The 288358-nt window shown below is 41.7% G+C and overlaps 6 protein-coding genes across 19 annotated transcripts in view; 3 read left to right on the top strand and 3 right to left on the bottom strand.

The window, feature by feature from the left end:
- The window catches only part of CCDC30 (coiled-coil domain containing 30), a 76910-nt gene extending 47249 nt beyond the window's left edge, over positions 1 to 29661 (bottom strand). For 4 of the 8 annotated variants that reach the window (XM_033921800.1, XM_033921803.1, XM_033921804.1 and 1 more), the window contains exons 1-7: positions 29332 to 29661; positions 18767 to 18873; positions 10580 to 10762; positions 8201 to 8321; positions 7169 to 7353; positions 3023 to 3176; positions 1472 to 1587 (exon numbers count right to left, since the gene is read on the bottom strand). In XM_033921800.1, coding sequence (XP_033777691.1) covers positions 1472 to 1587; positions 3023 to 3176; positions 7169 to 7353; positions 8201 to 8321; positions 10580 to 10762; positions 18767 to 18873; positions 29332 to 29404 — 939 coding nt within the window. In that variant the 5' untranslated portion in view covers positions 29405 to 29661. The remainder of the gene's footprint in view (positions 1 to 1471; positions 1588 to 3022; positions 3177 to 7168; positions 7354 to 8200; positions 8322 to 10579; positions 10763 to 18766; positions 18874 to 29331) is intronic. The other 4 variants (XM_033921802.1, XM_033921805.1, XM_033921806.1 and 1 more) reach the window with 4 other exon arrangements.
- A 128-nt stretch (positions 29662 to 29789) lies between these two features.
- Positions 29790 to 54071, top strand: UTP3 (UTP3 small subunit processome component). Of its 3 annotated transcripts, none has more exons than XM_033921810.1 (16): positions 29790 to 29946; positions 31559 to 31649; positions 31908 to 31964; positions 32692 to 32748; positions 33586 to 33703; positions 34924 to 34998; positions 35875 to 35996; positions 37486 to 37632; positions 39122 to 39193; positions 43386 to 43426; positions 43812 to 43908; positions 44768 to 44899; positions 45786 to 45916; positions 49755 to 49818; positions 51171 to 51278; positions 53564 to 54071. In XM_033921810.1, the coding sequence occupies exons 1-16, from the start codon at positions 29930 to 29932 to the stop codon at positions 53651 to 53653; spliced, it is 1419 nt and encodes a 472-aa protein (XP_033777701.1). In that variant the 5' UTR covers positions 29790 to 29929; the 3' UTR covers positions 53654 to 54071. The 3 variants fall into 3 exon arrangements, with proteins under 3 accessions (XP_033777701.1, XP_033777700.1, XP_033777702.1); XM_033921809.1 differs by having other exon boundaries at positions 29792 to 29946; positions 44738 to 44899; XM_033921811.1 differs by lacking the exon at positions 29790 to 29946 and adding an exon at positions 29969 to 30015 and having other exon boundaries at positions 44738 to 44899.
- Positions 54072 to 54821: 750 nt separating this feature from the next.
- On the bottom strand, positions 54822 to 60162 carry PPCS (phosphopantothenoylcysteine synthetase). 2 transcript variants are annotated; one of them, XM_033921813.1, is made up of 3 exons: positions 59407 to 60162; positions 57514 to 57617; positions 54822 to 56799 (listed from the first exon to the last, which is right to left on the bottom strand). In XM_033921813.1, the coding sequence occupies exons 1-3, from the start codon at positions 60131 to 60133 to the stop codon at positions 56479 to 56481; spliced, it is 1152 nt and encodes a 383-aa protein (XP_033777704.1). In that variant the 5' UTR covers positions 60134 to 60162; the 3' UTR covers positions 54822 to 56478. The 2 variants fall into 2 exon arrangements, with proteins under 2 accessions (XP_033777704.1, XP_033777705.1); XM_033921814.1 differs by having other exon boundaries at positions 59774 to 59903.
- On the top strand, positions 60146 to 96496 carry ZMYND12 (zinc finger MYND-type containing 12). 2 transcript variants are annotated; one of them, XM_033921818.1, is made up of 8 exons: positions 60146 to 60275; positions 65152 to 65293; positions 70404 to 70455; positions 83201 to 83370; positions 86754 to 86876; positions 88247 to 88361; positions 90623 to 90768; positions 94254 to 96496. In XM_033921818.1, the coding sequence occupies exons 1-8, from the start codon at positions 60169 to 60171 to the stop codon at positions 94371 to 94373; spliced, it is 975 nt and encodes a 324-aa protein (XP_033777709.1). In that variant the 5' UTR covers positions 60146 to 60168; the 3' UTR covers positions 94374 to 96496. The 2 variants fall into 2 exon arrangements, with proteins under 2 accessions (XP_033777709.1, XP_033777708.1); XM_033921817.1 differs by having other exon boundaries at positions 70404 to 70575.
- A 767-nt stretch (positions 96497 to 97263) lies between these two features.
- LDLRAD2 (low density lipoprotein receptor class A domain containing 2) lies at positions 97264 to 112803 on the bottom strand. Of its 2 annotated transcripts, XM_033921815.1 has the most exons (5): positions 112454 to 112803; positions 104819 to 105295; positions 103242 to 103391; positions 99063 to 99218; positions 97264 to 97912 (listed from the first exon to the last, which is right to left on the bottom strand). In XM_033921815.1, the coding sequence occupies exons 1-5, from the start codon at positions 112545 to 112547 to the stop codon at positions 97665 to 97667; spliced, it is 1125 nt and encodes a 374-aa protein (XP_033777706.1). In that variant the 5' UTR covers positions 112548 to 112803; the 3' UTR covers positions 97264 to 97664. The 2 variants fall into 2 exon arrangements, with proteins under 2 accessions (XP_033777706.1, XP_033777707.1); XM_033921816.1 differs by lacking the exon at positions 103242 to 103391.
- Positions 112804 to 114198: 1395 nt separating this feature from the next.
- On the top strand, positions 114199 to 288141 carry USP48 (ubiquitin specific peptidase 48). 2 transcript variants are annotated; one of them, XM_033921536.1, is made up of 27 exons: positions 114199 to 114605; positions 116561 to 116681; positions 118629 to 118785; positions 123938 to 124065; positions 134677 to 134801; positions 141147 to 141255; positions 147025 to 147158; positions 147892 to 147974; positions 154840 to 155019; positions 160008 to 160145; positions 167315 to 167464; positions 199965 to 200165; positions 206243 to 206357; positions 215278 to 215405; positions 223109 to 223180; positions 227047 to 227171; positions 237930 to 238052; positions 239941 to 240002; positions 248295 to 248405; positions 257010 to 257140; positions 261901 to 262007; positions 262098 to 262199; positions 264200 to 264358; positions 278903 to 279028; positions 281804 to 281852; positions 287588 to 287614; positions 287831 to 288141. In XM_033921536.1, the coding sequence occupies exons 1-27, from the start codon at positions 114472 to 114474 to the stop codon at positions 287851 to 287853; spliced, it is 3120 nt and encodes a 1039-aa protein (XP_033777427.1). In that variant the 5' UTR covers positions 114199 to 114471; the 3' UTR covers positions 287854 to 288141. The 2 variants fall into 2 exon arrangements, with proteins under 2 accessions (XP_033777427.1, XP_033777428.1); XM_033921537.1 differs by having other exon boundaries at positions 114472 to 114605; positions 160011 to 160145.
- The last annotated feature ends 217 nt before the right edge of the window (positions 288142 to 288358 follow it).

Below are 288358 nucleotides of genomic sequence, written 5' to 3'. Positions count from 1 at the left end.
CAGCAGTACATGGTACTGACTTGAAGAAAGAAGTTTTGGCCTCTGAAAGCTAATTGAAAAATGTATTAGTCCAATAAAATGGTATTTTCTTATGTTCCATCTTTTATTTTATTTCTATTTGTCAATTTGTAAAGTGGTGATTGTTATTTATCTTTTTTTTTTCAAATTTACATCTGTTATCTTTATATTTTGCACAGAATTAGGAGCTATGCTTCACTGTTTCTGAGTCTGTGGTGTTGCACTGTATGCAGAGTCTGGTTTCTTGGCGGTTCAGTTTAATTTTTGTCTATATATCTACTGATAAGAGCTTATTGGGGTAAGTACATCATCTCTTTAAAACATATCTCTTCACTTGACTCCCCCGCCCATGACTGATGACGGATTACAAAGAAATGTATATTGATACTTTAGGAAAAAACTTGTATTGAAAAATCCTGCACTGTAACTTTGGCAAATTTAACCTGTAAACTGTATATTATGTATATTAGTATTAGACCCCTAGTATGTGTCATATTAAGATAAAATTTGTATTGTAAACTTGTGCTGTAATTATGGCAAATCATAACCTGTTAACTGTATATTATGTATGTTTAACCTGCAACCCGTTCTGAGTTCTTTGGGGAAAACGGGATAGAAAATGAAATAAATAAATAATTCTACAGCCCCGGGGTGGCCTTTTCTTGGCTTGGCCTTCCCCCTTTTTTCCCCCTTAATTTTTATTTCCTGCTTGTCTGTCTGTTGATTTTGGTTTGCGTTTCTGGGTGTTTTTGATTTGGGGGGGAGGTCCTCTGTATTGTCTTTTGGGGCTCATCAGAGTCCAGGGCCCAGAATGATATGATTTCACTTTGGTCTGGGTCGTGGCTTGGGATACTTGCTGTTTCTTGGTTTTTGTGCTGCTGTTTTTTCTTTCTTGTGTCTGCATTCCTTTTTGTTGGCCTTTATTGGCTACTTCTCTCTTGGAATGTTTGATTTTGTTGTGAGGGCAAGGGATAGGGGTATAGAGGTGGGTGGTGGTGGGATTTTTGGGATTGGGGCTTCTTGTTGTATACTTTCTTGCACCACTATATCTCTAGTTGTTGTCATTATCTCTTTATTTCTGGTTTGTTCAATAAAAATTGTTTCACCTTAAGTAAATAATTCTAATTTTAGTTTGTGAAATCTTATTCCATACTGGGTGAGGGTTTATCTGTGTTCTATGTGTATGAAAAAGACATCATATCCTGTTAGCATCAACTGTGCAGAATCAATCTGTACTAATCTGGTTTGTTTAGTTTTACAATGGATATATTGATGTTCTAGTGCTCACTGCAGCGTTTAAAATGCTGCCTTTCCTAGGTGCACCCTTGTGTGACTTATAGATTATTATTAAAAAAATATATATATTATTATATATAGAGGAGGGGGTGTTAAAATAATGATTGGCCCCGGGTTTCAAATATGCTAGGTACTCCACTGGCTGAAATAATCTTACCTTTTCAACATGATCTTTCCTTTGCAGATCCAGAGATCGGACTCGACTACGTAGTGCCAGGATTTCCTTGTCCAATCTGTTGTTATGGTCCCGAGCCTTCTGTAGTTCTAATGTATCTAAAATGTATCAATATCAATACAATACTGTATCAAATAGTATAAATGAATTTATTTGAAGTACTGTACAGCAAAAATATTTCCAAATACCAGGAATAAAACCCATTACAAAGACTAAGGGCCTGTTTTACAAATCCTCGTTCCAAGAAACCTGCGGTTGCTTGGACGAAGGTGGGGGGACCTGGGCATGAGCAGACGCTAAGGGAGTCTGAACAGGGGTAGATGTGGAAGGCAAAGACCCCCCCTTGAAAAAACAAAGACCCCTGGGGAGGAAGCAGGACCCCCAACTGCCTGTAAGTAAGCCTTGTATATGGCCAAAACAAAATCAGGTGTCAAACCCCCTAGCGGCAAAGCACTTGCTGCCGAAGCAGGAGAGACAGTTAAAACCTGTTCCTGTCTCTCTAAGACAGGAGGGTAGTTACCTGAGACCACAGGCAAAATGGCGGAGCTTCCCGCCAAAACCGGAGGAAAAGCCCGCCAAAAAACTTTCACATGAGGCCTATAGCAGCAAAGAGGCCTGAACAGACCCAGCTGCTAAAGCAGAACTGCCGGCAAAAGCTACTGAAGCAAAAAGGGAATCCCCAGCACTATCGGTGGTAAGGGAAACCTTATTTCTCTGACCATTGGCGGCTGGGGAAAGCTTCCCCACTGCCTGCAGCCAACGAGCGGAGCACGCGTGAGGGAGAACCCTGCTCACCAGAACCTGAAGCAGACGAAGATTCCCCCTCGCAGCGGCCAGAGCACTTCGTGCACATGCTAGCCGTGTTCACCACTCGTTCGGCACACGATGAGCACTTTTTCCTTTTAAAAGTGCTCATTGTGTAAACCGCTATAAAGAAAAAAAAACGCTGGTTAACAATAAAAGCCAATTACAGTAAATTGAAGCTAATTGAAAGCTTCCCTCAGGATTTTTATTTATTTATTTAATAAATCTTTAGTAAGCAGACCCCACTGACTCTCAAAGTTATATACCTTGCCTGAGAGGCACCTCTAGCTCAAAAAATTGGGGGGAGGTGGGGAAAATGGGGGAGGGATTTAACCAGTCAAGTGTGGCACCCCCCAAGGTTGGACGGACCCCCAAAAGGGTCCCTCAGCATCCACAGGATCAAGAAGGCCACTAAACAAATCCAACAAGCCCTACACTGAACTAAAGAAAGACTGCACAGGCTTACCACTTCCACCTGCTGGAGACTGAGAACAGACTGATTGTACTTGGGACTGCACAACCCACTTGAACCAAAGCCACAAGTCATTGTCTCAGTCTCCACCTGCTGGCAGAGGAACGTAAGCCCATCTGTTCTGTGCTGGTCTGGAGGGACACTAAAGAAGACATTATTTCGTTTCTAACATTCTCTGGCCTTAACAATCTGGCAGTTAACAGAACTGTATCACTGAAGTACAGGTACTTGCATAATTAGGAAAACATTTGCTTTACCTGGTTTATTCTGTTCTTTCTTTTTCATATCCAGCTCATCAGTTAACCTACGAATCTCATCATGAGCCATGTGTAATCTATGGGCTGCTTCATCCAGATCTCGCTCAACACATCCTCGTACCTTCCTTTCCCTCTCAAGTTCCTCATCACATCCCTGAGGGAAAATGATAAAATTGATCCTTACTTTCTAAGTTAACAAAATGCACGTTGGACAGATAGCACAAAACAGGCTGTGTATTCTCCTTCCTCCAACCTAAAAAAAATTGTCAGTCGGCCGGGACAGGAGGGATCCCTCTTGTCCCAGCTTACCACTGGACCACCAGGTTATATTGCAGGCTTGGTGGAGGCCTGCAGGACATCAGGAGAGAGGGGGGACAGGGTATGGTGCAGAGAAGTGGGACAGGGTGGACAGCCTGGCAGGGAGGGAGGGGGAACATGATGGAAAGCCTGTCAGGGCAGGGAGTGAGGGGGGCTGGGTGCAGATCCTGGCAGGGCAGGGCACATGAATTTTACCTCCCCCCACCCTACTTACATTCAAGTCAACCTTTTTACCTTCTTTTTTTGAAGTGGGATGGAAGGAGTGTTGCCAATTAAGAGGAAAACAAATTCTATAGTACTGCTTGGCCAAATTTTCCATCTTGCCTGGAAAAAATTTCCAGACAGTAGTAAGATGTAAAGGTGTGAACTGAGGACCAAGTAGCTGCTTTGCAAATATTTTCAATAGGAATAGAACATAAAAAGGCCACTGATGCTGCTATTGCTCGGACTTTGTGTGCTGTAACACGTCCTCAAGCTACAGCCCAGCCTGAGCATAGAAGAATGAGAATCAGGTTGCTAACCATGTAGAAATAGTTCTCTTGGTTACAGGGAGGACCAATTTGATAGCAAGTACAAACTTTGCAAAAAATAGCCAAATGAAATGCTATTGTGGAAAATAAATAATGGCAAAAAAGCACAGCCAGGCTGACGATCATTTCATGGCAAGATACCACTGCCTCAGGGACTTGACAAAACTCCAGATTAAACTAAACTAAACTAAATCTTGGGTTTATATACCGCACCATCTCCACATTTGTGGAGCTCGGCACGGTTTACAAGAATTGTAATGAGAAAGGAACTCCAAGGGAGGGATGGGTGAAGAACAGAGGGCAGGGATATCAGAAGAGGAGGGAGTGTTAGGTTTTTGAGAAAAGCCAGGTTTTCAGATGTTTACGGAAGGGTTCGAGGGCGCTCAGGTTCCGAAGAGGGGAGGCAAGGCTATTCCAGAGCTCGATGAATCTGAAGAGGAGGGAGGTCCCCAGTTTTCCTGGGTGGGAGATGTCTTTTAGTGAGGGGAAGGATAATTTTAGTTTTTGGGTGGGTCTGATAACAAGCATGAGGAGAAATTACTGTCACTACACCACAAAATGTAGACAATAACTAGGAGCATGTTCCTTTACTCACTGTTTGTAGGTCAAAACCACTGCGTGTAACCACAAACCGAAAGGCACTAGCCAGCGGCTTAAGGGCGCAAACGCCTGTCAGGTGCAAAAATTACACGACAGGTTCAGTGAGCGTAAGGCAGGAAAATCAGGGCAGGTCTGAGAAAATCATCCATAAAGAATGTAGTAACATGGGGAATTATATAAAAGCGCAATGCACACGCAAACCACATATTTGAGAACTGCAAGAATTAGAGCACATTCTTAATAAAAATAAAACCAGTCAATGCTGGCATTCAGTCCATGGGGTTGGACGGCACAGAGATTAAAAATCCAATATTGCTCCTTTTGTTATAACAAAAGCTGTCTGTCACCTCTCCGTGGATTAGTCAGAATATAGTCTAAAACCAAGCATTGGAATTGAAAAAAATCATGATTATGAAGACTACAATGTTGAACAAGAGGAGCAGAAACCACGCCCCTATCCAGGGTACCCCTATGCTCATTGAGACGTAAATGTAGTGGGTGTGAAGTTTGGCCTACGTATATGAGATTACAGGGGCAAATGATGTCGTCAGATTCACATGTGGTCTGAAATCTTAACTGGTATCTTTTCCCATCTCTCGAGTTGACAAATTCAGTGCAACTCAACCTAATATCACAATTGATGCACTTGCCACACAGACCATCTCGACTCATGTATTAGTCTACAAATCGCTTTTTTATCCAGATGTAATCTGTATGGTACCCCAGAATGTGATTTTAATATCTTTTAGGACCCCTGAGGAAGGAGTGTTTATTCAAAATACAAACCGTGTCGGGTCCTAGTTTATCACCTTTTTTGGACCATATTTTGGATACAAACTGTTTTTAAGTAATGTTTGATGATGAAAGACTTGGCATCTTGTGTATCTTCTCTAAAGAACTTACTTACATATACACCTTGCCTAGTGGTTAGAACTACAGCCTCAGCACCCTGAGTTTCTGGGTTCAAACCCATGCTGCTCCTTGTGACCCTGGGCAAGTCAATTAATACCCCATTGCCCCAGGTACATTAGGTAGAGTGTGAGCCCAGCAGGACAGATGGGGGAACATAAGAACATAAGCAATGCCTCCGCTGGGTCAGACCTGAGGTCCATCATGCCCAGCAGTCCGCTCATGTGGCGGCCCAACAGGTTCAGGACCTGTGCAGTAATCCTCTATCTATACCCCTCTATCTCCTTTTCCAGCAGGAAATTGTCCAATCCTTTCTTAAACCCCAGTACCGTACTCTGCCCTATTACGTCCTTTGGAAGCGCATTCCAGGTGTCCACCACACGCTGGGTAAAGAAGAACTTCCTAGCATTCGTTTTGAATCTGTCCCCTTTCAACTTTTCCGAATGCCCTCTTGTTCTTTTAATTTTTGAAAGTTTGAAGAATCTGTCCCTCTCTACTCTCTCTATGCCCTTCATGATCTTGTAAGTCTCTATCATATCCCCTCTAAGTCTCCTCTTCTCCAGGGAAAAGAGACCCAGTTTCTCCAATCTCTCAGCGTATAAAAGGTTTTCCATCCCTTTTATCAGATGTGTCGCTCTCCTCTGAACCCTCTCGAGTAACGCCATATCCTTCTTAAGGTACGGCAACCAATATTGGACGCAGTACTCCATTTACGGACGCACCATCGCCCGATACAACGGCAGGATAACTTCTTTCGTTCTGGTTGTAATACCCTTCTTGATTATATCTAGCATTCTATTCGCTCTCTTAGCAGCTGCTGTGCACTGTGCCATCGGCTTCATTGTCATGTCCACCAATACCCCCAAGTCCCTTTATTGGGTACTCTCATTCAATAAAATCCCTCCCATCGTATAGTTGTACCTTGGGTTTCTCCTTCCAACATGTAATACTTTACATTTCTCAACGTTGAACTTCATCTGCCATCTCGTCGCCCATTCCCCTAATTTGTTCAAGTCCCTTTGCAATTCTTTGCAGTCCTCTTTATTCCGAGCTCCACTAAATAGTTGGATGTCATCCGCAAATTTTATTATCTCACACTTCGTCCCTGTTTCTAGATCATTTATGAATATATTAAATAGCAGCAGTCCGAGTACCAAGCCCTGCGGGACACCACTCGTGACCCTCCTCCAGTCCGAGTAGTGGCCCTTCACTCCTACCCTCTGTTTTTTACCCGCAAACCAGTTTCTGATCCATCTATGTACGTCTCCTTCCACCCTATGGTTCTTCAGTTTCTGGAGTAGACGTTCATGAGGCACCTTGTCAAAGGCTTTTTGGAAATCTAGGTATATGATGTCTATGGGGTCTCCTCTGTCTATCCGTTTGTTAATTCCTTCGAAGAAGTGCAATAAGTTAGTTAGGCACGATCTCCCCTTGAAGAAACCATGTTGGCTGGTTATCAGAAGTTCGTTTCTTTCAAAATGTTCATCGATGTTTTCTTTTATCAATGCTTCCGCCATTTTCCCCGGAACCGAGGTCAGACTCACCGGTCTGTAGTTTCCCGGGTCACCTCTTGATCCCTTTTTAAAGATGGGCATAATGTTGGCTATCTTCCAATCCTCCGGGATCACACCTGTTTTCAGGGATAGGTTGCAAATTTGCTGCAGCACTTGAATGTGATCCACCTAGAAACTTACTGATAATGTGGAATAAAAGTGTTACAAACAAACAAATAAATATATGTAAAGTCTTGAAGAACTACCACCAACATCAAAAAGTCCTGCTGAAATACCTGCAGATGCGATTCTTGACGATTGCTCTTATGAAAACCCAAGTCGTTTTCTGTTAAGTCCAGTCTCTCCAGCAGTGTAGCTCTCTCTACCAGTAAATAAGCAATCTGTTCACTTGGATTGCTGTGCGCAATGTCAGACAGCCCCTCCTGATCCAGCATCTCCTCCACCTCTTTTGCTTGTTCTTCTAAAAATACAAAACCAAATCACGCACATTATATAACAGTGCATAACATGTACCTGATTTCTATTTAGATACAATTTTACTAGAAAAAAACATATGTGCAGAGATTACTTTTTCAGATCTATGCACAATTTTCCATCCCACTCTAAAACATAGAAACATGATGGCAGTTAAAGGCCAAATGGCCCATCTAGTCTGCCCATCTGCAGTAACCATTATCTCTTCCTCTCTCTAAGAGATCCCACGTGCCTATCCTGTGCCTTCTTGAATTCAGACACAGATGTACACAACCAATGACAAAAATCCTCTGTTTGGACAGCATGAAAAAATGGGAGGATTGTGGTGACCTATTGGTTAGAGCAGTGGTTCTTAAACCTATCCTGATGGACACCCAACCAGTCAGGTTTTCAAGATATCCCTAAAGAATATGCACAAGGCATATTCACATACAACAGAGGTGACAGGCATGCAAATCTGCCTCATTAGGGATATCTTTTTTTTTTTTTTTAATTTCTTTATTCTTTTTCAAACTTACATCAAGTGCACAAAAAGAACAACATGAAATACTATCGTATAACACTTGAACATCATACATTATATTCTTAATATGTAAATTAATTAAAAACCCTCCCCCTCCCATCTTTCTATACAATCATTAAAACTATCATATTCCTTCAAAATTTCAATTTCGCTACATCTTATCTTCCAATCCCCCCACCCCCCTATGTATATTATCAAAGCGCTGTGACCTTGGGTAAGTTACCATTTTAGTGCAGGCTCTAACATATGCAATTTGTTCTTTAGAGCCCTTAAGGCACCACATAAATGCTGAGATAAAGAAAAGAAATACCATGTTGAACTTGTAAGTGTTCCAGTTTAGTTCTGAGTTGCTCATTTTCTGTTTCATACTTCGAGGCGAGACCTTCTCTTTCCTCTGTCATATTACGGACATGATCTACGTAATTCTCCACCTAGAAGGAAAACATTGAATATTTGTCTTCCTTAAACTGTGCTCACTTTCACATGAAATGGTAACAAAAACTCAAAAATGGAAGTAAAACGAATTAAACCAAGTCCACTAAAGGTAAGAACAAAAAGTCTCTATGTGTGAAGACAACACTATTGCAATAAATTCTCAAACATCAATAGTCAACAATTTTCCACAAAATATTATAATATATCTAAAAAGAAACAAGCTAGATTTTCCCATTGAGAGTGATTATTGCTCCCACAGAGAAAAGATAAGGACATGGATATGGTGTGTGCTCTTCAAATTCGTCATGCCATTCACAAATATTGGCTTATGCTCAGCTTCCAAACACAATTCAAAGAAACACCTAAGTTTGTCTTCAAGAGGAGTAGAAGTTTAAGTGAATTACTTTCACAGAAGTCGGAGCATCTACCAAGTGGGTATTTTCATTTTGGACACTGTATATATCGTTCTTATGCTTTACTTACTGATCATCTGATTATTCCAAGCACTGACAACTGTTTTGAGTTATACACACACACACACACAACTCAAGTCATTTATTGCATTCTATGACCTTGTCATAAATATTATATTGATCAAACTTACTGGGCTATCAAGTTTCAGATTGCTGCTTATGCACTGGAAGACTTGAAGCACCTTTGGTGGCTTACTGACAAGATATCCAGCATACCATTTGATTTTAAATTTGCAATGTGGTTCTGCACGTTGGCTTTATAAAGAACAAAAGTTTATTAACCAACAGGACATCATTCCACGTCGTGATAAAGATAATGATTGGCCTATGGGACATTTATTGCATTTTGATTTAATTATTATAAATGCTGCCTTTAAGTTATCAATATGACTCTGGTTATGTCCTTTGAGTTATTAAGTTTTGAATTGTTGATATTTTGGCAGAACTGAAGCACTTTCAGTGGCCCGCTGGCAAAATGTCTGACACACGATATTTGATTTTAAATTTGCTGTTATTTTGTATGTTCAATCCTTACATGGGGACATGTTTTTTATGTCATGGTTAAGTCAGCGCATTTCGTCAGTTAACTTAGCACTCTGTAGAAGGCTGATGTTGCCCCTGGTAAGTCACTGGTATTACATTTTTATTTCAGTTTCCAATTGAGTGTTTTTATTCAGGTTACATATTAGTATTTTGTTTTTTGGCTGTTTTGTTATATTCTTTGAAGCACTGCTCATTTTGTGCTGAAACAAAACTCTCTTTTCTTTTAATAGAGTCATAATAGTTCTTTCCCCTGAGGAAAACATGATAAAAAGGAGAGTAGTTTTTTTTTTGAGTAAGGGAAGTCATTTTGAGAAAAGCAGTTGAATTTATTTCCGAGTTGATGATAGTTTAGTGAACAATCCAGCTTCAGTGACTTTTGTAACTTTATACAAAGAAAATGTCAAGAGTAAGATAAGTACTGCAGTTATATTTGAAAGTATCTTTTTGATGATAAGAACATAAGCAGTGCCTCTGCTGGGTCAGACCAGAGGTCCATCATGCCCAGCAGTCCGCTCTATCCTTCTTAAGGTACGGCGACCAATATTGGACGCAGTACTCCAAATACGGGCGCACCATCACCCGATACAACAGCAGGATTACTTCTTTCGTTCTGCTTGTAATACCTTTCTTGATAATATCTAGCAATCTATTTGCCTTTTAGAGGCCGCTGTGCACTGTGCTGACGGCTTCATTGTCTTGTCCGCTATTACCCCCAAGTCCTTTTCTAGGGTACTTTCACCCATTACCAGCCCTCCCATCGTATAGCTGTACTTCGGGTTTCTGTTTCCTACATGCAAGACTTTACATTTCTCTACATTAAACTTCATCTGCCATCTCGTCGCCCACTCTCCTAGTTTGTTCAGGTATCAGTGACTTGTGTATTCTTATAAAAGAAAATAATCAAGACTGAAACACATACTGAAATGTTTGACTTCATTTCTTTGTTTTTCATATTTGTGCAGCTTGATCACACATGATGGTCGCAAAGTATCACCAGCTTGATTTACTGAATTAGAGCACTTTTCACTGAGCACATTCACAGTAAATTATTTGCAGATATCTTATATTGTCGATTGTTGTTGTTTGAGAATTTATTACAATATTGTTGTCGTAACAGATATAGAATTTTTGTAAACAATAGAGATAGTCAGCAAATGAGTTAGTGCTGCTGATGGAGTATTCTTCTGATGGCTAACTACAGATTCATTAACAAAATACACCATTTCCATGAACCTCACTTCTTTCATTTCCTCAGCTTGCTGCTGTATGAGCTTTTCCAGGTCCTGGGTGGCCGACCATCGTTTGCCTTCACTGTGCTGAAACAGGCCCCATAGATATAAGAGTTGCTCACTGGGAGCTGCAAAGGGGTCAAGTCCTTCTTCTTTCAGGGTGTCCAATATATCTTCCAGTTGAATCTTTTCCTTAGAAACAAAATTATAAGAAGCAGAAACAACTGTATTATGTTCCACCCTAAGCATGAAACGATAAAGAAGCAGTTTTCCTTGGAATGCCATTGGTAAAGACAGTGAGGCTAGCAACAGCACAGAAGGTGGGTATTTTTCTTATTTTGTCACACTTTTGTGAACTGTTTTTCCTAAAGAGGAATGTCTTTTGATACTGGAGTCCCAAAACTGAAGATTATCTATTTTCTTTTTTTAAAAAATTGGAATCATTTATGAGATGTCACCAAGGAAGTTCTTGTATGGGCTGATAGATTACAAACAGATGTCTATTGGTACCAGAACCGGTATGTGTCCGTAAGAATAACTTGTATCATACACTATAACTTTCTGTGTGTCAAATTAGGTATAACTTGTCCTGGAAACCTTGTATCGTAAGGACAACCATAGCAAATTGTAACCAGTAACCAGCAAGTATCAAGTTAGGATAAAGGCTAAGAAAATAAATGAATAAATAAAATCTCCCGCCCATTGCCTAATCCAAAGCATTCTGAGGATGGAGACAGAACACGACAAAATCTTGCTCCGGACTCTACTAATGTTATTCAGGGCCATCAGCCATAAAGTCAATCCCCTCCATGACTAGCTACAGGCACACTTCGTCGTCCCAGGGACTCTGCTACGATAGGCACCTTAAACCCCAAGGCTTCAAACTGACGTTTATGAACTACATCAACCCTGTGGTCCTACGCACCCTTCAACTACAACTCCTCACTAGGGAGGGAAGTATACTTGGTGACCTGAGATGCTAGTGAGTCCATCGGCTGAAATTCAGGAGCCATGGGATACAGCCTTGTCATCATAGCCCTCTAGGACCTCCCATTGCTCCGTAATTAAACCAGTCAGATCTAGATGTGAGGGAAAAAAATGAAGTCTCAGCCTAGCAAGCACTCATACTCGAACATTACACAGCTGCAGTCTACGGAGTTTAACTCCCACAGTGACTATGGGATAAGCTCCATTAATGATATCGCCTTAAACAGGTTGCGTACTATTGGGTCCTCTTCCTGCTCAAGGGGGACTATAGTAAAGGCATGGAATCTGACTTCCAGTCCCCCTCCGTCTTTACCTGACTGGTCCTTTGGTTCTTGCTCAGGAATCTCTGCCATAGAGAATGCACTTGAAGAGAACAGGTCCCCTTGCAGGGTCACCATTGCTTCCTCAGCAGTTACCAGAGTTCCCCAAAAATGTAAGTAAGCTTTCCAGAGCAGACTCATAAATTCTGGGGTAAATCCCAGACCAACCTTTGCAGCACCCTTAGGGCTGCTCTTTGCCGTCTCCTGGACTCTGCTGGTTCCACACACCTGCACTTCACCCGATCACTCTCCAAAGTCTTTGGAGGCATTCTTTTGCCGGAACAAGGAGTCCTCTGTAATCCCCCAGCCTTATGGGTACCAGAAAGATCCAAGCCTGCATCCCCTGCTCCTCCCTCATAAGCCCTGTGGCAAGTGGTACATGGCCGCTTTTCATCCATCCGTCCATCGCAAATCTCGCATGATATAGGGGTATCTCCATTAGAGGAGTTCATTCCAAGTGATTTTGAGCAAAACTGAGTTGTTGTTTTTTGAGGCAGATGGAGGCTTTTAATCAAAATCACAAAAATCCAAGATGGCTGCTGTGGCAGTATGGTCATGCTAAAAATGATTCGGGAAAATCCCCTAAAGGGTCAAAAAATTCTGGGAAGGGGTTTTGGGTGTGGGGGACCCTTGATACAGCCCCAGAAATACTGTCTGTACTGGGCTAGCCTGCTTCAGCTGTCAGCAAAACTGAAATTGGAGAAGACACTGCCTCAATCAGCAAACCAAGTCCACTGGCTGAGATCTTCAGGCTGCCAGTTAGACATAAAGCCTGACTGAGGCCTCAAACCACACGAATCCACGCATGAGCAAGGGGAGGAATTTATGCAACCGGCATCCATTAAGCCATGTTGGAATGACACTGGGGCCAAACAGCCTGTACTCAAATACCTGATAAATCAGGATGTGAGCTAGCTTCAAGGGGAACGAACCCCGAGCTCCACAAGTCCAAATGCAGGTTGGATGGACAGTAACCCTGAGGGTTGCCTTGCCAGCTGCAGACTACTTTCACAGAGTCTGCGTTCTCTCTCAGGTAGAGCTGCCTCAGGGTCATCTCTAGCATTGAAAGCCTCAAACTCAAATAAACCCCCCCATAAATAATAAAATGATATCAAAGCAGATCAGAATTACATCTTCTCAATTCGCTTGCAGAAGGAAAAAACTGAAGGGGGCTCTACAGCACTGGAGAAGGAGGCGGAGCTGAAGAATGTAAGATTTCATTCTTCTGCAATCAACTTGTGAGTATGGGAATATTACCTATTGTCAGGACTCATATGCCCATTGTGAACCTTGTGTGAGCCCTGAGCTCGCTGCTCTAGACTCTCATCCATCTCTGTGTCCACTCTGAAAGGGCTGGCTCCTGGAGAAAAATTGGTTCTATTGCATACTGCTCATTTTCCCTAGCTTATATCTCCTGGACTTCCTGAACTAACTCCCTAGTGGATAAACCATGACTTGATAATCTGAGGCAATCCTCTGGAGTCCCACAAACTCTTCACCAGTTTATCCTGATCCTCTTCAAAACAACAAAGAGCGCTTCAAAAAATAGCTTGCTTAGCAGAGCCTTTGAGGTCAACGTAGACCAGCTCCTCAACTATAGAAAGTGATGTGTTGACACCAACAGCAATAATCTCAGTTTAAGTCTAAATGAAGTCCGACCTATAGGCTAATCCCATCTTAATCTGATCTACTTCCAAGAGCCAGCTGTTCCGCCTCCTAGGGAAACCTTAGGCAACTGCTCAGCCCAGCAAACACACTTGGGCCACACAGCCCTGTTGACTAGAGGGCTGGAGATACCACCTCAAAGGGCTGCTTTAATAGCAACTCCATCCAGCAAGCTTGAGAGTTTTTCAGAGCTGTCCTTCCCTCTATGGAAATCATTATCTTAGGTGCAGCAAGACCAGCGCATATACCTTTGGAAGACAATAACTTTCTTTTTGCTCTACTGGGATTGGATAGAGACTAGTCATAGACTGACCTACTTTGAACCCCACATCCAGGATCTCCTATTTGGCCACTATTATCTCCTTGGTTGTTCAGTGCACTGAATTGGTTCTGGAGGGCTTCTCAATACCCTTCAAAAGTGAATCTTCAACCTTCACAAATTTCCACTGGATGCTCCTTGAAGATTCTGAGAACTGCAAGAACTTGAAATATTGGTGCAAGCAACCCCCTTCTTGGTGGAAAATAAGCACCACTGGTAGAAATCTTCATGGAGTTTTGCCTGTGGATATGCAGAGTCTGCTGGGTTGAGCAAATTTGTTAATTGATTGGCTGCCAAGTACCCCTCCCTGGAGGAGATAGCCAAGTCCATGTATCTTGGTACTACACCTGGACTTTATACAAAAAGCCTTGTGCACCTGCATGACAAACTCTGCACTACTCCCAGGCCCAATCACCTGCTACTGTTCCCCCATGAAAAGAACTGAGCTGCCAGGCAGATATTCTCACATGTGGGTGATGTCAGATAGTGCAAAAGTGCACAGGCACTTTAAGAGTTTAAAAGCTTTCAGACTGCTCACACCGTGCATGCGCGAATGCCTTCCCGCCCGATGAGGGCTCATAAGCAAGCTAAGAAATCAAACAGGGGAGGTGGAAGGGATGAGAATATCTGCCTGCTGTCTTCAGATAACACCTGTTATGGTAAGTAACTGTGCTTTATCCTAGGACAAGCAGGCAGCATATTCTCACATGTGAGGCTCCCTAGCTTACTGCAATGAGATGGAAGGAGAGTTGACCATTAGGAAGAAAATAGTTTCTGTAATACTGCTTGGCCGAATGACCTTCTCATCTGGAATAGAATTCTAGATAGTAGTGAGATGTGAAAGTTGGGATTGAGGACCAAGTGGCTGTCTTGCAAATTTCATTAATGTGAGAGGATCGTAAGAAAACCACTGAAGTTGCCATCGCTCGAACATTGTGTGCTGTAATACGTCCCTCGAGGTGCAATTCAGCCTGAGTATAGCAGAAAGAAATACAGGGCACTAGCCATGTAGAAATAGTTCTCTTGGTGACAGGTCAGCCTAGTTTGTTGGAATCAAGGGAGTTCAACAGTTGAGGTAAAGTACTGTGCAACTTAGTTTTTTGCAGACAGTACGCCAAAGCACACTTACAGTCCAATGTTTGAAGAGTTGCTTCTCCAGGATGAGAATGAGGCTTTGGAAAGAAGACTGGAAGCATAATGGATTGATTCAGATAAAATTCCAAGAACCTTTGGAAGAAATTTAGGATGAGTCCAAAGAACCAACTTGTCAAGGTGAAATACTAAAACGGTGGGTTGGAAATCAATGCTTAAAAGTTTAGTAACTTGACGAGCTGAAGTGAGAAACTTAAGATGAGTAGACACTAGTGGCTCAAAGGATGGTTTCATCAACTTGGCCAGGACTACATTAAGATTCCAGATAACTGGCAGGTGGTTTCAACGGAGATTTGGAATTAAAAAGTCCTTTAATAAACCTAGAAACCAGAGGATAAGTGGCAAGAAGTTGATTGTTGACAAGAGTATGGAACACACCAGTAGCCCTGAGATGAACTCTGACTGAAGTGGTTTTGAGGCCAGAAACGGAAAAATGGAGAAGGTAATCAGAACTGAAGGAAGTGAAGATGATGAAGGTTCTTTGTGATGAAGAGAACACCAGGAAGAAAACGTGTCTACTTTTGTGGATAGCCCTGCTGTGTAGGTGGTTTTATGGATACAGCAATAATGGCCTGAACAGGATCAGAAATAAAAAGCTGTGAAAGTTACACTGAAAAGGTACCAAGCTGTCAAGTGCAGAGACTGTAGATTGGAATGTAACATGGATCCATGACTCTATGTGAGAAGAGATGGAAAGATCTATAACAAAATCAGATCCTTGACAGTCAAATGAAGAAGGGAGAACCAAAGTTGACTGGGCCACCAAGGAACTATCAGGATCATGGTGGCTGAGTCTCTCTTGAGCAAGACCAAGATCTCCAGAATGAGAGGGGGATTGATGAAAATGATAAAAGAATTTGCCTCAAAACATTGTGGAGAGTATTGCCTGGAGCAAAATTGAAGCAACTTGTGAGTGAGAGGATTTGTAAAAGGAGCTCCCCAAGGAAATGCAGTCAACAGTGTTGAATAAAGAATTAGTATCTCTTGCTGCCCCAAAAAAGTTTTTACTGTAATCTAAGCCATTCCTTTCAGGACAGAAAATACACAAAGCATAGCCCTTGTTTATAGAGATTTATCTAGATGAAAAGGTTTATAGATAACATGGTAAGGCTGGATTTTTGTCCTTATTGTTTTTGTTCCAGGTACTACCATTTAGAGTCCCACATAAGGTATTGAAACAAATTCAAAGAGCTTTCTCGACCTTTATTTGGGGCAGGAAACACCCTATACTCTCGCTTAGGATGCTTACTAGCAGGGAGGGTGAGCAGTTCCCAACATACTGTGATACTACTGGGAAGCACAATTATGCTTTCTGGTAGATTGGGAGTTTGGGCGAGATAAACCCTGTGTTTGGTTGGAGCAGCAATACTCATCTGTTATGGACCACCCTTCAACCCAAAATACTTGAGTTCCGTCTGTACAACTCCTTCATGAAACATTTACCCCCTTTTACTAATGCATAGTGTGGGTTTTAGTGCTGGCAGCGGCGGTAACTACTTATACACAAACATTTAAAGCAAATCTTGAATGGACTTAAAAAGAATATATGTATCACTTTTTTTGCAATACTTCAAAAAATTTTCCCATCAGCATCCTCATATGTTTGTGCTTCGGAGAAAAGCTTGAAAGGAGAACCGTGCATATCCTTCAGGTGTTGCAAATCACTTCAAAGTGCAAAAAAATATTGTGTTTTGGAGCTCAGCTCCTTTATACTTACAATTTTAGAAAATCTGCCATTTATGCACACAAAACCTTGAGAAATGCTTTTTTTGTTTTGATTTAAATGTTTTGTTAAATGGCCATTTCAACATCATGTACCATCAAAAACACACTTTTTCCACACCCTCATACATCAATGTAATTGCAAACTGTGTGTCGCAAGGCGCCAGCTGATTGACTACAGGACATGCCTCTCGCGGCGAGAGGCACAGCCGGCACCAGCGCCTCTCCTTCTCTCCATGCATCTTCCCTTCCAGCATCTGTCTCAGGGCCTTCGTGCATATACGGACATCAATGTATTGATGTCATCGCGTCCATGTCTTCGCACTTCCAGATACGTCGAGCCATGGCCACTACGTTTGGTGTGCCGTGGCTTGGCACTGTCATACATGTTTTATGAGAGACTCCAAGTTCAGTGGGTCTTTTATAAAATACAATGTAATATATAGAAATAAAACAAAGGAATAAGGTAATTTTAAAGTCCTGCTGTGTATGGATATTCTTTTCAGACATAAAAGGCCCACAGACACACTGGGCTTTAAGAGGATAATTTTATAACAGGGTACCTAGATTTAAAGAAGGGAAAGGTGCCTATTTTCAGTTTATGTTGTAAAGACAAAGAGGCACCTGTGTTTCTTTATAAAATACTAGTACAAATCCTGCAGACAATATGCCTTCTCTCAAGCAAGCACACATTTTATCATGTAATTTACATGTGTATATAACCCTACAAAAATACTAGGAGGAAAACACACAGACACAACACATGCATAACCTTGTCCCTTACCCACTCTCTGTCCAAATCACTCATGAGCATATTTACCATAATGCTAAAATGAAAAGCTATTGTGAGCTCAGCAGTTACCACTGGGCTGTGGAATTAGTACACCAGACCTTCAACTCTGACTCCCAAGGATATTAGACTTCAAATATTTGTGTCCTGGACCTCAAAAGTATTGGTAAATAAAACTTATATTTACTAGTACTTTAGATCCAGGACAAATATCTATATACACACAAAATGTATAATTTTATGCTCATATATAAGCATAAAATGATAAATTTACCATTTATTATAATGTAAGTTTTTATTTGAAGCTGGAGTCTGAGTTAGTACATGTTTATTGACTCCACTCAAAATTGCCTCCAACACCAGTTCTGGCTAGACACATACGTTACTGGCCAAAAAAATGCAAAAAGGTTGGAGTGGAAGAATAGCCTAATGGTTAGTGCAGTGGGCTGAGAATGAGGGGAACTGGCTTCAATTTCCACTGCAGCTCCTTGTGACCCTTAGGAAGTCACTTAACCCTCCATTGGCCCAGGTACAAAAACAACTTAAGACTGTGAATCCACTAGTGACAGAGGAAGTACTTGTATATAATGTGTACTGTAAACTGCTTTAGTTTTATCATAAAATGCATTAAACTTACCCTAAAAAGGAATCGAGTGCAGATTTAATTTATGTGGTATTTATGTCCACAAATTGCATTAAAATGTACAGTAACCATTAACTGTTCTGCAGAAAAGAAAATGTCTTTCTAACACATCCACAATACTAGAAATGTTTCACAAACTCTGGGATAGCCTGCAGAAAAATAAGAAGGGTGCTCAAAATAATTTTTGCCTTTTAAACATAGAAACATAGAAGATGACGGCAGAAAAGGGCTAGAGCCCATCAAGTCTGCCCACTCTGCTTACCCACCCCCTGTCTATGCCCTAATGACCCAATTTCCTTATCTTGACCCTCGTAGGGATCCCACATGGGTATCCCATTTATTCTTAAAGTCTGGCACGCTGTCTGCCTCGATCACCTGCACTGGAAGCTTGTTCCAATGATCAACCACTCTCTCTGTGAAGAAATACTTTCTGGTGTCGCCATGAAATTTTCCGCCCCTGAGTTTGAGCAGGTGCCCTCTTGTGGCAGAGGGTCCCTTGAGAAAGAAAATATCATCTTCCACTTCGACACGTCCCGTGAGGTACTTAAATGTTTCGATCATGTCTCCCCTCTCCCTACGTTCCTTAATATTTACTTACCAGAGAGGACAGATTAAGCGATCCATAGTTCTCGGCTTCATCATTTCCACTTTCGTGAAAAGGAACCAAATCTGCCCATCTGGAGCTCTCTGGAACAGCTCCTGACTCTAAAGAATCATTGAAAATGGTCAGATAATGGACTATCTTAAATTTCTTAAATTCTCTTAATAAGTTTGAGTTCAACATTATTTGATAAACTGCTAATGGTTACAAAGACATCTAAGTGGTTTATGATCTCAACAGTAACGTGAAAGAAAAAAAAAAACCATTCCGATGTATTCTATCAATCCCTTTTAGTTTAGCTAGCTCCTCAAGAAAAATAACTTTACTTCTCTCTCTCTTCCTCTTATTTGTATCAGTTTCCTAAAGTCCACATGTGAAGCATATGGCCCATTACCATTTCCATTACTGTGGAATATCATTAATCTCAGCCCACTTGCAAGTACTAACTCTTACAAGACTGTAAAATTTATGAATTGTTAACTCTCAATGTGTATGTAACTCGTTTTGGAATCTTCTGGGAGGATGGACTAAAAAAAATCAAATAAATAAAGTTAGATTTTGGTCTCACTCTGTATGCTTTCAAAAAGCCATTCTCAAAGTCAAAGCAATAGTGGATGTTTACATAGAATTATAACCATCCCTCAGAGGTTCTAGTTTACAAATGCTGGGTTCTGGATAGAAGGAACAAAGATAACCTGGTCTTGATTCACCTTTCCAATATATATACTTTGGAAGAAAGGCAGGAGAGGGGAGATATGATAGAGACATTTAAATGCCTTTGTGTCATAAAAAAAGCATTCCAATGACAGCCTGAAGGGGGGGGGGGGAGATATTAATGGATGATCAGAAGTGGAAAGGAAGTAGAATATTTTGGCAACAAACAGAAAAAACAATCTTTGCAGATAAATCACAAAAGCAGACAACAGCAAGTTCTTTCAACCATCTTTATTATGACAATGAAAGGCTCAACAACTCAATCCGTGTTTGGCTGTAGAGCCTGCTCCAGGAGTCTGAAACTTTTACCCTATAAGGTTCATGTGCCAGGACATCCCCTTCGTTCAAGTAATCAGGCACTACCTGATGCTCCAGATTTTAAGCAAATTAGACTGAAGATATATAGGGACTCGATCTTTATGATCATGGGACCTCAGTTATGGAACTCCCTTCCAAAGGAATTGAGAAAGATTTGAGTTCCTTGAGTTCATTTAGAAAACTTTTAAAAGCACATTTGTTTTCTCAGGCATTTTTATAAATTAAAACAGAAATTTTAAACATTGTTCAGGTTTTCGAATACTGTATGTCTTGAAGAGTAGTATGTTTTAAAGTTATATCTATTCTATATATATATGATGTAAACTGCTTAGATTTGCGTTTTAACAAATTTTTAAAATAAATAATACAATGAAAAGAGTAAATACTAGAAGATTAGTGCTTTGTATAAAACCATCCGATAGGAATAATTGCATTGGAAATTGTGCATCACCCAATAAAGAGTGTAGACGTCTTCAGAGCTGGGACATATATTTCTTTATTTTGGATGAAAAGACCTGACACTGTCAGTGTTTCAGCTCTTAGCCTGCCTCAGGGGTCTTTGGCATAATCATACAATTTTTCTTTTTACTTGTCCCAATTTTTGATTCAACTATTAGCTACAATTCACGGGAGCATATATTATCCTCCGTCTGTCTTCAAAACTTTTTTTTTTTCCCAAGTTTTGAAGTCAGACAGAGGATAATATTTGCTCTCGTGATAGTTGAATCAAAAATTGGGACAAGTAAAAAGAAAAATTCTGGGTGTCACCTTAGACTCTTCTCTATCCTTCAACGAACATCTCCAATCCCTGGTGAAGAAATGCTTCTTCAGCCTTCACATGCTAAGGAAAGTCAGACCCTATTTTCACCAAAAACACTTCGCAGTCCTAGTACAATCCATCATCCTCTCCAGATTGGATTATTGCAATTCTATCTACCTCAGCCTAACCAAGAAAAGCCTCCACAGACTTCAGCAGATTCAGAACGCCGCAGCTAAGCTTGTTTTCGCGAAAAGCAAATTTGATCACGTCTCACCACTCCTGTCTAAGCTCCATTGGCTCCCAGTAATCCCCAGGATCCACTTCAAATGTGCGTGTCTGGCCTACAAGATCCTACATGGCATCCTTCCTGCCGTTATCCCTCTATCCTGGAACTCCCCAACCCCTACTTCCTCCAGATCCTCCCAAATTTTTAAACTATCCTTCCCTTCCATAAAAGGTATTTCCCATGTAGGCAAACTTGGGTCATCCCTCCCCTTTAGAATCACTGAGATCTGGAATAACCTCACCTCCCCTCTCAGAACCTCAAGCTCCCTCCAACTCTTCCGCAAACACCTAAAAACTTGGCTATTCTCAAAACTGTAACACTTCCCCCCTCTTAGGCCTCTCACCTTCCCCCTTTACACCTAACTCTTTAATCTCTCCACTGTAGTTCCTCTCTCATCTTTCTTCCTGTAAACCGTGCCGAGCTCCGCATTCGTGGAGATGGTGCGGTATATAAACCCAAGGTTTAGTTTAGTTTAGAAAACATTCAACCAAATAAGATAGAGCTAACCCATGAAGGACCTTAAAAAGGCACACATGTGGAACTTTTCTCTTCTGAATTAGCAACCCTAGTGCAGACTGTTGACTGGGCTGGGGCATGGAATGAGAAAGGTGTCAGGTTTTCCTTTGTCAGAAAAATGGCAAAACTATAACATATCTTGTCTAGGCAGTCTGTCTTTATTAGATTGTAACCACCTAAGAACAGGAACTGTCCATTAGGAGACAATTTCAGAAAATCTTTTTTCAATATGTAAAGTCTGGAATGCATATTATGAAAAGTTTAGCTCTACAAGCCCATCCTCAGAGCAACAGACTATGGGGCTCATTTTCAAAGCACTTAAGATGTACCACAGGTACTTAGGCCCCCTTTTATAAAGCTGCATTAGGCTTTTTTAATTGCCGGCCGCAGTGGTAATAGCTCTGATGCTCACAGCAATTCTATGAGTGTCGAAGCTTTTCCCACCACAGCTGGTAATAAAAAAGCCTAACATTGCTTGATAAAAGGGGGCCTTAGTGTTTTGAAAATGAGCCTCAATATAGGATGGGGGGGGGGAGGGAATAGTGCTCACCGATTCCTAAAATCAGTTCCTAGCATCTTGTATTTTTTTGTGTGCGTTTTTTTAATAGAAGTGTTACTTTTACACATAACCCATCAGAAGGCATAGACGTAGGTACAGGCATAAACGTATTTACGTAGGCAATTTAGAAAGAGAAAGTGCATCACGTCCTTATAAAAACACCACTATGCCACCTATTTGGCTGGTTCTCTGACTCCTTTGTCTGTGTGCTGTGCTGCACATGGGAGCCAACTACTACTATTTACCATTTCTATAGCACTGAACATTTGGCATGTAACATAGTAACATAGTAGATGACGGCAGATAAAGACCCGAATGGTCCATCCAGTCTGCCCAACCTGATTCAATTTAATTTTTTTTAAATTTTTTCTTCTTAGCTATTTCTGGGCAATAATCCAAAGTTCTACCCGGTACTGTGCTTGGGTTCCAACTGCTGAAATAGATTATCTCAGCTCTGAAGAGCTTACAATGTAATTAGGACATTGAGGGGTTGGGGAGTTTCTTGCAGAGAGACTAACAAGATGGACATAGGTATCTTACAGGGAGTGGGAGTTAGGAGTTGAAGGCAGCCTTGGGAAAAGTGGGCTTTTTAGCTTGGAATTGAGTACTGCTAGAGATGGAACTTGACAAATTAACTCAGGCAGTCTGCTCCAGGCAAATGGTGCAGCAAGATAAAAGTGACAAAGTCTGGAGTTGGCAGTGGAGAAGGGTACGGATAGGAGGGACTTATCCAATAAACAGAGCTTAAGGGGGGAGACAGGAGGGAAGCATATGGGGAGATGAGGAGATATATTGAGGGGCTGCAGAATGAATGTATTTATAGGTCAATAAGAGGAGTTTGAACTGTATTCGGAAATGGATGGGAACCAATCAAGTGACTTGAGAGGTAGTGTCAGTATGGTGACTCTCGCAGAATATCAGCTGTGCAGTAGAATTTTAAATAGATTAAAAGAGAGAGAGATGGTAGTGCAGAAGACCTGAGAGAAGCAAATTGCAGTAATCTAAGGTGATGAGAGTGTGAATAAGGGTTTCGGCTTGCGCTCGTAAAGGAGAAGTCAAATTTTGGTAACATAGAGGAAGAAGTAGCAGGCTTTAGCGGTTTGTTGGATCTGAGCAGAGAAGACAGAGGAGTCAAAGATAACCCCAAGGTTGCAAGCTGACAGCACAGGGAGGAGGAGACTGTAGTCCAAAGAGATGCCTTCAACATCTAACTCCTCTCACCTTAGGTTCTGCATCTTTAACCCTATAAGTCATGTTTGTCTATCCAAGTTAGATTGTAAGCTCAGCAGAGAATGTCTATTAAATATCAAAATGTACAGTGCTGCGTCCGCCTTTCAGTGCTAAATAAGTGATAAACAGTAGTACTAGAAACATGATGGCAGATAAAGACCAAATGGCCCATTATCTCTTCCTCTCTCTATCCTAAGCTTTCTTGAATTCAGACACAGGGGTATCCATTTAACCTTCTCCTAAATAAGCATCTCCCTTAGGTATCCACTCAACTGATTCCTTCAAAGTTAGGTATCTTTCTTCAGTTGCCTATATTGTTTTCCCCACTGAACCTTGTAACTACTTGAACCCTGTCAAGCTATTGTGATTTCTATTCCGCCTGTGCCTTGCGGTTCTAAGCGGATTACAGTTAAAAGAGATCAGGACATTACCGAGAGAATTACATTACAAGGATTTAAGTAAATTACATGTTGTGGTATAGAAATACAAGTATAAGATATCTGGATTTATCGATAGAATAACTTGACAGGGTTCAAGTAGTTACAAGGTTCAGTGGGGAAAACAATATAGGCAACTGAAGAAAGGTACCTAACTTTGAAGGAATCAGTTAAATGGATACCTAAGGGAGATGCTTATTTAGGAGAAGGTTAAATGGATACCTAAGGGAGATGCTTATTTAGGAGAAGGTTAAATGGATACCTAAGGGAGATGCTTATTTAGGAGAAGGTTAAATGGATACCTAAGGGAGATGCTTATTTAGGAGAAGGTTAAATGGATACCTATGGGAGATGCTTATTTAGGAGAAGGTTAAATGGATACCTATGGGAGATGCTTATTTAGGAGAAGGTTAAATGGATACCTAAGGGAGATGCTTATTTAGGAGAAGGTTAAATGGATACCTAAGGGAGATGCTTATTTAGGAGAAGGTTAAATGGATACCTATGGGAGATGCTTATTTAGGAGAAGGTTAAATGGATACCTATGGGAGATGCTTATTTAGGAGAAGGTTAAGTGGATACCCATGGGAGATGCTTATTTAGGAGAAGGTTAAATGGATACCTATGGGAGATGCTTATTTAGGAGAAGGTTAAATGGATACCTATGGGAGATGCTTATTTAGGAGAAGGTTAAATGGATACCTATGGGAGATGCTTATTTAGGAGAAGGTTAAATGGATACCTATGGGAGATGCTTATTTAGGAGAAGGTTAAGTGGATACCTATGGGAGATGCTTATTTAGGAGAAGGTTAAATGGATACCTATGGGAGATGCTTATTTAGGAGAAGGTTAAATGGATACCTATGGGAGATGCTTATTTAGGAGAAGGTTAAATGGATACCTAAGGGAGATGCTTATTTAGGAGAAGGTTAAATGGATACCTAAGGGAGATGCTTATTTAGGAGAAGGTTAAATGGATACCTAAGGGAGATGCTTATTTAGGAGAAGGTTAAATGGATACCTAAGGGAGATGCTTATTTAGGAGAAGGTTAAATGGATACCTATGGGAGATGCTTATTTAGGAGAAGGTTAAATGGATACCTATTGGGAGATGCTTATTTAGGAGAAGGTTAAATGGATACCTAAGGGAGATGCTTATTTAGGAGAAGGTTAAATGGATACCTATGGGAGATGCTTATTTAGGAGAAGGTTAAATGGATACCTAAGGGAGATGCTTATTTAGGAGAAGGTTAAATGGATACCTATGGGAGATGCTTATTTAGGAGAAGGTTAAATGGATACCTATGGGAGATGCTTATTTAGGAGAAGGTTAAATGGATACCTATGGGAGATGCTTATTTAGGAGAAGGTTAAATGGATACCTATGGGAGATGCTTATTTAGGAGAAGGTTAAATGGATACCTATGGGAGATGCTTATTTAGGAGAAGGTTAAATGGATACCTATGGGAGATGCTTATTTAGGAGAAGGTTAAATGGATACCTAAGGGAGATGCTTATTTAGGAGAAGGTTAAATGGATACCTATGGGAGATGCTTATTTAGGAGAAGGTTAAATGGATACCTAAGGGAGATGCTTATTTAGGAGAAGGTTAAATGGATACCTATGGGAGATGCTTATTTAGGAGAAGGTTAAATGGATACCTAATGGGAGATGCTTATTTAGGAGAAGGTTAAATGGATACCTAAGGGAGATGCTTATTTAGGAGAAGGTTAAATGGATACCTAAGGGAGATGCTTATTTAGGAGAAGGTTAAATGGATACCTAAGGGAGATGCTTATTTAGGAGAAGGTTAAATGGATACCTAAGGGAGATGCTTATTTAGGAGAAGGTTAAATGGATACCTAAGGGAGATGCTTATTTAGGAGAAGGTTAAATGGATACCTAATGGGAGATGCTTATTTAGGAGAAGGTTAAATGGATACCTAAGGGAGATGCGTATTTAGGAGAAGGTTAAATGGATACCTAAGGGAGATGCTTATTTAGGAGAAGGTTAAATGGATACCTAAGGGAGATGCTTATTTAGGAGAAGGTTAAATGGATACCTAAGGGAGATGCTTATTTAGGAGAAGGTTAAATGGATACCTAATGGGAGATGCTTATTTAGGAGAAGGTTAAATGGATACCTAAGGGAGATGCTTATTTAGGAGAAGGTTAAATGGATACCTAAGGGAGATGCTTATTTAGGAGAAGGTTAAATGGATACCTAAGGGAGATGCTTATTTAGGAGAAGGTTAAATGGATACCTAAGGGAGATGCTTATTTAGGAGAAGGTTAAATGGATACCTATGGGAGATGCTTATTTAGGAGAAGCTTAAATGGATACCTAAGGGAGATGCTTATTTAGGAGAAGGTTAAATGGATACCTAAGGGAGATGCTTATTTAGGAGAAGGTTAAATGGATACCTAAGGGAGATGCTTATTTAGGAGAAGGTTAAATGGATACCTATGGGAGATGCTTATTTAGGAGAAGGTTAAATGGATACCTATGGGAGATGCTTATTTAGGAGAAGGTTAAATGGATACCTAAGGGAGATGCTTATTTAGGAGAAGGTTAAATGGATACCTATGGGAGATGCTTATTTAGGAGAAGGTTAAATGGATACCTAAGGGAGATGCTTATTTAGGAGAAGGTTAAATGGATACCTATGGGAGATGCTTATTTAGGAGAAGGTTAAATGGATACCTAAGGGAGATGCTTATTTAGGAGAAGGTTAAATGGATACCTAAGGGAGATGCTTATTTAGGAGAAGGTTAAATGGATACCTAATGGGAGATGCTTATTTAGGAGAAGGTTAAATGGATACCTAAGGGAGATGCTTATTTAGGAGAAGGTTAAATGGATACCTAAGGGAGATGCTTATTTAGGAGAAGGTTAAATGGATACCTAAGGGAGATGCTTATTTAGGAGAAGGTTAAATGGATACCTATAGGGAGATGCTTATTTAGGAGAAGGTTAAATGGATACCTAAGGGAGATGCTTATTTAGGAGAAGGTTAAATGGATACCTATAGGAGATGCTTATTTAGGAGAAGGTTAAGTGGATACCTAAGGGAGATGCTTATTTAGGAGAAGGTTAAATGGATACCTAAGGGAGATGCTTATTTAGGAGAAGGTTAAATGGATACCTAAGGGAGATGCTTATTTAGGAGAAGGTTAAATGGATACCTATGGGAGATGCTTATTTAGGAGAAGGTTAAATGGATACCTAAGGGAGATGCTTATTTAGGAGAAGGTTAAATGGATACCTAAGGGAGATGCTTATTTAGGAGAAGGTTAAATGGATACCTAAGGGAGATGCTTATTTAGGAGAAGGTTAAATGGATACCTATGGGAGATGCTTATTTAGGAGAAGGTTAAATGGATACCTAAGGGAGATGCTTATTTAGGAGAAGGTTAAATGGATACCTATGGGAGATGCTTATTTAGGAGAAGGTTAAATGGATACCTAAGGGAGATGCTTATTTAGGAGAAGGTTAAATGGATACCTATGGGAGATGCTTATTTAGGAGAAGGTTAAATGGATACCTAAGGGAGATGCTTATTTAGGAGAAGGTTAAATGGATACCTATGGGAGATGCTTATTTAGGAGAAGGTTAAATGGATACCTAAGGGAGATGCTTATTTAGGAGAAGGTTAAATGGATACCTATGGGAGATGCTTATTTAGGAGAAGGTTAAATGGATACCTATGGGCGATGCTTATTTAGGAGAAGGTTAAATGGATACCTATGGGAGATGCTTATTTAGGAGAAGGCTTAAATGGATACCTAAGGGAGATGCTTATTTAGGAGAAGGTTAAATGGATACCTAAGGGAGATGCTTATTTAGGAGAAGGTTAAATGGATACCTAAGGGAGATGCTTATTTAGGAGAAGGTTAAATGGATACCTAAGGGAGATGCTTATTTAGGAGAAGGTTAAATGGATACCTATGGGAGATGCTTATTTAGGAGAAGGTTAAATGGATACCTAAGGGAGATGCTTATTTAGGAGAAGCTTAAATGGATACCTAAGGGAGATGCTTATTTAGGAGAAGGTTAAATGGATACCTATGGGAGATGCTTATTTAGGAGAAGCTTAAATGGATACCTAAGGGAGATGCTTATTTAGGAGAAGGTTAAATGGATACCTATGGGAGATGCTTATTTAGGAGAAGCTTAAATGGATACCTAAGGGAGATGCTTATTTAGGAGAAGGTTAAATGGATACCTAAGGGAGATGCTTATTTAGGAGAAGGTTAAATGGATACCTAAGGGAGATGCTTATTTAGGAGAAGGTTAAATGGATACCTAAGGGAGATGCTTATTTAGGAGAAGGTTAAATGGATACCTAAGGGAGATGCTTATTTAGGAGAAGGTTAAATGGATACCTAAGGGAGATGCTTATTTAGGAGAAGGTTAAATGGATACCTAAGGGAGATGCTTATTTAGGAGAAGGTTAAATGGATACCTAAGGGAGATGCTTATTTAGGAGAAGGTTAAATGGATACCTAAGGGAGATGCTTATTTAGGAGAAGGTTAAATGGATACCTATGGGAGATGCTTATTTAGGAGAAGGTTAAATGGATACCTATGGGAGATGCTTATTTAGGAGAAGGTTAAATGGATACCTATGGGAGATGCTTATTTAGGAGAAGCTTAAATGGATACCTAAGGGAGATGCTTATTTAGGAGAAGGTTAAATGGATACCTATGGGAGATGCTTATTTAGGAGAAGCTTAAATGGATACCTAAGGGAGATGCTTATTTAGGAGAAGGTTAAATGGATACCTAAGGGAGATGCTTATTTAGGAGAAGGTTAAATGGATACCTATGGGAGATGCTTATTTAGGAGAAGGTTAAATGGATACCTAAGGGAGATGCTTATTTAGGAGAAGGTTAAATGGATACCTAAGGGAGATGCTTATTTAGGAGAAGGTTAAATGGATACCTAAGGGAGATGCTTATTTAGGAGAAGGTTAAATGGATACCTAAGGGAGATGCTTATTTAGGAGAAGGTTAAATGGATACCTAAGGGAGATGCTTATTTAGGAGAAGGTTAAGTGGATACTAAGGGAGATGCTTATTTAGGAGAAGGTTAAATGGATACCTAAGGGAGATGCTTATTTAGGAGAAGGTTAAATGGATACCTATGGGAGATGCTTATTTAGGAGAAGGTTAAATGGATACCTATGGGAGATGCTTATTTAGGAGAAGGTTAAGTGGATACCTAAGGGAGATGCTTATTTAGGAGAAGGTTAAATGGATACCTATGGGAGATGCTTATTTAGGAGAAGGTTAAATGGATACCTATGGGAGATGCTTATTTAGGAGAAGGTTAAGTGGATACCTAAGGGAGATGCTTATTTAGGAGAAGGTTAAATGGATACCTAAGGGAGATTCTTATTTAGGAGAAGGTTAAGTGGATACCTAAGGGAGATGCTTATTTAGGAGAAGGTTAAGTGGATACGTAAGGGAGATGCTTATTTAGGAGAAGGTTAAATGGATACCTAAGGGAGATGCTTATTTAGGAGAAGGTTAAGTGGATACCTAAGGGAGATGCTTATTTAGGAGTTTGGATATTTTTGGTAAATGAGGTTCAAGGGGATGACTAGTGTGTTATTTGCTGGGGAGAGTGCATGTGCGATTGGGGAGGGGAATATTAAGTAAGGCAAGCTAAGGAGCTCCTAGTCCGTGTCCAAAATGTGTGGGGGTGCTGCAGGAACAGTGCCCATCCCTCTCACCTCCTTTACCTCCTGCTCCCTTTTGAGCCCCTCCGGAGCTCTGCCCGTGGGTCGCTCGTTCCCTGGACGACATCAGACGGGACGACGGCGGCGGCGCATCCGCTGACTTGGCGCCTCTCCCGACGGGCTTCTCATGAGGCCGAGGGGGGAGCTAGCAGGGGAGGGGAGGCCGGCCGGCGGCTCTCGGGGCCCTGTTCCAGGCGGCGCCGTCGTCCCCTCCCGACCATTAAGGGCAGCTTATGCTCTCGCGATACACGGCCCGGGGTGGGGGGGGAGGGGAAGCGCCCCGTCGTTACCAAGCGGGAAACCCGGAGCCCTCCGGCACAATGGACCACCCAAGCGCGCCGGAGTCATGGCAACGGTCGCACGTTCCACCTCGGCGCCGGCGCGGGGGAGCTCTGACGTCAGCCGCACGAACCATTGGCGGGCGACGGGCCCCCGGGGGACGTCGAAGAAGGCGCGCGGCAAGGGTCGTTTTCGGTTCTCACGCGGCATTTCGGGCGTTTGTGGAGACGAATGTCGAGGAAGAACTAGAGAGCCGTCGGAGCTAGAGGGGTGGAAGGCGCCAACCGGAAGCGGAAGTGTTGGGGTAAACGGCATGGGGAAGCCGAGGAGGTAAGTGGGGCGGAGAGTATTAGGGAGTAAGTTCTCTCGCGCTGCCCATTCCTAGGCCTTTCCCCCCAGGTGAGCTCACAATCTGTCTCATGTACCTGAAGCAAGTGGCTTTGTCCAGGGCTTGAACCTACAGCCTGAGGGTGCTGAGGCTGTAGCTTCAACCACTGCGCCACACGCCACACCTTTGCTTGCTCTTCTTTGAACCTTTTCTAGCGCCCTGGCCTCGGGGGGGTTGTGGGAACGTATCAAAGCGAGTTTCCATTATTTCCTATGGGGGAAACTCGCTTTGATAAACGAGCATTTTGGATTGCGGGCATGCTCCTGGAACGGATTATGCTCGTACTCCAAGGTACCACTGTATTAGAAGAAGAGGAGACTGAGAGGGGATCTGATCGAGACTTTCAAAATACTGAAAGGATTTGACAAAATGGAGCAGGGAAAGCAGTTATTTACAATGTCCAGTGTGACAGGGACAAGAGGACATAGACTGAAGCTGAGGGGGGACATCAGGAAGTTCTGTTTCACGCAGCGAGTGGTGGCACCTGGAATGCTCTCCCAGAGGAAGCAATTGCAGATTTAAGGGTAAAATAGATGCACATCTCCTTAAGAGTGGCATAGAGTGATACGGGTAAGGGTAAATTAGGTACATATCTCTCTTGAGAAGCATACGGTGATATTGAGACTAAAACTATGCCAGGGTAGACCTGGCGGGGCCTCCGCGTGTGCGGATCACCGGACTTGATGGACCTAGGGTTTGATCCGGAAATGGCAATTCTTATGTTCTTATATCTTTCGCGAGATGAGACCAGAATGGAAGGCGATACTCTGGATGAGGTCGCACCGTGGGGAGATACAGGGGCATTCGTGGTCGGCGATTCGCAGTCCCAGTTATGCGTGGTATTTTCTGACTGCGAATGACCGGACAGGAGAGAGCACCTGGCGCGCCGGCGAGTGAAGGAAATTGATCGCTGTATGCTCCGACCGCCTCTTCCTGTACTAAAGTCGGGCTTTGACGCGCAGCTCCTGATTGGTGAGGCCTGACTTTAGTGCAGGAAGAGGCGGTCTGCCCTCTCCTCTCTCCCCCGCTAGAAACCGAATTTGCAGTTTTTCAAGATTCGCAAATATCGGGGGAGTATTATGTAACATTCTCAGTCTTGTTAACCATCCCTTTTTAAAAAAATAATTCCTACAGGGAAAGGTGTTTCTTAAATACGAATTAAAGACAAAATGACACTACCAATGCCAGCTGTGCAGTTTTATCTGCATCCATCATAAAGTGATAGTCAAAACTTGTAGATATTTTAGCCATCATCCCCTTTGTGACTTATTTAAATATATCTGGCACATTAGTATTTGGAGAATCAACCCATTCATTGCCCTTTGAGACAAGGTCTTCTCTGAGTGTTTGCTTTTTTGTTTTAGATTTCTTTAGTCTTTGCACAGAGCTTCAGTGCATCCTATAAACCTGACTTTTGCCAGATTTTTAGAACAGCAGTTCAGTGTTCTCTCACAAAATTCCTGTGTACTCTTTGCTAGTGACAAATATGAGACAATAAAGCCCTAAAATCTCTGTGAAACATTGAAAGAAAATAGATTTTGTGATTCTATTTAGAACTCAGAGGCAAAAAGGCCGGACCAGTGTGCAAGGAGAAGATGTGGATGATGATACCGGTATTCAGGAGGCAATGCCTTCCTCAAAAGAGGTATGTTTAAAAAAATATTTATTTATTTAGATTTATATCTCGTCCTCTCAAAGAGCTCAGAATGGGTTACAGTTTAACCTCACAGTGTTACAATGTAGGATCTACATACAGTGTATTGCAATATATCTTCATATAGGATTACTTACTGATACTGGTGAAGGGTTGAGGGGATGACTAGGCAAAAAGGTAGGATTTTACAGCTATTGCTTGAACTCACTTTTTATAGGCAAATTTTGATTTGTGTATTTTTTCCTGCAGACATCTTCTAAATTCTTCAATGATGCAGTTGATGATTTCCATGAAGAGAAGTTTAAGGTAAGTCCAGATAAGTGGTAATGCAATATTCAGATATAGGAAATGTTTCTGCTTATAGGGGTGTCTGGATTGTTTTTCCATCTTTTAGCACAGAATGGGGGGAAAATTCCCTTATGAATTAGGTTGCATATTTCCTCTCAGGACTTGTGTATGCTATAAATTCTACCAATTCTAAATCTAAAATGGTGCTGCACATATTATAAGTTTCTAACACGGAGATCAATTCTTCACTTAATGATACATCTATCGTAAGCCAAGTCTGCAGAGTACACATGCCAGAACTCATAGAAATACAGAATAAATGTATTTACTTTCATATCTTTTAATTATAGTACAGTGTATCACAAACTGTGTGCCACGAGATGCCAAGGAGGAGGAGAGGCACCAGCACTGGCTGACTGCCACCGGTGCCTTGCTTCCTCCCTGGCATTTCTCCTCCTTTCCACGCCTCTTCTTAGTCGGCACCCCCCACTGGCGGCTCAAGGACCTGTCTGCACATCCGTGGACATCAATGTGATGGCTTCACGCATTCACATGACATCATCACAATGATAACCACACATTTCCGGGTGCCCTCAGGTTTAGTGTGCCGCGGCTCATAAAGTTTGTGAGACACTGCTATAGTATATGCAGATCAGGTAGCGAAAGTCCGTGCTTTTCTCCCATAGGTCCATTGAACATAGAAATTGATTCCTGGCTGCTCCTGCTTTCTGTGTCTTTTATGCAGGATTTGATGGCAAGAGGTGTGGAGTTTGAGAGTGAAGAAGAGAACTTGGAGAGTGAAGTAAGTGAGACTCTGGTATAGATGCTCATTTGTATGAAGATTGTGTTGCTGAGTATAGGCACCTTCCTTGAAGTTGAAAAGCTCTCGATGTGACCTCTTTCTGACTCAATATAGCTTAAATATCATGTAACCCACTCAAGTCAGGAAGGTCCAAAGTCAACACTAATACAGCATATTGACTAATCTATCTTCAGGACAAAGGCCTCAGAGTTTGGAGCTCTACGCAAAGTCGTATCATCGACTAGCACTGTCAGCGCAGTTAAATCAAATATTTTTGCTCCATAGTTCGATCCTTGGCCTAAAAACCTGAACCTGTATATTAATTATTTTTGATTTTATATTTTTTTCTTTTCTATTATTCTTTAGCATTCAGTCAATTAATCAATAAACTTGCGCAGTAGACCACCTCAATGATTTGAAAAATACTAGCAAGTGATTACTTATCTTTATCACTCTTATTTCTCATATGTGCCGTCTAATGAACAGCCGGAACCAAAACTGGCAAGACTATTGTTTCCACAATATCAGAGGCCCTAACTGCATACAGCACTGCCACTGAGCTATCACAGTGGTCTTAGCTGCTCAGTTTTTTAATTGAATGCATATAGAGATCATGATTGCCAAGGACTACATTTGCAAGGTTGATATATCATCTGTCTATGGTGCAAACAAAGTAATTTACATATTACATACTAGTACTCAGCACAGTAAGAGCTCGTACTTAGAATATATGAAAAGCAGATTTGGCCCAGCGGAACAGGCATGTTTTAGGACCTGTTGATGGGTTTGAAAAACCTAGATATTTAGCTAAAGCTGAATACCATCTGTTTAAGCCAGGATGAAGTGTTGGCCCTGGATGTTCCTGATGAAGAGGAAGATGATGAAGAGGAAAATGATGAGGAGGAGGAGAAGCAGAATTCCATGGAGAGTGATCTGGAAGAACGTGTAGATGATGGTTTGTTTTTTATCTTTTTGTTGTGGGGGGGTGAGAAAGAGAACTAAAATGAAAAGTATTGCATTTCAATGTGAAATGGTTTGAAAGATAAATTAGATCTGAGTAATTGTATTTCTGGTCCTTAGGATCTACTCCAAAGCTCATAGAATTCCTTTGATTGTCAGAACTTTTACCACCATGGCTGGTGATTAAAAAAACCTCTTAACATGGCTTCATAAAAGGGGGCATTAATTTTTTTGATCAACATTAAAAAAAATACACTACATTTACACAATTTAATAGGGTTTGGACCCCTTGTACAAGGTACTTGCTAGAGGTTTCCCCCACTTAGCTTAATTGCACCTCTTTGTATCTTAGATTTCTTGAGCACAGTTTGGTTTAAAAAGTGTGATCACATTACAGTTGGAAAAAACGACATTTGTCCTTAACTATACCATCTGTAACATGTATTAAATATTTTTAACAATTGGTACCGTATATAGTCGAATATAAGCTGAGATTTCTGGGCCCAAAAATGGGGGTCTTGGCTTATATTTGGGTCAGCGTCCACCACCCATCCCCCTCCTGGATCTGTTGCAGGTCTCAACTGGGCCTGCCGTAAGACCTGGTGGTCTGGGACAGGAGGGATCCCTGCCGACTCTAAAAACTTTTACTGCCCTCCCGACTCCTCTGTGTACCTTTTGAATTCCCTAGTGGTCTCGCAGTGGGCCGGGACACGAAGAATCCCTCCTGCCTCCTCTCCTGGCCCACCGTGACAATTTTTGCCTCCCCCGCGTATCTTTCAGTTCCCCGGTGGTCCAGTGGTGAACCAAGCAGGAGCGATCTTCCCGTGTTCCTGCTCGACGAAGAGCCACTAGCAGAACGACTGCAGCGAGTTCTCATAGGACTTATATTTGAGCCAACCCTTTTTCCTCTTTTTTTGGGTGGAAACAGGCTACCTCGGTTTATATTCCAGCATATACAGTATTTTACAGCCAGTATTTTACAGCCTCATTGTCACTGTGACATAAAACCTCAAACTATTGTTCCTCTCCACCTATAACCTTTTCCCTTGATGTGAAGAGGCAGCTGGGTAGGAAAAGGTCCCATATAGATTCTAATTTTTGCCAGGGTTTGAAGAGTTCTTTAAAGGAAAAATAAAACTGTGAAATATTGGCAGAACCATTTCTTTATGATATCTTATTGGTTTGGTTTTTTTTAATTTCTTTTTTATTTTTTAGGTCTCCCCAACGAGCTGGCCTGGGGTCAAAAGAAGCGACTCTATTATGACACAGAGTATGACGTCAGCAAAAAAAGTAGGAAATTCAGCTTTTCTAGGGGTTACTCTTGTCATGCATGCGTATGAACGTAATGTTTTGTGTTGATTGGCTGTTCATCTCCATGGAAGAAACAATAAGAATTCATTGGATTAAATTGCAGTAGGGAAGAGTGAGGGGAAGGTTTTGGGTATGAGGATTGGTTGTGTGGGGGGGGGGAATCTGTTTTTTTTAAACTGAAGCTGTTTTTCCAAAATTGTAACCTGTGATAAGAGGACTGCTTTCATTTGCAGAAACATTTTAAACCACAGTACACCTTTAAGTTTAAGACCCTAAGACACTTAAGCATGCCCAAGGCCACTTCCGGGCGAAACCACGTCCTGCCTTGGGCATGCATAAGTGTCCCCATGCATCTCCATAAATGCACTACCTAGAATTCTTTTTAAAAATGTGCTTCCCGATTGTCTGCCAGATGGCGGTAGGACACCTGCCACCGCCTGCAATCGGGATGTGCGTTTCGAGAATCAGGCTCAATATGTACCCCTGAAATAGGCTTTTTAAGCCAAGTGATGGTCTGTTTCGGGTCAAATGAATAAAAAATTTTGTTCAAGTCAATAAATCCTTTTGGGAGGAATCTTCTGCTATTGTGATTTTCATTGCTTTATATATCTCCAGTGGTTGTGCGTTGTTCCACCCTCACTTTTTGGGGGGATTCTTTGTTTTTCATGGGGTCTTGTTTCCTTGTATTTTGTGTGGGGAAACATTTCAAACGGATAAATTTCATGATCCAGTTTGCAAACTGAACTCTTGAATTAATGAAGACCCACTACTGTGCCATGGTGTGGGGGAGGCATATTAAGCATAGGGGAAATATTAACATTTATTGTTCAACTGCGTGTTTAACATTCCTTGCAGAAAGTAAGAGTCAGGAAGAAGTGGATGCCGAAGCACAGGAAGAAGAGGAAGAAGCTCAGAATATTCAGAAACGGCTCCTCGGAAATCTCAGTGAGGAAGACTATGGTTTGGATTTCATACAGGTAAGATTCTGTAAAAATAGGAAAGATGAAGTTTAATTTAATTTAATTATCATATACCGCTAATAACTGTGAAGTTTCTAAGCGATTTACAAAAATGATGCATTAAAGATACAATAAATAAAAACTAAATAAATAAGATAGGTACTTGGAAATTCCCTAACTGTCCCAAAGGCTCACAATCTAACTAAAGTACCTGAAGAAACAGTATGAAAAATAAAATAAAAAGACAGAGGTAGAAATAGAAATGACATATTCCAACAAGTAATGAATAAATAATTTAAAGATAGAATTAAAATAATAATTAAAGTAAACAAAATAGAGATAAAAACAGAAATACACTCCAATAAAGCATCAAGATCTTTGACTTGTAATTATTATGATCATTTAACACCAGATCTTAAATGCCTTTCCGGAATACATCATATCCCTATCCCTCTCCATACTCACCTCCATCTCCATCCCAATTCACTTCAACCTCCATTCCCATTCTATTCTTTAACTGCTGTCAACCCCAGTCCGATGACTATCATCTGGGTCCCGAGTTTCCTCCAAGAACAGGCGACATCTCTGGCAAGGTAATCTCCACCGCTGCCGCACATGATGCGAGATCCTCAGAGGTAGACCCTTCGGAATGGGGGAGGAGTGAAGATGGTGTCGGGTACCCTGCTGGAACGGGCTCCCGAACTGACGTTTGGTCTGAGCGTCGGACTGCAGCTCTCCTCTGTCGGCTCTCCCCTGCTGGAACGGGGGAGGGGTGTAGATGATGCTAGGTGCCCTGCTGGAAAGGGCTCCCGATCTGGCCACTAGTGAAACTGGCAGTTGGTGCCGAGCACCGTCAGCGCTGCTCCTCCTGTAGTTCTCTCCCCTGCTGTAGTTCATTGATGCTTGTTCTTAAAGCAAACTTGTTCCAACATAATGGAAAACAGATGCAGCAGAAATCCAATACTGTATTTGACAAAACATTTCCTGGAAATGTAAGATACATGTAGTTTAAAAAAATAAATAAATTATAATTAATCATCTAGTACTGCTCTCTAAATACTATTGCATTTACCAACAAGCTCATTTAGTAGCACAAAATGTAAAAGGGGATTGTGTTCAAATAATGTTCCATTCATTTCATCAAAATTACTTCGCACCCCTCAACTTGTGACAATGCCTATAATAGCATGTGTTTACAATGCCACGCAGCGTACATTAGCTAATATTATGTTGAAGTGTTGCTTGTTTTTAGCATCTGAATGTGCAGAGCCCATCCTGGGAGCAGGATCAATGAACACTGTTCAGTTCAAGAGCAGTGAAAAGGCCTTTTTAATTCTGAGAGGTAGGACTAGAGCAGTATTGGAAAACCCTGGTTTTTAGCTACCTATTAATGAAAAGTGCTACACATTTAATGGCAGTTACTACCCATCCTGTGTGCACAATGATTGTAAAATGTATCTGCAACAGAGTAAAGGTGCAGTGAGAGAGATCATACTTGCTTTTTCAGGCCTTTACGGAGCAGCAAAGGGAAGAAAAGCAGACGACACAAAAAATCGTGAAAGATCTGAAAAAAATGTCTGAAAAGGAAAAACTGAAGTTGCTGAAAAAAGAATCTCCTGAACTGTTGGAACTTATTCGAGATCTAAGAGTAAAGGTAGGTTTGGTGTAGAGAATGACACGGGGACATTTCTCCCCGTCCCCTTAGGAACTCAATTTCCCTGTCCTGTTCCCACAGGTTTTTTTGCTGCCCCTGTCCCAATTTTGCAAGCTCTGCCTTAACTGCACAAGCCTTGAACACGTATGATTTTAAAGTGTTTGAGACTTGTGCAGATGAGGACGGAGCTTGCAGGAATGGGACAGGGGCAGGGACAGGGAGTAAACTCATGGGACGGGAAAATGAATGCCCATGGGGACGGGAAAAAATTTGTCCCCGTGTCATTCTCTATTTGGGAGAACAATATAGAAAATTGAATAAATAAATAGTGTGAAAAGTCTCGGTCTCTGATAACCAGAGCTGATACTGTGATGTCATAATGCCTCATTCTACCAATAAGAACCAACGTCATCAGTGATGTCATAATGGCTTCATTGTCCTTTACTTTTACTACATTTTGATTTCACGAATGGTGCAGTGTAGAGAATGATACGGGGACAAATTTGTCCCTGCCCCATTCCTGTAAGCTTGTCTTAACCGACCAAGCCTCGAACACTTATGATTTTAAAGTGTCTGAGGCTTGTCTTGTGCAGATGAAGATGGGGAAAAATTTGCCCCCATGTCATTCTCTACTTGGGAGAACAGTATAGAAAATTGAATAAATAAATAGTGTGAAAAGTCTCGGCCTCTGATAACCAGAGTTGATACTGTGATGTCATAATGCCTCATTCCACCAATAAGAACCAACGTCATCAGTGATGTCACAATGGCTTCATTGTCCTTTACTTTTACTACATTTTGATTTGTAGAATGGTGCAGTGTAGAGAATGACACGGGGACAAATTTGTCCCTGTCCCATTCCTATAAGCTCTGTCTTAACCGCACAAGCCTTGAACACTTTTGATTTTAAAGTGTTTGAGGCTTGTGTAGATGTGGACAAGAAAAGAACTCGACAGGACAATGAGTTCCCATGGGGATGGGGAAAAATTTGTCCCCATGCCATTCTCTAGTTTGGTGCAGTGAGGGTTTAGGGGGCATCGTGTATTGTGGGATGACTTCTATGCAACATGACGGGATGGATAGACATTGCTCGAAGAGGCTTGGGCAGGCACGCTGTGTTCAGTGCACAGATGTGAACATGGTGCAGCCTTTTGCAGCAAGTGTGAAGATGGTGTGCTATGGGAGGGAGGATAAACACAGGGTGATTCCCAAGTTTATTGTAAATATGATTGAACGCTTATCAAAATACTAAGCGTTTTACAATAAAATAGGGGTAAGAACAGAATTTAAAACAACCATAATAAACAGACGAAATATACTCAGACAAACAAAACACAAAGTAAATGTAATAAGAACAAGAAGGATAGGGGGGAGAACTACAATAAATTCAGGAAAGAGAACGTATATGGGAAAAAAACAAAAGGACTCGTTAAGTTCCTTTTTTCGCAGTATCATTATTACATAGTTTGTTTTGTTACTTTTTCAATAGTTGACAGAACTTAAAGACCAGCTGGAGCCTTTGATAAAGAGAGTGAAAGAAGGAGACATTCCTCCTGGAAAGGTAGGCTGCCGAAGGAAAATGTCCCTTCAGCATTTGCTTCCAACTACAGAGTGAATGATTTTTCCTCCTTGCTCCATTTGCAAACCAAGGTGTCTGGTCAAGTGTGTCTTAGTAGCATGGCAGGGGATGTCTGGGTAGTGACGGAGTGTGCAAGTTGTGTATGTGTTTATTTCTCCTCGCTTATCTCCCCCTATGCTTCTCCCCGTGATCTCCGCTCATCGGGCAAGCCCCTCTTATCTGTACCCTTCTTTTCCACTGCCAACTGCAGACTCTGTCCCTTCTTTCTTGCGGCACCGTATGCCTGGAACAGGCTTCCTGAATCAATACATTGTGCTTTGTCCCTGGCAGGGTTCAAATCCAAGCTAAAGGCCCGCTTTTTTTGAAACTGTTTTCAACTCTTAACTCCCACTCACTGCTGTCAGATACCTAGACCCACTATAATCTCCCCAACCCTGAAATGTCCTGTCTAAATTAGATTGTAAGCTCTTCTGTTAGAATGTACAGCTCTGCGTACGCCTTTCAGCGCTATAGAAATAATAAATAGTAGTAGTAATGAATCAGTGGAACTATCTGTTTCCAGAAGGAGAGTTTAGCTGTTTCTGTTGAGATTTGAGGATGTGGGTGGTGTGGTAGACTCCTTGCTGCACCCTCCACCTGTCTTTGTTGTGGATGTGATTGTAGACAATACGATGAAACCTTCTGCCCAGTGTGTAGTGGTGGCCAAAAAAACCCCCCAAATACTAGGAATTATTAGGAAAAGGATGGTAAATAAGACTAAGAATATTATAATGTCTCTATCGCGCCATGGTGCAACCTCACCTTGAGTATTGCATTGAAATCTGGCTGCCTTATCTCCAAAAAAGATATAGTGGAACTAGAAAAGGTTCAGAGAAGAGCAACCACAATGATAAAGAGGATGGAACTCCTCTCCTATTTTATTTTAAAAATTTATATACCATTTAAATCTAAATGGTTTACATATCGTTATATACATAATTCAATAAAACAAATAAAATCAAACAAACATATAATGAAAGACTAAAGGTTAGGGCTCTTCTACTTGGAAAAGAGATGGCTGAGGGGAGATAGGATTGAAGTCTGCAAAACCCTGAGTGGAGTAGAACGGTACAAGTGGATCAATTTTTCACTCCGTCCAAAATTACAAAGAATAGGGGGGACACATGATGAGGAATTTTTTTTTCACTTAGAGAATAGTTAAGCTCTGGAACGCATTGCCAGAAGTTGTGGTAAGAGCGGATAGCGTAGTTGGTTTTTTAGAAAGGTTTGGACAAGTTCCTGGAGGAAAATTCCATAGTCTGTTATTGAGAAAGTCATGGGGGAAGCCACTGCTTGCCCTGTATTGGTAGCATGGAATATTGCTATACCTTGGATTTTGACTAGGTACTAGTGACCTGGATTGGACACTGTGAGAATGGGCTACTGGGCTTGATGACCACTGGTCTGACCCAGTAAGTCTATTCTTATGTTTTTTGATGGGAGGAGGAGGAGGAGGGGGTGAAGTTCCATTATATGAAAGCCTAGGAGGTAGTTTGGGGAGGGAGTTGGCTTGACTGTGAATGGGACTTGAGGACTCGGAGGCTGTGCACAAGGTTCTCTGGGCTGATAGTGTAAACTGGAGTTGATGTTTAGAAATGGCTACCTGGTTACAGATATCCGTGTCTTAACTAGATATTTAGTGAGATATCCAGATATCTTAGCACCACTGAATAAGGTAGCTTAGAGATATCCAGATATCTTAGGCCTACTCTATCTGAGGCAGAGAGATCTAGATAAGTTAACCAGGTACGAACCACTATGTGGCTAACCTTTTGGTATGCCCCCCAGACCACTTGCTGGGCCAGAATTGTATGAATAAAGGACTTTTCTAGGTTTCAAATATCAGCTGCTATTCATAAGAACATAAGCAGTGCCTCTGCTGAGTCAGACCAGGGATCCATCATGCCCAGCAGTCCACTCACGCGGCGGTCCATCAGGTCCAGGACCTGTATAGTAACCCTCTATCTATACCCTTCTATCCCCTTTTCCTTCAGGAAATTGTCCAATCCCTTCTTGAACTCCAATACTGTACCCTGTCCTATCACGCCATCTGGAAGCGCATTCCAGGTGTCCACCACCCGTTGGGTGAAGAAGAACTTCCTAAAATTGGTTCTGAATTTGTCCCCTTTTAATTTATTCTTGGCCTTCTTCCATTTAGGAATGTAGTGGTATAGCCATGCAAATGATAACCTGAAACTGAAAAAACTATGATCATCTGAATTTCCCTTTCTGGTGGGCTAATCTGTGCTCCAGGTATGAATTCGAGAAAATGAATGCAGAAAGTCTGGGGCACAGTATTCTTTTTAAATTGGTTTGGGGTTCATTGGCATCCTATGCTACTTCTCTATAGTAAGTCTCTGATTATAAGTCAGGTTTTGTTTACTTTCATAGACATCCAAAATTAGGGGGGAGGGATATTTCTGTCCTAATTTGACCCTAGAGAAGTTACACTTGGGGTGGGAGGAAGGGTGGGAAGATATTATTAATATGAAGAGGGTAAGGTTACTGGGCAAATAAATGTCGCTATGTTTTATTGTATAATCATTGAGGGGGGTAAGAGAAAATGAGTGGTTATATATATAACTAGTGTTTAAGCCCGTTACATTAACGGGTGCTAGAATATATGGCTGTCTGTCTTTCTTTCTTTATGTCTCTCTCCCTGCTCCTGTTTCTTTCTTCCTTTCTTTCTGTCTTTCTCCCTCCTGTAATTTTTTTCTCTCTCTCCCTGGCACCCTTTGCCTGTCTGTCTTTATTTCTGTGTCTCTCTGGTCCCCTGTCTGTCTTTATTTCTGTCTGTCTCTCTCCCTAGCCTCCTTTGTCTGTCTGTATTTCTTTCTGTGTCTCCCCCCCCCACTTTCCTTTGCAGAAGCAGCAGTGCTATTTCCCTTCCCCTCCAGATCCCTGTGAAGTAGTAGCAGCATTTCCCCCCACCCACCCCCCATTCCCTTCTCTCCCCCCCACTTTCCTTTGCAGAAGCAGCAGTGCTATTTCCCTTCCCCTCCAGATCCCTGTGAAGTAGTAGCAGCATTTCCCCCCACCCACCCACCCATTCCCTTCTCTCCCACCCCCACTTTCCTTTGCAGAAGCAGCAGCGGTATTTCTCTTTCCCTCCAGGTCCTTGCTGAAGCAGTAGCAGCATTTTCCCCCACCCCCCATTCCCTTCTCTCCCCCCCCCACTTTATTTTGCAGAAGCAGCTGTGATATTTCCCTTCCCCTCCAGATCTCTGAGAAGTAGTAGCAGCATTTTCCCCCACCCACCCCCCATTCCCTTCTCTCCCCTACCACTACTTTCCTTTGCAGAAGCAGCAGCGGTTTTCCCTTCCCCTCCAGGTCCCTGCTGAGTAGTAGAAACATTTTCCCCCACCCCCCATTCCCTTCTTACCTTGAGCTGCCCTGCTCCGTTCGGCCCCTCCCCCTTCCCTTCCCGTGTGCTGGCCTGCTGCGGCTGAAGGTTTTTTTCGGCGACTCCTCCTGTTAAAACTCCCCCCCCCCTCCCGCAACCGCTCCTGTTCAAAGCGGCCTGCTGAGGTTCGCGGCCGCTGTAACGAACCTCGCAGGCCGCTCTCCAACTCGGTAGCATGTTCCCTCTGACGCGATTGCGTCAGAGGGAACGTGCTACCATGTGGAGAGCGGCCTGCGAGGTTCGTTACAGCGGCCGCGAACCTCAGCAGGCCGCTTTGAACAGGAGCGGTAGCAGCTGTTGCAGGAGGATTGGGGGGGGGGAATTCGTGAGCGGCGGCAGGACCATGAGGCGGGATTGAGTTTTTCGGCTTCCCCTATCTGGGGAAACCGCCGTGCCGAACTGAGCTGCGCGTGGGGCCGTAGTAAGCGCGGGGCATGCTGCAGTCTTGGCGGCCACGGACATACGGATCACGGAAGCACGCCGATAAGACTGCGCATGCGCCGCCTACGGTTTTATTATATAGATTGTAAGCGGATGTGCTTAAATTGATGTTTTATGTGTTATATATTCATGTATTTTACTTTTGAGGTATGGAAAATCAAAGAATTATATAAAAAAAAAGGAATGTAGTAAATCTTGTCATAATCTTTTGATATCTGTTAACATGTTGCATAGTTATAAGGTTATCGGGCTTTTTTTTAATGCATTCTGTTTTTTTTATCACTTTTGTAGGGAAGTAACTATCTTCAAATAAAATATCAACTTTATTTAAAGTAAGTATTGTGAGCTATGAATGGAGTTCATTGTCTATTCCATTGCTAAATATGAAGTGCCTCTTATGTCTTTCTTTTTTTTTTTTTTTAATATTCTTTATTCATTTTTTCATCTAACAAGTGCAACAGAAATTAACAGTTAAACTTATTCAATATCACTTGAATATCTATTCTTAGTAATTTCACAATTAAAAATAAAATAAATCCCTCCTTCCCAACCCTATTCTTACACATGTGATTATATATATATATATATTGTTCTTTATTAATCCAACCCATCAATCTATAATTGAACTTCCTGCCACCCCCCCCCCCCCACCCCTGTACAATTATATTAGCTGGGGAAAAATTATTATATGTCTTTATGTCTTTCTTTATCTTACAGTTACTGCACAAATATTAGTTATTACTTGGCTCTGAAAGCAAAGCGAATTCCAGTTCATGGACATCCCATCATCGAAAGACTTGTTACCTACCGAAACGTGAGTAATTGTTGCCTATCGTTTCTACTGGAGTACTGACAGATATGAGAGGGCTGTGCTTTTATAGTTCAGCCAAAACATGTCACAATAACAGTTCTTCTTCTCATCATATTATTGCTTTGTGTAATGTGTTGTATCAGTCAGTTGAGGGTGGGTGGAAAGGGGTTTTCTGTACTGTTGGGGGGTTGTTCTTTTGCTGTTGGCATTCTGCCTGTGTTTTGTTTTTGATTTGGCTGAATAAAGGTGAATTTCAACAAAAAAAGAACATTTCAGGTGCAGAGATAGTAGCACTTGTCTATAGAGAGGACTTAGATTCAAGGCCATGGATATCGTATGATCCACTATTCTGCCAGTGCAACCTCAGCCTTGCTCTGAAGGAATTGCTGCTAAGAATGAGTGGATCATTTTGGTTTCTAGGCCCCCTTCAGCCTTTGCCCTCTGTAGGAACTGCCATCAAAGTGTGTCAGTTGGTGATACTTTGGCAATTGAAGTGAGACTACCTAGTTTCTAGAAATAGAACCGAGACACAGATGTGCAATTAGGTGTTAATATTTAAGTAGAAAATGTGTTGTAATATTATTAAAACTCAATGTAAAATGTATTGCAAACAAAAAGAAATGGAGCAGAGACCTCCATGCTCATTGCAGATGTATCACTGAACAGCTTTCAGATGGAAATAATTTTTGCCACTGCTTACCTGCTAAGTTTGAGAAATGTTTCTCTATCCAGTCCACAGAGCTGTCTGAGTTTTCTTTAGCTTTCCTTGTGATTTAATGTTTTGTAGTTTTTAGGGCACCTTTTTGATAGCCTGCACCTTTGTACTTAATAGTTAATAAATGATTTGCAAATTGTGGATCAGAGATTATCATCGGAACTGCGTCTACTCCTACTTGAAGGCAGTAATGAAAATGAATCAAGAAGGAAGAAGTGCCTTGCAGTTTCCAAAAGCCCCATTTCCCAGCTTAGAAATAACTCTGAAACTCTTCAAAAGGTAGGAGAAACAGGATTTTCCATTTGTTCTGAATACTAGCAATGCCTGAAATTCACTTCCTTTGCCCCAACGTTTGTCTATAGCATACAGGGAAGCTTTTCCTTTCTCTAATGTCGTCTTAACTGGGAGGGCTTTATGTAGGGGTCTGTTAGATGGCTGGAGATATTTGAGACAGGGGGGGACCAGCGGACCTCGTCCGCTATATGCGAGGTTCCGTTATAAGCGAGTCTGGTATAACGGGATTATACTGTAATGTAAATGCTATAAGTTTATATTTTGTATGGGCTCTGTACAGACTTCAGAATGGTTAAAAATTCCTGAATGCTGATGGCAAGTTCAGTTGAATTTGTTTACCGATCCTTCTCCTACTGAGAAGAGTACATCAGTCCCAGATTTCTCATTAATGAAATAATGGATTGGGGCTTGGGTACTGCCTTTTTCTACTTATACAACCACACTCAAAGTGGTTTACCTACAGGTACTTCAAGCATTTTCTCTATCTGTCCCAGTGGACTCACAATCTGTCTAATGTACCTGGGGCAATGGAGGATTAAGTGACTTGTCCAGGGTCACAGGGATCAGCCCAGGGTTTGAACCCACAACCTTAGGGTGCTGAGGCTGTAGCTTTAACCACTGCGCCACTCTCTCCTCCATTAAAAGGGAGCCTTATCAATGTGGGCTACCATTAACATGGTTTATTTTACCAGGATCTCATTGTGGTAAAATAACCCATCTTAATGGAAGCTCTCTTTGATAACGTCCCTCCTAAATTTATTAGGATTTTTTTTTTTTTTTTTGTGGGGGGGGGGTCAGCACATGAGCATTGTCAGGTGCTTTACAACAGAAGAAAAATGAGGTTATCAACCCATCTACCTGCTGCTTTCAGAGACTCAGTTCTGCCGTTATGGATATGGAGCCGGCAGAGGATTCAGATGTAGATGAGAAGGATGCCTTGAAATATTACCATCAGATGGAAGAAATGCTAAAACAGAAGAGGAAGAAAAGAGTGGAGCCAAGGTAAGAGTGTGCAGCGGCACCGTGTGCTTTCCATTGGGAGGCTAACATAAGGTTTATGGGGACAGACTTAAAGATCGCAATCTATACTTTGGAGGGGAGATATAATAGAGATGTTTAAATGCCTATGTGATATAAATATGCATGAGTCGAGTTTCTCATTTGAAAAGAAGCTCTGCAATGAGAGGGCATAGGATGAAATTAAGAAGTGAGAGGCTCCAGAGTAATCTAAGGAAATAACTTTTTTACAGAAAGGGTAGTGGATGCATGGAATAGTCTCCCAGTAGAGGTGGTGGAGACAGAGACTGTCTAGATTCAAGAAAACCTGGGATAGTCTAATGGGATCTCTCAGAGAGAGGAAGAGATAATGGTTACTGCGGATGGGCAGACTGGATGGGCCATTTGGCTTTTATCAGCCATCATGTTTCTATGTTTCTAAGTCCTAGGCAGAATGCACTTGGGGCCAGATTCTAGAACTGGCATCTTTGCGGCAACCACCTAAAAAAATCTGCCAATCGCGTGTTAATCACACAGTGGCACCGTTCCTAGAAAGGTAGGCACTAGAAATGTATGCTAACGTTCTAAATGCCTACCTTTCACGTGAATCTCGTCTAATGCCACTTCCGGTGTTAAGTGACGCCTACAGTGTTGTTAGGTATCGTAAAGCACCTCCATAGACACCTTAAAGGCGCTGTTTTTCTAGGCGCCAGGCACCTACATTTTTATTTTAAAATTTTAAAACTGTTTTAATTGGCCAAACTCATCATTGATGTCACAATGGCTTCATTGCCCTATACATCTAGCAGTGATTTTGATTTCTAGAAATATTTCTTTTTTTTCTTTCAATTATTACTATTAAGACGTGCTATTTTGCTGTTAACCCCAGTTGTTAGTAACTAGGACTCATTGCATAAAATCAGACCTGTGCTAAAACAGCAGGAGTTAGGGGAGCCCACATTGAAAACTTCCCCCCTTAGCGTGAAGAGTTTCAATCTCTGGAACCACAGCTCAGATTGTGATGTCATAATGCCTCATCCCACCAATAATTAAGGGCTCCTTTTACAAAGCCGCGCTAGGGCCTTATCGTGTGGAATAGCGTGCTAGCCGCTACCGCCTCCTTTTGAGCAGGCGATAGATTTCCAGTTAGCGTGACTTTGTAAAAGGACCCCTAAGAGCCAGCCTCATAGGTGATGTCACAATGGCTTGATTGTCCTATACTGGGCTCACTTATTACATATAACACTGATTTTTAATTGAGGGGTAAATTATCAGTGTGGGCTTCCATTAACCGGAGTTAGCAATAAAATAATATATCTTATTAGTAACTAGGGCTCTGTATAAACTGGGCCCAGTGTTACAATAGCCCATATTAACCCCACATTGATAACTTCCCCCTTAGTGAGAAGAGTTTCAGTCTCTGGTAACCAGAGCTGAGATTGTGATGTCATAATTCACCAACAAGAGCCAGCCTCACAAGTGATGTCACAATGACTTGATTGCCCTATATTTGGCTCACTTTTATGTGATTTCCATTTCTAGACACATTTCTTTTTTCTTTAAGGGGGGATTTTATCAAGGTAGGCTACTGTTAACGGGTTAACGTAAAATAACGTATCTTATTAGTAACTAGGACTCGTTGTATAAAATGGGCCCTGTGCTAAAATAGCCCATATTAAGTGACCTCACATTGATAACTTTCCTCCTAAATAATGTTTATCAAAGGCTGACCCAATATGCAATAGCATTAAAGCTGATGACGTTTTCAGCATTCTGAAAAGTCTCCCCTCAGGTTATATGAAAGCAGTAGGCTGTAACCTGGATCATCTAAAAATCCCACTGCCTCTGGCTATTGACAACATGATTCTGAGGCACTTCCCCACCTGTCAATAGGAACATAGTAAAGGATGGCAGATAAATGTCCTGCACAGTCCATTCGGTCAGCCCAAAACTCATATTGTTATCAAGGCAATGTTGAACCAACATTTTACTTGCTGGGTTCCATTATAAGATATGCAAGACCTGTACGCAGACAATAGGAATGCGATAGAAGATATATTGGAAATACAGCTGTGCACCCTATATTTTAGTGTAAAGTTGTTTTTTAGGGAAGACAAACTATATTTAGAGGTCTATATCGCTGGATCTTCAGAAGTGCATCAAACAGGTCATTTACCACATTTGAAAAATTGCACTAGAATAGTCATTGTTCTCTTAACTCCATATATTTTAAAATATCTGTTATTTTTGAAAATTGTCGGCTGAGGCCCTTAGGCTTTTTCAAGGCTGTCCCCTTTTGTTCTGATGTCCCGCTGTCCTAACATCCAGCTTTCTAGTTAAGATAGGCATACTAGCTCCTGATCCACCCTTGCCATTTTCAGGGCTCAGTTTTATTATTCCTTTAAGAGAAAGTTAAAAGCTTGTTTTACTCCAAAGCATTTGGCTAATTGTTCAGTGTTGGTCCTTGAGGGCTGTAATCCAGTCATTTGGGAAATCCTGAAAACCTGACCTGACGAGGGCTGAGGTTGGATATCCCTGGGCTAGATGAATGTAATGGTTATTGGGAGAGGAGAGGATTGGGAGGGGTTGTCTTCAGGTTTTTTTTAAATATAATTTTTATTGATAGTTTTTCATTTCAATAAATATACCATAGAAATATGATGGCAGATAAAGGCCAAAAGGCCCATCTAGTCTGCCCATCTACAATAACCATTATCTCTTCCTCTCTCTAAGAGATCCTACGTGCCTATCCCAGGCCCTCTTGAATTCAGACAGTCTCTGTCTCCATCACCTCTTCTGGGAGACTGTTCCACGCATCTACCACCCTTTCTGTAAAAAAAGTATTTCCTTAGATTACTCCTGAGCCTATCGCCTCTTAACTTCATCCTATGCCCTCTCATTGCAGTTTCCTTTCAAACGAAAGAGACTCGCCTCATGTACATTTACATCATGTAGATATTTAAACATCTATCATATCTCCCCTCTCCCACCTTTCCTCCAAAGTATACAGATTAAGATCTTTAAGTTTGTCCCCATACATCCCTAATATACAATCCCATCTAATTAACATGAAAATCAAGAGACCACCCACATTGTTCCTTCACGGTGGTCCAAATATACATAACAAACAGTAGAAACCCCCCCAACCCACAAGGAGCTCCATTATCATAGACCATGTGTCTTGATACAATCTCCATTTTTTTAGGTGAGCCCCTCCTAGCATCCAAATACTTCATTTTCAACTTGTAAAAATCTCATTTCTTCACAACGGGGCCTCCAACCTCCTCCATCCTGAAAGTATACATTTTGTAGCTAACAAAAAGGCTTTTTGAAGCAAAGCAATATCCCCTTTACAGCGCCCCAAAGCCCGTACATTAAAAAATAATTGTATGTCCACCTGGAAGGGGATGTGTTTAGGTAACACATTCTGCAGGTGATTTGTAACCAAAGTCCAAAATACTTGTATCTGTTCACAGGTCCAAAATATGTGGACCAATCATCGAGGATATTCAGCATGGCATGCTATTGGGGACTGAAAAGCACAAGATGGAGAAACTTAGGCCCAAAATAAAAACTTATATTGTTTCTCCTGAACAAGTCAATTTTCTAATATTTTTCATCAAGAAACGTAAACTGTCCCTGTCTATCTGTTCTGTTACTGCAAGTTCACTGTCCCAAAAGCCTGCCAAGGCATCATGATCCCAGGGCAAGCTGAAACAGCCCAAGCTGACCTGGTAAAAAAACAAACTAGCCTTAGTTTGTCTGGACAGAACAAAAGTCTCTTGTATCATATCAACCATATCGTCATTTATGAATTTTAATGTTTTCTCTCCCTTTTTTTCAGCATGGAAGAAGAACCTGCAATAGAAGAGAATGATTTAAGTGCAAAGAGAGCTATAACATACCAGGTATTGGTTTCAGCCTCAAGGAGTACAAAACCACATTGTTTATTCATGTCAGGCCCAGAGAGTGCAAAAATATTTTTGTTTCCTTTTGGGGCTTGCTTATTTGAGTTGGTGTATCCAAGCCTGTGGATGTTAAATGGAAGTAAATAATAATAATAATTTATTGTTTATATACCGCCAAAGCCAAAGTAGTTTGAGGCGGTTTACAATAAAGAAGAGCTGGACATTCAGTGAAAAAAACAATTAAGTCTTTAAGATTCTCAAAATTTTAACGCCGTTTTCCATCAGTTTAGCCTGCACACATTTTAGTGGCGGATTATCAAATCAGATCATCTCTGGCTTTAGCGAGGTTTCTAGCAGTCTCTGACAATGGCATGCAAATGTGCTCTTTAACATTGAAATGAGCCCTCCGGTGGATTCTTCAAAATCGCTGAGGCATGTCCAGCATTTCACCATCATCCTTCTAAAGGCTTAAGACTCTGGTCCAGCCTTGTAGTAAAGGGATTATCAAATTCTCATGAGGACTGTTCCTAGACATTGTTCATGGTACAGTATGCTATTACCCTTTGTAAAGAGATAATTGCAAGAGAAAGCGAGATTTATTGCATTGTATAATTAAAATTAGTGTGATTTTTATATATATATATATATATATATATATATATATATATATATACACACACACACACCTTTTTGATCTAGCTTTCAATCCTTAACCCTACTCTGCCCTCCAGCCCAGCCCGCTGATTAAACGTTCTCCTTAACTGTATCCATGACATCCTGTTTGTCTGTCTTGCCTGTTCAGATTGTAAGCTCTTTCGAGCAGGGACTGTTTTCTTACTCTTTGTGACTGTACAGCGCTGCGTGCGTCTGGTAGCGAAATAATTAATAGCAGTAGTAGTAGTAATAAATGCTCTGAAGCTTATAGGAATTGTATGAGCATCAGAGCATTTAGCACTCTGGGCCACATTAGAAACCTCTACCATGGGTTAATAAAAGAGGGGGATACTTTCCTTTCCTCAAGGCTGCTGCTTAATAAACCCCCAAATCCACCTCTCTAAAACTCTCTCTGCCCTTCAAGTATGACCTTTGAGGACTCATACTGTACATGCTATGGAAATTTAAAATCTTGGCTTTCCAGATCTTAAATTGAGTCAGTATTCTTGCAGCTGAGATATCAGCAGGCTGTTTCAGCTCGAGTACATCCAGAGCCTTTACTAGTGCTCCATTGTCCCATGTGATGGGAACTGCTAGAGAACTTCAGGGATCTCCACCATGTGGTATAGCAGTGTTATCTGTACAGTAGATTGTCAGCCCCCAAATCCCAGAAGTAATGGTGTGTTTGTGTTCTACAGATTGCTAAAAATAAAGGCCTTACACCCAAGAGGAAGAAAATTGATCGTAACCCAAGAGTTAAACACCGTGAGAAGTTCAGGCGTGCTAAGATTCGGAGAAAGGGCCAGGTATGTGATTATATATAGGAGCATTCTGCTGATTTAAATGTACAAACTAGTTGCATGATTGTCTTGGATTTATTTCTCCTGCTTTTGTATCCTAGATTTATATGGCTTTATCATATTACCTAATTTATTGTGAATGTCTTGCTGTAACCCGCTCTGGGTTTTCTTTTTTTTTTTTTTTTTGGGGGGGGGGAGAGGGGATGGGCTTAAAAACCAAATAAATAGTACGTATATACTCAAATATAAGACAGGATCTTAATATTCAAGTGTCTGCACCCAATGTCCCCTGGCAGGGTCTGCAGGAATGATCTTTCTGCATTCCTGCCCCATACCGCTGCCTCCGATCTCACGGTGCACACCACAGGACCGAGCTATTCGTGTTCCCTGCTCGGCCCCGCACTGCTCTCTGATTGGCTTCCACCAGTTCTCACGGGTGGGCAGACAGCCAGGGGAGGGGGGGTTAAAAAAATTGTTATGTGGCCGGAATGGGAGACGAGAGGGGATCGCTTCTGTCCCGGCCTACCAGAAGCCTGCATGAAGTCTGGGAGGGGGTCGAATATAGGACAAAACCCCCATTTTTGAGTCATTTCTTTTTTTTTTTTTTGCCCCAGAATCTCATCCTATATTCGAGTATAAATGGTACTTTATTGCAACTGGCAGATGTTCTTTTGGAAGTTGAAAAATTCTTCCTCTCTCGTTTTTGTTGGACATGGCCATTGTCTGCTCCTGTGGGGCTTTCATCTCATTCAGAACTAGGGCTGGGATATGACACATTAAACTATCAAATTATGTCCTATTTGGAAACTACCTCTGCACTCGTACAGACCCACTCACTCAAACAATAGCCAAAAACAACACACACAGCAAGGAAAAAGCCTCAGTTCATCTTCATATAGCAAAAAACTCCACTTAAAGGCCACAAACACATAAGGTCCAAAATGTATCAGTCCAATCAGCAGTGAGAAACACAATAGTAGCCCTTGTAGGAACCACCTCAAAAACTTCAGCAGGCCAAATTTCAAAAGGTGTAAGTACAGAAAGCAGCACATATAATAGTCTCAAACACTGTCAATGGCAAGCAGGGAAAACAAAATCACTTAGCTGCAGATGGTATCCAGGCTGTCTTCCACGCACCCAAAAAGTGCAACCCTGCCCGTCCCCGGAGCCACTCCTTCCCAACGGGGAAACCTCCGTTTCGCTGAGCTGCTTCAGGGGAACAATTCCAACCTACTCCACCAGCAACCGTAGAGGCTTTCCAAGTGCTACAACTGCTCACATCCAAACATGTAGAAGCTGAGGCGTGGGATTACCCAACAGCTAACATCTTTAAAAAGAAGACTCTTCTCCCTTTTCTCAGTCAGACCAATCCAGACACCGCATGAGCCAACAAACGCTACCCACTCAATCTGGGCATTCAGCCCAGCTGGGTGAACGATCTGTAGATTGTAGATCCACCTCTGTTCCCTCTGATGTAGTTGACGTCTCCAGTCACATCTCACTGAACAGGGAAGGTGATCAATTATCACACAGCGCAGCGAACTGAAAGCATGTTGGGCTTCAAGGCAGTGCACCACAAGGGGTTCCTCCACTCTCCTGGTGTGTATACATGACTTATTCTCCAGTAGTCTAACTTTCAATTTCTGTGAGGTCTGTCCCACGTTTAACAAAGGACAGGGGCATATCATGATGTAAATAACCCCCTCTGTAATCTGTACCTTTGTTTTAAAACTGGATGCACAAATTCAGTAATGTTTAGCATCAGGGAGCACACAGAGCATCCACCACAACTGTGGTGTCCACACTCCCCACTCTGAACACCCTCCACGCCCACACACTAGAGCTCAAGATGTCACATAGATATCTGTTCCTCCCGTAAGCAAAAAGGATCCTCATCTGAAAACAGGGATGAACCCGTAGGAGCTCACTTATATGTTTATATAAATGATCTATTTCTCAAAAATTCAAAGAAATTAAGAACACTTGGATTTTTATATATAAACTCTCAAATAAGCCGTCTGTGTGCAGTGAGGAGTGCTTGGTCCAGACCATGGGGTTGTTTATTTTGTATGAAAATGTCATTGATAAAGCAATCTGTGCCATCACTTAACTTCTCTGCTTCACCTTGATGTTGAATTTCTTCAGGAGCCCAGGGCAGCCTTAATCCCATAGTACCTCCAGTATGTCATTTCTATAACTAGCCTTTCTTTCTACCATTCATGCCATCTGACTTACCAGTAATTGTAGAAATAAGAGAATGGTCTTTGATGTTTTTCTGGTACTTACTTTAGGTTCGTGAAGTACGGAAAGAAGAGAGCAGATATGCTGGTGAACTCTCAGGGATCCGGGCTGGACTTAAGAAAAGCATCAAGCTCAAATGATATCAGATGGATGTGCAACTGCTTCCGTGACTTTATCATCTATGTTTTCAGTTTTGTTAACTTTAGTACTATACAGCTTTCTCTTGTTGCTGTGAGAAAGACTTTCTGTAAAAGTATAAGACAGGAAGTATAAAAGGATCCAGCCTGATCTTTCATTAAATATATTGGTTAATTTTAGTAGGACTGATATTGGAGCAGACCATGTGGAAGGATTGAATATAGACTCTTAAACTCTGTATCAATCATGTTTAGAAGAATGATACTGTGAGAATACCTTATCTTTATCCTACTGTTTGGTTTAAACTGCTTGCTCAGCAGTCAATATGAACAGACTAAAGCAGGAATACAGAAATAGCTGAGGGAGTGGTTTAGAAGGAAAATGCTTGATTATGTTATAAATAAAACTTTAACAAAAAAATCCTAAGCAAACTACTTTTTTAAATTTACAGCTGAAATAAAAGGATGAAGGAGGTTGGATTTTCAGTAGCTCAAGGTGTTATTCGCAGTAGGTAGGTTCCTGGCCCTGGGAGGGGGGGCTCGCAGGCTAAGTTGGTACCTGAGACAAGGGAGGTTTAAGGGACTTGTGTAAGAGCATAATGAGCAGTGGTAGGATTCGAACACCGGCTTCCCTGGTTCTCAGTTAACAGGCTACTCCTCCAGTGTCATTCAGTTCCTATTAGAGAATGACATGGGGGAAAAAATCTGTCCCCGTTGTCCCCGCAGCATCTACTCTTCCCTCTCGCCACCCCGAGAATCTCCCTCCTTCCACTTTACCTTCGCGGCACATTAGTAAAGAAACTTACTGAAGGCGGAGACTGCCTGCCTGTGCCTGCAGTCACCTGTGTGTGGGCGGAAGCTTCTCCTCCGACGCAACCAGAAGTCCCCTTAACTGCGGGGACAAGGCCATTCACAGCTCCATGTGGCAGTGGATGGCTTTGTGCCCACAGTGAGCACCCCCCTCTCCCCCTCATTTCGGCAGGTTAGCCGTGGGTAACTGCCACCGTTGCATTCTCTAATTCCTATCTCTAATCCTTGCCAGCTTAATTTCTAGCATCCACTAGCATGGAAACTGAAATCTGGTAACACCCACAGCATGGGCAGATTAGCCTACTCACTGATGGGGATGCTATCCTATTCTTATTTTAGTTAAAAGCTGGTAAATCTGTTAATAGATGCCTTTTAGGAGGTCACTGACCAAATGGTGTATGTACACATGCTGTGTTATCTACCAAGGGATCAATTGGCCAAAATGGGCCTTATAGCATTCGCTACTAAGTTAGGACAGGTAGCTGTAGCATAATCTAAAGAAAAAGAGTAAAGAGGTCATTTATAACATCCTTATTTTCCAGCTCACTTTAGACAAACAATGGTCAAGTATACCTTTTTTTTATGGCAGAGGAGGAAGTTAATTCTTGTGTTTTATTGTAGATTATTTTTCATATTTTTGAAGGTACTTTGGTCTATCAGAATGCAGAGAAATTCCTGGCATATTATCCTGTTAGTATATATAATTGGAACAGGAGTAATAGGTCAGTTTGAGGTTATCAGTGACTACTAGTAAAGTAACATATCCTAAGCTTTATTGAAAATAATTCCTCCACCCAGTCTATGACCAAGTCCTGAGTAGTTTATAGTCAATTGAAAGACTGTCTGTAAATCATCATTGGAAGGAACTTGACCGTAAATTAAACTCACTCCAGTGCCCAGAACCTTTTTGTGAGGTAGAAGAACGACAAACCGGGAACAAGCCCCTATATTGTGGACTCCTTAATCTTTCATTGCACTGCTGCAAGTTTCTTTGGTGAATAATATAGCTTTGCTCAAAAAAATCATAGTAAACCAAAAGGCTGAAAAGTTTAACTTAGTTTCAAAACACCACACTTTCCAGTGAGTGAAGATTCAAGCAGGTTCTGACACGTTTCACCCATTAAAGCTGCTTCTTGTACAATCCCTCTGGAGGCTGAACTAGAGGGTTCTTATATGTCTGATAGCTTCAGCGCAACTAAAAGATGATCCCTCCCCTTTGGGCTACCTGCCCGGGAGCTTCCTTTTCTGCTCAGTTAGTAGAAAAGCCATGTAGATCTATGACAACAGGAAACATAAGAAAAGGAAGAGAAGGTGCGGGAACTCCCACTACCAGTCAATTCTGCTCAAGAAATTATACTAAAAACTATGGCCAAAAAAGGCCAACTGGAATCAAACACATAATGTAAACATTATAAACTGCAAAATCCAGGAATTCCTGGAATATAGACACAGCCTGAAGATCAGAAGGGGCACCCCCCCCAACCCTTAAACCTTACAATTCTTAGTGAGGCCGGTCAAAGACAGAAATCCAGCTTACCAGTTACTGAAGAGACGGCCTACGAATCGGACAAAACAGATGGGCAGGCGTTCAGCCTCCAGAGGAGATTTACAAGAAGGAAGATTAGCAGAGGTAAGAAACCTAATCTTCCATTCAGAGAATCCCCTCAATGAATTCTCCCCGGATCAAGTGAAGATACTAAAACAACCTGAAAAACTTGCAGCAGTGCAATGAAAGATTAAGGAGTCCACAATGTAAGTGCTTGTCCCCGGTTTGTGGTTCTTCTACCTCAGAAAAAGGTTCTGAGCACTGGCGTGAGTTTCATTTAATGGTCAAGTTCTTTTCATGTTTAGTACAGCTTAGGTTCTGCTTTGGGACTTATCAATGTTTATTGTACCAACATAGTATTGTTTGTAAATCATCATTAACATGCAAAAATCAATGAAAACATGGTGGTTTTGCCTAATCTATGCTCCTCTGTGGATAGACTTATTCCAACATTGGCAGATAGAATCTGAAGTCAGTTCTGATGCATAAAGTTGGTGTGACGCGTACTCAAGTTGCTCACAATTTTCTCTTCAATCTCTTTGCCACATGATGCTTCTTCTTCCGAAAGATACAAGTCCTTCTTGGAGTTCTGAGTCACGAGAATGACATGTGTTCTCAGTGTATCCAATATGTTAGCAACCACCACCTGGTGCCGATATGTGGCTAGCGCTTGCCGGGCACGGTCAATCACAATGTCTGGGTCTGTCTCCAATTTGAAAGAAATAACGAAAGCCTGAGGTGCCCACTCTCGGACCAAAGGTGAGAGCATTTTTGGAACCATCTTCATTGTTATCTGTAAATTTAACAAAAGTACTGAATTAGAACTGAGGCAGCACATTACAAATATAAGAGGGTCCTATATGTGACCTGGTTTGTAAGGTGAATAAAACCTAACTACTGCTTTGGTACAAGGCAAAGTTTTTCTGAAAGGTTTTCTTTTCCAAGAAAAAAAAAAAATTTCATCTAAAAATAATAGGCTTCTATTGATTATGACTAGGGTCGCCATACAACATATCACAAGTAATTGGAAGAATTGGAGTAGACTCAATTACAGTTTTTGATGGAATTCGTTATGTCACATTTATAAAATGAAAAGAACTATAGCCATGCAAAAAGGGAATTATAAGAAATTTAAAGAGATGTGGGGGCCACTGACAAATTATTGTGATGAATAGATACCATTTTTCCATTATAAGTACAATGCAAATGGGAGGGGGGGGGTTTCTGACTGACACTTGTAAGTTGGAAAAATGAATAAAGATTTACAAAAAAAAAAAGAAAGGTTTTCTTTTTCATATCACAAAAATCAAATGCTATTCTATTCTGACACAGTTAGGTGAACAGATAGATACGTAACCTAGTTTATTGTGGCTGAATACCGTCCATTTATAGCAAAGTGCAAATATCTCAAGACCACTATCCTCACAGTAAGAGAATGCAGGAGCTTATGGTTTTTCCAAATGCACATCATAAACACTGCATTCAGTATAGCAATGATACATCTCACCTGCAGGGGACCACTGGATGATTGAATCTTGTGTTCTGGCATCTCTGAAGCAGGAATATAAAAATCAGACACGGCTGCTGCCAGATAAAACATTGCGCTATTACCTGCAAGGGAGAATGCAATTGGCACCTTTCAAACAGATATTCTACCGTATGTCCTAAAGCAGAGAAAGTACTCTGAAATAAATTTTTTTTTAGTCTTAGTTTCTTTGAGTTTATAATCAAAACAAGGAAAATAAAGCATCCTCTAATAGGATGCCTTTTAGGCTACTTCAGTGGTATATCAAGCATTAGTTAATAAAGACAGTAGTACACTTCCCCCTCCCTATTTGCGGTTTCAATTATTCACATTTTTTCCCCCAGGCCCCCACCCCTGAGAATCACTTGTTGACAGCCTGCATTAAAAAAAACGGCCCTGGGACTTGGATCCAAGTAGATCCTCCCATCCAAAACATCTGGGCCTGGTGAGTATTTACAAAGCCGCAAAAAAACCCACATAATACGAGTAACATCTGCGGTCCTATGCTGGAGAGCACCCCGAGAGTCACGCAAAGAAGAGTGTGTATTTTTTTTCTTGCTACAAAAGCCATTCTGTTTCATATTTGCTTTGATCAGAAGTTAAGTTTCAAATGCATGCATTTATTCACACACGCATACAGCGATAGCCAGAAACCCTCTTAGGAATTTATTTTTATAGTCTTTTGGACTTGGGCCTAGATGCACAAAAGTCAGTCGGTACTATCGACAGGATCACTGTTGGCCGATTCTCTGGCTTATTTTTGCCAAGTGACTGATGCACAACCGAGTTTACATGCAAATTTTTTGAGCGGACACATGCCCTACAGTGATCCGATCAGAAACAAGAGTCAAAGGTGGACGATATGAAGTTATTCAGAGTGGTGAAGACGCAGAAGGATTGTAAAGACCTGCAACATGACAAACACGCTGGACTGCCACATGGCAAATGAGGTTTAATGTAGATAAGTGTAAAGTGATGCATGTCAGTAACAATAATCTTATTCATGAATACAGGATGTCTGGTGTGGTACTTGGAGAGACCCCCCCCCCAAAGGAAAGAGACCTGGGTGTACTGGTCGACAGGTTGATGAAGCCGTCAGCGCAACGTGTGGTGGTGGCGGCAAAAAGGGTGAATAGAATGCTAGGAATGATTAAGAAGGGAATCAAGCAGATTGGAGAAGGTTTCATGTCGCTATACCAGGCCATTGTATGCCCCCACCTGGAATACTGCATCCAACACTGGTTGCTGTACATGAAGAAGGGCACGGTACTACTCGAAAGGGTCCAGAGAAGAGCGACAAAAATGGCTAAGGGGCTGGAGGAGTTGCCGTACATTGAAAGATTAGAGAAACTGGGCCTCTTCTCCCTTGAAAAGAGAAGACTGAGATGGGACATGATCGAAACATTCAAGGTAGATAAGGACAGGTTGTTCACCCTCTCCAAGGTAGGGAGAACGAGAAAGCACTCTCTAAAGTTAAAAGGGGATAGATTCCGTAGGAACGTACAGAAGTTCTTCTTCACCCAGAGAGTGGTGGAGAGCTGGAACACTCTTCCGGGGTCTGTTGTAGGAGAAAACACCCTCCAGGGTTTCAAGGCTAAGCTGGACAAGTTCCTGCTAAACTGGGACATAGGTAGGTGAGGCTGGACTCATTTAGAGCACTGGTCTTTGACCTAAGGGCCCCTGCATGAGCAGGATGGTGGCAATTCTTATGTTAACACAAAATCCCGGTTGGGGGCAGTTATGAAAAGATAGTAAAAGGCAAGCTTTCAGCATGAGATTTAGCCTGGAATTGCCGACATAACAGCACCTGAGGCTCCATGTTCAATGGGCAGCAGTGAAGCCAACCTTGTACCCTTTCACTACAGTCCGGCTTACCGAGTGGGGCGAGGGCCTGGGCGGCAGCCCTTAAAAGATGCAAGTATTCCGACAGAGTGCTGAACTCCACCGGAAGCAACGTGCCCGCTTCCTTGACCCTCTGGTAGTCCTGCAGAAGCGGCACCAGCGCAGGCACCGCCTTAGGCGCCACCTCGACCCGGGACGCAGACGCCGAGGGCAGGTCGTCGTCCTGCCGCGACGGCGGCAGCTGCAAGATGTCCAGCCAGTTAAGCGAGGAATAGCGGTGGTTGAAGGGAAAGAGCGAGCGGTGCCGGTGTAGGAAGATCACGGCGTAGCCAGCCCGCAGGAAGTGCTCGGCCGACGTGGCCCCCCGGCGCCCGCTGCTGAAATTGTCCAGGAAACGCACCGTGCGCGACTCCAGCGGCACCTTGGTGCCCCCCGACGTGATCAGCACCACCCGGCGACGCTCCTTCTGGTGGCGCGCGGCGAAGTTCGCCATGCGGCGAGCCGCCTCCTCCACCCCCGCCGGGACGGCGAAGTGCACCTGCAGCGGCTGACAGTCGGCCATCGCCCAGCTCGCGCCTCCAGGCCCGGGCGGCCCGCGCGCCTCGACGCTCTGAAGGGGCGGGGCTGAGCAGGACGCGCACGCTGCCTTAGGGCCGATCATAGCCGTGAGCCGCGCGCCCAACGGCCGGCGCCTGCCCTTCCCAGGAGTCTCCGCGAGCGCGAGGGTGAGAGGTCGGCTCCCTAGCAACGCCTGCCGCATCCTGGCGACGGCGGAGGCCGAGGCGGAGGCGCGGCATGGAGGTTTATCCTCTGGCGCAGCCCAAGTGGCTGAAGCTGCGCTGTGAATTGTGCGGCAACACGGCCTACCTGAAGTGCCCCGACTGCAAAGTCACCTACTACTGGTAAGGAGAGCCCCCGCCGCAGCCTCGTCCCTCTTGGTTTATTCTTTATTCATTTTCAAATTTGACAACAAGTGCACAAAATAATATAATTCAACAAGTTATTACACAATAGCACTTTGATATCTACTACATAAAAATCTAATGATACATTTAACCCCCCCCACCTCCCAACCTTCATCTTATTTTCAATCAGAATATACACATAAGATAGAACATCATAATAATAATTTATTTCTTATATACCGCTATACCGTGAAGTTCGAAGCGGTAAAGATATATTTTGCCAGTACATATTATAGAACAGCCTCATGAACCGACTCTACTAGTCTCATAGCCCGTGGCTCATAGCTCATTAACGGGTGCTAGAATATATGTGTGTGTGTCTGTCTTTATTTCTTTCTCTCTCTCTCTCTCTCTCTTTAGCCTCTTTCTGTCTTTCTTTTTCCTCGGCTGTCCCCCACCACCCCTTGCCTGCTCCCCCTGTCCATTCTCCCTTCCTTTTACCTCCCCTGCATCCACCACCACCACCCCTTCACTGCTCCCCTTATTTACCAAGCCTGAAACATCTGTATCCTGCTACCTGTCAACTTTTTTTTTCTCTCTCTCGCTCTCTCTACATGCAGTTCTTGTCCATTTTTCATTTGTGGGCTTGGCTTTTCCCTGTCCATCATTATACCCCCTTCCCTTGCAAAATCTTATTTTGCAGAGCCAATAGGCAGTCCTACCTTCCAGGGTCACTTCTTTGCCGGCTTTCTTCAGCGCCTGACCAGTTTGAGAGCCAACTAAATGGCTGCTGCTGGCGCACGCTCGTGGGCTCACTGTCTCGTGCAGAGGGCAAGGGAGCATGTGCTCGTTGGTTCTCTTCTTGCGCAGGTGCACGCTGGCAGGCCGGCGCGCAGCCGACCGGGGAACGCTGTGACTGACTGGGGTTGTGTGTGAGGAGGAGAAGGGAGGAGACGGAGAGACTGAGGGAGCGAAGGACTGCATTGCCGCCTGGGACTGGAACTGCCAGTGCCTGTTTCTCTGTCTGGGTTGGAGCCACGCGATCGGGATTTAATGAGGCGAAAACTAAGGAAACACGTCCGCACAGCCAGCTGTGGCGGGGAAGGGGGGGGGTCTTGCCTGGCCGGGGACGGCCGAATCCCGGGCCTGCTCTCCTTCACCTAAGTCCCGGCCACTCACTCCGCGCCATTTAGCGCATGCTCACTCTTGCTGCCACAGCCCGACGGATCAGGGAAGCACGGGCTAAGAGTACGCTTGCGCACTTAGTGTTTTATTATTATAGATTAAAAAAAGGTTACTATAATAAATTTAAGGATGTGTGGAAACCATTATTAAAGTATTATAATGAATAATTTACACTTTTCCCAATTTTAATACTCATGTGGATTTGGGGTGGGGAGGGGGATTCTTGGTTTTCCACTAAAAATATATTTATGAATGACATAAGATATTATTTTCATGTGGTATATTTTAGTTGTATATGAATTTGGGAGGGGGGTGGGGGTTAAATCTTCTTGTTGTATGATATTGTAGATTTTCAAATGATGTTGAACTATAATTGTTTGATATTTACTGTACACTTGATGTAAGTTATAAAATGAATAAAGAAATAAAAAAAAAAGAAGCTATTAAAAAAACCCTTCCGAGCAGCATACTGATGTGAAACTATTCTTTCGATTGAAACTCATTCACAATCTCTACATTGTATCCCTGCGAATTCGCGGTCCCGGTCATTCGCAATATTTTCCACAGTCGGAGCACCAGCGAGTGAAGGAAATCGCTGGCTCTATACTCCGACCGCCCCTTCCTGTACTAAAGTTGGGCCTTACTGCGTGTCAAAACCCGACTTTAGTACAGGAAGAGGCGGTCGGAGCATAGAGCCAGCGATTTCCTTCACTGGCTGGCTCTCCGGCTGCCATCTCCTGTCTCCCCTGCCTAAAAACCGTATTTGCGGTTTTTCAAAATTTCGGGGAAGTACTGTATATAAATAAAAATGTATGTTATGTAAGTTTTATGTTGCATTTTACCTGCTGTACACCACCTTGAGTAGGGTTACCAGATGTCTTGAAAAACTCAGACATTTCTTCTTTTTAGAGGACCGTCCGGACAGATTTCAAAAACACCATCAGTTTGTCTGAGTTTTGGAAAGCCTGAGCTTGGGGCAACGTCGGGCCTCTGAGCATGCACGGATGCCATATGATGATGTTCCACACGTTTGCCTGACGTCATCGCGTCACATCTTTGCATGCTTGAGGACTCCAGACATGGTCTTGAGCTCAGGGAAAATGACAGTTTGGTGGGGGCAGAATGGGCAGGGTCACGTGAGACTCAGTAGTTGGAAGCTAAGAACAGTACTGGACAGAGCTTTGGATTCTTGCCCAGAAATAGCTAAGAAGAAGAAGAAAAAAAACTCCAACAAATTTTTAGATTGAATCAGGTTGGGCAGACTGGATGGACCGTTCGGGTTTTTATCTGCCATCATCTACTATGTTACTATGTACTGGATATACCGTCTATTAAAGCATACCTAGACAGTTTACAATACTAGTTTAGAAGACCAATAAAAAAAAGAAGAAGCTTTCATAGTTAAAATAAAAGTAGGGTAGACGAGAGTGAGATGTTTACTGACACGCAGGGGAGGGGGGCAGAGGCTAAAAAATACATTGATATTTTTAAAAATGAGAAAAAGGGAGATAAAAAGTAAAGGGAAGAACAATCCGGTGGTGGCGGTGGGGGGGGGGGGGGTCGCTTCAGGAAAGCGGTTCTTATTCTTTGCCTGTGCGGATCACGTTAATTAAGTATACGGTCCCTTCTCAAGTTTGGTAGGCATCCCTAAGTAGGAAGGTTTTAAATTTTGACTTGAATTTATCCAGAGTTGTATCTGATGGGTTCGTGTTCCATAATGAGGGAGCTGTGACGGAGAATATGGCTTTGCAGGTAACCCGAACCTTAGGTGAATTTCTTCATAAAGGCGGTTAATAAATCCCAACAAATAAGCATCATGTCGTACGAAACAGCAAGAAGACTAAGAGTCTTGCTTGTGACATTCCAAGATGTGATAAACAGTTTAAGAGTCCTAAGAGTGGAGAGAAGTTATCCGCATCGCTTGGGGAGGCTCAGGTGTTAAGAATGGGTCTGACAGTTAGAGCCAGGAATCATAGGAGCCAACTCTGTGGGTGCTTGATTGCTTGAGCACCACCTAAATTGAACAACTCCTTGATTGTGACCAGCGAGAGGCCATTTCCATTGATTTTAGCATCCCCCAATAGATTTGAAAACTTGGCTTCTATGTCAGGAATACAACATGATTTTGAGAAATGCTGACAGAGAATTCTTACTGTGATCTCATCAGAAGGGGAAGGGCCCTAAAGTTAGTAAATAACCCCAGAATTTGTTAGTGGATAAGAAATGAACTGTTTGATATTCAAAGTGATTTAAGCAGCCTGAAATGGCTCCTGGCCAGTTAAATTGCACATACGGGACTAACGTGTGGGAGTGTGTAGTGCAGGGGTTAGAACTACAGCATCAGCACCCTGAGGCAGTGGGTTCAAATCCCTGACTCTGGGCAAGTCACTTAATCCCCCCATTGCCCCAGGTACACTAGATAGAGTTTGAGCCCACCGAGACAGTTAGGGAAATACCTGAATGTAAACCACTTAGGATATAAGTGGTATATAAATAATAAAATAAATAAACTGCTTATATTTAGGGACACATAACTGCTGAAATATTGGTCCTGACTGCTAAACTAAAAGCTGGCTAGTTTGGGGCAGTTCAGGGGCCGAGGCAACAATTATGCGGTTAACTGCTTACATTAAACGACCCAATTGGGTTGCATAAAACACATTCTAACTTTATCCCGTCTTGCTTAGTGAGATAGCGGGATATTCCGTGCAGATACTTGGACATGGCTCAGCACTAAATAGCCAGCTGAAATAAATGCTGGCTGAATATCTATCCCAGAGGTTTAGCTTTCACCCCCAAAGTATTATATGTGTGCTCACTACCATTAAAGAAGATTATTTTAGCAATATCTTTCTTTGGTGTCTTTTTTGTGCAGTGTTAGCCAGTCAGAAGCCAAAGCACAGAGAAACCTAGAGGTTGAGGGAGCCTGGGGTGCTCTTGGGGTGGCCATTAATTGGCTGTCTGATAATTGCTCTCTTCCAGTGTTCTGAAAACTGGGTTTGCTGTTCTATAAAGTGCTTGTTTATAGCCACATTGAGAGACTAGAAACATGATAGCAGATAAAGGCCAAATGGCCCATCCGCAGTAACCATTATCTCTTTCTCTCTGAGTGATCCCACGTGCCTATCCCAGGCCCTCTTGAATTCAATAGAAACATGACAGTGGATTAGAAAACCTGATTAACATAACATAACGCCCCCCCCTCCTTTACAAAGCCATGTTAGGTTTTTTTATCGCCAACCATTGCGGTAAAAGCTCCAATGCTCATAGAATTCTTATGAGCTTTGGAGCTTCAACCACTGTGGCCGCCAATTTAAAGCCTAATGCGGCTTTATAAAAGGGAGAGGGGTGAGTCATTTAATATTGTGGTCTGGCCAAGCCCTGAGAACTGTCATCCCAACATTATTGTGTTACTTCCTCCATTTTTCCCACCTGCTTATTTTGTTGGGATCTGAGGAAGTTCCTGAAAACTAGTCCTGAGATGTTACATTAGTGCAATAGAAATGTTAGCACCATATATCTATATATAATCTTAAAGGTGTGAAGAAAAAGTCAATAAACACACATTAAGTAGATTAGCATGTGCCCACATTACTTAATGCTTATGAATAAAACTTGAAACCAGTTGTGCTAGATAGTAATACTGTATTTTAATTTTAGATTTCTGTTTTTGTCTTTATTTCACTAGCGATATTGATCATATGCAGTCTGACTTGATTAGTATTCATGGGAAAATATGTCCACTCCTAAGCTCATTACGAACTCCATTCCCATTTTTCCTCACGGATACGCAAAGACAGCAGTATGCTGAACAGATGATGCAGAGAAAGGTACGGTAAAAAGATATAGCAGATAAAGACCTGAACGGTCCATCCAGTCTGCCCGACATTCACACTCATTACACATTCATGTTTAATTGTTTTTTCTTTAATATTTCTTTAATATTTCTGGGCTAAAGACCATAGAAGTCTGTCTGTTACTGTCTATAGGTTCTCACTGCTGGAGTTGCCATCAAAGCCTACTCCAGCCTTTCCTAACCATCCTGTCACTGGAGCTTCTATCAAAGCCCTCCCCAGCTCATCCTAAACCAAATCACCACATATGGGACACCCAGTAACGGCCTTAGTTAGTTTTATACTATTCATTTTCTAATTAGAGAGCCTCTGTGTTCATCCCACGCTTTTTTAAAATCCATCACCATTTTCATCTCCACCACCTCCCTCGGGAGGGCAAAAGTTAGAAGAGTGGTCTAATATTTGGCAACTAAAATGCAATGTAAAGAAGTGCAGAGTGATGCATTTGGGGACCATATGTGCTAGGAGGAGAGAGGCTGATATGCACGGATGGGGAGAGGGACCTTGGAGTAATAGTGTCTGATAATCTGAAGACAACAAAACTGTGCGACAGAAGGATACTACAGATACTTGAAGCCATAGGGATCTCAGGCAGGGTATACAACTGGTTCCAAGGATTTCTAAAATCAAGAACCTATAGAATAAAGTCCAACGATCATAAATCAGACCCATGGTCCAACCCCTGCGGAGTTCCACAAGGCTCTCCACTATTACCTATGCTCTTCAACCTCTTTATCTCCTCCCTTGGAACCACTTTAGACAACTTAAATGTAACATCTTTCAGCTTCGCAGATGACATCTCTGTACTCCTCCCCTTTGACTCACCAGATCCCACCTCAACAATAAAACTGAAAAAAACACTAGTGGAAAAATGGATGGTAGCCCACAAACTGAAACTAAACACAGACAAAACAAAATTCCTTCTGCTCGAAAAGGCCAAAACCCCCACCATTACAGAATTAGAAATTAAGGCCACCAAATACCCAATGCAACCTGAACTCAAACTTCTAGGAGTAACGATAGACAGATGCTGCACAATGCAGGCCCAAATCAAAATAAGACAACACAGAAAGCTTTTTTAACCATGAGAAATCTACATAAAATAAGAAAATTTTTTGACAGAGCAATATAGGCTCATTGTCCAATCCCTAGTCTTAGGTCTACTGGACTATTGCAATTCCCTCTATCTGCCATGCCCAGCCAACATGCTAAAACAACTGCAGACTATACAAAACACCGCTCTCGGATTGATCTACTCACTGAGAAAATATGACCACATCACCTCTGCCTACCTAGACTCACACTGGTTACCAATACAAGCACGAATTCAATTCAAACTTTACTGCCTATTATTCAAAGCATTAAATGGCTCTGCTCCCCACTACTTTAACAACCGCCTAAATCAGACCCTCACTACTAGACAAAGAAGAACTCTGACCCCATTTACCTATCCTCCACTCAAAGGTACACAGCGCAAGAAGATGTTTGACAACCTACTTGTGAAGCAATCAGCAAAACTCGACCACTCCATTTCCAACCTGCTGACAACAATGAACGACTTCAAAACATTTCAAAGAGAGATCAAAACCCTGCTATTCAAGAAATTTGTCCAGACACCTTAACCCCCCACCCTCATTCCTCTCCTCCCTGGTAAAATCCCTTCTCAAAGCCTCCACTTCTCTGGTAATCTTTTCCTCTTCTAAATATCAACCAAGATTACAGTCCCCTAAAATGTAAAGCTCCTGGAGAGGGTGCAGAGGCGAGCCACGAAACTAGTCAAAGGTATGGAGAATTTGAGCTACAAAGAACGCCTCAGAAAACTGGGACTGTTCACCCTCGAAAAGAGAAGATTGAGAGGGGATTTGATAGAGACTTTTAAAATATTAAAAGAATTTGACATAATAGACCAGGAAGAAGCATTACTGACATTTTCAGATGTGACATGGACAAGAGGTCATAGCCTGAAACTGTGTGGTAGCATGTTCAGGACAAATGTCAGGAAGTTCTGTTTCACACAGCGAGTGGTGAGCGCTTGGAATGCTCTCCCAGAGGAGCTTGTGGCAGAGACTAGTGGTTCAGGGTTTCAAGCGCAAGTTGGAGGCACACCTTCTTGCAAATCATATCGGGGGATACGGGAAATCTGGGTCTCCAACAGGGAGCACCTAACTGGGCCTCCGCGTGTGCGGATCGCCGGACTAGATGGACCTAGGTCTGATCCAGTGAAGGCGTTTCTTATGTTCTTATATAACCCCCACTCCCTCCCACTTCCATATACAACAAAAAATATACCACATGAATATAATATCTTATCATCTAATATAATAAAATGCTAGGCCGCGCATGCGCAGTTCCTAAGTGTGTGCCGCTTTTCCGTGAGCTGTAGCGACACATAGGAAGTGCGCATGCGTGGCTTCTGGTCCGTCCTGCTGCTGCGTGTTCACGCATCACAAAAGCTTCCCTGCTCTCCACCTACCGGCCGAAGCGCGAGCGAGCTGCGGAAGTGGTGGTGGTGGTGGTGGTGGCCGGCCTCAGGTATCAGTTTGACGTTAGGATGGTGGGGTGGGGAGGCCTGCGGAGCCCAGCAACTTTCCGCTGCCCGGGACCCGAGTCATTTGCCGCCCCCCCCCTTCCGTTCCCGCGGGCATGACTGGCGATTTAAGCAGCGTATGCATCAGTCTTCACACGCTGCTTTGGGTCCTTCTACTGCCCTGATTTGCTCCGGACGTACCTGAGTAAATCAGGGCAGTAGAAGGACCCGAAACAGCGTGTGAACACTGATGCACACGCTGCTTAAATCGCCAGTCGGGCCCGTGGGAACGGAAGGGGGGGGCGGCGACAAATGACTCGGACCCGCGTTTGTAGTCGCCACTGTGGGAAGGGAAAGAGGGTAGAGGAAACGCTGCTGCTGTACAGGGAACTGGTGTGGGGGGAGGGAATGCTGCTTTGCACAGACAGAGGGAGGAAGGGAGACAGAAAGACAAGAAGAAAGACACAGGGGCAGGTGCACAGGGAACTGGTGTGGGGGGAGGGAAATAGAGGGGGAGGGAATGCTGCTTTTGACAGACAGACAGAGGGAGGAAGGGAGACAGAAAGAAAAGAAGAAAGACACAGGGCCAGGGACATATACAGAAAGACAAACAGACAAAGGGGGCCAGGGACAGAGACAGACAGAAAGAAAGACAGCGGGAGTCGGGTCAGGAGGGGTGCGGGATGGTAGTGGACAGCCAAGGAAAAAGAAAGACAGAAATACAGAAAGCGGCTAAGGAGAGAGAGAGAAAGAAATAAAGACAGACACACACACATATATTCTAGCACCCGTTAATGTGACGGGCTATAAGACTAGTTCATATATATTATTAATAGAAATCCAAACCCCCCCCCAAGCTACATGGTTTTCTAATAAACAATTAATTTGAGACCAAATTGATTTTCAAAATGCCATGATACAGGGACAATAGAATTTTAATTGATCTAAAGTCCTTGCTTCCAGATTACAATGCCAGCATCTATTAGACTTAGAGCTATCTAACTTTTCTAATCTAACTGGGGTCCAAAATTTTCTATATAAAAGAAAAAACCAAGTTTGTCTCATAGAAGCGGACATCGTAGATCTCATTCTCCAAGACCAAATTCGTAGCCATTGAGACGCAGTAATTTGATGCTTTATCTCAATGCTCCAAATGTTCCTAAGTCAATTTTTAGTTTTTTTATTTATAAATCCATTTATCAGTTTATACTACTGCGCAGCCTGGTGACCCAAGAAGTCCACCTGAAAGCATAAGAACTCCAGACTATACTGATTATTGAGATTTTTCCATTCAGGGAACCCCTCCTGAATAGCCTGCTTCAGTTGGCAACCATCTGAAACTTTGTGATTTATTAAGACCATATTTATATTGCAACTGTGAAAAGTCAAGCAGCTTACCATTTGAAATAACATCACCCAAAATTCGTATACCTGCAATCATCCAATGCTTCCAGATGACCTTAAATCCGCCAATTTGAATCTTGAAGTTTAACCATATAGTTTGATTTGTTGATTCAACTACAAATTGGGGGGGGTATTGTTGGGAGACAGCAGACTTGAGAGAGACTTGGGTGTGCTGGTGGATGCATCACTGAAGCCATCTGCACAGTGCGCAGCAGCCTCGAAAAAAGCCAACAGGATGCTTGGCATCATAAAGAAGGGCATAACAACCAGAACAAGGGAAGTCATCATGCCATTGTATCGGGCGATGGTGCGTCCGCATCTGGAATACTGCGTTCAGTATTGGTCGCCGCACCTCAAGAAGGACATGGCGGTACTTGAGAGAGTCCAAAGGAGAGCAACGAAAATGGTAAAAGGGCTGGAACACTGCCCATACGCCGAGAGGTTGGATAGGCTGGGGCTCTTCTCTCTGGAAAAGAGGAGGCTCAGGGGAGATATGATAGAGACCTTCAAGATCATGAGGGGCATAGAGAGGGTGGATAGGGACAGATTCTTCAGACTGAAGGGGACAACAGGTACGAGGGGGCATTCGGAGAAACTGAAGGGAGATAGGTTCAGAACAAACGCAAGGAAGTTTTTTTTCACCCAAAGGGTCGTGGACACTTGGAATGCGCTACCGGAGGAAGTGATCAGGCAGAATACGGTACAGGGATTCAAACAGGGATTGGACGGATTCCTGAAGGATAAAGGGATCATGGGATACTGAGGGAGGAGCTGGGATGTAACACAAGTATAGAAAACTAACCAGGTAATGAGTATAGAAACCAAACCAGGTCGTGCATGTGCAAGACCGGAGGGTTAGGACCTCGATAGGAAGACAGGACTTAAATGAGAAACCAAGGTGGCAAGGGAGCCCCTTCTGGTGATACAGACAGGTCGTGACCTGTTTGGGCCGCCGCGGGAGCGGACTGCTGGGCGGGATGGACCTGTGGTCTGACCTGGCAGAGGCACTGCTTATGTTCTTATGTTCTTATGTTTTAACACATGTAATATCAATTAAAAAGTACATGTCCAGTGGATTTCTTGAAATACCTACAGGTAGTTTAAAAAGAGCATTTTCTTTCTCTCATTTGTTTGTTTGGGGTTTTTTTTTTCCAGAAACACCTGGTTGATATAACTTATCAAGAAGCCCAGAAGTTTCTTTGTGAAGGTAATCATAGAACCGCACTCCCCGCAGCCTTGCACTCACTCCGTTTTAGCATTGAGATATATGGCTTCAAATCTGTTGAGCTAGTGCCTGCCTACCTCGCCTTAGCTGAGGCTAACATTGGTAAGTGTTCTTTTGGTTTGATTTTTTTTTTTTGGGGGGGGGGGGTCCCTTTTTTGCCCAAAATTTTCAAGGGGCAATTTTCAAATAGCTTGCACGGTTTTAAATTCATTATCCTGCTAGATCAGTGTTCTTCAACTGCCGGTCCATGGACCGGTGCCGGTCTGCAGAAATTTTCTGCCAGTCCACAGAGCCGGCACCTCCATCAGGCCCAAGAGATTGTTCTGTAGCCGCCAATCCTTGGTACGATCAATGCGGCATCTTTGGGCCAGCTCCCTGAGTGCTGCAGTGCACAAAGCCGTGGGAAAAGGCTCCTACCCGTGGCCTGCGCCTGACCCGGAAGCCTGTCGCAACATCAGAGGGAAGGCTTCCAGATGAGGCGCGGGATGCGTGCGAGGAACCACTTCCCACAGCTTTGTGCAATGCAGCACTCGGAGCCAGCCCGAAGACCCTGCGTTGATCGCACCGTGGACCAGCCTGAAGCTAACACCGGGGGGGAGGGGGGGCGGGCCAGGCCAGAAGGCAAGGCACGGCACATGGAGGGAGAGATAACAACGGTAAGGGAAAATGCTTTTATTTTTTCAGTGATTTTACATCTGTCCTAATTGTCTGTTCTAACTGTCTGTTCAGGAAGAAATGCATTTGTTTGCTTTCCTCTGGGGTTCTACTGTTTGCAGAGTCTTGCATCTTAGGGTTTGTTTGTGAATATTAGTATTTTTAGTTTTTGGTCCTGCATTTGCATGGGGTTATCTGTTTTCTGGTAGGAATGAATGTTGAAAAGAGCAGACAGTGTGCTTTGTGTATTTTAATTTTGTGGTTAACCATTATGGGCTCCTTTTACAAAGGTGTGCTAGGGCCTTAATGCGCACAATAGCGCGCGTTAAATTCCCAAGCGCGCTAGCCACTACTGCCTCCTTTTTAGATTTTCGGGGCACGGTAATTTTGTGCGTGCGCTAAAAACCCCAGCGCACCTTCATAAAAGGAGCCCTATGTGTTATTAATACAATTATATTGTATGTGTGTATATATGAAAAATGAATGGAAAAAATAGTGTTGCAATTAGTATTATTATGGGGGTGGGATCTGGGGTGGAGATTTACTTATTGGAATAGGAGTTAGATTACTTATATATCTTAGAGTTTTTCAAGTATCCATAAATATTTTATGCTCTTTATATAACCTTGGCATTCTGATACTAACTACATGACTAAGACGCAAGGGAAACATAAATCTCCATTCTAACCAGAACCAGTCTGGAATATTATCAGTGGGCTCTGGGAGGATCCAATACATACCTTGACGTAAAATATAGGCTTGATGGTACCTATAAAAATTGGGAAAATTTACCCCGCCCTCCACAATTGGCCTTTGCAACGACACTAAAGCAATTCTGGGGTTTTTTCCAAGCCAAATAAATTTTGTCAAAATCCTATTTAATTTTTTATAAAAAGATTCTTGAAAGAAAACTGGTATCATCCCCATTTGGTAACAAACTACAGGCAAAATCATCATTTTAACAGTTTGTACTCTTCCCCACCAAGATAAATGCAAAGGATTCCATTGCTCACACATTTTTGTCACCTTTTGTAATATGCTTTTTTCATTACTTTTCATTGTTTCATCCACTGTTTTTGTAATCCAAATTCCCAGATATTTAATAGCCTCCTCCTTCCAAACAAAAGAGAATGCATCAAATAATCCTTTTGTACAGTGTACATTTAATGGAAGAACTTCTGATTTATTCCAATTTATCTTATATCCTGAGAACTTTCCAAATTTCTCAATCAACTCAAGTAAATGTGAAATGGTAGATTCTGGATTCCTCAAATACAATAGTAAATCATCTGCATATGCAGATACTTTATAGTCTCTATCTGAATGTGGTATACCTTGTATTTCCTTTACTTGTTGGATAGCTAATATTAAGGGTTCTAAAACAATATCAAACAGTAAAGGAGACAAGGGACAACCTTGTCTAACTCCCCTCTGTAAATTAAATTTTTCTGAAAAAGTATTATTAATATATAATCTAGCAGAAGGGGAGCTATACAATGTTTGTATTATTTGTATGAATCCAGGACCTATACCAAACCATTCCAATGCCTGACACATAAAGGTCCATTCTACTCTATCAAAAGCCTTTTCTGCATCTAAAGAAACAGCAAAAGTAGGCTCATTCATTTTCTTTGTTAAGTATAACATATGGAATACCAATCTGGTATTATGAGATGAATGTCTGAGCAACGAATCCTGTTTGATGCATACCTATAATATGAGGGAGAGCTTTAGCCAATCTTAAGGCTAATATTTTTGCTAGTAATTTACCATCTACATTTATTAAAGATATTGGCCTATAGTTTGAAACCAAAGTGGGATCTTTATTTGGCTTTGGCAAAACAATAGTTAAAGATTCTGCTATAGTGCCATTAATAGAACCTTTATTAAGTTGGTATTGATAAAGATTTAATAAATAGGGCAATAGAAAATTTTGAAATGTTTTATAGAATTCTACCGTATATCCATCACCACCTGGAGCGGATCCAACTCTAAGGGACTTCAAAGCTGTTCCTAATTCTTTTAGTGATATTGGCTCTTCCAAACTTCGTTTTACATGTTCAGGAATTTTTGAACCCTCTAACATTGTCAAAAATTCTAAACCATCTTTTTCTTTATCTAAATAAGTCTCGGAAGAATAAAGAGATCTATAAAACTTTAGGAACTGTTTTAAAATAGGCTCAATTTGTGTAAATGTTTCACCATTTTCATCTTTAATGGCAATTAATTTTGATTTCCTTTTTTTTGCTTTAAGATAATTTGCCAATATTCTTCCCGCTTTATTTGAGTTACCATAATACAAAGCTTGTTGAGAAAATATATCTTTCCTAATCAATTTAGATGAAATCTCATTATATTTACCCTTAAGTTTTAACAATTCTTGTTGAATAGAATATTCCCATTTTTCTATAAGTTTTAATTCTAAAATTTTTATCTCTTTTTCTAAATTTAAAAATTGTTTTTTAATCTGTTTTTTAAGATAAGCCGAATAAGAAATTATTTGTCCTCTCATTGATGCTTTAAAAGTATCCCATAATATTTCCCTAGAGATCTCATCTTTATCATTCAATTGAAAATAATCCTTCATTTTTGTTTGAAGATTCTCACAAAATATTGGATCAGCAAGCAATGTTATCCCAGGACAAGCAGGCAGCATATTCTTAACGCATGGGTGACGTCACCGACGGAGCCCCGGTATGGACCTTTTTAACTAGAAAGTTCTAGTTGGCCGCACCGCGCATGCGCGAGTGCCTTCCCGCCCGACGGAGGAGAGTGTGGTCCCCAGTTTCTTCGTTTCCGCGGAGCGAAGAAGACGCATGTGTTTTCAATGGCCGTTGAAAAACTAATTTTTGCCTTCCCGCTCGCGTATTTTTTTTTTCCTTTTTTCTTATCGGATTCCCTTTATTTTTGTTTTAAAAAAAAAAAACTCGTCGAGTTTTCCTTATTTTTTCAGGCTGGCCCCGGCGGGGCCTGTTGCCACCATACAGGCCTCCGGGTTCGATTTTGCGGAGGCCGTGTTTCCATTCATGCCCCCTCAACCGGGTTTTAAGAAGTGCCAGCGGTGTGCACGCCCGATCTCCCTCACCGACCCACACAATTGGTGCCTCCAGTGCTTGGGTCCAGAGCATCGGGCTGACACCTGCACCCGCTGTGCTACGCTTAAAAAGCGTACTTTGAAAAATCGGCAGATCCAGCAAAATATTTTGTTTGGTACCGGATCTGACATGGAACCGGCTGCGACGTCGACGGCACCACAAAAGTCGGCACCGACGACATCAACACCACCGGACCCTTCCTCGGGGTCGTTGGGCCCAGGTAAGCCGGCTAAGAAGCCTCCCCCTTCCCTTGAGCGCCCTCCTGCCACGGTTGCGACACCGGCCCTCCTGGCACCGTACCGGCACCGCAAACGCTCCGCTCCGATCTCGGTGAGTGCCTCATCGGCCTCCTCATCACCGGAGCGTAGAGTGGCACCTATGGTACCGAAGAAGAAAAAAGCGGTACCGGTGCCTCCCCTGGACGACCGCATCGCGGCCATACTCCAAACACAGTTACAGGAACAGCTGCAACAACAGCTCCAACAACTGTTGCCGGCGTTGCTGGCACCGCACCTTCCGGTACGGGACCGGTCCAAGCCTCACACTGTCCCATCGGTGTCGACCCCCTCGATACCGATTAATACTTCCATGCCGGTGCTCTTGGCAGAAACACCTACAGTACATACCCGTGATGCTGCCGACCCTGTCCGGTCCCAGGAACGACATCGGTCTTCCTCACCCGGTACCGCCTTGGTGCGCTCAGGCAAATCTATTTCAAAGACCCGCCATGCCGAGCCCTCCACACCGATGTCCAAACGTATGCACCCCGACGTTAGGGACCCAGATTTGTGGGAAGACTCCCCTCACGGTACCGAGGAGGACGCTTCGACAACCGACGAAGAACCCTCCATGACCGACACCGTCTCCAAACCAGAGCAATCCTCTTTCTCCAAATTCCTTAGGGAGATGTCAGCAGCTCTTTCCATTCCCTTAGAGTCCGACTCTAAAAAGTCTCAGGCTTTCCTCGATGCCCTAGACTTTGAGCAACCTCCCAAAGAATTTCTGAAGTTGCCCGTCCACGACATCTTACGGGAAACTTTCTATAAAAACTGGGAAGCTCCCCTCACGGTTCCTGGAGCCCCTCGTAAATTGGATAGCTTGTACCGGGTTATTCCAATCCCAGGGTTTGATAAACCTCAATTGCCCCACGAGTCCCTCCTGGTGGAATCTACTTTGAAAAAATCTCAGGGTTCCAGTGTATATGCCTCCACCCCTCCTGGCAGAGAGGGAAAGACCATGGATAAATTTGGTAAGCGCCTTTTCCAAAATGCCATGTTAGCCAATAGAGCCAACAACTACACCTTCCACTTCTCCTTCTACATGAAGCATCTGGTGCAACAGCTCTCCTCCTTACAGAAATATCTTCCTGAACGTAAGGTCCCTCTTTTCCAGCAACATATTTCCAGCCTCCTCCAACTCAGGAAATTCATGGTTCGCTCCATCTACGACTCATTTGAGCTGACCTCTCGCGCATCTGCCATGGCGGTGGCCATGCGACGTTTGGCATGGCTGAGAGTCTCTGACCTGGACATTAACCACCAGGACCGCCTGGCTAACGCACCTTGTCTGGGTGATGAACTCTTCGGAGAGTCCCTGGACTCAACAACCCAGAAACTCTCAGCACATGAGACCAGGTGGGACACTCTGATTAAACCTAAAAAGAAGACTCCACCTGCTCGCACCTACAGACAGCAGTCTTCATACCAGCGCAGGTTCTCGGCCAGACCTCTCAACCCGCCTCAACAGCAGCTCCGCCGACCTCGTCAACAGCATCAATCTCAGGCTCGCTCACAGTCTCACCAACCTGCCAAGCCTCTCCCTCCGTCAAAACCATCTCAGCCCTTTTGACTTTTTCCTCCAGGGCATAGCCAGTCTCCCATCATCATTGCCTCTTCCTCAGCCTATCGGAGGTCGCCTCCAAATCTTCCTCAGCCGTTGGGAGGTCATCACATCAGACCAATGGGTCCTCAACATCATTCGCCACGGCTACTCTCTCAACTTCCAGACTCTTCCACCAGACAATCCTCCCGTAGAGTCTGCTTCTCACTCCTCCCAAACCCCCCTCCTCCTGAGGGAGGTCCAATCCCTCCTTCTTCTCAATGCCATCGAAGAGGTGCCTCCGGACCAAAGGGGTCAGGGATTCTACTCCCGCTACTTCCTGGTTCCCAAGAAGACAGGAGACCTTCGTCCCATCCTCGATCTCAGGGACCTCAACAAGTGTCTGGTCAAGGAGAAGTTCAGAATGCTCTCCCTTGCCACGCTTTACCCTCTTCTCTCTCAACACGACTGGCTATGTTCCCTGGACCTCAAAGAGGCCTACACTCACATCCCAATCAATCCGACTTCACGTTGCTACCTACGGTTTCAGATACAGCACCGTCACTATCAGTACAAAGTGCTACCTTTTGGCCTCGCTTCATCGCCCAGGGTGTTCACCAAGTGCCTTATTGTGGTGGCGGCCTTCCTCAGGTCTCACAACCTCCAGGTGTTCCCCTACTTGGACGATTGGTTGGTGAAAGCACCTACGTCTCCACTTGTGCTACAAGCCACTCATCACACCATCTCTTTCCTCCATCTCCTGGGGTTCGAGATCAACTACCCCAAGTCGCATCTACTTCCCACACAGTGACTTCAGTTCATTGGAGCAGTTCTCGACACCACACTAATGAGGGCGTTTCTCCCCTCCGACCGTCAACGGACCCTGCTCCACCTCTGTTGTCAGGTGCTCCGTCATCACTCCATTCCTGCCCGACAGATGATGGTCCTCCTGGGCCACATGGCCTCGACGGTCCATGTGCTTCCTCTGGCGCGACTCCACCTCAGGACACCTCAATGGACTCTTGCCAACCAATGGTCACAGACCACGGATCTTCTTTCTCATCCCATCTCTGTGACATTGTCTCTTCAGCAATCTCTTCAATGGTGGTTGAACTCCTCAAATCTTTCCAGGGGTCTACTCTTTCATCTACCCCCTCACTCCATGATCATAACCACGGATGCCTCCCCCTATGCGTGGGGAGCTCACCTGGGAGATCTACGCACCCAGGGACTCTGGACCCCTCAGGAGCATCAACATCACATCAATTTCCTGGAACTCAGAGCCATGTTCTATGCTCTCAAGGCCTTCCAGCACCTTCTCTGCCCTCAGGTTCTTCTCCTGTGCACAGACAATCAAGTCGCCATGTACTACATAAACAAGCAAGGCGGCACCGGATCTCGCCTCCTTTGTCAGGAGGCTCTCAGCATCTGGACCTGGGCCACGGCCCGCAATCTCTTCCTCAAGGCTGTCTATATCCAGGGCGAACAGAACTCCCTGGCCGACAATCTCAGCCGCATCCTTCAACCTCACGAGTGGACTCTGGACCCTTCAACACTCCACTCCATCTTTGCTCGCTGGGGCACTCCGCAGGTGGACCTCTTTGCAGCACCTCACAACCATCAGCTGCCCCAGTTCTGTTCCAGACTCTTCTCTCCTCATCGTCTGACCCCAGATGCATTCCTGCTCGACTGGACGGATCGGTTCCTCTATGCCTTTCCTCCACTACCTCTGATGTTGCGGACGTTATCCAAACTCCGCAGGGACAGGGCCACCATGATTCTCATCGCTCCTCGGTGGCCTCGCCAACACTGGTTCTCCCTCCTGCTTCAGCTCAGCTCCAGGGAGCCCATTCCTCTCCCTGGGTTTCCTACTCTACTTACGCAGCAAAGTCAGTCTCTACTGCATCCCAATCTGTCTTCGCTCCACCTGACAGCTTGGTTTCTCTCGGGCTGACCTCTCCAGAGAATCTGTCTCAGCCTGTCCGTCGCATTTTGGATGCCTCCAGGAAACCGGCCACCCTCCAATGTTACCATCAGAAGTGGAACAGGTTCTCCTCTTGGTGTCTACTGCATCATCACGATCCCACCTCATTAGCGGTGGAACCTGTACTGGACTATTTGCTCTCTCTGTCCGACGCTGGCCTCAAGTCTACCTCAATCAGAGTCCACCTCAGTGCCATCACTGCGTTTCATGAGCCTATCCTCGGAAAACCTCTCACGGCTCATCCACTGGTTTCCCGGTTCATGAGAGGCCTCTTAAATGTCAAACCACCTCTGAAGCCTCCTCCGGTCGTCTGGGACCTGAATGTGGTTTTATCAGCCCTCATGAAACCCCCTTTTGAGCCTCTTACCGCAACTTCGCTCAAACTTCTAACATGGAAGGTGCTTTTCCTCATTGCCATCACCTCTGCCAGGAGGGTTAGTGAGATGCATGCACTGGTCGCCGATCCACCGTTCACTGTTTTTCACCATGACAAGGTGGTTCTGCGTACCCATCCTAAATTCCTTCCCAAGGTGGTCTCGGCTTTTCACCTCAACCAGTCCATTGTGTTGCCTGTCTTTTTCCCTAAACCCCATTCTCATCCTGGGGAACAGGCGTTGCACACGCTGGATTGTAAGCGTGCCCTTGCATACTACCTTGACCGTACCAGGGCTCACCGCTCGTCCCCTCAGCTCTTTCTGACCTTCGATCCTAACCGTCTAGGTCGTCCTGTCTCTAAACGGACGCTTTCCAACTGGCTTGCTGCCTGTATTGCGTTCTGTTATGCTCGGGCCGGTCTCTCACTGGAAGGTGCTGTCACGGCCCACAGGGTCAGAGCTATGGCTGCTTCTGTGGCTTTCCTCCGTTCCACGCCCATCGAGGAAATCTGCAAGGCTGCCACTTGGTCCTCAGTTCACACGTTCACTACTCACTACTGTCTGGATGCCTTCTCCAGACGGGATGGACACTTCGGCCAATCTGTGTTACAAAATTTATTTTCCTAATGGCCAACCATCCCTCCTCCCTCTCTGTTAGCTTGGAGGTCACCCATGCGTTAAGAATATGCTGCCTGCTTGTCCTGGGATAAAGCACAGTTACTTACCGTAATAGGTGTTATCCAGGGACAGCAGGCAGATATTCTTACGTCCCACCCTCCTCCCCGGGTTGGCTTCTTAGCTGGGGACCACGCTCTCCTCCGTCAGGCGGGAAGGCACTCGCGCATGCGCGGTGCGGCCAACTAGAACTTTCTAGTTAAAAAGGTCCGTACCGGGGCTCCGTCGGTGACGTCACCCATGCGTTAAGAATATCTGCCTGCTGTCCCTGGATAACACCTGTTACGGTAAGTAACTGTGCTTATTATCAAACTTCCAAATTGGTCTATTAGTATTTTGATCTGCGATCTTAATTTCAATCCACACCCCACCATGATCAGATAAAATGATTGGATCAATGGCAGCTTGTGTCACCTGATGTGCCAAATTATTTGAAATAAAGATATAATCTATTCTTGAAAAAGAATTATGAACATGAGAACAAAAAGAAAATTCCTGTCCATCAAAATGAAGTATTCGCCAAATATCTGTCAAATCGCAAGATTGTACCAAATTATCTAATCCCATAGATTTCATAAATCTACTTGGGTTTTTATCCAATAGAGGATCCATAACAGCATTAAAATCCCCAGCTACTATTAGATTTGAAGTAGCCAGTGGCAAAATCAGTTGTTGAAGAGTCTTAAAAAATTCATTTTGGTTCGAATTAGGGGCGTATATATTAAACAACGTCATGGTAGTATTTCCCATGTTCATTTCCACATTTACCCATCTTCCATGAATATCTGATGCCTTCAATTTGAATGAAGCAGAGCATTTTTTATTCACTAGAATAGCAACACCCGCTTTTTTCCCTATAGCTGGTGAGAAAAAACAATGCTTGACCCAACCTCCTTCCAGCTTATTAGATTCAATATTTGAAAGGTGGGTCTCTTGTAAAAAGCATATATCCGCATTTTGCCTCTTTAAAAATAATAATGCTTTTTTCCTTTTTATCATATGATTCAGACCATTAACATTCAAAGATGGTATTTTAAGATCCATTTATATTTTTAAAGTACAAATTTCCCAAAATTAAACAGTAAATTATTTTTTGTAATAACTTTTCCCAATACACCAAATATTTTATAATATCCCCATCCCCACCCTCACCCAACCCTCCATTATATATTTCCCCCCCATTCCCTCCCACCCATCCCCAATTAAATACGATAACTTGGATACGCAGATTGAGGTTAGGCATAAATAACTCCCACAAGCTATTATCAAATTTAACTATAATTACTACAATTAAATTTCTCTTTTTTTTTTTTCCTTATATTCTAATCAGAGGAATCTATAAATAACTCAGGATCTATCCCAGAATTATATAAGAATTATAAAGGAATCCTTATCTGTATTTGTCTATTTTTGAATCTTGAGGGTAGTATAAACAGAAATTAAAAAGAAATTTATATTTTCTAAGCTTGTTATCTCTTCTCAATAATATATTATAAGATCCTGGCATCTAGATGATTTAAAATTCCTCATGAACAACATTACTACAGCTTCTAAACATCAGAATGACATGTTCTTAATTTAAAATATATATAAATATGATTATAATGAAGTATAAGCATAGGAGATTTCCTAAAATTAAAACTAGGAGAGCCAGCAAATCAAAATAGCAACAATGTTACAGTTTCGAAGCATCAAAATAAGACGTTATTGAACCATATAATATGAATAATTTTATGAAGAATATACAGGAGAATTCCTAAGATGAACATTAGGATCATACCGGGAGAGCCAGTGAATTAAAATAAGATCGCCCAGTATACATTTTTTTTTTTTACTTCCCCTTCGACCCTATTGAAACGCAAACTTAACCGGAAGTACCTCCTCTAGCCGGAAGTCACCTAATTTAACCAATCGTATATTGCTTTTACACATGACACTATATTTGTTAATGTGATTGAAGGAGTTCCTTTCTTCCCTTGCAAATAACGCCACTTACATTTCCAGAGCCAATCAGCAACTCTTTTAATTTAAGGTCAGTGAGTACAAACAGTATCCTGCGTCAACATTTCAATCGGACCACTGTCAGCTCCACGATGCTACATGTAAGTCTATTTTATTTTAAAACTCCAGAATTGAATTTTGAAGATCCGATAAGATTTATGTTCTCTTCTTGCTTCTTTTTAAGAACGTTCCACGTAGTTCAAATTATAGTTCCATCCTTGTGCGATTCTATCCGTTACATTTAAAAGTTTTGAGTTTTAACTGAAAATTTCCTGTATATTCATTTGTTCATATTATCAAAGGTTAAAAGTTATAATTATATGTAGATAAATAATAATGAAAAGATCCTTTCAGGTTTTCTTAAGAGGACATTGGTTGCTCATATTGCTCAAGAAATTCCTGTAGTTTTTTGGGATCCGAGAAATTTTGAGTTGTATTATTTATTGTAACTTTCATTACTGCCGGATATAGGAGCCCATACCTAGCCCCCAGGGATCTTAATTGGGGTCTCAAGTCCAGAAATTGTTTTCTTCTCAATGCAGTTTCTCTTGCAAAGTCAGGGACAATGTGTATTTTTGCGTCCTGACATCTGAGATTTTTATTCTCTTTGGCTAGTTGGCAAATTTCTATTGCTTGTTGATGTCTCAGGAGTTTGAAAATTAAAGTCCTTGGTCCCATTTGTGAGTTTTTCCTCTGAGTTGGTATCCTGTGTGCCCTTTCAATTTCTAACGCAGTTTTGAATTTTAATGGCAACACTTTAGGCAAAAATTGTTCCAAGAAAGTTATAGGGTCGTTTTTTTCCACTCCTTCCGGCATTCCGATAATTCTTAAATTATTTCTACGTTCACGGTTCCGGCTATCTTCAAGATCTCTTTTAATTTCTGTGACCTCTTTCCATATTGTTTTACTGTGTCTCATATCCATATTTAGTTGCTCCGAGTTTTCCTCCAAAATAGTTATTCTATTTTCTGTCACCTCTACTCTTTTAGTGAGGATTGCAGCATCGTCCATTGCCTTTTGTAGTTTTTTATTACTGTCTAAAACAATTTCCTTAATTTGCCGTAATTCCTCCATAACGTCAGGGCTTTCATCTGATGGTAACGGCACCTTTGAAGGAGGAGTGCTTGGCTCCGGCTTTGATCTCTTATTGCTTCCTGTACCGGATCCTCCAGCAACCGAGTCTCCTTTGTTTTGTTTGCTAGATGCCATATTTTGATGTTATTTAGCTGTTTTTCTTTTAAAATTTAATTATTTTTGTAGTATTTTCTATAAATAGAGCTTGTATGCACGGAGCTACTCACTCACCCAACCATCAGAGTTCGCGTCCAAGCCACGCCCCTCTAGGGTTATAGATACTAAAGTCGGTGACATCACTAGCATAAGTTCTGATGCAACCCTTGAACTGGTCAGTTTTTCTCTGCCTCCAGTAAATGGGTCATATGGACTGGTGCAGCAAAATGAGTTTTCTCCTTCAGGCTGACTTCCAGGAGTGCAGCCTGTAGTCTTTTGGCAATCATCTCCTTGACTGTGTAGCTATGCAAACAAAATAGTGTCTTGGAGACTATTTCCTCCTGTCTTTCCAAGTGCCCTATATACCTGTCATGCCCTGCCAACACGATAAAACAATCGCAAACAGTGCAAAATACAGCCTTCAGACTGATAAACTCATTGAAAAAAATACGATCACATTACCGCTGCCTTCCAAGACTTACACTGACTCCCTGTACAAGCACGCATACTCTACAAATTATACTGCATGCTATTCAAAGCCCTGAATGGAGATGGACCAACCTATTTAAACAATTGCCTAACCAGGAATAACACATTCAGACCAAGGAGATAACAGGCATCCTTCACTCCCCCCCAATCAAAGGCATACAACATAAGAAAATGTATGACGGCCTACTTGTCACCCAAGCAGCGAAACTAGACCACCACATCTCCAACCTGCTAATTACAATGTCCAACTAAAAACCTTCAGGAGAGAATTAAAAAGCAAGTTATTCAGGAAATTTGTCAAGTTCAGAATTTAGTTGCTGGAGGAGTGGAGGGACTGACCTGAGAAGTTGCCATATCTTTACCAGCTGGCTATCAATTGGTGACTCTTTTTTTTGTTGTTGAATTAGGTCTTGGAGATCTTGCACAGGCACAAGAGTATCTTGCACAGGCTCAATGGACTGTCCTGAAAAGTTCTGACTGTGGGAGTAATATCCACCACAAACTGCATCGTAATCTAGGTCGTCTTTATGCTGCTGAAGGAAACCTCCAAGAATCGCTCTACCACTTTGCTAATGATGTAAGTGTTACACTGGGACTTTTTCAATTGCAGCCAAGGTATTCTTCATGTGCTATTCTTAATTTCAATGATTGCAAGCTCTACAGATCCAGATAGATGAAGCACAGTATGGTCCTATTTTGCTCTATCACCTTTTTTATGTTCAAATCATCTAAATATGAGTCAAACAATATATCCCAAAAAGTGTTTATCAAAATAATCAACTGGTGTTTAAAAAAGTGATTGCACACTTATACAATATCTATTCATAGTAGAGATTGGCATGGTGACCGAACATCATAACAAGCCATGGTGGACTGCAGGTTAACCGTGGAGATGGGGAAAAAAATTGGGTCATCTATGGCCGGAACAGGAACAAGGCCTTTAACCTCCATGGGAGTGGTAAAAGGTCTTGCTGCCTTGTTTAAAAAAAAAAAAAATTGTACTTGAGTCAGCATCTCCGCAAGTGCAGCAGCCCCCCCACTAAGCTAGTCGGCAAACTTAAGCATTCTCCTCAACTCTCCTCTTGGCCCACACCTGTTTTACTTTTTGCCTCGGCCACTACAGAGAACAATCTTCAAAAGCCTGCACCGAGGCTTTCCCTCTGCCGAGTCTTTCGCTGCCATCCCCCACAGTGCCGGTTTGTCGGGGAGGGCCATCATCGGCGGGAGTGGGGGATGTCTTTTTTTTTTTCTAATGGGGCAAATATTGTGCATGTGTAACATGCACAGTGTCTATGCCCATTAAGAACAAAAAAGGGCTAAATAGGTAAGTGACTGGTCTTGACCAGTTGCTTTTTTAAATAACTAAAAGTGATTACTACTTTTAGTGCATTGAGAAGTCATATTAAAGCATCAATTGCTCTACTAGTTTACATGGCATTTTAATATTAATGAGATTATTTGCATAGTCAGATCGGGAAATGAGGGATCGTTCAGAAAACCAAACGCAAATGCGATCGTCGCTAAAGCTATCAAAACAGGTTTAGTAACCATCGCTGGCTTTAGTGCATCTAGGCCCCAGTTTGGGAATATTTTAATGAAGTTCCTCTACCTATGGGTAAAGCAAGCATGGATGCAAAATTCAAACACTGTAACAAAGAAATGCAGAGCCTGGTAGCACGAATGAAACAACATCATGAGAAGTGCTTTGATGAAGATGACAAAAGAAACGTGTTTGAACAGGCAGGATCTTCAGGTTGGTAAATGTTTTGATTTCATCATAGTCTTTCTGACTAATGATTTAAATCAAATCCACCCTGGGAGGAACTGAAAAATCTCGGTGAACTTGGAAGACTTACTGAGCCAAATTGACAAGTTAGTAACATATGGTACTTTGTGTCTAAGTGTTTTGAAAATGAGCCCCTTAATCTCTGTCATGAGTGGTTGCAAGACGGTCTTTGCTGGAGAGATGTACGTCTTTCTCAGCCTATTCGTCAAATTCTTGATGAATCCAGGAAACCAGCCACTCAGCAATGTTACCAACAAAAGTGGACTAGATTTTCTTCCTGGTGTCTTCTTCATCATCACGATCCAACATCCTTGGCAGTGGAATTGGTGTTGGATTATCTTCTTCATCTGTCTGACTCTGGTCACAATCTTATTTGTAATCCTCCAAATATATAAATATAAAAGAATCCCATCCCTCCCACCCATATATTAATAATTAACAATTATCAATTATTGTCATTCATATTCCCCCCCCCTTTATCTTAACCAATACTGAATACATGAATTTTTATTTATTGGTTATTTTATAGAGATAGTTAATTGATTATGTGTTTTAGATGAATTGAGTTTATTTTTAATATATGACTTTATATAAAATGCTGTTTTTAAGATGGGCTTTGGGGAATATGCGTGTCATCAAGTTTACACTATTATTAATTAATTGGATGGGTTGGGATTGGGAGGGGTTAGGGGTAAGGGGGTTTGTTCGAATGTGGGAGGATGAATTTTTTGTAGTAGAGGTGGGGTTATATTTATTAGGTGTGATGGTGTCTGATCATTTTAGTCGTATCAAATTTATAGAAGGGTTTTTAAGTGATATTTTAAATGGATTTTAAGTTTTTTTCTTTAAACGTCAATGGCCTAAATCATCCAGTAAAGAAGAAGAAAATATTAAATTTTTTACAGAAACAAACGAGGGCTTTTCAATGTTAAACCACCTCTCAAGCCTCCACCTGTCATCTGGAACCTTAATCTGGTTCTTTCCAGTTTGATGAAGCCACCATTTGAACCAGTGGTCACAGCTCATCTCAAGTTTCTTACCTGGAAAGTGGTCTTCCTTATTGCTCTCACCTCTGCCAGGAGGGTCAGTGAGTTACAAGCATTAGTAGCAGATCCATTTTTCACAGTTTTTCATCGTGACAAGGTGGTTCTGCGTACACATCCAAAGTTTCTTCCAAATGTTGTCACTGAATTTCATCTCAATCAGTCAATTGTTCTATCAGTGTTTTTTCTACTTTGTGTTTTTGCATACTTTGGACTGTAAGCGGGCTTTGGCCTACTACATTGACTGGACAAAGCCACAACAAACATCTCCCTAATTTCATCTCTTTTGATCCAAACAAGTTGGGACATCTGTATCCAAGAGAACGATTTCCAACTGGCTGGCTGCCTGCATTTCGTTCTGCTATGCTCAGATTGGACTGGCACTGGAGAATTGTGTCACAGCCCACAAAGTTAGAGCTATGGCAGCTTCTGTGGCTTTCCTTAGATCTACGCCTATTGAGGAAATCTGTAAAGCTGCTACCTGATCCTTAGTTCATACATTCACTTCTCACTGTTGTCTGGAATCTTTCTCCAGAAGGGATGGGCACTTGGGCCAATCTATATTACAAACTTTATTTTTTTAGGCCATCACTCCCACCATCCCATCTCTGTTAGCTTGGTGGTCACCCATTCGTGAGAATATGCTGCCTGCTTGTCCTGGGATAAAGCAGTTACTTACTGTAACAGGTGTTATCCAGGGACAGCAGGCAGATATTCTCACATCCCTTCCACCTCCCTGGGTTGGCTTCTTAGCTGACTTATCTTAACTGAGGGACCGCGCACCCTAAGCCCTTGCGCATGTGTGGTTTGGGCTATCGCAAACTTTCTAAAGTCTTAAAGTGGCGATGCACTTTTAAAGTGGTCCGTACCGGGGCTCCGTCGGTGACGTCACCCATTCGTGAGAATATCTGCCTGCTGTCCCTGGATAAAACCTGTTACGGTAAGTAACTATGCTTTCTTATTGTACTAACTCAGTGCATTTTATGATTAGCTTTCAATAGTAACCCCTTCTTCAGATCAGCTAACTTGAAAATGTTCTCGGAAGCCTTTCATACCCGATGGAACTGAAGGCAACAATCTGGTTCTGACATCCTTTGACACAAAGTGAATACAATTTTGTGTACATTTCAGGTTTACTATGCTAGTGAAGCATTTGGAACCGATGATATTCGTGTAACTGGAGGCTACTTTCAAATGGCAAATGTTTTCTTTTGCCTGAATAAAAGGGACATTGCTGATTCGCTGTATATTGAGGTTTGTACTGAAACAATGTTGATGTTTTTTCAAAGAAGCGTAGATGCTGGGGACATATAAATAATATTTTAGAAGTTGTGATCCCTTTGACCTATGAAGATGTGATTTGTGGCACACTGTTATATGTAAAAGATCCCCTAGATAAATATAAAATAAAATTTTTTTTAATTATGATGGGAACAGCGATACAATTAATCACAAGAAATTGGAAAAATTGGGATTGACTTAATTTCACATTTTGGTGGGCAAACTTATGCTTAATCTATAAATTTGAGAAAATGAATGCTGATCTGATAGGGAATACAAAAAATTTCAAATTAATATGGGGCCCGTTGACGTCTTTTGTAGAATTATTATAGTTTACATTTATTTTACGTATTACTTTACATATCCAAGGGAAGGGAGGGGGAGAGAATAAAAGGGTTTAAATGAAATATCTTTCCTAAAGATATGGGAAGGGGTGAAGGTTCTGTTTACTGTTTTTATGATTTCAAAATGATTGTTATATAGGCAGGATATATTTGTTATATGATACTTATTATACTTCTAAGAACTAATGGATAATTTGATTGATAATAAGGGGTAGGGAGGGAGAGATATTACTTTGTTAATGTCATGTAAGATTATTAAATGTTGCTTATTGTGCAAACTGTTTTCTTTACTGTTTTCACTTATTGGAAGTGTTAAAATGAATAAAGAATTAAAAAAAAAAAAAAAAAAAAAGAAGCATAGATGATTTGGTACATGCAGAAATGCCCCTCGAATGGAAGTTACTTTGAAAAGACTCTTGGATAGTCTTTGATTTCCTGCTGTGATTGCAACCACAGTACCGGGTAGAGCTTTGGATTCTTGCCCAGAAATAGCTAAGAAGAAGAAAAAAAAAATTTAAATTGAATCAGGTTGGGCAGACTGGATGGACCATTCGGGTTGTTATCTGCCGTCATCTACTATGTTACTATGATATAGATAAACTCTTAACAATGCTCCTCTTTGTGGGTTGTAATAGTAATATCATAAAAACATACAATTACGGTCCTCGAGGGCCACAACCCAGTCGGGTTTTCAAGATTTCAGCAATAAATAGGCATGAGATTGATTTGCTTCCATTGTATGAAAATAAATTGTGTGCATATTCATTGTAGAAATCTTGAAAACCCAACTGGCTTGTGGCCCTCGAAGACCATGATTATATGGTTTTCCACACATCAGATTAGGCCTAATAACTGTTTATATGTCTAAACTTACCAGTTTAAGCCTGGGGGTCAGATCCTTTTTAATGTTTTTATTATTATTATTAAATTAGAATATTTGCTCAGCTGGCTTAAACATTTATTATAGAACTTGATTTATTTTTTAAAATTTAATGGCAGGTAACTAATATCTGGAATGATCATCTTTGCAAACTAGCTAAAATGCAGTTACAGCCTGCCAAAGATACCTGTCAGCTACACACAGTGACTGAAGAAACCGTGAAAGAAGCATTTGGTAACTACGATTTTAAAATATTTGTAGTGCAAACCTCCAAGAAACAGAGAGCTTTTATATCTGTGAAGCAGATGGTCATATCTACACTGAATCATAAAGAGGCAGCGATCTGTACATATGCAACCCAGAGCAGACCAACAGGATGGAGAAAAAATGTAGAGAATATGCATGGAGCCCATTTGCATGCCTGTCACTTCCATTAGATGCAAATCTCTCTCATGCATATTCATTAGGGCTAGCCTGAAAACCCGATTGACCTGGGTTGGGAACCACTGGTCTATATGAATCCAGTTCAATGCCTTGTGTGCTTATAAGCCCCCCCCTCCCTTTTTACTAAGCTGCATAGGGCTTTTTTATTGCCGGCTGCAGCAGTATTGGCTCCGATGCTCATAGAATTTGTATGATCGTCAGAGCTAATGCTGCCATGGCCAGCAACAAAAAAGCTTAACGTGGCTTCATAAAAGTTCAAGTTTATTAATATTTGATGTATCGTTTAATCGGTTTGCTAAGCGATGTACATAATTATAAAAAGAGTAGAAATACAAAACTAACAAACAAAATAACAATTACTTGACAACAAGACATACTTGAGTTGGGAGGAAAAGGGGGAAAAGTTACAATTTTTCGTTGTGAAGAGAGAACAAAAAGAGGAGAAGAACAAAAGGAGGGGGAGGGTTAAAAATTTAAATTTAAATGTTAAAAGGGGCAAAAAATGATCCATTTTTCTGTTCAAAAATATCTCGCAGTATGCTTCACATGCAAATTTACCAAGGAGTAGATTCTTTAACTTAATAGTTAGGAAGGAGATTTAAAAGGGTTAATTTACATATACAAATCCTCCTATCTGTGCCCTTCTCTTCCTCTACCAACTCCAGACTCCATCTTTTCTGTCTTGCTGTGCCGTATGCCTGGAACAGATTGCCTGAATCCCTATGGCAGGCTCCATCTCTGGCAGTGTTCGAGTCCAAGTTAAAAGCCCGCCTCTTTGAGACTGCTTTCGACTCCTAACTCTTCTCACCTTGGGTTCTACATCCCCAACCCTCTATGTCGTGTCTGTCTATCCAAGTTAGGTTATAAGCTCTTCTGAGAAGGGACTGTCTAACTATTTAATGTTCAGTACTGTAGTAGTAGTAGAGTATCGGTTTTAGAGAACTGAGATGTGCATGACAGTAGCATACTCAGGTTTGAAGTAGTCTGCCTTTGGGCGTGTTTTGGGTACATGTCGTTTTGATTTTAGAATGGCAATTGACTTACGACTCAGAACATGTTCTCCATCAGCATTTAGACCTGCCATCTCCTTTGGGCCTGAAAACCACTGTGATTCTCCAAAAATTGCACTTTGGAGGAGGACAGCGACTTTCTTTTAATTGGCTCACAAAACCTTGAAGATGCAAAATTGCTGCATTTGCATGTAAGTAGCACTATTTGAAGGGCAAAGCTCTTCCCCTCCCTCAAAAATACAGTTTAGTGCTTTAATTATGCAGATTTTAAGATTTTGTTTTCTCTTTAATTTTATGGGTTTTTTAAATGTAAACAGTTTAGTTTTTTGTAAATGGTATAAAAAAGTTTTAAATAAATCACTAAGGGCTCCTTTTACTAAGGTGCGCTAGCGGTTTTAGCGTGCGTGCTAAATGCCTCCATAGAGCTTGTGTTAGTATTTTTCATTTAGCGCATGGATCTGTGGGGCCAGCCTGCTGTATGCCATCCTTCTTGAACTTGGGGCCCATTCCCCTGGGAGTTCGCTTGCCCACTGACCTTGTGCAGGCTGTATGCGTCCGGAGTGAAACTGCCCCGGCTTTCAGGGTGCAGGCTGCATCTCACCATGATTGGGACCCCCTAAGTGGGCTGAGGACGCTGAAGGGAAATGGGGAGAGATTTGTTGTGAACCGGGGGTCTGTCAAGATTCCCAGCTTCTGTATCCTGACTCTTAACAGAGACAGGCATCTGGTGTGTAAGGGATAGGAGGTAAAGAATTGGCCATCTACTGTTTCTAATGGTTATGATTTAAGGATGCAGGAAGATCTCTCTTTCATATATTGACTTAATTTTCTTTTGAATCCAGTTATATAATGTTGTCTCTACCACATGTGAAGAAGTAATTTATTTAAAACCTACTGCTCTTTTACTCTTTCCCCCCCCCCATCTTGAACGTTTGAAGATACTGTATTTCTATCATTCTGAAGGCTCCTGTGTTCTTATTGTATATACGAAAGGCAATATTTGTTAGGCAATGCCATGATATGTTTTTAATTTTACCATAGATGTAGCTCAGAAAAATGAAGGCTGTCAAATCTTGAACGCCATTTTGAACTTCAGAGAACAGGCCATAAAGCAAGACCCAATTAAAATGATGAAAGTTCTGGACACTCTCACCCTGTTTCACTTCGTGTGTACAGATTTCAAAAAGGCAAGTCTACATTTTCAGATCCACTTTGGATTTTCCAGATTTTCCATCCAATAAAGTTCAAGAAAGAATTGAGCAAAGCATTGTTCAAGGTTTTCTGAAAAGTTTGAATATGCTTTGAAGTACTTTGTACATCTGAAGTTCCTGAGGACAAGGTCTATAAGAGAGGCAGAGCTGCAGGGGTTCAGTGCAGGAAGGATGGGGTCAGGGCCCAGAGATTCCCTAATTATGAGTTAATTAAAGAAGAAATACAAGTCCTGATTTATGATTTTATTTATACCATTAACACCTGTAGCATAGCACAGTGCTTTACAATAAAACGTGAAGGAAAGGGACAATGTAAAGGTAAGGAGTGAGTCTTGGGGGCTGGGGTGGAACATAAGATAGGCCATGCTGGGTAAGACCAATGGTCCATCTAGCCCAGTTTCCTGTTTCCAAACACTAGCTTGAATAACCAGCTGTTAACTACATTTTTTTTAATTTGGCAAGTGAAGCCTGTTTCCTTATTGAATGATATGCTTCTAAATATGTGCTCCCATTAGATTCTGAAGGATCCCGTATTGGGGACTAAAAGAAGATATTATGGAATCTTTGGTATTTTTCTTTCTTTAAGATTTTTGCTGTTCAAGTATTTTTGTTTTGCTTGAAAAATTTGCATAAATTGCTGTAAATAAATAAAAAAAAATTGGCCACTGAGGGCTCGGTTCAGAGAAGAGGCAAGGAATTACAGAGGTAGGGACTTAAGCAAGTGAAATTTGAGTTCCTAGACCTATAGATGGGTACAGGAGAGAGGCCTCGGAGTTAATATCATATGCTCCCCTAAGAACATTGTCATACTGGGAGAGACTGAAGGTCCATCAAACCCAGTATACTGTTTCCAACAGTAGCCAATCCAGGTCTCGAGTACCTAGCTAGATCCCAAGAAGTAAAACAGATTTTATGCTGCTTATCCTAATTTGATTGAATTTTAGTTCATTGGACAAAAATTTTTATATGATATATTTGAATGGATATAGTGTGGGAGGGTGGGAGGGAAGGGATTAAATTCTTATGTATTAAAGTTGAAATAAGAAATTCAAGTGATATATACAAAATTCAATATGTCAATTATTTATGCACTTGATGTAAGAGATAAAATGAATAAAGAATTAAAAAAAAGAATAAGCAGTGGCCTATAGACTTCCCTTTTAGGAATTTATTCAAACCTTCTTTTTTAAACCCCACTAAGCTACCTAATTTCACCACATTCTCCAGCAACGAACTCCAGAGTTTAATTACACATTGTGTGAAGAAATATATTTCTCTGGTTTGTTTTAACTGCTACTTAGGCTTCATCATATGCCCCCTAGTCCTAGTATTTTTGGAAAGAGTAAACAAGTTGACGTCTCAGATCACTGAATGACCAATGTTTACGTATTCCCTCTCCATCATCTGCTAGATTAGGGTCTTCAAGGTAATCAGTCTTTTATTATATTGCTCCAATCTTATGGAATTCATTATCATTTGCCCTACATTTGGAACTATCATATCCCAAATTATTTTGATCAGCACATTTGGAGATGTTTGTTGCATGCTGTCTGACTTGGGATGGCTGCAGACTCTGTTCAGTTCTATTTTAGACTGAGCATTAATTTTAATTAGCCATTATGAGAGTTAATCAAGTGTGTATCTTTAAGTTCATATGAGTTTAACTGCTACACTTATTGTAACATGCAAAAATGAATAAAGAATTTAAAACAAAATTTTAATTAGCCATTGTATTTTTCTTTCAATGTATTGTAATGACTTCTGCTACGATATTCCTATGTTCTATTTGAATATAGAGTTCTTTTCCATTTAGATTTTTTATTTTGATTAGAGTATTAACCACTATTTTGTTTTATTATGAATACTGGTATATCAAATACATGTAAACATTAAATGATGCTTTTGGAGGATCAAAGAATGGCTAAGCATTTAGGAGTTTAACAAAGTTGCTAGGTATGGCAGAGTGCTATGTGAAACGCTTAGTGAATCAGCATCATTTCCCTGTCTTGGCCTGAATGAAGATTTTCTTAGGAGCGAGAAGACATAATAGGTGACCAGCATTGTGAAGAAGTTTGATAGTGATAGAGTAGGTAAGTCGAATGTTCAATAGAAGTGAGAGAGTCAGTATGGGATGTAGCACAAGAGAAGATGAGCTGCTTCTTTTAGTTGAAGAGAGGTAAGGAAGGGCTTGACTGAACAAATTTGATGTAGGACAAGGAAGGATGAATGGACAGTGTAGACAAAGTGGACACAGTTGACAATTTAAAGGAGAGTTTCACGTCTAGGAAGATGGTGCAAATACCTTGTCCTGAAAAGGCAAGATGGTTATTCACTGCTGAGGGAGAAGATGGTTTGTGGGCAAGGGACATATGTGGCCTCGCATGGCATGAAGATGTGATTGCAGTGAGGTCCAGTGAAGAAGCTGGATGAGCATTTGGGAACCTCAGAAGACTGGATAGGATGTAGAGAAGGATGTTCCATTAGAGACCTGTTGTGACTGCCCAGTGTGATAGGAAGAAATCCATTGCAATTCAGTTTTTAGGCCAAAATAATGTTGTTGTTGGAGAAGAAAACTATGAATATAAGCTGCTGATTAAATCTAAGGCCATTCTGATAAACTAAGTTGCAGTGGTCCAAGGTTGTTCTGATTTCATTGATTTAAGACAATTCATTGGCTGTATCAAAAGTCTTCTTGGCTGGGGTGATGGGCCAGAGATTTATCAAGGAAGGTAGTGAGTTGGTCCAAAACAGCTTTTTCGAGATTAGAAATCTGATAACGCACAAGGATATCCATACTGGGTCAGATCAATGATCTATCTAGCTCGGCATCCTGTTTCTATAGTAGGTCACAAGTACCTGAAAGAAACCCAAATAGTAGCAATGCCAGGACAAACAGTGGCTTCCCCATGATAATGGATCAGTTATATTTAAGTCTGTCGTTGTCAGCATAGGAGTGATTATAGCATGTTTTCATTCTAGAGCTGTGGCTTTGAATGAGGCTGCCTCTCAGAAGGGGTCAGAGATCAAGGGGATCAGAGAGAAGAGGGCCAGGGTGTTATGAGTTTAAGGTCTCTAATGTATGCCATGCCCCAATTTTGCTTTTGAAGCCTAAAGATTTTGCTCTGGTTCTAATTAATAGCTACTGACTTAAGGTGTTGCTTAGTAGTTTGTTGGGTTGGAAATTGCTCGGACTCGCTGTACTGTATCTTAAGCAAACATCCTGAGCCACATCAATTTGAATACATTAATCTTGGGTCGCGTTTTCATGCTTTAAAACAGATAGGCTAACTTGGATGACACTTTGGGTAGGCTTTGTTGAGCTCCTTAATTTTGTAGAAGAGATGCCTGCTTTACTTTGGCAGCCTATTGTCCAATTTATTATGCCAAATACCAAGTATTATTTCATAAAATACTGATTAGTGTTTCTTGCTAACTTATTTTTTCTCTAACTTTTATTGTAGGCTCGTGAATTTGGGAAGAGAATACTTCGACTCAACAAACAGTTCCCAGACCAAGAGCTACCTGAAATCCTTCCTAGTTTACTAGAATGGATTGAACTCAAACTTTTAGCATCCAAATAAGTTATTTATCTGTTCACATACTCATTGTAATGCACGGTAGTGTTTTAACAGTATGCTGTTGGTATTCAGAGGGACTGAGTTGGCGAAGCATCAGTTTAGCCAATTACATCAGTCTTTGAAATCTGGCCAGGATAATGAGTTAAAATTAGCCCACCTAAATGTCACTAAGCAGCTAAATTTAGCTGATCAAATTCTGGATAGGCCCAGGGGTAAAATTAAATAGCTGGTGAGTTTTTCAGCATTAGCTGCCCCACTCGGCTGGACAAATTAGGTATTAAAAAAACAGCTTAAACCCTGACCAGCCATATTTCTTTCCTGTGTGGGCCAAAAGAAAAAAAGTGTCCAACTACCCAAATCTTGCCTCCCCATCCTCTTTTCACTTTTTGTATTATCTTTGAAGGAGATTGAGGATGGAGTGCTAAACAAATGAATACTGAGTGCCTGTAGCTGTCAGCAATACTGTCACTTGGAATTCAGGCAGGAGGTTGGACCCTCTCCACATCCCACTTGGCTTGGAAAGGTTTGGAAAAGATAAATCAGTGGGAGTAGGAAGTCTGGCCTACTTGGGTTTGTAACAGACAGAGAAAGGAACTGGTTTGCCTCTTCTGGGCAAAGGATGGGGAAATTGGGGTGGGGTAAACTTTAAAAAAAAAAAGAAAGAAAAGGGAATGAGGAATTAGAATGGGTACCACAGGACAAAACTTGCATTTTAGTTAGGAGAGCTAAGGAGACCCACTGCATATACAGCACACAGTAGAGCAGACAAGAAGAATGGCTGGTGTTTAATCTTTGTAAAGGATTCAGCTATTAGCTAACCAGTTGAAATTAGCTGCAGAATCTCGCTTTTTGTATAGCCAGTCAAATTATTGCCAGCTGAAAACATAGAACTCTTACTAAGCTGCGTTAAACGGGGCAATTCTCTACTGGTCGCCTAAAGTATTTGCACTAAGCACGAGGTCTGCAAAGGCAATTGTGTGCATAATTGCTGCTCTGGAAGAGGAGCATAAAGTCTGCATTTCTGCACTTAACAATTGGTGCCAAGTGAAAGGCTGGAAATGCTAAGGATTTCTGCACTAAGGTTGTAGAATCTGACAGTGCAGTAACACACATGTGCCAGTTCATGCCTAATTTATCAATTAAGTTACACATGTTCTATAACTTGCATGCGCACAATGAGGGATTCGTGTGCAAATTAGCACACGCTTGGGCCAAGTTAACACGGCAGCTTGACATAATGCACAGTAATTCCTGAGACCTAACCAACGCAAAATTGGAAGAGGATAACACGTCGACATCTGACGCATGGGTCAGTGGTGCATACTAATGGTTAATGCAGCAGATAACACTGAGACAGAATTAGATGCATCGATGTTGTGTATTTTCTGCGGTAACCTTATGGCACGATTCTGGGAATGCCTCCATCAGTCTAGGTAGAGGCTGTGTCGTTAACTGTTTGGCAATTTTGGCCCTTAAATCACACATTATCTGCAAAAAACTCAAGCATTTTAGTAAAAGAGACCCTCAGTCACGGTGGATATCCTGAAAACCTGACTAGCAAGGGGGGACTCCAGGATCAAGTTGAGAAAAAGTTAGACCACCTTTTTGTGACTTAAGTAACATCCAAATTCACACCCTCTTGCAATTTAGAAGAACTACAGAAAAAACATCTCAAATCTGAGTTACAAAAATTACAACTTTCGGGCATCTATCTTTTTTGATAATGAGCCCCCTGGTTATTAATAAATAGGGGTTAATGGTACAATAACCCATCTTAACAGTAGCCCACATTGTTAATTCTCATGACTTTAAGAGCATAGTTAGTAAAAAGGGGCTTATGTTATTTAATATTAGCAAATTTTGGCCCCCTTCTATTATGCCGCATTAGGGTGTTTTTTTGGTTTTTTTTTCCACTTCTTTATTATTTTCAATACTTACAACAAGTGTAACAGTAAATATAACATTTTATACTCAAATATCACACTTACTATTCTTGTAATATCCATTTCAGAATTAATCCCCCCTCCCCCCTAAACAATCACAATGCCCTTACATAAAATATCTATAATCATCCATATCAATTATTCAAAATTCATTAACCTATCATCCCCCCACCTCCCCACTCCGAGATGTGCATATTTAAAGGGGAAAACACTATTTAAACATTACAATATCTTGCTCTAAAGATTTCCTATGAGTGTCAGAGCTTTTACCGCAGCAGCTGGCGATAAAAAATCCTAAAGCGGCTTAATAAAAGGGGCCTTAACCCTTCTCTAGAACTGTAGCTTGTTTGCTTCAAGACTGACATTGGTTTAAGAAAAGGAGATGAAATATATTGTTTGTATTTTAATTTGTAAATCCATTGGAAATAAACACGGAGATTTTCAGAGAATATGGTGGGCTCTTTTGAGATGCAAAAGGGTCTGGATAGTAATCTATTCATGATACAAAATCCTAATCAGTAGCATCAGGAGAAATGAGTGACTTTGTGGCTGGCTGTTGAGTAGGTAACATATGCTTTAGCTTTTGTTTATATTCTGGTAGATCCTCTATTGTACTAGATATATAACAACACAAAATCTGTCCCCAGTCCAGCCCCTAGCCCCTCTCCCACCATGCAGGTCTCATGGCATTAGGGTGATGTACTGGAGCTGGCTTCTAAGTGCTTCCTGCACAGTCAGTCCGCTTCTCTTGCAGGTTTTCTACCACACGAAAACAGAAAAGAGTACTCAGCGTTAGGATGAATAAAAAGATAAAATTCATCTAAACCAGGGCTGCCAAAGTCCGGTCCTCGAGATCTACTGGCAAGCCAGGTTTTCAGGATATCCACAATGAATATGCATGAGAGAGAGATTTGCATACCAAGAAGGCAGTGCAGGCAAATCTCTCTCATGCATATTCATTGTGGATATCCTGAAAACCTGGCCTGCCAGTAGATCTCGAGGACCGGACTTGGGCAGCCCTGATCTAAACTCTCTACTAGGTTTGGCCACACAGTCAACAGCAGCAGATAAAAGTACTCTTGTCTTGATTAGTTGTAATTGACTGGGAGCTGCGTGTTTGATAGAAAATCCATCGAGTATGGGAAGACTAAAGTGAGGTAGTGGTTTCTAGTTCTCCTCCGATTGGCATCTCACCAGCCCATGAATCAACATTCAACCTCCACCCCAAAAATACAACAGAAGGTGTCCATTTCTCCAGAGTCAGAATCCACGTGGATATTGCTGAAATAGGGGGTGAATATTGGTTTTGCTTATTTTATTAAAAGAAAATACGAGGGCAAGAAGACTTGCATCACATCGGTGTACTGGGTGGATTTTGGGGTGTCACTTTGCCTGGGCGGTTCTTGCCCTTGCAATAGCAGCTGCGGGTGCAAAGGTTGCAGGAGGCACAGAAAGAGTTGCAGCAGGGGCAGAAGCGGCAAGCACTAACCCTCCAGATAAACCAGCCTGGGGACCAGCAGCACCAGAAGAGAAGGGCCACTCCGACACTTAGCCCCAGAATGATGTAAAGGACCAGAAAAGAGACGTATGTTCTCTTATCTGCAAAGGAAACAATAGCCAGTTTTATCATACTTAGCAGGCAGGATGTACATACCATTCAATGTGATATTGTTTCTTATATTCCACAAGTTCCAAAAACGATTCAGCGCAGATTGCAAAACAATTAGCTCTCATAGTAGGGAACTACACTTAAAAACACTTAACAATATGACACTACTTCAGCAAACAATAACAAACTATTATTAATATTGACAGGGGTCGCCATGCAACAAATAACTCAAAATTGGAAGGATTATTCCAAATTAAACTATACATTTTGGTGGAATTCAGTCTGTCATATATACAAAATGGAAAAAAACAATAGCATTACAACAGGGAAATATTCATAATTTTAAGAAAATTTGGGAACCATTGACCCGCTATTCCAATGATCAGATTTCATAGCACATTAGTAATAGTTATATTAGCGTGGGGAGGGGAATGTATATTATGTGGAAATAAGAAATGAAAAAAGGGGAGGGTTATATTTTATATGATAAGATGAATTATTTAGAATCATAATTTTTCATGCATTAATTTAAGCTTTATGTACAATTAAATTATTGTAAGAATGAAAAATTTATAAATAAAATATTTAAAAAAAACAATATGACACTACTAAGAAACATGATTAAAGAGGTAAGTTTTCAGCATCTTTCAAAAGCAACTCTGTGACTCTAATTGTCTTAATGGAAGAAGCAAACTATTTCAAGTTTTAGGCCCTCAGCATGCAAAAGTCTGTTCTAACAAATGTATTTGACTTATATGATGGGCAACAGGGAAATTCAATTTGAAGCATCGTAAACTTCTAGCAGAGGTCAAAGAACTTAGAAAATTCAAAGCATGGATCAGTCCATAAGAATTAGAACCCTGAATAGCCTTATGGATCAGACAGGCCATCTTAAACTGAACTCTCCTCATAATCGTAAGAATTGTCATACTAGGTCACACCAAAGGACAACTAAGCCCAGCATCCTGGAGATCACATCCAGTTTCAGGGCCTGGCTTTTGTACTGGAGGACAAAATTTGAGCCTGAGCGTAGCACCATTTTATGGCTTTACTTCTTTGAAAACACCTTAGAACTTGTTACAGTTCCAGGTGAACTGAGGGAGCTGCCCTGGCAGGCCAGAGGATGTAACTGTACCATACCCGTTAATGATCCATGTTGCAGGATGGCATCTGGAGAGCGAGGAAAGATCCTGTCTGCTGATCCACAGCTCATGTTTAGAAACCGCACACCCTGAGTAGTTGAGTTGGCAGCAGCAGTGGTCAATGTTTTCTCTGGTATTTCTGTGGACAAAGGTTCTGTGAGCAAGAAAAGAATAATTCTAGTTAATTTTTACTTGGTAGTGTCATCCATTCACAATGCTGTACAAGATATATCACATAGTATTATGTGATACATAACCGTCATGAGACTATGAGAACTGTGGAAAATAAAGAAGTGATCGATCACATTGGACATCTTCACTCTGATGAAAATCTGATAAGAGAGAAAACCATCAGAACAGCATTGACCAAAGAGGTGTCATTCCTGAGAGATTACTCTGTGAATCAGACGGAGAGGGGAAAAAAAAGTCATAAAAATCAAGAAACACAGTCTGAGATCAAGAAAATATAGAAGAAAGAGGGCCTGATTAAAAGGAATTGGGAAGGAAGGCAAGTCCTGGCCAGATTTCTACAGTCTGTGTTCCAAAAATGGCAAAGGTGAGTCAAGATCAAGTATGTATTTAATCTCTCATTTCTATCATATGCTATGAGTGCGGATGTTGTGCACAGGGGACAGGAAGACATCTTAAAATTAGCAAATAAAACCTTGCGAGTTAGCAGCATTGTTAGTTTAATCATGAAATGATAAGGAATGTGATTATGTTGTGCACAAAATACACAAACACTTCCAGGGTTGTATCATATATAACTGCCTTTTTGTTACAGCAAATCGCTGACTGCCCTGTTTGTGATGCCAGTGTTTAATCATGATGAGCAAACTTGATGGACATCATTTACTATGGTACCTGGATAGGTTGTTTAGACATAAAACATCTATTGAACTCCAGAAAGAAGCCCTCTTTGCCCAATTAAAGTACAAGGGTGAGATAATATTCCACATGGCCTGACTTAGGAATGAAGGCCCATTTTCTGTAACCAGCACCTTAACTTAGGTGCCTAAATTAAATGTCAAAGCTATTTTAAAATGAGTAAAAATAGGAGAATTGTTTTCTTGCAGCATACATGAGTGGGGATCTCTTGAGTCCAAGTTTCCAGCTATCTTGGCATCTGTTGGGCTTGCTTCGAGTTGCTGAAGCTACCAGGCAAAACTAAGGTTGCCTCCCAGGGACATTATAGGGGGCCTTGCGGAACTCTACAAGAGACCTGCACTCCTGTGGCACATGGTTGGAGGGGCGTGCCCTAAGGGGCATGCTCTGCCCCATGGGAGTCCCTTAAAGCTCTGGGGAACAAGGGGGAATAAAGATAAAAGTATTCTTTATTTAAGTAGATTGATCAGAAAACGTAAGGCCCCATGGACCATCATTTTGCACCAGCAAGTAATTTGAATTTTAGTAAAAAATCAAGATTATTCACCAACAGAGGTCTCATTGCCCCTCCGGAGCATATTCCTCCCCCTCTTCCTCCAATACCTTGTGATAAGAGGGCCTTATTAAAAGGTCCTGTATCAGAGACTGGATCTTTGAAGGTACAAAGATCCACAAAGCTAAGTTTTACTAAAATACCTCAAATAGTGATTTTGTTAGATCCTTCATTGAATGACCCAGTGTCTGAAGAAAAGCAAGATGTTGCCCTTAAAGATTTGTGGGATATTAATGAAAGGATGGAGGGGATGTTAAGATCAGTTATTTCTCAGAATAAGGCTTTCTTATAAGAAGTGGTCGAAAAGTTTGAAACGTTGCAGCATGGTTGAATCCCAGGTGTTAGCTCTATAGGCTGTTTCAGCCTCTGCAGTAAAAGACTTGTAATATACATTTTAAAATGGAAATGTTTGAGAATGCAGATAGAGCTAGAATTCTGAGATTTATTCATTTTCCTATTATATATTTACTTTCAGCTGAGATCCTATTGAGGAAATGCCTGAAAAGAAAGTTCTAGGTGTGGAAAATGCTGCTACTATGACTTTTTTTGAAATGTTATATTCCTGATAAGAAAATGCTCCCAGATGATCGTCTGGTCTTCAGAATTAGATCTTTTACTGCTTTTGTAGTGGATTCTCAAGACAACTTGTTTTAATGAAGGTGATAAATCTTTGATCATTAAGTTATACTTTAAAAAGAAAGACCAGACTTTCGGTGGAGCTAAGGTAGCCAGATGTAGCCAGAGCCACCTAATTAAGGCAGATGCTAACGTCCATAGCACACATTAGCATTTAGCACACGTGTGACTTAGTAAAAGGACCCCTAGAACTCTGAGAATAAATTATCTTGACAAAAGAATATTTAAGCAATTGAAATGCTGATAAAGACCATTGGGAAGCTATATCCGAACATCTTGTTCCTTATATTAATTTCTATTTTTTTTTTTTTTTTTTAATCTATTCATTTTCAAATATTACAATAAGTGTATAATAGTCAATCAGAAAAATTTTAACTAATCACTTGACAAACTTACTTATACTCCTTCATTTCTTTAAGCTATTGAAGACAACTCCATTGACGGGGGCTCTTTGGTATTTCTTTAAATTGGGTTTTCTTTGTATAATTGAAATGATTACCATTTTTCTTATAAGCTTTTTGGATTGTATGTCACAACTTGAAAAATTCAATTAAAAAAATGAGTAAAAAAGTTTATTTTTGTTTTTAAATTCTTTATTCATTTTTAAATCTTACAAATAATGTAGCCGCCTACATCACTTCATGCATCTCCCTCTGCCTGCTTCAGGATCTACGGGGCAAATTCTATAAACGGCATCCCGATTGTAGGCAGTAGTAAACATCCTATTGCTGTCCAACCAGCCAATCAGGATACATGTTTTTATAAAAAAAAAATTTAAACACCCCAAGACATGCAACCTACATTGTAGGCATTTTTGTAAGCCTAGGATTAGAAAATCTGGCAACCCTAAATAAGGTTAATGTTTAAAAATTACCAAATCAAAGCAATTCTATCACACTCCAAAGGTGATGAAAGCTAAGCATGAACATAGTACTGTGGGAAGAGAATGATGGTCTCCAGTTCAAGGGTCTACTAGACTTATGATGCTTTACAGTCAATAGGGGGTGATTTACCATCAACACCTTTTCTCATATCAAGCGGGGTAAGGATTTGGAACATCTGATAATGTCCTCTAATTCCTATGAAGAATTTAGGAGAAATTTAAAAACATATTTATTCTCCAAATACTTGGGTAATTAATTTGCATACACATGGATATTAAAATTTCAGTAACTTGTTTTGTTTAGTTGTAATTATCTGGTCATTTAATCTTGATTTTATTCAGTTGTATATCTTTTTAGTAAACTTTTGTTAACCGCATAGAACTTCATGGTCCTGCGGTATATAAGCTGATTGTTATGTTATTTAAGCCATTTTGTCTTCTGAGGCTGCACCACTCGGGACTAGGCTTACCAGATTTTCTCAAGCTAAAACCCAGATATGTGGCCCCGCCCTGCCCTGCCCCATTCCATCCCAGCCCCATGCTGCTCTGCCTAAGGCATGCCTCGTTCCACCCTAGCCCTGCCCCCAAAGCTCAAGCTCTAAGCTGCATCTGGAGAACCTCCAAACATGCATAGATGTGATGCAGTAACATCACACCTATGCATGTAAGAGTGGATAACATAGCTGGCTTTAAGAAAGATTTGGACAAGTTCCTGGAGGAAAAGTCCATAGTCTGTTATTGAGAAAGATATAGGGGAAGCCACTGCTTGCCCTGGATCGGTACTATGGAATGGTACTACTGTTTGGGGGTTCTAGAATCTTGCTATTCTATGAGATTCTGCATGGAATCTTGATCCTCTTTGGGGTTCTAGAATCTTTTCTTAGTCTTTGAGATTCTGGAATATTGGATTTTGGCCAAGTACTAGGGACCTAGATTGGCCACCGTGAGAACGGGCTACTGGGCTTGACGGACCATTAGTCTGACCCAGAAAGTCTATTCTTATGTTCTTATGCTCAGAGGCCCTCCAGACATGGCCCCAAATTTGAAAACCCAGACAAACTGCTGCTTTTTAAAAATCCATCTGGACACCCAGACAGTCCTTAAAAAAGAGGACATGTCCGGGTAACCCTACTTGGGACAGCCCTTACTGTTCCACATAGCCTGTTTAAGCTTCCTAAGATCCCCAGGATCACCATACACTGTGACATGTTCACACTGACCTTTACACTGGGCCGGAGGCTGAGCAGACTGATCTGTCCCGTCTCCGCAGTTATCAATGCCTTTGTTGTCACACACGAGGCTCATGGGGATACATTTGCCATTCTGACAGTGGAAATAGGGCTCATCGCTGCATTCTGAATAGTTAAATCCTACAATTATCATTAGTATATTAGAAATACACTTGAGATAGGATCCTCCAAAACATTTATTATAGATAAAGCTATTTTTATGGTCTCAACCCTTTGCCTCCTCAATGGCAGCTATGAGTGGAATAGTGGGAGCAGTTGTATTAATTTCACAAAGGATGCAGCATCCCTGCCACAGGAATAGGCTGTATAATGGAGCAACATTATACCGAGAGGAGGTGGCAGTGAGTGACTTCTGCCAGCAGAGGGCATCATGTGAAACTAATTACAGTCATTCTGAGCTTGCAGAAGACAGACACAGCCTTCCTTTTCTCTTCATACAAGAGACAGAGACAGCAGAGATCTACAAAAAAATAACATCTTTTCTGCATGGTCCTCTGTCACATCTGAACACTCAGGAGGAAGCTTTAAAGAACTGGGGACTTTTTACTGGGAGGGCTTCAAAGGAGAGCATCAAGCAAGACCACTAAAGAGGTTGTGAGTTACTATCTTAACTGGGACTTGCAGGAAAGACAGGGAATGACTGAGAGGGCCAGTTATTGGCACTGCTACTATTGCTAATAATCATTTCTATACATCAAAACATAGAAGAAACAGTCCCTGCTCAATAGAGCTTACAGTCTAATCAAGGCAGACAAACTGGACAAGAAGATGCATCAATACACTGCTCAGGAGGGGGAATTACAGAGGGAATGATAAGACAGATATTAGCAGGTGGGTTGGAGTTTGGAATTGAAAGCAGCTACAAAGAAGTGATCTTTGAGTCTAGATTTGAAGACTGCCAGAGACGGAGCTTGACATATTGAATCGGGCAGCTTGTTCCATGCATACGGTGCAGCAAAGTAAAAGGGACAGAATTGGGAGTTGGCCATAGAGGAGAAGGGTTCAGATAAGTGTCTAATTAGTGCCTACTTGTGGCTCACTGTGTAGAATTAGGGGGATACTGTATATTCTGGATGTGGAATGTGTAGATGTGAATCACTTGATTACTCTTTCCAAAAATACTAGGGCTAGGGGGCATGTGATGAAGATACTGTGGTAGATTCAAAACAAATTGGAGAAAATATTTTGTCACTCAACATGCAATTAACTCTGGAATTTGTTGCCAGAGAATGTTGTAACAGCAGTTAGTTTAGCAGGGTTTATAAAATTGGATAACTTCCTAAAAGAAACATGTGTAAGCAGTTATTAAAATGGACTTGGGGAAATCCACTGCTTATTCCTAGGATAAGCAGCATAAAATCTGATTTTCTCCTTCGGATCTCACTAGGTACTTGGGACATGGGTTGGCCACTGTTGACAAAAGAATACTAGGCTTGATAGACCTGTAGTCTGTCCCAGTACTGGCAACTCTTATGTTCTTATGATATTGGCTACCTGCATTGATCCCTGAGCATTCTAGGTATAGCAGATAACATCTGTTTTTTTACCTAAGCGAAATGAAGTGAAGTCGCCAACAAAGTCCACCCTGGGCTGCTGTCCTCTGGTCACCAGCCGAAGGGTCAGGTAGTTGCCTGTGGATAAGATAGGTCTAGGGATGCTTTTGCCACATAGAGGAGACCCCAAGGGCAGGGCATTTCTTCCTTTACCATCATAAAACTGCACATAGGATCCGGCATTGCAGGGGTCCTCAGCATCCCACTCCCTGCCATGAGCCACCTTAACCCGGGCATCTGATTTGATGTTCCCTGGAGGTTCTACGGTGGTGGTGGTAGACATACGCAGTAAGCTGTATACCAGAAAGAAACGGAACTGGAACTGGATTTTATCCTTTAGTGAGGAAGCCTGCATGGTCAGCTGGCAGTCCGTCCCTATGGTGACAAAGTAGTATTTACGAGACTCTTTGTGGGAATTTACAATCATCCCCTTGCTTTCGATGGTCTGTCCACAGAAATCCACCAAATTAACTAAAGATGAAGAGAGAAATTTGTTAGCACTGCCTCAGGAAAATATGTCACATTGTCATTTTCTACATCACTCTGGTATCTATTAGAAAGAAAAATTTACCGTTGCAGAGAATGCCATCTCTCTTTCTCAGAATATACAAAAATGGGAGAAATTCAATACACAACCAAAACCATAGAGAATTACACAGAGACAAATTTATCCCTGTCCCGCAGAATCTGTCTCCATCCCCATCCCTTCCCCGTGACTTCGGTCCAAGCCTGGAACACTTATGATTTTAAAGGTCTTCAACAGGGATAGGACTTGCGGGGATGGAGATAGATCGCACGGGGATGGGGATGCTGGACTGGTGCACGCTGCTTGGGATGACTTGTAAAGAATACTATTTTATTTATTGTTTTATTTTTTTAATATTGTATTCTATACTGCCCTTTTCCCTAATGTATTCATGTCTAGTAGTATTTTATGTGATGTATGTGGATTTTATTATTTTTGTTCGATTTGTTATTTGTTGTAAATCGCATCGAAATATGATTTTGCGATCAAATCACAGAATTTATGAAACTTGAAACACACATTTCACACCTAATTTTCAGTGTGAGCACTTACTCCTGCCAAATGCTTGTATCCAACTTAAGGTGGTTAGGCATGTAAATTAGGGTGATCAGGTTACCCATTCCAGAAGAGAGACTTTTTGACCAGTCCTGGATTTCTGCCAACCTGGTGCATTATGGGACCTGCAGCAGTGATTTCAATGGAGAGCATCACGGACTACAAATATTACACTGCTTTGGGATGTAATTTTAAAACCAGGACTGGCCAAAAAGTCTCCCTTCTGGAATGGGTAGCCTGGTGCAGAGGGAGAGGTATGGCCAAGAGGAAAAAGGAAGTATTGATGTCCCTGTATATTACTCTGGTGAGACCCCATTTAGAATACTGTGTACAATTCTGGAGGCCGCACCTTCAAAAAGTTATAAAAAGGATGGAGTCAGTCCAGAGGAAGGCTACTAAAATGGTCAGTGTTCTTTGGCATATGGTGCATGTTTACTTTAGAGCAGGGGTCTTCAAAGTCCCTCCTTGAGGGCCGCAATCCAGTTGGGTTTTCAGGATTTCCCCAATGAATATGCATGAGATCTATGTGCATGCACTGCTTTCAATGCATATTCATTGCGGAAATCCTGAAAACCCAACCGGATTGCGGCTCTCGAGGACCGGAGTTATCCACCCCTGCTTTAACCCAGGGGTCTCAAAGTCCCTCCTTGAGGGCCGCAATCCAGTCGGGTTTTCAGGATTTCACCAATGAATATGCAGGAGATCTATGTGCATGCACTGCTTTCAATGCATATTCATTAGGGAAATCCTGAAAACCTGACTGGATTGCGGCCCGCAAGGAGGGACTTTGAAGACCCCTGCTTTAGAGGAAAGGCAGGAGAGGGGGGAGATATGACAGAGACATAAATGCCCACGAGGTGAGTCTCTTTCATTTGAAAGGAAGCTCTGGAATGAGAGGGCATAGGATGAAGTTAAGAGGTGACAGGCTCAGAAGTAATTTAAGGAAATACTTTTTTACGGAAAGATGCATGGAATAGACTCCGGGCAGAGGTGGTGGAGACAAAGACTGTGTCTGAATTAAAGACAGTGTGGGACAGGTATGTAGGATCTCTAGTGGATGCTGCAGATGGACAGACTGGATGGGCCATTTGGCCTTTATCTGCTGTCATGTTTCAGTTTCTCTGTTTAACCATGCCATCTACTATCCCCTCCTCTCCCTTAGAGATCCAACATACTTGTCCCAAGCTTTCTTGAATTCAGATACCAAATAATATGGTGATTTATATCTCTTAAACATTTATTAGCTAAGTTTCCAGGGCCTTTGGAATGCTGGAATCCTACTCCATGTCTAAGAATTCACATTTTTCTCTGTCTCACTAACGTTTTCACCACATCCTACCAACACAATTCTAAAGTGGTGGACTTAGAAAAAAAAAAATAAATAAATAAATAAAAGAAGTTAAAATGTTAACTCGCCTTTTCTTTCAGGAATAAATGGTACACATAAAAACCCTGATCAAAATACCAAGTCTTGTACTGAATCTAATCATGTGCTGCAAAACCCTTTCAATGCTTCCAGTGCTGTTGCTACATGTTATCTGTGAAACAGGAAACCTGTGGTTTAACTACACAACCTTCAGAGCTAAAATAATTACAAAAAATAATCAGATAAATCTAATCTAGAGCGCCAGCTTTGCATCTTCCTGTGAACATAAGAATATCCTTACTGGGTCAGCCCAATGGTTCATCAAGCACAGTAGCTCATTCTCACAGCAGCCAATCCAGGTCGCTAGTATCTGGCCAAAACCCAAGGAGCAGCAACATTCCAGAATCCCAAAGAGTAACAAAAGATTCTAGAACCCCAAAGAGGATCAAGATTCCATGCAGAATCTCAAAGAACAGCAAGATTCCAGAACCCCAAAGAGTAGCAACGTTCCATGCTACTGATCCAGGGCATAGTTTCAAAGATGCAAGGTACAGGGTGAAGTGTAACAAACAAAATGGAAACCAGAAAGAGGATTGGATATAATAAAACAAACTGGCTTCAATAGAAGAAAAGGAGTGATTGAGAAGTGACCCAATTAGGCTTGAAAAACTGCTCAGAAATATGAAACTCTGAAGGGAAGGCTGTTAAACCTCCCTTGGAGATGAGTTCACCTTCCAGTCACTGCAAACTTAACAAGTTTATGGGCACACTCAAACACTCCAAAGATGTTTGAAAAAAACAAAGTTTCAAAGTCTTTCTGTTTTATGCAAGAAATGTCTTCATTTGGTAAAAGTTAAAACTGCCACCACTGAGTTACTTAGCTCTGTTTATTGTCTTTGGGGGTCCCAACGTGGCCCCGTTTCGAAACGGGGCCACGTTGGGACCCCCAAAGAGTGAAAAATTGGTCCACTTGTACCGTTCTACTCCACTCGGGATTTTGTAGACTTCAATCCTATCTCCCCTCAGCCGTCTCTTTTCCAAGCTGAAGAGCCCTAACCTTTTTAGACTTTCCTCATATGAAATGGCCAGGGTTGGTGATATACCTGAGGGACCCAGAGAATAAATATGGAGGTAAGCCCACAATCCTGCCAATTCACTGTGCCTTCTTCAGCTTTAGGCAGGCCCCGGGGCTCCTTGTGGCAAGAGGGCCCAGGGCAGTTGCCCAGTTTGCTTTCCCTGAAAAGCAGTCCTGAAAATGGTTCCGATTCATGTGAGTTTATTACAGGTGCCATTTTGTCCAAATTAGAGAGAATGCAAGATGCTGGTTTTATCCCATATTTTTCTCTTACTTAATTCTTCTCCATTTCACAGAGGATGGACCAGGGTACGAGTAACTTTTTGTGGGCCTTAGGCAAACAAGCACTTTGGGTACCACACTGTAGTATAAATTTCTCACAAAAGGGGGGGGGGGCATGTCTCACGGCACAGAAAACCAAATAGAGGGAAGCATCGGGTGATGAATACCTACTAGACAGTGATTCCGCATAGGGAGGGGTACTGCCAGTAGGAAAAAGGAGGTATTGATGCCCCTATATAAGGCTCTAGTGTAGTAGTCTCAAACTCGTGGCCCACCAGGTAGCATTTTGAGGCCCTCGGTATGTTTATCATAATCACAAAAGTAAAATAAAACAGTTTCTTGATCACATGTCTCTTTAGCTATAAATGACAATATTAATATTAAGACTTAGCCAAAAGGAAAGATTTATAAACTATAAAGAGTTTTACCTCATGCAAAATTGTCATTTCTTTAATAAGACATTAACTATTTTTTTCTGAGGCCCTCAAGTACCCACAAATCCCAAATGTGGCTCTGCAAAGGATTGGAGTTGGAGACCACTGCTCTAGTGAGACCTCATTTAGAATATTGTGTACAATTCTGGAGGCCGCACCTTCAAAAAGATATCAAAAGGATAGAGTCGGTCCAGAGGAAGGCTACTAAAATGCTGTGTGGTCTTCGTCATAAGACGTATGGGGACAGACTTAAAGATCTCAGTCTGTATACTTTGGAGGAAAGGCGGGAGAGGGAAGATATGATAGAGACGTTTAAATACCTATGTAATATAAATGTACATGAGTCGAGTCTCTTTCATTGGAATGAGAGGGCATAGGATGAAGTTAAGAGGTGATAAGCTCCGGAGTAGTCTAAGGAAATACTTTTTTACAGAAAGGGTGGTAGATGCACGGAACAGTCTCCTAGAAGAGGTGGTGGAAACAGAGACCGTGTCTGAATTCAAGAAAGCCTGGAATAGGCTCGTGGGATCTCTCAGAGAGAGAAAGAGATAATAGTTCCTGCGGATGGGCAGACAGGATGGGCCATTTGGCCTTTATCTGCCTTCATGTTTCTATGTTTCAAAATGGAAAATAGAGATTATTTATTTCAACGCTTCTGTCCCACTATTTCTGAGATCAACACAGTTAACAACTCTGGCAAATTAAACAATCAGGCCCTGATGCTCAAAAGCTTTCTTTGCTAGTAAAATTCGAGAACCCTATGCAAATGAATTAAAAGGAGCTCATTAGTATTCTTTGCGATGTACTAAACAGAACGCCCTCCCTTTTACGGAAATTTTTCCATAGCTTTTCTGCATAATAATAATAATTTATTTTCTTATCTACCGCCCAACCAATAGTTCTGGGCGGTTCACAACAGGAAAATACTGAAACATTTCAGCACATGGTACAGTTTCATAGAACATACTATCTATATACAATCTAAAATTATATAATAAAAGTAATACAATTGTTAAAAACATTCAAGTACAATATTCAAAATTATTAAAAAATTAAAACAGCAACTCCCCTCTATAAAAAAAAACCACCCTGCATCTAGCAGCTCTTCTCTTTCTCTCTGCCTAGCTGATGGTGGCTTTGGAGCCACAATCAGCTCAGTGCTGGCAGAGGGGAGAGCATCGGCTGCTGGCTTTGGAGCCGTGATCAGCTGATCAGGGTTTCCCCTGCCAGTGGTGAAGCTGTGAATCAGCTGAGCCTGCAGCCGCCGCTCTCCCCTCGGCTGCCTCTCAGTGTTAAATCAAATTTTAAAAAAATGAGGAAGTTTCAGGTCATTCCTTTTTCATTGGTCGTTCAAGGTGAGCTTCAGGATATTTCTTTGTCCTCAGAGGTGTCACCATCTGAGCAAGATTAAGCTCCTTCTACCACTGTTCAGCCTGCAGTGCAGAGGCTAACTGCTCTTGACATACTAACGGAGATGAGATATGTACATTCGGTTGAGTTGAAATGGAAGAAGGTCAATGTGAATTGCATTTTGTGGCTCAATGAAGCATTCAGAGACCATTATCCTGCAGTTCTTCTAGCTTCCTATTCAAGGTTTCAGTTGGTCTTTTACTGAAAACTAATACCGTCACTCGGAGGGGAAAAAAGCAACTTAAAGGTCAGAGCAAGGAATTAGACATGAGAAAAGAAGATGGTCTTATGTGGCAGAAGCTATAAGAGGAGGGTTACCAGACATCCGAGAAAATCCGGACATGTCCTGTTTTTAGAGGACTGTCCGGGCTCCCGGATGGACTTTCCAAAACCCGGCAAAGCTCCGGCCGCAACTGGAGTGCCTCTGAGCATGCGCAGATTATGTCATACAGATGTGGCTGAAGAGAGGAAGCTTTGTGGGGTGGAACTGAGCGGGGCTGGAGGCGGAAGGGGGGCGGGGTTTCTTGGAGAAAAATAGGTTAACTCTTAACAAGAGGGAAGTGCCAAATCCTCTGGCTGACTAGCAAATCCATGGCTACGTAATAGCGACAAAGCTTCGGGCTCTATTTTCACAGTGAAATGCTCTGAAGGTAAGGCCTAGATGTCCAGGGATCCGGACAGCTTTTCAAAACCCGGCACTTTGTCCAGGTTTTGAAAAGCTTCTGGCAACGAACGACATCGGGACGGCATTCGCGCATGCAACACGGTCTCATCACATCACACCAGCATATATGCGAATGCCGTCCAACGTCGCTCATTGCTCGTGCAGGTTGAGGGGGCGGGGATAGGGGTGGGCCTGGGGGAGCAGAACAAGGTGTGGCTGGTCGGAATGGGGCGGGCCTGGGGACGAGGTCCTTGGTCCGGATTTTCCATTTGGAAACTCTGGTAACCCTAGTAAGGCCAGATCAAGGCCAACTGATGCCCTAAGTACAGCTTAACAATGGTGCTGCTCAGTCTTTGTATTGAATAACTGACAAGACATTAAGGCCCTCAGCTCTGGAATGTTGCTACTCTTTGGGTTTCTGTCTGGTACTTGGGACCTGGGTTGGCCACTGTTGGAAACAGGATACTGGGCTTGATGGACCTTTGGTCTGTCCCAGTATGGCAGCTCTTATGTTCTTCTGCGAGCCAAGTCTAGGCCAATCAAGCCATTGTGACATCACTGATGAGGTTGGCTCTGAGGCATTGGTGGAATGAGGCATTATGACATCACAATCTCAGCTCTGGAATGTTGCTACTCTTTGGGTTTCTGCCAGGTACTTGGGACCTGGGTTGACCACTGTTGGAAACAGGATGCTGGGCTTGATGGACCTTTGGTCTGTCCCAGTAGGGCAGCTCTTATATGAGCCATGTCTAGGCCAATCCAGCCATTGTGACATCACTGCTGAGGTTGGCTCTCTGGCATTGGTGGAATGAGGCATTATGACATCACAATCTCAGCTCTGGAATGTTGCTACTCTTTGGGTTTCTGCCAGGTACTTGGGACCTGGGTTGGAAACAGGATGCTGGGCTTGATGGACCTTTGGTCTGTCCCAGTAGGGCAGCTCTTATATGAGCCATGTCTAGGCCAATCAAGCCATTGTGACATCACTGCTGAGGTTGGCTCTCTGGCATTGGTGGAATGAGGCATTATGACATCACAATCTCAGCTCTGGAATGTTGCTACTCTTCAGGTTTCTGGGTTGGCCACTGGGTGATTTGACAGAACCAATCTGCACTCCCAGCCAAAAGGATGTAGTGAAAAGGAAAGAAACAAGAGATGGAAGCTAGGTCACTTGTTCAGTTTAACTTTGTCAGAATGAACAACCCAAAGGGGAATCTCCCAAACCTGTCAAAATCCACAGTTCAGGTACTTAAATCTTTGAAATATTTATTGTCCTTCCTATGCAACCCCTGAGAAATTCTAAAGCAAATAACATACCTGTGTCTATGGAGTGGACAGTCAGTGTCAAACAGCTGAGCAGGATAAACAGGGTAACCATTAGCTCTAAATGCATCCTTTTGGCTTTGACCATCGTTGTATTCGTGCTACAAAGTGTCTCAAATCCTGCAACCAGGGGAGAGAGCAGGATGTCTTTTTCCCCAGCCTGCAGCAGCTGTGATCCTGTGTAATTAGGAAATCTCCAAGTGAACAAATCTGGACTTCTTTTTTCTACTGCACACTATGAAAACAAAAGAACAGCAACCAGTCTACTTCTTCCACAAGAAACCAATTCAAAGGAAAATGATTTTTTTTTTCCACATTGGGGTCTGTTGGGGATGGGGCAAGCCTCCTTGAGCCCCCCCTCCCTTTGTTCCTAGTTCACCCCCTTTTATAGTCAAAGTTTTGAGGTAGTCATGGAAACTGAGAGTCTGATGGAACAATGGAAGACCAGGAAAGCGCATAGCACCCAATCCGCACCGGAATCTGAAAACCAGGAAGCGGCTGCAAAACTCAATACAAGAAAGGGTTAGATCTGTTACAAGGGTGACCTCAGATTGAGGACACTATGTAAGAAGCACAATGCTATATGAGCATGAAGAAGGCATGAGTACATCTGGTGGAGAGAATATAATAAAAAGAGAATTCAATCAAAACAACTTAGTTGTGCTTAATGGACAAATTCAGTAGTTGGGAATAGAGAATGGAAAGAACAATTGCTATACAAAAAGAGATTTATAATAAATTTAAAAAGATCTGGGGGCCACTGACAAATTATTGCAATGAATAGATACCATTTTTCCATTATAAGTACAATTGCAAATGTAGGGAGGGGTGGTGTGGCACAGTGGTTGAAGCTACAGCCTCAGCACCCTGGGTTTGTGGGTTCAAACCCCGCGCTGATCCTTGTGACCTCTGGGCAAGTCACTTAATCCCCCCATTGCCCCAGGTTCGTTAGATAGATTGTGAGCCCACCAGGACAGACAGGAGAAAATGCTTGAGTACCCGAATCAATAAATAGTGTGAAAAGTTTCAGCCTCTGATAACCAGAGCTGAGATTGTGACGTCATAATGCCTCATTCCACCAATAAGAGCCAACCTCATTAGTGATGTCACAATGGCTTGATTGTCCTAGACTTGGCTCACTTTTACTACATTTTGATTTCTAGAGTGGTGCAGTGGTTAAAGCTGCAGCCTCAGCACCCTGGGGTTGTGGGTTTAAATCTACGCTGCTCCTTGTGACCTTGGGCAAGTCACTTAATCCCCCAATTGCCCCAGGTACATTAGATAGATTGTGAGTCCACCAGGACAGAGAGGGAAAATGCTTGAGTACCTGATTGTAAAACCGCTTAGATAACCTTGATAGGCGGTATATAAAATCCTAATAAAGTAAAGTAAAAGTTATATATTTTATTAAATATCTAGATCAATAGAAAAGAATATTTATATTTATATGATATTTTTGATTGATTTAGTGAAGGGATGGGTGGGAGGGAAGAGAGTAAACTTTATGTATTGAATGTTATAATAGAAAAAAATTCAAGTGATGTATTCAATTTCAAATGTTTTATTATTTATACACTTGATGTAAGATGAAAGAATGAATAAAGAATTATAAAAAAAAAAAAAAAAAAAGGCCGGAGGCGCATGCGCGCTCGTTCGCCGAGTCGGGGGGGGGGGGCGGCTCAGGAAGGGTTGTGAGTCGAGGCGTCGCGCATGCGCTGAGGCTGTAGCCGTGGAGATTGCGGTGCGCGCGTGCGCCTTGCGTGTTACGCGTTCGCACCGTTTCGCTCCCTCTTTACGTTTAGCAGGAGGTGAGGGGGAGAGAAAAGAAGAAGAAAAAAAAAAAAAAAGTTCAACCGCGTTGTCCGTCTCGCGCCCCTTTGGATGTTGCCTCGCGCGTCCCTCGCGAGCGCGTGAAGAACGGCGGGAAAAAAGGCGTCTGTTGCGGCGGCGGCTTTTCTTCGTCTTCTCCGAGCATCGACGTTGGGCGCGTGAAGCGTTCGCTCGGCCGGCGGATGGCTCCGCGGCTGCAGCTGGAGAAGGCGGCCTGGCGTTGGACGGAGGCGGTGAGGCCCGAGGAGGTGGGGCCGGAGCACATCGCCATGGCCTACAGGGTCTGCCTGGAGCCCTGCGTGCGCGGCATCTGCAGGTGAGCGCCGACTCCGTACAGCGAAATGGATGGCCGCGTTGAGCGTTGACATACACTCAGTCGGTCTCGCCAGCTCCTCGGGTTGTGCTGACTAGAGAATGACACGGTGGCGGTTTCCCGCGGGTAAACCGCCGAAACGGTGGTGGGGAGGGGAGTGCTCACCGCGGGCACGGGGACAAGGCCGTCCACCGCCCCGTGGAGCCTTGAATGGCCTCGTCCCCGCACTTAAGGGAGGGAAGGCGCGTGGTCACCGATTGCGCGCGGCTCCCTCCCTTCGCAGCGCGTTAGTAAAGAAACTTACTGAAGCCGGCGAAGACTGCCTGCCTGCATTCGCGTGTCTGGGGGCGGACGCAACTTCGCTTGTGTCAGAGGAGAAGCTTCCGCCCACACATACGCGACTGCAGCGCAGGCAAGCCGCGAAGGTAAGGGGGAGGGAGGGAGGGAGATTCTCAGGGCGGTGAGGTGGCGAGAGGGAAGGGTGGATGCTGCGGTGAAGGGGACGGTGGTCCGGTGACGGGGACAGATTTTTTTCCCCGTGTCATTCTCTACTGGTGACTAGAGAGTTGCGCAGGGACAGAAATCCCACCCGTCCCCGCCAGGATCCTCTCCGTCCCCGCCAGGATCCTCTCTGTCCCCACCCGTCCCCCGCCAGGATCCTCTCCGTCCCCACCCATCCCCGCCAGGATCCTCTCTGTCCCCGCCAGGATCCTCTCTGTCCCCGCCAGGATCCTCTCTGTCCCCGCCAGGATCTTCTCTGTCCCCAGCTGTCCCCACCAGGATCCTCTCCGTCCCCACCCATCCTCGTCAGGATCCTCTCCGTCCCCACCCATCCCCGCAAGGAATTACCTCCATCCCCGCCCGTCCCCATAAAAAGCAACAATTACTTCTGACAGGATTATCATTTCCACAGTTTTTTTTGCTGTTTTCTTTGTGGAATCTCTTTGGTGGAACCCTTTCCTGTTTTCTGTTCAGGTAATTAACTTATAAACCCCCTCTTTTACTAAGGCTAATGTGTCCATTATATTATATGGACGAACCCTGCTTCCAAAGCCTTCCATCCCCATGGGAGTCCTGTGGGCCAGAGGGGGTCCCCGTGGGAGTCCCGTGGATAATGAGATTCCCGCGGGACCCTCGCGATCCCCGTTCCCGTGCAGACCTCTACTGGTGACCCCCCCCAACCATAAAATAATTTTGGTTGCTACTTCATAACTGGATTTTTGCTACTGTTATGAATCGTAATGTAAATATCTGATTTGCAGGATGTATTTTCATTGTTACAAATTGAACATAATTAAAGCATAGTGATTAATCACAAAAACAATATGTAATTATATATTATGAAATATTTATTATAATTACAAATGTATGTGGGCGTATCTGCATGTGGGCTGACCCGTTTGGAAACAGATAGAGGTGTGTGGTGTCTCGGTTCCTAAGAGTCTTGACCATAGGAAATATGTGTTTTCCGATGCTCTTAGGCGACCTCTGTGAAAGGGTCGTTCGATCCCCAAAGGGGTTGCGACCCACAGGTTGAGAACTGCTGGTTTAAATTGTAAGCTCTTTGGAGCAGGAACTGTCTTTGTGACTGTACAGAGCTGCGTGCAGCTGGTAGCGCTGTAGAAATAATTAATAATAAGAAAATAAGAATTGCCGCTGCTGGGTCAGATCAGTGGTCCATCGTGTCCAGCAGTCTGCTCCCATGGCGGCCCTTAGGTCAAAGACCAGTGCGCTAATGAGTCTAGCCCTACCTGTGTATGTTCTGGTTCAGCAGGAACTCGTCTAACTTTGGTTTGAATCCCTGGAGGGTGTTTTCCCTTATGACAGCCTCCGGACGAGCAGTCCAGTTTTTTGCCACTCTCTGGATAGTACTAGATTGCAGTAACAGAAGAGCAGGGTAAATGTGATTCCTGTCCATTTTAAAACTATTTGCTTACACTGTTTTCTTTATTTTGCAGAAGGAACTGCAAAGGGAACCCAAACTGCTTGGTTGGCATTGGTGAGCATGTTTGGTTAGGAGAAATAGATGAAAATAGTTTCCACAATATTGATGATCCAAACTTTGAAAGGAGGAAGAAGGTAAGGTTTTTTAACGAGACTTCATTTTAATATTAATGATTTGCTTTGTTTGAGTTGGATGGTGGTCTGGCTCGCTTGTAATTTGGTACTAATTCATAGTAACATAGTAAATGACGGCAAATAAAGACCTGAATGGTCCATCCAGTCTGCCCAACCATACATGCTCCCTAAATGAATCATTTAATTTGTTTGTTTGCTTTTTAAAAATTTGTTTATAACCCGCATTTTACAGAACAGCTCACAATTTAAACATACACAACACAACCCATACACATTTAAAACATAAATAGACAAGCGACCAGCACTTATACCTGCACAATTTAAAACATATTTGCGCCCGATACTCGCCTGGCATGCATTTTTGTTCTTATTAAGTACAGTGGTATCTTGGTTTACAAGCATAATTCTTTCCAGAGGCATGCTTGTAAACCAAAATACTCGTATATCAAAGCGAGTTTCCCCATAGGAAATAATGGAAACTCGCTTTGATACGTTCCCCCCCGAGGCCAGCGGTGCTGCTCCCCCCCAAGAACCGGCATTGCTCCCCCCCGCTCATGAAGGACCCCCCCACGTGATCCGCCATCACTCCCGCTCGTTTCGCCCCCCCTGCGATCCAGCGACACCCCCCCCTGCTCGCATGGCACCCCCTCCCCGCCGCGATCCGGCATCCCCTAGGCATCCACCCACCCACCCGATCACATTTCTTACCTCCCATTTGGCATCGGCACCAACGCACAGGACATGCCGGTGCCTGAAGATCTGCCTCTTTCCCGCTGGGCCTTGAGCTTCTGCACATGCTCAAGGCCTTCGGGTTCCCGTTGTCTCTGAGATTCTCGGAGACAACGGGAACCAGAAGGCTTGAGCACGCGCAGATGCTCAAGGCCCAGCGTGAAGGAGGCAGATCTTCGGGCACCGGCATGTCCTGTGCGTTGGTGCCGGGGCCAAACGGGGGTAAGAAATGTGATCGGGTGGGTGGGTGGGTGGATGCTTGGGGGATGCTGAATCATGGGGGGGAGGGTGCCAGATCGCAGGTGGGTGCTCGTAAATCGAGGCACGCTCGGTTTCCGAGGCACCGATTTTGCGAATGTTTTGCTCGTCTTGCAAAACACTCGCAAACCGGTGCACTCGCAAACCGAGGTACCACTGTAAATGCATTTATGCATTGAGTTGTTTACTTTCGGCGAAGCAGAGGACCATTTATCAACGTGCTCTCTTCAGCTTGGCTTTTTTTGTTGGTGGCCTTCCTTTCTTGTGCTTTGAGTAGTGTGAGATCATTCCTTTTTTTCCCTCCTAGTTCCTTTTAGAGTTTATAACCTTTTTTTTTTTTTTTAATTCTTTATTCCTTTTTAATCATTCAACAAGTGTACAAGAAAAATCATACATAGGCTCAAGAACAACACTTGATAAATCCATCAAGATAATAACAATTGTATATATATATAAACCCATAACCCACCCTCCCTCCCAACACTATTCTTCTTAATTCATTTTACCCTCTATCCAATTGTACAATCCCTCCCCCCTACCCCTCCTTAAATAATTTATCTTCAAAAGAAAAAATTGTGTTTATTCATTACAAAACAATGTTAATGGCTCCCATATTTTAATAAAACTTTTATATTTTCCATTTTGTACCGCTATTGAACGTTTCATTTTATATAAATGACATAGAGAATTCCACCAAAAATTAAAGTTTTTAGCCTTTTAAAGCTTATTTGCTTTTTGTCTTTTTTTGTGGCTCAAGACCCATTTAGGCCTGAGCTTCCTGCATTCTACAATCGTAGTACAGGAAAATCCATCCTCATATTTTATTTTTATTTATTTATTTTTTAGAAGAAATAATTTCATTTCCTAGTTGTTGATTACAATGTCAGATACTTCTTTCATAGAAACCGAAAGAAAGGAAATATGAATGGCTTCCAAGTCCTTTTCTCCTCTCTTTTACAGAACACATTTGTGGGCTTGACGAACCTTGGTGCAACTTGCTATGTGAACACTTTTCTGCAGGTCTGGTTTCTTAACATGGAACTCAGACAAGCACTTTACTTGTATGAGAATGCTTGGAGTGCAGAAAAAGCAGAAGAGTGTATCCAGGAAGACAAAGGTGGGTAGTGGTCATAGCTTTATGACCTTTTTTTTTCCTTTGTATTTTCTTGGTATATATGTGTTCAGAGTGTGGACCTAACCCTCAACACTAGACTTGTTTTGGTTTTTTTTCTGAAAAACTGCAGTAGTTCTGAAACCATGTGTTTACCTGTAGAAGTACCACAGATAACTTGCATATAGGTCACCCTCTCATAAAAGTCACATCCAAAATGCCATGTCTAGCGTATGGGTCGCATTTGGGGAGCACCTGATCCCATAGCCAGCATCTCCTCTTCCCCATCCTATCCACCATCTTAGTCTAGTATCACATTCCCTATTTTCACTCTGGGTCCCATGTCTAGTATTGCCTCCTTCCCTTGCCCTCCCCATATAGCTGCTGTCCCTCATTTTCCTCTGGCACTCCCAAGATATTCTTCATCGGTGCTGTGCCTTCTTGTACAGGTCCACACAATCTCCCCAACAAGAAATGCATCATGGAAGTTTCCAAAGGATTTCACCACCTTCTAAGAAGCTTTTTGATGCATTTCCTGTTGGGGATACGGTGAGATATGGCAACATGCTTGAGTGTGGTCCTATGCAAGAATGTCTCTTGCTGGCACAGAACAATTTCAGAGCACTGGAAGAAGTTTAGGGAGGGTGGGTGAAGAAGATGCTGTGTTCAAAACTGGGTGGGGGGAGGATGAGATGCTGGACTCAGGAGGATTGGGAGGGGGAAATGGAAATTCTAGACCCAGCATAGATGGTAAGAGAAGTGCTAGATCCATAAATAAACTTGCATGTAGGTTTCTTCCTTGACTTTAATTGATCATAAATTTTGTAACATATATGTGAATATTGAGGTATTTAGCTTATTCTCTCTTTTTTGAAAATAAATTTGTCTTACTGAAGGTGCTATATGACTGAAGTTCTGTTACATCTCTTCCGGATTCTAGATGTTCAATTCCTTCCCACAATATGGGAGTTGTAGAAATCCAAACACTTCTGAGCACATGTTCGTCCCATTTCTGAAAGAGAGTTAGAGCCTCCTGTAGTTTCAATTTCTGCAAGCAATCCGTGCAGAAGTCTTTTGGATTTGCTCTGCATCTTTTCTTATTTTTTTGCTTAAAGTTGTCTTTTCGGTAGCTTGAGTGCCTTAAGACCCCTTTGCGGTGGTCCTCTGTCAGAGGAAAGGATGCATGATCTGTGGAGCTCTGGCTCCAATGATTCACTGAGAAACTTTGTTGGATATGTGGAGCTAGCTTGCTGTGTGCCACATTTCATGGACTCAGGGTCCAGTCCCCTGGAAGCCCACTTGCTCTCTGATCTTGTCAGGGGTTTAAATGCAGGCTGTATGTGCCTTGAGTAAAACTTCTCCAGGTTTCAGGGCACAGGCTATGTTTCCCATCTCTGGTTGAATGGAGAGGATCCGTGGGGGCGGAGGTTACAGATCTTCAAGTCTGGTCATTTTGGAGGCAGAAATTCCTTTTCCTCCATTCTGATGCATTGAAAAGAGCTGACAGGCAGGCACTTACGACACTGTGAGTACATCTCCATTATTTCCTATGGGAACTTGAGGAGTGGTCTATGAAACTCTCTAAAACTCATTTTTGAGAGTTTCTGAGGGTAAGGTTCAGGTCTCCCACCTCACCAAACCCCAAATCACTATTTTTTATTTTTGCTGTTTTGGGTGTGACTTCACGGGGGCAGTCATCTTGGATTTTTATCAGTCTTTTTTTCAAAGTTTTATTTCTGCCTCATAACCTCTCAATTTGATTAAAAATCATTTGGGATTGACTCCCCAGCCCTTAATCTGTCAAATGTGTGCAATGATTGCGCGCCGGATCAGCGACTGAATACCGTGTGCTGGGGGAGGAGTTGGGAGCTTTGGACTTCACCTCCTTCAGGTCGTACAGGACTGGGGAGTGGGCCTGGGCTCTTGATTTTGGAAAAATATCTCGCCCAGAGGCCATTCTGGTGTTTGGCACCAAACACCTGCGTTCCAAGTCTGAGCACTATTGGCGCGGTGCGAGCACCTCAGCAGGGCCCTGCAGTGGACAAGGTGTGAATTTTCACTGGACTTTTTTTGGCTCTTCTGGACAGTGTATTCTTCGGACTCAGCTCGTTGGATGCAGCCGGTGAGCGTGTTGGTTTTTCCTAAACCAGTTGTGCCAGTGGCAAAGATCCCTTTTCAGGAGTCCTCTCATCTGGCTATGGCAGAACTTGATTGCATTATGCCATAAGGCATTCCTGCTTTTGTCTCCTGACACTGCTTTTATTTTGGATCCAGCTGATTTCCTTGCTGGGGCTGGTCAACAATGTTGCCCTGAGAATCCGCATTTGGGCGAGGACCCTTCCATCAGCAGACCTTTTAAGCATGTCTTTGTCCACCATTTTATTGCTGGGGGTTCTAAACCTCTTTTTTTTTCCATCCATACAGTAGCTTGCATATTTAATCTATAGTGTCCTGCTTCCTCTTCTAAATCCTGTGAAGAGAAGAACAGAAGGACCTGCTGGTGGTGGATGATGGTGGTAGCAACAGTGATTGGGGGGGGGGGGGATTTCAGCTGAATCCAAACTGCAAATTTTGGTTGCTGGCCAGCATTAATATAGTGTGCACAAACCTGGTGCTAATAGCATGTTAATGCTGGCGGTACTTTTGACCATCGGCCCCGAAGACAAGTAGCAAAACGTTAGTTTGGACCCTTCAATACAGATAAGTAATGTAATGTAATGTAATTTATTTCTTATATACCGCTACATCCGTTAGGTTCTAAGCGGTTTACAGAAAATATACATTAAGATTAGAAATAAGAAAGGTACTTGTAAAATTCCCTTACTGTCCCGAAGGCTCACAATCTAACTAAAGTACCTGGAGGGTAATAGAGAAGTGAAAAGTAGAGTTAGAGGAAAAATAAAAATAAAATAAACATTTTAACAAGACAGCATTGATCTAAATACTTTGGAAGGTAGAAGAGAGGAGAGAAAGGAATAGAAGCAGAATGGGTCAGCGTCAGTGATGAAGTGGAGCAAGTAAGTTTAGGAGGAGCGATTGACGTTTCCAGAAAGGGCTTCTTCAGGGAAGAGACTTGGCCGACAGTCCCAGGATGTACTACGTAGGTAAAGACTATTCTGGCCTTCTTTTCACAACCCGGTGGAATCTGCTAAACTGACATTTATCAATAGCTCACTTAAGACACGGTTCAGATTTTCAGGCCAAAAAATGTCTTAACTTTTTCAGATCCACACTCATGACCCAGCACCTGGAAAGCTGTCACTCCTTAGGACACACAGAGAAAATATTGTCTTGAAACAGTCTCACACACATCATGAATTAGCAAGCAGTGCTCTGAAACAGGTTTCTATCATTGCCCTGAGTTTTGTATAAGGATTAAAATTAGGCAACAGCGAAATATAATAACTGGCTGTTGCCCAATGTTTGCCTAACATTGTTATTATATTTCATTTTTGAACTGTTGCCTTATACAAAACTCAGTGCAATGATAGAAACCTAATATGCCAGGTCTGAAAAGAATACCTGATAAGCGTGTGAGACTGTTTCAAGACAATAGTTTCTGTGCCTCTCCTATTTTTGGAATTATGAAGTTCTTGCAAAATATTTTTTTCTTCCCTTTTCACGTAGTGCTACTCCTTAGGACACTCTACACGGTCAGTGCAGCAACAGAAAGACAGACAGGGGGAGAGAGAAAGAAAGAAAGACAGACAGGGGGCCAGGGAAAGAGACAGAAAGACAGACAGAAAGAAAGAAAGGGGGCAGGGAGAGAGACAGAAAGAAAGAAAGAAATGCCTAAGTCTACACATCTATTCTAGCACCCGTTAATGTAACGGGCTAAAAAACTAGTTAGATAATATGCACATCCAGGGAGGGGGGAGGGTTAGGAGGTATACAAAGTTTTTAATCAACTATTTTTACGGATGGAAATAGGGGAGAAGGATGACAAATTTTGTGGTTTGAAAAATAAGTCTGAATGGATATATATATGTATTTTCTGTTTAAAATATGTATAATATAATACTAAAATTAGAGGAAAATTTCATAGTTATTCTAATGGAAATGATTGGGTTGGGTGGGGGGAGGATATTAATCTGTATGAGTCTTGTAAAATTTAAGTGATTTCTATAGTGTAAAATGATTAATTTATTCTGTTTTCCATTTATTGAATGTGATTTAAAAATGAATAAAGAACATATATTAAAAAAAAAATCCCCCGAAGTGGCAGTGGTCCTGAGCCACAAACCCTCCTCCCTCCCTTAAGCCCCAAAGAACTTGAAACGGTGGCAGTCCTGAGCCACAAATTCTATCTCCCTCCCGACGCACCAGTGCTGCAGTGTCCTGAGCAGCAAATCTCCCTCTCCCTCAAGACCCCCAAGCCCAAAGCATCTGAGGCATGAGCCCTCCCGCCCTGAAGTACCAGCTTGGCAGCAGTCCTGAGCCCCAAAGCCCTTTTCCCTCCCTCAAGCCCTGATGAGGCAGAAGCAGGCGGCAGCCCTGAGTTGCAAACCCTCTCGTTCCCTCCCTTCCTTACCCAAAGCGCAGCTGGTCAGCAGGAGGCAGCATCAAAACAGGCTTCTTGTGGCCAGCTCCGACAGGGGAAACTCAATCAACTGGAAAACAGGTATCCGGCATCCACCAATCTCTGTCGGTGCTGGATAGCTGAGATTCTACTCTAGTTGGGCTTTTACAAAGGCGCACTGCCAAGCAGTGAAGACACACATTCTCTAAATGACAATGTTGTCCAGCTGCCAATTGGGTGTCAATCAAGCAACAGCACCATATAGAGAATTGCGTCTCTGTCAAAGATAGGACCTGGAAATGTAGTCCAAGGTTTTCAAGGCCTACATTTCTGTTGCCTGCCTTTTTAACGTAAATGGCGCCTTCAATTTTTTAAAAACTTGTGTTCTAAATGGTGTTTTTTCACTTAGGCGCCATTTAGAGAATATGGGCCTAAATGCTGAGCTGTCCATAGAAATAGAATGGGCATCTTAGCATTTAACATGCATTGCTTGGCAGCACATCTTTGTAAAAGGACCTGATAGTTCCTAGGCCTCTGGGATTTAAGAAAGAAAAATAATGCTGTGTGGCTATTTGTAATGAATAGTTACTTCAGGCTTTGATGGCCAGTTGCAAGCAAGACTTTGGTTTATTTTCACAGAATATGAACCTCAAACAATTTGTGAACACTTGCAATACTTGTTTGCATTGCTACAGAGCAGCAATCGGCGATATATTGACCCATCTGGATTTGTTAGAGCACTTGGATTGGATACTGGACAGCAGCAGGTAATTTTAAATATAAAGCAAAAAAATAAACACCCCACCAAAACAGCTTCTGTCTTAAAACATATATCTCTGAAAAATGTATATTGACCTCTAGAGATAGTATGGAAAGGATTGGTGGTGGAAGTCTTAATACCATACCATACATAGTAATATAGTAGATGATGGCAGATAAAGACCCGAATGGTCCATACAATGCCCAACCTGATTCAATTAAAAAAAATTTTCTTCTTCTTAGCTATTTCTGGGCAAGAATCCAAAGCTTTGTCCTTAGGTTTTAACTATTGAAGTCTCCATCAAAGCTCACTCCAGCCCATCTACACTATCCCAGCCATTGAAGCCCCTCTCAGCTCATCCTCAACCAAATGGCCATATACAGACGCAGACCATGCAAGTCTGCCCAATACTGGCCTTGGTTCTTGTATCCCGCAAATGTTAGTTAGAAATCTTTGCAGCTTTTACAATATTACAATTGTTAAAGAGACATAGATATTACAAAGAAATTGCATGGAAGATATCATGCAGGGGAACTGCATGGGAAAGGATCAATGCACTGAGGAAAAAAGGTGAGTTTTCAGTGCTTTCCTGAATTGGAAGTATGTGGATGTTTGTCGAAGGCTGCCCGGGAGGTTGTTCCAGATTCTGGGCTCCTGAAACTCGAAGGTGGTCTCAAAGAGAGCCTTCCTTTGAACATGGCGTGCAGAGGGGGGTGGTAGTTTCTATCATTGGATTGTCCTTGATTGTGTGATTTGGATGGTGGTTGTAAGTCCAGCTGAGTTTTCACCATATATGGCCTTATGTACCATGCATGCTACCTTGAAATGGGCCCTGCTTCTGACTGGCAACCAGTGTAGTTCCTTAAGGAGAGGTATAACCCTTTCATATTTGGTCTTGGTGTATTTTGGAACAATTGTAGTCTCTTAAGGTCTTTCTCAGCAATACAGCAGTATAGGGAATTACAGTAGTCAAGGTAGGGGAAGAGGACTGCTTGGGCCACCATCCTGAAGTTTGTTGGGCTCCAGGCTGATTTAATGGTTCTAAGCTGTCTTAGATGGAAGAAGAACTTCTTGGCCAGTGAGCTGACCTGGTCTCTCATGGTTAGGGATGAGTCGAGGATGACTCCAAGGATTTTAGACGATCTGCTTATGGCTCTCTTATCTTCTGAGGCAAGGGTGAACTCTTGATGTGGCAAAGTGTTTTGTTGCCAAACCATAGTACCTTTTGTCTTCTGTCTGTTTAGTTTGAGGAAGCGCTAGCGAGACCATGTGTTCAGGTCCTCTATTAGTGTGGCGTTGTACTGAATCATCTTTGAGAAAGTATCTTTTGCTACACATAGGAGGTAGATGTCTTCTGCATAAGAGTAGGTGTGAACATGGGGACCAAGGTTTATCCTTGGTGTTAATTTCTTTAGCACTCTCCAGACCAGTAGAGGTTAATCTTTACGAATGGGTATATATCCAATCATGACCAGCAGGTGGAGACTGAAAACAAAACTGTGGGACAGTAAATAATATACCCCCTTCTCTATTTACATCAGTCTTCTTTCAGTCTCCAGCAGGTGTTGAGTGATCTGTACCCATCTCCCTTGGTAGGGCTGTTGGAATTTGTATAGGGGTTTCTAGTCCCTGTTTTTGGCCGGACAGAGCTTGGGCGGGCCCTGTTTGGGGATCCGTCCGACCTCGGGGGTGTCAAACCCGGCGGGTCTCGAGCGGGGTCCCTCCCCCCACTTCCTCCACCTCCCCACATTTTTTTAGAGGAGCCTCAGCAGTAAGCCTTGCCCCCTAAATCAAGCAAGGCATATTGCTTCGAGAGCCTGTGGAATCTGTTCTGTAAAAAAAAAAAAATCCTGAGGTAGTGCCGGTCTGCAGGGTTGCTTCCCTGTCAGTTTAATGTTTTTTTACTGTATTTTTTCTTCTAACCGGCACTTTGTTTCCAGCTTGGTTGCGTATGGAGCAATTGTGCCCTTCTCCGGGGGAGTGGGACACAATTAGGTCCAGCCGCGAGGCACTCGCGGCCGGACTGAATTCGGTAGTTTGGGCCGGTGAAGTGGTGGAACTCCGTCGGCAGCGGCTGCAGGCGCCCAGAGCTCCCCGCCGATGGTGCCTCGCGAGTCGGCTGGGAGCAGTGGGGAAGCCCGGTCTTCCCCAACCGCCCACGGAGGGATTCCCCGAAGGATTCCCTCTCAGCTGATTTTTTGACAGCTGATGCCGACTTGCCTGTTTTAGTGGCTGGGACTGTTCAGGCTTCTCAGCCCATGGAGGGAGCATTTTTGGCGGGAACTTCACCATTTTCTCTGTCTGGCCCCTCCATTTTGTCTGCAACCTCAGGTGACCTTCCCCCTGTATTGCAAACACAGGGGCAGGTTTCAGCAAGGACCGCTGCTGGGGCAGGGAGTCCCTGGGGACCCCAGGGGTTTTTTGCCCCCAATTTAATTTCTTTCTTTGTGCAGATAATTGGGGGTCCCACGTGCACCTGGGGGGTTTCGGGGGTGGTTTCCCTCCGCGCCCCCTATGGCTTTGCCTCCCTCTTTTCGTTTGGCATCCCCTCTTCCTCCTCCCTCATCCAAGCGCCCGCGGGGGGGCTTGGATTGCGAATTGGTGGTCGGAGGAGCGTGTTGGCATGGTTGAGGACCTGGCTGCTTTGGCGGGCTACCAGGATCCTCTAGAGGGGACGCTCGCTGGCAGCGGGGCGGCAGGTTTCCCGTCTTCCAGAGCAGATGCGTCCGTGGTGCGCTTTTTATTCAGAGGGATGAGCTTTTAGACCTGATGTAGCAGGTCTCCTTGGTGCTGCATTTTTGAAGTTGCGCCACCGTAGACCCCGCCTATGGGGGCCCCTCTGCTTCAGAGGGTCTGTCCTGTTTCCCGCTCTTTTCCTGTGCGTCAGGATTTTTGGGATTTTGTGTTGGCGCAGTGGTCTACGGGCGCCGTTTCGTTTGGTGTGCGCCTTGGCTCATGGGTATCCCATCCTGGAGGGGGATAGGGCTACCTTAATTTCGCCAATGGGGGACGCGGTGGTCTCGGCACTTCCTAAGCGGCATACAGTGCCTGTTATGGACGGTTCTGCTCTTAGGGTCTCTGAGGAGCATACGTTAGAGACACTTCTTAAGTATAATTTTGATGTCTCTGCCTTGGGGGTCCAGGCAGCTATTTGTGTGGGGCTGGTGGCTCGCACCGTGTTTCGGTGGTCTGAGCATGTCCTGGATCGTGAGTCTGATGACTGGTCCTTAGTGGATCAGGAGGTGGTGAAGTTTGAGATGACTGCCTCGTTCCTCTGGGTTGTTCTTTGTGACTTGGTGCTGCTAAGTCTGGGACTTTTGGTGGCCGCACGCTGTACCTTGTGGCTTCGCGCTTGGTCAGCGGTTGCCGCGTCCAAAACTGAACTTCCCAAAATTTCCCTTTCGGGGGTTGTTTTTTGTTTAGAGAGGACTTAGATCCGGTGGTTCAGACTCTGACGGACTCTGAGGTGCCCCGTCTGCCTGAGGACCGTGCCCGCCCAGCATCTCGGGTTGGCATTGCCCGGGGCGTCTGCGGGAATTTCGCAAGTTTCGCCTGGGGCATGGGACTGCTTCTTTCCAGGCTTCCGGTTTTTCCCCGGGGTCGGTTGGCTTAGCGCATGCAGTCTTTTCAGGGGGCCCGTCGGGGGGCTGGGAGTTCCCCCCCGGTTCCCCTGCTGCCCGTCCTGCGCAATGTCTCTTTGCCGGCGCCCCCTTTGGTTCCCGTGGGTGCCCGGCTTCGCAACTTGTTGCCCAAGTGGGCCAAGATCACGTCCGATCAGTGGGTCCTGGTGGTGGTGCGGGACGGTTATGTACTTGAATTTTGCCCGCTCTCTGCCGGATCATATCTAGTCTCTCCATGTCAGGTGACATGGGAGACGCTAGCCTTTCGCCAGTCCCTTCAGCGCTTGCTAGATCTCAAAGCAGTTGGCCAGTGTCCCCTCAGGAGTGCGGTATCGGCTGGTACGCCATTTCCTTTATGGGGCCCTAAAGGGAGGGGACCTTTCGGCCCATCCTTGGTTTAAACTGAGGTCAACAGGACTCTCAGAATTCCCTTTTATTCGCATGGACACACTGCAATCTGTCCTTCTGGCGGTTCAGCCGGGGGAGTTCCTGACTTCTCTCGCTCTGGCGGAGGCCTACTTGCCTGTTTCCATTCGGGCCTCTCCTCAGCTCTTTCTTTGCTTTGCGATATTGGGTCTGCACTATCAGTTCTGTGTGCTTCCCTTGGGCCTGGCCACAACTCCCTGGACGTTCGCCAAGTTGATGGTGGTCGTCATGGCGGCATTACAGTCAGAGGGCATTCTGGTGCACCCCTTCTGGGATGACTGGTTGTTTCGGGCGAAGTCATTGCAGGAGAGCGCCCAAGTTACGGCTCGGGTGGTTGAGTTTCTCCGGTCACTGGGCTGGGTGGTCAACCTTTCCAAGAGTCGGTTGGTCCCCGCTCAGCATCTGGAGTACCTTGGGGTTCTGTTCGTCACCTCCTTGGGGAAGGTCTTCCTTCCAGAGGCCCGGGTAAGCAAATTGCAATCTCAGATTCGCCTTCTTTTGGTGTCCCGGTGTCCTCGGGCGCAGGATTTCCTTCAAGTCTTGGGGTCGATGGCAGCGTTCCTGGATGTTGTGAGGTGGGCGCGGGCCCACATGTGTCTCTTCAGTATGCTCTGCTCCGTAGATGGTCACCCCAGAGGCTCAGTTTGGAGGTCCCTGTCCCTCTGCGAGGCTTGGCGCGCTGCAGTCTTCTTTGGTGGCTCCAGACCTCTCATCTGGTCCAGAGGATGAGTCTGGATCTATCGCAGTGGACGGTGCTTCTCACGGATGCCAGTCTCCTCGGTTGGGGGGGCTCAGTATCTAGGGTCACTCAGCTCAGGGCACCTGGTCCATGGAGGAGGCGTCCTGGTCGATCAACATGTTGGAGACCAGAGCCGTCCCTCTGGTGCTGTTAGCCTTCCGCTCCCTCTTGATGGGCAAGTCGGTCAGAGTCCGGTTTGACAATGCCACAGCGGTGGCTTATGTCAATCGTTGAGGCACCAAGAGCGCTCAGGTGGCGGAGGAGGCGGCTCGGCTCATTCTTTGGGGCGGAGTCACGCCTTCTGGACCTCTCGGCTTCTCACATGGCCGGGGTGGAGAATGTTCAGGCGAACTTCCTCAGTCACATCTTAAATCACAGAGAGTGGTGTCTCAGCCCTGTGGCTTTTCAGTTGATAATGCAAGCTTGGGGTCAGTCCCTGTTGGACCTGACGGCCACGAGTGGCAATGCCGAGGTGTTCCGCTTCTTCAGTCGTCGCAGGGATGGACTGGCCGAGGGTCTGGATGCTCTGGTTCAACCATGGCCAACAGAGGGGCTGTTGTGCATGTTCCCTCCATGGCCATTAGTGGGCAGAGTTCTTCTCAGCATTGTTCGCCATCCGGGTCTGGTGGTTCTGGTGGCTCCAGATTGGCCTCGACATCCGTGATACGCAGATCTGGTGACACTCTGGTGGCGGATCCTCTTCCTCTGCCTCCCTTGGACGACCTTCTGACTCAGGGTCCCATTCCCATGTTCGACCCGTCTCCCTTCTGTCTTACGGCTTGGCTTTTGAAAGGGGTCGCCTTGGTAAGAAGGGGTATTCAGATAGGGTGATTTCTACACTCTTAGGGTCCTGGAGGCTTTCTACCTCTCAGGCTTCTGTGTGGATTTGGCACTTCTTTGAGGGGTGGTGCCAGGTGCGGGGAGTGGTCTCTCTTCGCGTTTCTGTGCCTAACATCCTAGAGTTCTTGCAAGAGGGCCTGGATAGAGGCCTGGCTTCGGCTTCTCTCCGGGTTCAGCTTGTGGCCTTGTCAGCCTTTCGGGGGTTTGTGACTGGTCAGCGTTTGACAGCCATTCCTGATGTGATTTGCTTTTTGCGGGCGGCCAAGGTGCTCAGGCCTCCCGTGCGGTCCTCTGTTCCCTCTTGGAATCTCAGTCTGGTTCTCTCTATTCTGATGCACCCGCCCTTCGAACCGTTGGGCGGCTGCTCTTTGAAGGACCTTACTCTGAAGACGGTCTTTTTGGTGGACATTTCTTCCGCTAGGCGTGTTTCTGAGCTACAGGTTTTCTCTTGTAGGGCTCCCTTCTTGGAGTTTTCTAGGGAGCAGGTTGTCTTGAGGCCTGTTCCTTCTTTTTCTGCCGAAAGTAGTTTTTCCTTTTCATGTCAATCAATCTGTGGTCCTCCCGGTCTTGGGTAGTTGGGAGGGCTCTTCTGAGCAAAGACAGCTGAGCAAGTTGGATGTTGGTCGGGTCCTTCGCTCTTATGTGCAACGGACCCAGGAGATCAGGAAATAAAATCATCTCTTTGTCCTTCTGACTGGTCCTCTTAGGGGGGCTGGCGCTTCTAGGGCTACGATTGCATGCTAGATCAAGGAGACTATTGCTTCCGCTTCTCTTCTGGGGCAGCAGCCCGTTCCGGAGTTTCTCAAAGCTCATTCTACTCAGGGTCAGGCGGCTTCTTGGGCTGAGTCGTCGCTCGTGCCTCTAGTGGACATTTGTAAGGCTGCGGTTTGGTCTTCCTTGTATTCCTTTGTCAGACTCTTTCGGGTAGATGTTCTGGCGCGTCAGGACGCGGTGTTCGGTGTGTGTGTTCTGGTGTCAGCCCTTTGGGGGTCCCGCCCGTGTGAGGGACTGCTTTGGTACGTCCCATTCGTAAAGATTAACCTCTACTGGTCTGGAGAGTGCTAAAGAAGGAGAAATTAGGTTCTTACCTGCTAATTTACTTTCTTTTAGCTTCTCCAGACCAGTAGAGGTCCCCACCCTGTCTGTTGTTGTTGTTGTTGGGGCTGTTTCGCGGGCAGTTTTTGTTTTTTGCTGCGGGTTCTAGTATTTTTCTAGGGCCGGGGAGAATTAAAGAACAGCGTCTGTGGCTCGGCTGGCTTAGCTGGCGAGCTGTGGGGACATTTTCCTTCTGATATTTCTCCTCTGCATTTTCCAACAGCATTTGGGTATGTTATTTGTTACTCCTGTTCGGAGTTTTGTTTTCTTTCTGTTTTCCAGTTCTTAGTTCTGCTTGGCTATTCGGCAGACTGATGTAAATAGAGAAGGGGGTATATTATTTACTGTCCCACAGTTTTGTTTTCAGTCTCCACCTGCTGGTCATGATTGGATATATACCCATTCGTAAAGATTAACCTCTACTGGTCTGGAGAAGCTAAAAGAAAGTAAATTAGCAGGTAAGAACCTAATTTCTCCTTATTGTTGTGGGTGTATAGTGTAATGTGAGCATAGGGGTGGGTGGGCATAGGTCTCAGGTCTGTGAGCATAAAGTAGCTATAAAAACTATCTCCTCGCCATCCTAACCACTACACATACCTAAAAATAACAAAACCAGAAAAGACTGCAAAGTACCCTAAAACTAGTAGCACAAATCATAGCAGTACCCCAGTAACTCCAGTTAATTCACTCATGCCTCCCATCTACCACTGAAATAAATAAGACAAACTCAAACTTCGCCTTATACAAATACACTAATTAACTTTGAAGCAGGCCAATTATCACCAATCATACCATAATAGATAGCTGGGACAGATTAATAATATCACAACAGAAATACAGACCAAGGCTCTCTAACCCCAGTCCAGCTACCATGGTCATTCATAATCCCACCGCCTTCATAATACCAATGCCACAATATCTTCTTTCCTATTTAGTGCCAATTATTCTCCTTGTTAGCATGTATTCCTCCATCCCAGATCAGGATAGATATGGTGACCTGAGTCACCTTCCCCGCAGCAAATTCTTAGTACAAAGACCCCGCTTCCTTAGGCCTATCCCCATCACATCCCCTCACCCACGCCCAATAACCTCAAAATTGCACTGGCAAATGCAAGGTCTGTAAACAATAAAGACAATATGCTAAATGATCTCCTCGCAGAGAACAACTGGGACATCTTCCTAATTATCGAAAACTGGATTAAAGATAGCACCAAGCGATAGCTTGCTGAAGCACAGAAGTGGAGGTGTAGCCGTTGTCATTAAATCCTGCCTCAACTCAAGACTGGATGCGCTAGAGTGTCTCACCTTCTTGGTGGGTCATAAGAGACCTAACCTTCGCTTTGAAATACAGAGCTCCGCACTCTCCAATGGCTGTCTTAGATGGCCTGCTATCTGTCCTTAGCAAACTGGTCATCACATGGAGCAGTCAAAAGTTAGCATTGTCATCTCGATGCTGGAACTTTAGACCATTTATTGTTTTACTGCCCATTTATTATGGCTTTTTGGAAGTCGATCTGGGGCCAAATAAATTGTTTGTTAGAAAATCATGTAGCATTGTCGTATGACACAGCTTTATTTGGCATGTCTATGAGAGCTAAGAGCCAAATATCTTCCAATAATAACAAACTTTTAATGATTCTGACAGGAGTTGCCATTCAGCAAATAACATATAATTGGAAAAATTGGAACAGATTGAATTATAGTTTTTGGTGGAGATCAGTGTGTCACATTTATAAAATGGAAAGAACTTTAGCTATTCAAAAAGGGTATTTTAAAAAATTTCAGGATGTGTAGGGACAATTAATAAATTATTGTAATGAATAGATATCATTTTTCCCTGTTTAACATAAATGAAAGTATGGAGTGGGGGGTGGGTTTTTGTATTTCATTATTTGATATGAAGGGAAGGACAGAATTTATTATATTATATATATTATTTGATATTAGTACGGTGGGAGGGATGGGGATAAATCTTATTTAAGGAGAAATTTGAGGAATTTCAAGTGATGTATTAATTTTATTGTTGATATTTTCTGTGCACTTGATGTAAAATTTTAAATGAATAAAGAATTAAAAAAAAAAGCTGGCTAGCAGGTGGTCTGACCAGATAGTGTCGGTCCATGTTTATAAGGTTGATGGGTGAGAGGGTTGGGTCTTTGGATGAGAAGGAGATTAGGTTTAAGTGGTGACCTTTGTAATGGATAATGGTCGCGGGGGGATGGCGAATCCGTGGGAAGATAGGAAGGAAAGTAGATCCTTAACTGGAGGGGAATCATGGTTTTCTAGATGGAGGTTTATGTCGCCCTACAGAAGATTGTATTTGTCCTTGGAGGTATTTAGAAGGAGAAATTCAAAGAAGTCTTGGCTGGCTATGTTCTATTTGTTGGGTGCAATGTAGAACAGAGTGGTGCTTAGGTGGTGTGTGAATCCTTGTTTTGAGAGGTTGCAGGTGAGGATTTCTAGGTCGTCCGTAGATTTGGAATCTATAATCTGGAGGTTGAAGTGGTCTCCAAGGATGATGGCTATTCCGCCCTCTCTTTTATCCAAGTTTCCAAGTTTATTAAATAGTTTGATTAATCGCCATATCAAAATTCAAGGCGATGTACAAAATAAAACACGTAGTTATAAAACATAGGTAAAATATTATATAAATAAATACTGTTACAAACACAAATCACAATATTAAAGTAAACATAGATTATTGGACATTGTTTAGAAACAAAAGGAAAGTTCATTAATGGTTACAATGCATATTAAAAAAAAAAAAAAAAAAAGGTAATAACATAGGGGGGGAAAATTACTAAAAATATGATAATAAAAGATCGTTAATCGCTAAAAGCATCATTAAAAAGGAAACTTTTAAGCTTACTCTTAAATTTATCTAGATTCTTTTCTTCTCTTATGTATGTTGGAAGATCATTCCAGGATTGAGGAGCTGTCACCTGTATAATATACATATATTGGTATTAGCCTAGTATATGTGTTGAGTTAATATAAAATCTTATATTGATAACCTTGCACTGTAACTAAGGCAAATTGTAACCTGTTACCTGTTATGTATGTTTTAACCTGTTATGTATGTTTTAACCTGTAACCTGTTCTGAGCTCTTTGGGGAAAACGAGATAGAAAACAAATTAAATAAATGAATTCTGAGCATTATATCGCAGTGAAGAATGCTTTAGAATTAAAACTATGGTTTACCTTGGTGGCTAGAGATCTCAAAATATACTTGTTTTCCATAAATGTATGCGTGTCTGATATTTGAACTGATGGATAACATGACCTGTCATATGCCTGGTGGTTGAATTATTAGGATCCAATTGCCACACTTTTCTTTTTGACATTTGTCATAGAATATTTTTTAACTCTTTATTTATATAATCATGCCAGAGTACAGACAAGATAATAAAATACTTTTACAACTTTTCACAAAAAAAAACAGAGTAACTCACCCTCCCCAATCTCTTAATTATTGTATCATCCACAAGTGTTTCTGTAAATTAGACAGGACAGGAAAATTCCAAATTATAATTGTCACATTATTTTCACCTTTGCAGGTTACACTGTTGTCATTCCATTCAGCTTTTTGTCAAGGCTTTAATTTTATGTAATCAGACCTACCTCACGTTTTCCTTTCAACAGTTCTCTTAGGTTTGTTCTCTGCTGTTTGCTTGGACAGCTTTTGTTATGGAGGCCTTTTAATAAGGGTAAGGCCAATTGGCTCTAAGTCCCTCCCAAGAATCAAATTGTGGGTTTTTTTTGTTTGTTTTTTTTTACACTGTATCCAGGGGCCTTATTCAGTATGCAAACTCACTGCATTGAAATTACCAGTTGAGGAAAGGAAATTTTTACTAATCCTTTACTTTTTCCACCCCTTCAATGTATTTTTCTCCTTAGGATGCACAAGAATTTTCTAAGCTATTCATGTCACTGTTGGAGGATACATTGTCCAAACAGAAAACTCCAGATGTGCGAAATATCATCCAGAAACAGTTCTGTGGGCAATATGCATATGTTACTGTGTAAGTAGAAGGTATAATTTTGTAATTGTTCATTTTATGCTTGATTTTGGGGTGCAATTAAACTATTTGTTCCAAAGATGCTTGTATTGTTAGTGTTACAATTGCTCTGTATGTTGGTATTGCTGCTGTAGCTTAGATTGCTAGAAGACAGGCAACTTATAGAGGAGATTGGTAAGAAACATAATTTAACATTTTTTTTGGTAGAGGCAAAATGTTTAGAAAGAAGATGCAATACCCTACTGTTAAATTGTCTGTCTGTTTTTGTAGTGTCCATACCAGACTAGTCCAGAACAAGTGTGCTAATGTCTGTGGAGACAGAGAAAGAAAGTAGTTCTAAATGATTTGCTCCTTAAGGGTATCATGGATTTATACTCTTTTTAATCCAGTAAAGGATTATCTAAAGTAGTTATGGACACTGTAATGTTTTACACTTGTAATATCTGCACATGAACAAGTAAAATCATAAAATGTATTCCTTATCTTGTTAAAGCAGTCCAGATGAGTGGGTTATATCAAAAAAATTAATCATCCATCCAGAGCTCTGTCCCAGCTACTGAGCCCCAGAATTTATAGGTAGCGCACCTGGGAAAATGCAGTGCAGAGTGCTAATCAACTGAAAGTATGTATAGAAAATAACCATGAGCTAGTTTGGACTACACCAGAGAAATACCAGAATTAGAAACCTATATATCCACAATTCCTCCTCCCATGTCCCAATGAGGACCCCCAAACCCTATTCCTAACCCCATTTCCAAATCATCCCTCAACCCCCCCCCAATCCCTCCACCACCCAAGATATCTATTCCTAAGGATAGCCCTCCATTCACTATCCTAATTAAGAACCAATTACATAAGAATACCCTCTCCCCTGTCCAATCCCCTACTTGGAGCAGGTTAGCACCAATCCCCCTTCAAAAATATTTCAAATGGACCGCCTCATTGAAACCCAGCCCAGCAGAGGAAGAAGGAGGATCTCTCTCGTACCGCCCGGCCCAGCCCAGCCCAAACCAATGAGGGAGGATCTTCGGGCACTGGCACATGCTGTGCATTGGTGCTGGTGCCGGTGCCCAATCGGGTAAGAGTTCTATTTGCGGTGATGGGAGGGGATGTAGGATCGCGGGGGAGGGGGGGTGACGCGAGCGTGGGGGGGGGGGGAGGATGCCGGTTCGCAGGGGGAATGCCGGATCAGATTATCTCGGATCAGAGGGGGAGGGGGGGTGACGCGAGCGGAGGGGAGGATGCCAGTTCGGAGTAGGCGGGAGGAGGTTTTAGCATGCGTGGTATACGCGTGTGCGCGCTATATTAACATTTTATTACATAAATTTGTGTTCCCCGCGCGGTATATCTGTGTGCGCGTTTTACACAGGTGCGCGGTATATGAGTGAAAATACGGTAAACTTATTTGATCATTATCAAGTTGTAAATGTAATGCTTGGGTCTAAAATTGAAAATCTTATAAATAAATTAAAAAAGAAAAATGGCGTTTTTGGTTTTTTGCAACCCACATAAACTTAAACCTTGTTTATCTGGCCCGTGTCAGCCTTTAAGTTTGACATGCTTGGTGTAGAGGATTCCCAGAAGTAAGTCATCGCTATTCTGCTTAGAACTAAGAAGCCTATGACAGTCACACGGCCTACGTGAAGGCCTGGAAGACTCTTTAGCTTTGGTGCGACAAAAACAATGTGGAGCCCTTTAACGCTCCAGTTTTGGTAGTCTTGGCCTTTTTACAAGCTGGACTAGAGAGGGTCTAGCAGTAGGATCCCTCAAAGTACAAGTGGCTGGTCTCTTGTGCTTTACAACTTGAGGAAAGAAAGACTGTTTGGCTTCTCAGTCAGACGTGACCAGATTTCTAAAGGTTGTGTTCAGGCTGCACCTATCCGTACAACAACTTTTCCCTTCATGGAACCCTAACATCATTTTAAGAGGCTTTTAGTATGAGTCTGTACCAATCATTGCTGTTGGACCTCACTGTGAAGACAGTGTTCGTAGGTGACCTATCAATTGAGCGCAGGACAAAAGCTCTCTGTCAGTCATGTGCAGGACGTATGTGTGCCGCCGGTCCCGCCGCTTTAAACCCGTTACATTAGTGCTGTGAGAGTGTGTGTGTGTGGAACCTCCCCACTATATGTATGAGTCCTCGCGCTCCCATTGGGGGGGGGGTGTGGCCCACTACACTGAAAAACTCCCGAACTCTGAAAACTTAACAGAAAACGGAAGTTTTAAGTGTATTTGGGTGGCTTCACCCCTCAAAACCATCCCCCATTGGGAGCGCGAGGACTTCTACATGTACTTGGGGGCTTCCCCCCATACCCCCCTCACAGTGGTAACATTACCGGTCTAAAGTGGCGGGACCAGTGGCGCGCAATTGTTGGTGCGCTTTAGTTACGGAACCATGTTCCTAGTAGTGACTGTCTCACACTTTTATAAGTGCTCTCATGCAGCGAACCCTTTCTCAGAATCACAGAAGTGGGGAGTCTTCCTGCACACAGTCCTTTCCTTCCTCCCGAAGGTTGTTTCAGCCTTCCATATCAAAAAAAATGGATGAACCGGCTTTTACAGTTTCATTAGATGCTGAGAAAGCATTTGATAGGGTAGAATGGAATTTTATGTATCAGGCTTTAGAATGGTTTGGTATAGGTTCTGGATTTATACAAATGGTAAAAACATTGTATAGCTTCCCGATTGCAAGATTAAATATTAATAATAAGATATCTGATGGTTTTCAATTGCAGAGGGGAGTTAGACAAGGTTGTCCTTTATCTCCTTTGTTATTTGATGTTGTATTAGAACCCTTATTGTTAGCAATACAGCAAACGAGGGAGATACAAGGAATTCCATATTCAGATATGGAATATAAAATTTCGGCTTATGCTGATGATATTTTGCTTTATTTGAGAAATCCAGAGTCTACCTTATCTTCTTTATTGGAATTAATTGATAAGTTTGGCAAATTTTCAGGTTATAAAATTAATTGGAATAAATCTGAAATTATACCCTTGAATGTTTACTGTGTAAAAGGATTATTTGATATTTTTCCATTCATATGGAAAGAAGAAGGATTTAAATATCTAGGCATTCAAGTTAAAAAAACAATTGAAGATACTGTAAAAGAAAATGAAAAATATGTATTAAAAAAAGTAATGGAGTTATGTGAACAATGGAACCCATTACATATATCTTGGTGGGGCAGAGTTCAAACTATTAAAATGATGATGTTGCCTGTGGTTTGCTACCAAATGAGTATGATACCTATTTATTTTCAGGGGTCCTTTTATAAGAAGCTTAATAGAATTTTAACAAAATTTCTTTGGCTTGGTAAAACACCTAGAATAGCTTTAGTAACCTTACAAAAATCAATTAAGGAGGGAGGGGTAAATTTTCCAAATTTCTATAGGTACCATCAAGCCTATATTCTACGTCAGGGTATGTATTGGATCCTCCCAGAACTTATAGATAATGCACCAGATTGGTTATATTTGGAATGGCGCCTTATGTTTCCCCTAAATTTAGTTCATTTACCAAGTATTAATATACCTAAAAGATACAGAGAAAATAAAATAATAATGGATACTTGGAAAACATTGAGATTTATTGATAAATTAACACCCATCCCAATATATAAATCAACTAATCAATCCATATGGATAAACTCCAAGATCAAAATTGGCGGAGCTCAAATCCTTTGGAAGAACTGGATTATTGCAGGAATTAGATCTCTAGATGATATTATTTCAGAAGGTAAACTGCTGGATTTTTCACAATTGCAACATAGATTTGGTCTTAATAAAACACAAAGTTTTAAATGGTTGCAATTGAAGCAGGCCATTCAGGTTGGGTTCCCTGAATGGAAATCATTAAACAATCAATATAGTTTAAAGTTCTTATGCTTTAAAGCAGACTTCCTAGGACATCAAGCCGCATTGTGGTATAAATTAATATCTGGATATTTGAATAAAAAACCAAAAAATGGTCTAAGAGACATTTGGAGCATTGAGATTGGACATCAAATTAATGCATCTCAATGGCCACTAATTTGGTCTTGGAGAATGGGATGTACAGTGTCAGCGTCTATGAGACAAACATGGTTCTTTTTATTACATAGAGCTTTTTGGACCCCTACTCGTTTACAAAAACTAGACAGTTCTAAGTCTAATAGATGCTGGCACTGTAATCTAGAACCAGGGACATTAGATCATTTATTATATCATTGTCCTTATATTAAAATTTTTTGGAATTCAATTTGGCCACAAATTAATAAATTAATGGAAAATCATATTGCAATATCATATGATACAATTTTATTTGGAACAATGATGAGAAAAAAAAGTCAAATTTCACCAGAAAATAATAAGCTTTTATTAATTATGACAGGGGTTGCCATTCAACATATAACTAACAATTGGAAAAATTACAACAACCTAAATTACACATTTTGGTGGAATACAATATGCCATATTTTCAAAATGGAAAGAACAATAGCAATACAAAAGGGGACATATAATAAATTTATAAAAATATGGGGGCCATTGACAAAATACTGTAATGAATAAATAATAGAATACTTTTTCTTCTTTTCTTCTTTTAGAGATTTTTTTTTTTTTTTATGACACACATATAGGGGGGGTAAGGAAAACAATTTATATATAATATATTATAATATATGATACAAAATGTAACATATGATTAAAAAATAATAGAAGGGTGGGGGGAGGGAAAATGAATAAAATTTATCCAGAATATATTGTATTAGATATAAATATGTTATTGAATAATTATCAATTGTATTCTAATATGTTGTATACTTTTATAAAATTTGAAAATTAAAAATATTATATTAAAGCAATAAAAGGGTGGGGGGAGGGTGAAGGGGAAAATCAAATTCAGACATACATTGTGTTAGATATAAAAGTGATACCATGCATTTATCAACTGTATTTTATTATTATGTACACTTTTTGTAAAATTTGAAAATAAAAATATAATGGAAAAAAAAAAAAAAAAAGGAAGTTTGTATACCCATGTTCCAGCCCACAGGTTTGAAGAAGCACGATAAATCTACTGCAGGCGATAGATGTTAGGAGAGCTTTGCTCCACTACATTAGAAAAGACCATTGACTTTCATCTTTTTATTTTGACTAGTTGGGCTAGACAAGGCAGACTGGCTTCTAAGACATCTATTTCTAGATGGATTTGTGTGGCAATTTCATTGGCATACATTGGCTATAGGAAACAGCCACCGATATAGCTAAGGGCTCACTTTACCAGAGGAGTGGCTTCTGGGGCAGAGTCTCAGGCAGTGCTACCCGAGGTGATATGTAGGACGGCTACATGGTCTACTCTCATACCTTTTTGAAGTTCTATAGTGTGGATGTAGCGGCTTGTGAGGATGCTGCGTTTGGGTCCTCGGTTTTGCAGGTAGGCTCATCTGTCCCACCCTAGACACATGGGGACTGCTTTGGTATGCCATCTACTGTCCTGTTTCCTTTGTTCTTTGCACTACAATGGAAAATTAGGTTCTTACCTTGATAATTTTCTTTGTAGTAGAAGGGCAAAGAATTCCAGACGTCCCATCCTATAAGTTACTTTGCCTGCTTTCTGCCTTGGACAGATCATGGGAGTCCGGAGATGAAGAATTTTCCAGCCAGTTGGATAAGCATGTACAAAAAGAGAAAGAAAGAAAGAAAAAAAAGAAACAATTAGATCAAGAGTTCCAGAGCTATTAGCACAGGTTTCACATTAAGAAGTGGATTGTTAGTTTCACCTAATGTTGGTTTGAGTTAATGTTGTTCAATTTTACTTTTTGTTACAGAGAAGAACAGAACTGTATTGTTGGGGAGGTTTCATCATCCCCCTTCTATTTTCTTTTCTTATACTGGTGATCAACTGCTTTGGCACAAACTGAAGGTGGGGAAGGAGGCAGAGTTGAAAGCTGTATGACATCCTTCTGCAAGCAATTTGTGACCAGGGATACAAAACCTACTGTCTGGAATCCTTTGTCCTTCTACTACAAAGAAAATTATCGAGATAAGAACCTAATTTTCCCCTGTATGCATTACCTCCATTGATTTCAGATATATTGTATGCATATCCATTGTGCAAATCCTGAAAGCAAGACTAGCTTGAAACCCTTGAGGACAAGACTTTGAGACTCATGTATTAAATCATTGTCTTTGGTTATGAAATAATTCTTTGATTTTCCTGAGAAGTTGTTGGTTAATTTTCTCAGGGGAATTGGCAGTATTAAGTATATGTATAAGAATATGTAAAACTGTTTATTGGAGTAAGTCAGATGGACAAAGTTTATTTTTTAAATGGTTTAATATGTTGTTTTTTTTTTTATTGCAGTTGCAACCAGTGTGGCAGAGAATCTAAACTCTTATCCAGGTTTTATGAACTGGAGTTGAATATCCAAGGGCACAAACAGTTAACGGACTGTATCACAGAGTTTCTTAAGGTTCTTAATTTCTGCATTTTTTTCAATATTTGGCACGTTACCATAAGTTTATCTTATGACGTCACTTTTTGCTATTCCGTTTTTAGTAAAAAAAATTTCTTTGTGTGCTGTTATTTTCAAACCTTTTGCTGACTGCTTGACTAGTCTGAGGTGTCACATCACTAGTAGCTAGTGAGTATAAATTCTAACCAGTGCATTCTGTCTGAAGTGGGAATTGCGAGGCTAGTACGTAGGAGAAATGAGGCCCTTTTTTTTTTTTTTAAAAGAATAATAGGTTCCAAATGGAGAAGGCCATTTGAGAATAAGGGGAATGTTCAGTGGGCAGGGGTAAATTAGGAAGTCCTGAAAAAAGAAGTTGGGCGTAATCACATTTTCTAGTCAATGTATACCCAGTATAATTCTTTAGGATTAGAGAATGCCTTTTTGTAAATTAATAACATGCTTCAGGTTGGGCGGTAAAGGATTTCAACATATTTCTCAGGTGTGCTTCTGAATTTTTAAAATGTGTATCGTGTATTTGGGGCCCTCCTTTTTTCTACTGGCCGTACCTCTCTCTGCACCCTAGCATTCTTAAAGCTTTCGCTGTCATATTTTCAACTTGTTTGGCCACCTTAAGATCATCACATACAATCACACCCAAGTCCCGCTCTTCTGTCGTGCACATAAGTTCTTCACCCTGTACCGTTCCCTCGGGTTTTTACAGGCCAAATGCATGACCTTGCATTTCTTAGCATTAAATTTTAGCTGCCAAATCTTAGACCATTTTTCAAGCTTCACCAGGTCTTTCTTTAAAAAAAAAAAAAAAAGGTTTAAATGTTTTATTGAAAATTGAAAATAATTACAAAACAAAACAGCCAAAATTGGATATCAGCTTAATGCCCTTCACAACAGCACAACAACAATAGCCAACATCACAAAAGACAGAAAATGCCTCAGCAAACAGAACAGTACATCAGATATCCACATGCAACCTGCACCCCGCACCTCCCATCCTATATGCTTAAACAAAAACACCACATAAGATAACTTTCACCAGACCACCGAAAGAGTGGTTGATCGCTGGAATAGTCTTCCACTACAGGTGATTGAGGCCAGCAGCGTGCCTGATTTTAAGGCCAAATGGGATCGGCACATGGGATCTATTCACAGGGCAAAGGTAGGGGAGGGACATTAAGGTGGGCAGACTAGATGGGCCGTGGACCCTTATCTGCCGTCTATTTCTATGTTTCTATGTTATTCACACCATCCTGGGTGTCTACTCTATTGCAGATTTTGGTATCATCTGCAAAGAGGCAAATCTTATCCGACAGCCCTTCAGCAATATTGTTTATAAAATGTTAAAAAGACTAGGCCCAAGAACAGAACCTTGAGGTACACCACTGATAATATCCCTTTCCTCAGATCGATCTCCATTGATCACTACTCTTTGTTGCCTTCCACTCAACTAGTTCTTGACCCAGCCCGTCACTTTGGAACCCATCCTGAGGGCACTCAGTTTATTTATTAGACATCTGTTTGTAACACTGTCAAAGGCTTTGCTAACATCTAAATACACTACATCTAGTGCACTCCCTCTATCCAATTCTCTGGTCACCCAGTCAGAGAAATTGATTAGATTTGTCTGACAAGACTTACCTCTAGTGAATCCATGTTGCCTAAGGTCCTGTAATCCACAGGATTCCAGAAACTTTGCCATTCTCTATTTTAAAAGCGTTTCCATTAATTTGCTTACTTCTTCCTTACTTCTACTTTTGTGGAGAGGGACCACATCTGCCCTTCTCCAGTCCTCCGGGATTTGTGGATAGAAGTATAAACTAATGGACAGCAGGCAAGATCTTAGGGCTCAACAATGTAGACAGGTTCCCAAAGAATACTGACAGGATACCTGATGCACTGGCTTGTATAGTAAATAAAGCAGGAATTTGCTCTGTCTCCCCCTGTTGGAGGGAGGGTATATTCCACTGTTCTAGTAGGACTTAAGGAAAAATGAAGTACAGAGTGATGCACGCCAAGTTTCAAGTTTGTTTCTTGATCTACCGTCTATCAAGCATATCTAAACTGCTATACAAATAATTAATATTAGTACAATAAAATTGATTAGATTACAGAATTGTGTGAGCAATGGAATCCTTTGCATATATCTTGGTGGGGGAGAGTTCAAACAGTAAAGATGATGATTTTGCCTATAGTTTGTTACCAAATGAGTATGTTACCAATTTATTTTCAAGAGTCCTTTTACAAAAAATTAAATAATATTCTAACTAAATTTGTTTGGCTTGGGAAAAAACCAAGAATTGCTTTAGTATCATTGCAAAAACCAATTGTGGAGGGTGGGGTAAATTTTCCAAACTTTTATAGGTACCATCAAGCCTATATATTGCGTCAAGGTATGTATTGGATCCTCCCTGAGCTTATAGATCATCAACCAGATTGGTTATTTCTGGAATGGAAATTGGTGTCCCCTATGAGACTTCCACATGTTTTAAGTATCAGATTTCATAAATATGCTAAGGATAACATAATTTTATTGGATACTTGGAAAACAATTAAATTTATTGATAAATTAACTGAGGTACCAATAATGAATTCTACTTTACAGTCCTTATGGTTAAACTCCAAGATTCAAATAGGCGGTGCTGGGATTGCTTGGAAGAATTGGATGCAAGTAAATATCAGGACATTAGATGATATTATTTCTAATGGTAATCTGCTTGAGTTTTCACAACTGCAGCAGTCATTTGGAATTTCGAATACTCAACAATATAGGTGCTTGCAGTTGAAGCAGGCTATTCAGACGGGGTTCCCTGAATGGAAAAATTTAAAAACTTATTTCAGCTTGCAAATCCTTTGCTACCAAACAGATCTAATAGGACATCAGGCTGCCCAGTGGTATAAATTGATTTCTGGATTTTTAAATAAAAAACCTAAAAATAGTCTTAGAGACATTTGGAGTATCGAGTTAAAACAGCATATTTCTGTTTCTCGGCCATGAATTTGGACTTGGAGATTAAAGTGTACAATGTCAGCATCTATGAGACAAACATGGTTGTTTTTATTACATAGGATTTTTTGGACTCCAGTTCGGTTGAATAAAGTAGATAGTTCTAAATCTAATAGATGTTAGCATTGTCATATAGATGTTGGCATTGTCATATTGATATTGGGACTTTGGATCATCTTTTGTTTTTTTGTCCATTGATACTTGCCTTTTGGAAGTCGATATGGGGGCAAATTAACAATATTCTTCAATCCTCTATTCCTTTGACATATGAAGCAATAATTTCTGAAACGATTTTTCAGGATAAACCCACTTTGAATAAAAATAATAGTCGTCTTTTTATGATCTTATCAGGAATAGGGGTTCAAATGATTACGTCTAATTGGAAACACATTGATAGGATTAATTTTAGTTTTTGGTGGACAACTGTATGTGCAACATATAAATATGAAAAGATTATGGCAGAACGTCTAGGGTTTATTAAATCTTTTAAGGGGATTTGGGATCCATTAACTAATTTTCTCGCATTATAATTAAAATGATTCCTTTTCTTTTTGTTAGATTCCTATGCACATCCAGGGGGGGTTCTGGGGTAGGGGGGTGTTTTAATTATTTAGAGGTATAAATTTCATAATATTTTATAATATTGATAGTTAGTATACTTCATTATTATTGTAGGTTAAGAAGGGATTTAAAATATTTCTTGTAATAATTCTGATGTTAATAATGTATTTTCATACAGTGTTCTTTTGCAAATGTATACATTGTCAAGTTCAAAATATCAATAAAGAAAATTAAAAGAAAAATTAAAAATAACAAACGAGGGAAATGTTATTCAACTGACATGAAAGGAAAAGAGGGAGAGGAATACATTATTTAAAAAAAAAAAGAAGAAGAGGGGAGGAGGGAAGAGTACAAAAGGACTTGGGATGTAGAAATCAAAAGAGATGTATGTGATAGGGGATGAAAAACTGATAAGCACAGATAATTGTTCTCTCAATGAATAGTTAAGCTCTGGAATTCATTCCCAGAGGATGTGGTAACAGTGGTTAGTGTAGCTGGGTTTAAAAATGGTTTGGACAAGGTCTGAAGAAAAAGGCCATAGTTTACTATTGAGGGAGACAAGGGGGAGCCACTGCTTATCTTGGGATTGGTAGCATGAAACGTTGCTACTACAGGTACACCAATTATTTCTGGCAATGGATGGTCCGGCACCTCCTTTAGTCTGGTGATAAGATGCATCTGCCACTTGCTGCTCGCCCCAACCTCTGCTCTCTGACATGACTTCTGGTCCTGAGATGATGATGATAATAATAATTTATTCTTATATATCGCCAAACCATTAGTTCAAGGCGGTTTACAACAAGAGAAAGCTGTACAAACAGTGAATTGCATTCATAAGCATATCAAATATTTCTCAGAAAATACAAGAATGGCAGTTAAGTCACATTTATCAAACAGATAAATTTTAAGAATTTTTCTAAATGAGAAGACTGAGTTTGGGGAATAAGAGTATTCCAACATAAATTCATTGCACTAGCCTGAAATGCAAAAGTTTTTCCTAAGAATCTCTTGTAATGACATTCTTTTACAGATGAAAACTTAAACAAGTAAGTTTTTTGTGTATTCTTATTTGAGTTATAAAATTCAGAGTGGGAAGAGAGGTAGGCTGGGATCAGTCCGAATAAAACTTTATAACAGATACAGCTGAATTTAAACAAAACTGTAGCCTTGAGATCAGGAAGTGACATTAGAGGGACAGCTAAGGTGACGCGAGGAGCAGGTTGCAGATGCTGCTTACTGCCGATGAAGATTTAGAGGTGAAGGAGGTGGCAAGGAAGAGAGGTGCTGATGTTCAGGCAAAACCGTTAATCTAGAGAGGCTAAAAAATCGGTGGTGTACCTGTATTTGGGTTTTTGCCAAGTACTTGTGACCTGGATTGGCCATTGTTGGAAACAGGTTAGTGGGTTAGATGAACCATTGATCAGACCTGCTGTCCACATTAACAGATGCTAGAATATATGTGTGTCTTGTCTGTATTTCTTTCTCTCTCTCTCTCTCCTTCTGTATTTCTTTCTGTCTTGCTTTTTCCTTGGCTGTCCACCCATTCTCCCTTCCTTTTACCTTCCCTGTGTCCACCACCACCCTTTCACTGCTCCCCTTATTCAGCAGCAGCCCTTCTCCCTTTTTTTAATCTCTCCCCTGTCCAGCAGCACCTGTTTCCTGCTCCCCTGTCCAGCAGTAGGCCTCCCTTCCTTTTTCTTCCCCCCAGCACCTCTTTCCTGCTCCCCGTCCAGCAGTAGGCCTCCCTTCCTTTTTCTATCCCCCGTCTCTTCCCCTATCCAGCAGCACCCCTTACCTTGCACCGCCTGAAGCCGACATCCGCCTTGGGAGAGAGAGATGCGTGGAAGCACGCATGCGCACTCCTACCTGCGGGGACCTACAGCACACGGAAAACGGGAGCATGCAGGTCAGAGTGCGCATGCGCGGCTTAGGCTTTTATTACTATGTTACCATGTTTTATATTAGATTGTTGGTTCAGCATTGCCTTGATATGTGACTGTTGGGTAGCCTGGATGGACTACTCAGGTTTTTATCTGCTGTCTTTTACTTATATTACTATGACCTAGTATGGCTATTCTTAAGGCATAATTGTACTTCCCTATTGGCTCTGCTTTGGCATTCTGAACTGTAAAGACAAGAAAAATAAGTGGTCAGATTTTTGATTGATGTTTACAGTATTTTTGTTTGTTTTTTCTCTTGTTATCCAGGAAGAAAAGTTAGAAGGAGACAATCGCTATTTCTGTGAAACCTGTCAAAGTAAACAAAATGCAACAAGAAAAATCCGTCTCCTCAACCTTCCACCAACACTCAATCTTCAGCTCATGCGATTTGTTTTCGACAGGTTAGCTAACCTTTTGTATATATCTTCATAAAACTATTTGTTAATTTGAGAAAAGTTGTTTTATTGTTTACTTTTTAAAGATCTTCTCACTGGCTCAGGATGAAAATATTTCTGGTTTTAGTTTTGTAGCACATAAGAGGCCTTAAGCAACCTGGGCCAGTTAGAGCCTTAGGCCTCTCCTCGGTGCAATCCGATATACAGTACGTTTCTATTTTTAAGTTTCAGTCTGCACAAATGCATGTATTACAAATTTCATGTATTAATTGAATATAATATGTAAAATTCAAATATTGTAAGGATGTAAAAATCTATAAATAAAAATTAAAAAAAAAAAAAAGTTTCAGTCTGGCAATATTTTTCTTGGTGCTTGCAAGGTAAATTATATTGCAGTAGTCCAGTTGGCTTAATAATGATGAATGGACCAAGATTTTGAATGCAGAGATATCAAAATATGGTCTGATGTGATTATTTTAATATTAATGAGTGATCATTTTAATATTAATGACCTCATTGTACTACATTTGCATGGCAGTATTGGAGACTGCTAGAAAACTTGGAAAAGACTACAGTAATCCACCGCTAAAATACATGAATGCTAAACTGGCTGGAATAGGTTTAATAACCGTGTTAAAGGCAACCTTAAGTTTTGAGAATCTGGCCCTTAGTGTTTTTTGTTCTGTATAAAATGGTTGGAAGGGTGGTAATTACCTTAATTTTTTTTTCTCTTGAACAGGCAAACTGGCCACAAGAAGAAACTGAACACCTACATTGGTTTCTCTGAGATTCTTGATATGAGACCTTTCATGGAACAAACAGGTAGCAATATGATTAGGAAGCAGACTAGTACATTGTAAGCTGAGTATGTAATTAAGAAAGCAGTAGACATTTTAGGAATGTCAGACCACCTACAACAGGGCTGCCCAAGTCTGGTCCTCGAGATCTACTGGCAGGCCAGGTTTTCAGGATATCCCCAATGAATATGCATGAGAGAGATTTGCCTGCACTGCCTTCTTGGTATGCAAATCTCTCTCTCATGCATATTCATTGTGGCGGTATAGAAGAATAAAGTTATTATTATTATTATTGTGGATATCCTAAAAACCTGGTTTGCCAGTAGATCTCAACCCTGACCTATAACATGACTAGTGGTTAAATCAGACTGGTCAACCTATCACTCTTGATGCCTCCTCTTATGCTACTGCTACTATTTAACATTTCTGTAGCACTGAAAGGTGTACACAGCATTGTACATTTGACATGTGATAGACAGTCCCTGCTCTGAAGAGCTTACAATCTAGTTTGGACAGACAGGACATATAGGGGTAGAGGAGTTATTGCAGTTGAAAGCAGCCTCAGAAAAGTGGGCTTTTAGCTTTGATTTGAATACTGCAAGAGATGGAGTCTGACATCATGATTCAGGCAAACTGTTCCAGGCATACGGCACAGCAAGATAGAAAGGATGGAGTCTGGAGTTGGCAGTGGTGGATAAGGGTATGGTTAGGAGGGTCTTGCCCAATGAATGGAGTTTACGGGGGAGAACATAAGGGAAGATAAGTGAGGAGAGAGATTGAGGAGCTGCGAAGTGCGTGCACTTTTGTAGGTCAGTAAGAGTAGTTTGAATTGTATTCAGAAATGAATGGGGACCCAGTGAAGTGACTTCAGGAGAGGAGTAATGTGAGTATGGCAGCTCTTGTGGAATATAAGTTGTGCAGCAGAATTTTGCACAGATTGGAGGGGAGAGAGATAGTAGAGTGGAATATCTGAGAGAAGCAAGTTGCAGTAATCTTAATGCTATAGCAGATGTGTCCAGTCAGGGTGTATAAACAGAGCTACCTTCTTATTAGGCATGTGTTGCTGCTACAGGAAGTATCATATAAAGTAGCATTCTTGGGGTCTCTCTGCTAAAACAAGGGAGTTTAGGGACTACAGGCTCTGTTATACAAGGAGCCATGTTATTTATCCTGAAAGATACAAGGAACCATGTTATTTATCCTGAAAGTTGTTGCTCACTTCTGTTTGAATCAGGCAACAAAACTGATCTTCAAGGGGGAAGAGACAGGAACCTTCACCTCCTGGATGTGAGAAGAATACTTTGACATTATTTGAAAGTGACAGAACAGATTATTTCTTGTCCTGTTTGAAGGACCAGGAAGGGAGAAACATCATTAAAAGTATCAGTGAAATGAATCAAGGAGATGGCCACTAGAGCCTATGTGGCTGCTGGATGCAGAGTGCCTCTCCCCGATCCCCATATGGTGGATAGGAGCTGCATATTCAGACCTTTGCAAAATAAAATAAGAGTTCCAGCTGTCCTGCCCAGCTTTGGGGATTCAACTACCTGTCCCACCCACCATTTTAAAACTTTTTGATGCTCCTTTCAAATCAAGTAAGTCTCCTGTAACATTGCAACATCTGCTCCCTGCCTTTGCACCATTTGTAAGATCTTTTGCATTTTTATCGGTGAATTTACCCCACCAACATTCCAAGAAACTATTCATCTCAAGTATGTGTAAGGTTTGTTAGTGGCCCCCACAATATATGGTTGGTGTGGTCACTTGAGAGGCGCCCTTACAAACGCCAGGTCCCGGGTTCAGTTCCCTCACAGATGATTCACCAGGAAGTAGAATCAAAGAGGCACAGCCAGAGGTGATTGCATAAAGAATATATTAAAGAAATAGGCTTACAGAAAAGTAGTATTCATAGGCATTACAACAATTAAGCATTACAATTAAGTAGAGAGCAAAGCAGTTTCCCTGCCTTACATAGTTCAGAGACAAAGAGACAGAGAGTCTGAAGTTCTAGGGAGAGCCAGAGAGAGAAAGAAAGAAAGGACAAGAGAGCCAAAACCCAAGAGCCAAGAGATAGATAGATAGTGATTTTTGTGTGTTGCAGAGAGGAGGCTTTTATAGCTTGGAATCTTATTCTGAATATAGAAAACTATTGAGCTTCAATAGAAGTTAAATCTTCCCCTCCTTAGTAAACTTGTGCTAGACAGCCGAAGAATAGGTTATGGTCAAATGTAATTTCCAGTATGCCTCTGACAATAGTTTCTGATTAACTTTAGTTATCTGTGCACCTGGACCCATTGTCCTAAGCACCCTCTTAATCAGACATTAATCAGACTTTTAGCTAATCATGATTCAATCAGGGCTACTTAAAACATATCAATCAGGACTACTTAAAACAGTCTCCCTGCCCTCAGGGTCTATCTGCATTCACATGCCAGAGTCAGATTGATATAATTTCCCATAGGCCTTCGCTGACATAAGTTATGCCAACTAAAAATGCTGAATGCTAGCGATAGCTATGCTGACAGTATGGAAAACACTTAGAGAGCTAGTGGAGTCAGTTCTGAAACATCCCCCCCCCCCCGAAATCCTGAGGCTGTGCCGGTCTAAAGGGTACTTTCCCTTTAAATTTACTGTATTTTACTGTTTTTTAATTGTTAACTGGCACTTCTAGCTAGGTCGCATATTGTGCAGTGAGCACTTTGAAAGGGAAAGAGTGCTCATTGTGCTCCAGACGCAAGGCACTCGCGGTCGGCCTGTTCGAGCAGTGCAGGCCGCTGCAAAGGGGAATCCTTGTCGGCATTGGGTGTCGGCGTCCAGGGATCCCCTTTGCGAGTGCCTCATGAGCTGACAGCTGGGACGTTCGGGCTTCCCTCGCTGTCGCCGATCAGGGCAGAAAGGATTCCCTTACAGCTGAAGTGGCTGGGGACTCCTTTACAGCTTCTTCTGGCTTGCCTGCTTTAGTGGCTGGGGCGGTCAGGCCTCATAGCCGCTGCAGGCCTCCGGAGCTCTGTTTTTTTTGGCGGTTTCAGCTCCGTTTTTGGTGGGAAGCACCTCCATCTTTCTTTATCCTCAGGTGACCTCGCCACTGTATTGGTGACACAAGGATAGTTTTTTTGCTGGGTCCCCTGCTGTGGCAGGGAGTCCCATGGGGCTGCCAGTGGTTTTTTCCTCTGTTTTTGTTTTTAGCCCTAAGAATGGCTTTTAATGTTGCCGGAGTTTGTTGAGATCTTTTTTGAACAGTATGCAGGTTATAATACAACATATTTGAAAGAGAATGAAACCAAACACAACTTATCAAAGAAAAAGAAACAAAAATAATGCTTACTAAGCTATCTTGAATTATGAACATTCAAGGAACAAAATGGACCCCTCCCCACCAAATGTTGAGGTTTTGGTTAGAATACAAATAAAATGTCTCTTCAATCAAGATATTACAAAAAAGAAAAGATACTTATACATAAGAAGTAGAAGTCATAAACAGTAAAATATAATGGCAACAAGGATTTCCAACTTTTTCCCATTTACTTATTGCATACATTTGCTCTGTAATGAGGAGTTCCATTTCATAAAGTTCAATTTTATTTCACAGAGTTTAATTTTATTTTCATTTAAATTGAGACCTATATTAGTTTTGGTGGTATAACAAACTTTGAAATACACTTCTCCCTCCGTATCCACGGGGGTTAGGGGCAGAGCTGGCCTGCAAATATTAAAAAAACTGCAAATAATTTTGGTGGAATACAACTTGTCATATATTCAAAATGGAAAGAGCAATAGCAATACAAAGAGGGACATATACTAAATTTATAAAAATATGGGGGCCATTGACAAAATATTGTAGTGAATGATCATCAGGTTTTCTCTTCTTTTCTTTTTCTTCTTTATGGCACATCAGGAGGGGTGGGTAATGGTAATAATTTTACATAATATGTTATAATATGGTATATAATATGTAAATGGTGAGTGGAAAATAGTTGAAGGTTGGGTGATGGGGGAGGGGATAAAAATATTTTTATTTTTATTTTTTTATTTTTTATTCATTTTTCATATAACAACAAGTGTATCATAAAAATTCATACAATTGCATTAAGTATACACTTGATATTTCCATAACTTACTGTAAATACAACATATCATTATATAGTCCTTACTATAATTTTAGACATCATATAATATTTAATAATTATATCAACTATTATTCAATTATAATCCCTTTCCCTCCCCTTGTTTTGATAGTTGCATACGATATAACAAATATTATGGTAATTTATTTTTATTTTGTGATAAAGACTAAACCTACCCCCCCCCCCTTTATCAAGTATCTTATTATGGGAAAAATTATATCAATCATTGCAAAAATCTGTTAATGGTCCCCAAATCTTCTTAAACTTATCAATATATCCTTTTTGTGTTGCAAATATACGCTCCATCTTATATATATGGCAAACTGAATTCCACCAAAAGTTGTAATTTAATCTGTCATAATTCTTCCAATTGTATGTTATTTGTTGAACTGCTACTCCAATCAATATAAATAGAAGTTTGCTATTATTTGACGAGATTTGACTTCGAGTTCTCATTGCAGTACCAAATAAAATCGCATCATATGTCAAGGCTACCGGATTTTCCAACATCCTATTTATTTGAGGCCAAATTGATTTCCAAAATAATAATATGAATGGACAATAAAATATAAGATGATCTAATGTCCCCGCTTCTAGATGACAGTGCCAGCATCTATTAGACTTAGAGCTATCAAACAAACAAGGGTCCAAAAGGCTCTATGTAAAAGAAAAAACCATGTTTGTCTCATAGATGCTGATACTGTACACCTTAACCTCCAAGACCAAAGTCGTGGCCTTTGAGATGCACTAATCTGATGCTTAATCTCAATGCTCCAAATGTCTCTTAGATCATTTTTTTTTTTTAATTTACAAATCCAGATATCAATTTATACCACATTGCGGCCTGGTGACCCATGGAATCTATCTGAAAACATAAAAATTTCATACTATGATAATTATTAAGATTTTTCCATTCAGGGAACCCCACCTGAATGGCCTGCTTCAATTGCAACCATCTGAAATATTGTGATTTATTTAAACCAAATTTATTTTGCAATTGTGAAAACTCAAGCAGTTTACCTTTGTTCATTACATCTTCTAAAGCAGTGATTCCCAACCCTGTCCTGGAGGAACACCAGGCCAATCGGGTTTTCAGGCTAGCCCTAATGAATATGCATGAGAGAGATTTGCATATGATGGAAGTGATAGGCATGCAAATTTGCTTCATGCATATTCATTAGGGCTAGCCTGAAAACCCAATTGGCCTGGTGTTCCTCCAGGACAGGGTTGGGAACCACTGCTCTAAAGTACGAATTCCAGCCATCATCCAATGTTTCCAGATAATTTTAAAACCGCCAACCTTGATCTTGGAGTTTAGCCAAATTGTTTGAGTTGTTGATTGATTTATTGGAATAGGAGTTAGATTACTTATATACCTTAAAGTTTTCCAGGTATCAACAAATATTTTGTGTTCCTTATATAACCTTGGCATTTGAACACTGATAACATGACTCAGACGTAAAGGAAACATGAGTCTCCATTCTAACCAGAACCAATCTGGTATATTTTCAATGGGTTCTGGGAGGATCCAATACATACCTTGACGCAGAATATAGGCCTGATGGTACTTATAAAAATTTGGAAAATTTACCCCTCCCTCCGCAATTGTTCTTTGCAAAGATACTATAGCAATTCTAGGAATTTTACAGAGCCAAATAAATTTTGTTAAAATCCTATTCAATTTTTTATAAAAAGACCCCTGAAAAAAAATTGGTATCATGCCCATTTGGTAACAAACTACAGGTAAAATCATCATTTTAACAGTTTGTACTCTCCCCCACCAAGATATATGTAAAGGATTCCATTGCTCACACATTTCTGTCACCTTCTGCAATAAATTTTTTTTCATTAACTTTCATAGTATCTTCCACTGTTTTTGCGATCCAAATTCCTAAGTATTTTAAACCATCCTCCTTCCAGATAAAAGAAAATGAATCAAATAAGCTTTTCGTACAATTTTCGTATAAAAATATTTTTAGAATTTGATGTAGTAGAGATAAAAGTGATATTGTGTAATAATTTGTTGTAATTTAATATTTTGTGCATTTGATGCAAAATATGAAAATGAATAAAGAATATTAAAAAAAAAAAAACTGCGAATAATATTCGGGCTGGTTCTGCCCCTAACCCCTGTTTCCCCCCCGGTTATTTTAAGCCCCCCCTTAAGCCTTACCTGGTGGTCTAGCAGGTTTTCGGGGCAGGAGTGATCTTCCCGCTATAACGTGCAGATTGCTCACAGGAAATGGCTGCCTTGATCTCCCGTAGTCTCTCAAGCCATTTCCTGTGAGCGATCTGCATGGGGCAGGAGTGTGGGAAGATCTCTTTTGCCCCCAAAACTCGCTGGACCACCAGATAAGTCTTAAGGGGAGGCTTACAGAGCTTAAAATAGCCCAAAAAATTAAAATGGGTTTTTGGGTTTAAAATAACCGAATCCGTGGATGCTGAAACCGCGGATTCGGAGGTGGAAGTGTAAACCATAAATTGGAGCAAAATCTTGTGGTTTAATTTTTTTGCATGAACTAGTGGAGATACTGCAATAGACCTTTGAAGAACAGGATGGTGTGGGGGTGGGACAGAATAAATGAGTGGCTAAGGGTTTTCAGTGGAGATATGCTTACGGTCTAAATTTCTATTTTAAACTTTTAAAGTTTGAGTTGGAAATGCACTCTAATCAAGAGGAGGATTGCATGTGTCTGCAAAGTGAAAAGCTTGGCTTAAGTCAGTCTAATTTTGCTTAGTCTAATCTGCGTATTCCATCTTTTCTAGGTGACAAGTCTTTATATGAACTGAGTGCTGTTCTTATACATCGTGGTGTGAGCGCCTACTCAGGGCACTACATAGCTCATGTGAAGGACCCTCAAACTGGTGACTGGTACAAGTTTAATGATGAAGAGATAGAAAAGATGGAAGGAAAGAAATTGCAACTAGGGATTGAGGAAGACCTAGGTAAAACCTTTAAGTTGTGAGTGCCATTTTAAAATACAACTTTTTATGACAGATATTTTTCTTAAATCATAGCTGACTCATTTCAGTTAGAGCCTTTTGTTTTATTTTACATAGACTTTTGTGACCACTTCATTGTGGTGGTGCTTGATGGAAAAATTACTCCTTAAACATGAGCACTATTTACTACTAAAGATATGCTCCTATCTTAAGGGCATTTTTGAGTTTTTGTTTCATATGTGGATTAATGAAAAGATTGGGAGAATCACTTATGATTTGTCATGAAATATAGATAGGACTGAGAATTACTGTGCAAATCGTCAATTGAGTCATTCTTTTTACACTGTAAACCCGAAGATGCGATCTACATCAGAACAGTATCATTATATCTTAACTACTTTGTAGAACATAATTGTTATAATATCACTGATTGCACTGTTTGAGAAGCAGGAATAGAAAATGATATGGGCATGGGTACTGCGGTAACAAGTAATATTTTGAAAAATTCCCCAGGAATACTGCAGTAATGCTGCAGGAATGGGGACCATTATCATGACATTCCTACGGTAGTGGGAAAGCCCTCTCTGAATCCCCATGCTTACCAGCTCTTCTCCTGCAGTCTTGCATCTCTCTTCAAGTTGAATGGGTCCCTGATGGCAGCAGCAGCAATTCTCACATACTGCCTGCTGCTGACCCAGAAGCTTCCCTGTACCGCAAACTTCCTGTTTCACGGCAGAGGGGAAAGGTTCTGGGTCAGTGGTAGGCAGCGTGTGAGAATCGCTGCCGAGGACTTATTTGGATTGAAGAGAAACACAGGACTGTGGGAGCCAAGCCAGAGCTTGGAGGGAGTGATGGAAGGGAAGGGAGACAGAGATGCCAGACTATGGGGAAGAAGGAAGTAAGGAAAGGAAAAGAGAGAGTTGCCAGAGCATGGGGGAGGGGAAGAGGAGACAATGAGAGCAGAGATAAAAATGGAGAGAGGGATGAAGTTGGAATGAATCATGTAAAAAGGAGAGAGGGACACAGGCTGAATGGAGGGGAGTAAGTGCTGAATGGAAGGGAGAGAGGACATAGTTTATGGAAGGGGCATAGAAGGTAGAGAGATGGATGACAGTGGATGAAAGGGGAAGAGAGAGGGTGGACAGTGGATGGAAGAGACAAATAAAGAGGGCGGACAGTGGATGGAAGGAAGAGTGAAAAGATGAGGAAAGCAGAAACTAGAGCTAAAGGTAGAAATTTTTTTTCTTGCTTTTGGATAAAGTGGCTTCCCGTGCAACAAGTGAGACCTAGACAAGTGGGTAGTGTCCCAGTGGCCGTGTGCCATCTGCAGAAAGAATTCAATTCAGATTTTTCTCTTTGCCTCTTCTGTACATCACTGAGCTCCTTAGCTCCACCTACAGTTAGTTCCTTCTGCATGCGTGCCTGCAGGAATGTGTTCATTCTGCTCTCCACATTTATTATTTTATTTGGTGTGTTTAGTCCTTTTTTTCTTCAGGATTCTTGTGCTCGGCGCGTTTCTTTCACTTTACCTGCATTGAGAACACCCAGACTTCTGTCTGTAGCTGACAGGCTAATCCCAACGGGTACCTATCTATTAGCTAGCCTGCTTAGTTTCTTTGGAACCCAGGGCCGTCCCTGAAGTTGTCTCGACTTCTGTTAAGCAGGGGTCAAGCGTGGGCTGTTAAGCACCCTTAGGAGGCTCGGTGGTGTCTCACAGGCTGCATCTTCTTGCCTCCGCACATCCTGGTGTGTGTCTGTTGGGCCACAGGAGTGGAGGTGCAGTCAGGAATTGGGTCTGACTGGCAGCCCGAAGATCAATTTTGTAGAGCCATTCCCAGCATGAGGCAGTGATGCTCTAATCCAGCTTCTGTAAGAGAGCTGAGGTAGGCTGTACCACAGATCCACAAACGGGTCACAGTGAGTATAGGCTGTTACAGCCTGTGAGATAGATTGGAGAAGATCTGCAAAGTGAGTTTTTCAAGGTTTCTGCATGTCCCCCTATGTTCCCCCTTCTGAAAAATCTTAAAATTGCTGTTTTTTAAACTTTTCTAAGTGTGGTAAATATTGCGATTTTGGTGCAAATTTCATAGTGGCAGCCATCTTGGATTTTTAACAATCTCTTTTTTTTTTTCTTTTCCAAAAGCTCCCTGCTTCTTCAAAACTGCAATTTTTGCCTTAAATCCTGTTGTAATGGAGTCTTTAGGCTCTCCTAATGTGAATTCTTACCAGGATTGCATAAATTAGGCACTTCAGGAGCGTTCTTGCGCCATGTACCACTTGGCACAGCCAAGAGGGGCGGCAGTACAAAGCTTAGCCTCTCTCCTGGTCCAGGAGGTGACAAAATGCTTGGCTAGCCTGGTGGGGCAACCTTCTTTATATTTGGGGCTCGGCACAGCTTATAGTTCCATGTGCATGTGGGGGTCCTTTCGCAGCCTCTGAAATGCATGGTTAAGTCATCAGAGGTGAGTATTCGCCCCAGGAGCCAGAGACTTTCTCAGAGTTTCTGAAACAGTTGTAAAAAATTCAAAGCAGACTTTCTTCCCTTGCGCAGTCCCTCTCCACATCCGCTGCGTCTCCCAGTGGCGTTGCTTCTCTGGGCATGTCCTTGTCTCAGTCAGCCTTTGTTCCTGATCTGCCTGATCCTGTCTTTATTCAAGGTGTAAAAAAAACCCAAAAACTGTGGATACAGATGTTCTGGAGATAATTTATTAAACAATGACATATAAAACCATGAAAATTCAATTAAAAAAGTACAATGATAAAAAATACTGTGATAAAAATCCAACTGGACCCTATACGGTCCGTGTTTCGGCGAACATGCCTTCCTCGGGGGTCCTGAAAGGAAGAGGTAATGATGAATAATGATAAAGAGAAAGATAAGAAGTGACTGTGAAGACAATCTGGAGCATGCATATTAGTGTCTATACTCGACTGCAAGATAAAACATTACATTACATTACATTAGTGATTTCTATTCCGCCATTACCTTGCGGTTCAAGGCAGATTACATTCAAACTAAAAACAAGAATTACATTCAAAATTTGAAAGAATAGAATAAGCGATGATATAAAATTTTTAAGGTAATATAAAAAAAAACAACAAGTGAGCCAAGTGTGATCATGCTATATACAAGGTGTAGCACTTCCAAGGACGAGGGATCAGGGACTGTATAGCTGGATCTTAATCCTTCAGGGGCTCTAGGACCTGGGAACGATACCACAGTTCTGCGCTTATTTCAGTCTGCGGCTTTGCCGATTCTTATTTCTGAGTCTTTGCAGAAATTGCTTTTGGTCACTCAGTCTGCTCCGTACTCTTCTTCCTCCTGGCTTTCTGGTGCGTGCTTGCAGTCTGCCACCTTTCCCTGACACTATGATATGACCATTTTAAAATCAGCGCAATATGACTTATCTGGAAGGTGCTCTTATGTTAACGAGGACCGTGTCTCGCTTGTAAGTTTCAAGTTTATTATGGTTTGATATACCGCTTAAAAATTCCTAAGTGGTTTACATAAAAACATCGCTAAAACAGGGAGAGCAAACATGAATAATAAAGATAACAGGGGGGACGACATATGATACAAAAGGAAAACAGCGAGGGTTACATTATTTCATAAAATAATAAAAAGAATGGGGATGGGAAAGCACAAAAGGCGGTGGGAATAAAATGATTCAGAATCCTGATTTGTACCCCATAGGCATCTTTATAAAGAAAAGTTTTGAGGCTTGCTTTGAAGTTAGCCATATTGGTTTCCTGCCTCATATTGTTTTGCCCGCAAGTTTTTGATCAGCCTAGAGTGAATTCTTGGTTATGCAGGTGCCTGACTGCACCTCTCTACACAGGGAAAGTGCTGTGGTGCTTACAGATATGCAGGACCACCTTGTGGACCTTGTCCTTAGGAGGTTTTTTGATGCAGCTGCGTTGGGCTTTCAGGCTGCTTTGGTGGCGTTTGTTGTCTCACCTGCACACCCTGGAGAGTGAGGCAGTAGATTCTCCTCCTTAACTTCTTTTGGCTGGGTCAGCTTATGTGACTGCCACTTTATATGCCTTGTTTGGGTTTTGGCATTTTCTATTTCTGCCCACAGAATGCCCTGAAGGGAAGTCTCGCCAAAGAAACCTTTGGAAGTGGAATCACCAGCCCATTGTCTAATCCAGAGCAGTTGTTGTTGGCAAGGGCCTAGTCGACCTCATGGATTCTGTGGTGTTTAGTCAGCCTAAGACCTTGCCTAATAGCTGACCCAGATTCTCTAAGGGTTCTGGTCACTCTAATTTTAATGGCTCCAGGCATTCCCACTCATATTCCAGCATCTGACATCAGAGAAAGGGCGGGACTGCCGGATGAGGAAGCAGCATAGACGCAGGGCTAAGAGAAGGGGCAGGACCGCCGGTAGAGGAAGCAGCAGGACGACGATAGGCAGCTTCTACATGATGGGGGGGGGGGTGGGAAGGCTGTGGGGGTGCGAGCGGTCCTTCGGGGTGGGGGTGCGGGTGTGTGTTCGAGCGCGAGCGGTCCTGCGGGGGGTGAATCGGACGTCGGGGGGGGAACTATGTAAAAAAAAAGGGGATAACGCGCTCACGTATAACGCACAAGGTTATGCACGGTTTGTAAAAATCGTGTATAACGCACGCGTTATATGCGTGAAAATACGGTAATAAGTTATTATAATGAATAATCAGTATTTTTCCCTACTTACTATATATATTGTTGGAGGGTGGGGGATGCACTAATAAATTATAGAACAAATGGTATAAGTTATTATATTATATAGTATATATTTGTTTGATTACAATTTTGGGGGGTGGGTTGGGGTTAAATCTTCTTTTTGAGAAATTGTAGAGTTTCAAGTGATGTTGTATATTGATTGATGATTTTTCTGTATACTTGTTGCAAAATCTAAAATGAATAAAGATTTATAAAAAAAGCTAGCCTAAGTATTTATTTTAGAAAGTAATTGTTGTGGTAAGACATTACTTTTGTGCCTTCTTTACCTCAGCAGAGACTTCTAAATCACAAACCCGTAAACCTAAATGTGGGAAAGGAACTCATTGTTCTCGAAATGCTTACATGTTGGTTTACAGACTGCAGACACAAGAACTGCAGGAGAAAGAGACCGAAGTAGTAGAAGTGCCAGGTAAGCATTTACATTTTGCCACTTCTGTTTTCGTTGAATCGTTCCCCAGTCTTGTGTACTTCAGCTTACTGACTATTATCTCAGGACAAGCAGGCAGCATATTCTTGACTGATGGGTGACGGCACCGACAGAGCCCCAGTACGGACAATTTTAGAGTGATTGCACTCTAAGAACTTTGAAAGTTCTAGTAGGCCGCACTGCGCACGCGCGAGTGCCTTCCCACCCGACAGAGGCGCGCGGTCCCCAGTTTCTTAGTTTCCGCGGAGCTAAGAAGACGCGTGTTCCAACTGCTGTTGGAAAAATTTTTCAAATTTTTCTCGCCTTCCCGCTCGCGCGTTATTTTCTTGTCGTGATTTATTCACCTTATCGTTTCTTTCTTTTATTTTAAAAAAAAAAAAAAAAAGTCAATTTTTTTCGACTTTTTTCCGGTCAGCCCCGGCGGGGCCTGTTGGCACCATCGAAGCCTCGGGCTTCAATTTTGCTACGGCCGTTTTTCCCTTCATGCCCCCTTCACCGGGTTTTAAGAAGTGTCAGCGGTGTGCACGTCCTATTTCCCTTTCCGACCAGCACAAGTGGTGCCTTCAGTGTCTGGGTCCGGACCATAGGGCAGAAACATGCACCCGCTGCAGTTCTCTCCAAAAGAGAACTCTAAAGAATCGCCAAATTCAACAGCGAATTCTTTTCGGTGCCGCCATGGAAGTTCCCCCGGCATCGACACCGTAAGATCCATCCTCGGTGTCGCACCCTGTAGATAAGTCGGCTAAGAAGCCATCCCCTACTGTCCTTAGCCCGTCATTCGAACAAGCAGTGAGCCAAGTCCTGCAGACTGCGCGCCGGCCTCGCAAACGCTCCGCTCCTATTGAAGTCACTGCCTCTTCATCGGCATCGACTTCGCCTGAGCGTCGAGCTGCACCGCAGGTACTGAGCAAGAAAAAAGCGGTACCGGTGCCATCGGGACCGTCTCTGGATGAGAGAATAGCATCCATCCTTCAATCCAGCTTAAGGAGCAGTTACAACACTTGCTCCCGGCTCTGCTGACTCCGAGCCTTCCAGTGTCGGTACCTACTGAGCATTCGGTGCCGATCGTCGAACAGCCTGTTTTGTCGGCATCGACGTTGTCGGCACCGCAAAAATCTGTTTCTATGCCTGTTCTCTCGGCGGAACCGAAGTCTCTTCGACGCACTGCTTACTCGACTTCGGAGCCGGTGCTGTTCTCTGACAGTCACCCGGTACGGTGTCCATGAGGTCTGGTAAATCGGTACGCAAAACCAAGCATACCGAACCTTCTACCCCACTTTCTCAGGGCCGTCTGTCATCGATACGGGACCCTGATTTGTGGGATGATTCTGATGACCCCCTCGGTACCGAGGCAGATTATTCCTCGGAGGAGGATGTTACATCGGTGCAGGATCCTGCTGGTAAGCCAGAGCACTCGTCCTTCACCAAGTTTCTTAAGGAGATGTCGGACACCCTTTCCATCCCTCTAGAGTCTGACTCTAAAAAATCCAAAGCATTTCTTGATGCTTTGGATTTTGACCAGCCTCCGAAAGAATTTTTAAAGTTACCCCTCCATGACATCTTGAGGGAAACTTTTTACAAAAATTTAGAAACTCCTCTCACCGTTCCAGGAGCCCCTAGGAAGCTGGAATCGCTTTACAAGGTGATTCCTATTTCAGGGTTTGACAAACCCCAGCTGCCCCATGAATCTCTGCTGGTGGAGTTCACCCTCAAAAAATCAGCAGGCTCTAGTGTATATGCCTCTGTTCCTCCTGGCAGAGAGGGCAAGGCCATGGATAAATTTGGTAAAAGACTTTACCAAAATGCAATGCTGGCCAACCGTTCAGGTAATTATGCGTTTCACTTCTCTTTTTACCTGAAACATTTGATTCAGCAAGTCTCTTCTTTTCAAAAGTATCTTCCTGACCGTAAGCTTCCTGCATTCCAACAATGCACTTCCAGTCTCCTACAACTCAGGAAGTTCATGGTCCGGTCCATCTATGATACTTTTGAACTTACATCCCGAGCCACGGCTATGTCTGTAGCGATGAGAAGATTGGCATGGCTCCGAGTCTCCGACCTTGATGTGAACCACCAGGACCGCCTTGCCAATGCTCCCTGCCTGGGTGATGAGCTCTTTGGAGAATCTATGGATACCACCACTCAAAAGCTCTCTGCCCATGAGACGAGGTGGGATACTTTGCTGAAAAATAAAAAGAAGCCTCCTCCTCCTCGTCCATTTAGACAGCAGCCATCATATCAGAGGCGGTTTTCTGCTCGGCCAGTTCAGCCTCAACCTCCACAACCTCGGAGGCAGCAGCAACAGCACCAACAAGCACGTCAGCAACAGCCGCCTACCATAAAGCCTGTCACTCAGACTAAGCCGACTCAGCCCTTTTGACTCCCTTCTCCTGGGCATTGCCAGTCTCCCTCCCTCCTGTCCTCTTCCACAGCCCATAGGAGGTCGATTAACCATTTTTCACTCTCGATGGGAGGTAATCACCACCGACCAGTGGGTGCTCTCGATCATAGCCCATGGCTACTCCCTCAATTTTCAGACTCCCCCGCCGTTAGGCCTGCCAAAAGAGTCTGCTTCCAACAAGTCTCAGTCCCTCCTTCTCGCTCAAGAGGTTCACTCCCTCCTTCTTCTCAATGCCATCGAAGAAGTTCCTCAAGATCAGTGAGGTCAGGGTTTTTACTCCCGGTACTTTCTAGTTCCCAAAAAGACCGGAGACCTCAGACCCATCTTAGATCTCAGAGATCTCAACAAATGTTTGGTCAAGGAGAAGTTCAAAATGCTCTCTCTTGCCACCCTCTACCCTCTTCTCGCTCAGGGCGACTGGCTATGCTCCCTCGATCTCAAAGAGGCTTACACACATATTCCTATCTATCTGACGTCCAGGCAATATCTGCGCTTTCTCATCAATCAACATCATTATCAGTACAAAGTGCTACCCTTCGGCCTGGCCTCCTCTCCCAGGGTATTCACCAAATGTCTGATTGTGGTAGCGGCCTATCTCCGCTCTCACAACTTTCAAGTCTTCCCTTATCTGGACGACTGGTTGATCAAAGCTCATTCCCCTCAGGCGGTTCTGCTTGCCACCAATCAGACCATTCACTTCCTTCGACTATTAGGGTTCGAAATCAATCTACCCAAGTCTCACCTCATTCCGACCCAGCGACTTCAATTTATTGGAGCCGTTCTGGACACTGTTCTGATGAGGGCGTTTCTTCCATCCAACCTCCTTCACGCCATCCTCCATCTCTGTCAGCAGGTGTTTCAACAGATTACCATTTCTGCGAATCACATGATGGTGCTATTGGGGCACATGGCTTCGACAGTACATGTCACACCCTTCGCACGTCTCCACCTGCGTACTCCTCAATGGACCTTAGCGAACCAATGGTCCCAAGTGACGGATCCTTGTTCACAACACATATCTGTGACCTCGTCTCTTCGACAGTCGCTTCTTTGGTGGTTGACATCTTCAAATCTATCCAGAGGTCTGCTGTTCCATCTACCTCCTCATCAACTAGTCATCACCACAGATTCCTCCCCCTACGCCTGGGGAGCTCACTTGAACGAATTCCAAACTCAGGGATTTTGGACTGCCCAGGAAAAGAAACACCACATCAATTTCCTGGAACTCCGAGCGATGTTCTATGCCCTCAAGGCGTTTCAACATCTTCTCTTTCCTCAAGTACTACTCATTTGCACAGACAATCAAGTTGCAATGTACTACATCAACAAACAGGGAGGAACGGGCTCTCGCCTGTTGTGTCAGGAAGCCCAACGGATTTGGTCTTGGGCGACAGCTCGTCACTTATTCCTGAAGGCTGTCTACATTCAAGGGGAACAGAATTCCTTAGCGGACAATCTCAGCAGAATTCTCCAACCTCACGAATGGACTCTCGATCCCTCGACTCTTCAGTCCATTTTCGCTCAATGGGGCACTCCTCAAGTGGACCTTTTTGCAGCTCCCCACAACCATCAGCTGCCCCTGTTTTGCTCCAGACTCTACTCTCCTCACCGTCTGGTGCCCGATGCATTTCTCCTGGATTGGACCAGTCTCTTCCTATATGCTTTTCCCCCTCTACCGCTCATGCTGCGAACACTGTTCAAGCTCAAGAGGGAACAAGCCACCATGATTCTCATCGCTCCACGGTGGCCCAGGCAACATTGGTTCTCCCTTCTACTTCAACTCAGTTCCAGGGAACCCATACCTCTTCCACTGTTTCCTTCTCTGCTTTCTCAGCATCAGCAGACCCTACTGCATCCCAACCTACAATCTCTGCACCTGACAGCTTGGTATTTCTCGGGCTGACTTCGGCTCACTCACTCCTTTCTCAGCCTGTCCACTCTATCATTGATGCTTCCAGGAAACCGGCCACGCTCCAATGTTATCAACAGAAGTGGTCTCGGTTTTCTTCCTGGTGCCTCTTACATCACTATGATCCCATGTCTCTAGCAGTGGGACTGGTGTTGGACTATCTTCTTTCCTTGTCTGACTCTGGTCTTAAATCTACTTCTATCAGAGTTCACCTTATTGCCATTGCTGCCTTTCATGGAAAACCCCTCTCGGCTCATCCTTTGGTTTCTCGGTTCATGAGGGGCCTTTTCAATGTGAAACCACCTCTCAAGCCTCCTCCTGTGGTCTGGGATCTCAATGTGGTTCTTTCCGCTTTAATGAAGCCTCCTTTTGAACCTTTGGCCACAGCGCATTTCAAAATTTCTTACCTGGAAAGTGGTCTTCCTTATAGCTCTCACTTCTGCCAGGAGGGTCAGTGAACTACATGCACTAGTGGCCGATCCACCTTTCACAGTTTTTCACCATGATAAGGTGGTTCTCCGTACACACCCCAAATTTCTTCCTAAGGTTGTGTCTGACTTTCATCTTAACCAGTCCATAGTCCTGCCTGTATTTTTTCCAAAGCCTCATTCTCATCCAGGTGAACAGGCTTTGCATACCTTGGACTGTAAATGTGCTCTGGCTTACTATCTTGAATCTGGCTTACTATCTTGAACGTACTAAGCCCCACAGATCATCTCCTCAACTATTTTTGTCCTTTGATCCTAACAAGTTGGATCATCCTGTATCTAAACGCACTCTCTCCAATTGGCTTGCTGCTTGCGTTTCTTTCTGTTATGCTCAGTCGGGCCTGACACTGGAAGGTTCTGTCACGGGCCACAAAGTTAGAGCTATGGCAGCGTCTGTAGCTTTCCTCCGATCTACTTCCATTGAGGAAATCTGCAAGGCTGCTACTTGGTCCTCAGTTCACACTTTTACATCACATTATTGTCTGGATGCATTCTCCAGACGGGATGGGCACTTCGGCCAATCTGTTTTACAAAATTTATTTTCCTAATGGCCAACCTTCCCTCCATCCCTCTTTTTGTTAGCTTGGAGGTCACCCATCAGTCAAGAATATGCTGCCTGCTTGTCCTGGGATAAAGCACAGTTACTTACCGTAACAGGTATTATCCAGGGACAGCAGGCAGATATTCTTGCGTCCCTCCCACCTCCCCGGGTTGGCTTTTTAGCTGGCTTATCCTAACTGGGGACCGCGCGCCTCTGTCGGGCGGGAAGGCACTCGCGCGTGCGCGGTGCGGCCTACTAGAACTTTCAAAGTTCTTAGAGTGCAATCACTCTAAAATTGTCCGTACCGGGGCTCCTTCGGTGCCGTCACCCTTCAGTCAAGAATATCTGCCTGCTGTCCCTGGATAACACCTGTTACGGTAAGTAACTGTGCTGTCTCATTTGCCTAATTTCAAATACCTGCCATATGTATTACTGTAATAATGACAGGAGAATGGAGTACAGTAAAACCTTGGTTTGCGAGCATAATTTGTTCCGGAAGCATGCTCGTAATCCAAAGCATTCATCTATCAAAGTGAATTTCCCCATAGGAAATAATGGAAACTCAGATGATTAGTTCCACAACCCAAAAACTTTAATACAAAATACACCTAAAACAGGGGTCTCAAAGTCCCTCCTTGAGGGCCGCAATCCAGTCGGGTTTTCAGTATTTCCCCAATGAATATGCATGAGATCTATGTGCATGCACTGCTTTCAATGCATATTCATTGGGGAAATCCTGAAAACCCGACTGGACTGCCGCCCTCAAGGAGGGACTTTGAGATAGATCGCTGACCTAAAACATGCTTGTAATCCAAAACATTCGTATATCAAAACAAATTTCCTCATAAGAAATAATGGGATCTCAAGATGATTCGTTCCACTACCCAAAAACTTTAATACAAAATACTATACGTACTTGTATTGCAAGACCTCGCTCGTTTAGAACAGTTGCTATGCTCCTGCAGCGTCAGAGAGAGAAGAACCATCGGCTCAGTTGCGATGATGTAATGCGTGTATACTATTGCAAGACTTTGCTTGGTTAGAACAGTCACTACACTGCCGCAGCGTCAAAGAGAGACGAACCATCGGCTCAGTTGTGATGTGCGTATATTGTATGTACTTGTATTGCAAGACCTCGCTTGTATATCAAGTTAAAATTTAATAAAATGTTTTGCTTGTCTTGCAAAACACTTACAAACCAAGTTACTTGCAATCCAAGGTTTTATTGTATTTTCTTTGTCTTTCTCTCTGGACTGCAACAGCCTTCTATGGCTGAATAAGTGGCATCCTTTAGAACAGCTTCTGTTGCTTGTTAATATGAGCACTGCATCAAAGCAATTCCATCCTTAGATAGGCAGAGGGCTGATGAATTTGAGTTAAAACTCCATTGTCAGAGGCTTACAAGAAAATAAATGGGTCCACATTCCTATGCTGAATCTTTCACATCGCTTCTGTTCTGTGACCATTACAGCTGCCATATTAATGGATATCTACTTCTAGAGTATCTAAATGCACTTTGGTAAATGTCTCTTGAGATGCTCAATGAGATAATTTTGTAAAGGTTTGAAAACCTATTTGTCCGCGGGAGCGGACCGCTGAGCAAGATGGACCTCTGGTCTGACTCAGCGGGGGCAACTTCTTATATCTCATTCACTCTAACAGATGAGCAGATCTTCTATGTTTGTTTTGATTTTTAATGTAATTCCTGATGTACCCACTCTGACATTGTATAAAGGGTGGTTTTATCAAGTCTACTAAACTATTAGCAATTCATAAACATTTATATAAAATAATCTTTTTCCTGCATTGCAGCTTTTCTGCAGAAATTGGTGGAACTGGATAATTGCAAATTTGAGGAATGGTGTATTGAAATGTCAGAAATGCGTAAACAGAGTGTGGACAAGGGTAAAGCCAAACATGAAGAGGTGAAGGAGCTCTACCAAAGGTTACCTGCTGGAGCTGGTCTGTAAGATATTTTGCTAGTATTTTATAATAAATCTCTGCCTTATTGTAATAACTTTGCATTTTTATTGCACCTTTCCAAGTAATGCTCATGGTAGTTTAGAGCATTATAAGTTTTCAAGTACAGTAAGTCCTTGACAGAAAAGTTTTATAATCTAAATGGATACCTGAAACAATGAGAAATAGTGTCTTGACCAAGGCCACAAGGAATCTCTGTGGGATTCTAGATTTTGCTTGTTTGCAACATAGAGCCCAACTTCTACTCTCTGAGTCCAGTGTTGGTTTCCAGAGTTGTCTTTTGTGTTCTGTGAGATGGTTTGTTGAGAAAAAAATAAAAAATAAATGGAGCGTTAATTTTGTTTTAAACATAATCCAAGCCACAGTCCCTTAAATTGCAGTACTAGATGAAACATAAATGTTTTTGCAAGATAAAACAAATTTGTAATTTTTCACTAGTTATAAAACATAGTGAACCATCACATACACATAGTCAAGTTGTAGCTTGAAATGTCACATGCCCCCCCTCCCTCCAATCATCGGTCTAAATTACTACCTCTTTTTAAAAATGTTTTTAAAGAATGCATATAAAATATCTACAATAGTCCACATCAATATTTGCACATAAAATAATTTGCTTTATCATTATCAAGCTGCTTATATTGTTGGGCTTTGAATTGCTGTTCCATTCATTTGTCATAGTAACATAGTAGATGATGGCAGATAAAGACCCGAATGGTCCATCTAGTCTGCCCAACCTGATTCAATCTTAAAGAATTTTTTTTTTCTTAGCTATTTCTGGGCAAGAATCCAAAGCTCTCCCCAGTACTGTGCTTGGGTTCCAACTACTGAAGTCTCCGTCAAAGCTCACTCTAGCCCATCTACACCATCCCAGCCATTGACGCCCTCCCCAGTCCATCCTCAATCAAACGGCCATATACAGACACAGACCGTGAAAGTCTGCCCAGTACTGGCTTTAGTTATTCAGTATTTACTATTCTTTTCTGATTCTAGATCCACTGTGTTCATCCTATGCTTTTTTGAACTCTGTCACCGTTTTCGTCTTTACCACTCCTCTCAGGAGCGCATTCCAGGCATCCACCACTCTCTCCATAAAGAAGAATTTCCTTATATTGCTCTTGAGTCTACCACCCCTCAGCCTCAAATTATGTCCTCTGGTTTTACCATTTTCGTTTCTCTGGAAAAGATTTTGTTCTATGTTAATACCTTTCAAGTATTTGAACGTCTGTATCATATCTCCCCTGTCCCTCCTTTCCTCTAGGGTATACATATTCAGGGCTTCCAGTTTCAAGTTTATTTAAATTTGATAAATCGCTTATTACATACTAAGCGAGTAATAGTAAAATATAAGATAGATCTAGAGTACGTTATACAACTTTAAAAGGGGATAAGAACAGACTGACCAAACAGACAAACTCAGAAACATAAGGAAAGGGAAAAGAGAGGGAGGAAGTTACAAAATTACTATTATTCAAACGAGGAGAAAGGAAAAGCCAAATAGGGAGAGAACATGAGGAGTGGGGTTAAGATTATTGAAAATGAATTGTTTAAAGATTAAATGCGTCTTTAAAGAGAAAAGTTTTTAAATTAGTTTTAAATCTGCTAAGATCTTTATCTTCTCTTATATATAAAGGCAGGGCGTTCTAGGTTAGAGGGGCCATTACTGAATATATATCATGATGTCTGGTTCCAATAATTTTCAAAGAAGGAACCGTAAGCAACCCCTGAGTTGTGGATCGGAGAGAACGTGTCGTATTGTATGGGATTAGTAACTGGTCTATAAATTGAGGTTCATTGGTAGATAGTGTTTTAAATACTAGGAGCAATATTTTATAAGTTATACGTTGATTAATGGGAAGCCAATGTGAGTCTATTAAAAAGGGAGTTACATGGTCAAATTTTTTTCCATTGTGAATAATTTTAATTGTGGTGTTTTGAATTATTTGTAAACGTTTTTTTTCCTTTTGAGAGATGTTTAACAATAGTGAGTTGCAATAGTCAAGCTTAGCGATGACGAGTGAATGTATTAAAATATTTAAAGATTTGGGTTCTAGAAACTTGGACATGGAACGAATCAAACGCAAACGGTAGAAGCAACATTTGACTACATTACTGATGTGATCGTGATAAGAAAATTTGTCATCGATAATAACCCCGAGTATCTTGAGTGATGATACTAAACTTATAATTGTATTGTCAATTAAAAATGGAGCCGATAGTTTTAACCCCTGTTTTGTTGGGAAGAGTAGAGCCTTAGTTTTTGTTATATTTAGAGCTAGTCTGATTTGTATAAGCCAATTTTTTATTTTTTCTATTTTTTGGTTGATTTGGAATATTTCATTAGTATTTTCGGGATTGAAAGGGTGAGTTAATTGAATGTCATCTGCGTAAGCATAGGTAATAAAGCCTATTGATTGACTTAGACTTAATAAAGGTGAAAGAAAGATGTTAAAAAGTAAGGGACACAAAATAGAGCCCTGAGGAATACCGTAGTTGTGTGAGAAAGGCTTAGAAATTGTATTATTAAAGTGTACCGTAGATGACCGATTGATAGAAAGGAAGTAAACCACTGTAAGGTTAAATCACAGACGCCTATGGTTTTTAATCTGTCTAAGAGAAGAGAATGATCAATAGTGTCAAATGCAGCCGAAAGGTCGAGGGAAAAGAGTATAACGGAGTTATGATGGTCTAGGTTATAAATGATATTAGTGGTAAGGCCTATTAATGAGTATTCGGTGTTGTGATTTTTCCTAAAACCGGTTTGGTTGGGATGTAATACGTTGGTGGATTCTACAAAATCAGACAGTTGGTTGTATACTACTCTTTCAGTTATTTTTGCCAAGAAAGGGATGTTGGCGATGGGACGGTAATTCGCAGGGTCCTCTAGGCTTGTTTTGTGATCCTTTATTATGGGGAAGATTGCAGCGGTTTTCCATGGCAGAGGCAAAGTGCCAGTATTGAGACTTTTTAATATAAAGGAATGTATGAAGGGGCCAAAACAGGAAAAATATTTCTTTAGAATTAAAGGTGGAATGATCTCAGATGGAGAGCTTTTTAGGTTTACTTTTTGAATGTGTTCGATATCTGTCAAAGTGGGAAGGTTAAAGGTAGAGCATTTAGCAAAAGGAAGTTGATGATTGTTTGAAGTATCTGGAGGATCGATGAATGAGGTAGAATCAAAGTTCTTTCGTATGTTTTTAATTTTGTCACAGAAAGAGCCAAATCTTGAGCTGTTAGATCCATTTTGCTGGCTTCCTTTTGTGTGTTGGGTGTGAAAGATTTTAAAATGGAGAAGAGTATAGAGGGGTTTTTAGCTGTTTTAATTTTGTTAGAGTAGTAAGATCTTTTGGTATCGTTTATTTTTAATTTATAGTCTCTCCTCATATGTCTTTTGGCACAAACCTTTTTTTTTTTAATTCTTTAATCATTTTAAAACTTTCATCAAGTGTACAAATATTCATAATAAACACAATTAGTCTGAGCACTTGAACATCTTATCATTATAACTTATAAGTAGAAATGTAACCCTCACCCCACCCTCCCTCAAATCCCTCTATTCATTATAAGATCATATATTTGAAACCCTCCCCCCACCCAATACTAAATGGTGTATAATTAATAGAAAAATGGCATCTAATCATGACAGAAAGATGTTAATGGCTCCCATATTTTAATAAAATTTTTATAATTTCCATTCTGTACCGCTATTGATGTTTCCATTCTATATATATGACATACTGAATTCCACCAAAAATTAAAATTAAGCCTACTATGATCTTTCCAGTTATTAGTAATATGTTGGATGGCAACTCCAGTCAAAATCATTAAGAGTTTGTTGTTACACGCTGATATCTGACTCTTTTTTTCTCATAGACATTCCAAATATCACAGTATCATAAGATAACGCTACATGGTTTTCCAATAAACAATTTATTTGATCCCAGATTGAGTTCCAAAAGGCTAAGATATGGGGACAGTAAAACAAAAGATGATCCAAAGTCCCTACATCCAGATTACAATGCCAGCATCTATTAGACAAAGAACTATTTAACTTTTGTAATCTAACTGGGGTCCAAAAAGCTTTATGTAACAAAAAAAACCAAGTTTGTCTCATAGACGCTGACATTGTACATCTCATTCTCCAAGACCAAATTTGAGGCCATTGAGATGCTGAAATCTGATGCTTAATCTCAATGCTCCAAATATCCCTAAGACCATTTTTAGTTTTTTTTTTTAACCAAATCACTAATATTTTTATACCACTGTGCATCCTGGTGACCCAGAAAATCCGCCTGAAAACATAAAAATTCCATACTGAGCTGAGTATTTAAGAGTTTTCCATTCAGGGAACCCTGCCTGAATGGCCTGCTTCAATTGCAACCAACGAAAACTAGTGATTTATGAAGCCCAAATTTATGTTGCAATTGTGTAAAATCCAGTAGTTTACCATTAGAGATGACATCATTTAAATTTCTAATTCCTGCAATTATCCAATGCTTCCAGACGACCTTGAAACCGCCAATTTGAATCTTGGAGTTTAGCCATATGGATTGATTAATTGATCTATTAATAGGAATATCAGTTAAGTTACTAACAAATCTTAGCGTTTTCCAAACATCCATTAAAATTCTATTTTCTTTGTATAATCTGGGCATCTTGATACTGAGAACATGAGAAAGATGTAAAGGAAACATGAGTCGCCATTCCAAATATAACCAATCAGGAGTATACTCAATGAGATCCGGGAGGACCCAATACATACCTTGATGTAAAATATAGGCCTGATGGTACCTATAAAAATTTGGAAAATTTACCCCACCCTCCTTAATTGGCCTTTGCAAAGATACTAAAGCAATTCTAGGAGTTTTATCAAGCCAAATAAATTTAATAATAATCAAATTCAGTTTTTTATAGAAAGACCCCTGAAAGAATACTGGTATCATACCCATTTGATAGCAAACCACAGGCAATATCATCATTTTAACAGTTTGGACTCTCCCCCACCAAGATAAATGTAATGGATTCCAATGTTCACATAATTCTATAACCTTTTTTAACAAAAGTTTTTCATTTTCTTTTACCGTCTCATCTACTGTATTTTTAATCCAAATTCCTAAATACTTCAATCCATCTTCCTTCCTAACAAAAGAAAATGAATCAAACATACTTTTTAAACAATGTACATTGAGTGGAAGAATTTCAGATTTATTCCAATTTATTTTATATCCTGAAAATTTACCAAACATTTCTATCAATTCTAACAGACAAGGAATGGAGGAACCAGGATTTCTCAAATATAATAAAATATCATCTGCATAAGCAGAAAACTTGTACTCCCAATCATTACGAGGAATACCCTGTATCCCCTTTGCTTGTTGAATAGCTAACAATAACAAGAATGAATTTCTAAGGAAGCAGCTTAAAGAAGACGGAGAGAAAATACCAAAGAGCTGGAGGACTGCTCGAACAGGATGAGAAGGTCTAATTTGAGAGTGGCACAAACCTCTTATTTTCATTGCCCTCCTCTGGACTGCTTCGTCGACTTATGTCCTTCGCTAGATATGGTCTCCAAAACTGAACACAATACTCCAAGTGGAGCCTCACCAGCGACCTGTACAGGGGCATCAGCACCTTCTTTCTTCTACTGGTTGCGCCTCTCTTCATGAAGACCAGCATCCTTCTGGCAGCAGCCACCGCCTTGTTGCACTGTTAAGGTCAACTTCTGCTGCTCATCTATAGCATCTGCTATGTTGTGAGCTCTGAGACGTCTATTTGCTGGGCGTGTCTCTCTCTCTCTCTCTCTCTCTCTCTCTCTCTCTCTCTCTCTCTCTCACTCTTGTCACTTTACATTTTAACATAGAAGGCGTTCAAGATGTTTGGTCTTTATTGACATGAACCACCAACAATTTTAATACACAGTACTGCCCTTCAGCCTGACCTCCTCCAGGAGGCTTCATTAGAGCTGCGTTCTGATGGCAGCAACTTTAGTGCCAAAGCCATTTTTTCCCTATGTCAATGATTGGTTACTGGAGGATGCTTTTCCTCAGGGATGCTCTCAGACATTCAAATTTGCAGTTAGCTTTTTGATATCTCAACTTTAAGCCTCTCAAGCACTGCAATTTATAACAGCCCTGCTAGATCTAATTATACTCAGGGCCTTCCTACTTCAGCAACGACAGGACCACCTGTTTCAACTTTCCAGTCAAGTCTTTCATCTTCTGTCTTTTTCAGCTAGACAACTGATGGAGTTCTTGGATCACATAGCGTCTTCAGTTCATATTACTTTCTTCACGAGACTTAATTTTTGAACTACCCAGTAGTCTCTGGTGTCTACATGTTCTCCAGTTTTTGATCCTTTCTCACAGTCACTTTCATCGCTGTGTTACTCTCTTCAGTGGGGGATGACTTCGTCCAATCTTTCCAAACAGCTGCTGCTTCAGATGCCTCCAGATCAGCCAATTCCGACCACATACTCCTCCAAGTATTCTTGTGAACCTCACCTGGACACTATTAGCATACGAGCCTGTTCTGCTAAGAGCAGATGTTTATATACATATGTTGAGATTTAAGCGAGTTGGAATACTCTCAAGTTTTTTCATCACAGCATATTTACTCAACCCCTCTTACTATGCATGAGCAATCAACTTGCATTCTACTGCATAATCAAGCATGACAGTAGCAGTTTTTCTATTTTTCTGTCAGTAGGCCAAGAAGATTTGGAACTACTCAATTACTTGAAACATATTTCTAAACCTTGTTTATGTTCAAGAAGCAACAAATTATCTTGCCGACAACCTCAGCTGATTTCTTCGGCAACACAAGTGGATGCACACCTCCTTGGCTTTGTTTTACATTTTTTCTTTTTCTGAGATTCCTCAGATAGTCCTATCATCATGTACAATCACATCCAAGACCTGTCGTTCTGTCATGCACATAAGTTCTTCACTTCCTAAACTGTACCGTTCCTTTGGGATTTTATAGTCCAACTGCATTTTCTTAGCATTAACTTTTAGCTGCCAAATTTCAGACCATTCTTCAAGCTCCACTAGGTCTTTCTTCATGTTATTCACACTATCCTGTGTGTCTACTCTATTGCAGATATTGGTATCATCCGCAATGAGGCAAATCTTACCCTGATGGCCCTTCAGCAATATCGCTTATAAAAATGTTAAAAAGAACAGGATCTTGAGGCATACCACTGGTAACATCCCTTTCCTCAGAGCAATCTCCATTAACTACTATCCTGTGTCATCTTCCACTCAACCAATTCTTGACCCAGCCCGTCACTTTGGGGCCAATCCTGAGGGCACTCAGTTTATTTATTAGATGGAACACTGTAAAAGGCTTTGCTAAAATCTAAATACACCATATCTAGCGTACTCCCTCTGTCCAATTCTTTGGTCACCCAGTCAAAGAAATTTATCAGATTTGTCTGACAAGATATACCTCTAGTGAATCCATGTTGCCTCTGGTCCAGTAACCAACCGGATTCTAGAAACTTGACCATTCTCTGTTTTAAAAGTGTTTCCATTAATTTGCTTACCACAGAAGTCAGACTTGCTGGCCTTTAATTACCCACTTCTTCACTACTTCCACTTTTGTGGAGAGGGATCACATCTGCCCCTCTGTCCTCCGGTACCACTCCTGACTCTAGAGAAGCATTGAAAAGTCAGTCAGCCACCAAAACTTTCCTAAGTTCCTTCAGCACCCTTGGATATACACCATCCGGCCCCATCGCTGTTGTGTTCTCATTATTTTGGTGAGCCCGGTAGCTAGGGATTCTCATATATGAGAATAAAACTGACCTGCTTGTCCTCAGAGAAATTGAAGTTGCTCACATGTAGCAGGTGTTCTTCGAGGACAGCAGGCCAATTATGTTCATATACCCTCCCTTAGGAGATGTTTTCTTGAGCTATATCACTGATGGACCGGTGCACTTATTTTTTTTTTTCCATTCTTTATTCATTTTTAAAAACTTACAATAAGTATAACAGCATATATAACATTTTAAACTTAGATATAACACTTAATATTTTGTTAAAATCCATATCTGAATTTATCCCCTCCCCCCCTAATCAGTAACAACCTCAGTTGATGGACCGGTGCACTTATGTCGGACATGCATGGTGGAACGCTGCTAGAACTACTTTAGCTAATACACGCTAGGCAGCGTCCACACTGGGCTCCTTTGAATGACATTACCCACACGTGAGAATACTTGGCCTGCTGTCTTTGGAGAGCAACTGCTACAGATGAATAACTACTTCCTCAGGCAGGCAGAATAAGCATATATATACAAGTGGAGCATAAAAATTCCAGTGGCAGTCTCAAGAGGGAAGGTGGGTGGGGCTGAGGAACAGGAAGAACTGGATGGTTAATCTGAAGGCACTTAGGCAACTATCTGTTGACAAATATTTCTTTTGCTATTTGCTTTCTTTCTATCCTAATCTTAGGTGAGACATTCAAGACAGTAGGATTATTTCCCTTTAGCCACATGGCTGTAGAAGGAATCTACTCTGGATTTTTCACTCTTCCTCTGTTGTATTTCACTGGGCTCTCTAACTCCACCATCAGTTCTTTCCTTCTGCACACATGACGTGTTTGTTCTGCGGTCCCCATTTTATTGTTTAATTCAATGTAATTTCATCTCCTTTTCGGGTAATTTGGTGCTTGGAGCAATTTTAAAGCTTTGCCAATGTGAGAATTCACAGACTTCGGTGTGTAGCTGACAGGCTGATTTCACTGGGTACCTATTAGCCAGCCTGCATAGTTTCTCTGGAGCTCAGGGCCGTCTCTGAGGTGGTCTCACCTTCTGTTAATCAGGGGTTGAGCACAGGCTGTTAGCCGCCCTTAGGAGGCTCGGCAATGTCTCGCAGGGTGCCGGCTGCGTTGCTGTGCCTCCGCTCATTCTGGTGCACATCCGTTGGTCTGCAAGGGTGGAGGTGTAATCAGACATTGTAGTCTGACTGGCTGCTGAGGAAGAAGGGGAAGAAAGTCCTGTACAGGTGAAGAAAGTAAGAGCTCCATGATACTGGAGGTGAAGACAGACTCCCTGAAATCCCCAGAGTAATAGAAATATGTCAATATATTTCACAGGCCTGAAAAGCATCCCTGAATAAACTAACAACTCTCACAATCTATGCTTCTTCTAACATAAGCAAGTCAAGCGAAACTAACATCTGCTGAGTACCATAAAAACAAGTTCATTTGCGAGAATGGAAATTACCAGCTTTAGAACAGAAGGAGATTACCACATATCTTAACCAAGAATATAAAATTGACTACTGTGCACATCAGTTTGGAATAGGTGGGTGAGCCTTACTGGAAATTGATGACCTTGATATTAAAAAAGGCTTATGTCGGGAAATAGTGGCCTTTTTGGTAAACAGGACATCACGTGCAATATGACTCAGAAAAGTAAAAATGTTGTCCAATCAGTGAACTAATAAGTAAAATGACAATTGTAAGTAACCAATAGAAACTAGAAATGTAATATGTACCAACGTGGTCTCAGGCTGTCAGAAATATATATAAGAACAGTTTTTTAAGGCCTAGGCAGGACAGATACCCAGATGTACTCAAGCAGGCTTGATGTATGTTGATCTGTCAGCTCCTTATTTCCCTTATTTTTGTAAACTTTTATTGATTACTAATAAAATATATATTACTTATACCAGCATATTGAGTTGTCATGAGGTCAGTTATTGAAGGCCTATTAACAGGGTGGTCTTCACAGCCCGAAGATCAGCTTTGTAGCAGCATTCCCAGCATTGTGGCAGTGAATATTCTCGTCCAGCTACTATGAGAGAGCTGAATGCAAGCTTCCAGCACTTCAGCACTGATCCTGTCAGGGGAAGGTTTGAAAAGTGGGGTTTTCAGTGTTTCTGGATGTTCTCCCTCCTGAAAAATCCTAAAATTGCCATTTTTAGCATTTTAGGAAGTGTGAAAATATCACGATTTTGATGCGAATTTCTTGACACAGCCATATTGTGTTTATAGCGTCTCTTGTTTTTTCTAAAGCGCTCTGTGTCTTCAAAACTGGAAATTTTGCCTGAAAACTTGCTGGGATGGAGTCCTTGGGCTTTCCTCATGTGGATTCTTGCCAGGATTGTGCAATGTTAGTGGTTTTGAGCATCCATGCATCACGTTCTGCGTGACACAGCACGGAGGGGTGGCAACATCCAGCTTAGCTTCTCCCCCGCTGAAGCAGGTGACCAAATGCTTAGCTAGCCTGTTAGAGCAGCCTTAGGTGATTTTGGGGCTCAGCATGGCTGGTACTTCTGTTTGCCAGGCTGTGGACCCTCCACAGCCTAAGAACTGCACTTTTCAGTCACCTTAAGGGAGGGGTAGGCAATTCCAGTCCTTGAGAACCAGAGCCAGGTCAGGTTTTCAGGATATCCACAATGAATATGTATGAGATGGATTTGCATGCACTGCCTCCTTGAGATGCAAATCTATCTCATGCATATTTATTGTGGACATCCTGAAAACCTGACCTGGCTCCGGCTCTCGAGGACCGGAATTGCCTACCCCTGCCTTAGGGTGACTCTGCGTCCCTGGAGCCAGACACTTTTTCTGTGTGTGTGTCATTTCTGGGGTCTGAATTTTAGACCGCAGTTTCTCTCCCTGCGCAGTCCCACGTATCCGAAGAGACATCTGTGAGTGGTGTTGTGCCTTGGGACACAGTATTGCCTCAGACTGCTGTTGTTTGTGTGCTGTCTGACCTTTGGAGGACCCTGATGTAGATGTCTTGATCACTGCTTCTTGTTTGCAGGTTCAGCATTTCCTAAAAGGGGTGAAAAAAACCCCAGGACAGGACTGTGTGCTGGAACTGCGGATCCCTCTGGGGGCTTGCGTCCTGGGGATGATTGTTTTGTCCTGCACTTCTTTCAGTTTGCGTCTCTGCCTTTCCTTTTTTTCTGAGTCTTTGCAGGAATTGTACTTAGTCTCTCAGCCAGCTCCGACCACTTCTTCCTCCTATCTTGGTGGTTTGCTACTTTTCCTGTTGTACGCATTCTGATCTTGGAGCCGTTTGTTTCTCTGGAAGGTGCTCTGAAATTCGCTTTGTAATGTCATGCTTGTCCCTTCTGACACAGGAGTGTCAGCAGGTTTTGAGTAAACCTAGGGTGTATGCAGGACCGCCATGTGGATGTAGTCCTTAGGACACTCTTGATGTGGCTGCTTTAGGCATCAAAGCTGCTTTGGCGCTGTTTGTTGTTGGCACGCACCTGTGTTGCTCAACTGCACACACTAGAGAGGGAGGCAGTGGATTCTCCTCCTCAACTTTTCTTGGCTGGGACAAATTTATATAGCTGCTACATTGGATGACTTTATGCGAGTTTGGCATAGGTATCAGCATACTCCATCTCTGCCTGCCAAATGCTCTTGTAGTCATCAGTGGACTGCTGATTACTCTTCCGAGACTACATTGGCTAGGCTGCCTTTTAAGGGGCAGTTATTGTTTGGCAAAGATCTGGATGACCTAATGGATTCTGTGGTGTGATATGGTTGATCGTCTCCTGTAGACTCTGCCTGTTAGTAGAACCAGACCCTCCAGGGGTTCTGGTCGCTCTAATTTTGTGGCTCACGGCGTTCCAGGCCTTAATGCAGGTGCCCTGTCGCAGTGGTTTTCATAATGATCAGCCAGGTCATTCAGAGGATCGAGGTTCATTCATGCCACATCATTCAGATGACTCCAGATTGTCCTCGCAGACCATAGTACGCAGATCTGATGCGCCTGCGCAGAGGTCGCAACCTTCACCTGAGTATCTATCCAGACCTTCTCATGCAGAGTCCGGTTTCCATGGAATAATAATAATAATAACTTTATTTTTCCATACCGCCATGGTCGAAAGACTTCTAGGCGGTTCACATTGAAGAAGGCTGGACAATCAGCGAATTATAGAATGCAAGTGAAAGGTTACATGAGAAGTAGGTAAAGGGCAGCGGATTTCATCTAAGATTGGCAGAAGGAGAAAAAAATCTGTGTGAGAGAGGGGCTTCTGTTTAGGAGATGAATTGGTTAAATAGAGCAGTTTTAATTGATTTTCAGAATGCGCCGTAGGTCTGGCCGGCTCTATTAATGTAGTTTCCCTGCCAGGGTTGTTGTCTGTTTGCTTGGAACATGAAGGTCTTGTCTAAAAAGGATTTGTATTTGCAGCCTGTGATCTTTGGGTAAGTAAAGATGTTTTTGTTTCTGGTTGGTCGTGTGGGGTTGTGTAGTATGAAGTGTGGTTGCAGGTATGAAGGCACTAGTCCCCAGATTTGTTTGAAGCAGATACATGCAAACTTGAAAAGTATTCACGCCTCTATTGGTAACCAGTGTAATTTTTTGTAGTAGGGCTAATATGGTCATTTTTCCTCAATCCGAAGATCAAGCAAACTGCGGTGTTCTGCACTAGTCTTAATTTTTTTTGGGAGACCTAGATAAATGATGTTGCAGTAGTCCAGTATTGATAGGATCAGAGCCTGCACCAGTAGTTTAAAGGATGTTGTGTCGAAGTATTTTTTAATGGTCCGTAGTTTCCACAGCGTACAGAAGCATTTCTTCACCATTAAGTTTGTGTGGTCAATCATGGTCAGATGTGTGTCTAATGTGATGCCCAGTATTTTTATGGTTTTGGAGATAGGGATTCGTGGCCATTTAGTTTTGTGTAACTCTTTATTTAACCACTGCGTTACAGACACTACAGGTACACCTGCACAGCAAAACCATACAATCATGAATACAGTGTATACATTAGATTCCCCATGTCCCATTCCCAACCCACCCCTCCCCTTTCCCCCCCCAACCCCCCCCTGACCCTCTCAAGTACCCAACTCCCAATAACGTCTAGTTCCCCCCCCCCTCACATGTAACATCCAAAAGGAAGAAGTAGCATAACATAATCCTAATATGCAAGAGATGCAATGGTGGTCCCCCATCAGGGATGCACCGGCTAAGCATGTAATACAAATTACTCAGAGTTTCCCTCCATCTCTAGGAACCTTCCCCATAGGTCCTCAAACTGTCTCCTCTGGCGGGTGAGTAACGCCGAAAGCCTAAATTTCTCACAAACCCATCCTAATTTCACTCGCATCATCACTACCGTAGGTATCGTAGGGCTCTTCCAAAGAGACGCCAACACAAGTCTAGCAGCTGTAAAAGCCAGTCTAGCCAGCTTGTCCTGCGTAGCCTCCACTGTCCCGGGGAGTACCCCCAGCAAGGCCGTCTCTGCTCCAAATGGTAATTGACATTGCAAGAGGCCCCCCACATAACGGAACACCTGAGTCCAATAGTCCTCAAGACGAGGACACTCCCACCACATATGAAAGAATGTACCCCTCAGGCCACACCCTCTCCAGCACTCCCCTGTACATGAGGTACCCATCTTTGCAAGCACCACAGGAGTAACATACCATCTCACAAGGAGTTTAAGAGCGTTTTCTACCGATTGCGGAGCCACCGCCACATGGTGTATTCTTAATGCTATTTGTTCCCATTCCTCAGTCGTATAGGTGTGCCCTAAGTCTATCTCCCACGCTCTCATATATGTGGTCTTCCGATCCGGGTCGGCAAGCAGTAGGCGATATAATTGTGAGATGCAGCCCCGCCGCACTGGGTCCCCCAACATTAACTCAAACCTCGAGCGCTTATATGCTGTAGGGTCCCCCGCTTTAATGCGCATAATATAATCCTTCACCTGTAGATAGGGGAATACATCACGCTGCTCCAAATGGAAAGAGGCTTGGACTTCAGGAAATCCACGAATTCGCTCCCCCTCCAACAGTTGGCCAAACCATCTCAGCCCACCTCTTTCCCATCTACAAAAAACTCCACCCTCCCTACCCGGAACAAAATCCTCTGCAAACCTAATAGGTAAAAAATGTAGACCCTGCAGCCTACCCACCAGTTTTCTACCCGCCCCCTTCCATACCCGTAGCGTCCATCTTATAAAAGGATTAGCAATAGAAGCAATATCTGTCTCCCTCAAGCCCACCCACGGTAGATATGACAGAGCCGGTATGCCCCTAGGATCTCCCAAGAGACCCTGTTCCACCCGGACCCACAATTTAGCTGGATCCGCATGCCAATCCACAACCGCCCTAAGCTGCGCCGCCCTGTAGTATAGTTCCAGATTGGGTAACCCCAGTCCTCCCTCCTCCTTAAATTTGAACATGGCATATCTCGCCACCCGAGGACGCCTACCCTTCCATATAAATTGCAAAAGGGACCTATGCCACCGCGTAAAGCAAGCTTTAGGGACCTCCACCGGAAGCACTTGAAAGAGATAAAGAAATCTGGGCAGGACCATCATACGTACCACCTCCATTCTACCCATCCAGGAAAGGTACAGAGGGTCCCATCTATCAAGATCCCTTCTCATGGACTCTCCCAAAGGGAGATAATTAAGGCGGAACAGGGTATCCCACTCCACCCCAAGCCATATCCCCAGGTATTTAATAGGGCCCGTCACCCATCGGAATGGTACCCCCTTTTGCAGTTCCAGGGCCTCCGCCACTGGTACCGAAATATTCAAGATCTCCGTTTTAGACAAATTAGCTTTGAAGCCCGAAATCCGCCCATAATCCCGCATCAAATCCCGCAAAGCCAACAGCGACCTCTCCGACCCCTCCACAATGGCCAAGATATCATCCGCAAAAAGGGACAGTTTATGTTCATCCCCCTGCACCTGCACCCCCTTCACAAGCCGAGACAGACGGATGCTTTGAGCCAACGGCTCGATCACCAAAGCAAACAGCAGGGGAGAGAGCGGGCACCCCTGTCTCGTCCCTCGATGTAATTCAAAGGGCTTGGAATAGACCCCATTAACTTTGACACAAGCCATCGGGTTATGATACAACGTAAGAATCCAAGAGATAAATCGCGACCCAAATCCCATCTGATGTAGCACCGCCTCCATAAACGTCCAATCCACCCGGTCGAACGCCTTTTCGGCATCCACCGCAACCGCCACCCAAGGGGCCCCTGATCTACGGGCCTCCCACACCAAGTTCAACACCCGCCTAATACCATCCGCCGCCTGCCGCCCCCCAATGAACCCCACCTGATCCGGGTGGATCAGGTCCGGCATATGAGTCGCCATCCTATCGGCCAGAATTCGAGCCAGGATTTTGGTATCAATTCCCAAGAGAGAGATAGGTCGATAGCTACCACACACAGACAGATCTTTCCCTGGCTTAGGGAGTATCGTAATCCCTGCCAAGCGCATATAGAACGGCAAACGCTCTCCCTCTTTCAGGGAATTAAACAGTCTAGTCAATAAAGGTGCAACCAAGGGTGAAAGTTTCTTATAAAACAGCCCAGTAAACCCGTCGAGTCCGGGTGACTTACCCGGCTTCAAATGTCTAATAACATGCAACACCTCCTCCACTGTAATATCCCCCTCCAGCCCCAGTGCATCCGAGCTAGATAGGGAAGGCAACCCTAAATCCCTCAAATAGGCTTGGCTCTCCACCTCCGAGCCCTTAAGCTCCGGTGTATAAAGCTCCTGGTAAAATTCCCTAAACCGCCTTTGTATTCCTACCTCATCCGTAAGTACCGTGCCATCTCGCTCCCTAATAGCCAAAATATTACTCCTAGACTGCTGCAATTTGACCCTATGAGCCAAAAGCTTACTAGCCCGATTTCCCGATTCAAAATATTTAAGCTTCAACTTCTCAAGATTAAACTTAATCACCTCATCTTCCAACTTCCCAAGGGCCATTCGGGTTTCCTGAAGCCGAAGCCTCACCTGCGGTCCTCCCTGTCCCCTCTTATGTTGATCCACCAGAGTGCGGAGCGTCTCCCGGAGCTGCAGTTCCTCCTGCTGCCGGGACTTTTTCTTATAGGCTGCTATAGAGATCAATTCCCCCCGTAACACCCCTTTTAAACTTTCCCAGATCGTCATGGGGGAGAACTGATCCACCTTATTAAACTCTAAGAAGTCATAAATCCCCGTTTCCAGTTTTTGTACTATTTTCGGATCTCCCAGCAGGGCATCGTTCAATCTCCAGTACGTATCTCCCCCCCTAGGTCCTCCCCATTTCAAATCCACCCAGAGCGGGGCATGGTCTGACCATCCAATGGTATCAATCTTGGTATCTATCACTTTACCCCCCCACCCTTTATCCACACAAACCATGTCAATGCGAGTGTATACCTCATGTACAGGGGAATAGAAAGTGTAGTCCCGACCCATCCAATGTTGAACCCGCCACCCATCCTCCACATTAAGAACTTCCAGAAATCTCTCCAAACATTTTCTATCCTTCTTAAGTCTATCGCCCCCCTTACCCGTGGAATCCCAATCTGGATTAAGAACCAAATTAAAATCCCCCCCCACCACCACCGGCCCCACCTTAACCGACAAGATCATAGTCAGAAGGAGGTCGAAAAAGGTACCCTGTTGAGAGTTAGGTGCATATAAATTAACCAACGTTACCCGAGTCCCATCAACAGTGCCAGTCCAGATAATCCACCTCCCTCCTTCATCCCTCCATTCCTTATCTGGGACCACCCGCAACTTGTGGGAGAACAAAATCCCCACCCCTGCCTTTTTCCGCTCCACCCTATTAGAAGCCCAAACCCTCACGGGATACTCCCGAAACTGTACAAGCTTTTCCCCAGCTTTTACAAAATGTGTTTCTTGAACAAAACATATATCAAATCGGAGGCGCTTAACTTCTTTCAACAACAATTGCCGCTTACGTGGCATGTTAAGCCCCTTAACATTCAAACTGCCCACTCTAATTACATTATCCCCCCCCATCCCCGGCTATAGACATCACTCCCATCCCCTCTGCACCTCCCCCCACCCTCTCCCTCCATAGCCTAGTCCCCCCCCCCCCGTCCCTCCCCCCCTCCCTCCTCCCCTCTCCTCCCCAGCTCTCCCCACCCCCCTCCCCACCTGACCCACACTCCCATTCTCCCCACTCCCTCCAAGACTTCAAGTGACTTCACCACCCCCCCATGTCGCCTTTGTGCTACCTCCCGTCCCCACATTCACACCTCATATGCACCATGACCCCCCACCAATCATTCCCCAGATCCTCACCCATACATCCCCAGTCACACTCCCAAAGTCACCACCAGATCAGCATCAAGGTCCAAGACCCAGCAGCGGGTAGTCTCGCCCGCCCGCAGCCAGCCACTCAAGTGTCCGGGGCCGCAGCTGCACTCATCTCGGCTGCCTCTCCGTCCTGTCGAGCGCTCTGCCGTCCTCTCCGTCTCTGGGGCACCGCTTTCCACTGGTACCGCTCCAGCTTCTGCGCCGTCACTTTACTTAGAACAGAATCTCCCATTTTCACCAGACCCTCCTTCAGAAGTACCGCCTGCAGCTCCGCCACGGTCGTCACCCGCTTATGTACTCCATTCAAAGTAACCAGTAGACCAAACGGGAACAGCCAGCGATATCTCAAGTTGTTCTGCTTCAACACCTCCAGCAATGGGCGAAACTCCCTCCTCTTCTGCAAAGTGATGCTCGAGAGATCCTGAAATATCTCCACTTTCAAATTCTTCCAATTGATAACGCCCAGGTCTCTAGCTTTCCTCACCAGACGATCCTTATCCGGAAAATGGTGAATGCAGGCAATAATATCTCTCGGGTAATCCCCATTCTTCGGACCCAGGGTTCGGTGCGCCCTGTCCACTCTCAGGCCCCCAGAAGTGTTATCAGGGGCTCCACCATCTGCCAGCAGGAACCGGCTGAGCTCTTGCACCACTGCCACAGCGTCCCCATATTCTGCTGTTTCCGGAACTCCCCGGATCCGAACATTGTTCCGTCGGGACCTATTTTCCAGGTCTTCCACCTGTGCACAGCAGTCCAGAAGATCTTTCTGGACTGCCTTCACCTGAGTTGTGAGCCCCTGAACCGACTCTTCTTGCTCTCCCAGGCGCTTTTCAGTGTCCTCCACTCTGCCCAGCAAGTCTGCAAAGTCCTGCCTGATCTCTTTTACAGCCTCTTTTATTTTGCCTTTCACAGCCGCCACCTCCTCTTTTATTTCCGTAGCCCACAGTTTCAGGTCGGCTTTCGTAACTGCCGCCGCCGACCCTGCTCGCCGTAGCCTCGGGGAAGCACCGCGCTCCGACTCTTCTTCCGACGCGCTGTCTCCCGACTCGCGCGCGGACAACCCCGAGGTCCCGCGCACGTGGCGGAGGCCTCCCTGCTCGCCTCCACGCTCCGACATTCTGCCGGGCTCCGCTCGTTTTTTTGAGGGCATCGCTCAAGCGCCCCGAGCTTCCCCCACACTCTTCCGGCCTCAGGCTCTCAAAATTCGGCGTCCCGCAACGGGAAAGTAATGCGCTCTGGAGGGGAGAGTCAGAGCAAATTCCCTAACCCTCCATCCTGGATCGTGACGTCACCGGAACTGGCCATTTAGTTTTAACAATGATTTTAGTGGTTTTGTCATTGGGACTTGCCAAGAAGAATTTTGTCTTTTCTGTGTTTAGTTTCAGTTTGAAGTCGGTTGTCCATTTTTCGATTTCGTCATTATGTGAGAGAGGTTATCTATAATTTCTGTTGTTATGTCATTTAAGGGGATTAGGATGGATATGTCATCTGCGTATACATATAATGGGTTAGGTTTAATTTTTGTAGTAGATGGCCTAAGGATGAGATGCATATGTTGAACAGTGTGGGTGATAGGGGGAAGCCTTGTGGGACCCCTGAGAGGTTTTTCCATGGATTGGAGTACTTTCCATTTATCCCAGGACAAGCAGGCAGCATATTCTCACATGTGGATGACGTCATCCACGGAACCCCGACGCGGAAAGAACAGAATATCTGCCTGCTGTCCCTGGATAACACCTGTTACGGTAAGTAACTGTGCTTTTTGGTTACTCAGTAGGACCTGTTTGTTAGGAATTCCAGGAACCATTTCTTTACTTTTCCCGAGAGTCCCATTTCATCTAGACATAGCAGCATAATTTCGTGGTCTACTAGATCGAACGCACTACTAAGGTCTAGTTGTAGAATTAGAGCACTTTTTCCCTTGTTAAAGAGGTCATAAAGGTGGTTAAGGATGGAAGCTATGACTGTTTCCGTGCTGTATCCTTTTCTGAAACAAGATTGGTGTTCAGTGAGGATGTTAAATTTGTCTAGGTAATTTATTAGTTGTAAGTTGACTAATCCTTCCTGTAGTTTTATGAATAGGGGGATGCTCGCTGTAGGCATGTAGTTGGATGTCAGTGCTATTGAGTTTTTCCTGATCTTTGGGGATAGGTGTGGTCAGTATCTGTCCCACATCCTCATTTAATATTCCATTTGTAAGGGTAGTTGGGCACGCAGCTTTAGAGCATAAAAGATATTCTGCCCTAGTTGTTGATGCTCTACCGAAGTCTAATAAGTCATCCATGGTGTTGGCCTACATTCTTTCGAGGAAACAGTCTCTTGTTTCTGTTAAGATGCATTCTACCAGGAGTGTAGCTTCTTTGTAGGCCGAAGCTAAATCTGTCTCTCCTGAGGAGTTTGGAGAGCAGCCATGTGGTCTTCTCTGCACATGTTTGCTAAGTTCTACAGAGTGGACATCCTGGCTAGACAGGATTCCACCTTTGGGTCCTCGGTCTTAAGGGTTGGCACAACAAACCCAAACCCACCCCTACTGTCTAGAATGTCTCACCTATTGCACTGGAAAAAGAGATTATGTACTTACTCTGGTAAGCTCTTTTCCAGTAGATAGGTGAGGCATTCTAGACTCCCACCCTGTCCTTCCTGCGCCTGCTTACTGTTTTCAGTTTGTTTATACTTCTCCAAGCTGATTCTTGGATGCCTGTCAGCCCTTGGGGGCTGGGAAGAATTTGTATATATGTTTCAATTTATTGGGGAGTAGTTTCTGTGCTTCTTTGAAACCTGTGTTGGCTGTTAATGGCACTGTTTAATTACTGTTTGAGCAGAACATTTTGATTGAGCCTGTTGCTACAGGTGCCTCTATTTCATGTGTAGTGGGGTGGCTGTACGTGCTTGATGGTGGAGCTAGAGAGCCCAGTGAAATACAACAGAGGCAGAGTGAAAAATCTGGAGTGGATTCCTTCTGCAGCCATGTGGCTAAAGGGAAATAACCCTACTGTCGAATGTTTCACCTTTCTACTGGAAAAGAGCTTACCAGGGTAAGTATGTACTTAATCTATTTTTCTTTCACAGCGGTGTGTCTCCCATTGTTTGTATATTTTAAGCCACAAAGATGGCTTGTTCCCTGTAGTGGTATATCAAATAAAGATGAACTTGAACAAGCAATATAATTTTATGGTTTGTAATATCATAGGAAACCTAGATCTTTTAAGTCCTTCTTATTGCTTTCAAAGTATTTTACAGTCTTAACTTCAATGGCCTTAATGTTCTTGTATTGTTTTAAAATTTCCTCTTAGTATTTTGACAGTGAGGTCATTGATATAGTGCTGTGGTCCTGAAAAATGCTCACCCACAGAAATTTTCACTTCAGTTCGCTTTTTGGTAGTTGATGTCTTTAGCATTTAGCCTATCTCCCCAGCATATCTCAATTTTTACATTTTCTATATTGAATAATATACCATATCATACAATTTCTTATATTTCACAGTTTTCAGCAAGGATTAATTGCAGTTTGTAATAAGATTGATAGATATCTATTGAAGTTACAATATGAATTTCCGATTACAAATGAGTATGGGTCAGGAGTATTATGAAGAGAAGAGATTTGTCCAGTTTCCTGAAGTGGTAGTACAAAGAGAGTTGCTGTAAATAGTCTGATAGCTGTTCCAGATTTTGAGACCTTGAAATTCAAAGGTGTATTCGAATAGTTTCTTTTGCTGAACTTGTTGAGGCAAAGGAAAGGCCAGTTTAAAAAGTTGTGTTTTTGAGTTGTAGAATGAGCGCGTGATCTTAATGTCTGACGTCGACCCATTAGAGTTTTCACCATATCGAGCTTTTTGACCATACTACTACTACATAACATAAAACTCATTTGTATACCGCAAATACCATTCAGTCGTGTCCGACCCTTGGATACTCTGTAGGCCAATTCTCACCATGCTTCCCTGTTTTCCACGGCTTCTTTCAATTGCTTGATGCTCATTCCCGTGCCATTCTTGAGAATGACACGGGATAGACCATACAAGCTATTTTAAATTGGATTCTCTTTTTCACTGGCAACTAATGTAACTCCAGCAACAATGGGCTGGCCCTCAAATTTGCTTAAGCAGTAGATTAATCTAGCCGCTGTATTTTGGAGCAGTTGTAACCTGTTGTGTTCTTTCTCTGTGACACTCAGTACAAGTAGTTGCAGTAATCCCTCGTATGGGAGCAAGACTGCCTGTGCAATTATTCTGAAGCTGGTTTGAGGAAGAACATGAGTAGAATCCATTTATGTTGAATATTTTTCCCCATGCAGAGACTGTGAAGAAAGGTGCTATTTTGGAGAGACAGGCCAAATGCTACAGGCAAGAATCGACTAAAACAGGCACCACCACATCAAATACTTCAAAGTGAACTAAGGTGAAAACCTCTGTGGGTGAGCATTATTCAGGACCAGAGAACTGCATCAATGACCTTATGGTCAGAATATCAAGGAAAAACATTTTAAAGCAATCCAGGAATGTAAGATTTTTGAAGTTGAAATGATATCTTTGGACCCAATAAGAAAGTACTTAAAGAGCCAGGCTTCCTGTCATGTTAAAATCCAATGATCATCACTGTTCTTGAAGCAGGGGCCACACTGGCAAAAGACTTCAAATTGAGAGCCAGTACCAGTGTTGGATAAAGCAAATGGTTCTCAGAGTGCTGGGTGATAAGGGAGGGTGGGAGGCTGGTGAGAGCCTCAGGCACACTGAGAGCAATATCTATGAATTAAAAATAATTTGATTCTCCAGGTTCTTGTTCTCCCTCTTCCTATCTTGGCTCCATTAACCCATATTTCTCCTAAAAACTCTCTTCCTCAAATACTCTCCCCCCCAACCATTCTCTACTCCCTCCAACTTCTCCCAGTTAGCTACCATTATACTGTCCCAAATTCCTCTAAATTGGATCTCTCCCTAGTTTAATACCCCCGACCTTTCCCAGAGCACTACCATAGGCATTTCCTTTGGGACAGTTGTTTTGTTTATCAGCATCATGTGGATCTTGGTGAGCATGATCTGCATAGTGTCCAGACTTAAGAACCTAAGAATAGCCATACTGAGTCAGACCAATGGTCCATCAAGCCCAGTAGCCCGTTCTTATGGTGGCCAATCCAGGTCACTAGTACCTGGCCAAAACCCAAGGAGTAGCAATATTCCATTCTACCAATCCAGTACAAGCAGTGGCTTCCCCCATGTCTTTCTCAGTAGTAGATTATGGAGTATAGGAGTTTGTATCTGTATAACTCAAGCTTCTGAGAGCCACACAGTCCTGAAGGTAAATAGTGCAGTTGTTACAGTGCCATCAGTAAGCCTCTGGATATGGGAGAGGTCAGGTATATGTTGAGGGAAGAGAGCTAGAGAGCCACACCTGGGGGCCACTTGGGATGACACTACCGTTATAAACCATAAAACTGTACTGCTTTGTCACTTGTGACTACCTATCTACCTCTCCCTGTTTGTCTCACTAAGCCCCTACCTTTCTCCTTGTCTGTCATTGGAATGTTTTTAGGTTCCTCTTAAATATTCTGGCATTGTCATCTTTTGCTCATGCTTTCTTGACCTTAGGACAAAGGTTCTGGCATTCTAAAGTTTGTCAAAAAGTTTTAGTTTGTCCAATAAGAAAGGTGATATCTTATTTTCCTTTTATTTCTTATTTTTAGTTATTACGTTTAAAGTTGACTAATAGGACAAGTAGACTACTCGTAATTAATTTCACAGTAATGAGAAGATCTTATACGAGTAAGCCTGTGTTTACCTTTGTGAAAATGCTGTTATTGCCCCTTCTGTCCCTCCCCTTCCAGGTGCACGTATTTTCAGTTGCATGACCTACAACTTGTAACTATGTATTTGTAACTATGACCTAACTATTAATAACTGTACTGATCTACTTGTACTGGCAACTCTAATGAATGTCCCTGTCAAACTGCCCATTGTAATTTCTTGGGTAACTGACCCAACCTCTTGTAATGTAATCCAACCTTGAACTGAATAGGTAAAAGTGGAATAGAAAACTTGATTAACAAAACATGAAGAGTGGATGGAGATAAGTTGCACAGTTTATGGGCACTTTCATATTCACATTATGTACACAAGCCAAATTTTTAAAGGAAATTGCAAGATATTTCTATTTGAAGAGAGCTTGCCAACTTGTGTTGCAGAGCTCCCTGGAGAGTATGAAAATTGCCATCTAAACGTACAATAGTAATGCTTTTGATATGCAGAACCAGACTATTAATTTAGCTTGATGTTTTGGTTTTCAGTTCTTCTAAAGCAAATTCTGGTGCAATTTGTCTAGGAGTCCTGACGATAGGTGATATTCTCATACTCACGAGTTGATTACAGAAGGAAGAAATTTGCATTCTTGAGCCTCTGCTACCTTTTCCAGTGCTTTCCTTCTGCAGTTGAATTGAGATGTGATTCTGATCTGCTCTCCTCTGATATTATTTTTGGGTTCGAGTTCATAAGAACATAAGAATTGCCGCTGCTGAGTCAGACCAGAGGTTCATCGTGCCCAGCAATTTGCTCACGGGGCAGCCCTTAGGTCAAAGACCAGTGCCCTAACTGAGATTAGCCTTACCTGCATACATTCTGGTTCAGCAGGAACTTGTCTAACTTTGTCTTGAATCCCTGGAGGGTGTTTTCACCTATAACAGACTCCGGAAGAGCGTTCCAGTTTTCTACCACTCTCTGGGTGAAGAAGAATTTCCTTACGTTTGTACAGAATCTATCTCTTTTTAACTTTAGAGAGTGCCCTCTTGTTCTCTCTACCTTGGAGAGGGTGAACAACCTGTCTTTATCTACTAAGGGCTCCTTTTACAAAGCCGCGACTTTTCATCACACGCTAACCCCTGCGCTGGCCAAAAATTACCGCCTGCTCAAGAGGAGGCGGTAGCGGCTAGCGCGTCCGGCAGTTTAGCGCGCGCTATTATGCGCATTAAATGGCTAGTGCGCCTTTGTAAAAGGAGCCCTAAGTCTATTCCCTTCATTATCTTGAATGTTTCGATCATGTCCCCTCTGTCTCCTCTTTTCAAGGGAGAAGAGGCCCAGTTTCTCTAATCTCTTACTGTACGGCAACTCCTCCAGCCCTTTAACCATTTTAGTCGCTCTTCTCTGAACCCTTTCGAGTAGGACGCAGTACTCCAGGTGAGGGCGTACCATGGCCCGGTACAGCGTCATAATAACCTTCTCCGATTTGTTCGTGACCCTCTTCTTAATCATTCCTAACATTCTGTTCGTCCTTTTCGCTGCTGCCATGATTGCGCAGACGGTTTCATTGACTTGTCAACCAGTACTCCCAAGTCTCTTTCCTGGGGGGGGGGGTGTCTCTCCAAGTACTGCACTGGGGACCCCTTGTCCGAGGAAAAGAACCCCTCCAAAGTCTTAGGATGGATCATGGGCAAAGTGCAGGTGTGTGGAAACTGAAGAGCCCAAGAAATGGCAACATGAAGCCCAGAAGGGTGCCCCCGGTGTTCTTAGTCAGGGATTTACCCCAGATTTTGTCAGTTTGTTGTATAAAGTTTACTTAAACTGTTGGGTCGAAAGGACAATGCTATACGCACAAAGAGATGTCCTCTCCAAATATATCTTTTTCAGCAGAAATTTCTAAGCAGGAGTCAGAGGAACAGTCTGATAATGAATGAGGGGACTGGAAGTCAGTTTATACACCTTTATTGTGCCAGAGTGAATTGTCCCTTCTGGGGAATTCTTGATGCAAACAGAGACTTGGAGTCCAGGAGACTATAGTCCCTCTTGAGCAAGGGAGAAGAACCAACAGTACGCCACTTATTTAAAGTGTGGGTGTTGCTGGAGCTTATCCAAGAGGCACTGTGAAAGTTAAACTTGGAGTCTACACAGACTGCGATGGCGCAGTGCTCGATAATGAGTGCTTCACAAGCACAGACTTCATTTTTTCTTTCACATCCGGATCTTACTGCCTAATTATGGAGCATTGGGATATCCTGGAGTGCTCCTTAAGGGGAGCTAAGACCATGACAAGGCTGTATCCCATGGCTCCTGAATTTCAGAAGTTATTTGTCCAGGCTAAGGTGGACTTGCTAGTAGCTCAGGTTACCAAACGGACTTCCCTTCCCAGTGAGGGGGGTGTAGTCTTGAAGGATGTGCAGGACAGCAGAGTGGAAGTGGTCCTCAAACATCAGTTTGTAGCCTTAACCTTGTGAGTTAAGGTGACATGTCTTGTAACATGGGCATGTTATACCAGAGTCTGTCATATTGCAAGCATGGACGATGAGGTGTATTTGCAACTAATCATTGCAGGGATTGACTATATGTGGTGGATGCCCTGGATGACAACTTCAGAGTCTTGAGCAAGGTCTCAGATTATTCCATCTCTACCCGCAGAATGCTTTGGATCCAACAATGGGCAGGATATTCAGCCTCTAAAACTACCTTAAGCAGACTCCCCTTTAAGGAGCAGATGCGCTTTGGAGAGGGTTTAGATCAGGGGTGCCAACACTTTTTTGGCTTGTGAGCTACTTTTAAAATGACCAAGTCAAAATGATTAACAGCAATAAAAATTAAACACAAAGCACTCTGTACACAGAGAAAATGTTAATCATCATTTATATTCAGGTTTTTTGAAAGAGGTCAAGGCAGATAACTTTAAAATATGCAATGTCGAGAATCAGGAAAGGGGGGGAATGGCCAAGATGGCGGCACTGACCAAGCGTTGAGAACGAGCTCACGTGGCTGTCAGCATTCCTCTTTCCTAGGAGCAGTTATGCCGCATAAATGAAAAAGTTTGGTTAAGGTGCTTTTTTCCTCGACGCCAACACCACCTATTTGTCAGCAGACGATAGAGCAATTATTGCTCGGTATCTGCATTAAGTCTGGCGAAACCAGCCCCGTGTTGGGAATAGGTAAAGAAGGCCTTATCTCACAGGGGCATGAAATCTCCCTTTTGTCACTTCAAATGGAACCACCTCCTTGTCTGGCGGATACAAACACCCTGGAGGCGGGAGCTAGCAGTGTTGCCGAGGTCACACCTGGAGTTCCTGCAGAGGAAGCAGTCGGGGCAGATGAGCTTCTGCCGATGGGAACCAGCATTGGAGAGAGAAACTCCTCCAACGAGGTGACTTTATCAGCAATTTGGCAAATGCTTCAGAAGTTGGATAAAGCTGCAGTTAAAACATCAGAAGCTGCTTCGAAGACATCAGAGGAGGTAAAAATTTTGGCTGGTAAAATCGATGATATTTCAAGAGCCTTGGAACATTCTAATGCAGAAATGAAAAACTATAGTAAATGTTCAATCGGAAGTTCAAGTTTTAAAAGCCTTTAAAGCAGCTGCGATTAAAGATAATACTATGTTTCAAAGAAAAATAGAAAACATTGAGAATTTTAATCGCAGACTCAATGCCAGAATTTTTAACTTCCCCAAAGTACCCGGGATTTCAGCATATGAGATGTTTAAGAGATATTTGGTGGAAATATTAAAATATTCATCAGACCATATTCCTCCATTAAATAAAATATATTATCTTCCACAGACCACTAGAGCTCAGGAAACATTGGAGGAAGTTAATCCAGATACACCACAATTGGATGTTAATAACATACCTGCTATTTTGGAAGAGTCTATTTCTGACTCTTCATTGACACTTCTGATTTCATTTATTTTTCAACAGGACTTGGATTCCTTTATGAAACTTTATTTCCGCTTATCAAAAGAACTGTTTTATGGTAAAAAGATATGGGTATTCCTGGATGTAACTAAGGTTATCCAGGAAAAAAAGAAACAATTTGAGACAGGAGACCAAGGCCCTAGGGGCATCTTTTTTACTGGCGTACCCTTGTAAGTGCGTAGTAAAATTTGCTCAGGTTAAGTATATCTTTTTTCAGCCAGAGCAGCTAAGATCATTTCTGGAGCTAAAGAAAATTGCTGTTGTTTAGTAGAATTTTATATAAATGCAGAATATGTTATAGCCTTTCCTTTGTGTTTAACTTCTTAATGTTACCTGCCTTACACTCCTCTTTGATTTTTTTTGTGGTCTAAGGAAGCGAGCATTTTATTTCTACTTTCTTTTATATATATAAAAATGATGTTTAACATTTACTCCTGCTGTATTTCCTTAGCAAGAATGTTAGTTTCTTGTAATGTATTGAAAATTTCAATAAATAAATAATTTAAAAAAAATTGCAATGTCACCTCAGTAACAACTATACAAAAATAGACAAATATAACCCCCCCCCCCTTTTTTTACTAAACCACAAAAGTGTTTTTTTAGTGCAGGAAGCTGCGCTGAATGCTCAGCACTGCTCCTGACGCTCATAGGAACTCTATGAGCGTCAGGAGCTGTGTAGGGCATTCAGCGCAGCTCCCTGCACTAAAAAATGCTATCGCAGTTTAGTAAAAGAGGGCCATAGTGCAAAATGTAGACAGCAGATATAAATTCTCAAAACGGACACATTTTGATCACTAAATTGAAAATAAAATCATTTTTCCTACCTTTGCTGTCTGGTAATTTCATGAGTCTCTGGTTGCATTTTCTTCTTCTGATTGTAAATCCAATATTTATTTATTTCTGCCTCCTGCATGTTTCCTCTCCTCCAGACCTCATTCCATTCCCCAACCAACATCTCTCACTGTCCCTCCATGAGTCCAACTTTTTCTTCCTCTCTCCCTGCCTACCCCCTGCCACCCGACACACTCCATTCCCTCCCCCAACTTTTTCTTTCTTTCTCTCTCCCTGCTTTCTCTCCCTGCCTGCCCCCCCCAAGCCACTGCCGCCGATTTCTCCATGCTTCCCCCCTGATGCCGCCGCAGCAATAGCGCTAGGTGTGTGCAGCAACTGCACAACGGCTGGCCCACAAACCTTCCACCCGATGTCAATTCTGACGGAGAGGAAGTTCCGGGCTAGCCAATCGCTGCCTGGCTGGCACGAAACTTCCTCTCCATGTGCCTGGCCCTTCCTTGAGGCAGCTTCAGCGGGGAGCAGGGAGAGAATCGAGGCTCTGCGATCAACTCACATAGCCTCTGTGATCTACCTGTAGATCGCGATAGACGTTTTGGGCACCCCTGGTTTAGATGATCTTGCGGCCAGTCTGACTGATCATTGTCCAAGACACTTCCGGACAGTTGGCCTCGGAATTTTCAAGGGTCTATTCTAAATAATTTTTGTGGCTCCAGGTGCTTTCACCAGTACTCTGGAGCAGTGGTTCCCAACCCTGTCCTGGAGGAACACCAGGCCAATTGGGTTTTCAGGCTAGCCCTAATGAATATGCATGAAGCAAATTTGCATGCCTATCACTTCCATCATATGCAAATCTCTCTCATGCATATTCATTAGGGCTAGCCTGAAAACCCGATTGGCCTGGTGTTCCTCCAGGACAGGGTTGGGAATCACTGCTCTGGAGGATTCTCCTCCCAAAGTTGTGGCGCAGGGTTCCAGATAAAGGTATGATAATTCTGGACTTACCCAGTCCTTCAGACCATGTACTTCTGCGGCCTCTTAGAAGTCCCAGTGACACCAGGACTGTAGCCAGGCTTCCACAGGAAGGCTAACAGAGTTCTGGGAGGTGTGGGTGCATATAATCTCGGACTGCTGGGTGCTTGACATATCCGAGATGGATACCAACTCAAATTCAGCTACCCCATTGGATCATTTTGTGGATTCATCGGCTGGGTAGCCAGAAAAAGTGGTCAATCTGAGCTGCAGTGGACAGGCTGCTAGCCATTTGAGTCATAAAACCTATTCTGCCTACAGAATCAGGTCATATTGTCCAAAAAAGATTCAGAAGACTGGAGACTGATCATATATTTGAAGTCAGTCAATGCAGCCTTGAAGGTGCCACATTTCCGAATTTAAACCATTTGTCAGTCATTACTGGCCACCTTGGATGTGACGGAAACCTACCTCCATATTCTGATTTATTCGGCTCACAGGAGATTCTTGAAATTCCTTTGGCTAGGGAGACATTGAGCTGGCAACAGCGCCTTGCCCATTTCACCAAGGTAATTGTGGCGGTGGCCATTCAGGGACATCCCTATTTGGACGATTGGTTGATCAAGGCCCTAACCAAATTTGAAGGAGAATGCGGTGATTCAAGTGGTCTAGATGTTGCAGGATCTGGGTTGAATCATCAGTTTCTGCAAGAGTCACTTGGAGCTGGTTCAACAATATACTTCTTCATCAAGGTAGAGGGCTGAGTCTTTTTTCCTGAGTTACACAAATGGAAGCTTATGAAACAGATCTCAGACTTCTTGATAAGGCCAGCACCTATGGTATAGCACTGTCTCCAGATATTAGGTTCCATGACAAGTGACCGTAGAAGTGATCCCTTTGGCAGGGGCTCATATACACCCCTTCCAACATGCTGTGTTGTCCCTCTGGCCTCCACAGAGGGATTTGCTTTGGAAGCCACTGGAATGGATGGTAGAAGTTTGGTGGAACTTACTGTGGTGGCTGAGACCAGAGTCTCTGGCATGAGGGGTGCCGCTTTGCATCTCCTTTTGGGTGATTTTAATGACCGAGGCCAGTCTCTATGGCTGGAGAGGACATTGTTGCGAGCATGTAGTCCAAAGCCAATGGACTCTTTAGTAGAAGAAGTGGTCCATAAATGGTTTGAGCTCCAGGTCATTTGGCTCACCTTTTAAACTGGAGAAACATCTGGAAGGAATAGCGGTTAGATTGCTGTGGCATTGTCTGAAAACAATGTCTTATGCCAGTCGACAGGGACCAGAAATGCTCCTCTGAGACTGGAGGCTAAGCTGCTATTCAGTTGGGCAGAGATCCATCTGAAAGCCATATCAGCAGCCCATGTGGTGGGGGTAGACAGTGTGCAAGCTGACTACCTCAGCAAGATGACCTTAAACCTGGGGGAGTGGTCACTGTCCCAGAGGGCATTCAACTGCATAGTGTGACACTGGGGGAATCCGATGATTGACCACATGGTGATGGTCAAGAAAGTGGCTCGATTTTCTTTTCTTTTCTTTTTTTTCAGCAGAAGAGACGAGCCGAGCCAGGAAGAGATGGCTAAGAGAGAGAGGAAGAGATAATGGTTACTGCGGATGGACAGACTGGATAGGCCATTTGGCCTTTATCTGCTATCATGTTTCTATGTCCTGGTCCAATCTTGGCCAATGCAAGGTCTGCTGTATATGTTTCCCCTGTGGTCCAGGATAGACCAGGTCATCTGATGGATAACGAATCAGTCTGGATGAGTAATTCTGGTGGCCTCAGCTTGGCTGCATCGACTGTGGTTGTAGGGTCTTGGTGTGTCTGCAAAAGGACAAGGATCTCAAGCTTCCGGTGCAAACGGATCTCCTGTCTTGGGGTCCAATTCCCTAGAAAATCCTGAGTGCTATGGCCTTACTGCATGACTCTTGAGTGCACAGCCCTAGTTTGGAAAGACTATTCAGAGGTAGCTATTGCTACTTTCCTTAGAGCCAAGAAACCAGCTACCATTGCTCATGAGTCTTTCATTTGAAAGGAAACTCTGCAATGAGAGGGCATGGGATGAAATTAAGAGGTGATAGGCTCCAGAGTAATCTAAGGAAATACTTTTTTACAGAAAGGGTGGTAGATGCATGGAACAGTCTCCCAGAAGAGGTGGTGGAAACAGATTGTGTGTGAATTAAAAAGGGCCTGGGATAGGCAAGTGGGATCTCTCTGAGAGAGAAAGAGATAATGGTTACTACGGATGGGCAGGTTAGATGGGCCATTTGGCCTTTATCTGCCATCATGTTTTTATGTACTGAAACCTGGAGATTGTTTCAGCAGTGGTTTACGACAGATCAAGTAGATCCTGTAAAAGCTCTGGTGTCTGTGGTTTTGGTTTTCCTACAGGCTGGCCTGGAAGAGGGATTGTTAATAGGTTCCCTCAAAGTAGAAGTTGGAGGTCTCTTGTGTTCAGAGCCAGGGTTCCTTGGCTTAGCATCTGGATATAACCAGATTGTTAAAGAGGGTACTCAGGTTGAGACCCCAGGTAAGACAGCAATTTCCCTCATGGAACTTTAACATTGTCCTGAGAGACCCCAGCAAGGTATATTTTTGAGCCTTTGCAGGAGACATCCCTGCTGAATATGACAGTGAAGACAATTTTTCTGGTAGATTTCGTCTCCATGAGGAGAGTCTTGGAAATACAGGCACTTCCGTGCAGGGAACTGTTCCTCAGATTTACAGAAGTGGTTGTTTGTCTTCATACTGTCTCTTCATTTTTGCTGAAGATGGTGTCAACATTCCATGTTAGTCAGGAAATCAGGTTACCCTCTTTCCAGATTAAGGGTTCCAGGAAGAAGGGCAAGGTTTTGAAATTGCTGGATGTATGGAGAAGTCGTCTTCAATACCTAGAAGTAACCAATGATTTTCATCTTTCAGATCAATTTGTTGCCTTAACCAATGTTGCTAGACAGGCCAGGATATAAGGTGACCATTTCCAAATCGATTCAGTTGGCGATCTCGTTGACATACATTGGCTGTGGTAAGCAGGCGCCAGTTTCTTTGAGAGTGCACTCTACTAGACAAGTGACGTATTTATGGCTGGAGACGCAGGAAATTCCTCCTGAAGAAATTTGCAGAGCAGCTTATGTGATCCATCCTCTATACTTTTACAAAGTTTTATAGTGTATATGTGGCAGCATGAGCAGATACTGCCTTTTGGTTTTCGGTTTTAAGGGCAGGCTCATCTGTCCCACTCCACACTCAGGAGTTTGCTTAAGTGTGTTACCTGTCTTCAGGACTTCTAGACACATTGCACCAGAATGGAAGATTAGGTTCTTTTTTCGATAATCTTCTTTCTGGTAGATGTGTCTAGTTGTCCTGACATCCCGCCCTGTCAGAATTTGTCTGCTTACTGTCTCGGATAGCGTGTATGCCCACAGCTGGAGATCTTCTTCTGCCAGTTGATATAAAGAGTATAATATCGAACATAAAAGTGAGTCTTTCAGAGCTCCATAAGTGTTATTGCTGGTTGCAGTTTGACAGGTGGGTTGTTTGTGTGCTTTGTGGACATTTCTTGTTTTTTATGGTAGCCTGGTCTTTTGCTTCTGCTTTTGGGACCGCAGTTGTTACAGTGGGTCCCTTCAGTGGCTTTGTGGATTGTACATATTGATTAACTTTGTTCAATTTTATCTTACAGAGGAAAACAAAAATGTATTATCGGGGACATTCCCTGTACCCCTCCTTTCTATTTCTTATGTAGTAGTGATAATCGATTGCTTTGGTACAAACTGAAGGGGCACTACAGCACTGGAGAAGAAGGTGGAGCTGAAGAATATAAATTTCATCCTTCTGCAATCAACTCGCGAGTAAAGGAATATCACCTATTGTCAGGACTCCTATACACCTCTACTAGAAAGAAGATTATCGAGGTAAGAACCTAATCTTCTGTTATAACAGCTTCTGCTGTGATGGCATACTTAGAATTGTTACATATATCTTTGCCATTTTTTTCTAGATGTTCCATATGAGTTTATCTCTCTTGAATGGCTGCAGAAATGGCTGGATGAATCCACACCTACTAAACCCATCGATAACTCCAAATGCCTTTGTTCTCATGGCAAACTGCACCCTGATAAAATTTCGATTATGAAGAGAATATCAGAGTTTGCAGCTGATACTTTCTACAGCAGATATGGAGGTGGTCCCAGACTAAATGGTAAGAATAGATTTTTTCCTAGAGATTCCGTATTTGTTATGCTATACTTCAAGCAAGATAACCACAGTAGATTCTCAGTATATTTAATGTCTGTTTGATTACTATTTATTTAAAAAAATTATATACTACCTAAATATGTAGGCAGCTTACCATTAATATATAAAAATAATTAAAAACAATACATAAACTTATGGAATCAATTATTTTAAACTTATGGAATCAATTATTGCCAGCCAACTCTCAAGATACCTGGAAATGTTTTCCATCCTTTTACCTTTCCAGCATGGATTCTGCCTGAATTTCAGCACAGAAACCCTTTTGGTCTCACTCCTTTCTAAGATCCAGCAGTTACAATCTTGTAAGAAACGAGCTATCTTACTTCAGTTCGATTTGTCTGCATCTTTTGACGTAGTCAATCATAATATTCTGCATTACCTGCTCTCAGACATTGGCCTTGATCAGACTGTCTTGGACTGGTTTGATAAATTTCTGTCCTCCTGTTCTTACTCAGTTAATATGGAAGAATATAATTCAAAATCTTGGAGAGCCCTTTGTGGTGTTCCCCAGGGCTCCCCATTGTTTCCAATCTTATTTAACATCTACATGAGTACTTCGAAATACTATGACTTGAATATTCGGGAAACTGTTAATGTACGCTGATGACGTCTTCATATTACTTGAGGTTGATCCAGATCTTGTTAATCTAACACCCAATTTTATCTATTGCATTGCTAAGCTTCGGTCCTGGGCAATGATGGTCCAGATGAAATTGAATGCTGCTAAGACCAAACTCCTATGGATCGGTCCAAAGTTAGACTCTTTTCCCTCAGCTGTGACCTTAGACTCTGAAGAATCTCTGAAAATTGAGTTTTCCTCACTAATATTGGGTATTGTTATTGATTCATCTCTTACATTTAAGGATCAGCTAAATTCTCTTGTTAAAAAGTATTTCTTTAGTCTCCGTATCCTGAGAAGAGTGAGAGCGCTCTTTCATCAGCAACATTTCTCTGTATTGGTTCAGTCAATTATCTTGCCAAAGTTAGATTATTGGAACTCAATGTACCTGGGTCTCTCAAAGGTCAGTCTGCAAAGACTTCAATTGATTCAGAGCACTGCTGCCAATCTCATTTTTGGTAAAAGTAAATTTGATCACGTAATCCCATTGCTCAAAGAATTACATTGGCTTCCAGTGTATCTTAGAGTTCAATTTAAGTGCATTTGTATTGCATTTAAAATTTTTATTACTTTGGTTCCTTTAGATTGGAATGTACACAGATCTCATCTCGCTAGGAGTTCAAATAAATGAAAACTTACATTTCCTTCCCTTGGGGATAAAAAGAGAACTTTCAAGAGATTAAGCCACTGTTTCATTTTCAAACTAACTGAGCTCTGGAATGAGTAGTCTAGGCCCATTTATTTTATTTCGGAAAGCTCTGAAACCTTTCTTGTTTGCTAAACACTTTGGAAACTCTAGATTACATTCTTCGTTTATATTTATATACTATACTTATATTATTGTAAACCGAGTCGAGCACCTTTTGGTTGAAGAGCCGGTCTATAAAATTAAGGTTTAGTTTAGTTAGTTTATATATCTAACAAAAATACTGCTACTCGTACTGCTGATCATATTATTCATATAAATGCATCAACAAATAATTATAGCCTCAATTCTCAAAAATCTCTGATCTTACATAAACTGTTGATCATATTCAATTCATTCACAATAGCATGTAACACCTGATAAATCAGAAGTGTTTCAATCCAAATTAAAAAATGTGTGCATTAAACCAAAATTGCACCCATTTCAGTTCATTTATATCAACAAATTTTATGCTGAGAATCAGTTACATACTGGAATCTGCCTTTGAAAAAACAGCAGCCAAGTTCTTAATTAGTAAAATGTTTTGTTCCCTATATGTAACATAGGCAAACTGCACTTGTTGCTTTTGAACTGGAATTTCACTGGTTTGCTAGGCTCAAGGAACTATTTATAACATAACATAAGAATTTATTTCTAGACCGCCATTACTGTAAAGTTCAATGCAGTTTATAAAAACTAGTTTTGATACATAAATCAAAATGAAAAAGATATTAGTACTAAGAGCTAGTAAATTGAATAAATAAGAAAGTCTTGAGTTGTTTCCTGTAATGAAGGTAAGAAATGGAAACTGACTAAATGCTAAGTTTCTTGAATTTCATACACTTTTGCATTACATTCGATGGAATTTTAGCATGCAAATCAGAATTTGTGCAAGTAAGCCAGTTGATTCAGCTAAGTGTTAGGACTTCTTGAAATCTGATTTTAGTAGTTAAAGTAGCAGAGGTCAAAACAGATTTGTAGGACATCCCTGGTGTCGGCGTTGCTCTACACGAAAAGATTAGCATATCTTAAGCTAAGGAGAGCACTCTGATGATTTTACAGCCAAAAACATGTAAACTGATAAAAGCATTTGAAGAAATATAATTCTTTTGTTGCTATGGATGGTTTTCATTGAGCTATGTATTGTAGGCATGGAGATTAGTATGTGGAGAAGTTCAATGTTGAAATAGCAGTAGCAAAAAGAAAACAAATTCCAGTGAAATAGGTGTGTCATTCTGGATAACAGAGAAATATGATGGCAAATAAAAGCCAAATGGCCCACCTAGTCTGCCCATATGCAGTAACCATTATCTCTTTTTTTCTCTAGGACAGAATTCTTCAACCTTTTTACACCTATGGACCAGCAGAAATAAAAGAATTATTTTGTAGACCGGCATCGGTCTGCAGACCGGTGGTTGAAGAACACTGGGCTAAGTCGAGGGCCAGACCCTGCCCATCTCTACCCAATTTCCACCCCAGACCCTGCCCCTATAGTCCTAATTGTAACACTATTTTTTCCATTCATTTTTCATATATACACACAATATAATCTTATTAACAATACATTGATCGCACCGTGGACCGGCAGTTGAAGAACACAGTTTTGGGCCTGATGCGCATGCCAGCTGGCATGTGGACCGGCAGGAAATTTCTGTGGACCGGCACTGGTTCATGGACTGGTGGTTGAAGAACACTGCTCTAGGAGATCTCGCGTGCCCACATGTCTAGCCCACATGTCTGTCCATGCAAATTTTCTTATCACCTTCATATTAGTACTGTGGTTCAATGCTGTTTTCACCGGTTAAGAATAATCAGATCTCTCTCCAAGCTTCTGGATGCTGCCTCTCTGAACATCCTAATCCATTCCCTTGTTATTTCATATTTAGACTATTATAATGCCCTTTTTAAAGGCGTAACAAAAAAAGAACCAAGGCAACTTCAGATTGTGCAGAACACTGCTGTAAAGATAATTTTTAATGCAAAGAAATACGATCACGTCTCCCCCTTCGTGCAAAAAGCATACTGATTACCCTTCGAACACCGAATAAGTTACAAAATTCTTCCCTTAACCTTTAAAACCCACTTAAGTAATTAGCCTGAATTCATTGATAAAACTCCTCATTCCATATAGCCCATCTAGATCTCTCTGCTCTATAGCCCCAAATCTCCTTAATATTCCATCCTTAAAACATATCAACACTTTGAAATCTAATAATTTTTCAGTGATGGCACCTTCCCTCTGGAACTCCATTCCCATTTACATAAGGGAAGAAACTTAGTTAGGTCCTTTTAAGGCAAAGTTGAAAACTTTCTTATTTTTTTAGACACTTTTAATAAATAACTGCCCTCATAAGGGTAAATCCTCAATTTTGCTTTCAATTAACCCTCCTCCCTATTGTTTTTTTCCTTATTTGTTCTTTCCTTTACAAATTGTAGTTCTATGGGGGTTAGCGCCCAAGAAAAGTATCTGGGATCTTATTGTAGACAATACGATGAAACCTTCCACCCAATGTGCGGTGGTGGCCAAAAATGCAAACAGAATGCTAGGAATTATTAAAAAAGGGATGGTTAACAAGACTAAGAATGTTATAATTTCCCTGTATTGCTCCATGGTGCAACCTCATTTGGTGTATTGCGTTCAATTCTGGTCTCCTTAGCTCAAGAAAGATATAGTGGCACTAGAAAAGGTTCAAAGAAGAGCTTCCAAGATGGTCAAGAGGATGGAACTCTTCTCGTATGAGGAAAGACTAAAACGGTTAGGGCTCTTCAGGGGAGTTAGGGCTTCTGAGGGGAGATATGATTGAAACTAAACTAAGCCTTAAGTTTATGATTTACAGGAACTTTATACGGGTATATACGGTATGTTTAACCTGTAACCCGTTCTGAGCTCTTTATTGACAATGGGATAGAAAACAAATTAAATAATACCTGCAGCGGTCATAGAGACAGATATGTACTGTTTCATGCAGATATTTGGGATGTGGAAGGGAGGGGCCATATTTTCATCCCTCCAGTGGTCATCTGGTCAGTTTGGGTACATTTTTGGCCCTTATCCATTTTAAAAACAGGTGTATCCCAAAAAGTCCAAATTATGCCCTAGACGTTTTGTAAAATGTTTATCGCTGTAAAATGTCCAAGTGCTAATCCCATCCAAAACATGTCTCTAACATGTCCCCTTAAGATTTAAATGCAGTGGAGACAAAATGATCAGAAAGATGGCTAAATAGTCAGTTTTGAAAATGCCTACTTGGATGTTTTGACTAGTAAGACATCCAAGTGACAGTTTATGCCGTTTTTTGGACAGCTATCTTTTTTTGAAGATGAGTCAATTAGAGGCCTTAATATGTATACATTGGAAGAAAGATGGGAGAGAGGGGATATAATAGAGACATTTAAATATCTCCATATCGTTTATGTACAGGAGTGAGAGGGCATAAAATGAGATTAAGAGGTGTTAGGCTCAGGAATAATTTAAGGAAATACAATAGTCTCTTGGTAGAGGTAGTGGAAACATTGGCTTTGTCTGAATTCAAGAAGGCGTGGGATAGGCCTATGGGATCTCTTAGGGCATGGGTGGAAAACAAGGCCGCAATCCTGTCAGGTTTTCAGGATTTCCCCAATGAATATGCATGAGATCTATGTGCATATAGTGGAGGCAGTGCATATTCATTGGGGAAATCCTGAAAACCTGAATGGATTATGGCCCTCATTTGTCACCCCTGTCTTAGGAAGAGGAAGAGACATATTTGTCCCCCCCAAAAGTTGTATGAATTTTAGCTATGTACATCGCTTTGAAATTTGATTAAGCAATTCATCAAATCTTAAATAAACTTGGACACTTAGAAACATGGGCAGACTAAACAGGCCATTTGGCCTTTATCTGTCATCATATTTCTCTATTTCTATCTTAAGACATTGCAACCCTCATTCAAAATAAGTGTAAGAAATGACTGGCACTGAAGAAAAACATATTTTTTTCCCCATCCAAAAGTTTCACAATGTGATACAAAGAAAATTTCTACCTCCAGTACTGGAATTGTTCCAACAAATTTCCTGCCAGAATTTAAATTTGTGATCCATTAACTTGCCTGCCTCAATTTGTCACCAAAAATCTCTCACCATCTTAAGGATCCTGTTTATTTCAAACCCCAGTCAGGTTTGAGAACCCGCTGTATAAAGTCAAAGTGCAGAGTGCAGACCTCACAGATCACCCTGAAAAAACCCCACGGTATGATAGCTGAGACTTTGGTTTTACTTAACCTAGATTTGGCAAGATTTGGACAATTGCAACAATCGTGATGTCAGTTTCAGTAGCTCAAGAGAACAGAGAACATTTATGTACCCTGATTCAGCACCTATTCTGTTGCTACTTCTCCTGCCCTTCCCCTTTTCCACAATTCCATTTTGTCTAGAAATTAAACTGTTTGCATGAAATTCTGAAAGGCTAAATATTGAATGGAGTTTGTGGATTGAATTACCTTCTCACTTTGTTCTTAATCCACAAGGTGATTGAGGCACATAGTTGAGGTTAAGAAGCTATCTTAGCTATTGCCCATGCTAGATAATTCTGGGAATAATTGGAATTCTTCTTGTGGTCAATCTGAAGAGTTTTATAAGTTTCAGATTCCCAAAAAATTAGAAAAATATTGCATTCAGTTTTAATGAAAAACTATTTTTGATGATCTCCTGATTGGATATGTGTGTTCTTACCCTACAGCTGAAGCACTTTGTAAAGAATGTGTAGTAGAGCGATGTCGCGTATTACGAATGAAGAATCAGTTGAACGAAGACTATAAAATTATTTCAAATTTGGTGAAAGTTACATTACATAGGTATGTGTTTGTTTGTTTATTTAGTTCTTGATAGGAAAGATGAAAAAGGGAAAGTAAGAGAAGGAGACTAAGATGTAGGCCAAGATGGTCTAAGTTCAGCCCTCAAGGGCTACAAACAGGCAAGGTTTTCAGGATATCCTGATGAATATATGAGAGATTTGAATGCCCAATACACACCCATTATTTGCAGATCTTTCATATGCATACTAATTAGGGATATCCTGGAAACCTGGTGTTCAGATGTAGTCCTCAAGTGCTGCAAATACAAGTGTGTCATGTGAGCTGAAGTTGAAAGGTGCAGCATTCTGGGGCAAATTCTATAAAGGACGTCTAATGTTAGGCGTCCAGAATGTGGCCGTCCATCGACTTAGGTGTCCAAATAAAGTGGATAATAAGGCCAATTAATGACTTTAACAAGCATTAATTGGAACTTAGACGTCCAAATGTTGGACGCGATTCTCAAAATAGACATCCACAATTTCATGGATGCCCATCAGGAAAAAGCCTCGCCTAACAAGATGGGCATGGCATGGATGTGGCTTTGAAATATATGTTCATGTACAGAATCGCATGCCGCTAATGCCTAAAATGTAGACGTTGCAAAACCAAGTCTACTTTTTTTTTTTTTTTAAATTTTTATTTATAAGTTTTCCATTCTTACAATATTTGAGTAATATAATATACAATAAAGTTTTTTTTTTACATATTTAAAATATTATCATTAATAATACATCGTATTTAAAATATATTATGATAAAGATTATACATTAGCATATAAAATATAATTCCCCTCCCCTTTTTATATAGTATATTTCCATTAATTAGTCAAATCCCACCCCATTCATATATAATTATTTATCATTGTGCTAAGAACTAATCATTAGAATATTTTGTCAATGGTTGCCAAATTTTGTTAAAATTAAGATGATTTCCCTGTTGTAACGCTATTATTTTTTCCATTTTATAAATATGACAAACAGAATTCCACCAGAACGTATAATTTAATTTGGTGTAATCTTTCCAATTTTGAGTAATTTGTTGCATGGCGACTCCTGTTAGTATTAGTAATAGCTTATTATTATTTGCTGAAATCGGACTCTTAGTTCTCATTGCAGTACCAAATAATATGGTGTCATACGAGAGTCCTACGTGATTCTCTAGTAACTTATTAATTTGGGGCCAAATTAAATTCCAAAATGCGTTTACATAGGGACAAAAAAAGATTAAATGATCTAACGTCCCTATTTCCAATTTACAATGCCAGCATCTATTAGATCTAGTACTATCTATTTTTTGCAGGCGCGTTGGGGTCCAGAAAACTCTATGTAATAAAAATAACCATGTTTGATTCATAGATGCTGACCTTGTAGATCTTAATCTCCAGGACCAAAATCGTGGCCATTGAGATTCAGAAATTGTCTGACCTATCTCAATACTCCAAATATCCCTAAGACCTGTTTTCTTTTTTTTATTTAAAAATCCATATATCAATTTGTACCATTTTGCGGCTTGGTGACCCAACAAATCCGTCTGGAAACATAGAACCTGTAGACTATATTGATTATTTAGATTTTTCCATTCAGGGAACCCTACCTGAATGGCCTGCTTCAATTGCATCCATTTAAAATATTGTGATTTATTTAATCCAAATTTATTTTGCAATTGTGAAAAACTAAGCAGTGAACCTTCTGATATGATATCATTCAATGTTCTTATTCCTGCATTTATCCATTGTTTCCAGACGATTTTAAATCCGCCAATTCTGATCCTGGAGTTTATCCATATTGATTGATTTAGAGATTTAGTAATAGGTTCAGGTGATAGATTACTAATATATCTCAATGTTTTCCAAGTGTCAAATATAATTCTGTGGTCTTTGTATCTTTTAGGCATTGTTATAGTTATTAACTGTTCTGGATATAAAGGGAACAGGAGCCGCCATTCTAAATATAGCCAATCTGGTACATTTTCTAGAAGCTCTGGGAGGATCCAATACATACCCTGTCTTAAGATATAGGCTTGATGATACCTATAAAAATTTGGAAAATTTACCCCCCCTTCCATAATTGGTCTTTGTAATGATACTAAAGCGATTCTTGATCTTTTCCCACACCAAACAAATTTTGTAAGAATATTGTTAAGTTTTTTATAAAATGACCCCTGAAAAAATATTGGAATCATACTCATTTGGTAACAAACCACAGGCAACATCATCATTTTAATTGTTTGAATTCTTCCCCACCAAGAAAGATGTAATGGATTCCATTGCTCACATATTTCTGTTATTTTTTTCAACCAAGTCTACTTTTGAGTGTGAGTTGGGTGCTAGGTAGACATGAGTTAGGTGGAAGTGACTTAGGTGTCAGGTCATATAGGTGAACAGGACTTTATTTTTTGGGCTAAAGAGGACTCCAGTTTGATGTAGAGGTCAAAATATGTTTAATAATGCATTACTTAAGCAAAGCACATAAAAATATATATATAGCATACTAAACTTCTATTTTGGGGGTAAAGAGGACTACTAATAGAAAAAGATGTTTAATAATGCATTACTCAAGCAAAGCACATAAAATATATATATACATACACACACACACAGATATACAGTCATGTGAAAAAATTTGGAAATGTTCACACATCGATGTCAAATGTTCACATATCGATATAAAATTCTTTTTTTTTAAATTTATCTCTGGAAAAGAAAGTGATGCAATTGCAGGTAAATGACATAGTTTTCCTTGATTTACTCATGAAACAAAAGATATCCACAAAAATGTGTATTCTAACGGAGGAATAAATTAGGACATCCTCAGCATATCCTCCCACTTAAAGTGGCTCAAATCACACACAAGTGTATCACATCAGGTGCACATGATTAGAACATTGTTACTCAGCATTTTGAAGGAGGTTTGCCCTACTTAAACCTCAGACATTTAGTTTGGTGTGCTCATGAGTGCTGCGGTGAGAGTGAACACCATGGTGAGATCAAAAGAGCTGTCTCAGGCCTTCAGAAAGAAGATTGTAGCAGCTTATAAGTCTGGTAAGGGATTTTAAAAGATCTTGAAAGAATTTGACATTAGCCATTCCACGGTCTGGAAAATAGTGTACAAGTGGAGGACTTTCCAAACAACTGCCAACATACCCAAGTCTGGCCGTCCAAGCAAGTTGACTCTCAGAGCAGACTGCAAGATGCTAAAAGAAGTCACCAAAAACCCTAAAATGTGCAAGTGGAAAAACAGTGGTCTAAGCTGAAAGGAGCAATAAAAATGGCTACTGACCTTTATGTGAGGAAAATAAATAAAAACAAGAATAAAACGAAACCAAAATGGTTCTCTAAACTTGTTACAGAGAAAATAAAGGCAAAAGAGCTGGCGTTTGTGAAATATAAAAATACCCAAGAAGAGGAGTACAGAAAGGACTACTAGGAGAAACTGACACGTCTGGCAAAAGCAGAAGAGCAAATGGCTAGGAATGTAAAAAAGGGAGACAAATTTTTTCAGATATATTAGTGAAAGGAAGAAGAAAAATGGAATTACAAGTCTAAAAGATGATATGTATTGATTTGTAGAGAATGATGAAAAAGCAAAAATGTTAAATACTTCTGTTCTGTGTTCACAGAAGAAGAGCCTGGAGAAAGATCGAGATTGTCAAAGTTATACACGAGAATAGAGTAGATACCATGCCGTTCACAGAAGAAAATGTTTATGAACAACTTGACAAAGAAAAATCCAAAGGGTCTGCAGTAAAAGGCGAACATCAAAATCAAAGAAAAGACTGCAGAGTGGAATGTACAAGGTGCAGGAATCTTTTATTAAAAATCTATGCAAAATTGTAATCCATAAAAATGGCTCTCATATTTCGGAGAAACTCTCCTTCCCCAGGGGTCTGGGATATCCGATGTATTCACATATAGAGAGTCATGCGAAGAACACCATTGTTGTATAAAATAATCAAAATTTGTTAATTGAAGATAGAAGTTCTCCTTCCGGGCCAACACACAGTGTAAGTACTTTTTTCTTTCAGTTGCAGTACCCATACTGTGTGTTAGCTTGGAAGGATTACAATTTTGTATAGATTTTTAATAAAGATTCCTACACCTTGTACATTCTACTCTGCAGTCTTTTCTTTGGTTTTGGTATGAACAACTTGTAAAGGTGGAGAAAGCGATGGAACCGGACGGGATCCATCCCAGGATATTGAGGGAGCTCAGAGAGGTTCTGGCGGGTCCTATTAAAGATTTGTTCAACAAATCTTTGGGAGATGGGAGTGGTTCCTGGGGATTGGAGAAAAGCAGATGTCCCTATTCACAAAAGTGGTCACAGAGATGAAGCAGGAAACTATAGGCCGGTAAGCCTCACTTTGGTTATTGGAAAAATAACGGAAGCGTTGCTGAAAGAAAGGATAGTGAAATTCCTAGAATTAAATGGGTTGCAGGATCTGAGGCAATATGGTTTTACTAAAGGTAAATCGTGCCAGATGAATCATCGAATTTTTTTGATTGGGTGATTAAAGAATTGGATCAGGGGCATATGCTTAATATAATTTACTTAGACTTCAGCAAAGCCTTTGACACAGTTACTCATAGAAGGTTCTTGAACAAACTTGACGAGCTGAAGTTAGGACCCAAAGTGTTGAACTGGATTAGAATCTGGTTGATGGGCAGACGCCAGAGGGTGGTGGTTAATGGAATTTGCTCAGAGGAGGAAAAGATGAATAGTGGAGTCCTCAGGGATTGGTGCTGCGGCCGATCCTGTTCAATATGTTTGTGAGCGACATTGCCAAAGGGGTAGAAGAAAAAGTTTGCTTTTTTTCCGGATGATACTAAAATTTGTAACAGAGTAGACACCGAGGAGGGAGTGGAAAACATGAAAAAGGATCTGCAAAAGTTAGAAGAATGGTCTAATATCTGGCAACTAAAATTCAATGTAAAGAAATGCAGAGTAATGCATTTGGGGGTTAGAAATCAGAAGGAACCGTATGTGCTGGGAGGTGAGAGGCTGATATGCACAGATGTGGAGAGGGACCTTGGGGTGATTGTGTCCGAAGATTTAAAGATGAAGAAACAGTGTGATAAGGCGGTGGCTGCTGCCAGAAGGATGCTAGGCTGTATAGAGAGAGGCATGACCAGTAGAACAAAGAAGGTGTTGATGCACCTGTACAAGTCGATGGTGAGACCCTACTTGGAGTATTGTGTTCAATTTTGGAGACCGTATCTGGCAAAGGACATAAAAAGACTTGAAGCGGTCCAGAGGAAAGCGAAGATGTATGAGGAGAGACTGGAAGCCCTGAATATGTATACCCTAGAGGAAAGGAGGGACAGGGGAGATATGATTCAGACATTCAAATACTTGAAGGTATTAACGTAGAACAAAATCTGTTCCAGAGAAAGGAAAATGGTAAAACCAGAGGGCATAATTTGAGGGGTCGTAGATTCAAGCGTAATGTTAGGAAATTCTTCTTTATGGAGAGGGTGGTTGATACGTGGAATGCACTCCCGAGGGAGGTGGTGGAGAAGAAAACGGTAACAGAGTTCAAACAATTGTGGGATGAACACAGAGGATCTCTAATCAGAAAATAATGGGTATACATTGAAGGAACTAAGGCCAGTACTGGGCAGGCTTGCACAGCCTGTGTCCCGTATATGAACATTCAGTTGAGGACGGGCTGGGGAGGGTTTTGATGGCTGGGATGGTTAAGATGGGCTAGAGTGAGCTTTGATGGAGACTCCAGTAGATGGAACCTAAGCACACTACTAGGCAGGGCTCTGGGTTTATGGCCCAGAAATATCTTAGAAAATGGACAATTTAAACTAAATAATTTATGGTTCATGTGTGCTTGGGCAGACTGGATGGACCACTCGGGTCCTACAGTAGGCTCTTGCTACTGTTGATGTGAAAGTGCATGCCTCACTTTCACATCAATCAGAAAGAAACTGCACAAATTTAACTTGCTTGGGAGGTGTGCAAGGAGGAAACCTTTACACTCTTAAGAGAAACATCAAGGCCAGACTGAAGATAGCCGGAAAGAACGTAGACAAACACTGCACAGTTTGGGTTGTTGCTTTCACGATCTCAACAGCCCAAACTGTGCAGAGTTAGTGGAAGTTCGAGAGCCCTGAGGAAACAGCTAAGTCCTGTGAAACGTTGGCTACACATTGGATGCCTCCTAAAATTTTTCTAACACAGTTGTCAGCAAGGTTATTTAAAATCTCAGTCCCATATAAAAAAATAACCATAGTGGTAATTACTCATTCTAAACGGAAGTTTTTTGAGCCAATGATGTGGGCAGAGGTGGTTTGAGCATTGAGCTCTACTAGAAAAGACCTGAGGCTTTTTCTTCTGATAGAATTGATTTTCAGTTTTATAAGTGGAGCATTTTGAATGTTTTGTTACAAATTTAAATATATCCTTTTCAAAACCTGCTCATTGGAATTTCAGACTGAATTTACATTGCATAAGAAATTGCTTTCATTTGGAGGAAGCGACCAATGAGGCAGAGTAAAATCTTGTCGCAACATAAGAGGTATGGAATGGCACTGCTTGTAAACTTAAAAAAAAATTTAAATTGCAGCCCAGTGTACCAGTGGCATCCCCCTTCCTCCAAGTAGTGAGTGGTAATAGAACACCCTTTTCAGAGAAATAGTTGAAACAACTTTTAGGATATAAATCTCAAATATTTGTCCTTGGGTGCCCTTTTTTTCTTTGTTTTCTATTCCAATATATCTGTAAAGAGCAGAAATTTGTTTTCTATGATCCAAGTGTATGGAGACAGAGTTGAAGATCTCATTATGTATTCTTTGGCGGAAAGGCAGGTGAGGTGAGATATGACACAGACATTTAAAAACTTACATGAGACAAGTCTCTTTCTATTGAAAGGAAACTGGAACGAGGGGACACAGGATGAAGGTGTTCAGGAATAGACTTAGAATTGTTAGGTGCCATCAAGTTGTGTTAAAGTCCTAGTGACATAATGAATTACAAAGAAATCTATTTTGTGCTAGCACAGTAAGGTCTTCCAGCATCATCCCCATGGTTGTTGTTCAACATGTCCAGCTATCTGATTGCAGGTCACCCTCTTCTGGTTCCTTCGATCTCCCAAACATGATGTCCTTCTCCAGTGATCACTGTATTCTGATAGTGTGACCAAAGTAAGACAGTCATATCTTCATCATTTGGGCTTCCAGTGACATAGCCGATTTGATCTCTTCCAGAATTGATTTGTTAGTTCTTCTGACAGTCCATGTGATGCATAAAATCCTTCTCTAGCACCAAAGCTCAAATGAGTCAATCTTCTTTCTGTCTTGTTTTTGTAGTGTCCAGCTTTCGCATCTGTAATTTCCCTCTGAGAAAATGAGTGGGTGGACAAGTCTGATCTTCATTTGGATTGTTATTTCCTTGCCTTTGAATACTTTGTCGAGAGCCTTCACTGAAGAGTGACCAAGTGCTATTCTGCGGAGTATTTCTTCTCTGCTAGTTGCTTCTTTGTTTACTAAAGAGCCAGGAGATTGAAATCTCTTCTATCACCTTCAAGCTCAAAATCTTCATCATTTTCCATGTTTATGATCTTCATTTTCTTTATGTTCAGTTCTCATTGCATGTTATGACTTTTGGCTTTGACTTTTCTCATTAGATACAGCATGTCATCTTTGCTGCTGGTTATGAGTGTTGTATCATCTGCATAGTGCAGGTATATATTTTGGTCACCAACTTTGAAACCAACGCTCTCTTCCTAACCTCAGAAAATACACGGTCGAGTCAAATTATTATGACCACTGCCTACTTCTGACATCAGGGATGCACAACCAATGAACAAATGCACATGTCACGCGCAGACTTCGTGGGTATATAAGATGGGATGTCAGCAAATTGCAAATATAGCAACTGTGGCTGTCGCGGGGGAAAATTGTGATTTATCAGACATTCAAATGGCATGAACATCCAAGGGTAGTAGCATTTCAGAAACAGCAGAGTTTGAACTGTTCATGGGCTACTGTGGTTAAAGTATACCATGAGTGAATGAATGGAACCTTTTTGACAACATGATGTAACTGGGGGACAGTACGAGCTATTGATGTGAGAGATAAGTGTCAGCTGCACAGGTTGGTGTGGGCGACCAACATGCTACTGTGGAGCAACTCACCGTTCAAATGAATCAGGGGGGCTTCCAAATGTGTGTCCAAAACAACTGTGCAGCAAACCCTGTTGGGAATGGGTTTCCGGAGCAGACATCTGATGACTCCACCCATGCTCATGAGGATTCCACGTAAAGAATGGCTGCAGTTTGCTTAGGAGTACCGACATTGGATTTGCACCAACTGGCAGAGGGTTACCTTCTCCGATTCATGTTTTGAGCTCCATTGAACAGGTGGATGTTGGTGTGTCGGGCAGGAAACTATCGAGAACAAATACTCAGCAACCATTTATAAAATCATGAATATGGTAAAATAGTTAATTGGGGAACGTTGCTAAAACAACATTTAACGTTTTAAAACAACACTAAAACAAGCATACATGCTATGAAACTATCTGCCAGGAGATTGAGAACAAATCAATATCAAACATGCTTTTCATCCAAAAGCATAATTTAAACTGCAGAATCAGCTGTTGAAGGATGTGGTCAGGGTTATAGCAGGGCTCAAAAGAGGCTTGACCATGTTCCTGGAGAAAGTCTATAAAACATTAGCTAAATTAGACTTGAGTGAGCCATTGCTTTATCCCTAGAAATGAACTATGAAAATTAGCTACATTTTGAGATCTGTTGGGTACTTGTGACCCAGACTGGCCACTGTCAGAGATAGGATGCTGGATTCAGTGGACTTTGGTGACTCTGTATGGCTTATATTATGAGATGACTGATATTAAGAGGCTAACATAGCAAAGATGTCATGTAAAATGTTTGCAATTTTTTTTCTCTTCTGCAGTGAAGGATATTGGATTGGAAAAGCATCATTGCGGAGCTGGCGTCAGTTGGCTTTGGAGCAGTTAGATGATCAAGAAGATGAGATAGACCATACTAATGGAAGAATGAATGGTGATATACTAAACAAAGGTATTCTTATTAAACGTATGTTGGTTTTCTGATCAAGCTTAAGCAAATTCTCCTTTGCTTCCCAAACTGTAGGTCAAGACTTCCAACTGGGGTCACAAAGCCTGTGTTTAGGGTCATGACCTAGGTGGGCTGTCCATAGATGCATCATTATTCTGCATCTTTGGGGGAGGGGGTTCATGCATCATGCAACTTCATGGGGTCACAGCCAGAAAGAGTGATGCTGAGTAAAATGGTACAGACTAGTGCTGCCCATTCACTTCAGGTGAATCGATTCGTTAAAAAAAAAAAAAAAAAGTCAGCCTGCCGATTCGGTGACCAATCCTCCTGCAAAGATGCTGCATAGAACTTCCCTTTAAAGCAGCGAGGCAGCAAAGAAGTGGCGTGAGAGGCTGAGTACTCTGCACTTCAGAAAGAAGAGGAATAAAACCTAGCTGCGACTCTGGCAGCGTGCAGAGCAACTCACAGCCGGCAGCAAGAGGGGCGGGGACCTGGAAGGCGACTCTCCGGCAGTGTGCAGAACAACTTACATCCGGAAGCGAGGGGCGGGGATCCGGAAGGCAACTCTCTGGCAGCGTGCAGAGCAGCTTACATCCGGCAGCAGAGCCTCCCAGTGCTGGTCCTGGCAACCCTCCCCCCATGCAACCTCTCCCTGCCTCAGGCGTCGGGTGACAGTAGATGTGGCATCATGTCTCCACACATCTTCTTCCTCTGTACTGGGGAAGCACTTTGCTGCTGCTCTCTGGAGCTTCCTTCTCTGAAGGTAGGGGGGCCATTGCAAGGGTGGGAGCAGGCTCAGGACAAGAGGGGGCTTTGTAGCTAGAGAGCCCAAGTATAAAACCATTAAATATTAAATGAAAGAATGAGAACCTCTATAATATAAGTAAGCAGGTTTTTCAAGCAGTGATCAATTTTATTTATATCTAGATGGTTTAGAGACTGCAACGGAAAAAGTGAATTTCGAGGTTGGTAAGGGCTTTTCACAGCTTAGCCGCCAGAAAGAATTTGAGCATTTGAATATTAATGTAATGAGTGTCCTTTAAGATGGAATGTGCAATTGATTTTTAAAACTCACTATATAATTAGAATAAAGTACAGGATTTAAACACCTCTGGTTCTTCACTAGAGCCTGTTTATCTCTAAAATGTAGGGAGCAGGTTTTGATTTTCACATATTTCAAGGTATGAGGTACAACTTTTAAGGATACATTTGAGGACTTGTCCTGAATAATTTTATATGGGAGGACAGAGATGAAAGATTAATGGTTAGCATGGAGAAAGAATGAACAATAAATGGGCAGGAGACCCTGGCAAGCGAGTTATCAGAAGACAACCAGAGCCTGGGACCAACATGATTTGAATAATGACCAGACAACAAAAGGTAGAAAAAAAGATTTTATTTTCTGTTTTGTGATTACAGTATGTCAGTTTTGAAATGTTTATCCTGCCAGAGCTGGTATTAGACTGCAAACATGAGCTAGGATTTAACAGAGAGAGGAAAAGTCCTTTTTGTTTATTTTGTTTACACCACAGCGCCAGTGTGCATGGGAGAGGGCAAAGGGGGTGAAGAGGCTATAAAATAAACCCACCAGGATGTTTGAAAAAAAACAAACAAAAACCCACCTAATCATGCAGGAAAATTGAATCGAAAAATCGATTCAGTAGGCTGAATTGAATTGAAATTTTTTTTTTTCCTGAATTGAACAGCACTAGTAGAGACATATAAAGAAGAAAATGACTGAGCCTAGACATAGATATATGGATTTAGTCAAGGGAAATCTTGCCTCACCATTTCTTTGAAGGGGTGAATAAATATGTGGCTAAAGTGAGCCATGGACATGAATAGCTTATTTTCTCCGGAGACAAGCAGGGGAAATGCAGGCACACTTTTTGGTGAAGTCCCTGACTGAGCCTGCATGCCAGTGCTCTCCCCTAGATTCAGTAGATTTTTTTTTTTTTTTTTCTGCTGAGCATGTGCGAACATCTTGCCTCTGGGATTCCGCCCCTCAACTGTCAGGTTTTTTTTTTGACTGGGCTCCTAGTAGGTTACAGCTCGCCCCTTCTCCTTGCCTCTTCTAAAAAAAGAAATAAAATAATACTAATAATTATATAGAATATGAACTGGAAACCTTTTCTTTCAAGACAGACGATTAGGTTTATAAAAAACCCCAGTTAAAGTGGAGCATTTTTCTATCTGGGCACAATCAAGATTCATTTCCTTGCCCGATTGATCATTTTAACCTACTTGCTACACTTATCAGATTCGGGATTCAAGACCAGTTCTTTCAGCCACTTCTGCGTACTATTCCTTACTAGATGGGCAACCAATCTCATCAACTCCTTTAATGTCTCGTTTCCTACAAGGTCTTAACCTCTGTCCTCCACTTCGCACCCCACCATCATCCTGGGATCTCAATGTTGCTTTGGTTCATTTAATGTTAGATCCCTTTGAACCTTTGGGGTCTGCTATACTACCTTTCCTTACATGAAACCAGCATTTCTCGTAGCTCTTATATCAGCAAGAAGAGTTAGTGAATTACAAGCATTAGTAATCTATTCTCCATATCTTTCATTTTTTCCTGATAAAGTGCTCCTGCACACTCATCCACAGTTCTTTCTAAAGTAGCAACTGACTTCCATATCATTCAGACTATAATATTACCATCCTACTGTTCAGATGGGGGATTACATCAAGGAATTGTCTGGATGGGAACATCTGGAAGAAGTAGGAAAACAGTGGGCAAAACTGAAAGGAGCTTCTGTAAGGACAACAAACCATTTGGTAAGTAAAGTAAGTAAAAATAAGAGGAAAAGATGGTCTCTGATTCTCAAAAGTAGGTAACTCAGAAGGTAAAGAAAAGAGGTTAGCAAGAGGATGACAGGCAAAAATATCTGGAAAAGTTGAGAGGTTGGTCGAGTAGTCAGGAAAGCAAAGATGCAAATGGAAGGAAAAAATAGCTGACACAGTAAAACGGGGGGGGGGGGGCAGGACTATTTTTAGATTTATCAGTGATAGGAAGAAGTGCAAAAGTGGCATTGTGAGACTCAAAGGTGAAAGGGAGAAATAGGTAGAAGCGGATAAAGATCAGTCTGATTTGCTTAACAAATATATCTGTTCTGTGTTCGCTTCTGAAGCGCCAGGAGCGGGACTTTTGTGCATGAAAGAGGAGCAGGTCTTGGGTGTGATAGTATGTGATGATCTTAAATGACCAAACAGGTTGAAAAGGTGACAGCAAAAGCTAGAAGGGTGCTAGGGTGCATAGGGAGATGAATGGCCAGTAGAAAAAGGAGGTATTGGTACCCCTGTATAAGTCTCTGTTGAGACCTCATTTAGAATATTGTATATAATTCTGGAGACTGCACCTTCTAAAAGATATAAAACAGGATGGAATCTGTCCAGAGGGATGGCTACTAAAATGGTGTGTGGTTTTCGTCATAAGGCATATGTGCACAGACTTAAAGATCTCGATATGTACACTTTGGAAGAAAGGTGAGAAAGGGGAGATATGATAGAGATGTTTAAATATTTATGTAGCATAAATGCGTGTGAAGTGAGTCTCTGAATTGAAAGGAAGCTCTGGAATGAGCGGGCATAGGATGAAGAGGTGCTAGGTTCAGGAGTAATCTACCTTTTTACAGAAAGGGTGGTAGATGCATGGAGTTGTCTCCTTTTTTTTTTTTTTTATAAATCTTTATTCATTTTCTTATGTTACAACAAGTGTATCAAATAAACTCATTAGAAACTTGAATATACACACTTGATTAACTCACATATTAGCATCAAATTTAACATTTCTTTAGAAAATTAGTATTAGATAAAGTTATAATATTATGCAAGAAATCTAAATTTATATAATTCTTATTGAATATAATAATCCCCCACCCCTCCCTCCCTCCCAAATCAATAATACATAAAATCAACTTTATTGTAAATTTATTCAAATATTGATATAGTATGTAATAATCAGAAAATAAAATCCCACCCCATTCCCCTCTAATCAAATATCTTATCATGGGAAAAGTTAATCATTCATTACAAAAATCTGTTAACGGTCCCCAGACTTTTTGAAATTTACTCACATATCCTTTTTGTGTTGCAATGGTGAGTTCCATTTTGTATATATGACATACAGAATTCCACCAGAAATTGTAATTTAACCTGTCATATTTTTTCCAGTTATATGTTATTTGTTGTATTGCTATTCCAGTCAAAATAAACAGAAGTTTGTTGTTATTTGACGAAATTTGACTTCTTGCTCTCATAGTTGTTCCAAATAAAATAGTATCATATGTCAAGGCTACCGGGTTTTCTAACATCCTATTGATTTGAGACCAAATTGATTTCCAGAATGATAAGATAAATGGACAATAGAATAAAAGGTGATCTAATGTCCCGACTTCAACATGACAATGCCAGCATCTATTAGACTTAGAACTATCTATCTATCTTTTGTAAGTTGTCTCCTGGTAGAGATGGTGGAGATGGACTGGGTCTAAATTCAAGAAAACGTGAGCTGGGGACATGAATCTCTTACGGATGCTGCGGAAGGGCACACTGGAGGGGTCATTTGGCCTTTATCTGCCATCATGTTTCTATGACTATGACACAATGAAACTACTGAAGTAGTAAATTTTAAAATAAATTTGAGAAAATATTTCTGCACTCAGCTTATAATTAAGCTCTGGAATTTGTTGCTAGAGAATGTGATAAACACAGCATGGTTTAAAAATGATTATGGTTTTGACATACCACCCTTTGTTGCATATCAAAGCGATATGCAGGCTAAATTAAGAGAGAAAGGAACTCAAGAGTATAAATAGAAACTGGAAAGGAAAAAAAGAAAACAATTCTATGTTCCATCTTTAAATACACAGACTTCAGTACAATATAACAAAGGAGTTATGGTAAGTAGTTGGGTTCGAGTAGCACCCCATGTACTTACAAAGGGTCTTAGTGAACAGAAAGTTTTCACACCTGCTTGAACTCTAACAAAGGACAGTTCATCCTGCAACTCAAAAAGTAATGAATTCCACAGCATTGGGGCCAAAAAGAAAAGTGCTCAATGTATAGTGTCACAGTCTGTACCCCTGGATAGCACAGCAGGTCCTGTGACTAATGAATACTGAGCTGGCGTGGTCCCCACTGACTTGGGGAACCCTTCAGGTTTAAAGTCTGTTGTCTGCAATAGGGCTGCAGGTAAGTATTCCCTTTCCTTCTGAGAGAATAAGGACTTGGACAACACAGCAGGTTTCCAGCTTTTATTCTGGCCAAAAGCTAGATTGTGGTTAAAACTCACCATTATCTTGCAATGCAAAAATACTTCAAAACAATTTCCTGAAAAAACAAGAAGCACAAAAGAACAATAGTCAATAAACCCAGGCTCTCAGTAAAAGTCAGAATAGTAGAAAGTTCAATTGCTGGATCCTGGACTTTAAGTTATAGTCTCTTCACCAGACAGTATTATGTAAAGATTAATTAAGCAACTTTGTAAGTCCCATGGGAAAAGGTTTCAAAATGGAGTTCTTCCCCCAAGTAGCATAAGAAGTTGTCACAAACAGTTTTGCGTTCAACATGCCCTGAATTCTCCCATAGACCTCAGAGAAGGATTATTATCCCCAGAGCTCAAGAGCACTTCAGTAAGAACTGTGCCGTTCTAAACAAGCAGCCTTTCTTCAGCTGTTGCCAAGCCCACCACTTCTCAGCTGGTTCAGCTCAGAACGTAATGCAGCGCAATCACCGGAAAAATAGACTTCAGGGCTTTTCTCTTACGCAGTTTAAACAGCCATTACTGGTTTTAACTGAAATACTCTCCTAGCAGGCAAGTTTCAAACACAAAAATTCAAAAACCCCATAAGCACAAACACTGGCAGCTGCAAAATCTTCACAACAACTTATGTCCATGGCTTCAGTATAAGTTCCTGGCTCTGTTGCCCTGACTGGAGTATTCACAAACTCCATGTGTTCAAGCTCCACTAGAAAGGAAGGGATTTCTTCCATCTCCAAATCTCCATTGCTGATGCTGCTGTCTGGGGTAACAGCTCAGGTTGCTCCTTGCACAGCTGCTGCCCTGCCTGCTTCTCCCTCTGTTCTCTCACTCTCTGCTCTTTATGGAGTTCATAACCCCACCCCCTCAGCCGTGATAGGGGGATGGGACTACTCTCTCTCCTCAGCTGTATGTGTTTCTCTGTCTCTGCCTTACAGGAGCAGAGTGCAATCTGGCATTTAACCCTTTAACTGGATTGGCAAAAGCTCTAGGCTGAACAAAATGTTCCTGCATGTAATTTACTGACTCACTCTAGCTGCACTGGTAGTAGTCAATGATATCAGGTTCTAGTTTGCTGATCTGGTCAGCTCTTCTGCATAAGGGCAAGATATTCCTATCCCTTTTCTTAGGGACAAATCGTTTATTAGCAGCCGATTTGTCACACTAGTTAATGGCCCGCCTACTGAAAGGTGGGAAGTGGCAGCATTTTTTTTTTTTGTAGCGCCTGAAAATTTGGATATAATCTTTACTCCAGGGGTTCCTGATGAAGAGAGTTATCGCTGAAACCAAGCTCAGTAGAACCAACCGTAGAACCAATCTGTTGAAAGTGTGAACACTGGAATTAAAGCAAGGATATCTTTTGTCTACCTGCAATTATATCACTTTCTTTTCCAGAGATAAGAGGGTCATTTCATAAATAATGCATACTATTTTTTTTTAAATTTACATGTTTTACTTTATTTTTTTCAAGTATTTCTTTACAATCCTTCAATATAGTCTCCCTACTTTGCAATGACCAAATCCCAACATCCGGGAAGCTTCATTATTCCATCCAAGACACCGTTTTGTTCAGTTGCCAAATGGCTCAGGTACCGGTGGAAGAAAGCTCTTCCAGAGATGCAAAATGATGTCTATGCATAGGTTTTTTCAACTTTGGAAAAAGGCCGAAGTCTGGTGGACTCATGTCTGCACTGTAGGGAGCATGAGGCAACACCTCCCAGCCTTATTTGCGTAGTTTTTGAAAGACGAGTGCAGAGCTCCATCTTCCCCATGACCAAAAGAAATTTCGATCAGCTCAATCAAAAGTCAAACAAATGATGATTTTTGCTTATGATCACGAAGGCATCATCATCAAAGACAAAGTTCCATGTGGAAGAAGTGTCACAGCAGTATATTATTGTGATTTTTTTCAAAAAAATGCGCAGAAAAATGCACAAAACCCGACCTCAGTTGCTTTTGGCTGGACCACTCATTCTTCACGACAGTGCTCGCCCGTACATAGGGAATGTCAGGAGAGGTGTCTAATTTCGCAAGAGTTCACGAGATTACATGCACACGCACAAGCTGCACTGCCTCCTGTGGTTACTTTACGTTCTGGAACATTGTCCGCCTCACTGCTGTAACCTCACGCAAGCGCTTTCCTGCATCTGTCTTCTCCATTCCACTTCGCAGGAAAGCGCATGCGTGAGATTACAGCAGTGAGACGGGCAAAGTTCCAGAACAATGGTAACATACTGAGGGCCTCAAAATAGTACCTGGCGGGCTGCATGCGGTTCTTGGGCTGCAAGTTGGAGACCACTGGCTTATGCTGTAGTTATCGAGCTTACTGTATGTTTAAGACTAACTCAAGAGGATTACTGATACAAAATATAAGAATATTAATGTTTCTGTGGTTTTTATCAGTGACAAGAGTCTTAACCATATATCTTTTTATTCTTAACAGAGGAATCTCAAGAAGATAGGAGAGATGACAATGAGGAGTTAAGCTTCAATGAAGACATTCTTTGTCCACATGGTTAGTTGTCCTGGTGTTCATAACCTCTCTGTCTCACTCACTCACTCTCTCTCTCTGTTGATCTATGTAGTAGTGTTCTCTGTATAAAATAAGGAAATATTCCTTTTTGGGGGGGAGTGATCAGTGTAAGCTAGCTTTATCCTTAGACAAACAGGCAGCATATTCTCACATGTGGGGGTGACGTCTTTCTGTATGAAACACTGATTCTGATCTTGAACCCACATTATCTGCTCCAGAGTCATATGGCATCCCATCAGATCCATCTCCTCCATTGCCACAACGCAGATCTCCTCCAGAAGGACTATCTTTCACTAAATTTATCAGGCAGGTGGGCAAGGTTTTGCCTGTTAAACTGAAGTCAGACAATGAGCCCAGAGCAGAACTCCTTGAGGCATTAGATTTTTGACGACCTTCCTAAAGAGCTTCTCAAATTGCCTTTTCACAATCTATCAGTCTTTGCTGGTTGAATCCATTCTTAAAAAATCCTCTCAAGTGTTGGAGTTCATCAGAGCCATGCTCAACAAGGGCTTACCTACCCCAACAAAGACAAAACACCTTGCTTTAACTTTACAATCATGTGTTCTCTTTACAAAACATCTTGGCAAGAAAAATCATGGGTCACTTGGCATCCACAGTTCATGTAACTCCCTTCGCTCAACTTCATCTCAAATCAGCCATGGCATCTCAGTGGTCTCAGATCATGGATTCCTTATCTCAACGGATCATAGTCACCTCGCTTCTTTGTCAGTCTCTCCAGTGGTGTTTGAATCTGGTAAATCTATCCACAGGTTTGCTATTTCACATCCCTCCACATCAAAAAGTACTCAGGATGGATGCCTTCATGTATGCATGGGGAGCTCATCTGGATGGTCTCCGAACTCGAGGTCTGTGGTCTGCTTAAGAAAAGAAATTTCATATCAACCTGTTAGAATTGTGGGCAGTTCACAATGCCCTGAAAACATTTCAGGATCTTATTTCCAACCAAGTCCTCCTTGTTCAAACAGACAATCAAGTGGCCATGTACTACATCAACAAGCAGGGAGGAACGGACTCTCTTCCTCTGTGTGAAGAAGCTGAGCACATTTGTAACTGAGCAATTCCTCGAAACTTATTTCTCAAAGCCATATATGTGTAAGGCAAACAGAATGCCCTAGCCAACAATCCCAGCAGATTTCTTCAGCCGCACGAGTGGATTCTCAACTCCAAACTATCATCTCATTTTGGGGGACTCCTCAGATACACCTGTATGTGTCTCCACACAACCACAAGTTGCCTCAATTCTGCTCCAGACAGTATTCTCCTCGTCATCTGGAAGCAGATCCTTTTCTTCTGGATTGGTCATCCAAGTTCTTATATGCATTTCTGCCAATCCATCTGATCCTGAAGATATTAGTCTAGCTCAAACAAGAGTCAGCCACCATGATTCTCATAAGCTCCTCGGTGGCCTAGACAACCTTGGTTCTCCCTTCTAGTTCAGCTGGCTGTCAAGGATCCAGTTCCATTACAGATCTTTCCATCTCTGCTCACTCAGTCAAGGATCTCTTTTACACCCCAATCTGCAATATCTGTACCTAATAGCTTGGTACCTCTTGGTCTGACTTCAGCAGATTTTAATCTTTCTGACTCAGTACAAGCCATTTATAGCTGCTTCCAGAAAACCTACTCAGCAATGCTAATCGCCATGACCAAGATTCTTCTTCCTCTTCCTTCAGTGTTGGATTATCTGCTGCATTTATCCAATTCTGGTCTTAAAACCACTTCGGTCAGAGTTCATCTCAGTGCTATTAGTGCTTTCCATGTTCCTCTCAACAATTAACCTCTGGCCACTCATCCGCTTGTCTCCCGGTTTATGAAAGGTCTTTTCAACTCCAAACCTCCGCTAAAGCTGCCTCCAGTTCTCTGGCATCTTAATGTAGTCCTAGCCAAGCTAATGAAGCCGCCTTTTGAACCACTGGCATATATCTACTCATCTAAAGTTTCTCACTTAGAAAGTGATGTTCTTGATCTCTCTCGCATCCGCTCGTTGAGTAAGTGAACTTGAAGCATTGGTTTCTGATCCTGTATTTCATCATGATAAGGTGGTTCTCAGGACCCATCCTAAATTCCTCCCAAAAGTAGTCACAGAATTTTACCTGAATCAATCCATTGTGCTTTCAGTTTTTTTCCAAAGCCTCATTCTTATCCTGGAGAAAGAGCTTTACACACTTTGGACTGTAAGCGTGCATTGGCTTACTACATACAAAGGACTAAGCCACACAGGACTTCACCTCAACTGTTCATCTCTTGATCCTAACAGATTGGGCCTGCCTGTCACCAAGAGAACTATTTCCACCTAGTTAGCGGCCTGTATTTCCTTTTGCTATGCTCAGGCTGTGTTGCAGCTCAAGGGACACGTTACAGCACACAAGGTCTGAGCTATGGCAGCATCAGTAGCTTTCTTACATTCCACTCCCATTGATGAAATTTGCAAAGCAGCTACTTGGTCCTCAATTCATACCTTCACATCTCACTACCGTCTAGAATTTTATTCCAGATGAGATGGTAGTTTTGGCCAAGCAGTATTATAGAATTTATTTTCTTCTTAATGGCCAACTCTCCCTCCATCCTATTTCAGTAAGCTAGGGAGTCCCACATGTGAGAATATGCTGCCTGCTTGTCCTAGGATAAAGCAGTTACTTACTGTAACAGGTATTATCTGGGGACAGCAGGCAGATATTTTCACATCCCTCCCACCTCCCCTGGTTAGCTTCTTAGCTTGGTTACGGAACTGAGGTACTATGAGCCGGCGTCGGACGGGAAGGCACTCGCTCATATGTGGTGCGGAAAACTTGTGGAAGTACACTTTTACCACTATCCATTCTGGGCTCCTTGGATGACATCACCCACACGTGAGAATATTTGCCTGCTTTCCTCGGATAATACCTGTTATGGTAAGTAACTGCTTTATATTCAGTGAGAAGTTTCATTACTTTAGAATTCAGGAATTTTTCTTCTCAATTAAGCATTTGAGGCATCTTGCACAAACTTTTTCATAATTTGTGTTAAGTTGTTTCCTGGATTAGCTTGATAAGAAATGTCTACAATCGGTGTTTGTTTATTCAAAGCAAACTTAGCAGTCCAGCCAGATATCTGTGAAGATAGATCCAGGAGAAGGGCATATGATGGACTTCTTTTTGTGATGTTTACCAGCATGAGAATTCATGCTTTTGTTAGAATATGAAACCCTAAGCGAGGACCATGATGCATTTGAAGTGCCTGAAGGGTCTTCAGCAATGGCCACACCAGTGCCTGCTCCTCCTGGTACCTTTGAAAAGACAGAGAAGAACGTGTTTTCTGATTTTTGTGTGTGTGTGCGTTGAGCCCTGCACTGAATCTTAGCTGAATTTTTATATGCAGTCTTTCTTTACTGTGAGGAGATTATCTAAAGAATGTCTGGTGAGCTGTGTGGAACTTAGATACTGAGGCAGGAGGAGTGCAGGTGAAAGTGCTACCATTGACGAATCATCTGGATGATATTCTTATGTGTATAGTGCTTTTTCTCATTTGTCCATGGAGAGCAGTGAATCCTTTCCGAAGAGAGCTTAAAAATCTGAGTGGGTACTTAAGACAGTGTGCTTTGGTAGTTCTGTTTCTGAAGTAGTGAAAAAAGGACTGCAAATTTAATGCTTTGTGATCTAAATAAAGAATTCAAGGCCATTGGCAAAACATCCAGATGCAAAGAATTATGTCTTTGATAAACTGTAAGATATTTAGGAAGAATGTTTAAGTTGTATGGTCATAAAATGATACAAAGTTCTTTGTAAAGAAAGAAATTAATAATTTAGTTGGGTCTTGAAAGCAACTTATTCCAATTCTCTCTATACAAGGTGGTCTATGCATATCTGAAAATGAAAGAAAAATTATTTCTGAAGAGGCATGGCAGAGACTCAAAAATTACTTTCCAAAGGCTCCTGAATTCTCTGTTAATCAAGAATCCTGCTCACAGTGCAAGGTATTTAATATGCTGTAAATGTAGCCCTTGGTACAAGTTGACAGTGGTTATATTTAATTCAGGAATTCTGAAAGACTTTGCCCTTTTCTGAAGCAGCCAAGAAATGAGGTACAATATGGAAAAGTAACAACTTTGTTTCAGAAATGTATAGTCATTCTATGAAGTCTCTATTTGTAAGTGTGTCACTGAAGGAACAACTCACTCTATCTGTAGAATGTTCTGAAAGTTATACTTGACCGTATGGAATCGAGCTGCTGGGACTAAGTGCTTTATTTTTCTTTTCATTTAAGAAAGGAATCCCCTTCTTCATGCACGCATAAACACACTTAATACGCACATGCTCTCGCATTCTCTTGCAAGCCTATGTACATTTTCAAGTCCCCATATCCTTATTTGGCTAGTTTAGGCATTTTCAGTAGATATAAGAATAACTTAGTAGATGGCAGAAAAGCCTGATTTGACTCTTGCATTCTGCCTAAACTAGTTAGAAGCTGGATGATTCAATGAGTAATCACTTGGGACTGACACCTCTATAATCAATAATGGAAGAAGCAGAGTGGACAGTAAACCAACAGAAACAATCACCAGTCAGACTTTATTGGACAATGCTGTGATAAAAGCATAAATGACACAAGTTGCATTTGTTGCCCAAGGAAGCTCGGGTATTGTTCAAGTCGCGCTGTTTTTGTTACAAGGTTTTATATGGTGCAGCCCCTACTTATCTGGCTAATAGTTTTTCCATAGCTACGCACAAATGCAGTAGAAAAACTCATGCTCTGTTCAATTTCCCTTCTGTAAAAGGTTGTAAAAGCAAGAAATTCCTAAATCACTCTGTAGCATCTCAGGCAGCTTCTCATGAAAAAGAATTTTGATCATTGTTGCTCACAGCTGTTTCTTAAAACCTATCTTTTTCTGTACACGAGGTAAATATAAAATGAATAAAGAATATTTTTTTAAAAAACCTATCTTTTCTCCAAATACCTGACTCATTCAGATATACAATTATGTTTAATGTTTATAATCTTTTGTAAACCGTGTAGAACTTTTTGGTATAAAAGTGGTATATCAAGACTTAAATAAACTTGAAACACATCTCATTCAATGAAAACTGTCAACATTACAATATCAGTGTATTGAAAAAGCATTAGAATCATGACCCTAAGAGAATTTGGAAAACAAAAGAGGTTATGATTTCCTAGGATATCCACATACCAACTGATAACAAGCAGGACACCAAAAAATTGGATATGATAGTAAGAGAGAAACACCTGAATGACATTGATTACAGAGGTGTCAGTCCCAACCGATTACGTAATGATTCATGTGGATAGAGGGAAGATCCTGAAGAACCAAGAAATGCAGCCTGAGACCAAGAAAATGTGGTAGAAAGATACAAAAATGTTTCCTGTTTTGGGTGCCACAGGCTTGATCAAAACTTCCAAGTGCACCTGGATAAGTTGCCTCTACATCTTGTGAATTCCAGAAAGCTCTATCCCAGGACAAGCAGGCAGCATATTCTCAACAATGGGTGACGTCATCGACGGAGCCCTGCAGCAGACAGCCTCGAAAGCAGACTTGCTTGAAGATCTTTGTAAGAGCTTCCGAGTGCCTTCCCGCCCGAGTTAGGGCGCGCGTCTCCTGTGAGGAACCTCAGTTTTCCGCAGAGCCGAGAAGTCCTCTTCTTTTTAGCTCTGCAGCCTTCATTGCCTTCTCTCACCGCGGCTTTTTATTATTTTATTATTAAGTCGCTATGCTCGCGTTTCCATTCATTCTTAAAAAAAAAAAAAAAGTTTATTCGTTTTTTTTGTTTTTTCTTTCCAGTCAGCAGCCTTTTGGCCTAGGCCTGGCCGCTCACCTCGTTCGGTACATCGGACTTTGTTTTTCTATGTCCCGGCCTCTTACCGGGTTCAAAAAGTGTAGCCAGTGCAACAAGACCATTTCAATCACTGATCCCCATTGTCGGTGTATTGTTTGTTTGGGTCCTGAACATTGCCCCGACGCTTGCTTGCGCTGTGCTACCCTTCAACCTCGGGCCTTTCGTCGACACCGTGCCAAGTTTCTCCAACTTTTTGGCACTATGGACCAACCGCCTGAGAAGGTCTCAACCTTGGCTTCGGGGACGGCCTCGACATCTGAGTCCTCGACCTCCACTAAGGCCTCGACCTCGACGGCCTCGCTGGCAGCTCATCTGAAGTCGTCCTTGACAGGTAAATTTCCTGTCTCTCCTTCAGGTACCATTCCTAAGAAGCCTCCAGAGTCTCAGGCATCCCAGGCTGTATCCGCGGTCCTGCCAGCCTCTTCGAGACCTCCAGCATTGGGAATACTCATCCTCGAGGTCGCCCTCCTTGGAGCGCACTGCTGCACCTTCGAGACCTGATCCCTTTGTCTCAGTGCCTATGTTCGAGGACATGTTAAAAGCCATCCTGACCACTTAGATTTCCTTGGTCGTGGCTCAACTCCTTCCGTCCTCGACTCTGCTTCCTTCGAGCCAGCCTGAGCAGCAGTCTGGGACTCCTGTCGAAGCACCTCGAGGCAAGCCCTGGAAGCCTCGCTGGTTCTCATCCAGATAGTTTTAGAACAAATGCTAGGAAGTTCTTCTTTACCCAGAGGGTGGTGGACACCTGGAATGCGCTTCCAGAGGGGGTGGTTGAGCAGAGTACGGTTTTGGGTTTCAAAAAGGGATTGGACGAATTCCTGAGGGGTAAGGGAATCCAGGGGTACAATTAGAGGGTTACTATACAAGACAAAATGCTCTTGAGTAATAGATCACTACAGGTCATTGACCTGGGGGGCCGCCGCGGGAGCGGACTGCTGGGCATGATGGACCTATGGTCTGACTCGGCAGAGGCCATGCTTATGTGCTTATATATATGTACTCCTTGGACACTGTCTCCTCCACCTCGACCGAAGCATCGCTCGAGGCATTCGAGACATCTCGCTTCCTCAGGAGACATCTCTGCCACAGAAATCTTCACCTTCTCTGGAAACTGAGACTTCTATGCCTCGTTTATCCAAGGCTACTGAGACTTCTTTCAAATCTAAACATAAGTCTCGCAAAGCTATTACACCGGCTGCTTCTCCTCAAAGTCCATCGAGGTTGAGGACTCCTCCATCGAGACCACCTCCGAGGGAGTCTTCTCCTCTTGCCTCGACCCACTCTGTTCCTCGAACCCCGGGGACCTCACCATCGAGGGTTTTGAAGCACAAACACTCACTAACTCCGCCTCACACAGGTAGTGCAGCTTCCTCAATCACTGTACGCCTGGACTCTGAACCTTTGTCTCAGTATTCCAGAGAGGCTTCTCCGTCCTACACAGTAGTTCCTCGGTCTCGCACTCCTTCTCAGGAAGGTGCCTCGATCTCGAAGTCTGCCTCTTTTGCCAGGTTCGTCTTCAACATGGGACAAGCTCTTCAACTAGATCTCCACTCTGATTCCAAATATACACCTGAATACTTGGCTGACATGGAGCTGCCTCATCCACCCAAGGAGACCTTGAGGCTTCCTATGACTCCAGTATTGAAGCAAACTTTTTTAAGGAATATGGAAGCTCCTTATTCCATTACAGCCATTCCATCTAAGCTGGAATCTAGGTATAGCACAGTACCTTGCAAAGGCTTCGAGAAATCTCAATTGTCTCACCAGTCTTTGGTTGTGGAATCTTTTTTAAAGAAAGTTCATCGATCTAAGCTTTATGCTGCAGTTCCTCCAGGCAGGGAGGGCCATACCATGAACAAGTTTGGCCGTAGGTTATACCAGAATTCCATGATGGCTAACAGAATTCTCAATTATAACTACATTTTCACTGCTTATTTTAACCATTTCCTCAAATTGATGCCTAAGTTCTATCCGGCTCTGGAAGAACAAAGCCTTTCTGAATTTAAACAAATCATCAGAACTCTGTCTCAACTTCGACTCTTCATGCTGCAAGCCACATACGATGCTTTTGAGCTCTCTTCTAGAGTTTCTGCCTTTGAAGTAGCCATGTGCCGTCTCGCCTGGCTCTGCATTGTTGATATGGATCCCCATCTGCAGGACCGTCTAGCAAACTTGCCTTGCCAGGGTAATGAACTCTTTGATGATTCTATTGAAGCTGCTACAAAGCACCTCTCTGAACATGAGCGCTCTTTTGCTTCCTTGATTCGGCCGAAGCCTAAGACTCCTCCTGCTCGGCCATACAAGCAACCACCGCGTCGTTATCCCCCAAAAACGACTCCAGCTTTCTCCAGGCCTCCGCCTAGAAGGCCTCCACAACAACAATGACAGCAGAAGGCTCAGACTCCTGCTGCGACTAAACCAGCATACCAACCTCCCTGCATCAAAATTCTCTTCTGCCCATAGGAGGTCGTCTTCACCAATTTTACCACCAGTGGGAGATGATCACCTCAGATCTCTGGGTTCTCACCATCCTTCGGGAGGGGATACTCACTTCACTTTCTTCAGGTGCCTCCAGATCGCCCTTCAAGAGAGTGTCCTTCCAATTCGTCGCAACTTCCCCTTCTTCTTCAGGAAGCTCAGGCTCTTCTTCGCCTTCAAGCTGTCGAGGAGGTTCCTCTAATCCAACGGTACATGGGCTTTTATTCCCGTTATTTTCTAGTCCCAAAGAAGACTGGGGATTTGTGACCCATTCTGGACCTGAGAGCCCTCAACAAATTTCTAGTCAAAAAGATGTTTCGGATGCTATCTTCAGCAACCTTATATTCCCTGATGGATCAGGGAGATTGGCTATGCTCTATGGATCTCAAAGAGGCTTACACATATCCCGATTCATCCAGCCTCTCGCAAATATCTTCGATTCAAGGTGGGGAATCTTCATCTGCAATTCAGAGTTCTTCCTTTCGAACTCGCCTCATCCCCCAGAGTCTTCACGAAATGTCTGGTGGTAGTGGCTGAAGCCCTCCGTGCCCAGGGTCTTCAAGTTTTTCCATACCTGGACGACTGGCTTATCAAGGCTCCCTCTCAACAAGGGGTTATTGCAGCGACCCAACAGACTGTTATGTTCCTCCAAAGTCTGGGGTTCTAAGTCAACTTTCCCAAATCCCAGCTGACCCCATCTCAGTCTCTCCAGTTCATTGTGGACACTCTAGACACTGTCCAGCTCAGAGCGTTTCTACCTCCACCACATCGGGATACCCTCATTCGCCTTTGCCATCAAGTGTCTCATCTCACATCAATTTCAGCAAGATAAATGATGGTTCTGCTCGGTCACATGGCTTCTACAGTTCACATGACTCCTTTTGCCAGACTTCACCTTCGCATACCTCAGTGGACCCTGGCATCTCAGTGGCAACAAGCTACCGACCCGCTTTCTCAACCAATTACAATAACTCCTTTGTTGAAGCAGTCTCCACTGGTGGATGCTCTCTTCCAATCTTTCAAGAGGTTTACTGTTCCACAATTCCCTCATCAGAAGGTTCTCATAACAGACTCGTCAACCTATGCGTGGGGAGCCCATATCAATGGACTCCGTATCCAAGGATATTGGACTCCTGCGGACCGTCTTTGTCACATCAATCTGTTGGAACTCAGAGCAATTTTCAATTCTCTCAAAGCTTTTCAACCCTTCTTCACGACACCATAGTGCTTTTCCGGACGGACAACCAAGTTGCCATGCACTATGTCAACAAACAGGGAGGTACGGGATCTCACTCCCTTTGTCAAGAAGCTCTGAAGCTGTGGGATTGGGCAATCCATCAGAACATTTTTGTCAGAGCTGCATATATTCAAGGTCAGCACAACTGTCTGGCGGACAAATTAAGTCGTCTTCTGCAACCTCACGAATGGACACTCAATCCTCGCCTCTCCGTCAGGTGTTTGCTCAATGGGGAACCCCTCAGATAGACCTCTTTGCATCTCTCCCCTCAACCACAAGCTGCCTCAGTTCTGCTCTTGAATATACTCTCCCCAGGGTCTCGAGGTAGATGCTTTTCTCCTGGATTGGACGGGTCAGTTTCTCTATGCCTTCCCTCTTGTCAAATGAGTGGTGTCCTGCAGGGCTCGATGCTTGGTGCCGCTGCTGTTTAATATATTCATAAATGATCTAGAAACAGGGATGAAGTGTGAGATAATAAAATTTGCGAACGACACCAAACTATTTAGTGGAGCTCAGATTAAAGAGGACTGTGAAGAATTGCAAAGGGACTTGAACAAACTAGGGGAATGGGCAACGAGATGCAGATAAAGTTCAACGTTGAGAAATGTAAAGTATTACATGTGGGAAGTAGAAACTAGAGGTACAGCTATACGATGGGAGGGATATTATTGAATGAGAGTACCCAAGAAAGGGACTTGGGGGTAATGGGGGACATGACAATGAAGCCGACGGCACAGTGCGCAGCGGCCGCTAAGAGAGCGAATAGAATGCTAGGTATAATCAAGAAGGGTATTACAACCAGAATGAAAGACGTTATCCTGCCGTTGTATCGGGCGATGGTGCGCCCGCATCTGGAGTACTGCGTCCAATATTGGTCGCTGTACCTTAAGAAGGATATGGCGTTACTCGAGAGGGTTCAGAGGAGAGTGACACGTCTGATAAAAGGTATGGAAAACCTTTCATACGCTGAGAGATTGGAGAAGCTGGGTCTCTTTTCCCTGGAGAAGAAGAGACTTAGAGGGGGATATGTAATGTAATGTAATTTATTTCTTATATACCGCTACATCCGTTAGGTTCTATGATAAGAGACTTACAAGATCATGAAGGCCATAGAGAGAGTGGAGAGGGACAGATTCTTCAAACTTTCGAAAAATAAAAGAACAAGAGGACATTCGGAAAAGTTGAAAGGGGACAGATTCAAAATTAATGCTAGGAAGATTTTCTTTACCCAACGTGTGGTGGACACCTGGAATGCGCTTCCAGAGGACGTAATAGGGCAGAGTATGGTACTGGGGTTTAAGAAAGGATTGGACAATTTCCTTCTGGAAAAGCGGATAGAGGGGTATAGATAGAGGATTACTGCACAGGTCCTGGACCTGTTGGGCTACCGCGTGAGCGGACTGCTGGGCACGATGGACCTCAGGTCTGACCTAGCAGAGGCATTGCTTATGTTCTTAAGACAGAGCATGCCACCATGATTCTGATAGCTCCTCGGTGGCCCAGACAACCGTGGTTCTCCCTTCTACTTCAACTCAGCACCAGGGAGCCTCTGCTTCTACCAGTTTTTCCCTCTCTGCTTACTCAGAATCAAGGATCCTTGCTACATCCCAACCTGCAGTCTCTACACTTAACAGCTTGGTACCTATCAACCTAACAGATTCTATACAGTTCTCTCAGTCTGTGCAAGATATTTTGGTAGCTTCTAGAAAGCCCTCCACTCAGCAGTGTTATGGCCAGAAATGGACTAGATTTTTCTGCTTGGTGTTCCACTCGCCATATGGAGCCAATGTCTACCTCCTTAGCTTCTGTTCTGAATTATTTACTTCACTTATCACAATCTGGACTTCAGTCTACATCTATCCTAGTCCATCTCAGTGCGATTGCTGCTTTTCATCAGCCTCTTGATGGGAAACCTCTGTCTGCACACCCTGTGGTTTCCCGCTTTATGAAAGGACTTTTTAATGTTCATCCACCAATTAAACTACCCTCAGTGGTCTGGGATCTCAAAGTTGTCTTGGCTCAATTGATGAAGTCTCCATTTGAACCAATTGATAAGGCTCATCTCAAGTACCTTACTTGGAAAGTAGTTTTCCTGATTGCCCTCACGTCTGCTCGAAGGGTCAGTGAGTTACAAACTTTGGTGGCGGATCCACCTTTCACAGTTTCCACCATGACAAAGTGGTCCTCCGAACTCATCCCAAATTCTTACCTAAAGTTGTGTCAGAATTTCACATCAAATCAATCTATTGTTCTTCCAGTATTTTTTCCAAAGCCTCATTCTCACCCTGGAGAAGTGGCTCTCCATACATTGGACTGCAAGCGTGCCTTGGCTTTCTACTTCCAATGCACTCAACCTCACAGAACAGACCCACAACTTTTCATCTTCTTCGATCCAAATAAGTTGGGGCACCCTGTCTCGAAGCGAACCATCTCCAATTGGATGGCTGCTTGCATCTCTTTCTGCTATGCTCAGGCTGGTCTCCCTCTGCAGGGTTGAGTCACGGGCCACAGAGTTAGAGCTATGACAGCGTCTGTAGCTTTCCTCAGATCAACTCCTATTGAGGAAATCTGCAAGGCTGCCACTTGGTCCTCGGTTCATACATTCACCTCTCATTCTGTCTGGATACTTTCTCCAAAAGGGATGGCCATTTTGGCCAATCTGTTTTACAAAATCTTTTTTCTTAACTTGCCAACTCTCCCTCCATCTCTTATGCTTAGCTTGGAGGTCGCCCACTGTTGAGAATATGATGCTTACTTGTCCTGGGATAAAGCCCAGTTACGTACCATAACAGTTGTTATCTAGGGACAGCAGGCAGATATTCTCACAACCCACCCTCCTCCCCTGGTTGGCTTCTTAGCTAGGTATCTGAACTGAGGTTCCTCACAGGAGATGCGCGCCCTAACTCGGGCGGGAAGGCACTCGCGCATATGCAGTGCAGCACTCGGAAGCTCTTACAAAGATCTTCAAGCAGGTCTGCTTTCGAGGCTGTCCGCTGCGGGGCTTCATCGGTGACATCACCCACTGTTGAGAATATCTGCCTGCTGTCCCTGGATAACAACTGTTACGGTAAGTAACTGTACTTTTTGGCACCATGCAAATACTATGGCGAGTATTAGTAGGTTCATTTCCTGTCATTTCCTAGATTTCTCCTTCTATCCTATTAAAAACTTTTTGAGTATCTTCTACATCTTTCAGAGTTCGGTCTCAAAACCAGCGCCATAGGGTACAGTTCTATCTATAGGTGCTTATCCACCATATCGTAGAAGGTAAACTCATCTTTGCTCAGCCCTTAGTAGTTTGCTTCTATTGAAGCCTTTCATTAAGATCCTTGTAGTGTAATGCAAGAACATCGTAAGTTTCAAATGTGCCAAGTGCGACACATCCTCAATCGCTATGTGTTCCTGCCCCATCCACCTTGTTGACCTTAGTTCAAGGGAAGCCAATGGATGACTTCCCTTGTGCCATGTGTGGTCACACCAGCTGCACATAGCTTGCTATGGCTTTGATATCATGGGACCTCAATATCATTTTTTAACCCAGATGTTGAAAGCTACTTCTGACCTGGTGGATATCATTCATCTGACACATCTGTCTTGGAAGATTCTGTTTTTGGTGACAGTCATCCACAGGGTCAGTGAGCTAAGTAGCTGATTTACCTTATACTAAGTTTTTCATAAACAGAGTGGTCTTGTGCAAACATCCATGTTCCTTTCTAAGGTAGTTCCATCTTAACCAGTCAGTCATTCTGCCACCATTTCCAACCTGATTCAATTGAAATTTGTTTAATTTTTTCTTCTTAGCTATTTCAGATCTCATACACATAAAGATGAAAGCACACTGCATGTTTTGAACTGCAAGAGCACTTTGGACTTCTGTCTGAAGCGGACTAAAGCCCATAGAATGTCCACACAGCTTTTTGTTTGTTCTTGCTATGCTGTTTAATGAAAAGTCACATAAGATGTTACAGGTTAAAATGAAAAGGAAAGGAGCACAATTGAGAGGAGAAAGAATGAGGGCTGCCATCAGCAAACACACTTTCAAATTGGTTAGCGGATTGCATTTCCAAGTTGGGCCTACTCTCTGGTCATGTCGGAGCCATGGCTGTGTCAGTAGCCCTCTTGAGATCAGCTTCCATTGAGGAAATTTACAGAGCTGCGATGTAGTCCTTAGTCTACACATTCGCATGTCACTATTGTTTGGAACAGGACTCCCAATGTGACAGAGGCTCAGTAAATCCCTAAAAAAATTTTTCTTGCTGTTAACAAAAAAAACAAAGTTTAGTGTATGGTTGTTAGATTGTTGAACTTTGGCAGTTATTGTTTGGTACTTCTGAGGCTTGCATGGCAGGCCATATTCTTATTCTCTAGTTTGTTAGGCTGGTAGTCAGGGATTCTTCTTGTCCTTGAAGAAGGTGAAATTGCTAATCTATAGCAGGTGTTCCCCAAGGACAGAAGATATTTTTATCTACCCACCCACCTTCTGTTGGATTTTAAATTGTCTCAGTTAGACATGTACACAGAGCAACACTATCAAAGGCTTCTAGAAAATATTCTGGATAGTATTCTGCCTGGGCTCTGTTGGATGACATCACCATCATATAGGAATATTCATCCTGCTGTCTAGACTTTTTAAAGTTCAAAAGTTTTATTAAGTTTCCAAAACACAGTACAAAAAAGAAAATAGAAATATGAAGTACAAAGTACATGGTCCATGTATAACCAGACAATGCGTTGAAGTCATGAGGCAAGCAGAGCAATGAGAGAGTACGAAAACATTAATAGCAATGCCAACGGTGTTACAGCACAAGCAGGTCATTATTGTTCGAACTTTAATTAGATCGCCTTACTGTGTCTATATACCCCCACCGCTACTGTGACCTGTCTAGACTTTTTAAACTGTTACCCAGATGTCTTATTCAAACTTAGATTTGTTTACTCAACAAAGCTAATGAAATACATGATGTATGTATGTCCCCAAGAAGTTGCACATAGCTGTAAATGTTTGCTGCAAAATCCTTGCTCCCATTTACTACTCGAGGTAGAATATATTTTAAAAGCAACTTAGGAAATTCAGCTGTCTAAAAACCTGTCTTTCTTACTGGAACAAAAATCTTAGTGGTATATGTGGCACTGAACCTTGAAAAACCCTTTCATTCATATTTCCCAGATCTTAGAAAAAGAAGGAGAGGAGAATGAAGCCTTAAATAAGATGATGGCAATTGAACAGAAGACAACACTTCCAAATCTTTTTCAGGACAAAAGCAGACCTTCTATTACTAACTGGCCTCAGGTACAAAGATTGGGGACACTTAGCTGTTGAAATTGACGTTTCAATACCATATATAATTTAATGTGCAGAATTCTAACAGGTAAAATGTCTGTTTTGCTCCACTGCAAAAATTGCTGTAGTTTGTTTTTATAATTGAGTATTTTTAATGAGCAATTTCAGGCAATATTTATACCTTTATTAAACTTATAAATCTGTTCATTGAGGTATATTATAATTTATTTAAAAAAATGTACACACCACTTATACCTAGGTGGTTTACACAGTAAAAACATACATAAAGTTACAAAAACAAACAAACCCAAAACAAATTAACCACATAGTTTATCAACCCCCTCCCCCCTCAACAAATAAGCTGTTATGCTAAAATTGGGAAAAGCCTGAACGTACAAGTTTGTTTTGAGCACCTTTTAAAATTGTAATGAGAAATAAAATCAGAGAGGCCCTGGTAATGGCTATGATAAAAAAAATAAAAGTATTTATTTATTTATTTATTTATTTAGTTGCATTTCTAGCCCGTCCTCCCAGAAGAGAACAGAACGGGTTATAAGTTTACATACACAGTAGAAGGTTTAGCAACAAGATTATAACTTCATATACAGCAGATAAACAGAACAACAAATTAAAGGATGAAGTTTCAAGTTTATTTAAAATTTGATTTATCGCTTACTCAAAATTCAAAGCAATGTACAATAATAACATTACAATACATTTAGCTTAGACATGACGCACAAGACATATGCTACCAAAGGGAAAACAGGGAAAAGAGATACAATTTTTAATAGAAAGAAAGACTAATAGGGAATAAACAACAGGGAGGGTTAAAACAAAAAGGTTCGAGATAGATCAGAGATCGGAGAATGATGAGGAAACATAATCTAGCGCATTAGCAGTCAAAAGCATCTTTAAAATGAAAGCATTTTAACTTGCTTTTAAATTTATCTAGTAAACGTTCTTCCTTAAGTAAATTGCCGTGACTGAGAAAATGTATTGACGAGAAAATGTATTGACGACGTATATTGATGATTTTAAGGGAGGGGACTGTCAGTAAGTGTTGATCATTGGATCTAAGTGTTCTGGCCAGGACATACAGGATCAAGAGTCTATCAGTGAAGGCTGGGGCATGATAAAGGAGAGACTTGACAAAGCAGGCATATTTTATAGTTTATACAGTGGGATACTGGGAGCCAATGAGCTTTTTTTAGGAGAGGCGAAACATGGTCAAATTTCTTAGCTTTCATGATTAGTTTGATAGAGGCATTTTGGATTATTTAAGCATCGAATTTCCTTTTTGGGAAGCTCCCATGAGTAGAGCGTTACAGTAATAAGTTTTGGAAATTACCAGATAGTGAATCAGAATGTTCAGTGATTTGGGTTCTCAGAATTTTGAAACTGAACGGATATAGCGTAGTCTGAAAAAAGAAGATGTGATCATGATAAGTTAACTTCTGATCAAAAGAGCAGTAGTAGAAATTCGTATGTACATGTTTTGGGTACAGAGCACAGTAGCATGGCAAACGATGGGCAACAAGGATGCAAATTCACATATAAGATATTCATAGCAGCAGATTAAAGGGAAGAACAGCAGCAGAGAGAAATTTATATTTGTTAAAGCAGTCCTCAGTACAAAATAAAATTATTTTTCTGCAGAAAAGTAGATAGATGCAATCACACTTCCTGATGTCATCACGAATGAAGCCTGTGTGCCACACCTACTGTTTGATTTTCCTTACCCCAGTCATCTGTCCTCTCTTGTGTGTGTACTCTCCTTAGTGACACTCAAACTGACAAACTCCCTCCCAAAAACTTAAACTTCAGCAAACAATAGATTGTGAAAGGAAACCAAAACTCAAGGAAGTATAAATAAAGCTGCTTTTTTTTTTTTTTCCAGGAAACAAATATACTCTATGTTGTATCCCAGTTTTTTGTGGAAGAATGGAGAAAATTTGTTAGGTAAATTGATCTCTATTTTGGTTTATTTGATTAAGCATTTGTTCATACCTGAATATTGTGTTGTGTTTTGCTCATACTGATAATAAATCTAAGTGGAGTATTACAAATACTTCATAGTTTGTTTGTTTTTTGTTTTCGGTTTGTTTATAATTGACTTGCATTATATTACATTTTATATCTTGTTGCTCATAACAGAAACAATGCACATGATCCTTTAATTCCCAAGATTGTACTCCACACTGCTGACATTCTCTTTCCCACTTGTCTCTTAAATATTCCAATGCCCTCGCACTTCACATTCAATCTCTAACTTTCCTATCAATCACTCATCTTCCATACATGTACTTCACCTGATTCCCATCCTGGAATCAAGCTGGCCCAGTCTGGCATAGTTTTAATTAAGAAACAAAAGGCTTGTGGAGAGTTGATATCCAAGATGAAGTCTTTATTAAAACATAAATAATCCACATAAAAACGTTTAGGGCCTGAACCACTGGAAACATATGGACCCAACACAGTCCATGTTTTGATACAATTGTCTTCTTCAAGGCCCCTATTGGTCCCTTCTTTGAATGGATGGTCTCTGAGATGGTCATTTTTTTTTTTTTTTTAAATTCTTTATTTAAGTTTTTCAAATAAACAACAATTGTGCTTAACAGGCAATATAAGAGATGGTCATTTTTGAATTGAGCAACATACAGATTGGCTATATCAGGTGCCACTGAGGCCCTCATTGCCTTACTTAAGCTATTGTCCACGTCGTCCTGAGTTACTTGCCCCTGTTACCATAGTCTTGTATCTAGCATCTTGCAATTCACAGAATGCCACTTTGCCTGTTAAAATGATCCAACTGAAGTGATACTATCTTTTGGCTAATTACTATGTTAACCTAACTTGTTTTTATACATCACCTGGTTTGATTACAAAAAACATAGAAACATGATGGCAGATAAAGGCCAAATGGCCCATCTAGTCTGCTCCTCTCTCTTAAGAGATCCCACGTACCTATCCCATGCCTTCTTGAATTCAGACACAGTCTCTGTTTACACTACTTCCTCTGGGAGACTGTTCCACGCATCTACCATCCTATCACCTCTTAACTTCATCCTATGCCCTCTCATTCCAGAGTTTCTTTTCAAATGAAAGAGACTAGACTCATGTGTATTTATGCCAAGTATGTATTTAAACGTTTCTATCATATGTCCCCTTTTCTGCCTTTCCTCCAAAGTATACAAATTGAGATTTTTAAGTCTGTCCCCATATGTCTTATGATGAAGAGCACACACCATTTTAGTAGCCTTCCTCTGGACCAACTCCACCCTTTTTATATCTTTTTGAAGGTGCGGCCTCCAGAATTGCACACAATATTCTAAATGAGGTCTCACCAGTCTTATAGAGGGACATCAATACCTCCTTTTTCCTACTGGCCATACCTCTTCCTATGCACCCTAGCATCCTTCTAGCTTTCACCGTCACCTTTTCAACCTGTTTGGCCATCTTAAAATCATCATATACAATCACACCCAAGTCCTGCTCTTCTGTCATGCATATAAGTTCTTCACCCCCTAAACTGTACCGTTCCTTCGGGTTTTTGCAGCCCAAATGCATGACCTTGTGTTTTTTAGCCTTACATTTTAGCTGCCAAATTTCAGACCATTCTTCAAGCTTCGCTATTCTTTCTTCATGTTATTTGCACCATCCAGGGTGTCTACTCTATTGCAGATTTTGGTATTAACCCCTGATGCAGCCCTTGTGTTGGTGAAACATGGTCTGTGTTGAGTATGTGCATTGTGTGTCCACTACAATAAAATTATTTTTATGATCTGACTTCTACTGATCTGCTTTTGTTACTACTATTTTGGATATTGCAGACGGCCTGCCCTGTTGTTTCTTTGGATAGAACGCAGCCTTTTGAATCTGTTGGCTCATATTGTGGGTGTAGATAATGTTCAAGCAGACTCTCTAAGCAGGAACACCTTTGGATTTGGGAGAGAGGAGTCTCATGGAACAGTCCAAGATTATTTTGCAAAGATAGGGAACCCCAATAATAGATCTCTTTGGTCAGCAAAACAAATTCCTAAGTTCCCAAGTATTTCAGTCAGACACAATCAAAACTCAGCAGTGATTGATGAATTAGTGGAGGGGTAGCCTTAGGGAAAGTTACCATTTGTGTTCCTTCATGTCTGTTCTAGGTTGAGTCATTCAAAAGAATAGAAAGTCAGTGGGTACCTGTTGTCTTGCTGGCTCCAGATTGGCCAATGAGACATTTAATGCAGCAGAAAGTGAGGGACCCTTTGATACTTCCTCTGACAGAAGACCTAATTTCTCCAAGTTAGACACAGTTCGATTCTCATGGGTCCTGACAATGATACCTCATTTCGCCCATCATACATAACATAACATAACTTTCTTCTTCTTTTTTTTCCCAATTCTTTATTATTTTCAAAACTTACAATAAGTGTAACAATAAATACATTTTATACTTAAATACCACACTTAATATTCTATTAATATCTATTTCAGAATTAATCCCCCCTCCCTCCTAAATAATCACAAAGTCCAACATATAAAATTTCTATATTGAACCTCAATTCAATATATCTAATTTTATATTCCTATCAGACTCCCAACCTCCCCCCTCCCGGATGTGCATATTTATAGGGGAAAACAATGATTAGATGTTACAATATTTTGCTAATGGCTCCCAAGTCTCCTGAAATTTCTTAAAATTCCCTTTCTGAATGGCTAATGTTTTGTTTTTGTTTTTTAATTTTTATTTATTCATTTTTGAATTCTTACAACAAATGAATTAAACATATTATAATCAATTATCATATGACACTTGTATTTACAAACAAATCCTCTTATAATATAGAATAAATCCCCCCCTTTTGTCAATATTCCTATTCCATATGATATACATTCCCCCATCCCACCCCTATATATCTACCACCCATGAATTCCACCAAAAACTATAGTTAACTTCTATACTGCCATAATCAGACAACTTCTAGGCTGTTCACACCGAAGGGGCTGTTTCAGGAGAAGGCACAGCTATTTTTAACTGGCTTCAAAAATGGTGGCTGCAAAGTTAAGGTTGCAGATACCGACCCCTGAAGCAGCCCCTGATGGACACAATGAGCTGTTCTTGTTGGGACCCCTGAGAACGAGGCAGTTTCTCTGGTCACACATTCCTTCTACAACTCAAGAGTGACCCAGCACTGCAAACTGCACTCTATTCCTGGACCAGTGGGTTATTCAACTTCAGTTGCCAGACAGTTTGTAGGAAAACTTCAAAACACAACTTTTCAGCCTCTCCCTCTTACCTGAAAGATTGCCCTCTGGCTTCCAGTTGCTTTTCCTACAAGCCTTACAGCAGGAGCTTGTCCTTTCTGCTTGTGTTTTGGGTTTTTTTTTTTTTCTTCTATTCTTTTTCATGTACTTAGCACCCTACTGAGTCCACATTCTGCAGAGGTCCTCAGCTCTGGCAGTGGGAGATCACAGACTTGGTTTAATCAGTCTGCTTCCAGGGGGTTTGGCTGCTTGGCAGTGCTCCCTCTGGACAGCCTGCTTAACAGATTGGGGTTCGGGATCGGTGCCTGTGGAAACGTGGCTCACCCCATGTTCGTCTGCTAGTGGGTTGGTGCGCAGGCTGCTTGGCTCCATGGAGGTGAATCCGGGATCAGGACTCACTGTCGTCTTCCCCCCCCCCTGGTTTTCAGCTTTCATGGTGGAAATCTCTGGGTGAAGTGGCCCAGAGAGGCAGTCAGAAGACCAGCAGTCCCAATTACTGGGCTCTTTGAGGCAGAGGATCTCCCTGAATCAGCTTCTCCATTGCAGCCTGCAGCACAGCAAGTCACAGTGAGTAACATAAGAACATAAGCAGTGCCTCTGCTGGGTCAGATCAGAGGTCTATCATGTCCAGCAGTCCGCTCATGTGGCGGCCCATCAGGTCCAGGACCTGCATATTAATCCTCTATCTATACCTTCAATCCCCTTTTCCTTCAGGAAAACATCTAATCCTTTCTTGAAACCCAATACCGTACTCTGTCCTACCACGCCCTCTGAAAGCACGTTCCAGGTGTCTACCACCCTCTGGGTAAAGAAGAACTTCCTAGCATTGTTCTGAATCTGTCTCCTCTTAATTTATCCGAATGCCCTCTCGTTCTTGTAGTCTTCGAAAGTTTGAAGAATCTGTCCCTCTTAGCTTTCTCTATGTCCTTCATGATCTTGTAAGTCTCTATCATGTCCCCTCTAAGCCTCCGCTTTTCCAGGGAAAAGAGCCCCAGTTTCTCCAATCTTTCAGCATATGAAAGGTTTTCCATACCTTTTATCAATCTCGTCGCTCTTTTCTGAACCCTCTCAAGTATCGCCATATCCTTCTTAAGGTACAGCGACCAATATTGGACACAGTACTCCAAATGCGGGCGCACCATCGCCCGATACAACGGCAGGATAACTTCTTTCGTTCTGGCTGTAATACATTTCTTGATAATACATAGCATTCTGTTCGCCTTCTTAGAGGCTTGCTGCGCACTGTGCTGACGTTTTCATTGTCTTGTCTACCAGTACCCCCAAGTCTTTCTCTAGGCTACTTTCTCCCATTACCAGCCCTCTCATCATGTAGTTGTACCTCGGATTTCTGTTTCCTACATGCAAGACTTTACATTTCTCTACATTGAACTTCATCTGCCATCTCGTCACCCACTCTTCTTGTTTGTTCAGGTCCCTTTGTAAATCTTCACAGTCCTCTTTAGTTCTAGCCCCATTAAATAGTTTGGTGTCGTCTGCGAATTTTATTACTTCGCACTTCGTCCCTGTTTCTAGATCATTTATAAATATATTGAATAGCAGTGGTCCAAGCACTGACCCCTGCGGAACACCACTCATGACCCTCCTCCAGTCTGAGTAGTGACCCTTCACTCCTACGCTCTGCTTCCTACCTACCAACCAATTCCTGATCCATCTGTGTACGTCTCCTTCCACCCCATGGTTCTTCAGTTTCCGAAGTAGGCGTTCATGGGGTACCTTGTCAAAGGCTTTTTGGAAGTCTAAGTATATGATGTCTATGGGGTCCCCTTTGTCCATCCAATTGTTAATTCCTTTGAAGAACTGCAATAAGTTTGTCAGGCATGATCTTCCCTTGCAGAAGCTATGTTGACTTGTTGTCATAAGTTTATTCCTTTCTAGATGCTCCTCGATGCTATCTTTTATCAGTGCTTCCGCCATTTTCCTCGGAACCGAGGTCAGACTTACTGGTCTGTAGTTCCCCGGGTCACCTCTTGATCCCTTTTTAAAGATGGGTGTAACATTGGCTATTTTTCAATCCTCTGGGATCACGTCTGTTTTCAGGGATAGATTACAGACTTGCTGTAGTAGTTCCGCTATTTCCTCCTTTAGTTCTTTCAGTACCCTAGGGTGGATTCCTTCTGGGCCCAGTGATTTGTCAGTTTTTAATTTTTCTATCTGCCTGTGTATGTCTTCAAGGCTTACTTCCATGGATGTTAATTTTTCTGCCTGGTCTCTTTTGAAGATTTGTTCAGGTTCCGGTATGTTGGATGTGGCCTCTTTTGTAAATACTGACGAAAAGAACATGTTTAGTCTTTTCGCCACTTCTTTCTCCTCCTTCACCACTCCCTTCCTATCTCCGTCATCCAGCGATCCCACCTCCTCCCTAGCCGGCTGTTTCCCTTTAACATATCTGAAGAACATTTTGAAATTTCGTGCTTCCCTGGCTAGCCTCTCTTCATATTCTCTTTTTGCTTTCCTAACCACAAGGTGACATTCTTTTTGATACTTCCTGTGTTCTTTCCAGTTCTCCTCGGTTTTGCCCTTTTTCCATTTCTTGAATGAATTCTTCTTATCATCTATCGCTTTCTTCACTTCTTTAGTTATCCACGCCGGGTCTTTTGTTCGACTCTTTTTGCACCCTTTTCTGAATCTGGGGATATACAGATTTTGCGCCTCGCTCACCGTGTCCTTGAATAAAGATCAGGCTTGCTCTACAGTCTTCCATTTCTTTGAGTTGTTCCTAAGTTTCTTCCTTACCATTACCCTCATCGCTTCATAGTTTCCTTTCTTGAAGTTAAAAGTTGTCGCTGTGGTTCTCTTTCCCTTCGGTATTCTTACTTCAACTTTGAACTTGATCATATTGTGATCGCTGTTTCCCAACGGTCCCACTACTTCCACTTCCTTTGCAGGTCCTCTTAGCCCATTAAGGATTAGATCCAGAGTGGCATTCCCTCTTGTCGGTTCTCTGACAAACTGATCCATGAAGCAGTCCTGTATAGCCTCCAGGAATCCGGTCTCCCTGGCGCATTTTGAGTTTCCAAGACTCCAATCTATCCCGGGATAGTTGGCAGTCTCCCATAATAATTGTGTTACCGCTTTTGCATTCTCGTTTCATCTCGGCTTCCATTTCTTCATTGGTAGCTTCGGTTTACCCAGGTGGACGATAGTATAGGCCCATCTTTATCTCTGGCCCTTTCCTTCCCAGTATTTTAACCCATAGCGATTCCAATTTGTTGGTTGTCGCTGCTAACAATATGTGAGATTGATTTTTTTTTTTTTTTTGAGGTGGGGGGGGGGGGGGTGTCAAAATATTTGCATTTCTTGCTACTATATTCTTAGATCAGGGTCCTCCACCCCAGAAATCCTAAAATTGCCGTATTTTGAGGTCCTGCTCTTTTTCCCATGCAGTTTTATTTCAAATTGATTTAGCAGTGGCCATCTTGGATTTTTCCCGATTTGAATTTTACATTATTTTTGTACTCTTAAAGGCTTTGTTTTCAAAGGTGGACTCCTTAGAGCTGGATTCTTCTGATTCATGCCTCGTTTGCAGCAGATGGCTCAATAGCGAGCAGCCGTGTTCCACGTGCCATGTGGTCCCTGGGGGGGGGGGCAATGGCATCAGATCTGCACCCCTCTGCTCCTCTTGTAGAGTCTACTGCCAAATCCAGCCGGGGCCAGTCAAAGAAGGGGCCTGCTTTTGTGCCCTTGGGGTCATCCAAGTGTGACACTATTTTGCGCTACCTGGATGTGTTGAGGCTCTTTGGTACCTGGTTGTTACCAATGAGTTTTGCCTTTCCAATCATCTGTTCATAGTGGTGGACTCAGCCAGCAAGGGCAGACTGGTTTCTCAGGGCTCCATTTCCAGATGTTATTCACATGGCTATTTCCTCTGCATGCGTGACGGCCAGGAAGCAGCCTCCTTTTTCAGTAAAGGCTCTTTCAGTGTCTCCTGATTAGATTTGCATGGCTGCCACTTGTTCCTCTTTGCATACCTTTATCAACTTCTACAAATTTGATATGGTTGTACAGCTGGATTCAACCTTTGGTTCTTCTGTTTTGGCAGCTGATTCATCAGTTCCACCCTGACTTGGGGGACTGCTCTGTTATGTCCCGCTGGTCCAGGGATAGTGTGGGATTGTACAAGAATGAAATATTAGGTTCTTACCTTCACTAATCTTCTTTCTTGTAAAATCACACACTATTCTTGGAACCAACTCTGAGCTGCTGATTCACCAATTGTGTGCCTCGAAATGTACCGGTGAGTAGGACTTATAGTCCTTTGACCAGCCTTTCTAAGAGTAACATCTATTTATCTTGTTGCACTTTCCAGGGATTTCTTTTCCTGCTGCCCCACTCTGTTAGTGCAGGCTGAGTCTCCTTAGTATTGCTTTTTATGGTTGATGTGTTGCATGTGATGTTTGTTCTGATTGTTTCTCATTGTTTCATTTTGTGAATTGAGTGGATTGGACATGTTTCTTGGGGAGTTTCCCCGTACCCCTCCCTTGGTTCTATATCCTTTGCAGGTGAATGTCTACTTTTATATGCACTGGAAGCCAAAGGACAGACCTTCAGGTAAGATGGAGGGTTTGAAAAGCTGTGAGTTGAAGTTTTCCTACAAGCTGTTTGGTGACTGAAGTTGCATAATCCACTGGTCCAGGAATAAAATGTAGATTTACAAGAAAGAAGATTAGTGAAGGTAAAAACCTAATCTTTAGTTCCCTCTCCATGTCAGATTGGGATAAAATCACTCTTCAAGTCTATCTTCGCGTTCCAAGATTTGGAATTGCCTTCCTACCTTCAGTTCAGGAAATCACTAAAGACACATCAATTCTCACTGTAATCCAAGACATGAACTCTATATTAACTGATCCTTGCTGTTACTTTTATAAATCCTTAATAATCTTATGTAAGCCACAATGATTCTTGCTGATAATTGCTGGGTATAAGAATTGGTAAGGTATGGATTGTATTTATCAATATTTTCCTGTCCATTTTGAGCAGGAGACCTACAAAATGCAGTCCAGTATCATCCATAGGAAACAGTGCACTTCTGTGTCCACATGAGGGCCTGATGTTTGATTTTGCAACTATGACCAAGGAAGATTCTAAACTGTGAGTTACTCCTACCCACTTGCTTACTGTTTATATTTTGTTTCTTAAAAGTAAGAAATTCTTTACTTTTTGGGTTAATTTTACCTTCTTAAAAAGAAGAAACTACTCTTCATTAATGTCCCTCCAGACCATCACAGACAGATGGGTTTATGCTATAAAATGACACGGGGACAAATTTATCTCTGTCCTTGCAGGAACTCAATTTCCCTGTCCTGTCCCCATGAGTTTTGTCGCTCTCCCTACCCCATTCCTGTAAGCTCTGCCTTAACCACACAAGCTTTGAATGCTTATGATTGTAACATGTTTGAGGCTTTTGCAGATGAGGGGACAGAGCTTGCAGGAATGGGATAGGGACAGAACTTGCTGGGACAGGATAGGAAAATGAGTTCCTGTGGGGATGGGGAAAAATTTGTCCCAGTGTCATTCTCTAACTTACGCTCCTCTACCAGCAGGTGGAGACTGAAAACACACTGAATTCTATCAGCAGTATAAGTGGACTGTGCAGTCCCCCTTAAAAATCAGTCTGTTCTCAGTCTCCAGCAGGTGGAGGTGGTAAACCTGTGCTGTCCTATTCGGCCTTTAGATTCTGACTGTTGTAGGGGATAGGAGGTAGCCCTTTTTCTTTCTGGGCTGAGGTTGGATCTCGCTGGGGGCCCTCTTGTCCCTGAGGGGTATCACACTAGGGTGATTCCCTCTCCCCATTCTCCCACCTCCCCTCTTCTGTGTTAGTGGTTTCTCAGCTGTACACCTTGCCTGAGGGCAATGACTACAGCTTAGAGAGCCAGTGAGGTCTGCTCTTTTTAAGTTAAAAAAAAAAAAGCAGGCAGATCTTTCACAGGTCAAGTGTTGGTCTAAAGTTTTTCATTCATAATTTCTTTTCTTAGCTGACTGATTTTTTTTTTTCTCAATTGGGCCTGGCTAACAGTTATTCACAATGAGCGCTTCTTGGCCGAAGAAGTGCTCGATGTGCTTCCGCCGAGGCCTTAGCAAAGCTGGTGTTTGCAGTTACTGCTCACAGCTGCACGAAGGGGAATCCTCATTGGGGTCAGTTTTGAGGGCCAGCAAGGATTTGCTTGCAGTTGTGAGGGCTGAGCTGGTCTTGGGCAGTAGGGAAGCCTGGGTTTCCCTTACTGCTGACAGCTCTGGGAATTCCCCAATGCCAAAGTACCTCAGTTGCCAGAGGACAAGCCTCAGCAGTCTGGTAGAGAAGGTTCAAGCCTTGGACGTCTCCGGGAATTCCGCAGATATTGTCCTGGCAGAGTATCTTCTGCAGCCTCTTCTTCCAGGAGCCGGTCTCTTCTTATTTTCCCATCCTGCACAATGATGTGTTCAGGTCCTTCCCCCGGTGCCAGTGGGGGTCAAATTGTGGGAGTTTTATTGGGGGTGGACCGAGATCACAGTGGATTAGTGGGTCCTGGAAGTGATATGAGAGGGATATATTTTTGAGTTCGATTGACCCCTGCCAGATCTCTTTTTCTCCTACCCTTGTCGGTCCCTTTGGAAGAAACGGGTGTTTTACCAAACTCTGCAGAGGTTGCTCGATCTCAAGGTCGTAATTCCAGTACCCCCTCAAGAGATTTCGCACTGGACGATACTCCATTTACTTCGTAGTGCCCATGAAAAAAGGATTTTATCATCTCACCTTTTTTTTTTTTTTTTTTTTATTATTTATTTATATTTTTCACAAATTGTTTAACAACAATCTAAAGAAATTAACAATTGAAAAAGAAAATAATTATATTAAATTATGTATAATAATTCCTCATATATAACCAATCAGAGTCCACATATTGAAGAGAGAGAGTCCATCACCTCCAAGGGAAGTTGGGTCTAAAAGAAAGGAAAAAAAAACTCATACGAGTTACAGATTACAGAGTACGGTTGGATTAACTATCTGCCTGGATAGAGGACTGTATGGAGGGATCTGGAGCTCTAAATTCCGTCTTTCCCTCTAAAAAGAAATTTAACTGGTCCGGATCATAAAATATATATCTAACATTCTGATAGGTAAGACAGCATTTGCAGGGAAAACGTAACTGAAAGGTTGCTCCCATATTCAAAGTTAACTGTCGATATGCCAGGAATTTCTTCCGTCTGGCTTGCGTCAATTTGGATACATCAGGAAATATTGAAACTTTGGAACCGTGAAATTCCGCATTCTCAGTCCTATAGAATAAACGGAGAACTGCCTCTTTATCTTGGAGAAAAACAAAGGTTACCAGTAAAGTTGCTCTAACAGTTATTTCTTCTTGAATTGATGTTTCCAGCATACCAGTGAGATCCAAGTCTCCTGATACAATCCCTTTGCCTTTCTCTTCTTTGGGAATATTCAAATAGTATAACTTTTGAAGCGGTGGCATATTATACTAATTTACAAGTTAAAACTTTGGAAGAGAAACTCCAAAAGCAGTCCAATAGAACGGACAACTTGGAAAAATCAGTGTCAGAAATAAAGGCTTCTATGAATTTATCATCCCATCTTAAACCTCAAGGAGTTGAACAGGGCTCTTTGTGTCCCTTTCTTTCATATGTAGACTTTGAGGTTAATAGTTCTTGCTGTTCAACCTGGAGAGTTTCTCACTTCTCTCGACCTGATGGAAGTGGACCTCTGCATCCCTATTCGGGAGTCTCATCAGTGGTTCCTTCGTTCTTCCGTTTGGTCTAGCCACGGCTTCCCGTACCTTCTCCAAGATCACCCTAATTGCAATATTCTGTACTGTCTAGTCTCTTCAACAACCCCTTTGTACATCCCAGGTATATGTGCTAGTACTATATTAGAATAATCCTTCAAAGAAAGTAAGAATTTGCCTCTGCTGGATCAGACCAAAGGTCCATCGTGCCCAGCAGTCCGCACCAGCGGCGTCCCATTAGGTCCATGACCTGTCAGGTTATCATGATTTAGCCCTATAGCCCCCGTGTTTTTATCTTTCTATGCTGATATCTACCCCTATCTGTATCCCTCAATCCTCCTATCCTTCAGGAATCCATCCAATCCCTCTTTTGAATCCCCGTAGCATACTCTGCCCTACCACTTCCTCTGGGAGTGCGTTCCATGTGTCCACAACCCTCTGTGTGAAGAAGAACCTCCTGGCATTGGTTCTAAACTTGTCCCCTTCCAGTTTCTCCGAGTGCCCTCTTGTGTTTGTTGTTCCCCGTAGTTTGAAGAATCTATCCTTGTCTACCTTCTCCATGTCCTTTCTATCATGTCTCCCCTAAGCTGCCTCTTTTCCAGGGAGAAGAGCCCCAGCTTGTCCAGCCTGTCAGTGTATGAACAGTCCTCCATACCAATTATCATTTTCGTAGCTCTTCTCTGGACCATCTCAAGTATCTCCATATCCTTCTTGAGGTACGGCGACCAATATTGGACGCAGTACTCCAGATGCGGGCGCACCATTGCATGATACAGTGGCATGATGACTTCCTTCGTCCTGGTTGCAATTCCCTTCTTAATGATGCCCAGCATTCTGTTAGCTTTCTTTGAGGCCGCTGCACATTGCGCTGATGATTTCATTGTTGTGTCCACCAGTACACCCAAGTCCTTTTCAAGATTACTCTCCCCCAGCAATGTTCCCCCCATTTTGTAGCTGAACCTCGGGTTTCTTTTCCTTATATGCATGACCTTGCATTTTTCTATGTTAAAGCACATTTGCCATTTGTTTGCCCACTCTTCCAGTTTGCTTAGGTCCCTTTGCAGGTCTTCGCACTCCTTTGTGTTCCTAACTCTGCTGCAGAGTTTGGTGTCATCAGCAAATTTTATAACTTCGCACATCGTCCCCGTTTCCAAGTTGTCGATAAATATATTGAACAGCAGTGGTCCCAGCACCGACCCCTGCGGAACACCGCTTGTGACTCTCTACCAGTCGGAGTATTTGCCCTTCACTCCAACCCTTTGCTTTCTGCCGGCCAACCAGTGCCTGATCCATCTGTGTACATCCCCTCCCACCCCGTGGTTCCACAGCTTCTTAAGTAGCCGCTCATGGGGCACCTTGTCAAAGGCCTTTTGGAAGTTGAGATAAATGATATTTATGGATTCCCCTTTGTCCATCTGGCTGTTTATCCCTTCAAAGAAGTGCAGTAGGTTTGTTTGGCACGATCTTCCCTTGCAGAAGCCATGTTGGCTCGGTTTCAGCTGTCCATTTCTTTGTATGTGTTCACAGATGCTATCCTTTATTAATGCTTCCATCATCTTGCCCGGAACCGAAGTCAAGCTCACCGACCTGTAGTTTCCCGGGTCACCCCTCGATCCCTTTTTAAAGATAGGTGTGACATTTGCTAGCTTCCAGTCCTCCGGTACCTTCCCAGTGCTTAAGGATAGATTACAGATTTGTCGAAGTGTGTCCGCTATTTCCGTCCTCAGTTCTTTTAGTACCCTTGGGTGGATTCCGTCCGGGCCCGGTGATTTGTCACTTTTCAGTTTGTCTATCTGTCGGAGGACATCCTCATAGCTTACCTCTAAGGTCTCCAGTTTTTCATCATGATCCCCGCTTATGGTCTCCTCGGGTTCCGGTACATTGGAGGTGTCCTCACTTGTGAAGACTGACGAGAAGAACCGGTTTAGCCTATCGGCTACCTCTTTTTCCTCTTTAACCACTCCCTTTCTGTCTCCATCATCTAACGGACCCACCTCCTCCCTTGCTGGTTGTTTCCCTTTCACGTATCTGAAGAACGCTTTGAAGTTCCTTGCTTCCCCAGCAAGCCTCTCCTCGTATTGTCTCTTAGCATTTCTAACCACTCGGTGACATTCCTTTTGGTGTTTTTTGTGTTCCTTCCGGTTTTCCTCAGTTTGGTCCTTTTTCCATGTTCGGAAAGACACTTTCTTGTCACCTATCGCCTTCTTTACTTCTTTTATTATCCATACCGGGTCTTTTGCACCCCTTCCTAAACCTGGGGATGTACAGGTTTTGTGCTTCTTGCACCGTGTCCCTGAGAAGGAACCATGCTTCCTCTACGGTCCCCATCTTTCTAGAGCTGTTTCAGAGTTTCTTTCTCACCATTTTCCTCATAGCATCGTAGTTCCCTTTCCTGAAGTTGAGCGCTGTCGATGTGGTTCTCTTCACCCTTGAGGTCCCTACTTCTAATTTATACCGGATCATGTTGTGATCGCTGTTGCCTAGAGGTCCTACTACTTCCACCTCCTTTGCAGGTCCCCCTAATCCGTTGAGGATTAGGTCGAGAGTGGCGTCCCCTCACGTTGGTTCCTTGACTAGCTGTTCCATAAAGCAGTCCCTCACAGCCTCTAGGAATTCCTCTTCCCTTGCGCAGTTGGAGTGACCAATACTCCAGTCAATCCCCGGGTAGTTGAAGTCCCCCATCACCATTACAATTCCGCTTTTGCACTCCCGTCTCAATTCTGCTTCCAGGTCAAGTTTCAAGTTTATTAGGATTTTATATACCGCCTATCAAGGCTATCTAAGCGTTTTTTTACAATCAGGTACTCAAGCATTTTTCCCTCTCTGTCCCGGTGGGCTCACAATCTATCTAACGTCGTGGAGGTTTGCTTTTGGTCCTTAGGCTCCTTGCATTGGCGTATAGGCAATTTAAGTCCCGATTCTTTTATACCCCTGCTGCTTTTTTTCGCGATTTGTTTCTCTTGCTGTCCCCCTCACAGGCTGCCAACCCCTGAAATTCGCTTTGATCCTCCTCTCCCTGTGGTACGTCTTTTTTGTCCTGTAGTTGGCTTTTAGGTTCTTCCCAACATTTTTCATGCTCCTGTTGTTTCCTCTTCTTTTTGATCTCTGGTTTCACTTGGTCCTTGAACCCCTGTAGTTCGCCTTTGATCTCTTCCCCGCATTTTTCCCATTCAGTATCTTTATTGGATACTCTTGTCCGAAGCGTCAACATCAGGTCAACTGTCGGCTTTCCCCTTCTCCTCAGTTTAAAGTCTTCTCTATTTCTCTCTCGACGTTATTTGCCAGCAGTCTCGTCCCTGCTGTGCTCAGGTGCAGTCCGTCCCTCCTGTAGAGCTTGCTCTTTCCCCAGAAGGTTATCCAGTTCCTTATGAAGTGGAAACCTTCCTCTTCGCACCATCTCCTCAGCCATGCATTTATTGCTTGTAGCTCGGCCTGCCTCTTCGCATCCGCCCTCGGTACTGGCAGGATCTCTGAGAAAGCTATCTTCCGTGTCCTCAGCTTCAGTTTCCTTCCCAGGATCCTGAACTGGTCAGTTAGTGCAGTTCTGCTGTAGTGACTTCTGTTGACATCATTGGTCCCAACGTGGATTATCACCACTGTCTCTTCCATCTCAGCTCCATCCAGGATCCTCTTGATTCTATCAGTGATGTCCTTTGTTCTTGCCCCTGGGAGACATGTCACCAGCCGGTCCTCTCTTCCTCCTGCCACATGACTGTCCACTTCTCTCAGGGTTGAGTCTCCCACTACGATAGCAGAATTTCCCTTTTTCAACTTCCTCTTCGGTCTCAGGTATGTGATTGAACTATAATTGCAAACACTGCTGTATCAATATATTTACGTACTGCCTTCAGTTTCCTTAAAAGGCCAAAAGCTTTCCTACTAACCAATTTAATCTCCATTAACCCCACCTCCAGGGTAGGTCATTTCTGTAACTCTCCATGCTCCACTACCCCAGGATCAGCATCTCTCCCTCGCTTATCGTGACCTGGTTTCCCCTATGGTCTGGCATTCTCTCTCTTCCCACTGGTCCTCTCTCTTTTCCTCCCACCCCCCAGGACCAGAATCTCTCCCTCCCTCCCAGTATAGCATATCTTTCCCTCTCTAACCAACTCACTCCCCACCAGCACGGTCCTTCAGATTCACAGTATGTTGCCAGCAGTGATGAAAACAGTCTGCCTTCTGCCAGCCCCTTCAGGGCTTTCCCTATGTCACGTTTTGCCTCTTCTGATGCTATTTCCCATAGGCAGAGTTTGGAGGACTGAGGCTGGGATGGCCTCAAGAGAAGCTGGATCCACAGGGGAAGTGGGGTGGAAGGAGAGATCCTGGATCACAGGCAGGAACTGAGAGAAGGAAGCCAGAGCATTAGAGGGCACTTTGGTCAAATAGTAGGTGCATGTCTGGGTTTTTTGCTTGGCTCTTTTAATGGTAGGTATGCCCCTTCCACAATAAATATGCATGAGACAGATTTGGAAAAAAAAAATATCCCTAATGAATGTGCATGAGGCAGATTTACATATAACAGAGGTGATAGGCATGTAAATCTGCCTCATGCATATTTATTAGGGGCATCTTGAAAACCCGACTGGCTGGGGGTCCTCCAAGACAGGTTTAAGAAACACTGCTCTATGTATATCAAATATAAATAATCTAAAGAGGTCTATATTATAAAGACATCAGCGGTGCCACTGCTGATTAGATTTTCATCCTGTCAGTCAGGCTTAATATTCATTGGTCAATCAGGCTTTATATTCAAAAGCTTTCTTATTTTTCATATATAAATACTGCTATCCATTTAGTCTTGTCCAACCCTTGGATACTTTGTAGGCCAGTCCTTGCCATGCTTAAAATACTCATTTTTAATCTTCAAAGCTTGAAATCTTCAATCACTTTCTCATGCGACTAGGGGAAAACTTTCTGACATTATTAATTCCTCTATTGTATGCACATCTTATTGTGGAGATCCTGAAAATCCAATTGGCTGGGTGTGTCCCAAAGACTGGTTGAGAACACCCTGGTCTACGGTAACACCTAGCTCCATTATTTCTAAGCTGATGCCCATGTCCTCTGAATCTAGGGTTACCAGTTCTCACCCCATATTAAACCCCAACGTCTGTATGAGTAGGATTCAGACCTTAATTTCCATGCTTATGGAAATAGAGAAACATGGCAGCAGATAAAAGGCCAAATTGCCCATCCACAGCTTCCAGTATTTCCTCTTCCCTAAGTGATCCCACGTACCTACCTGTCTAATGCTTTCTTCATTTTGAGTGTGTACTTTCATTTTAATCTGAGAATAGAATGAGAATAGTGAACCAAATCTGAATAGCGCAACATTGTAGCCACTTGCTTAAATGTCTTGCGAATTGAAATGAGATTTTACCTTTTGGCGGTATATAAGAATAAAATTATTATTATTATTATGTGATTTATTTTATTTTAAGTGGTAAATGAACCATGCCTAATAAATTCCTACTTGTAAGATGTTCTCTGCTGATCTGTTTCAAAAGCTTAAAATGTAATGTTTCCTCTACATTTTAGAGCAGCATACTAGTTATCACCTGAAATATTAAATCTTTCATTTCAAAGCTAGGGTTTTGGATGCAGTTAAATATGGAGTACATATACTTGTACCTGTTGAGCTTATCCTTCCCCATACACTTTCTTGACTAATCTTATTGTAACTTGGCCTCCCTTCCCCTCATGGATTCATGTCAGTCAAGTATGTCTGTCTGTCAGTTCCCCTCAATGTTTGAGAATTTATTTTTAATTTTTTACTATATTAACTATTGTGTAAACTGTCTAGTTACCTGAGATAGACGGTATATCAAGAAACTAATAAACTTGGAAACTTAGGGGTCCTTTTATTGAGGTATGCTAACTTATCCTGTAGGTTAATACATCAGTGTCTGCATCTTACTGTTGTACATTTGCTTTTTGCTGCGTCATATGAAGCATGTGATGTTTCTTTGCACAGTATAGCTCTAATATGGCCCTCGGAATGGGAGATGATGCAAAAACTGTTTGTTGTGGATCGTGCAATCAGAATTGTCAAAACAGAAAAGCCTGAAAGCAATGTGGCAAACCCAGTCTATATGTCTGAACCTAGTAAGTACTTGCGTGTTTTTTTTTTAATGTATCCATATCCAGACTGTTCTTTCATGTTCAGGAAATATCCTGATTAGGTCCTCGGCCAAGTTTAGCTTCTGTTATATGTATTTGTAGGGAATCTGAGAGTGAGATTTTTATTCATGCCTTTTTCAAATAGGTTTAAAAAAAAATTCTCTCTGTGTTTGTTATGGCTAAGAAGAAAGTAGCATTATCCTAGGACAAGCAGGCAGATGGGTGACGTCATCTACAGAGCCTGGTATGGATGGTCTAAAAGTGTGGTACCACTTTAACTCTTCAGAAGTCTTGAGATGGCCCATACTGCACATGTGCAAGTGCCTTCCCGCCTGATATTGGCTCATGGGACCACCAGTTCTTCGTTTTCTGCTAAGCAAAGAAGCTGTGTTTTTGGAGAATCTCCAATGGCATGTATATTTTTGTGCCTTCCCATGCATTTTTTTCCCTTAATTTTTCTCAGTATTACTCTCTATTCATGTCTTCTTTAGTTTTGTAATAGAACAGTAAACTAAAGAAACCTAAATGGTAATCTATTGGTTAAATATAAAATCAGAAGAACCATTAATAGAAGTCAAAATGAGCTGCAGAGGATTTCTCTAATAATTGATTAGATAAACAGGAACAAGCCTCAGATTATGGAGTAATTATCCCATTTTGGGATTTCTTCCAAGAGAAAGAAACCTCTTTTCTCTTACTCCTGATTACATCACCAGCTTGAACCCGTCCTCCCTACCATAAGCTAAAACCTTTAATTAATTAATTAATTCCCAAACTTAATAAATCTCCTTATCTAATCAAACTTAATCTTTTTATATTAATCAAATCTAAAATGTCTTATCAATTCCATACTATTTAATGGTTGGGGGGGTTTTCATTAAAGGACCATAGTTCATTTCAACACTCAAATCAACAGGAACAGCTGTAATATATTTCATAAAGTGCACTGGTGCTTCTAAGTGCTTTTTAAAGTGCTTATGTGCTATAAATAACTCAATATCTTCAATCTTCAATGCTTGAACACTTAACACTTAAAGTACTTAGCTTTTTGCTCTTTTTGAAGCCAGGGCCGTTGCTTAATACTTTCAGTCTTCCAATGAGGCCTGCATTTCATGGGATAATTTTACATCCTTGCTGTGTCAGGGATATAACTCCTTAGCAACGCTTCTCTGAACTAACTGCACACCACTGCCGGTTCCGAAGTTAAAGTTTATAGTTAAATAATAATAATAATAACAGTTTATATACCGCAATACCGTGAAGTTCTATGCGGTTTACAAAAGATTAAGAGAAGGTACAAAATGATTGAGCATAAGAGAGGAAAACGAGAGAGGGTAAAACTATCCTTCAGCCTACCTTCCTCTTTCATGGTCTTCACAAAGTGGCTAATGGTAGCAGTAACTCTTCTTTCTTATGGATTCCAAGTATTCTCTTATCTGGATGACTCGCTGATCAAAGCTTCATCACCTCAGACAGCTCAGTCGGCTACCAGAATGACCATAACTCTTCTGGAACTCCTAGGATTCAAAGTAAATTACCAAAAGTCTCCTCTTCAACCGACTCAAATCTTGGAGTTCATAGGAGCAGTGCTCAACACTATTCTCTTTCGCGCTTACTTGCCCAGCACACATTACTTATAGTTTTATAGTTTATAATTAATTAAAATTTGATTAAGCACTTAACATGAAATTTCAAAGCATTGTACAGTAAAATCTAATAAAAGCAAATACTGTACAGGTCAGACCGACTTGGGGTGGAAAAGGGTATAACAAAAGGCTAGAAGGGAAAAATTACAAATCAAGTGTCTGCTCTTTAAACAATTTCAGCAAGGCAGCTGATGTGCCTATAGGACACATGGCATCAACAGTTCATGTGATCCCCTTCGCATGTCTCTACCTCAGACCAGTTCAATGGAATTTAGCATCTCGGTGGTCTCAAGCCACAGATCACTCTCTCAGCGGATAAAAGTCTCCTCACCTTTACGTCAATCTCTCCAATGGTGGTTACAGCTAACAAATCTGTCCAGGAGGATGATATAGCTGCTTCCAGGAAACCCTCCACTCAACAATGCTACCACTGGACATGTTTTATAACTTGGTGTATTCACCACCAGTTGGATCCTAAAACTTCCTCAATTTGTTTGATGTTAGACTACCTTCTCCACCTCTCCAACTCTGGGCTCAAAACCACTTCTGTCAGAGTTAACCTCCATGCTGTTAGCATCTTCCATGTCCCTTTCAATAATAAACCGCTAACTACTCATCCAATAATTTCCAGATTTATGAAAGGACTCATGAACTCTAAACCTCCAGTCAAACTTCCTTCCAGTTGTTTGGGATCTCAGTTTTGTCCTTGCCATCCTGATGAAGCTTCCATTTGAACCTCTTGCAACTACTCTTCTTAAATACCTCAAGTTGAAAATAGTTTTCTTAATCTGTATCACTTCAGCTTGATAAATCTGTAAACGTCAAGCACTAGTCTGTGATCCACCTTACAAAGTTTTTCACCTTGACAGAGTGGTTCTCCAAACTCATCCTAAGTTTCTTCTGAAAGTAGTCATGGAATTTCATCTCAATTCATTGTATTACCTGTTTTCTTCCCAAAACCTCATTCTCACCCTGGTGAAACTGCACTTCACACATTGGACTGCAAATGTGCCTTGGCTTACTATTTAGAACGAACTAAGCCACACAGGACGACTTCTTAACTGTTCATCTCTTTCGACCCTAACAGATTAGGAGTACCTATAACCAAACTATTTCTACATGGTTAGCAAACTGCATATCCTTTTGTTATGCTCGAGGGGTGTGTTAACAGCACACAAAGTCAGAGTGATGGCAGCATTAGTGGCCCTTCTGTGTTCTACTCCCATTGAAGATATTTGTAAAGCAGCTTCTTGGTCCTCAGTTCACACATTTACTTATTCCAGATGAGCTAGTTGGTTCGGCCAATCAGTTCTACAGAATTTATTTTCTACTTAAAGGCCAACTGTCCCTCCATCCCTTTTCAGTTAAGGTAAGGAGTCCCACTGGTGAAATTATGCTACCTACTTGTCCTAGGATAAAGCACAATTCTTATCATAATCTACCTGCTGTCTTTGGATAACACCCGTTACAGGTAAGTCACTTTACTCTTTATCCTAAGACAAGCAGGCAGCATATTCTCACAGATGGGACTCCCTAGCTATGATGAATGGGATGGAGAAAGTTGGCAATTAAACAAATAAGTAGTTTTTTTAACATGTTCCAAACAGACTATCTCATCTGGAATAGGGCTCCAGACAAACCTGGGATATGAAACATGATGTGGGTACTGAAGAGACTGTTTCAGAAATGGCTACAAATGGAAAAGAAAGCACAGTTGCTTACCATTAACAGGTGTTTAATCTCTCCACTGTAGTTCCTCTCTCATCCTTCTTCCTGTAAACCGTGCCGAGCTCCGCATTCGTGGAGATGGTGCGGTATATAAACCCAAGGTTTAGTTTAGTTTAGTGTTATCTGGAGACAGCAGGCAGATATTCTCACATGTGGGCGTCATCCATGGAGCCTGGTATGGACAGTGCTAAAGTGTACTGTCACTAAGTTTCAATGCAGCTTCAAGATTGCCTGCGCGAGGGCCTTCCCACCCTACATTGGCCTGCGGTACCTCTGTTCCGTAAATAAGCTAAGAAGCCAACCAGGGGAAGTTGGAGGAATTTGAGAATATCTGCCTGTTTTCTCACACCTACCCTATTTGGCTTCTTAGCTTTTATACTGAATTGATGGTCCTGTGAGCCAAAGTCAGGCAGGAAGGCACTTGCACGTGCATGGTATGGGCCATCTCGAGGCTTTTGAAGAGTTAAAGTGGTACCACATTTTTAGACTGCCTGCTGCCCCTGGTAACATCTGTTTTAGGTCAGTAACTGTGCTTTATGCATGACAAAATTTGTGTCAAGTAACAGGTGCTTCTTCATAAACAATATTTAATGCATATCCCAACATATCACCCTTCTCTGTGGGTTTGTGGATTAACATCAGAGTCTACAGACTAACTTCTGATCCTAAACTAGCCTTTCTTTTATAGTGATATTATAAATATTATTTTAATATGTCAGACATGCCATTCCTGAACCTTTGGGTAGTCAATCCCTTCTCGTGAGAACTGTTGTAGGAAGCTTCATTTGCATACTTTTTTGTTCCTCCTCTCTTACCTCTGGGCTGTCCTTCAAATCCTCAGCTTGTCTTTTCTGCTCCTGTTTTGTTTTCTCTAAATTCAAGTCTCTTTTGCTGTTTTCGTTTGTGAAGTTTTCGATGCTGCAGGGGATTTCCTTAGTGGGACAGCTTTGCTTGTGGGAGAGCGCAGACTGAGGGCCGGAGTCACGGGCCAGTTGATCTGCAGTACACCCACTTGGACAGCCTGCAATAACAATTTGAGGGCTCAGGGACCATTCATGTGTGAAAGCTGTGCAGTGGTTAAAGCTACAGCCTTGGCACTCTGAGGTTGTAGGTTCAAACCCACACTGCTCCTTGTGACTCAGGACAGACAGGGAAAAATGCTTGAGTACCTGAATAAATTCTTGTAATCCGTTCTGAGCTCCCTTGGAAGAATGGTAGAGAAGATTGAATAAATAAATAAAATTGCATGTAGCACTTTGTAATGTCAGAATTCAATTCACAGCCATGCCTGGTTTGTGTGGATTTGTTGTTTTGTAACAATAGGGCTTTTTAATAAATGTTAACAATTTTCCTGTTGTTTTGCTATGTCAGAGCTGTGTCCTGAATGTAGAGAAGGGCTACTTTTCCAGCAGCAGAGAGACATGCGAGAATATACACAGGCTACCATTTATGTACATAAGGTGGTTCATAATAAAAAGGTACTTTTCTTTTCTATTGAATTTACAAGGCTTTTGCAATTTATCATAAATATTCATATTGTAAATGTCATCTGTTTTTATGTGTTTCAGGTGATGGAGTGTGCCTCAGAGCTAAATATGAGTAGCTCAGAAGCAGAAGAGGAAAAAGAAGAACCGAAGCCTGAAGGAGAAATTGACCCTGATTTTAATCAGGTAAGAAACTAAACCTGTTCAGTTTATTTAGAATTTGCAAAACTGCATTTTTCATCTGCAGTTAAGGAAGTAGTAGCTTCAGGTCCACTCAGCATTACTTAAAAGGCCTTGAAAAAGCATAAGGACTGCAGTTCTGAGCTCACTGCTGGAGGGTCTGAAGTGCTAAAAAAAGTAATTGACATCTAGCAGCAAGACCAAGATAGGACAGAAAGACCTGGCATTCCTTGGGCCTATCTTAAACCGAACATTAGGCTCTGAATGCTTTAACATGGAACCAAGAAGAAACAATATTGAGGACCCATCAATTCAGGTTGATATATTGTACAACTTAAAAAACATACAATTCTGGAGTATGTTTATTCATCCCTTAAGTAGTTTTGCATGGTGGTATGTGGTACTTTCCCATTCAGTATGGTCGCCAAACTGATCTATGGAGTTTCATCGTTGAGCTTTCGGATTAGCTTGACACATTCCAAAGAAAGCTGACCCTTCTGCTGAGCCCCATCTGTTCTATTTTGGATGCAAATAACAATAGAGGTTGCTTGATCCATCAAGAGCATTGAGTAAAGTGCATTATATAATTTGTATCAAGTGATCACCTATGGTTTGTTGACATGATTGAACTTTCATCAAGATTCATTGGCATCAAGCCATAGTCAAACTGTCTCCAAGAGGAAGGCCTCTCTGATTTTTGACAGTTTAAATGCTTTCAGAGTGGACCAGCAGCGTCGGAATTTTTCTCTGATTTAAATGTTTGTGAGTATTCATGAGTCTTCTAAACGGCTATAGAGGCCTATTAGCAGATGTGAAGGACAGCACTTTCTCTGAGGACAAGCAGGACAGGCATATTACCATAGATGGATGGTATCATCCAATGGAGCCCTGCCACTGATGCTGCCCAAAAATCCCAGAAGCTATTGGCAGCACCTTCCTGCTTGCCTCTGCCACATGTGACCAGGCAGTTGTCTTTTTCTTTTCTTTTTTTTTTTTTTTCTTCCTTCCTGTGGAGCTAAGAGGATGATTTTTTTGTTCTCCCCTTTATGGGCGGTTTTGGTGGCCTTCCTTGCCTTTTTTTCAGTTTGTATTTTTTTGTAAATTAGCACAGGACCAATTTTATTATTTTTTTCTGTGGCTCCTTTCACTCCCCCTCAGGTTTTCTTTTGTGCTTTCAGGAAGCAGCCTCAGGCTACTGGGAATCCTCTCAAGCAGTGGCACTGGATCTCTGAATCTGGGTCCTCCTAAGCTCACATTTGCTATTGCAGCAGCTTTGCCCAGTCCAGTGCCAAGCACTAATTTTTGACATCTGGTGCCTGCAGATTTTCCATCCAGTGGTCAACAAACAAGTTCTAGGTGATGAGTTTTTATTGAAATAAACAAAATTGTTTAGTTTTCAAGAGTTATACCTTTTCCTTAGGTGAATGAGTGAACTAAGAAAGGCATCAGAATGTATATGGTCATTGTCATTACCTGATTACTAGAGTATAACTCGTGAAGACTAATTGCAATTAATGTCATTCCAGTGAAAAGGCGTTCCATACAGCTTCATAGTAGTTGCACTAATATTGAAATGCCATAGTATTTTATATAATGTTATGGTGAAGTGTGTAATAGAACATCTGATATAAGGTGCAAAATTCTTATAACTACAAATAGGGGTTATGAGACTCTATACCCTAAAACAGAGAGAATAAAATGATAAAAAAGGGACAGGTTAGGCATAAGATGTAACAGATGTGTGCTTGTAGTGCATGGGAGGTAGAGCCATTGTAGAGAGGAAAGGTAAAATACCTACAGCATTCCTGGGAGTGCAGTACCTGTAAAACCTTCCGCTTCGACCCCAAAACACACACACACTCCCTGCTCATTTGTCTACTTTTGCTGTCCTATGTATGATTGGCATTCTTCTTTCTTTTCCATTTGTGTGTTTTGATTTGTAAACTACTTTGTTAGCACCCCAAGAAAAATATTTTAAACTTTCATTTTTTTTCTACCAATTGTAGACTAATGATGGAAGTGTAAAGCGACAGAAAGTGTCCAACCAGGGTTATGCGATCTGTCAAAAGCAAAATATTCGGCGAAGTACTCGGCATAGGAAAGTACGAGGAGAGAAGGCACTGCTTGTTTCAGCTAATCAGACATTAAAGGAGCTAAAAATACAGGTGAAACTTAATTTTTTTTTTCATTCTAATCTGTTTTCTCTTATTTCTGTATATACTGTGTGTGTGTGTGTGTGTGTGTGTGTGTATATATATATATATATATATATATATATATATATATATATATATATATATATTACATTAGTGATTTCTATTCCGCCATTACCTTGCGGTTCAAGGCGGATTACATCCAAACTAAAACAAGAATTACATTCAAAATTTGAAGGAATAGAATAAGCGATGACATAAAATTTTTAAGGTAATAAAACGTTGGGTAAAGAGTTACTAACGGGAAGTAGAGGTCTTTAGGAGATAAGAATAGGGTGAATTATGGGGTTTTAGATAACGTTTGATAGATAGAAGAATATTAGAGAGTACTAAGGGTATAGAGAGTGTTGGATGTTGGGTTGGGATTGGTCGTGCTGGATAGTTTTTATGTGTTTTTTGAAGAGTATGGTTTTAATATCTCTCTTGAAGGTTTTGAAGTTTGTAGTTGAAGATAACAGAGTGGTGATTTGTCTGTCCAGTTTAGCTGCTTTGGAGTCTATTAGGTTGTCATAAAGTTTTTTTCGTTTGACATTTTTGGATGATGGATGAGAGAATAGTGAGTGGGTTCTTCTGTGTCTGGTTGATGAGGATTGATTTAGTCGGTTATTCCAGTAGGTTGGGCTTTCTCCGTTGATAGCCTTGTAAAGTAAGCAGTAGAATTTGAAGTGCACTCTCGCTTCTATTGGAAGCCAGTGCGAGTCATGGTATGCCTCTGTGATATGGTCATATTTTTTTAGTGAATAGACAAGTCTTAGGGCTGTATTCTGTATTGTCTGCAATTTCTTCATCATGGTCGCGGGACATGGTAGGTATAGTATGTTGCAGTAGTCTATCATCCCAAGGATAAGAGATTGTATCAATAGTAGGAATTGCTTCTTTTCGAAGAATGATCGGATTTTTCTTAGATTTCTCATGGTCATGAACGATGCCTTTATTATTTTGTTAATTTGGGGTTGCAAGGTGCAGCCTCTGTCAATTGTGATTCCAAGCAATTTTAGTGTAGGTTGTATTGAGTATGAGAACGAATTTATTACAAGATTAGTTAATGTTGGAGTTTTGTTGTTTTCTAGTAGGATGAAATTTGTTTTGTCAGGGTTAAGTTTTAATTTGTGCTCTGTCATCCAAATTGCAACTACATGCATTGTATGTAGGATATATTGTTCTTTTATTTGTTTGACACTGTTTTAGATTAAAAATCAATAAAAATTACAAAAAAAAAGTATATACCGCATGCAACTATGCGGTTTCCATACCACATACATAAAATCTTGTTTCCCTCTGATTATCACATATAACATAGACATGTCTAAACAACATCGTTAATGGTCCCTGTTATAATAGGGATAGAGAACAAATTCAATCAATTCAGAAATACAAGCAAGCTTTAAATCATACATTGATGTCAGAAAAATTCTTTTTTTTTTTTTTATAAATCTTTATTCATTTTAAATTTTACAACAAGTGTACATAAAATCATTCATATAATATACAATTCCACTTGAAAATCTACAATTCTCACAGAAAAGAGTTTAATCCCTTCCCACCCCATATACAACATACTTTATAATAAATATCTCATAATATAATAATTACATCTTTCCCATTTAACCATAAGAAAAACTAAAACCCACCCACCCTCCCTATACCATCTATATTAATAGGGGAAAAATACTGATTATTCATTATAATAATTCATTAATGGCCCCATACATCCTTAAATTTCTTAAAATACCTTTTTTCACAGCTAATATTCTTTCCATTTTATACACATGACACACCGAATTCCACCAAAAACAGTAATTTAATCTTGTATAATCTTTCCAATTAAAAGTTATCTGTTGAATGGCAACTCCTGTTAGAATCATTAAAAACTATTATTATTGGAGGATATTTGAGATTTAGCCCTCATAGACATGCCAAATAAGATGGTGTCATATGACAAAGCTACAGGATTTTCTTTTTTTTTTTTTTTTTTTTTTTTTTTTTTTTTTTTTCCCATTATATTTTTATTTTCAAATTTCATAAAAAGTGTACAGAATAATAAAATACATTTGATATATGCATGGTATCACTTTTATATCTAATACAATGTATGTCTGAATTTGATTTTCCCCTACACCCTCTCCCCACCCCTTCACCACTTTAATATAATATTTTCAAATTTTATAAAAGTATATAACATATTAGGATACAATTGATAATTATTCAATAACATATTTATATCTAAATTAATATATTCTGGATAAATTTTATTCATTTTCCCTCCCCCCACCCTTCTATTATCTCTTAATCATTTTTTACATTTTGTATCATATATTATAATATATTATATATAAATTGTTTTCCTTACCCCCCCTATATGTGTGTCATAAGAAAATCTCTAAAAGAAGAAAGGAAGAAAAAGTATTCTATTATTTAATCATTACAGTATTTTGTCAATGGCCCCCATATTTTTATAAAATTATTATATGTCCCCTTTTGTATTGATATTGTTCTTTCCATTTTAAAAACATGGCATATTGTATTCCACCAAAATGTGTAGTTTAGGTTGTTATAATTTTTCCAATTGTTAGTTATATGTTGAATGGCAACCCCTGTCATAATTAATAAAAGTTTATTATTTTCTGGTGAAATTTGACTTTTTTTTCTCATCATTGTTCCAAATAAAATTGTATCATATGATATTGCAATATGATTTTCCATTAATTTATTAATTTGTGGCCAAATTGAATTCCAAAATATTTTAATATAAGGACAGTAGTATAATAAATGATCTAATGTTCCTGGTTCTAAATTACAGTGCCAGCATCTATTAGACTTAGAACTGTCTAGTTTTTGTAAACGAGTAGGGGTCCAAAAAGCTCTATGTAATAAAAAGAACCATGTTTGTCTCATAGATGCTGACACTGTACATCCCATTCTCCAAGACCAAATCAGTGGCCATTGAGATGCATTAATTTGATGTCCAATCTCAATGCTCCAAATGTCTCTTAGACCATTTTTTGGTTTTTTATTCAAATATCCAGATATTAATTTATACCACAATGCGGCTTGATGTCCCAGGAAGTCTGCTTTAAAGCATAAGAACTTTAAACTATATTGATTGTTTAATGATTTCCATTCAGGGAACCCAACCTGAATGGCCTGCTTCAATTGCAACCATTTAAAACTTTGTGTTTTATTAAGACCAAATCTATGTTGCAATTGTGAAAAATCCAGCAGTTTACCTTCTGAAATAATATCATCTAGAGATCTAATTCCTGCATTAATCCAGTTCTTCCAAAGGATTTGGGCTCCGCCTACTTTGATCTTGGAGTTTATCCATATGGATTGATTAGTTGATTTATATATTGGGATGGATGTTAATTTATCAATAAATCTCAATGTTTTCCAAGTATCCATTATTATTTTATTTTCTCTGTATCTTTTAGGTATATTAATACTTGGTAAATGAACTAAATTTAGGGGAAACATAAGGCGCCATTCCAAATATAACCAATCTGGTGCATTATCTATAAGTTCTGGGAGGATCCAATACATACCCTGACGTAGAATATAGGCTTGATGGTACCTATAGAAATTTGGAAAATTTACCCCTCCCTCCTTAATTGATTTTTGTAAGGTTACTAAAGCTATTCTAGGTGTTTTACCAAGCCAAAGAAATTTTGTTAAAATTTTATTAAGTTTCTTATAAAAGGACCCCTGAAAATAAATAGGTATCATACTCATTTGGTAGCAAACCACAGGCAACATCATCATTTTAATAGTTTGAACTCTGCCCCACCAAGATATATGTAATGGGTTCCATTGTTCACATAACTCCGTTACTTTTTTTAATACATATTTTTCATTTTCTTTTACAGTATCTTCAATTGTTTTTTTAACTTGAATGCCTAGATATTTAAATCCTTCTTCTTTCCATATGAATGGAAAAGTATCAAATAATCCTTTTACACAGTAAACATTCAAGGGTATAATTTCAGATTTATTCCAATTAATTTTATAACCTGAAAATTTGCCAAACTTATCAATTAATTCCAATAAAGAAGATAAGGTAGACTCTGGATTTCTCAAATAAAGTAAAATATCATCAGCATAAGCCGAAATTTTATATTCCATATCTGAATATGGAATTCCTTGTATCTCCCTCGTTTGCTGTATTGCTAACAATAAGGGTTCTAATACAACATCAAATAACAAAGGAGATAAAGGACAACCTTGTCTAACTCCCCTTTGCAATTGAAAACCATCAGATATCTTATTATTAATATTTAATCTTGCAATCGGGAAGCTATACAATGTTTTTACCATTTGTATAAATCCAGAACCTATACCAAACCATTCTAAAGCCTGATACATAAAGTTCCATTCTACCCTATCAAATGCTTTCTCGGCATCTAAAGAAACTGTAAATGCCGGTTCATCCATTTTTTTTGATAAGTTTAGCATGTGAAATAATAGTCTAGAGTTATTGGAGGAATGTCTTTTAGCAACGAAACCCGTTTGATGCATATCTATAATATGTGGGAGAGCTTTGGCTAATCTCAAAGCCAAAATTTTCGCCAAAAGTTTATTATCAACGTTTATCAAAGATATAGGCCTGTAGTTTGAAACCAAAGTAGGATCTTTATTTGGCTTAGGTAAAACAATTATTATTGATTCAGCCATAGTACCTTTTATATTACCTTTTATAAGTTGTGTCTGATATAATTTTAATAAATGTGTGGAGAGGATATTTTGAAATGTTTTATAAAATTCTACTGTGTAACCATCACCACCTGGAGCGGATCCAACTCTAAGAGATCTCAATGCTGTTTCTAATTCTTTTAATGATATAGGTTCTTCTAAACTTCGTTTTATATGATCAGGAATTTTAGGTCCATTTATTAAATCTAAAAATTTTTTTCCATCTTTTTGTTTCCCCAAATAAGGTTCGGAAGAATATAGATCCTTATAAAAATTTAAAAATTGTTTTAATATTATATTTGTTTGATTTGTTATTATACCATTATCATCTTTTATTCCATTAATATTAGTTCTTCTTTTTTTTGCCTTAAGATAATTTGCTAATAATTTTCCCGCCTTATTAGAATTTCCATAATACACCGTTTGTTTGGAAAACAAATCTTTTCTTATCATTTTTGAAGTTAATTCATTATATTTACCTTTTACTTTCAAAAGAGCTTGCAAAACTTCATATTCCCATTTACTTATCAATTTAGCTTCTAATATTTTTATTTCTTTTTCTAATTCTATATATTGTTTTTTAATTTGTTTCCTAATAAAAGCTGAATATGATATGATATTACCCCTCATAGTTGCTTTAAATGCATCCCATACATTCTCTATAGATGTATCTTCCACTAAATTTATTTGAAAAAATTCATTAATTTGTGTTTTAAAATTTTCTAAAAATTTGTCATCCACAAGCAATGCATTATCAAATCTCCAAAGAGGTCTATTATTTTCTAATTGATCTAATTGTAATTCTATCCATATTCCCGCATGATCCGAAATGATAATAGGATCAATGGAGGCTTTAATCACTTGTTGCACTTTATTTGTTGAAACAAAAATATAATCTATTCTTGAAAATGATTTATGAACCTGTGAACAAAATGAATATTCCCGATCATTAAAATGAAGAATACGCCATATATCTTTCAAATCACATGATTGAACCAAATTATCTAGACCTAAAGATTTAATATTTTTACCTGGTTTTTTATCCAATAATGGATCCATTACAGCATTAAAATCTCCAGCCACCACTAAATTAGAGGCAGCCAGTGGTAATAACATATTTTGTAGCTTTTTGAAAAATTCTGATTGATTCGAATTAGGGGCATATATATTAAATAACGTCAGGGTATCATTTCCCATACCTATATCGATATGTATCCATCTTCCATGTGGATCTGAATTTTTTACTTTTATATTGGCCATACATTTTTTATTTATAAGGATTGCAACCCCTGCTTTTTTACCCACTGCTGGAGCAAAAAAACATTCTTTTATCCATCCACCTGATAATTTCTGTGATTCCTTCTTATTAAGATGGGTCTCTTGCAGACAGTAAATATCTGCTTTTTGTTTTTTTAAAAATGTTAATATTTTTTCCCTTTTAATTACGTGATTCAGGCCATTGACATTAATAGAATATATTTTAAGAGACATTATATATTTTAATACTTTTCATTATCTTATTCCTCCCTTCCTCCTTCATATTTAATATCCAAAAAATTTTCCTCATGACACACATATTTAACCCTAATGTATCTCCCTTAATTATTCTAATAAATATTCTACTTATCCCTCCCTTTCCCACCCAATACATTGGCTGCTTAAGGATACACATTGGAGTTGTAATCCCAACAATCTCCCCATTCCAGGCAATCAATATTCAATTGTTTAAACAAATTTCCCTTCTATCTATCTATATTGATCTTTTATATTTATTTAAATATTTTCCATAACATTTTATCAATGTATCATTTTCCATTTAACAATATATTAATTTGTATTTCCTTAGTATTATGATTTCAACATATATTTATTTTAAACATATATGCAGTGTATTATTTAATAATTTTCCTGTATTCTGTTCTTTCTTTCATATAATTATTATTGTCTTTTCTTTGTATTGTTTTCTTCCATTTCTTCAAATATTTCGATATGTTATATTTTCTGTTTTTTCATAAATTCTTCAAAACCATCTTAGTATATTATGTTAATATATCATAGGTTCTGGTTTAGAGAGAAACTCTTTTAGTTTTTCGGGATCCTCAAAATATAATGACTTGTCTCCAGATGACACTCTCATTTTCGCCGGGTAGTATAGACCATATTTAAATCCTTTTTCTTTAAGTAGAGGTCTCATGTCTAGAAGTCTTTTCCTTTTAGTTGCTGTGTTTTTGGCGAAGTCTGGTAAAAACCATAATCTTGATCCTTTATAATTTAAGTTTTTATCTTTTTTTGCGGCATTTAGTATCTCTAGTGCTTGTTGGTATCTCAACATTTTGAAAATGATTGGTCTTGGTCTGTTTTTATTTTCTAAATTTTTAATTGGGATTCTATGCGCCCTTTCAATTTCAATTGGTTGTTTCAAGTCTAATTGTAGAATTTTTGGAATTAAATTTTCAAGGAAAAGGATAGTATTTTTTCCCTCTAGATTTTCTTGTATTCCAAAGAGTTTGATGTTCTTTCTTCTTCCTCTATTCTCGTAATCCTCCAGTTGATCTTTTAATTTATTTAATTCCAGGCTGTCGTCTTTACATCTTTTTGATTCACATTCTATAGTTTCCATTTTTGATTCTAGTTCAGTTGTTCTTTTGTTGTTAACTTCCATTTGTCTATGTATATTTAAAATTTCTTCTTTCATTTCAGACATATTAGTGATAGTTTCTTTAAGCATTTGTTTGATTTGTTTTAATTCTTCCATGACTTCAGCTTTGCTTAATATGTCTGGTTCATCAATAGGAAGTGGTATCTTGCTAGGTGTTATTTGATCTTGTTTCTGTCTTTTTGCAGATGTTCCAGCCTCATTTTTGTTTTGTCTTGTGCTTGCCATATTGTTGTTTTTTTAATCCCTTTTCTTCCAAATTTATTTTTATCTTTTAAAGTAAAAATTTTCTTTTCCTTTTTTGCCTTTTTTTCCCTTTCCTTTTCTCTTTCTCAGTTATCTGTCTCAATCTTATATACTCCTTTTTTAGTGTCTTTATCTCTTTAATATTGGTAAAAAGGTTTCTTTTAAGCCCCTTCACTGTTTCAATGAAAGAGGGGGATATTTAATCCAACAGAATTTCCTTCCTTAAATTTTTCGCAGACTTGTCGGGTTCTTCCACAGATTTAATTCAACGAGCGTCTCTCAACTGCCTCAATGTCTTGCCACATCAGCTTTTTTCCAAAAGTTCCTTTATCCCTTTCCTCTGTCTCCTCTCATACAAGCCCAATCGCAGCTTTATAATGGAAAAGCAATTTCAATTCAGTTTTTTGTTTATTTAGTAAGTTTATATTCTTTCTCTGTCTTCAGCGTCTCAGTGTTCAATCACTGAGAGAAAACGCCTGTATTCCTTTCACTCAGTTTTCTTCAATCAATCCCCCTTTTCAGCGTCGTCACCGAAGGGCTTTCACATATATTGTCAGCTCTTTTCCCCTCTAGTTCCGTTCAGCTTTACTCTCTCCCAATATCTATTCGTTTTAGCTCAGAGGGAAAAAATTTTTTATCAGCCTTTTTCAGCGCTGGCAGGATAAGGCTGTATTAAACTGTCGCAGTTTCACAATCAACCGTCAGCAGCCTCACAATCCTCCTGCAGCTCCCCTCTCACAAGCCCAATCGCAGCTGTGAAAGAGGAGAGCGAAATTCACTCAAATAATCAATTATTTCAATTAATTTTGAGTTATTTTAAATTGTCTCAATTGATAAATGAATCCTCCTTTTTTTTTGTCATCCACCTCAATGCCGATCCAGCACTAAGGGAAAACAAACAAGTATATTGGCCTCAGACAAAAGATCAATCAATCACTCAGGGCTCAGTCTCTTCACCGAACTGGAAATGGCTGCCTCAAACCGTCACATTTAAGAATTCTACTGACAACGTCCATACATCAGGAGTCAATCTTATTCAGCAATTTATATTTCCTTAGCCCCTCTTCTTCTTAATGTCAGTTATCTTTTTTAGTGCCTCGTCGTTTCAGTACCAAAGAAAGAAATCAGCAATCTTTGTCTCTGTTTTTTTTTTTCTCTACAAACACGCTCTCAGCCTCAGTGTAGGAAGACAACTTGCAATCCTTTATTCTCTTCACTTAAGTTCAATCACGGCAACACAAATCCCTTTCAGTTTCAATTCTCTCGGTTCTGTCAATTACTCACCCCCGGTGCCTTGCCGTTTCAGTATTGAGAAATCCGACAAATTTTTTTTTTTTCTTTGATTTCACTTTCACGGGTTTTCTCACAACTTCGAAGAATGAAAAATCAAATCTGTCAGTTCTCAAATACTTCTCACTGCTTGTCACTCTCAATACTATGTAGATTTTCCGTTATTAGATTTTTTTTTCCTGTCAGTTATTAGCCCGATGCTGTGCCAATCTAACACTGAGAGAAAAAAAAACCGGCAAACTCACTTCGGCTCTCTCCTCTCAGAATCTGCACCGATTTCAGTCGAGAATGTCAATTTCAGTTACCACATTTTCAATTTTCATTAGATTTGGTTTTTTTTTTTCTTTTCCAGCAGTAAAGGGATTAATTATCTTTAAATCATTGCCTGTTTGAAGAGGAGCGTTTCGATCACACCTCCATCCTGTGTTCGCGTTAAGCCACGCCCCTCAAGCTACAGGATTTTCAAGCATACAATTTACTTGACCCCAAATCAATTTCCAAAAAGCATTAATTAAAGGACAATAAAATAATAAATGATCTAAAGTTCCAGCCTCAAGATGACAATGCCAACACCTATTAGACCTAGAGCAATCCAATTTTTGTAAACGCACAGGGTTCCAGAGTGCTCTATGCAACAGGAAAAACCATGTTTGCCTCATAGACGCAGACATTGTACATCTCATCCTCCAAGACCAAACACGTGGCCATTGAGATGCATTAATTTGATGCTTAATCTCAATGCTCCAAATTTCTCTAAGTCCACTTTTTGGTTTCTTGTTCAAATAGCCAGACAAAACATGTATTGAAAGCTTTTCCCATGATAAGATATTTGATTAGAGGGGAATGGGGTGGGACTGTATTTTTTGATTATTACACATTATATCAATATTTGAATGAAATTGGAATAAAGTTGATTGTATGTATTATTGATTGGGAGGGAGGGAGGGATGGGGGACTATTATATTCAATAAGAATTATATAAATTTAGATTTCTGACATAATAATATAACTTTATATTAATTTTTAAAGAAATGTTAAATTTGATGTTAGTATAGTTTCTAATGAATTTAAGTGATACACTTGTAACATAAGAAAATGAATAAAGATTTATAAAACAAAACAAATAGCCAGACAATACTTTATACCACTGTGCGGCCTGGTGACCCAGAAAGTCTGCCTGAAAGCATAAGAATTCTAAGCTAGATTGATTATTAAGTAATTTCCATTCAGGGAACCCTGCCTGAATAGCCTGCTTCAATTGCAACCATTTATAACTTTGTTTTTTATCAAGACCAAAGTTAGATTGCAATTGTGAAAACTCCAGCATCTTACCATTTTCTATAACATCATTTAGAGTACGTATTCCTGCTTTAATCCAATCCCTGCAGACAATCTTAAAACTGCCTATTTGGATCTTGGAGTTTAGCCATATATTTTGATAACATAGAAACATAGAAATAGACGGCAGATAAGGGCCCACGGCCCATCTAGTCTGCCCACCTTAATGTCCCTCCCCTACCTTTGCCCTGTGAATAGATCCCATGTACCGATCCCATTTGGCCTTAAAATCAGGCACGCTGCTGGCCTCAATCACCTGTAGTGGAAGACTATTCCAGCGATCAACCACTCTTTCAGTGAAAAAGAATTTCCTGGTGTCACCTCATAGTTTCCCGCCCCTGATTTTCAACGGATGCCCTCTTGTTGTCGTGGGACCCTTGAAAAAGAAGATATCTTCCTCCGCCTCGATGCGGCCCGTAAGATACTTGAACGTCTCGATCATGTCCCCCCTCTCTCTGCGCTCCTCGAGCGAGTATAGCTGTAATTTGTCAAGCCGTTTTTCGTATGGTAGATCCTTGAGTCCCGAGACCATCCGGGTGGCCATTCTTTGCACCGACTCCAGTCTCAGCACATCCTTGCGATAATGCAGCCTCCAGAATTGCACACAGTACTCCAGGTGGGGCCTCACCATGGATCTATACAATGGCATAATGACTTCCGCCTTACGACTGACGAAACCCCTTCGTATGCAGCCCATGATTTGTCTTGCCTTGGACGAAGCCTGCTCCACTTGATTGGCAGACTTCATGTCCTCACTGACGATTACCCCCAAGTCTCGTTCTGCTACCGTTTTTGCTAGGATCTCGCCATTAAGGGTATAAGACTTGCATGGATTCTGGCTGCCCAGGTGCATAACTTTGCATTTTTTGGCATTGAAGTCGATTTTTGAATTGTAAGAGGAGTTAAATTATTAATATATTTTAAAGTTTTCCATGTGTCCATAATTATCCTATTACTTTTTTGTATCCTAGGCATTTGAATACTAAGTAAATGACGAAGCCTTATAGGAAACATGAGCTGCCATTCCATAGAAACATAGAAATAGACGGCAGATAAGGGCCACGGCCCATCAAGTCTGCCCACTCCAATGACCCTCCCTATCTATCTTTGCGGATAGATCCCACATGTTTGTCCCATTTGGCCTTAAAATCTGGCACGCTTCTGGCCTCAATAACCTGAAGTGGAAGACTATTCCAGTGATCAACCACCCTTTCGGTGAAGAAGAACTTCCTAGTGTCACCGTGCAGTTTCCCGCCCCTGATTTTCCACTGATGCCCCCTTGTTGCCGCGGGACCCTTGAAAAAGAAGATATCCTCTTCCACCTCGATGCGACCTGTGAGGTACTTGAATGTCTCGATCATATCTCCCCTCTCTCTACGTTCCTCTAGTGAGTAGAGCTGCAACTTCCCTAACCGCTCCTCGTATGGGAGCTCCTTGAGTCCCGAGACCATCCTGGTGGCCATTCTCTGGACCGATTCCAGTCTCAGCACATCCTTGCGGTAATGCGGCTTCCATAATTGCACACAGTACTCCAGGTGCGGTCTCACCATGGATCTATACAGTGGCATAATGACTTCAGGATTACGGCTGATGAAACTCCTGCGTATGCAACCTATGATTTGCCTTGCTTTGGATAAAGCTTGCTCAACTTGATTTGCAGACTTCATGTCTTCCCTGACAATCACCCCTAAGTCTCTTTCTGCTTCAGTTTTTGTCAAGATCTCGCCATCTAGGGTGTAAATCTTGCATGGATTTCGGCTTCCCAGATGCATGACTTTGCATTTTTTGGCATTGAAACTGAGTTGCCAGGACCTAGACCAGTGCTCCAGTAGAAGTAGGTCATGCATCATATCATCTGCCATTGAATTATTGTCTGTTGTGCTCTTGTTCACTACATTGCTTAGCTTGGCATCATCGGCGAATAATGTTATTCTTCCTCGGAGCCCTTTCTGTCAAGTCTCTTATGTAGATGTTGAACAAGATCGGGCCCAGGACGGAGCCCTGTGGCACTCCACTTATCACCTCTGACATTTCGGAGGGGGTGCCATTCACCACTACCATCTGAAGCCTACCTCCAAGCCAGTTCCCAACCCAATTTGTCAATGTGTCGCCCAAACCTAAAGAACTCATCTTGCTTAGCAACCTGCGGTGTGGTACGCTATCAAATGCTTTGCTGAAATCCAGGTAGACGATGTCCAGGGACTCACCAGCATCCAGCTTCCTCGTCACCCAGTCAAAGAAGCTGATCAGGTTGGATTGGCAGGATCTCCCCTTAGTAAATCCATGTTGGCGGGGATCCCGTAGTTTCTCCTCGTCCATGATTCTATCCAATTGGTGTTTGATTAGGGTTTCCATTAGTTTGCTCACTATCGATGTGAGACTCATTGGTCTGTAATTTGCCATCTCCATCTTGGAGCCTTTCTTGTGGAGTGGGATGACGTTAGCTGTCTTCCAGTCCATCGGGACGTTACCTGTACTAAGGGAGAGATTGAAGAGCGCGGATAGCGGTTCCTCTAGGACATCACCCAACTCCCTGAGCACCCTAGGGTGTAGGTTGTCAGGCCCCATTGCCTTGTTGACCTTGATTTTTGACAGCTCGCAATAGACGCTGCTGGGTGTAAACTTGAAATTACTAAACGGGTCAACTGATTCCAACCATAACCAGTCCGGAAGTTTCTCCATAAGTTCTGGGAGGACCCAGTACATATCTTGGCGCAATATATAGGATTGATGATACCTATAGAAGTTTGGCAAATTTACCCCTCCCTCCTTAATTGGTTTTTGTAAAATCACTAAAGCAATTCTAGGGTTGGGAATCACTGATCTAGAGGATACTCCACGCTGCCTAACACAGCATTTTCTCCAGAATTTGTCAGTCTAATGTGAAGAGCCTTTCTGGATGGCTGAAATGCCCAAGGGGCATCTGGCAGTGCATTGGGGGGGCTTGGGCTCCCAGGACACGTCTGTCTCAGTTTCAGAGGCTGGCCAGGAACTGGAGAGCCTTTCCGAGGGAGACTCAGAGGATGAAGGGTCTATTCTTTATCGTCCCTCCAGAACGGCACAAAAACTGATGGGTAATAGCTCACCATGACCAGCAGATGGAGACTGAGACAAACTTTTGGATGTAGTATAAGTGGGCTGTGCAATCCCAAGTATAATCTGTATGCTCTCAGTCTACAGCAGGTGGAGGTGGTAAGCTTGTGCAGTCTTTCCTTGGTTAGTGTAGGGCTGTTAGATTTTGTTTAAATTGACCTTCTTGTCCCTGATTTGGTGCCGGATTGAGCTTGGAGGACCCCCTCCCCCCATTTCCCCCACCTCCCCAAATTTTTATCTTTAGAAGTGCTTCAGCTGTAAGCCTTGACACCATATATAGCTTTGAGAGCCAGTAGGGTCTGTTCAATTGTAAATTAAAGTTGTATTTACAAAAAAAAAAAATGTCCTGAGCCAGTGCTGGTCTGAAGGGAAGCCGTCAATTAAGGTTAGTTGAATTTTATTGTTAACCGTCACTTATATTTGTTATAATTTGACTTCCTTCAAGAACTGTTTAAAAACTTCTGTTCATGCAATCTTTTTTTGTTCTTTTGTTTGCCTCTATCTTCAACTGCCCATTTGAGATTTTCCAGTTTGCCAGCCAATGTATTATTTATTTTAAAAGGATCTGTATTACCAGTGCTTGTTGATGGGGAAAGCAGAGTTGTTTATCTCTAACAGGGGTTCTGCTTGGACTTGGGGAGAGGCGGGATGCAGCGACACAGTGATTTTTGTCTGATAGCCATCTTAGTGACTGAGCAGACTCTAATGTGAGAACTTCTGCACATGCCCAGGAGTGCTCCTAAAATTTTACTGAGCTTGGAGATAGCAGGTCTAGAATGGAGCTATCGGGATTCATTAGCATTCACGGTGGCTGCATTCTTCTGCTTCCTAGCACAAACTCCTGTTGAATATAAGTAACTCTGCTTTCCTGACATTACTCCTGAATAGGCCTCCTTGTCAAATTGTGCCTCAATTAACTACTTCTGAGATGAGAACTGACTGATGTATGCAGTATACAAATTCAAGTTTGAATTCATGCTCAATATGGGCCTTGCAAATCCTAGTGTTTGTAACATGAAAGTACCTGTTCATAGATGTATAGAGACTTCTGGTTAGAACTGGCTGCTAAAATATATATATATATTTATAAAATGAAGTTTGGTGTAAAACTGAGGATGAGCATTTTTTGCTTTTGTACTTGCTTATCTTGCAATTAGTTCTCTTTTCCTTTATCTTTTTTTGCATAGATTATGCATGCGTTTTCAGTTGCTCCTTTTGACCAGAACTTATCAATTGATGGGAAGGTCCTAAATGATGACAGTGCAACACTTGGCACCCTAGGAATCATTCCAGAATCGGTCATTTTATTAAAGGTAATTATTTTAAGGATATATATTTCATGGCTAAAATAATAAGTACAATGTGACTATTCATGTAAATTTCACTGTCTTTAATGATGCTGACTATGAAATGAGGGTTAAGTATTGGGAAAAGTCCCTCAGAGTAATTATTCCTCACAAGTGGCCAACACTGATAGAGATACCTCTGTCATTGCTCCAAAAGCTCCTTAAAATATTTACAATTTCTGAATTTTACATTTAATATATCTTTAAAAGTCCAATTTCAGTAGCATCCTTTTCTCCCCAGCCTGATGGAGGCCTTCTTTTCATAGCCCTCTTTCTCATTACAAAACAGAACCTAGAAAAGCAAGCAATCAAATTCTGCTGTCCTTTTGGAAACCCAACTGATCACAAAAATGAATTACAAAAGCACAGTCCAGTCAAACCTACAGGTTCCATAGCATGTTATTTAAAAATCCATTGTACATTTAACTTTTTATTGTAAACTCATGAAACGTGTCTAAGTGGGCAAAAGAAAGGAAGGTGAAGTACAGAATGAGGCTTAAGTTTCAATATATGTATTATAATAAAAAGTAAGAGGATTCTACATAATGAATTTGTCCTAAGAAAACAAAAGGAGGGAAGAATAAAACACAGAATCTATAAAAACAAAAATGCAGACATGGTGACAGAGAACAATTTGTATTAGGCAGCTGCTAGCACAGATGTATCAGATGTTCAGACAACCATTGTGAAAGTCTGGCTCCAAACATTGTGGCCAGTATTTGTCATTCTGGTGTTTATGTAATTTGCTTCTCTTGTAATAAAATCTATATAGGCAAAACTAGACAATCGTGGACTTATTTGATAGAACATAACTATTGTTTAAATAGAAGATGGCAGCATATTTAGTTCAGGAAATAACTATTCAGCCAGCAAACACCTCATTAACAATAATCAAAAATTAAACTCTTTGCTATAATCCCATTTGTAGCAGAGTAGGCTCACTCAGAGAACCAATATTAAATAATAGCGAGTCTTGTATTATACTTACAAGTCTCCCTTTTGCCAGAGACTTTAAATAATATCATAGGCTCCATACAATATGTAAGGAAAAACAGCACAGTATCTAGAGGTCCTGAACCATAGGATTTTGCATCTGAACCAACAAATTGCTTGCAAAAATCTGTCAATCATCTTTTCAACTCCACCTCCTTCCCAGGGAGCTGCTCCCACCCCTTCAGTTTGTTTTTTGCAAACAAGTTGTTCAGAAGTGTTTCTGCTCTGCTAAGGATCTAGAGCCCCTGCCAAGCTCCAATTTCAGTAGAGGAGAGCCTAAGGTCCTGATTTACTTAGACGTCAGACCTTAGGCCCCTCCCTGTGCATCACATGGTATACAGAGGGAGGAGCCTAAGGCCCTGATTGGCTCAGACACCTAAGTCCCCTCCCAAAGAGAGAAGCCTTGGGCATCTGAGCCAATCAGGGTTGTAGGCTCCTCCCTGTGCATCCCATGATGCACCGGGGAGGGGAAGGCCCATTATTTACCAAGTGCAGGCCTTGGAGCTGGAGGTACTCTACTTCCCTCCAGCTCCCAACATCTACTAAAGGTGTAGGGAGTGGGGGTGGGGTTCATGGGAGTATCTGGTGGCAGGAGAGAGTGGGTATCCCTCCTGCCCTTTTTTTTCGGGAGGAGGGTAGAGGATGTTTGGGGGGGGGGGTCAAGTGGTGCAGGGGTCCAGGACCGGTTAGGGGCATGGTGCAATTTGACCAGGATGGAGGGACTAGGCATCCCTCCTGCCATTTTTGTTGCCTTGAGGGGGTCATAGTGCCAGTTTGTTTCGGGGGGGGGGGGGTTGTTGGGGAGGGCCATCAGCGGGGAGCCTTTTTCTTTTTTTTATGGGGCAGATTGTGCGTGTGTAACACAATCACAACATATGTGCCATTAAAAAAAAGAAGCCCTAACAGCAGTGACAGGAGGCTGCTTCCCCTGTCACTGCTGTTAGGGCTCTGCGCATGTGTCAATCACTCACTAAGTGATTGTTTTGTCAGGTTTTGGTCCACTCTACATACATTTTCAAAGTTTTACAGAGTGAATCCACCTCAGTGTTATGAGCTAGAGCAGTGGTCCTGCCCTAGATTCCTGGGACTGCTTTTGTGCATCTTGTCTGTCCAGAATGACACACCTATTGCACTAGAATAAGAGATTAGGTTCTTACCTTGCTAATATCTTTTCTAGTAGATAGTTGTGTCATTCTGGAACCCCACCCTGTCAGTTATCTCCTGCCTACTGTCTCAATCAGAAAGTTTGAGTCCAAAACTGAAATTTTGGATGTCGGTCATACCTTAGGGGTAAGAAGAATTATCTGTTGCTATAACTCATCGAGGTATTATTTGAGTTCCATAAATGTTTCTGTTTGGCATGTTTATTGTGTTTTCAGAGTAGAATAGAATTGTAGTTCAGGGAGTTTCCCCGTACCCCCTCCTTTACATGTATTTCTATATGGGGCTATCGTTTGCTTTGGTACAAACTGAAGGGGGCAACAAAGCCCTCTAGTGAAAGAGGAGGGATTCACCACTGGAGTGGATTCCTTCTGCATGGCTCGCGAGCACTGGGATATTTCCTGTCAATGTAGAATGACAAACCTATCTATCAAAAAAGATATTAGCAAGGTAAGAACCTAATCTCTCTCTTGACCCCTAGCCAGCAACTTTGTAAACTTGTGTAGGAGCTGAACTATTAGGAAAGACACTTTAATGGTCAATATTTGCTTGTTTTCTTCTTTGAATGTAGCATTTCTTGTTTCATAGGCCGATGAACCTATTGCAGATTATGCAACTATGGATGATGCCATGCAAGGTAATGCCAACTGTAGTTTAACAATATCTTACAACTTGTCATTTGTCATGTAAGATGAATAAAAATGTTCACTGTGGCTACTCCTTCTTGTGTCCTATTTAACCTGTCTCTCACCTAGAAACCAGGGTTTTCTATATTGCACACTCTTCATCTAAACATATTAAGCAGTTTCCCTTTTCTCCCATCAACTAGGTTGCAGTAAGCAAAAATTTCTTTCTTGATTTATTCATTGACAGTGACACTGTGCGATACCACTCTAGATGGTATTGGGTATTCTCAGACAGTGTGAATAGGTCGATCCTAATTTCAGATCAGCCACATTAAAAACACAGATTTAAGTTTCAAAAAGCTATGGGAAACCTAAGACAAATGGCAAGATCTCAAGGTAAAGTTAGTCCTTGCAGATTTGGTTTCCAGGGGGGATGGGAGGAGATAGTTTGTTGAAAATGTACGTTTCGAAGGGTGACATTGGTATCATTTGAGTTGTCACTAAAACAGCACATTACAGAGGTTTGGCACATAATGGAGCCATTATAAATTGTACATTAGAGTGTAAGCCCACCAGGCCAGATAGGGAAAAATGCCTGAGTAGCTGAATTAAACCACTTAGGCTATAAATGGTGTATAAATAATAAAAATAAATCTGACCTTTGCATTTATCTAGAAAATAAAAATAAAGTTATAAAAAAACCTCCCATAATAATAATAATAACAGTTTATATACCGCAGGAACGTGAAGTTCTATGCGGTTTACAATGATTAAAAAATGTTACAGATTGAATAGTACTAACAGAGTTAAAGTTTAGCGGTCAGTTGTTGTGGGGATAGATTGAGCAGTGCAGCTGCCTATATACTTTAGGAACAGATATGTTTTTAGGTGTTTCCTAAATTCCCCGTAAGTATTCGCAAGCATGAGTAATTGTTTCAGATCTTTACCCCATAATGCTGCCTGATATGAGAGGAGATGTTGATGATGTCTTTTAAATTTGCATCCTCTAACCAGTGGGGAAACAAGATTTGAGTTTGAGCTTCTCATATGTTGATTGGTTGAGAAAGAGAAAAGGTCAGTGTTATATCTGGGGGCTAGGCCAAAAAGTACCTTAAAGCAGAAACATCCAAACTTAAACTTCACACGTGCCTCCATTGGCAGTCAGTGCAGGAGTCGGTAGGACGGGGTTACATGATTGAATTTCTTCAACCCAAAAATCAGCCTGACCGCCACATTTTGCACCAGTTGTAATCGCTGCAAGTTCTTCTGGGTAATTGCCAGATAGGTGATATTGCAATAGTCAAGTTGGCTTAGTACAGGGGTGTCCAATGTCGGTCCTCGAGGGCCGCAGTCCAGTCGGATTTTCAGGATTTCCCCAATGAGGTCTATTTGCATGCACTGCTTTCATTGTATGCTAATAGATCTCATGCATATTCATTGGGGGAATCCTGAAAACCCGACTGGATTGCGGCCCTCGAGGTCCGACATTGGACACCCCTGGCTTAGTATAAGGGATTGTACCATAATTCTGAATGATGAAGCATCAAAATATGCTCTAATGGACCAAAGCTTCCAGAGAGTGAAAAAACCCTTTCGATTACTGTCTCAGTGCTGAATAGAGGTCTGAAACCAGATTGAGTTTCATGTAAGAGAGAGAAATGATCAAGATAGTCCATCAATTGGGTATGTACCAGTCCTTCCATGATTTTTACACAGAATGGAATGGATGTTACTGGTCTATAGTTGGTTACTAATGCTAGTGATTCTTCACAATTTTTTGGAATTGGGGTTATTATGATGTGGCCATTTTTAGTAAGGAATTTACCATTTTTTAAAATTATCGGTCAAATAATTCAACAAAGTTAGTTTGAAGCCTAATGGGGCTGCTTTCATAATTTCTGGGGGAATGGAGTCCAGGCGCAGAATGATTTAGTGTACTTGTTATATAATTTGATATAATTATTCCATTTTGAGTCTTGAAAGGAATTCCAAATCATATCCGCTGGTATTTCATTTCTTTGTATGTTTACTATTTGATGTTCATGTATGTCATTTGTCGAACAGTTATTTCTTAGGTTTTTAATTTTTGAATCAAAATGCTAGGTCATTTGCAGAAGGCAGCTTGATATTATGCATGGGTTGAGTGTAGCGTGTGGTGTCAAATAAGTTTTGTGACTAGGTTGAACAGTTCTTTTGTATTGATTCCTTTCGAGCTAGTATTGGATAAGTCAATTTTGGAGAGTAAAAAGCTTTACGTTTTTCTTTTTATCAATTGTTTGTAGATTTTTATGTTGGATCTCTAGTTGTTCAGGTCTAACATTTTCCCCGTTTTTTTCCAGATCCTTTCCAATCGTCTTACTCAGGTTTTTGCAGCTCAAATGCATGACTTTGCATTTCTTAGTATTAAATTTTAGCTGCCAAATTTCAAACCATTCTTCAGGCTTCGCCAGCTCTTTCTTCATGTTATTCACACCATCCGACGTGTCTATTCTATTGCAGATTTTGGTATCATCTGCAAAGAGGCAAATCTTACCAGACAACCCTTCATCAATATCGTTTATAAAAATGTTAAAAAAGAACAGGCCCAAGAACAGAACTTGAGGCACACCACTGGTAACATCCCTTTCCTCAAATCGATCTCCATTGATCACTACCCTCTTGCCTTCCACTCAACCAGTTCTTGACCCAGCCTGTCACTTTGGGACCCATCCCAAGAGCATGTCACTTTGGGACCCATCCCAAGAGCACTCAGTTTATTTATTAGATGTCTGTGTGGAACCCTGTCAAAGGCTTTGCTAAAATCTAAATACATCAAATCTATCGCACATCCTCTATGTAATTCTCTGGTCACCCAGTCAAAGAAATTGATCAGTGAATCCATGTTGCCTCTGGTCTTGTAATCCACCAAATATTTGTTTAGTAACAGCATGTATGCCTTATGTGCTGATCCTATTATCTGCTTTTGATCTTACAGAGGGGGAAAAACTAGATTCACAAAGCAAGCCGATCGTGTACCGATCGGGTTGAGACCCCTTAGCGACCCCGTCGCGATTCACTTACCTGTCTTCTGACCATCTTCCGATCCACGCATGCAAATGAGGGCAATGGCATGCAAAGTAGGCAGGGGAGGCAATTCACTAAACAAAACCCTGCAAAACTGACTGGGCCGGCCGATCAAAAAAAAGCAACTGCTGAGGACCAGTCGCTGAAGCCCTTTGCGACTGCCCTGCCTTCTGCAGCCCTGCTCTCTGCCCTGTCAGCCCCGATCTACTGCAGCCCCAAATGTGCCTGCCTGCCCCGAACACGGCTGCCGGGAGCCACAGGCATACCCATTCGCACCCATCTCCAGGCAATCCAGGCTACCCCTGTAATTTTACGGGCTGGCCGGGCCCCGGGCTGTAGCTCATCTATATCTTTCTGCCAGGCATGGGGAAGGAAAATATACGGAACCCCCCCCTGAATGTGCCTGCCTGCCCCAAACTCTCCCACCCTTCCCCGCACTGCAAGCCCGTGGTTTTAACCCACGGGCTTAAGCGGGTTAAAACCACAGGCTCCTAAAAGTCCCTCGATTGCTGGCCCTGAGGTCCAGCAATCAGGTTCCCTGGCTGCGCTCAGTAAAAAAAAAAAAATAGAACCCCCTCCCAACACACACACACAACTCTGATGGCCCGGAGGTCCCGCGCATGCTCAGACCATCTATAGATGGTCTGCGCATGAGCAGGGATCGCTATAGCGCGATCCGTGCCTGCAGATGGGGGTGTTCCTCTGATCGCCCTCATCTACATGTTAGAGTTTCCTGAATTAGTCGGACCTGCCCGGATTGGGCCCGATCGGGCAGGTTAGTGAATCCTGGCCTATAGCTGGAAACTCAACAAGATTTAAATTTTTTTTTAGCTGTTTATCATGATTGTTCATGTCACTCCTCTTCTTAAGAAAGTGCACTGGCTTCCAGTTGCACATCGAATTCAATATAAATTAAGTCTGCTCACCTTCAAATCTCTGGTATATAAGACCCTTGCCTTCATTTATAAGTTATTAATTCCTTATATCCCATCCAGAGCACTGAGATCTATCGACCAACATTTATTAGTTACATCCTCACTCAAAGTTATCAACACACGGCGGCATTTTATTTTTTCTGTTACAGCTCTTCAAATTTGGAACTCCCTTCCTATTTATTTAAGAGAAGAAAATAACTTAGATAAATTTAAAAGTAAACTTAAGAGCTTTCTTTTTAAAGATGCCTATGATGCTTAGGAGTCCGAACCTACCGCTATAAACTCTTATCTTATTCCCCTCCTATTGTTTTCTACCATAATTGTTCCTCTTTCTATCATCAATATTGTATTTCCTTACCCATTCATTCCTTCTGTTTCTTTTGTTATTGTTTATATTGTTAGTTACTAATCTGTTATGTTTGCTTAGTGTCTACTTCTTTTTAATAACTCCAGTTATAATCTGTAATTTGAAAGATTTGTCCATCGCTTAGAAATTTGAGTAGGCGATTAATCAAATACACAATAAACTTGAAACTTGGAGTGTAAAGAAACAAAACAGCAGTTTTGAAGTTTTTTCCCCATACAGTGTCACCTTCAAGTAAAACTATTAATGGGCACCACTTTTGAGTACAGGCTGATAAACTACATGCGCAGTCTTTCAATCCTGTTTTTCTTAGTGAACTCAAGTAGAATTCTGTATTTGCATCAGGATGCAACAAAGATCACATCAGCATCTCCTAAATCAAATAAACGCCAGGTTTGTTGTTTGCTATTATGCAAACACATGAGATGTGACCGTAAGTTGGTTTTAGAAATGTGTCTTTATTCAAAGTACACAGGGTCTAACAGTTTTAGTTGCAGTGTTTTATGTTTATTTTTTTCTTACTAATTCTGTCTTCTTTTCATGTTAATTTGGGGGAGAAAAGGGTTTGAGGGATTCCAAAAATTTAGTTTGGGCAGACAATATGTATCTTGAATTCTGCATACTGTCTAAGAAGTAAGACTATAGGAAAGTAATAAAGCAGAGAATACTGATATTTTCATTTTAAATTCTTTATTCATTTTAAATCTTAAACAAGTGTACAATAAAATATCCATTAAACTTTCAATATAACACTTGAAATTCTTAATCATATCATCTAGAACAAAAATATATACTGATATTTTAATAATACATGTTACGCACATCTCTATCTCTGTGGACAGCAAATACGAGGGGGCATTCTGAGAAACTGAAGGGAGATAGGTTCAAAACAAATGCAAGGAAGTTTTTTTTCACCCAGAGGGTCGTGGACACTTGGAATGCGCTACCGGAGGAAGTGATCAGGCAGAGTACGGTCCAGGGATTCAAACAGGGATTGGACGGATTCCTGAGGGATAAAGGGATCGTGGGATACTGAGGGAGGAGCTGGGATGTAACACAAGTATAGAAAGTTAACCAGGTAATGAGTATAAACCAACCAGGTCGTGCATGTGCAAGACCGGAGGGCTAGGACTTCGATAGGAAGGCAGGACTTAAATGGGAAACCAAGGTGGCAAGGGAGCCCCTTCTGATGATTCAGACAGGTCGTGACCTGTTTGGGCCGCCGTGGGAGCGGACTGCTGGGCAGGATGGACCTATGGTCTGACCCGGCAGAGGCACTGCTTATGTTCTTATGTTCTGTTCTTTTCTGCTAACGGACTTAGATTTCTGTAGTTTATGTGAGATGATGATACTGAATTTGGTGTTGTGTGGTTTTGTTTTTCAGTTTGTTTGCCTGAAGAAGGATTTAAAGGTAATTATGTATATTAGGTTGGCAGCTCCCTCCCTTCAGTTCCTTTCCCCCCTCACCCCCGCCTTAGCTAACTAAAAATGGTATTATTTAGTAAATGAAAATGTATCAGCCTCCTACTAGAACATGCTGACAATTGTCTTTTTCTTTCCTAGAACATATATAAGAATAAAATTATTATTATTAGAACATGAAACTAATTCAGCTTTTCTTTCTCAGGGACAGGTCTCCTTGGACATTAATGCTTGCTTTGACCAAAAGGTCCAAGCAATTTGATTTGCCAGGGCATCACAGCTAAAAGGTGGATGTTGGATCAAAGAACCACTCCAGTCTTCTAGAAGACAGCCACATGATCTGCATTGACTGCCTCACGAATGCCTTATGTCAGGTTACAGCAGATTGCACTGGACTTCAAGGAATATGTCAGATTTTATATTTAATTAAAAAAAACAAAGGAAAAAAAAAGAAAAAAGGAGATTGAACAAATTTAATAGGAGCAATCATTTATCATGTTTACATACAGAAATTTATAGTTAAAGATGGCAAGAACAGAATTCTGTTGCATTTTCTTGCTTACAATGCACATCTGTCTTTCAAGGATTTCTTCTACAACAGCTGAAAAACCTGAAGATCTGTGCTAAAGACATTATAAATCTACCTAGAAATATCTGATCACCATTACATGTTCCAGAAAGCATGAAAGGGTGCCATTTTAAAGAAATGTTTAGATTTCTAGTAAGATGGAAA

This window comes from Geotrypetes seraphini, chromosome 15 (assembly GCF_902459505.1).
Source record: "Geotrypetes seraphini chromosome 15, aGeoSer1.1, whole genome shotgun sequence".
NCBI classification, from domain to species: domain Eukaryota; kingdom Metazoa; phylum Chordata; class Amphibia; order Gymnophiona; family Dermophiidae; genus Geotrypetes; species Geotrypetes seraphini.
Note: the sequence above shows the minus strand (reverse complement) of the source record. Positions and strands in the feature narration are given on the sequence as shown.

Coding starts and splice junctions, on each gene's coding strand:
- UTP3 (XM_033921809.1), top strand. Junction 37,633..39,121: donor TTCGAGATCTAAGAGTAAAG/GTAGGTTTGGTG, acceptor CTTTTTCAATAG/TTGACAGAACTTAAAGACCA. Junction 43,427..43,811: donor AAATATCAACTTTATTTAAA/GTAAGTATTGTG, acceptor TTTATCTTACAG/TTACTGCACAAATATTAGTT.
- PPCS (XM_033921813.1), bottom strand. CDS start 60,133: ATGCGGCAGGCGTTGCTAGGGAGCCGACCTCTCACCCTCGCGCTCGCG. Junction 57,618..59,406: donor CCAGGCCCTCGCCCCACTCG/GTAAGCCGGACT, acceptor TCTCCCTTGCAG/GTAATAGCGCAATGTTTTAT. Junction 56,800..57,513: donor CATCCAGTGGTCCCCTGCAG/GTGAGATGTATC, acceptor TTAAATTTACAG/ATAACAATGAAGATGGTTCC.
- ZMYND12 (XM_033921817.1), top strand. CDS start 60,169: ATGGAGGTTTATCCTCTGGCGCAGCCCAAGTGGCTGAAGCTGCGCTGT. Junction 60,276..65,151: donor TGCAAAGTCACCTACTACTG/GTAAGGAGAGCC, acceptor TTATTTCACTAG/CGATATTGATCATATGCAGT. Junction 90,769..94,253: donor TGTGTACAGATTTCAAAAAG/GCAAGTCTACAT, acceptor CTTTTATTGTAG/GCTCGTGAATTTGGGAAGAG.
- LDLRAD2 (XM_033921815.1), bottom strand. CDS start 112,547: ATGGTCAAAGCCAAAAGGATGCATTTAGAGCTAATGGTTACCCTGTTT. Junction 103,392..104,818: donor CTTCACTTCATTTCGCTTAG/GTAAAAAAACAG, acceptor TGATAATTGTAG/GATTTAACTATTCAGAATGC. Junction 97,913..99,062: donor GCAACATGGATCATTAACGG/GTATGGTACAGT, acceptor TTTCCTTTGCAG/ATAAGAGAACATACGTCTCT.
- USP48 (XM_033921536.1), top strand. CDS start 114,472: ATGGCTCCGCGGCTGCAGCTGGAGAAGGCGGCCTGGCGTTGGACGGAG. Junction 257,141..261,900: donor AGTCTATATGTCTGAACCTA/GTAAGTACTTGC, acceptor TTGCTATGTCAG/AGCTGTGTCCTGAATGTAGA. Junction 264,359..278,902: donor TAAAGGAGCTAAAAATACAG/GTGAAACTTAAT, acceptor TTTTTTGCATAG/ATTATGCATGCGTTTTCAGT.